The sequence below is a fragment of the Zootoca vivipara genome, chromosome 14 (genome assembly GCF_965207765.1).
Source record: "Zootoca vivipara chromosome 14, rZooViv2.hap1.1, whole genome shotgun sequence".
Lineage (NCBI taxonomy): Eukaryota > Metazoa > Chordata > Lepidosauria > Squamata > Lacertidae > Zootoca > Zootoca vivipara.
The window spans coordinates 10388802-10631524 of record NC_142597.1 but is presented as its reverse complement, the minus strand read 5'-3'; the positions used below and the strand labels follow the sequence as shown (position 1 = coordinate 10631524).

The 242723-nt window shown below is 46.7% G+C and overlaps 8 protein-coding genes, 1 long non-coding RNA gene and 1 other non-coding gene across 20 annotated transcripts; 5 read left to right on the top strand and 5 right to left on the bottom strand.

Annotated features, from left to right (window-relative positions):
- Positions 1 to 8576: 8576 nt before the first annotated feature.
- On the bottom strand, positions 8577 to 55536 carry LZTS1 (leucine zipper tumor suppressor 1). The gene is made up of 4 exons (XM_060268452.2): positions 55277 to 55536; positions 22913 to 23394; positions 19518 to 20342; positions 8577 to 15370 (listed from the first exon to the last, which is right to left on the bottom strand). Exons 2-4 carry the CDS (start codon positions 23255 to 23257, stop codon positions 14702 to 14704), a joined length of 1839 nt encoding a protein of 612 aa, XP_060124435.1. The 5' UTR covers positions 23258 to 23394; positions 55277 to 55536; the 3' UTR covers positions 8577 to 14701.
- A 16083-nt stretch (positions 55537 to 71619) lies between these two features.
- Positions 71620 to 100592, bottom strand: ATP6V1B2 (ATPase H+ transporting V1 subunit B2). Its single transcript, XM_035139420.3, has 14 exons — positions 100451 to 100592; positions 88578 to 88633; positions 87466 to 87564; positions 86824 to 86917; positions 86612 to 86689; positions 85939 to 86078; positions 83830 to 83931; positions 82196 to 82293; positions 79179 to 79302; positions 77626 to 77776; positions 76089 to 76171; positions 74816 to 74920; positions 74402 to 74531; positions 71620 to 73367 (listed from the first exon to the last, which is right to left on the bottom strand). Exons 1-14 carry the CDS (start codon positions 100572 to 100574, stop codon positions 73225 to 73227), a joined length of 1527 nt encoding a protein of 508 aa, XP_034995311.1. The 5' UTR covers positions 100575 to 100592; the 3' UTR covers positions 71620 to 73224.
- Positions 100593 to 102267: 1675 nt separating this feature from the next.
- LOC118097310 (uncharacterized) lies at positions 102268 to 140679 on the top strand. Its single transcript, XM_088658167.1, has 31 exons — positions 102268 to 102289; positions 107690 to 107844; positions 108990 to 109120; positions 109286 to 109410; positions 110372 to 110542; positions 111261 to 111368; positions 112364 to 112510; positions 113548 to 113958; positions 114839 to 115076; positions 115978 to 116195; positions 116403 to 116591; positions 116744 to 116928; positions 119412 to 119604; positions 120252 to 120406; positions 121436 to 121542; positions 122540 to 122664; positions 122964 to 123308; positions 123799 to 123944; positions 129785 to 129863; positions 130485 to 130703; positions 131691 to 131834; positions 133021 to 133187; positions 133675 to 133787; positions 134445 to 134563; positions 134734 to 134894; positions 135239 to 135351; positions 136126 to 136250; positions 136404 to 136619; positions 137672 to 137776; positions 139148 to 139237; positions 140459 to 140679. Exons 1-31 carry the CDS (start codon positions 102268 to 102270, stop codon positions 140608 to 140610), a joined length of 4974 nt encoding a protein of 1657 aa, XP_088514293.1. The 3' UTR covers positions 140611 to 140679.
- A 615-nt stretch (positions 140680 to 141294) lies between these two features.
- Positions 141295 to 145049, top strand: LRRC26 (leucine rich repeat containing 26). Its single transcript, XM_035139908.3, has 2 exons — positions 141295 to 142375; positions 143645 to 145049. The coding sequence occupies exons 1-2, from the start codon at positions 141697 to 141699 to the stop codon at positions 143914 to 143916; spliced, it is 951 nt and encodes a 316-aa protein (XP_034995799.2). The 5' UTR covers positions 141295 to 141696; the 3' UTR covers positions 143917 to 145049.
- LOC148683484 (uncharacterized) lies at positions 143905 to 150364 on the bottom strand. Its single transcript, XR_015947118.1, has 3 exons — positions 150324 to 150364; positions 149606 to 149697; positions 143905 to 144043 (listed from the first exon to the last, which is right to left on the bottom strand). It is a non-coding gene; the product is annotated as an uncharacterized LOC148683484 (long non-coding RNA).
- Positions 145106 to 182705, top strand: SLC18A1 (solute carrier family 18 member A1). Of its 9 annotated transcripts, none has more exons than XM_088658179.1 (17): positions 145290 to 145310; positions 154181 to 154275; positions 158696 to 158889; positions 159915 to 160281; positions 163016 to 163074; positions 164211 to 164294; positions 165526 to 165618; positions 167049 to 167138; positions 167996 to 168039; positions 168136 to 168196; positions 169458 to 169553; positions 175124 to 175202; positions 175682 to 175733; positions 176887 to 176950; positions 180153 to 180272; positions 180758 to 180891; positions 181988 to 182705. In XM_088658179.1, the coding sequence occupies exons 3-17, from the start codon at positions 158751 to 158753 to the stop codon at positions 182099 to 182101; spliced, it is 1596 nt and encodes a 531-aa protein (XP_088514305.1). In that variant the 5' UTR covers positions 145290 to 145310; positions 154181 to 154275; positions 158696 to 158750; the 3' UTR covers positions 182102 to 182705. The 9 variants fall into 9 exon arrangements, with proteins under 9 accessions (XP_088514300.1, XP_088514305.1, XP_088514302.1 ...); XM_088658176.1 differs by lacking the exons at positions 145290 to 145310; positions 154181 to 154275 and adding exons at positions 146067 to 146239; positions 148151 to 148349; XM_088658177.1 differs by lacking the exon at positions 145290 to 145310 and adding an exon at positions 146068 to 146239.
- A 3002-nt stretch (positions 182706 to 185707) lies between these two features.
- Positions 185708 to 196482, top strand: MAK16 (MAK16 homolog). The gene is made up of 10 exons (XM_035139716.3): positions 185708 to 185812; positions 187110 to 187159; positions 188659 to 188768; positions 189482 to 189546; positions 191001 to 191152; positions 191913 to 191967; positions 192614 to 192688; positions 193886 to 193993; positions 194882 to 194938; positions 195963 to 196482. Exons 1-10 carry the CDS (start codon positions 185798 to 185800, stop codon positions 196155 to 196157), a joined length of 882 nt encoding a protein of 293 aa, XP_034995607.1. The 5' UTR covers positions 185708 to 185797; the 3' UTR covers positions 196158 to 196482.
- On the bottom strand, positions 196481 to 206503 carry TTI2 (TELO2 interacting protein 2). The gene is made up of 7 exons (XM_060268530.2): positions 205087 to 206503; positions 200790 to 200976; positions 199437 to 199529; positions 198480 to 198667; positions 198252 to 198395; positions 197279 to 197441; positions 196481 to 196719 (listed from the first exon to the last, which is right to left on the bottom strand). The coding sequence occupies exons 1-7, from the start codon at positions 205746 to 205748 to the stop codon at positions 196621 to 196623; spliced, it is 1536 nt and encodes a 511-aa protein (XP_060124513.1). The 5' UTR covers positions 205749 to 206503; the 3' UTR covers positions 196481 to 196620.
- A 285-nt stretch (positions 206504 to 206788) lies between these two features.
- Positions 206789 to 206886, top strand: LOC118097445 (small nucleolar RNA U13). The gene has a single exon (XR_004694051.2). It is a non-coding gene; the product is annotated as a small nucleolar RNA U13 (small nucleolar RNA).
- A 2231-nt stretch (positions 206887 to 209117) lies between these two features.
- Positions 209118 to 242231, bottom strand: RNF122 (ring finger protein 122). 3 transcript variants are annotated; one of them, XM_035139858.3, is made up of 6 exons: positions 239003 to 242231; positions 222009 to 222165; positions 217915 to 217960; positions 216083 to 216124; positions 214015 to 214097; positions 209118 to 210379 (listed from the first exon to the last, which is right to left on the bottom strand). In XM_035139858.3, exons 1-6 carry the CDS (start codon positions 239025 to 239027, stop codon positions 210265 to 210267), a joined length of 468 nt encoding a protein of 155 aa, XP_034995749.2. In that variant the 5' UTR covers positions 239028 to 242231; the 3' UTR covers positions 209118 to 210264. The 3 variants fall into 3 exon arrangements, with proteins under 3 accessions (XP_034995749.2, XP_034995750.2, XP_088514394.1); XM_035139859.3 differs by having other exon boundaries at positions 214015 to 214094; positions 239003 to 239450; XM_088658268.1 differs by lacking the exon at positions 239003 to 242231 and adding an exon at positions 238699 to 238918.
- Positions 242232 to 242723: the final 492 nt, after the last annotated feature.

Here is a 242723-nt window from a genome sequence, read left to right as displayed (position 1 = left end):
TCGAAAGCACGGTCAAAGTGCAAGTAGATAAATAGATACCGCTCCGGTGGGAAGGTAAACGGCATTTCCGTGCACTGCTATGGTTTCGCCAGAAGCAGCTTAGTCATGCTGGCCACATGACTCAGAAGCTGTACGCCAGCTCCCTCGGCCAGTAAAGCGAGATGAGTGCCGCAACCCCAGAGTCGTCCGCAACTGGACTTAATGGTCAGGGGTCCCTTTACTTTTACCTAGTCCTCAAGGCAAGTTGCTGCTGTGCTGTTGTTGATGGAGGAGATTCGGAACGGCCCAGAGCTCACATACCTTTCTCTTCCCTTTTATTGCTAACCTCCCACCCCCAGAGACTGATAATGGGGCTACCAGCAGTTGTTTCCGAGATGTTGGGTGCTTGGTTACTATGGGAACAGGGCTCTGCACATACCTTTTCAAAGAGCAAGAACACGAATTCGGATAGCTATGTCAAACAAAGACATGGGCTGCTAGATCCAGTTTAGTTTGTGGTTAAGATAAAAATGAAAGTGTGTAATGGCATAAGCACTACATGACAGGGGCCTCTGCCCTAGCTATCCCATAAAGCCAAGGGATAATTCCATACTCTGCACGGCTTGACTGGGATGGCAAGTTAAGGTAAAGGTAAAGGGACCCCTGACCATTAGGTCCAGTTGTGACCGACTCTGGGGTTGCGCGCTCATCTCGCATTATTGGCCGAGGGAGCCGGCGTATAGCTTCCAGGTCATGTGGCCAGCATGACAAAGCTGCTTCTGGCAAACCAGAGCAGCACATGGAAACGCCGTTTACCTTCCCGCTGTAGCGGTTCCTATTTATCTAATTGCATTTTGACGTGCTTTCGAACTGCTAGGTTGGCAGAAGCTGGGACCAAGCAACGGGAGCTCACCCCGTCACAGGGATTCGAACCGCCGACCTTCTGATCAGCAAGCTCTAGGCTCTGCGGTTTAACCACAGCGCCACCTTGTCAAAAAAAGGGGGGGAGACAACAGAGAGGACACTCGTTTTCATAAAATGTGCATTTGCGAATTTATATGTATATAGATGGAAATGTAGAAATAACAGTTATAATTTAAATGGGCTCTAAATGCAGGCATAGAACCCTGTGGATTCCCCTAGGTAACAGTGGCAGGAAAAAAGATCCAATTTTCTCCTTACTGGAAGGTGACACATCAATGACCAGGTGCTGCCAGGCCCACTCTCCAAATGGAAGCAATTTATCCATGTGACAGACACCGCTGTTAACATCCTGCCATGGCACTCTATACAATGCAGCCTCCCTCCCCTCCCCTCCCCTCCATGTTAAAAGCCAGGGCATATGCGATGGACACACCAGGTCCCAGTGAAAATGGAATCTTGCCTCTCCTCTGCGTGAAACCCGGCGCAGGAGTTGGGAGTCCGTCTTGTGATGTTTTGATTGCCTCCTTGACTCTCCACAAGACAGGCCAGGCTCTTAGCTGGAAGCTAAACAAACAGCCTGGCCTTTCATGGTGGGTCCGGCAGGCAGCAGGTAGTAGCACACACAGTGGGGCATGCTGATTCTCCCCAGCTGCTGCCCCAATGCACTTACCCCTTTTAAGTCTTAATTTTTGTTGGAGTACCAATTAATGAGGACCGCCCACAGGGCCTGCCCTGCTGCCATCTGATTTCAGCCCCTTGGAGAAGCAAGGAGCAGCTGCCTCACCGGAGAACAAACATTCACCTTCCCCCCCAGGGGGATGCTGGGCTGGGCTGGCAGATGTAAAGCAGGGAACACGCAGAATGGAAGGGCAGCAGAGCTGGTAAAATTGGACACAGTGCATTTGCATCTCAAAGAGGAGCTGTGGGGACGGGAAGGTCTCTCCTAGATCCTCTCCTGTGATCAGTGTGGCTTTCTTTCTTTTGTGGTTCACTTCCCAAGACCTTTTTGGGATTTGCAATGGCGATCCAGTCAGTTTTTGCAAGACGGTGGTGGAAGAGGAGCACAAGTCCTTGGGGAAGAGAGGAAAACCACGCAGCTGAATTACAGCCAGGGATGTGAGGAGGCAGCGATTTGTGTCCCACCCCGTGTTCATTGCAAACAGCACTGTTTCCATTCGACTGCAATTCGGTTTCTGCTAAAACACACACTATTTATCTCACTGTTCACTATGTCCAAAATACACATAGTTAATTTCAGTGTATGTCAATGGAAGGGGAACATCAAAAACAATGCAGAAAGCAATGCCATTATTTATGTAATGTTTGTATTTGTGTGATTTCTATTCCTGACCTCAGACAAACATGTGGATTGTGGCAGCCCAAACTGAGAGCAAATCTTCATGATCATTTTAAGGGCTTATTTCTGGCTGTTGATGATGGGATGTCGACCATGGCTTCTGATATGGATTCATCACAGAACTGCAATCATTGGCCTGGTTTGGTTTGGGGTTGGTCCACTCCCCCGCCCCATGTTCTCCACTATGACCTTGAGGAAGAAGAGAACGGAAGCCTACCTCACTGCCATCTTGCTTCCATCTTCTGCTCTCTATTTCCATCACGGTGTTCCATTGTGCCACATGACCCAGAAAGCTTTCTGTGGACAAACACTGGCTTCCTTGGCAAATCAAACAAAAGCCAGTATAAGTTGCATTTTCAGCTAAATTTGGGGAAACCACTTGAAGCTATTTCAATTGCTTTTGTTTGATTTGCTCATTGCAAACAGCTGAAAGTCTGTAAATTCTTGATAATAAACCCGATTTGCAACGGGGGTCGAATAATTTCGATTGCAGCTGTAGATAACATAGGTAGCTAAACAACAACAACAACAACAATCATTGCCTAGAGTAGCTTCCACCAGCCTGGTGCCCTTCAGAAGTTGTTGAAATCCAACAACCCCAACTCTGGAAAGCACCTTCTTGGAGCAGGCTGGTGCGCAGGCTCATTTTCATAGCAGTTCTCCCCGTCCAGGAAGCTCAAAGAAAATAAAAGGGGGGAAAAGAAAATTCAAGACAGTGTGACTCTGGTTTTTACAAATTTATTTATACATAAAAACATAAAATCAAGTCTACATTGGTCACCAGAAATAACGTGTAAAAATAAATAAATAAATAACCATCAAGAGCTCAATGGAAGGGGGGGGGGAGAAAAGAAAAAGACAGTGATAATATTAATATGTACAGCCTGAATTCTGGCTTCACCCAGGTGAGCCTGGGATGCGCCAGGGAGGCAACATGCTGGCAATGCGGACTATCAGTTTCAAACACAGCATTGGTGCAAAGGCATCAGTCATAAGGGGGTGTTCACACATCACATTCAGTGGGTATGCCATCTGGGCACCTGTATATAGAAGTAGCTGGGCTGTACACTAATATGGTTATTCACATGTAACAATCAATGAATGGAGTGGCGTAGCGTCAGTTGCCAGTGCCCGGGGCAAGGTGCAAAAGGGTGTTGTGCCGCAGTTTACCCGTAGCATGCCCACAGGAACCTCCGCAGGTCTGGCCCAGGAGCCAGCATGCTTCTGGCCCAAGCTTGCGTGGCTGCTTCTGTATGAGGGCCTTGTCTGGGGGCTCTGCGGAGGCCCCGGGGCAGGAGGGAGCCAAGGGGGCTGCCAGGCGCAGTAGCAACCCAGTGTGACCAGTAGCGGCAGCAATCATGGTGCAAGAAAAGTGTGTCATGCCATCCTGAGGTGCTGAAAGGGACGGGCACCGAGAAGGGGCTTTGCCCCAGCAGGGGAGGGCCTTCCCTTGCAGCCCATCCAGCCGCCCAGGCAACATGCATGCTGCACATTACCAGGCCAGAAAAGGGAGACACCTCCCTCCCAGTCACCTTCAGGACTGCTGCAGCCCAGTTGTGCACTCCTGAGTGTGCATGGCTCCTGCTTCCCCACCATGTTACACCTCTGAATACATGAACAGCCTGTGTACCTGTGCACACCAGTAGCTGAGCTGTACAAATAAACATGTGTACACTCTTTCACACAAACACTTGTACAAATGTAGGGGCAGCACGTACCTGTGTTCGGCGTAACATGTGAACAAGCCTATTGCCACATTAGACTGGGTGTACAGTCGTACCTCGTTTTGTGGCCAGGATCCGTTCTGGAGCTCTGACTGCTGGCCGAAAAGGAAACAGGGCAAAGTGCTGCATCTGTGCATGCGCTTGGAGTTTATGCTTCTGCGCATGCATGATTTAGCGCTTCTGTGAGTGGCAAACCCGGATGTAACCTGTTCTGGTACTTCTGGGTTTGCTGCAGACATTCACCGGAATGGACGCTAGACAAGGCAGACGTTCGCGGAGGTATTAATGTATGTGTGTGTGCATGGCTGGTGAGACTGGTGGTTCTCTGTACCCCCTTAATGCTTCATGGGATTGACACAAAGTCTTACATTTCCAAGCTCGCTAATGTAAATTACTTACTTTTCTTGTAGGTAAAGGGACCCCTGACCATTAGGTCCAGTCGCGGACAACTCTGGGGTTGCGGTGCTTATCTTGCTTTATTGGCCAAGGGAGCCGGCGTACAGCTTCCGGGTCATGTGGCCAGCATGACTAAGCCGCTTCTGGTGAACCAGAGCAGCGCACGGAAAAAGCGTTTACCTTCCTGCCTGAGCAGTACCTATTTATCTACTTGCAGTTTGACATGCTTTTGAACTGCTAGATTGGCAGGAGCAGGGACTGAGCAACAGGAGCTCACCCCGTCATGGGGATTCAAACCACTGACCTTCTGATCGGCAAGCCCTAGGCTCTGTGGTTTAGACCACAGTGCCACCCGTGTCCCTGTACTTTTCTTGTAACACGCTGATATTGGCCACATCTACACCATACATTTAAAGCTCTACGATAGTACTCTAAACAGCCATGGCTTCCCCCAAAGAATTCTGGGAGCTGTAGTTTGTTAAGGGTGCTGAGAGTTGTTTCCCCTCCCAGAGCTACAATTCCCAGAGTGGTTTAACAACCAATCCCTCTTCACAGGGAACGATGGGAATTGGAGCTCTGTGAGGAGAAAAGGGGTCTCCTAATAACTCTCAGCACTCTTTAACAAACGACACTTCCCATAATTGTTTGGCAGGATCCACGACTGTTTAAAGTGGCAATGAAACCATTTTAAATACATGGTGTCAACATGGCTGTAGACAAAATGGAGATGAGGGAGAAATCTGTTTCAGTTTGCGTTGTAAGTAGGGCTGCCTCTGAAGACAGGATGGAAACTTTGGCTGGTGCAGGCTGCTCACGCGGGGCAAGACAGTTTGAACACCGATTCTAGCCTGGCTGCACTGGCTACCAATGAATTCCTGGGCTCAGTTCAAAGTGCTGGTTTTGACCTCTAAAGCCTTAAATAGCTCAGGACCAAAATAACTTCCCATATGTGTCAATCCAGACCCTGTGATCATTGTTTGAAATCCTTCTTTGTGTGCCCGCTTCATGGGGGCCCCGGAGGGTGGCAACACAGGAATAGACCTTTTCCGTGGTAGCTCCTCACCTTCATGACATATCTGTAGATGCTAGGAGAAAATGTTTCTGTATAACCCAGATGTTTTGGGACTACAATTCCCATCATCCCTGACCACTGGTCCTGTTAGCTAGGGATCATGGGAGTTGTAGGCCTAAACATCTGGAGGGCCGCAGTTTGGGGATGCCTGCTCTATGGTCTCTTAAATGTATTTGTGGAAGGGAGCTAAAGTTTTGTTTTTGTTGTATTATGTATTTTGTGTTCTCATTTTGTATTTTCATGTTGTGAACCGCCTTGTGATCTTTGGATGAAGGACGATATACCAATTTGATAAATAAGAACAATAAAAATAATAGTAATTCGAATGTAAACCCACCTTATTCCCAGTTCCTGAAACAAGATATTGTACAAACAAAAACACAGTTAACTTTCAAGTTCACACTTCTCTAATTCCCCCACCCTCCGCAAAAATCACAAAAAATGCATATGTTATGGGAAAGTGTGGAAAGAAATGCATACTGTACATTGGTGAAAATAACATAAAAATGCGTCATACCAGGGGAAATGGCTTGCAAAAAATGTGCATGTATTGTTAGGTGACATGCATACTAAAGTATCGATGAATTTTAGCAAGGACCAGTTTTCGCAAATCTCTGGGGACATGTGGAGAACTGAAGGTATGACTGGGGAAATGAGAAGCTGCAACTGAAAAAGACAGATTCATTCATCCCTAAGTCACAATCAAAGCAATTTGAACGGCAACAGGAAGGACTCGTGGCAAGCTTTGGCACTGCTGGGCTCCTGCTAAGATCCACACCTGTTAGGGGTCCATTGCTAATCCTTAGAGCTTCCTTGCACTCCTCCTCCTCCTCCTTTTCCTCCTACCTGTTTCTTCCTGTTCACCTGCCCTCTCCACGAGAGTAAGGGACAAAATGAACAAGGTGGACCAGTACCTTCCACAACCTTGACACCTCTTGCCTCCTCTCAGAGTTGGTGCAGATATGACACAGGAGAGGCGCATAAAATGAGCCGCAGAAACAGAGAGGAGGAAAGAGAGGTGAAAAAATATAGGCTTGAGCACGTAGCCAAAGGGCCCCTCAAAATCTGAAAAGGGCATAGGTTTTTAAAGAAGGATGGAGTCCCCATCACAGCATACTTTTAATATATGCTTATGAAATATGGCGCAGGGGGAATTCCAGTCCATATTAGAAGTGGTCTAGATGTGGGACGGTCATCATTCTTATGTATCACAGGACAGTTGTGTCTGGCTTGTAATGCGTATCAGAGCTGGTGAAGGACCAAATGGCTGCCCCCCCCAAAAAAAACACACTGACCAGGCTAACTTACACGGAAGCTGACTTGAAAGCATAGACACCAACTCTATGGGGCTGAGGACACCTCAGGAAAGTATGTGGGGATGGGGATGAGCTCCCCCTTAACTCCTGAGGGGCCGGGCCTCCTTGGGGCAGGTCTTGCAGCTTCTTCCCGATGCATGTGACATCACACGCGTGCGTCACACATGTGAAGTCACATGCATGTGACAAACCTCCCCCCCCCAATGTTAGGTGGAACTTGATGCCTCTGCTTGAAAGTGAGGCTTGGAGGGCCACATTTGGCCCCAGGACCCTCAAGTTCCCAACTCTATTTGAGAGGTACGTCACACATTTATTCCCATTTTGGAGATGAGGATAGGAAATAGTGCCTATACAAAAGCAACGCCACCACATGCGACTGCCGTAGTACCCAGTGCTATAGTGCACATTTGCTTAGAAAGCACTACTCTTTAGCTTCATTGGTAAAACGGGACTAATCATGGTGGCCTCTCAAATTCGTTGGGAGGGCAAGCAGAGTAAGAGAGCAATAAATCCTTGGAATGAAAAATGGTATGAAAATACTAGTGATGGTGGTTCTAGGTTCACACCCAGGGCGAGAACTTGCACACAAGACTTGAGGCTGTGCTTTACAGCTGGGAACATGTGCTCCAGGTACAGATCGGCTCTTTAAGTGGAGATGGCTTTAGACTCACATAGGTGCTAGGGCAACATTTGTAGTAGCAGTAGGGCCAGCAATAGAGCTCAGCTACACAGCAGCAGAAAGACAATGCCCAGATGGCCTATGCCAGGCATCCCCAAACTTCGGCCCTCCAGATGTTTTGGACTACATTCCCCATCTTCCCCGACCACTGGTCCTGTTAGCTAGGGATCATGGGAGTTGTAGGCCAAAACATCTGGAGGGCCGCAGTTTGGGGATGCCTAGCCTATGCTGTGGTGCAGAAGTGCATGGATCGGCTGAATGTTGGCTAGCATTTCAGTAGTAAACTGCCCAGTGGATCCAGATATAAATTGAGCCCCGTGGAGAGAGGGACCACCCTTGGGCGCAATCTGGGTTCTTCAGCAGGGATGTGTAGGGCTCATTTTCATCTTAGGGCAGGGTGACGTAGCATATCGACCCAAATACAGCCTTCATACAATCCAGGGTGGGCTTTTTGGGGAGGGGGTGTGTGTGTGTGGCTATATTTGGGTCACTACAGTATTTTCTCAACAAATACCTGTGTGTTTATCAAGGCATTGCAGTTGTGGGAGACTGGCACATTTCTAGTCTTGGAGTACAGCTGTGTATGTGTGAAAAGCAATTGGGGGGGAGAGGTTTAGGGAAATATTTGCACAGAAAGTTAGTGGGTGGGGAAAGGATTAAGTTCTCCCTCTCACGGGTCCTCTCTAGCATAATGTTTATGCAATGTTAATGAACACAGGGTTAGGAGCCTGCATTGTCTCAAGCCTTCAGGAAATGAGGAACGCCATTGTGTTCAGCCTTCTAATTCAAGGCCTCGTACACTGCAAAAATGCAGAGCTCTAGAAATCACTTGCAAATTAAGGTCTGCTTCACACATTACAGGTTCAGCAAATATGGAACATGAGTATGGAGGGACACCATGCTCAAATTGACTATCCACATCTATTTTTCTAGTTACAGGTAGGTAGCCGTGTTGGTCTGAGTCGAAGCAAAATAAAAAAATTCCTTCAGTAGCACCTTATTGCCCTTCAGCTCTCTATATTGGACAAACAGGCCAAACCCTACGCCAAAGGATAAATGGACATAAATCTGACATCAGGAACCATAAGACTGAAAAACCAGTAGGAGAACACTTCAATCTCCCAGGACATTCTATACAAGATCTCAAAGCAGCTGTTTTATTACAGAGAAATTTCAGGAACAGACTGGAAAGAGAAGTTGCTGAATTGGAAATCATTACCAAGCTTAAAACCATGGAAGCACCTGGGATGAATAGAGACATCGGATTCTTATCTCATTATGCATGATCAAGCTTTCTTCAGCACCTCAGCCCAGGACTAATTGCAGCCATCAGCAGCCATTAACAGCCATCTCCAGGTTTACCACTCCCATCAGCCCACCACCCATTCCCACCCACCCCCACCACCCTCTGTATATATATAGGGTCTGACACTTCTGTTTCTAGTGTATCTGAAGAAGTGTGCATGCACACGAAAGCTCATACCAAAATATAAACTTAGTTGGTCTTTAAGGTGCTACTGAAGGAATTTTTTTATTTCACATCTATTTTGTACCATATATGTGGCCAATGACAGCTTTCTGGCATCTCTCCCCACCTCTCATTCTTAAAATTACACGAAGCTCTTAGGTGCTAGTTTTAAAACCGGAAGGCTCTAATCCAGGCATCCCCAAACTGCGGCCCTCTGGATGTTTTGGCTTACAACTCCCATGATCCCTAGCTAACAGGACCAGTGGTTGGGGAAGATGGGAATTGTAGTCTAAAACATCTGGAGGGCCGAAGTTTGGGGATGCCTGCTCTAATCCGTATTGAGGGGGATCAGAGGTAAACTAGAGTCCAACAATTTTTTATAGAAAGGGAAAAAGTAATTTCCTATGGACTCCTTGCAATTCTTAATGGCATGAATCCTGATTTTGGAAAGCAAATGGGAACAGAAGGAATACAACAGACTGCGGCCTCATCCTTTAATAACAAGGAAGTGGGGAGAACTGGGGAGATGGCATCGCTGTGGACTTGTTCCCAGTCAGGATGTTTTCCTGCGAATGATCTTCAAGGCAACTAAAAACCACCACCGGCTTGCAAGGCAGTTTCTGCTAGTCACAAATGCTACAAAGAATGCTATAGTGACCAGCTGAAGTTCTAAGTAAGAATTATTTGAAGATGTGTATAAGTAAAACCTGATGGGTGGTTTTCTTTACAAAAAGAAAAAGCAGCCAGGGTGGTAGAGGGAGAGGATAAACAGCACAAATCTATACATGTCTACTCAGAAGTTATTTCCATTCGAATGGAGAAGTGGCAGAAAAGAGTGCTTCGCTATTTAAAAAAGTCTGCAGCCTCTTTCCCTCTGCAGAGTTCGAAATACATGCTTGTTAAGAGTCAACATGGTTAGGAAGCAGCTGAGGGCACATTTGGAGCAGAAAAGCAATGAACATACTACACTGCAAAATTCTGAAAACAAGCTAACCTGTGACCCTTTGATGCAGTGGGATGCTGGTGTGGAACCCTAAACTGCGGTTACTGTTAACTATGGTTTGTTTAAGCAGGGCATTTTAATAAATCACGGCTTTAAGTTTACCTGTTCAAAACAAATCATTGTTGAGATTAACAATGGGTTCTCAGGTTTGGATAATGCACCAAGTTGCAGTCAATTAAAAACAGAAGCAAAAAAGCCTTCCGATCTCCTTTCTAAGACTCAGTGTGCCTCACCCCCACCACAATAAATCATACTTTACTGTGGCATCCAAACACAAACAATGTCAACTCACAAAAAATCGAGGTCAGGGAAGGGAGCCCAATGTCTCAATGGAAAATGGAAATCACAATCAAAGAAAAAGGGGTAAAAAATATATAATAATAATAATAATCTTCTGCAAATTCCTGTCATTGTTTTTTGTGTTCTTCGATATGAAGACCACAACAGCTAATTTACCTGGCCACACTGTTAGGGTCATGTGTTTATTTTAAAGCAGTAGTGGAGTTGCTGTCATTGATGCATTCAATATTAAAAACACATAATCACCACTCAGATTTGAAATAGTCAAATCATCAACATTCATTGCCATTGCCACTGCCAAGAGATAGCAGTGAGACTGTGGGAATGAATGTGTTCTCAAGAAGACTTCAAAATATTTGTACACAATCAACTCAAACCACTGGTGCTGATGGGGGTGCAATGAAGGGAAGTGGATAGATCCAATTCTTTTACATGACAAATTATTGCTGTCTTTTGGAAGGATCTGCTTGTAGATGCGGTGGAGCATGGAAGCAAACAAACTACGGTAGGCTTCTTTAAGCCACCCGTTAAAGGGACCCCTGACCATCAGGTCCAGTTGTGACCGACTCTGGGGTTGCACACTGATCTCGCATTATTAGCCGAGGGAGCCGGCGTATAGCTTCCAGGTCATGTGGCCAGCATGACAAAGCCGCTTCTGGCAAACCAGAGCAGCACATGGAAACGCCGTTTACCTTCCCGCTATAGCGGTTTCTATTTATCTAATTGCATTTTGACGTGCTTTCGAACTGCTAGGTTGGCAGGAGCTGGGACCAAGCAACGGGAGCTCACCCCGTCGCAGGGATTCGAACCACCGACCTTCTGATCAGCAAGCCCTAGGCTCAGTGGTTTAGCCCACAGCGCCACCTGGGTCCCCCTAAGCCACCCGTTAAGTTTCCTAAAATGTTGGTGCGGGCTAAAGATCTTAATGTGCTGTGACCAAAAGCTAGGGAAGCAACGGGTAACGGGAAACATTTGAAGGGAGCACCCGCTGCCTCTTTCATCGTTAATCCCTCGTTCCATTACTTATAGAAGGAAAATGCTACAGGCACTACACTTTTAGAAAAAAATAAAACTGCACCATGTGATCCAAACACAGGCCACCTGAACACTGTCAGTATTCTGCAGGAGAGAATCAGGAGCACACCCGAAATTTAGGATCGCACAATTAAAGTTGATTAAAGCACTCAGTGGCCTGAGTGTAACACATCTACTTAAACACCCACCCGCCTCCCCAAATTGACTTTTTGTAGTTAGGAAAGTGTTGGGGGGAATGCACTGGCAAATGTGGGATAAACAAACAATTATTACCACCAAGTAAGCAAATCAGGATGAATTCAGGACTAATGCTTATTGTTGTAGAATCTCCTGGCAAAGAAATCAGAATGAATGTTCAATGAAGACCAGACATAGCCTAACCTCTGTTTAGGCAAAAATCATAACGGAATGCTCAATAAACAGGTCATTCATCTGGAGGAGCTGAGCTAAGCCTTTGGGGCAAAAGCAAAATTGTACTGGAGGTGTTCTGCCCTCTTACAAAAGATGCCTTTCAGGCTTAAATAAGAAAACAGGCTCCCAGTTTAATGATGTCTACCACCAGCTGGTCCCCTGCCCTTAGGTGAGGTAGATGGAGGGGAGGAGAAAGACATCAGGCAGGCACTGGGGAAAGTTGATCGGATCAGCAGGATATGGCAAGCAGGCTACACCAAGCCACTCCCACTCAGAGGTAATTAACCCCATGGGGTCACTGGCGGTTCACCGGGGAGCAGGCTGGTTTTGAGACTGCAATTAACAATGCAAATTTTGCTAATCAGAAACATATGCGCATAAACCCAATTAGCTGGCTGGGAGACAGGCAGAGAAGAGGGGGCAGTAACACTGCCAGGGCTTCGTGTTCACAAGCCCAAGAGCGATGTTTTAAATCACCACTGCAAGCTGAGAGTGATCTGCAGAGGTTTCCCCCCCGCAGAGGAGGAATGGAGGAAGCAAAAGACTTTCCACTTCTATCTCAAGCCCTAGGTGCTGACTGACATCTTTTCTATTCCTCCAGAAAGTCGAACAAGGTGGAACGTACCATGCAGGGCTGCCAGGCTGCGAGATGTTTGCTGTACGTTTCACAGCAGCAACTAGCAATGGAGGTGGAATTCAATTTAGTTCACATTTGAAGGGTAACCTACCTAGTTTGCGCTTTTATAAAAGGATAGGTGAACTGAGACACAGCCTGCCCTGTGTCACCCTGGCAACCGGCAGGCTCTTTCCACAGCCAGTGGGGCAGAAGCAGGTTCTCTGCTAGCTTGTACGTGGCTGGTTTGGGGCTCTCTTGGGACAAGGAGCTCCATACAAAGGCAGAGAACTTACAAGGGCCTGTCTGGAACAAGTGCTGATTTGATTGTTAACTGGTCGATTCTTTTGCCCCTGAGAAGAAGAGAGGTTTAAACCTTTTGATCCAACTGATTGTGTTTCCATTATTAAAAACTCCACTTTGCTGTACCAGTCTGGCCCAGTCCTTCCTCCGTCCTATTCCATCTGCATTTCACAGCTCCTGGGGTGTCTCAATAAAGGAAGGGGTATCCCCCCCCCCGTGGGTTCAAAATACCCTTTGAAGGTCATACCTGCACACTTCATTTAAAGCTGCATTATCCCATTTTAAGCAAGTCTAGCTTCCTCCAAAGAATCATGGAAACTTTAGTATGTTATGGGTCAGGCATCCCCAAACTGCGGCCCTCCAGATGTTTTGGCCTACAACTGCCATGATCCCTAGCTAGGGGGACCAGTGGTCGGGGAAGATGGGAATTGTAGTCCAAAACATCTGGAGGGCCGAAGCATAGCTGCCAAGTTATCCCTTTTTAAAAGGGATTTTCCCTTATGCTGAATAGGCTTCCTCGCGAGAAAAGGGAAAACTTGGCAGCTATGGGCCGAAGTTTGGGGATGCCTGTTATGGGTGATCAGAGTTGTTAGGAGATGCTCTATTCTCCTCAAAGAGTTCACCAGGTTCACCAGGAAGAAGGGTTGATTGTTAAATCACTCTGAGAACTGTAGCTCTGCAGGGGGAATAGGAGTCTCTTAATAACTCACAGGCTGTGAGTCACAGCACCCTTAACTACAGCTTCCAAGATTCTCTGGGGAGAACCATGACTGTTTAAAAGGCGTAATACTGTTTGAAATAGTGCAGATTGAACCCTATTGGCAAACAGGCAAACAGAAGACAGGTAATGCGAACAGTAAACACGAGATATTTGCCAAAAACAAGCCTTCCCAAAAACTCCATAAAAATATTCACATTTTTGATAACTGAATATAAACATTCCCATTCAACACACACACACCATTTCAGTTCCCACTCCCACGTTAAATAAAAATAGACTTCTCTCCCAGCTTTTACCTGCTCATGGAAGAGGCAATGCCAAGCAATGCCAAGGAAGATCTGCTGGCTGATTTGCCAGTTTATGGCTTCTAGTAGCCTAGAACACTCGCCCATTACTTTGGACAGGAGAAGTATGCTGGAGAAAGAGGGTTCTCCACGGGCAAGCAGTGGAACAGGGTTGCCCTCTCCCAGATGAGAAAACACAAAAATGCCTTACATTCCGTCTGATCCCCAAGTATCTCAGAATCCTATTGCTATCCTCTCTGAGGCAAAGGACAAGATGTATTCTTGTCTCCGTATTCCATGTATAGTGGGCAGGCAACTGAATTTTGCTTCAACTGTGGTGTCTTCCACCACACCTGAGGGCAACAGGGCACCTTAGGAGCTGCAGGGCAGGCTGCCTGGCACACACAGCTCTCCACCTCTCCTGGCCCCCCAGCATCTGCAACCTGAGGCAGATCCCTCACATTGCCTAATAGTAGGGCCGGCCCTGACCACTTACGTATCCCTGGTCAATAAGAATTTGCAGGATAATGCTGACAGCCTGTTGTGATGGACTCTAACAAAGGAACAAGTGGCCAAATCCTGCGCTTCCCCCCTAAAAAAGTTTTTTTCACATGGCAACAGAGAGGCTCGTGGGGTATGAACAGGCCTCATCCCATAGTTTAATGGCTGCAGGAGAGCTATAATGGCATTTGCTATGGCTGGCACTCCCAGGAGCCCTTGGGAACTGATATCAGGGTCATGGGCAAGAAGCAGTCACCTGTGGTAATTGGCATGGAGATTATTGCATATTCTCCACTGAAAGCAGCAGCTGCTCTGATTCTATCCTGACAGAATGGTCAACTGGTAACACACCCCCACTTCCCTTTTTATTTCTCACTGGGATGCTCTAGTCGGGATAACGCTCCCAGGAGGAAGCATTGGGCATGACAGGGTTGGGATTGGTGCCTCACACCATTAACATGTGGCAGGACAACAGCTAGTGATCCATTTTGGCCAGGCAAAGGACCTCAACCAAGAAAACAGGTGGTTCTCCTGGACTGTACACACACAATCTCCTCCCCCCCCAGTTGAAAGATGCATCTCCTCTCCAGAGCGGGCCAAACGACGCAGAACCCTTCAGATTTCAGTGGCGATGATGTCCTCATAAGGGACATCAGTTCCATGGAGGTCAAGGTCTAAAGGCTCTTTGCCATCCTCCCCTGCAGCCAGTTGCTGGAGCATCTTCTCCAGGTTCTGGTTCCGTTTGTACATGTGCAGGTAGCTCTGCTGCAGCTGCTTCTGGTAGTGGATGACTTTCTCTTTCTCCTCCTTCCAGGTCTGCCGCTCCTGTTGGAAGCCGGTCGTCATCTGCTGGTTGCTATCCTGAGCCTCCCCCAGCTCTGCCTTCAGCTTCTCCACTTCCTGCCATAGGGCTTGCGCTTCCTCCGTCATGCTCCCCTCCAGGCCCGCGGAAGCTGCCCCACACTTCATCTGCTCCCTGAGGATGGTGAGTTCCGTCCGCAGCTCTGCAATCTCCTGCTCCAGCAGGTTCACCTTCTCCCTCAGGAGCTCTGACTCGTTCTTCTTGCGCTGGAGCTCGTTCTCGCACACCTCCAGCTCCATGGCCTTGGCACGCAGGGAATCTTCCAGGTCCTGGATTTTCATATCTAGCAGTTCCATCTTTGCCCGGACATCCTTCAGTTGAGCTTTCAGGTTGAGGACCTCGTTGGTCTTGCTGTTGAGCTCTGTCTGGGATTCCTTCAGCTGCTGCTTCAGGAGAGAGATTTCACCAGACTTCTGGCACACCTGGAGGGAAATACGACAACAACAGAAAGGGTGTCACCCAGGCATACCTGCCAAGTTCCTGTGGGATAAATAAGGGACCGGACCTGAAGTAGCAGACCGGAGATAGCGCTGCCGCCATTTTGGAACTGGGCGGAGCATGCTCAGAAGCGACTTTTGATGCTGCTTTGCCCAGTTCCAAAATGGCCGCCATGCCAGAAGTCACACTGCAGCCATTTTGGAACTGGGCAGGGCTGCATCAAAAGTCACTTCTGAGCATGCTCAGCCCAGTTCCAAAATGGCCGCCGCGCCAGAATAAGCCGGGAAAAAACAAAAAAATCCGTTTTTTTCAGCTGGGAACAGTTAGAAAAACGGGGGTTTCCCGGGGAATACGGGAGACTTGGCAGCTATGCACCCAGGAATCAGCCTTCCTGAAGCCAAAGCTATGGTGCAACTAAGTTTAGCGTGGACAAGCAGTGATTATGCTATACATGAAAATAAGATTAGATCAGGGTGGGGAACTTCAGGTTCAGAGGCCAAAGGCAGCCCCCCTGGCCTCTCCAGCTGGCCAAAAGATCTCTCTCAAGTCACGCCCCCTCTCCCCAGACCACGCCCCTTCCTGGCCCTGCTTCACATCCAAAGTGTTTTTGCCTGGCTGAAATATATCACTGAATTCTGATAACGCCTTTTGCTTGCTTGGCCAGAGGACAGAGAAGGGTACAGTATGTGTATAAACAATCCCACTGCACAAGGGTAAATTCAAGTTGTTCTTCCCAATTTTGCCTCGTGTGGCCCCTGGAAAGTTGGGTTGTAATCGTGGGAGAAGTTCTGTAGAGCCTCCTAGGAGACAAACTCCATGTAGCACCCACTGAGTCAAGTGTTTGCTGCCCGCCTATTTGTTTAGGCAGACATTTCATTGTGGCTACCTGCTTTCTGAACTATTGCGTGGTTTCCTGATGTCTCCAGTGTTTTTAATTTCTTTTTTATTGTTGAGTTTCTGGTTGATTGTTTTAGGCTTATTCACATCCCACCTTTTTCTCCAAGGGGGTGCATGGTTCATTAATGTGTTGTGAACAGCTCTGAGATTCTTTCGTTAAAATATAAAGTGTTGTAGAAACCAAATGAAGAAGAGGAAACCTCATTGGAGAAAAAAACCGCCTAGACACACCGTTGTGGCGACCGTTAACTGAGGTTTAAGATGCCATTTGGAGATTACCTTATGTACCTGAGTTTCTAATGCTGCTTGCATCCCTGGATGAGGGAGGGAGAGAGGTTTGTGTGAATGGGTGTAGAGACTAGTCTCCTGCACACAGGTAAAATTTACATTTGTTGCTCCGCCTACTTTTGCCTCAGGCCCCGCCCACCATTGGCCCGCTGGGAGGTTGCCCAGAAGGAAATGTGACCCTTGCAGTTGAGTAAGGCTTCCTGCCCTAACTTAGCACCAAACTGCCTAATGGCAGGGCCGGCCCTGACCAGTGTGTATCTAACTGAACGCAGTGCTGTGAGGCAGGCTAGGCTGACAGACTCTGTTTCGAAAAAGCAAATTAATACGATTTTGAACAGTGGAAAATGGATAAATAGAGCACTTTCCCAGTCTACTCCCCCCCCCCCGCCCCGAGGGGCAGCTGAAGTCCGTGCTGCATAGTTCTTTCAATGGTTAAAATTTCAACAGTGCTGCACAGTAACTTTCTTTTTTAATCCCCTTTTTATTCTGGGAATATCATCTGGAGATGGTTCAGCCAACAGAATCAGTAAAATTGGGGTAGAACAGGCTTCCTCAACCTCGGCCCTCCGGGTGTTTTTGGCCTACAACTCCCATGATCCCTAGTTAGCAGGACCAGTGGCCTGGGATGATGGGAATTGTAGTCTCAAAACATCTGTAGGGCTGAGGTTGAGGAAGCCTGGGGTGTAAGAATACAAAACAATTACAAGAAAAAATCACACCCACACAGAAAAGCCACATTTTAATCCATTCAGGTCTTTATTCTGTTTCTTCCACCTAAACCAAATATTCTTTGGATTTTAAACTCTCCTGGTAAAAGGCAGTCAAGAATTGAAACCGCCAATAAGAATGCTGTCATGTCTAGACCTTTTAAGACGGTACTGTGGGGTGTGTGGAATCGTCAAAATGCTACAGCATTTGTTTATTACATTTTGATGCCACCCTTCTGCCAAAGACCTGAGGACTACATCTCCCATGCCTTTCCCTTTATTCTCACAAAAGTGCTATGAGGTAGGTTGGGCTAAGAGACAACTACTGACCCAAGGCCACCTTCCCAGTTGAAGCCTAACCCTCTAAAACAGGGGTCCCCAGACTTACCGTGCAGTGGGCCGGTGCCCGCCGCGCCAATCGCGCGGCGGGCCGGAGGGCAGGGGAGTGCGCGCGCAGCGGGCCAGAGGGCGGGGGAGTGCGCGCCCGTGCGCATGCGCACACGCACACGGGCGGGAAAAAACGCCGAAAATCGCTTGTGCGCATGCGTATGGGCCTCCCCCGACCCGGAAGTGCATCGGAAATGACGTCTTCCGGGTCGGGAGAGGCCCATACGCATGCGCACAAAGGATTTTCGGCGATTTTTTGCCGATTTTTAAGATCGTCGCCGCGCCGCGCGCCGTAAGAGCGGGCGGCGGCGGGGGTCGTCGCGGGCCGGATTGGGAGGCCGATTGGGCCGCATCCGGCCCGGGGGCCGTAGTTTGGGGACCCCTGCTCTAAAAGCATTACATTTTCAGTCCGCCAAGCACTGCATTCTCCAAGCACTGAGCACTTCTAAGCACTGCATTCTCAATTCAACAAAAGCATCTTAAGAGACCTAAAATTTAACTTTAGATTGGGTGGGTTTTTTTCAGCCTGAGGGTCACATTCCCTTCTTGGGAGGCTGCATAGCAACTGTGGGAAAGGTAGATGGAGCATAGACTAATTATTGTACAGTGAATCAAAAGTTGGAGGTTTCTAAAGACAAGTGTGTTTTTAGAAGTGTGTGCACCCACGGACCACAGCTCTCCATTTGTCTTCCAGGCAAGGCAGAGATATTATCCCAATACAGGGGCATATTCCAGCCAGGCAAAAGCACAGAAGGAGGGTGTGGCCTGAAGCCAAATAGAGGGGACTGCCCTCACCCATTTCAGATCTTTGCCATTTACAGCCCTCACCTTGGGAAATTTGCGTGACTGCACAAAATATATTTGGGTAACTGAACTTGGATGCAGCAATCCTAACATTAACCCCAAGTAGGACTGCTTAAGAACAAAGTGATCTTTAAAGAAAAGGCCTCCTAAACTATGAGATGATGTGTTTGGTTTCATTATGTGGGAATAGCAGGCAGTTCTCGGGTTCTTTTTCAGAAAGCAAAGACAGTTAATTCTGCCTATGTTTCAAGTTCATGCATTATAACATGAAGGCAAAATGCAGGTGCTTCATCCATTTCAACTTGGCCTGCATATGACTTCTTGAGGTATGTCATGGATTTGTAGAACATGAAGCTACATTAATTAATTCAACCACTCCCTAAAATCAACCTTTTTGGTGAAGCCTTTGGCACAACTGCCTAATTCTCTGTCTTGCTATAACTCAGCCAAAGGATGTGTAAGGGGAACCACCACATGTTGCTTCTCTGTTAACCCCTGCCTCTGTTTCTCTCCTCTTCTAGGTTGAAGTTTGTAAGCTCCTGGGGGCAGGGACCTTCCCTCTTGAACTCCGTTAAGCTCTGTGCACACTGATGGCGCTCAACAACTAGCTCTTTGTTGAATTATGAACCTCTAGTGCTCTCCTGATTTTTTGTTCCAATGCAATTAAATGACTGCAATATTTCATCCCAAAAAAGTAACCAGCAAACTTCCAGCACACCCACTGAAGTTAATGGACCCAAGTTAGTCATGTCCATTAATTTCAGTGAGTCAGCCATGAGTCCTCTTGGTTTCAACCCAATGAGAGTGATGGTGATGATGATAATGAAGATCACATCAACGAAAGAACTGGCAATGTTTCCTACAATTCCTTTTATGACTGTGACATAACAGGAAGAGGTCCTCGTGGCCCTTCACTTCATCAAATCTGGCCCTCTTTGAAAATGAGTTTGGACACCACTGCTTTACTCCCTCTGTGTACCCATGTGCAACACATTCCCACCCCATCGCGGCGCAAGCTTTCCCCTATTAGGACGGAGCTGAGCCTCACCTCCCACTGAGTCTCCTCCAGCGCGGGGGCAAAGTTGGTCTTTTCCTTCTCATAAGACCTCAGCTTGGCCTCCAGGAGGTCCTGCTCCTTCATCAGGTTGGCCAGTTCCTCTCGGAGCTGTTGCTTCTCCTGCTGCAGCTGGAAGACTTGCAGCTGCAGCAGCTGCTGTGCCCTGTGGCTCTTCTGCGACGTCTGCTTGAGCCTGCTGTTGCATTTCTGCTTCAGCCCTTCCATCTCGTCCCTGCAGCGCCTCTGCTTTTCCTCGTAGCTTTGGCAGGAGGTGATCTCCTTCTCCTCGAAGCTGCACTGCAGCTCCTGCAGCTCCCCCTCCCTCTCCAGAAGCTTCTGCTCCAGCTCCTGGATTGCCGACTCCTCCGTGGAGATCGGCGAGCGGACGCAGGAGTTCTTCTCGCCGGGGTGGGGAGGAGCAGACATTTTGCCAGGGTTCAGGATCTTGGTTCCCCCATCTGAGAAGGATAAGGCCTTCAGGCTCATCATGTTACTGTCCTGCAGGATGGCGCACTGAGTGATGTTCAGGGCAGAGCCCCCAAATCGGCTGATGGGCCCCACGGGAGCGGCAAGGGGGTCCAACTGGTAGCTGCTGGCTGTACTGTGCGTGGGGAGGCTAGACATGGAGTTCCTTCCTGAGTCCGACAGTCCTCCGGAGCACAGAGCAGGCTTAGCATCCAGATCCTTGGCTTTCTCCTGCGATTGGAGCTTCTGGGGAACATGGTTGCCGTGTTCTGGAGAAGAGTGGAGGACTGTGCTGGAGCGAGGGAGCACAGGCTTGAAGGCCGTGGGCCTCGTAGCACTCTTGTCAGTGGCCTGCGGGAAAAGAGAAACTGGATAATTACTGGGGGTACGGGAACTGGCAAAGATGACAGAGACAATTAGGAGACAGCCAGACCAAAAGTTCAAAAAGGAGTGGGAAATTTATAAAGAATATTTAAAAAAACAGTGCCCTCAAGTTAAAACGTGGACATGCTTTGATTTATTTTCGCAAACCACAATATGGATTCAAAATAATATACCGTGTTGGTTTTTTCTCTCTCTGCTGTAATATCTGAAATATTTTTCCTTCTTTTTTTGTGCATTTGTTGTTTCCTTTTTTATTTTTTTCACTTTACTTTGTTTAACTGAAATATTTCCAATAAAATATGAAGAATTAAAAGGAAAAGAAATATTTTTCTAATAGCTCAAAGACGTTAAACCCAAATATTTAGTAGTGGAGAATTCGATAAAATGTGCACAGTATGACACGACTGATTGCTTGATTGCTTTTAATCAGGAGTGGAAAATAGTTTTCAGATCAAGGCCCACATTCCTTTCTGGGCAATGACCCAAGGGCCACATGCCAGTAGCGGGTGAAATTTTGCCTTTGTGTACTAGACTAGTCTCTACCGGCACTCGCACCCACCTCTCTGTTCTCTGTTCTCTATCCAGGCAAGCTAGAGGCATTATCAGAGTTCAAGAACACGTCCCACATAGGCCAAAACATTTTTTGGGGGGGATGTTTAAAGCAGGCCCAGTGTGGTGCATGACCTGAGAAGAATTCCAAGGGCATGGAAGGGCCCCTGGACCTGAGGTTTCTCAGCCCTGTTTGAATGCTACATGCTACATTCAAACAACTGCAAAGCTCTACTTAGGAATTGTAATGATCTGAATTCTTGTAAATAAATAAAGGCACGACAACCCCACAGCATGCACTTCCCTTCCACTGTACAGATCTTAAGGGAAACACTAAAGGCACGGGGTTAGCTGGAGGAGGGGCTCAGTCTCGCTGTCTTTTCTCCCTGGAAGGGAGTCGCAAGGCTAGCAAGGAATGGCTGTGAGCTGCCCTGCCTGCTGGTGGTGTTGTTGTTGTTGTGGGCACCAGGGATCTGCGAGCGGATCCAGTCCTCAGCTGCAGGATGAAAGACAGTTGGCCGGTGGAGGGCCAAGGAGGAAGGGGAGCTATAAAAGAATAGCCAATAAAAAGGGAGAGGAACAGTAGATGACTAAGAGAAGAGATGTGGAGTGTTTGGGAAGGGGTGAGAAAGGTAGTCCCCTAAGCAAAAGGCAGAATGGAGTCGGGGGGGGGGGCGGGGAGCAAAGGATGCAGTTTGAGGCAGTAATGCTTCTGAATACCAGTTGCTGGAAGCTACAGGAGAGAGGGCTCGGATCCTGCTTGCATGTTTCCCACAGGCATCTGGTTGGCCGCTGTGAGAACAGGATGCTGGACCAGATAAGCCACTGGCCTAAGTTCTTAGGTGTAATGTAAGGAATGAGCCAATACAGAAAGCCTCAAAGATGCAATACAAAGGAGAGAATGCAATACAGAGGAAGGAAAAAGTGCAGGCATGGGGATCGGAGAAGAACAAAAGAACATAGTTCGAGTCCTGCTGGATCTGGCCAAAGGCCCACCTACTCCAACATCTTGTTCTTACAGTGGCCAGACAGTTGCCTTTGGGAAAACCAAAAGCAGGACCTGAGGGCAACAGTGCTCTGCTAACTTGCAGTTTCCAGCAATTCCTAGCATTCTGTCTCTATGAAAGGAGGCAGAAGAACATAGCCATTTGCTGCTGACTGCAGCCATCAGCCCTGGCACAGAAACCAGCAGGCATGGCGGGACGCCATGTCAGTTGATTAAATCTTCCATTTGGTGGTGGTTGTTTTTTTAAAACAGATTTAAGGTAGACAAGGTCAACACTTTGCTGAAACTAAGCAGGTCTGGGTTTGGTCAGTGCCCAGGTGGATGGCAGCCTAGAAAGAACATTCATGCCACCTTGCATTCCACGATAGAAAAAAGGCTGAATCAATAAATAAAACCAACCATGTGTTGTCGTCAACCATTGGGTCATGGGTCCCAACAACAGCACCACCACCACCATATAAATATAGAGTAACTCCCCACCCACCAAAATGCATTTTGCAATTAAAGATGGGTCCTGGATCTGAACATATTGAGGCCTACTTATCTGAAGGTTGATTGTGCACGTTCGCAAGCACAAATTGTACTACCACTTGACCAGACCACATCTTTACACAAGGATGTAAGAAAAGGTTGGCCGGAACTCTCCAATAATTCACTTAGCCCAGCTTCCTCTTTTGCCACAGTAGCCAACCAGAAGCCCCTAAGCAAGACATCAGGGTAATGGTCATCTTTTATTTCCCTGTGGGAGAGCCTTGGTTCAGAGGCAGGGTCCCTCTAAATGACCAGTTCTTGAGGGAGAACCGTGGGAGACAGTGACTGTCCTCATGTCCTACTTCTGGGTTTCCCCAAGACATCTAGTTGGCTACTGTGGAAAACACGATGCTGGGCGGAACAGACCTCTGGCCTAATCCACCAGGGTTCTTCTTCAGTCAGCACAAGTGAGATCTTTTGGTATACATGGGCCAGGATTCATACAACTCACTAGTTCTATCTGGTTGGAGACTGGCTTCAGTTTGGGTGGCGTCGGGTTGCCATAGTCCACACTGTTCCTCCCAGCCTGGCCTCCCAGCTCCCCCCCGGAGAGTGGGGTGTAGTCTGTCCGGTGAGCCTTCTGGTTGACCTTGATGTAAAAAAAGTCCTCATTCTTGTTGCCTTTGGAGCTGGACTTATTGTGAACAGTTTCCTGAGAGAAGCCAAATTTCAACAGTCCGTCTGAGTATCTGTTCAGCTTCTTCAGGTGGGAAGACTTGCGCAACTTGTACTGAGATGCCCGGCAGTGTTTGCTGTGGAAGCTGTGGCCAGAGATGAGGCTACTGACACTTCCCATGATGGTCCTGGGTGGAGGGCATGCACAGGAGGGAGGGCACCCTGGGTGGGTCTTCTAAGAGAATGTCCTCACTGTCCGGAGAGAAGGCTGGTGTTGTGGTCATAGCAGAAGCCTTGCTGTGCCAAGGAGCAATAAACCTGAGAAAAGGTGAGAAAGAAATGAGGATTGGTGAGAACGGGCCAAGGTGCCTAACATAAGCCCACTCAGAAAACCTTCACAATGGATATGGAGGAAACTTAAGCCCAAGTCCCACCTCTGTCATTGACACATCATATGGTGTTGGGTAAGTCACCATCTCTCAGACTTAGTATCCCATCTGATAAATGAGAATGGCAAACTTCCTGTTGGGAAGACACCAATGAGTAAGAGATACAGGGTGCTTCACAAAGTAGGGAACCTTTAATGTCTCCTCTCAACCTCAGGAACACAGTCCCTTTGCCTTCCTCAGACTCTGAGTATGAATCCCCAAGGGTGTTTCCCCTGCCACACAGAAGCCAGTAGCTGAGGAACTGAGCAAAGAGCACCGTCAGCTCTGCCGGTATGGTGCTGCCAATTGCAGAACAGGCATTGCTTTTGATAACTTGAAATCTTGGCTGAAGCAACATCCCTTTGTGACTTACAGGGAGCAACAGCCAACTTACTGGGAGCTCTCCATGGTCCTGAAAAGGCTAGCCAGAATTTAAACAAACTGTGTAAAGTCAAGATATATAAGGAGTAACCTTTTTTTGCCCTCTAGCCAACATATTTGATAGTCAGGGGTGATGGGAAGTGTCCACCAGCACCTGCAGGGCATAACATTGTCCTTTTTTAAAGTGTTATGCAAACCAAAGCACAGCTATCCTTAGAAACTGATTTTTCTCTGATTTTTGTAATAAAGTTCTCCAACCAGGCAATGTGTACAAAAATGCATACATTAGTGAAAATAACATACAAAAATGTGGTTTTAGAGGAAATTGCTTTGAAAATTTGTGTATCTTAGGCAAAGGTGCATTAAAAAGTGGATATTAGGACCGAAAACATAAGACTTAAAAAATGAGAAACTAAGAGGAACCAAACCTGACAGATTTGCCCATCACTCGTTCTGGGCAACCAACTCCAATGAACAGTCTGGTGCTGGTAGAGATCCCCTCCCCTCCCCTCCCCCTGAATCAAAGCTTCATAATCAAAGCTCTAGAGTGAAGCTTAGCCACGGAAGTTTCATCTTTATTCCCAAATAAGCCCCTTGATCTGCGCTTTCCCTACAATATTCAGCACTTTTTGATCTGTTCCAACATGGATGCTGCTGCAGTTCTTAATTACAACTCATGCCTTGTATACCATTCTCAAAGGCAAGCAGCACTATGCACTGTGTGTCATTGCCGTCACTACAGCTCAGCGCTGGTATCCTATATATTTCCCTTTCCCATGGGCTTTAAAGCACCTCAATCGACCCAGTGTGCCTCGGTCATCAACTGGTGAGGGAAAGAAGGACATGCTTTCCTAGTGCACACCTAAAGGTTAAGGAGGGTGGAGCAGAGTTGCAGGCAGGTCAAAATTAGAATCAAAATGACCTCCATTCAGGTGCCTTGGAGAAGGGAAGGGGGTGGAAAGGGGGGGGCGTGCTTTGGAGGCTGATTCATTGCTGCAGGGAGATGGAACGGAAGCCGCTCCAATCACTGCTGCTCACTAAAAACCACTAAAAGCTTTTCTGCTCTCCATACTGTGGGCGTTAGGGAGGCTGTCTCCATTTCCCTGGCAGGGACTGAGCCTTGTTTCTGCTTTCTCCCCCCACCCCCAACTTTGGAATGTAGACAAAATGGCAGTATAAAAGAAAATCCCCCCTTCCTTCCACCACTGTCCCCCGCCCCGCTGCCAGCATCCCACCCATTTTTAATTTTAAAAAAAAGTCTTGTAGGCCTGTTGCAGCTGCAGAAGTCTGTGCGGGGGAGGATAAAGTTTGCAGAGGAAGCTGGAAAGTGTGGCTGTGACTGATGGCACAAAAATATCACCGGGAAGAGGAAACTGCAGAAGAGAGACCCCTCTGCTCGCTCATTTTTCGACCTGGTTCTGGTCGTAGATTTTTCTGTTCTCCACCTCTCCAATCCTCTGCTCCTCACAGCTGTCTCTTAACATGTTCACAGAGGAATAGGGGAGGCTGCCTCAAGACAGTTGGTCCATCCAATTCACTTTTCTTCTTCTTCTTCTTCTACACTAGGGATAGCTAATGTGCCGAACTCCCGTCAAGCCCAACCACCACTGCAAGGAAGCTGCCTTATGTCAGACCATTGGTCCACCGAGCTCAGTATTGTCTACAGTCTACACTGACTGGCAATGGCTCTCCAGGATTGCAAACAGGAGTCTTTCCCAACCCCAGCTGGAGATACCTGCAGGGATTGAACCTAGGACCTCCTCTTTGCAGGGCAGGTGCTCTGCCACTGAACTGTGGCCCTACCCAGCACTTTTGTCCTCCAATCAGCAGGTTGCCCCTGGTTGACACAAACCGTCAAGATTTCAGGCAGGCGTCTCTCCAGGCCCTACCTTCAAATGCCAAGGACTTAACTTGGGGCCTCCTGCATGCAAAACAGATGCTCTACCGCTGAGCTGAAGCCCTTTCCCTTAAAGCTTACAGTTGTTCACTAGAATGGACAGTGATGGTTTCAGGTTCTGAGAAGTCCCTAGGTGGGCTTCCTGTTTAGGGAAAGGGGAGATGCTCTCTACCTGAAATCCTGGAATGCTAAGGCCAGCCAGTGTACACAATACTCAGGTGGATGTGCCAAAAGGCTCTCCAAGGCACCACTCATATTCTCCCTCTGGGTTCAAGCCTAGGGTTGCCAGACTCAATAGAGGACAGGACTTCTGTGCCTTTAATTGCCTTGCTCTCTTTTGAGTCTGGAATCCTTAAAGAGAAACCAGCAGACCCTTTGTTTAATTTCCAACCATTCAAGCCACTCAAAGTAGGCAGAGCACAAATAAAGTAGAAGATGGGGTTTCCAACTCCTCATTGCTTACATCATCATCATCATCATTATTATTATACTCCCCTATATCCGGAGGTCTCAGGGCAGTTCACAGAAGAAAATCAAAATATAAAACCACAAAATACATCATCAAAATAAAAACAACAACCCAACCCCCCCCCCATTTTAAAAGGGCATAGGATGCAAATCAGATCAACCAAAGGCTGGGTTAAAAAGAAACATTTTTGCCTGGTGCCTAAAGGTGTATAATGAAGGCGCCAGGCAGACTTCCCTGGAGATAGCATTCCATAGACGGGGAGTCACTGCAGAGAAGGCCCGTTCTCGTGTTGCCACCCTCCAGATCTCTCGAGGAAGGAGACACATGAAGAAGGGCCTCAGAGGATGATCTCAGGGTCCAGGTAGGTTCATAGGGAAAGAGGCGGTTCTTGAGGTATTGTAGTCCTGAGCCGTTTAAGGCTTTATAGGTCAAAACCAGCACTTTGAATTGGGCCCAGGAACTAATTGATAGCCAGTGCAGTTGGACCAGGATCAGTGTAATATGCTCAAACCAGTGAGCAACCCAGTCGCTGAATTCTGCACTAGCTGAAGTTTCCGAACCGTCTTCAGAGGCAACCCTACCTATAATGCATTGCAGTAGAGACAAAGTTGATGGAAGGCACTCTGGGCCCTTGTGGAGGGCAGGTGAAAAAGCAGTCACAGCAAGGGTGGCAGTGGAGGTGGCCTCACCAGGTACCCAAGGATACTCACCTCCTGTGTGTCATTCTTAATCAATACATTGGCTCCAGTAGACTTTACTTCAGATTCAGCATTTGACAGATGACATTGCTTACACCAAGGATCACTGCACCCAAGGCATGCAGGCATGAAAACAAGCACCCCCTGTGGTGGCTGTCAATGGCTACTAGATGCAATGGCTATGTTTGCCTCTGAATACCTTTTGCCTCCTCACAGGTGGGGAGAACCAGCATTAGAAACTCAGATATCTATGCTAATCGCCAAACGGCACCTTAAATGCAGGTTATGGTCGTCACAACTGAATGTCCAGGTGCCTTTTTTTGCAGTAACATTTATTTATTTATTTATTTTAAAGACCACTTTATATTTCAAAGAGGGGAAAAAATCTCAAAATGGTTTGCAACACATTAAAAAAAATATCAAATAAAACAATCCAAAATAAAATGAATTTAAGCTTTAAGGAAAATATTCTTCTCTAAGTAGCATTTTGCTTTCCCCCGTATTTATTCCCCATATATATTTACCTACTTAATTTATAGAACTGCCCCATGGGGGAGTGCTCTAGGAAGCCAGTGTGCTGTAGTTTTTAGAGCGCCACACTAGGAGCTGGGAGACCAGGGTTCAAATCCCCACGCAGTCCTGAAGCTCACTGGGTGACCTAGGAGTCCGTTGCAGCCTTCTAACCTACCTCGCAGGGTCACTGTTGGGATTAACTGGGGGGGCGGACGTACTCCTTGGAGGAAAATAAATGCAGTGATCAAGCTCTTCTGCTTACTGCTTAAGAAAGCTGGAGGTGGAGATGCCAGTTGCCGACCCGCCATCCAGAGATCTCTACATGGTCGCAACAGGACCTGCGCCAGTCGCAAAATGCACCCAGCACCTGGCTAATTTCTAACACTGGGGAGAACGCTTTTGCACTCAGATTCAGTTTGCGGGCTTCCTAGGGGGATCTGGTTGGCTGTGCGAACAGGATCCTGGACTGAAAGGTCCTTTGGCGTGTTCCCGTAGGGCTCTTATGCCTTTTCATAATCTCTTTTATGTGATTGAATCCCCTGGATTTTTGTTTTATTTGCCCTTAAGTGGTTTTGTTTTAATGGTCTTGTTTATTTTTCTAGATTATATACCTCTTAAAGAGATTTCTAAAATACTTACGGTTAGCAGTCCACAAATGCTTTTAAATAAAAGAACACAAACCTAGCAATGGCCATGGTCCACAGACCATGCTATTTCCATCATACATTTCCCAGCCCTGGATGGAGATCGTTCTCCGCCTCTTGCCTTTTCTAAGACAGCAGAACTAAGTCGTCTCATTGTCTGGCCCCAGCCTAGCCTGATTCGGAGGGTTAAAGACAATTAAATAAAAATGGGATCGGGCTTATCTTCTTCTTATTCCCTGTCAGCTGGGGCGTGACAGAAGCCTTTGTCCCAGCTGCCAAAGAGATTGCCCAGCCGTCAGGCCTGCCGTATTGACAGCCCATTATGATACAGTGGCCCAGGGAAGGAGAAAGAAGCACGCGAAGAGCTAACTCTTTATGATGCAAATTGGGGTGTGTGTACACGTGTCAGTGTGCAAGTGCCAGAATGGGATTTGAAGACCGCTGAGATTTTATCTGCCCAACCTGGTGGGTACAGTGTGTGTTGGTGTGAGCATATGGAGGCCCTAGCAGCCAAGAGCGCCTGGCCCTGCATATATATTAGGGAGCCGAGAGAGCTGGTTGTAATAAAAGGGGCAGGGCCTGGAATGTATTCTCTATGCTGAGAGGCAGGAGCCGCACTCGCCTCCAGCTGGATGGCCCTTAACTGGATATTCAAGAGCCTGTTAATAAAATTAATCAATGCAAGGGGGGAGGGGAGGGGGAGGATAATAGGCCATATGCAGGGCTTGTTAGAAGGTCACCGAAAGCCACACTGCTCATTTCTGTGCTCAAGCACAAATATCGGAACGCTGCCTCTAGGGAGGAGGGAGAAACTCAGTTTGGTTTGCATGTGCCTAACTCATACTCTCCAAAATAATATGCAGACTGAAACATTCAGACTTCTCTAAATTTTGCAGCGCAGTTCTCCAGCCATGTGATACACTCTAAAGTGGACACACTAGTGTAAAGCGTGCATAACAATGCATATAAATAGTGAAATGGATGTACAAAATGCAATTTCAGAGGAAAATGCTTTGTAAAAATGTGCATATCAGGAGAAATTCACGCTAAAATGCTGGTGAATTTTCATGGGGATTAAAAACAAACCAACCAATGGGGAATTGCAGAAAACTTAAGGCTGGAAAACTGTGAGAAATCAAAATAGACATATTCACCTATTTATTATTAAACTTGCTACTCCCCCCCCCCCCAAAGTAACTCAAAGTGACTTGCAACAATAAATGAACAAACATAACATTAAAGCCAGCATAAAACAAAATGGAGACAAATCCAAAAGACAATCAGATTTTAAAAGGTGGGATTAAAGCATCCCACCCACTTGAGGTCACAGATAATTAAAAGCCAAAGGCCTAGCTGCCTCCAAAAGTGGAGGCAGAACACAGTCATTGTTGACTGAGAGCCTTGAATTATCCATGAATTATCTAATACTCTTTCAAAGGCATCCAAACTGGCGACTAGGAGTTTATCCTTCAAGTCCCCAAAATATCAGAAGCCTGCTTCACAGTACTATTCAGTATGGCTGCCCCTGTTCTGCTCTGAGATAAAGCAGGCAAACACTAGTCGTACTTCATGAAAAGAACTGAATATGTGTTTGTTTTGGCAATCTTTTCCAGCAGGATGATAATATCTATGCCTTAGGTTTTTTTAAAAAATGATACCAAGTGAACTTCTATCTTCAGCTGGGTTTGTTTTTCGTTTTTTGGCGTTGCTTTTAAAACAAATTTGTAGCTGTTTTGTGAAATGCTTGTAAACCCTCTTAACTTTCAGGAATAACTAAAGAAAGAATTCTCGTGGGGGCAAATTCCATAGTTTAGCCATGTCTTGTGTGAAGAAGTGCTTTGTTTTTTTCTGCCCAGTATCTTCCAACATCCAGCTTCACTGAATGACCCCCGAGTTCTAGGACTGCATTTGTTTACCACCCATGAGATGCCTGTTCCGGGAGAAGACAAGGTGAGCCTAGGCAATCCTGCAGTTGTCAGTGACCCTCATCCCAATAGAGGCAATTGCAGATCCTCCCTTCTCCTCTGCCCTCCATTTGCATTTGTGGGAAATGAATTTAAACAGGCACCCATTGAGGGAGCGGGTGCTTAATTGTCTTCCAGAGTGGATGAAGAACCCCCCATTACAAGACACTCATTCACTCTAATTCATCAGCCTCATTCATTTTGCTGACATTCGCATGGGATTATTTTGATTGTGGGCAACGAGGGCATTCAGTTGGGAATTCACAAAGCACACCCGCACGAAACACCCACACGTACCACCGCGATCTGTCATTAAGTGAGAGCGAACACTTCAGACTGAATTGCATCTTACAGCTGCTCAAATAGGCTGGGAGTTCATCGTATTTCATGTTAGTTCAATGAAGAGCATTTTGGAGAATCCACGCCCACTGGCGGCCTCATTATCAAAGCAAGGAATGGATCCGACATCAAGAATCAGAGCTACAGCAGGAATTGACACAACTGCTGCAGAGTAGCAGCAATTCATTTCCATCCATTGAACGAGAAGTCTTTATTGTAGGCTATGGACATAAACATGGTGTTAAAAAGAATAAATCCAAGAGCAAAAGGCACCCCCAATTAACTGGGCAACATCCCCCCGCCCTAAAGATTGTAGGTTATTTTTAACAGAAGGTTGTGCACACACTAAACATTGAAAGCAATGACTTCCACCGAAGAATCCTAGAAACTATAGTTTGTTAAAGGTGTTGGCAACTGTAGCTTTGCAGGGGTAACTATAGTTCCCAGGATTCTTTGGGCAGAGTAATGTGCTTTAAATGGATGGTGTGTACACAGGCTAAGCATCTCACGGTGGCTAAAGATGGCAGGCACTGTTTTAGCCCAGGCTTTCCCTCCTCACTCTCACATGCAAGAGAGAATGCAGTTTTGAAGACGACGTCTGTGGCGATGTGCACACGCAGTTTACAAGCTCAGTGGAACAATTTTGAAGTGCAGGCACTCTTCATGACAGCACCCAGAGCCATGTCCCTCCTAAAACTATACAACAAACTGTTGGGCAAAATACGCACCAACTGAGTGGCAACAGCGGCAGGGTCGACGAAATAACAAAGTCGTCTTCAGTATCTTTGCTTGCTTTTATTTACAATTATATACACCACACTCCTCTACTCCTTTCCTCTCATTTCACAATACACCACCACAACCACACCCATGAACCATTTGCTTAAATACAGAATTCAAAATAGTCAATTACCCAATCACATTACAGTAAGCAAACTCTACCTTCAATTATTCAAATTAGCAAAAGCTCACAGGTGTGCCATCATTCAGAACAAGGTTACAAACACACATCTCTGTGTAGCACCATTGACCACATCAGTCTTAAAGGAAAAACCTAACAACCCCCTGCTGGTCAATGATGCGTAGCAGTAACATTCAGCATTTTCTGTGTATGTTTAAGATGCGTAGCTGTTGGTAAAGCTTTTGTGAAAATATCTGCTATTTGCTCTAGTCCAGCTACGTATTCAAAAGTAATAATTTTTTCATTAATCATTTGTTTTTCAAACTCCAAACGTAACCGTAACGTTCTGGTACGTTGGGTATTGCCTTCTGATATCAAAATGGCTATTCCACTTTGGGAATCAATGTGCACGGGTATTGGTAATTTTACTTGTATTTTTAGGTCTGCAAACAACTGCAAAAACCATTCAATGTCTCTTATGGCTTCAGAACATGCACAAAGTTCACTTTCTGTGGTTGACATACAAATTATATGCTGCCTGCGCGTTCTCCATTCAAATGGACATTCATTGTATCTATAAACAAAACCGGACACACCTTTATATTTGAAATGTTCAGATGCATGAGATGCGTCACAAAAAATATCGAACCCTGTATCATTATGCGCCTTAAAATGTAACCTGTAATGCAGTGTGTGTTTAAGATAAAGCACCACTCTTTTTAACGCTTGAAAACACTGCTTGGTTGGATTCTCCACAAATGTGGAAAGAAAATTAAAACTGAAAGATATGTCTGGTCTGGACACACGCTGAATAAAGTTCAGCTTCCCTAATATTGACCGGTAAAGTGTTTTGTCATGAAAAGGTGTATCCTCTTTAGTAAAAGTAAATCCACATGTTAATGGGGTTTCTTTTCCTTTTGCGTTCTCCAAATTTAGTACTTCTATTAAATCTTTAATTTTTGCAGTTTGGTGTACAGCAAAAGAACCATCTGCTTCCCTGTCTATTTGCATGGACAGGTAATTCTTAACTTTCCCCAAATCTTTTACATCAAAACGTTTACCAAGTTGAGAAAGAAACAACTGGTATTCCTTTAAATGTTTACATGAAAATAATAAATCATCAACATAAACGGCCAATTTGACAACAGAATTATCACATTGTTTGGTAAAAATGCAATTATCAGCTTTCCCCTGCACAAATCCAAATTCAATCAAGGTTTGTTTTAAAGTTTCATGCCAATTCCTGCCACTTTGATGTAGGCCATACAGAGATTTGTTTAATTTACAAACTACTCCAGGTGCAGCATCTACACCATCCGGAACTTTCATGTATATGTTTTCATGCAAATCAGCATTAAGATAAGCTGTGGAAATATCACAATGGTACAATTCACACCCATTTTTAACAGCGTCTAGCATCATCAACTTTATACTTTCAAACTTCACACTCGGAGAAAACACATTCTCGTAATCAATGTCTTCCAATTGTTGATAACCCCTTGCTACTAACCTAGCTTTATATCTCATTACTTCATTTTTATCATTAAGTTTTACTTTGAACACCCATCTTGAATCTATGATTCGCATATCAGGTGTTTGCTTCACAAAAGTCCAGGTGTTATTTTGATTTAGAGATGCAAGCTCAGAGTCTATCGCTTTCATCCATTGTTGAGCTTGTGACTTTGGCATGGTTTGTATCTCTTTAAAACTTTTTGGTTCAAAATTAACTTGGTTACAATATACATTGTTTGCAACTTCTTCTCTTTCCTCATCAACAGTAGCAATATTTCTACGTTTAAACAACTGCTCCTGTCGTTTCTGCCTTTGTAGCTGTTGTTCATTGATGTAACGCTGAGGCGGTCTAGTTATCCTACTGGAGCGCCTAAGCTCTGGTAAACTTTCACTGTCAGCTTTTAAATTTCCTTCCAAAACTTCAGAAATACGGCTAGTAGAGGGCTTTGGACTTAAAGTATGGTCTGAGTTGTCCATTGCCTCTTGTTCCTCTTTAAACTCACATTCTCCAATCTCCGACTGATTACTGTCAGGATCGGTATCAACTGGCTGCTCGTTAGCATCAGCTGTACTCTTTGGTGATATTTCTTTAAGACCATCACTATCTTGAAACTCAGCTACACCATCCCAGTGTACTGATGGTATAATGCTACGGGTAAGGTGAAACTTTTTTGTGTCTGGTAAATAAATGCGATAATTCCCTTGCTGATATCCCATAAATTTACCTGGGATACCTCTTTCCTGCAGCTTCCCTTTAGCTGGGTAATGCATCATAACATCACTGCCCCAAACACACAAATACTTTAGATTGGGACGCTTTCCAAAAAGCATTTCATAAGGTGTTACTGTTAATGCAGAATGATAAGATCGATTCTTTGTATGCGTGTAACAGCTCAAACATTCAGCCCAGAAGCTATCAGGAAGTTGAGCGTCATGGAGCATTGTTTTTATCCCAGATTGTAGGTTTTTGTTAACAACCTCAGCAATCCCATTCTGCCAGGGACTCCTGGGTGAGGACACTTGGTGTACTGTCCCCTGCGCATTTAGGAACTCTTCAAAATCCTGCGACATAAATTCACCTCCAAGATCAGAGTACAGATTTTGTATATTTTTACCAAAATGAGTCTTAACCCAGTTGCAAAACTTTTTATACATTTCTAGTGCTTGAGACTTCTTAGAGATTGCATATGTCCAAACATATCTGGTTTTCTGGTCCACAAGTGTTAGCCAGAATCGGGACCCTCCAAGTGATTCTGGCAATGGTCCTACTAGATCACAGTGAACCCTTTCAAAAGGCTCTGCTACTTCTCTCATAGTGCTTTTGCCCTTTTGTGCCACCTTAATTTTATGTTTACAGCATGACAGACAGTTCATGTAAAATTTACACGGTTTAATTTCTAGACCATGCACTATATCCCGTGTTTTCAAAACATCTGCAAAGTTTTTATGGCAAAGTTTGCGGTGAGCTTCATGTAAGCAGTTTTTATGTGGCTGGCAATTTGCCAACCCCTGCCTGCTCTTATTGGCTACACCACAACAGCTATTGCTTCCTCCTGAAGAGGAGTGAAACTTGAGCCTGTAAAGCCCATGAGTCTGTTTTGCATAGAGAACCTGCTTATTGGCCCGATAAAACCGGCACATTTTTTCAGTAAATTTAGCTCTAACACCTTGACGTGCAAACTGATAAACCGATAATAAATTCCCACACAGTTCAGGGCAATAAACAACATCTGATATAGTAATATTCAAACTATGCAGTTTTATAGTACCCTTTCCAAGTGAGGGCAAAACTATTCCATTCGCTAAATGCACATTTCCAGTCTCTGGTGTGTAAGTTATGAAGAGACTGCGATTGCTGCACAAGTGCTGTGATGCGCCACTATCGATGATGAAAAAGTCCCAGTTACCTCTTTTAACCTCACAAGCCTGTGGTTCTGCAAAGAATGCTTGTGGCTCGGGTCGACTACCTCGCTGCAGTCGCTGCGAAGGCTTCCACGCCTGAGTGGCTGTGCGTCCCTTTTGCGACCTAGAGGAAGTCTTTTTACTCTTTGCTCTGCATTCCGAAGCAAAATGTCCCAAAAGGCCACAGGCAAAGCATTTCTTGTTGGCTCTTAAAGCTACAACATCCCAATTGTCATTTGAATGCACATTCTGCTCTTTGGGAACCTGCATGATTGAGGCATCTCGCCTGTCCAGCTCTGCCATCAGTTTTGCAGTCACGCCTTCAATACTCAGCTGGTCAGGAGGGACCAAAGCGAGCTGGCTTGTGACTGCATCATACTCTTTGTTTAATGAGCAGAGGATTATAAAACAAAATTGATTAACAGGAACCACAACGTCTCTTCTCAAAAGCTCCAACCTGATTTCCTGTAAATGTCTCAGGTGAGCTGCCAAGTCACCGCCAGGTTGCAGCTTTGCCTGATAAAGCTGGCGGTAAAAAGCCAAGGCTGACGCGGACTCTTTTCTCAAATGGACTGCAGCCAAACTCTCCCACATTTCTTTAGCCGACGTTTTATCTCTGATATACACAACTTGCTGGTCGGACACTGCCATGTTTATAAAAGCTTTGGCTTTGTTATCCCCCCGTATCCATTCAGGGGTAAGTGGCTGAGGAGGGGTGTCTGTGGCGTAGTTAAACAGGTCCTTACATTCGAGTAATCCTCTCATTCTAAAGGACCAAAGACTATAATTACCATCAGTTAGTTGAGGAAAGGTAAGCACCATCTTTTCGCCGTCATCCATCCTGGATATACTTCCAGCTCCTTTTCGACTGGCAGATAGCTCAGCTTCACAGCCCTCTTAGCAAGCAGTTCAAACACCCATGCACAGTTTCTGGGCCCATAACCGGATGTTGGGCAAAATACGCACCAACTGAGTGGCAACAGCGGCAGGGTCGACGAAATAACAAAGTCGTCTTCAGTATCTTTGCTTGCTTTTATTTACAATTATATACACCACACTCCTCTACTCCTTTCCTCTCATTTCACAATACACCACCACAACCACACCCATGAACCATTTGCTTAAATACAGAATTCAAAATAGTCAATTACCCAATCACATTACAGTAAGCAAACTCTACCTTCAATTATTCAAATTAGCAAAAGCTCACAGGTGTGCCATCATTCAGAACAAGGTTACAAACACACATCTCTGTGTAGCACCATTGACCACATCAGTCTTAAAGGAAAAACCTAACACAAACATGGATTTTTGACCAATGCAGACATTACAGCTTTAATACGAAGTCAGACTTTTCCTTACTCTGGCATCCTGCTTCGCCCAACATCCAGTTTAATGAAGGGCTCAGTCTATGCTGAGACAGAGACAGATACAGAGATTGAGAGAGAGAGATCCTAATATTTAGGGCAGGGTCAGTAAGGGATGTGGCATGAGAGAGAAGGGGTCCCCACCTTACGCCTTTTGTTTCCAAACCTCTCAAATTATAAAAAGCACTAATAGGGATTTCTGAGGTAACACTAAACCTCTCCACTCTTCCCTATGGCCTTTTTGTAATCCCCCTATCCCTTGTGGGTTTTACAAATAAGCTCTGGGGTGAATATAAGACTATTCTTAGTGTACACACCAGTAAGGGGTTCTCCTCACTTGAGCTTTCCCCACTGTGAAGCTTTCCTCCCTCCCGAGGAAACTTTGTGTCACCCTTGAACCAGTCTCCCTCTTCCTCCCACTCTCGGTGTACTCAAGGGACAACAAACTATCCCTTCTGCTTTAGATAGGGGTTTTGTCCTTTTAATGAGTATCCCCACCAGATGAGCAATAGATATCTCTGCTGGAAAGATCACACCGACGGTAGTTTAAATGGCACTTTAACTTAACATTTAATGTCTTAAAATCTTAATGGTTGCGTTCAAGTTTCATGTGTACAAGCATGTGGTTTCAATAGAACTGTTCTTGTTAATCATATAATTATAAACCTAACCAATTCCTCATCTACACCTGCTCTAGTAACCTACTCCACTACCTCCCACACGCTCCCGCTCCCAAAACCCTCTCTCTTGCTTTTCTTAAATGTGCCATTTCCTTCTCTGGAAAATACTGTCCCAAACTACCACAAACTTTGGCTGTGGTTGTGGATTCAGACCACGACGCTGCCACCAAATATGCGACAGACCTTGTGGGGGGCTGGACTATATTTTTGGGGAAGAAATGAACAAATTCCTATGCCCCACAAATAACCCAGAGATGCATTTTAAATAAAAGCACACATTCTACTCGTGTAAAAACACGCTGATTCCTGGACCGTCCACGGGCTGGATTTAGAAGGTGATTGGGCCAGATCCGGCCCCCGGGCCTTACTTTGTCTACTCATGATCTAGAGTGTTGCATTTGGGCCCTAGGCCTGAGAATCCCCATCCCCGCCTTAAAGATTAACTCAGAGTAGACCCACTGGAATTACTGAACCAAAGTTAGGTAAAGGGACCCCTGACTATTAGGTCCAGTCATCACCGACTCTGGGGTTGCGGCACTCATCTTGCATTATTGGCCGAGGGAGCAGCCGTACAGCTTCCAGGTCATGTGGCCAGCATGACTAAGCCGCTTCTGGTGAACCAGAGCAGCGCACGGAAACACAGTTTACCTTCCCGCTGTAGTGGTACCTGTTTATCTACTTGCACTTTGACGTGCTTTCGAACTGCTAGGTTGGCAGGAGCTGGGACCGAACAACGGGAGCTCACCCCGTCACGGGGATTCGAACCGCCGACCTTCTGGTCGGCAAGCCCAAGGCTCTGCGGTTTAACCCACAGCGCCACCAAAGTTAATGGGTCTATGCTGAGTAGAACTAGCATTTGGATACAATAACCGCAGCTTCTCTGAAGAGTAAGCCAGCCTGGTCCTGTGTTTGTCAGCGCTGACATCCTCCTCCCCAACATTTTCCTTCCACACCAACAGTGTCTGCTAGGGGCCCAAGGACAGAAATAAGAATGCTGAGCAGGGTCACACGGTCCTGGCATGAATTACAGGGTTCTCCAAGGAGAGCTTAACTGGCTTGTCAAGAACTCCTGGTCCACATACGATGGCCACATTCTCATTGCCATACAAGACTGCAACTGTGGAACAGTGACTGATGCCACATTTCCATTGCAGTGGAACCAAACCAGACCATGGGGGAGCTCTCTCTGGATATCTTTAAAGATGGTCCAGTCCAAATTTCTTCTCTGAATCAGGATTCCTCTTCTCCTAAACTTCTCTAGGTTCACATACTGAGTTGTAGAACAGGAAAATTTGTTGTTGTTGTTGTTGTTATTATAGGTTTTCATGATTAAACAGGACAGTATATAAATTCTGTTAAATAAAAAAACTGATTTAAAAATGTTTTTAAAAGGTAAAGGGGCCCCTGACCATCAGGTCCAGTCGTGTCCAACTCTGGGGTTGCGGCGCTCATCTCGCTCTATAGGCGGAGGGAGCCGGCGTTTGTCCGCAGACAGCTTCCGGGTCATGTGGCCAGCATGACAAAGCTGCTTCTGGCGAACCAGAGCAGCGCACGGCAACACTGTTTACCTTCCCGCCGGAGCGGTCCCTATTTATCTACTTGCACTTTGATGTGCTTTCGAACAGCTAGGTGGGCAGGAGCTGGGACCGAACAACAGGAGCTCACCCCGTTGCAGGGATTCGAACCGCCGACCTTCTGATCAGCAAGCCCTAGACTCTGTGGTTTAACCCACAGCGCCACCTGGGTATTTATACTCAATTTGCTATATCGTGAGCTGCTTTGTGAAGGTATTTTGCCTTGAATGGCAGGGATATAAACCTACATGAATAAACTAAATCAATGATAAACATTCAGCATAGCCTATGACAGGAGATATGATAGTCACCTTCAAATATCTCAACAACTGTCATATGGAGGACGGAGCAAGTTTGTTTTCCCCTGCCCTGGAGGGCAGGACTTGAACCAATGGCTTTAAGTTAAAAGAAAGGAGATTTCAACTAAACATCAGGAAGAACTTTCAGACAGAAAGAGCTGTTTGACAGGAGGTGGTGGACTCTCCTTCCTTGGAGGCTTTTAAGCAGAGATTGGATGGCCATCTGTCGTGGATGCTTTAGCTGAGATTCTTGCATTGCAGGGGGTTGGGCTAGATGACCCTCGGGGTCCCTTCCAACTCTACAGTTCTGTGATTCTACATGTAATAAACACATTGGAGGGAGCAGCCTTAGGATATGCTAACTAATGCAGTAACGGCTCCTGAAGTTTGAGCCCAATTCTCCACCTGTGTCGTGCCAACTTACATTGGACTTTGCCAAGCTGGTGCTGCTCACCATATGTTTTGAACCACAACTCCCACCAGCCCTCCAGTTAGCATGGCATGGTCGGGGGTTATTGGCATCATGACCCAACAAAATTGGCAGGGCACTGCATTGGCTGCCCCCCGATTAACTCCGTTTCCCCTGATGCAGCAACAACTTTCATCACGATCAGAGAGATGAGAAAGACTGCAGCATGCTAAATCTAAGTCCCTACAATGATTCACCCCTAGAACATTAGGCCCACTCACATCAGGAACATCCTTCATCTTTGTGGCACAGTGGGAACACCCCCATAAGCCCTAGCTAAATATGCCTGGGAAGGATGTTGATTTCTGTGTATTTAATTACAGGGAGCCTCTCGCTTCCCCAGCTGATGTGCAACTAATACTGCAATTGAGTTGTCACTAATTGTGCCTCTTTTGTTTCCTCTTAAGGGTTTGCTGGATCTTTGGGGCCTGGGAATCCATGTTTGGTTACCCTAAGTGGCAGGCCTACTAAGAATGCTACTTTTCATGGGACGCAGGTGGCGCTGTGGTCTAAACCACTGAGCTTCTTGGGCTTGCCGATCAGAAGGTCAGCGGTTCGAATCCCCGTGACGGGGTGAGTTCTCGTTGCTCTGTCCCAGAACCTAGCAGTTCAAAAGCATACCAGCGCAAGCAGATAAATAGGTACCACTGCAGCAGGAAGATAAACGGCGTTTCCATGCACTCTGGCTTCCGTCACGGTGTTCCATTGCACCAGTAGCAGTTTAGTCATGCTGGCCACATGACCCAGAAAGTTGTCTGTGGACAAATGCCGGCTCCCTCGGCTTGAAAGCGAGATGAGTGCCAGAACCCCATAGTCGCCTTTGCCTGTACTTAACCATCCAGGGGTCCTTTTACCTTTACCTTTTACTTTTCATCACTTAAAGTAAAGCTTCTCACTCTTTTGGATGGAATATGTTTAAATGCAACTACCGGTATTTCCATAGCATGCAGAATGCCCCATGGCTTCCCCTGTTAATCCCTGGCTTCTCCTGTTAAACAGACCAGGAAGCCAGTATTGTGAAAGGCATTCTGCCTGAGACCCCAAAGAGTTGCTTCAGGTCAGAGGACTAGACAGATCAATAGTCTGGCCTGGCCTAAGTTCCAGGTGTAAAGCAAGTCAGCCAAGCCACATAAAGGCAAACTAAACTGGGATACATACTGGTTCCAAACTACGGTTTGTTGTTGGAAAGATCAAGTTCCGCTCCCCCTTGGTTCCATTGGTATATTGACAGGTCTGCATCATGCCTCACCCTGTTTCATACCCTAAGTATCTGTATTGTTCAAGTGTTTCCTCTGTGACAATAAGCGAGTTTTTAAGGGTATCTTGCTGAGGGCAGCAACTAATTGCCCAATGCAGCTCCTTTAGCCAACTACAATAACCCTTGATCCAGCTTATTTAGTCAGATGCCAGAAGAGTGTGACAGTAGGGGTGGGGGTTGAAATTCAATTTTGGTTTATTGTAATTTAGTAATTTGCACTTCCTGAAATGATAAGAGAACCAAAACACTGCTAGCATTCAAAATTTGTACTTCTCCCCATTTTGTGACACGGTTCTTCAAACAACGGGTGTGCTAGGGGAGTGTGGGCAAACAAATGCACGTATTTGTGAAAATAACATACAAAACTGCATCGTTCTCATGCAAAATTGCCTACTAAAGTGTGCATATTAGCAGGAATTTGCGCTAAAATGCTGGTGAATCAGCAAGATGATGTGGAAATGTCTGAACTTTTACCTGGAGCCAGGCAACCATGCAAGTTAGGAACACTGGAAGTCATACCATTGGTCCAGCCAATTCAGTACTGCCTACAATGTCAAGCAGTAGCTCTTTAGGGTTTCCAAGAGCAGATTTCCCTGGCTCTACCTGGAGATGTTGGCAGCTGAACCCAAGACCTTCCTGCATGCAAGGCAGGTGCTCCTCCACTGAGCTATAGAGTCCTTCCCCTCTCTGGAAAGTTGCTTTCTGGGGGAATCAGAGTGCCTTCTGTCCACCTCCACAGAAGTCCTGTTTGTAGGATTGCTCGTAAAATAATAATAATAATAATTACAAATGCAAACGACTCTCCAGTTCCAAAGGAAACCAAGTAGTGTAGCCCAAGTGTGGGGCAGCTCTCTTCTCAGATAAGTGGAGAACAGGTAGCCCCATTTTACATCGACTCTTTGTGGCAGGGAGCATCCAGGGAGACCATTTAGAGCGCCTTAAGCTTCCCACCTAACAATCTGGTTGGTGACACTGACTGTGTTCCCGTGGGTCCTCATTGCAGCAAATTACCTGCTTTAAGTATTAAGAAGGGGTGGCAGTGGCGGGTGGGGGGGGGAGAGAGCCGTTTAATTTTAGATTGAAGAAGTTAGTAGCAGAGCCCCGGGGGTTGCCATGGAAACTAGGCCCTGGTTGCCATTTCTCCCTTCCCACCTCTAAGTAATTAGGTAGCGAACCTCTCTGCAGGGGGAAAACAGGGCTAGAGCTCAAAATCACATCTGAGCAATTTCACCACCATGTGGGAAATCTTCTGTTAACACACAGTTTCACCTTTCAGAAGGTAAGCTTCTTACCACTTAAAAAATCCACCACATCCCTGGCAGGCGGTGCAGGAGAAGATGCTGGGTTATGCCTTCCTGTTGGTGTGCTTAAATATCCTCCCTTCATCGGTCCTGGAAGGAAGATACACAAATACCCCAAACCACAAGCACAAGTGCCCCTACAACTCCGGAGAGCTCGAGTCACTGACTCATGTCCCCCTGTACTCCTCCTTTGGTCGTGGCAGACGTTGAAATCTCTACTGAACCCTTCTTATAAAATCTGCCAGGAGTTGCACATCTCAACTCCGTTCAGCTCAACACGCATCTCTCACTCTCAGTGTGGCCAAATACTGTGCTGCAGCAAACAAAATCCACCGGGAACCGATTCCAAGCACTCCCTGGACCACATCTTTTAAGCTGCAGGCACCCGTCCTATTTTACTCTACGTTGTTGTCAACCTCATTCCGTTCCATTCCCTTTTGTGTTTTGTGCGCTACTTATTTGGGTTCCTTGGTACTCCTCATTGACTTCAACAATCAAGATTTGATAGAATGTGCTGCTGGGCTACACATCCCAGCCAGGACACAAGGCGGAAATCTCATAATTCCATGGCTGGTGGATGTCTGTCAATAACACCTCTCCTTATCTGCCTTACCTGCCTGCTCATGCCTGCACTTTCCATTACTACTTCCTTCTGCAGTCTCCAATGAAACGACAAGCTCTAGGTGGGATGGGAGCAGAAACAGACCCTCGCCAGCTTCATTAATGCCACTTCTCAGTTGTTGTTGTTTTTTAAATACATAAATATACAAGTATTATGGTACTATGGCTGCATTCACGTGGCAGTATATTCCATTTTCCCAATGTCCCCCTAATTTTTAATTCCCGCATTATATTTGAGCTCCAAAAGCCACTTCTAGAAATCAAGCGGAAGTTTAGGGCTCAGTTCTGTGTCAATGCTTCCAGGAAATCCACCTGCAACCCTATTCATCCACAAAATTGTGGGAGTAAAGTGATGAAATTTGGGGTGGGTGGCATGCCAACACAGAGTTCTTTCTTGCTGTTTCCGTGGGGGAGGGAATTGTGGGGCAACAGAAGCGTGCATGTGCGGAAAGGGAGCGGCAGCACTGCCCAATGGCGCACGTTGTTGTATCACACCAGACACAGTGGTGTGAATGAAAAGAGAGTGACAGAGAACCATAGAATTGTAGGGTTGGTAGGGACCATGTGGGTCATGTAGTCCAACCCCCTGCAATACCAGAATTTTTTGCCCAAAGATTAAGAGTCTCATGCTCTACTGACTGAGCTGGTGTATCGGTCCAAAAGCCGCAGTTCCACAACACTGCAGGTATAGCAGTGTGGAAGGGTCATGGGAAAGAGGCAATGGCATTCTAATCAGGCATCATAGCCATGTCTGAATGCACCCTTTGTGAATCAATGGTTAGGGATGACCCTATCATTAGCCAGCATATGCTGGGAGGCAGCGGGGGCAGCCAATCCCCTCGGCTGGGGAACAGAACTCTGCATGCCAGGGACGCGGGTGGCGCTGTGGTCTAAACCACTGAGCCTAGAGCTTGCCGATCAGAAGGTCGGCGGTTTGAATCCCTGCGACGGGGTGAGCTCCCGTTGCTCGGTCCCAGCTCCTGCCAACCTAGCAGTTCGAAAGCACGAAGTGCAAGTAGATAAATAGGTACCGCTCCAGCGGGAAGGTGAAACGGGGTTTCCGTGCGCTGCTGTCTGCGGACAAACGCCGGCTCCCTCGGCCTATAGAGCGAGATGAGCGCCGCAATCCCAGAGTCGTTCGCGACTGGACCTAATGGTCAGGGGTACCCCCCCCCAAAAAAGAACTCTGCATGCCTCGTGACCTGCCCTTTTCCCATCACTAAGGTGCAGTGAAGGATGCTAACCCATTAGTAGTGTTGAAGCAAGATTCAGCTGCCATTCTGGTTGGCTTCTGTATGTGGAATGGGGAGAGGGTACCACCTTGTCCTTGCCTCTCAGGCAGCAAAATATCTTGAGCCAGCTCTGCCAAGGTGAGATGCACAGTTCACCTGCATGCCTGGGGTTGGGGTTAAGGGATGGGATAACAGTGAAGGAAATAGCCATACTGTATAGATGGGGGTGGGGTGGGGGTGCGTGGGCAGGGGGAGCAGTCATGGAAAATAAGAAGGAATCACATAGTTATTGTTGCTAATTTATTTTATGGAGTTATTAAGCCTGGTTTTCAAAAAGCAGATTACAGTGTACTTTTTCACCTTTGCCGCACCAAGCAGTAGGTTCCTTGCTTTTCCTGCCCCGACCTGGCCACAGTGATCCATGCGACGGCCACCTCCAGGCTTGACTACTGTAATTCGCTCTACGCGGGGCTGCCCTTGAAGCTGTCCCAGTGGGTACAGAATGCTCCAGTGAGGCTCCTCACGGGGTCCCTGCCATGGGAGCATTTTCACCCAGTGCTTTTCCAGCTGCACTGGCTCCCGGTGGAGTACAGGGTCAGATTCAAGGTGCTGGTTTTGACCTTTAAAGCCCTTTACGGCCCAGGACCCTCGTACTTACAGGACCGTCTCTCCCAGTATGCCCCGGGGAGGACCTCAAGGTCCATAAATAGTAACACCTTAGAGGTCTTGGGCTCGAAGGAAATAAGATTAGCCTCAACTAGAACCAGGGCCTTCTCAACATTGGCTCTGACCTGGTGGAATGCTCTGTCTCCTGAGACCAGGGCCCTGTGGGACCTGATTTCTTTCCACAGGGCCTGTAAGACAGAGTTGTTCCGCTGGGCATTTGGCCTGGAGCCAACCTGACCCTCTCCTCCATTTCCCCCTTTTCCGTATGAGGCTGCATTTTAATTTTAATTTTAATGTATTTAATCTTGTTCTTAAGTTGTATTTTAATCAGTTGTTTTATATCTAGTGTTAGCTGCCCTGAGCCCGGCCTTGGCTGGGGAAGGTGGGGGTATAAATATAATAATAATAATAATAATAATAATAATAATAATAATAATAATAATAATAATTACAAAGAGTAAAAAGCTAACTAACAACCCATAAATGCATGGCTGTATGTGACTAACTTCTAAACCCACTGAATTGAATGAGTTCTAAGTTAGACATGCCTAATACAGTGGAACCTCGGTTTATGAACACCTCAGTTTACGAATTTTCGGTTTACGAACGCCACGGACCCATCTGGAACGGATTAATTCACTTTCCATTACTTTCAATGGGAAAGTTCGCTTCAGTTTATGAACGCTTCAGTTTATGAACAGACTTCCGGAACCAATTGTGTTCATAAACCAAGGTACCACTGTAATAGCAAAGGGTCTATTATGAGTAAGACAAGCACGGGCTACAACTCACAATCAACAATATTCAGGACCTGAGCCACTAATATAAAAAATAAGAGCAGCGCCAGATAAAAGGGCAATATGACAAAATCAACCAAGTGCAGACTGGATTAAATAAGCCTTTGGCTAGCAAAGGGGAGTGGCATACTTCCTGGGAATTCCAAAAATGTGGTGCCACCCCATAAAAGGTCCTGTCCCTGGTCTCACTTCATAAGAAAGCTGTGTGTGCCTGTTAGTAGTAATTAAAGAGACACTCTCCAAGGTGGGAAAAGATTCTCAGGTATGGTTCCAATGCACACCTGAGAATACATTATTTAATTATTCTCTCTTTCAACTGCGTAATGGATTTTTTCAAGAACAATTACCTTCCCAAGGCAGACTAGCAGCTGTTCACAAGGGACGTGAGAAATGTAGCATGCTTGCAGTGGAACTGCAGATCTACCTTTCTGCATTGCCATCAATAGGCTGAATAACTTGTGTATTGAAATGGCATTTCTATATTTCACACATGCTCACAGACAGCAGGTTGGGAGAGGCACAGAAGTATCTTAAGTGCCATGTGTGAAATATTCCTAAATCCCAGTGGGAGTACAGTGTCTGACACGTCCACAACCGAAAGCTCTTGGCTACATCTGAGCCTCCTTGGCAGATATCTCTCCTGTTTCATGGCACTTAACGCCCACTGTAGGGATTTCTGAACAAGCACGGTTGGCAATGAAAGAAGATGCATGCAGAGGAAGGATGGGGCAAGCGAGGCAGAGGAAAAGTGCAGGAAGAGAAAAGGAGCCAGATAGCATCATAGCTCTCAAGGGAATCACATTGTTCTAGGGACAATCTGGGAGAGGGCATTGCTGTAAAGAAGGAATTAAAATTGAGGGTGGGTGGGGTGAGAAGCTGCAAAGCTAGAAACAGTTCAGCCCAATTCCAAAAATAAACTGAGTCTTATAGCACTTACTCTCTGGTAAGAACCCTATAGGATTGCAATCTTAACAAGTTGCACAAAGAGCCCTGTGGGCTCATATCACAAGTCCATATAGACCAGCATCCTGGTTCCAAAAATTGACAACAGTTTCTGCTGTTCTCTCAATGGCAGCTTAACTGAAAGCCAACAGCTTCGCATAGGCTTGAACTTTGTCTCCCCTTGCAAACCCATATTATCCCCAAATGCAATGCCCATTTTCAGATGGTAGAAAGCAATTTTTCAATGGGTTGTAGATCCCACTCTCAATGGCTAGATTTAAGAACAACTTTATTCTTTTGCCGAGTCCATTATGAAACGCATGCTTTCAGCATTCCCCCCTCCCAAATCACAAGGTGAAATGAACAGCTTTATCAGAAGTGCAAACACACAGAAAGATTTGCTAGAGTTATTAATTTTACTCTTACCCTTGTAAGCCATAGTTCTAGTTAAACATGGAACACAGCACATCGTACAAGCAGGTTTATTGCACAGAAGCACATTTATTGGACCAGTGGAGGAAGTGGCAGCCACCACCAATGTCTTGTAAATGTCAATTACAACATCTAAATGCGCTCTGCAATTGTCATGCCGAATTAGAGGACCTATAACACCATCTCCTTGCGTATGAGGTATGGCAGCCAGCCAAGCGCATCCATCATGCATCCATGTGAGACCTCAAATCAATTCCCCTTTCAGAAATTCTCTTGCAGGCAAAGGGCTGTGCAGTATTTCATGAGGATGAAGAGGTGTTCATCAGAGATTTGTCTTGCAGAGAAAGAGCCTGATAAGGAAAGCACCTCCATAGTCTTCCTACATCATTGCCTATATTTAAGACTGTGAAAAAGACCCAGAGGTGTCTGTAGCCAATGCCCCTTCCCACACAGAATAAATTAAAAGATGGTTGCTATGCTGAAGAGGAGGCGGTGCCTGTTCCTAGATTTATTTATTCAATTTTGCGAACAGACTCATAACCGGTCTTTAAAGAAAGAGTCTTCACAAAGTGGCTTATCACCCATCCGTCTACATATCTCAAAACATGGCTGATTAAATATAATTTTAATCAATAAAAAGTATCAATTTCATAACACTATTTTTTTCATATTAAAAAAACAACAGCACAAGAACAACAATGGCCCAGCATGGATTAAATCAGTTTTCCTGACACAAATAAAAGTATGCGTGGTTTAGAAAAAAAGCAGATAATTTCCCTCCCCCCCCCCTTCCTGACTCCCTGCCAGTTACATTACAACTTGGAGTCACCCAATGAAATTGATTGGCCATTAATTCAGAGCAGACAAAACAAGTATCTCTTATCAGGCTGATATGCCTCACTGCTGCAAGATATGATGGTGGTCACTGGCACTGATAGCTTTCCAGGGGACTAACCCTATTCTCCATAAATTTGCTTCCCAATGGCTTTTGGCTAGGATATCGTAAACCTTCATGTTCAGAGGCATTCCATCTCTGAATACCACTTGCTGGGGGAAGGGCCTTTGGAGCTTCCTGGAGGGAAGCAGGCTGTTGGATGAGAGGGAACTTTGGTTGGGTCCAGAAGGGCTCATCTTATGACAAGGGTGGGGTAATTTGTTTGGGCCACATTCTCACATGGGCAATTTTCTGGGGGCCGCATCGCAGTGGTGGGTTCCGCCAGAGGCAAAAAGTGAGCAAGGCCATAAGCCAATGTGGTGGAGAGATGCATATGACCAGCCAGGCAAATGCTAGAAGTGTTTTTTTCTAGACTCTCAGCTTTCCATGGAAGGGACCTAGAGAGGGATTGTGGGCTGGGGAGACTCCCAAGGGCTAGACCAGGCATCCCCAAACTGCGGCCCTCCAGATGTTTTGGCCTACAACTCCCATGATCCCTAGCTAACAGGACCAGCGGTCAGGGATGATGGGAATTGTAGTCCAAAACATCTGGAGGGCCGAAGTTTGGGGATGCCTGGGCTAGACAGAAAAGCTCAGCGGCCATATTCAGCTCTTGGGCCCAAAGTCCCCCACCCCATGTCTCACGGCCTTATTTTCTATCTTCTGACCTTCCACACAGGCTAGCATAACATTCCCCTAGCAAGACTGCCATCTTTGCTCCAGGGAACAGGGTGCTCTTTCGTGTCACTGACACAGTGTCTCCCTGCCTAAATGCAGCATTCAGCCCACATAAGAGCACATTCCTTCTGTAGCAAATTTAGAAATGAAGTAATGGGAGGTGGGTGGCGGGGAGAAACGTTTCGCCCAGCACACAACTGGTCCTTGAAACTTGTTGCTATGGAATGGAACAATGCCTGAGAAGGAGAACCATGTTAAAGAAAACATCCATTAACCAATGGTTCGCTCTGAGCACTCCTATGTCAAGATGACAAATGTATCCTTTATTTTGGGTTGACTGCTGCCATGTGCTTTGCATGGGGCTGCCCTTAAATATGCGCTCACTGCTGGCCTCCCATTGGCTATGGAGAGGATGCTGTGTCCCGGTCCGATGCTAGATTCCAGAGAGAAGGGAGCTAGTAGGCTGGAGGGGAGGGGAGGTAGGGCTGCTCAGAAGATGCAGGACTGCAGACAACTCTGAGTGACCAACTTGCTCCAACAAGGGTTGGGAGCTAAGGCTCTGTCATCAAACTATGTCCTCCAAGCTCCACCTGTCCCATGGAGAACTTCAGGGCCTCAAAATGGGTAGTCCTCCTCTGTTCCATAGCCTCCCTCCTGGTGCATCCTTTGTGCCACTAGACCCATGACGTGTGATGGGATGCAAACCTGTGCACTGCGAGAAGCAAAGCTACAGGGAACCAGGCAGAGGGCCTTCTCGGTAGTGGCGCCCACCCTGTGGAATGCCCTCCCATCAGATGTCAAACAGATAAACAACTACCTGACATTTAGAAGACACCTGAAGGCAGCCCTGTTTATGGAAGTTTTTAATGTGTGACATTTTAATGTATTTTAATCTTTGTTGGAAGCCGCCCAGAGCGGCTGGGGAAGCCCAGCCGGATGGGCGGGGTACAATTAAGTTGTTGTTGTTGTTGTTGTCATCGTCGTCTCAAAATAAACAAAATAATGACACAGGAGAAACAACAACAGAATGGAAGCAAATCCTAGGATGTCAGAGGGAAAGGGCTAGTGTGGAAGGAGCAAACTAGGGCTTGGACATTCAACCAAGGTCAAACAATTCCTTTGCTTCACCTCGTGCCGGGGCTCAAGTTCAGCTTACAGCGTTCTCTTCCCTCTTCTCTCCCGAATCCGGTAACTTTAAAGCTGCCAGTTTCCAAGCAGAAAACTACTGTTCGTCAGCCTCCCACCATGTTTCAGCCCTGCCTGCCAGTGACTAACGTGGTGGCGCAGCAAGCGGAACCCAATTTTAGCAGCTTGCAGTGCCAAGCAGAGGGGGTGTTGTCAGGGACTGGGGCTGCCTCTAACAGAGAACTGGGTGGTTTCGACAGCCAGCGAGCTGCCAGGATGAAGGGTACAGTACAGCATGGCTGGGATGCGCAAGACTCGGGGGGACAGAGTGTGCAAGTGTGTTGTTCTGGTTACACACACACACACACACTCACTCAACCAAGTGCTATCCAATTGCTTCCACTTTGAGGCTAGAAGCTGTGCTTCCATCTAAAACCAGTGTCACTTTGCACACATGCCAGACAGAAAGGGAAAACACTTTGCATCTGGTGTGTCGTGCCGTTTGTGTTAAGGCTGCTTTTAAACCCTTTTCAGCCCGGGGGCCAAATTCCCCCCTGAGAACCTTCCAGGGGCCACATGATGCATGTGGTGGGTAGGTCCAGGGGCAAAAATGAATGAGAACGTTAACTTTGCACGATGGGCTCCTTTCTGCAAATGCTTACACCACCTCTCTGTCCACTTCTACCCAGGCAAGCAAGAAGCAGTATTAGCAGCCAAGGAAGGTGCAAAGCAGAAGTGTGGCCTGGGGAGACAGGGTGTGGCTGGAGAGAGTGTCAAGGGCCAAACAGAGAGATCTGGAGGGCCATATTTGCTCCCTGAGCCTAAGGTTCCCCTTCCATGTTTTAAACCATACTTATGCCCCGCTTCTCTTCCTTGTCCCATAATTTACCAGATCTCTGATTTCACACCATCTATCAATTTTACCATACTGTATGTTCATTTCAGCAGTGTTTGAAATTAGCCATCCTGCACCAACCAGCTCCGCCCCCTGTCATCCATGCACAAATGCCTGCAGGGAGGAACTCCCCGTGTGGACTTCCTCCAGGCAACCTGGAACCTTGCACAATCAGGATTCCAAGTCAATGTGCAAGCATTGCACAAGCAGCTCCGATTACAGAGGACCTCTGTTTACAGATGTTCATGCTGTTTGCGCTGGAGTAAAGCTAAACAGCGCAGCCTCTGCATGGCCACCTGTTTCTGTGCAGTCAGCTGCAGCAGGGAAGAAAACTGCTGTTCTTCAAAAGAGAGCAATTTCCAAAACAAGGTATTACTGTGTCCTCAGAGCTCCAGAGACATTTGCACAGGAGGTCACAGAGACATCCCATCAGCTGCTAGCCAATGCCGGCCAACAATCAAAACCATTTGCAAACAATGCCTGGCCGGTTCAATTACTGTGCCTGAAGCAAGGCTAGGCTTCCTTGGCAAACCACACTCCAGCAATAATTATGAAGTGAGGTACAGTATTCAGCTTCCATCTGGCACGGCTCTATCAGGAATTCTAGATAGAACAGCCTCATTAGGACTTTTGTTCCAGGTGGTGCGCTTCACGGAAACCACATCTGCGCTCACTCCTACCTATCATGTTGCACCCTCCTCTTAATGCCTTTGAAAAACAATGATTACAAGGTCCTCGTCTTGGCTCCGATCACACCCCCTTCACCTCCAGGGAGAGGCCTTAAGTCACAAAGGCCGCTTGCAGTTTAGTCTTGAAAACCCTTTGCATGTTTCCCTTTATTTCCCCCACCCCTCAAAAATACGGATCGAGGCAAAATAAGGAATGATGGGAGCTGGCCTGATGTTTGTGAACAAGAACTAGAGCTCAGCGGCAGAGAGCATGCTTTGCACGAAAAAGGTTCCGGGTCAGGACAGAAAATACAGGGTAGATGACCGAATAGTGTGATCTGGGGGAAGGGAACTTTCTATGACCAACAGGGGCCAGGGTGGATTTAGAGCTGTGTGTCCGGCGCATGCACTGGCCGTTGAGCTGAGGGGGTGGCAAAGCGCGATAAGCAAGGTGTTGGAATTTGGGAAGGGGGCATGAGTCTCTGACAGTGTCGTAGGGTCCTCCTGTCTCCTTCCCAAAGCCCACTTAGCATTTTCCCAGCTTTGGGTAGGAGGTGGGAGGGCTCTAGGACTCTGCCAGGTCCCCAAGCCTATTACTACAGGGGCTGAACTCAATTGGGATGGATCAGGCCTGCCTAGGCAAACTTGGCTCTCCAGTGGTTTTGGGACTACAACTCCCATCATCCCTAGCTAACAGGACCAGTGGTCAGGGATGATGGGAATTGCAGTCTCAAAATATCTGGAGGGCCGAGTTTGCCTATGCCTGGGATGGATGGATTCAGGTCTGAAATGCAAAACTTGTGTCATGAAGCAGAAGCAATGGCTCTCCAACCATCTTGCCACCAGGTGGAAGGAATGGGGTGTCATCTCAGTAGGGCTACATCTGGTGGAGGCTGGTCCAATATGGCCCTGCTGAGTCTAGTGGCTCCCTTGTAGAAATCAGTACAGAAGAGGATGGGGGCAATTTGTCTGGCTTCCACCTACTGTTTGGGTTCCCTGCCTCCCACCCCACCAATCGCAATGGGTACCAGCCACAACATCACAAGGGAAATGTACCTCCCAGATGATGATCTTACCCCACCGGTGCTGGGAGTTTGGATTTCCTCCATGGGAAAGTTCTCAGTGGTCAAAGAACAGGCAAAAGGAAAGGAGTAGTACAGCATCCGCTTTCCATGCTGAAGGTCCCAGGCTCAATCCCTCACATAGACGGGATGGGAGTCTTCCCAGACGGAAGCCCTGGGAAGCTGCTGCCAGCCAGTGTGGACAAGACTGAGGTAGACGGCCCAATGGTCTGACGTGGTGTAAGACTTCCTACCTTCCCTCTGTATAGGACTTACCCAGATGGTGTAAAACAACCACCACCAGATTCCCCCCTTAGCACTGTACTGTACTCCTAAATTTAACATTTCATTAAAGAGCTTCCATTGCTTTTATAGCATTTCTTCTCACAATGCAAATCCATACATGCCTTGTACAGGCTTGTATCAAACTCTAGTCTTACTCAGAGTAGACCCACTGATATTAAGAAACATTACCAAGCAAAAGCCATTAATTCCAATGAATTACTCCAGAAAGAAGTTAGTTGGATATGATCCTATGTCTCATTCAGTTGGTAAACGGTAAATGGGCTTAGGGTGGCAGCACCGCTTCCCTGATGCAAAAAGTGCAATTTAGTGGATAGACAACAACAAACTGCTTCACTGCAGAAAATAATGGTGCTGATGAGTATTCAAGCACTGGAATTCTATGGGGTATAAAAAATTTTATTTTTATTTTTTAAAATCTCTCTCTCTCTCTCTCTCTCTCTCTCTCTCTCTCTCTCACTCTCTCACTCTCTCACTCTCTCACTCCACTCCAAGTTTACAAAACAAATCAGATAAACACACATGTCATGAACTTAAGTAGCCTCAGACTGTGCACCTGATGAAGGATGTGGAACATTCAGCAACAGCAGTGTGGTCTCCTGTCTGTCTGTCTGTCTGTAATAAATGACAAGGGGTCCGATGGCAGCAGGGGGGGGGGGAAGGTTAGCTCTGCTTCCAGCAGACGGCTGTTGCAATTAAAACAGAACATCTGGAATGGCCCATTATCTGTCCACTCTGGGTGAAATACATTCAAATGCTGTGGTGAGACTTCGCTAACAGTGAGCACCGTTGAATGAACAATGCATGCCGTAGCATTTTGCTGGACACCACAGACGGTTGTCTCCTAAGACCTGGGCATTGCACTGTGAATGGCCGGAGTATTTTCTGCACAAAAACACACCAGTTTCCTCAGATGGCAGTTCTAAGCATGCTTAATTGCAAGTGAGCCCGCTTGAAAACAAAAGGGAACAGCGGGTCTTAAAGTCAATTCAAATCTGCAGCACCAGCCACATCAAGACGATCGCATCCTAGGCATGGTGCATTTCACCACAAAGGGATTTTTTTTATCACAAGCATGGTATTTCATCTAAGAGGGGTCCAGTTCCACTAACACATAAAATATGTCACAAAACCAACCAACCGATCTAGAGCTATACCTCTTGGCATGCTGCCACAAGTAAGTTTCATTATGTATGCATGGGGGTGAGTGGGTGGACAGGCACACTGTGGGTGGGGAGAGATGGAATCAACAAGAACTAAGGTCTTCATCATATTCAGCTGTTTTCAGCATTGGTGATAAATTTCAGAGGAGCGGACGTGTTTGTCCGTTGCACCAAGAACAACAGAGGTTCCATGTCCACTATACATTTAAAGCAGTATCAAAGAATTATGGGGACTGAAGTTTGTTAAGGGTGCTGAGAGTCCCCTCACAGAACTGGAATTCCCAGAGCTCCCTGAGAAGAGGGCTTGATCGATCAATTGATGAATCCCTCTGTGAATTATAGCTGTAGGAGGGGAACAGGAGCCAGAGTCTTGTGGGACCTAAAGACTAATACGTTTACTATACTATAAGCCAGAGGTTTTCAACCTTTCTGGGTCCACGGCTCCCTTGACCAACTACATTCTTTCTGAGGCACCCCTGTGGGGCTCAGGAGCCCAGTTATGTCACCCCTTGCCTGCAGAGCTGGCATCCTTTTGCCCTTTTTCGAACACTCTCCCTTGTGGAGTGTTCCCTCAGCCTCCTCTCCTCTCCACTCCCCTTGGGAGTCCTCTGGGCAGCCGCAGCTGCCGCCCCTGGTCTCTGAGCTGCCCCCCTGCCCCAAAGAGAGGTGCCTCCTCACACTGCCCCACAGGGGCCTGGGAAGCATCCCCTGGCCAGCCCCAGGCACCATTCGCCTGGGGAGCTTGTAACCAGAGCTGCAAGCCTTTGGGAGGCAGAGACGCACAAGGACATCAGAGGAGGGTGGGAAGAAAATAGGGACAGGAGCCTGTGTTCTACACGGTAGCCCTGACCATCATTCAAGGCTCCCCAGGGTGCCACGGCACACTGGTTGAAAACCACTGCTGTAAGCTATTCATGCAACTGGCTCACAACAGCTTATCTTCTGCAACTGGTCTAGAGGTCCAAACACAGCTCGTTCTAGAACTGATGCCATAAAGAAATAAAGCTGCCCTACACCAGCTCAGACAATTTGTCCATTTATTATCTATTCTCCCTTTTAATCTACTGAATTTGACCTATTAATGTTACCTATCATCACTTACCCCTATTATCTAGATCCTCTATTATCCCTCTATTATCTACTCTGCCAGGAGTTCTGCAGGGTATTCTCTACCACCTGGCTACACAACTCTTTTACCTAGAAATACCCCAAACAAAAGCTGAGACCTTCTGCATGCCAAGCAGGTGCTCTGTCACTGAGGTATGGTCGCTCTCCCTCAGCACTGAGCTATGCTCCCCAAATCATGCCGTCTATTGAAGATACACTGTGTGCAAGTGCCTTCAATAAATGCTGGCTATGCCTAGCACCACTGTATTAGAACGGCCCCGAATCTCATTATCAGATGCTTGGCACGACTTGTGTGCCAGGCGTTATTTCTGAAGACACGCACTTCTCCCCTGTGCCCTGAGCAGTCTGCATTTCTGACACAGGAAACATGATGCTCTCCCAACTGTGAGAACAGCACACCGGGCACAGACTGGTTTTTTTGCGCATACCAATGTGCCAGCGCAGGGTGGGTGGGTTTGTTCCTGCAAGAGCTGTCCATGCGCTAAGTTGTTCATTGGACCCACCTTAGGAAACGTTGCTACCTACCCAAACCCTGTGATGTGTGGCACGCACGCACGGGGCACATGATGGATGCTGTCTGGTTTTGTCTGTCTGCTTCTGTTTACACAACATAGACCTTCCCCTCCCCGCTACCTGTCCCCCCCGCGCAGGAAACGGCGGTCGGGGCAGCAATCTGAGCAAGCGCTTCGGCTCAGTAGTAGCGCACCTGCTTTTTGCGCGTACAAACGTCCCGGGTTCGATCCCCGGCGCGTCTCCAGGTAAGAGTCCGCAACAGAGCTGTGGACACCTAGTGCGGACCCTGGCGAGCTAAAATGCTCTGCTCTCCCTACAAGGCAGCTCCCGCCGTTTTGTCCCTAATGCACGACCGAGACGCGCTTCCCAGCCCGGGCTAATCCCCCCCCGTCCCAGCCTCCTCCCGCCCCGGGATCGGATCCTGCCTCTCCGCGCGCCGCCCTCACCTGAAGCTGCCTCTTCGCTGCAGCCTGCTGCCACCTCTGGAGCGCCAAGCTCGGGCGATCGCGCCGCCTCCTCCTCCTCCTTTCGCCGCGGGCCCGGCCAGGGCTGCTCTCGCGCCGCGCCGCCACTTGCACGGAATTGGGGAGGCGGGAGAGGCGCCGCGCACGGGGGGGCGGGGGAGAGCGAGGAGGGCGGCGCGGCTTTGCATACGCGGCGCTAATTGGCTGCTCAAGCGACTTTGGGCACGCGGCGAAGGGGAGACGGGCGCGCTTTGGGCGCAGCCGGCAGCTGCCCTGCGCGTGACGGAGAGCAAGGGAAGGACGCGGGGGCGGGGGAGGAGGAAGGGCCTGCAATCAGAGGAGTCCCCAAGGGGCGGCACGTGCCGGCTGCCCTCGCCTTCCGCCCTCCCTACCCCGCTGGCAGGGAGGGAGGGAGGGATAGGGTCCCGTGTGGGATAGAGACGGAGGGCGGGGAAGGGGCTGCGGAGGAGGAGCGGGGGGGGGGAGGAGCTAGGCTGAGCCAGCTTTGCCTGTACCACTCCCCCCACAGCAAACTCTCTCCATCCCTCCAACGCATCTCCCCGCCCCCCCCTTTGCCGTCAGTGGGGCAAAGGGACGTGGGGTGCGGTAGCGTGGGTTGTGATACAAAGCTTTACAGAGAGGTAGGCCTACTGTGGGTCCCCGATTCAAGGTTATAGCAGGTGTGTTTCTTGTCATCTTGTGTGTTTTTTTCTTTCTTTCAAGGATCAGAGTGATTATGGTTCTTTTAGATTCTCCCTTAATTCGGGGAAGACAGACGCCGAGCTGGTTTTGTTTCGGGTTCTGCAAATTCGTTGAGGGGAGGAGAGGCGGCGTCGAGTGGGCAGCTAGAGCCGCTGCCTGGCAGTGTCGGCAGCGCTGAGCTCGGTGGAGCAAGCGGCCTGATAAGACAGCTTCCTATGTTTGGGGGAAGGGACCGGGCTCAGGGATATAGAGTCTCCTTTACGTGCAAAAGGTTCCAGGTTCGCTCGGCTGCGTCTCTGGGCAGGACTAGGAGAAACTCCTTGCCTGAAATCTTGGCGAGCCTCTGCCAGTCAGTGAAGACAATAGGGAGCTGGGTGAAGCCTTGCCCTGACTCTATGAGGCAGTTTCATAGTGCCTGTCTGTGAACACGAAATAAAACTTTGATGTTGAGAAAACTTTCCTGTTTTCTCTGAATGCAAGTGCAGTTTGGGGTAATCTTAGATTCGGGATGAAAACGTGTGGCATGCATGTTTGTTCTCAGAGTAAACCCTAATGCAGGGATAGGCAAACTTCGCCCTCCAGATGTTTTTGGGACTACAACTCCCACCATCCCTAGCTAACAGGGCCAGTGGTCAGGGATGATGGGAATTGTAGTCCCAAAACATCTGGAGGGCCGAGTTTGCCTATGCCTGCCCTAATGGATATGCCTAATTTAGATTCATTAATTTCACTGAGTCTACTTTGTGTAGAACTTAGTCAGATGCAAGCTGATGTGTACTACTTCAAAATGTGACAGGTCAGCATTCCTGCATTTGTGAACCCTCTTGCTCAGGGGTCCCCCAAACTAAAGCCCGGGGGCCGGATGCAGCCCAATCGTCTTTTAAATCCGGCCTGCGGATGGTCCAGGAATCAGCATGTTTTACATGAGTAGAATGTGTCCTGTTATTTAAAATGCATCTCTGGGTTATTTGTGGGGTCTGCCTGGTGTTTTTACATGAGCAGAAGGTGTCCTTAAAAAAATGCATCTCTGGGTTATTTGTGGGGTGCAGGAATTCGTTCATATTTTTCCCTGAAATATAGTCCGGCCCCCCACAAGGTCTGAGGGACAGTGGACCAGCCCCCTGCTGAAAAAGTTTGCTGACCCCTGCTCTTGCTCATTCTGCTGGGTTGGCTTCTGCCCTGAAGTCCTGCCCTGGTTGCATCACTGAGTGGTAGAGGAGGAGAGCTTCTGTCTAGCTTTGGTGCGAAACTGGATGCAGGACTAGAGGGGGCATTCCTTGGTCTGGACTTGGAAGGACCTCCTGAATTTGAGCCCCGGAGACCCTGAATTTGATTCCTGGAACTTGGTTTCTGCAGGTGCTCAGCCATAGAACATACGAAAGAATAATTAAGGATGTCTATGAACATGTGCAAAATGCCTTTCCTTCTTTCTTCACCCCCCCCCACTCCAGAACACACAGAAGGGCTGACTTTCAGTCTCAGCAAACGTGTAGAGGATCAGGATGCAAGTTAGAGCAGGGAATCTTTTCTCAATGGAGGGCCATTGACCCATGGAAACGGAAATCTCGGGGCCTAGGGCCAACAGTGGATGGAGCCAGACCTGATAGTTGGCTGGAGTAGCCAAAGTCAAATGTGGGTGGAGCCAGAGTCAAATGTGGGGGGAATCATCTCTCTCTCTCTCTCTCTGCCATACCCTCTCTGTCTATTCCTTCTGCCCCCTTTGCTTTCTGCCTCTCATCAATGCTCTCTCTTCTTCGCTTACATAATACCCATGGCTCTTGTCATGCTGAAACCGCAGCCTGTCTTTTCATAAGACATTCTGGATAATGGCCAAGAGTATTCCCAACATGCACAAACATTTTTGGTCTGCCTTTAGCACAAGCACACTGTAAACACAACCTCACAGCCTCTGCCTTCCACACTGGGGAACGGGATGCTTTTGAGGACATACTCATCAAGCCCTCCTACGCCGCACCCTCTGCCAGACACAAAACAAGGGGAGGAGATGGGGCGGATCCAGAACAATGTTCCCCACTAGACCGTGTTGCATACTAATCCCAGGAGTTGTCAGCACAAGCTCCGAAAGGCAAAGGAAATGCTGGAAGATGGCAAAACCAGTGCAACCTGTAGTAACCCCTGGAATTCTGATAGACATTGCACTGACAGCAAACCTGGTGCAAGCCAGTATTTGAGATTGCATCTATGAAGCTCCCAGGAATCTGCCTTCTGCCAGGTCAAGCTATTTGTGTGGTCATCCTAGCATTGCCCACTCTACAGCATGGGATGAAAGGATTGAAATCCTAATATCCCCATAGACCTGGTTGTTATCCCTGTGACTCCTATTATGATTTGTTTCAGTTTGCATTCATAAGTGAACTGACTTAGCGCACACATTTTGAAGCAATGTGTGAACCTAAAGAGGGCCAGCCATAGAAATTTGCACGTGCAATTCTCCAGCCAGGTAATGTGTACAAATATGCCTGTACTTGGTAATTTGTGCAGGAAAAAAAAATCATATATTTGTGGAAGCAGCATTTAAAAATGCATTGTATTTGGGGAAATTGTTTTGTAAAAATGTATGTATTAGGCCAAATTTCAGGTGGAGGTATATTTGCACTACAACACTGCTGAATTTTCACGAGGACTTTTTTTTTAAAATGCAAACTGGAAATGTGGAGAACTGAACTTAAGGGTGGAAAAATGAGAAACAGATAGGCCAAAATGGACCGATTTGCCCTTATTGTGATAGGGGGGGAAATAGATGCACAAGGGAATGTGTAGTTAAGACCACCTAAAACTTTCCTTGTTACTGCACTGTCTGTGCCCTAAGACTGCACACCAAGGGCACACCATTCTCCAGGGCTGCCTTGAAACTGTGGAGCCCAAGAAAGGCCAAGAGTTTTCCAGAAGAATTGCAATGACCTTTTAAATTCAAGCTGGGCTTTGCAAAGCCAGACAGAAACGGAATAACTTTCTTTCAAAGAACATTTCCTTTATTGCATTGCATATTTGATTTGCATCCCTATGCTAAGCACATTTAAAGGTAAAGGTACCCCTGACCGTTAGGTGCAGTTGCGAACGACTCTGGGGTTGCGCGCTCCTCTCGCTCTATAGGCTGAGGAAGCCGGTGTTTGTCCACAGACAGCTTCTGGGTCATGTGGCCAGTATGACTAAGCAGCTTTTGGCGAAACTGGAGCAGCGCATGGAAACGCCGTTTACCTTCCTGCCAGAGCGGTACCTATTTATCTACTTGCATTTGATGTGCTTTCATCGTGGGGATTCAAACTGCTGACCTTCCAATCGGCAAGCCCTAGGCTCAGTGGTTTAGACCACAGCATCACCCACGTCTCTTGCTAAGCACATTTACTTGGAAGCAAAGTTTCATTTATTTCAGTACAACTTGCAAATGCATCTGTATAGGATTCCTACAACGCAGCATGGTTTTAAGTATGTCTGCTCAGAAATAAGGCATGCAGAGTTCTGTGGGACCCTCCCATTCATTAGTCCTTAGGATTGCAGCTTCCATTACATACGGTAGTCGGTGCATCCAAGCCATCATCAAGACTGCCACTATTGTTGGGTGGGATTCAAAACCATAGTGGCAACTTTGAAGAATCTTGGGGAGAATCTCAAGGGCCAAATAGATAGGCTTTGAGGGCTACATTCTGCTCCTGGGCTCCAGCTCCTCACCCCTGATTTGGGTGTATGGGAAAGAATTGCTCTGTTTAGCTGTGGATTCATAGATTATCAGCAAACGGCTCCTCTTTCCTTTCCTTTGCTACATTCTTTGCCCCAGGGTGAAGAGCAGTCATTAGCTTACACTGGATGTTGATTCATCTCCTTGGAATGTGCTGACTGAAGGGCCCTGTGGTTCTCCACGGGTGACCCTCTGGTTTGGTGTCATGCTGTTTGCCTTCTGGTCAGGGGTGCAGCTGGAGCAGCCACACCTTTATTTATTCCTGGAGAACAGAACCAAAATCAGCCACATCTCTGCGGTTTCTGCTTTTAATCAGGCCTAGACATCAGTGTTGGCTGGAAAGAAAGAAAGAAAGAAAGAAAGAAAGAAAGAAAGAAAGAAAGAAAGAAAGAAAGAAAGAAAGAAGAAAGAAAGAAATCCTCTGTAGTTGTGCTTTCAGCTCTTGAAAACACCAAAGACAGCAACAGGGAAAAGAAAGGATTGTAAACAGTGCTGTTTTTCTAGAGAAAGAGGTGCCAGAACTCACCATGAACACCTTCCTTGTTCACTTATAATGGCAATGGCACCCACCTGAGAAGTGCTAGAACTGAGTTCCAGTGAGTTCCTGCTGGGGAAAAAAGACCTGGTTGTACACATGTTTTCAAGCTCACCATGATATGTGCTTCCCCTAGACCATGTATGCTTCTGAATACCATTTGCTGGAAACTGCAGGAGGGGAAAGTGCTGTTGTGCTCATGTCCTGCACATGTCCTGGTTGGCCACTGCGGGAACAGGATGTTGGACTTGATGTGCCAATGGCCAGCAGGCTCTTCTTGCATTCTTAAGGTCCATGGTGGGCATTGCCCTGCTGTTCCCAACTCCCCAACCATGCAAAGCAGCCTTTCTATTATTTTAGCTGTTGCAGCCTACTAGCTAGCTCCTTGACTCACTGGTGGTTGGCATGCGCTGCACAATGCCACATGCTTCCTCCTTGCCTTGAAAGCAGCCAGACGGGAGGTGCTATTTTGAGCTGTAAAACGGGAAGGGGAAACATGACAGGGTTTGTTTTGTGGGGAGATCAGACAAACTAATGGGATTCCATTCAGAAGGGGAGAAAGCAAACGAAAAGGAGAAGGCAGTTGAAATGGGTCAACTTTTCCTTTCCATCTTACTGAAGGGGCAGGCAACATATTTGGCCTGAAGGAAGGGATGGGGGCGGGAGGGGGGCAAATCCAGCTTGGTTTGCATTTTTAAGGTGAAACTCCCCTCTCCCACACACAAAAATTGCACTTGAACTGAATTGTAGCTATCCTTCAGAATCCACGTTTTCCCCAATTTTGTGGTGTGGTTTGCCATCCCCAAAAGGGGTGTGTGTACAAAAGGGCATGTACTGCGTATAGTACTACTTTTTAACCCAGGAAAATCTTCTTAAAAGTCGGGGGTCGTCTTATACGCCGGGTCGTATTTCTTATACTGTACGGCGAGTATATCCCAAACTCTATATTTTAAGTGGGAAAGTTGGGGGTCGTCTTATACGCCCAGTCATCTTATAGGCCGGGATATACGGTATATTAGGCAGAAGTGGGCATAAAGAGGCATATCTATTTTTAAAAAATGCAAAAAATGCATTGTGCTTGCAAAAAGTATGTATGTTAGACAATGTTGCATACAAAAATGTGTTTATTAGGAGAAATGCTGATGGTTTTTCATGCAGATTATATGAACTGATGCAGAAATGTGAACTGAATTAAAGTTTTGAAAAATGGGAAACTGAAAGAAACCCAAGCCGACTGATTCATCCTACTTGAGATGTGTGTGTATCATCTGGGTATGGGAATTATATAGTGGGCCATAAATAACTCTGCAAACAGTGCATACTTAGAAGCTCCAGCCTACAGGGCCACTCCTACCATTAGCCGGAGTGAGGCAGATGTTCAAGAGGAAGGTGGTGGTGGGTGGGGAGCAGGGGCAAGAACACTCCTGTATTTGCCACAGCACTTGCCCTGCACCCCTAAGCTAGCCTGCTGCCTTGTGCTGTGGTGAGGAATGCTGTCACATCACCTAGGTTGAAGTAAGGTTCAGTTCTCATTCTGGTCAATTTCTGTACATCAGTGTGCAGGAGGCACTATCCTGTCCTTCATCTTAGGCAGCAAGGTGTCTTGGGTCAGCCCTGCAGAATCACATGCCATGGTGATGTGTCAATGTTTCTAGATAGTGACTGGTTAGTGACTCTCTGTAGGGGCTGTCACAGGTACAATGGGTACTCTGAGCTGGTCTCTCCAATCCTGGCAGCGGAGGAGCCAAGTAGAAGTAAGTAGACTGGGCTATCATCAGTTAAGAAAAGTTCTGATGGGCGCAATTTGGTCTGTGGTTCAAATTAATTGAAATGCCCTCATGAGTTTTTAATGACTCTTCCATAATGTGTTTGTGCTGGTCCTCTCTTTATTCCATGGCTAAGCAATGTGCTGCTCTTTATCTTCCTTGCTTTCTATCTTGAGAAGTAAAGGGACCCCTGACCATTAGGTCCAGTCATGACCGACTCTGGGGTTGCAGCGCTCATCTCGCGTTATTGGCCTGAGGGAGCCGGCGTACAGCTTCCAGGTCATGTGGCCAGCATGACAAAGCCACTTCTGGCAAACCAGAGCAGCACACGGAAACGCCGTTTACCTTCCTGCTGTAGCGGTACCTATTTATCTATTTGCACTTTGACGTGCTTTCAAACTGCTAGGTTGGCAGGAACTGGGAGCTCACCCGGTCGTGGGGATTCTAACCGCCGACCTTCTGATTGGCAAGCCCTAGGCTCTGTGGTTTAACCCACAGCGCCACCCGTGTCCCTTATCTTGAGGAGTAGCCAGACTCATATTTGCATTTCCTCCACCAGCCTTCTTCTGCTTCCCAAATATAAATTCCATCCCCCCAAACTGCTGATTGGCAAGTTGGAGCTCACCCTGTCTCCACTTCTTGCATTTTCAGACAGTCTGACTCTTTTGTGCATTACCTCACCCTAAGAAAAAAATCACCTGGAGGATTTCTCAGGAAGCAGCAACTCTGAGATGATGTGGCAAAGGAGTGCAGGAGCGCAGGGAGAGTTCACTGGGTTGTCTTGTTCCTTGATAGCTGCACCTGAAGTCAAACTTGCAGGGAACTTTCTCATGCATGCACTCAAACCCAACCCTAAGCAGGATCTCGCTGTGCATCATCTGCTGAAAGGTGAAGTCTATTCTTCTGGATTTAAGAGGGTCCCTTTTGTGGGGGGGTCTTTATCTCCCTCAATAAAGACCTGACTGATAGTACAGAGTTGTAAGGGATCACAATAGGAAAAAGAAATACTATAGCAATGGTGGTGTGTTTTTTTAATGGCATGCTTTTAACAAGATAAATCATGATTAATGAGATGAATAATGTACTTTATGAAGTGACAGGGAGAGGGAGAATGTGGGATGATCCCTGAGGTGATGGCACCAGCATTTTCACAGGTAATCAATTATGGCGAACAGCTCATTCATAGCATTTGCCTATAGGTATTCATGCAAACTACAGTTATCCAAAGTCAAACTGTTTTGTATCAGATTAATGAGGAAGTTTGGTAGGTGTAGGGCTGGCTCTGGACAACCAAGTGGTCTTTGGTAGTCTCCTTCCTACACTGGTGACACCAGGTTGGCTCACAGTTGGCAGGTGGCAGTTCAGCAATCTGCTATAGATGCTGCAAGCTATTCAGCCACCATTAATTACCCACAATTTCCCCAACAGATAATCACTTCAGGGCATTGTGCATAACTAAAATGGTTGGCGCCTCACAGCCACAGTCACCTGGTGTGTGTGTGTGTGTGTGTGTGTGTGTGTGTGTGTGTGGCCCCCATCAGTCACACAGCAAGTCACCTTGCTAATGACAGAATTGTCAGACTCCCATTTTATGGAATGAGCTAGAGAAGCAAGACCCCTAACCATAGAGGGCATTCTTCAAAGAGGGTGGAACGACAACATCTTCTGGGTCTCCTGGATGGGGAATTTTTTTAGAAAGCTTTCATTGCGGGGCAGCCTGGCTGAGTAAAGAGAAAGGATAAGGAGGCAGAAGATCTGACAATCGAGGAAACAGATGGGAGGTAAAACGATAGGCAGAATGGTTGCCTTCCCCCACAACCTCAATAAATGGTACAGAGACTGTTGTTAGCACAATATATCCTGCTCTGCGGGCCTTGAAGATCGCCAAAAAAATGGGCAAGGTCAAGCTTTCTCTCCTGAGGCTGGGCAGGCTGAGTCAACTGTTGTAGTTAAGTCTCTTGCAGCTGAGGTCAGGGAAGTCAGGACCTTAGACAGCTCCCAGCAGCCCCAGATGACTTGAGCTTGTCCTCCTACCATGGCTATAAAGGGATGTTGTTTCAGCAGAGAACTGAAGGCCGCTGAAGCTTTTTATAGGCTGACAAGGTCTGTACTCTAATTGGCCCTGCCTACCTGGAGGGGCTGCCTGATTTTGTGCCTGTGAGCTTCTGCAAGGAAAGGATGTTGAATGTGCTGGAAGTGAAGCCACCTTCTGAGACTGAAGACAATGGTGAGTTCATCGCATCCTCATGATGAATTTTTATGAGAACTTTTGTTAAAAAATAGAAAAATGCAAACTGGTGTGGGAATGTGGAGGGCTGAACTTAAGACTAGAAAAAAATGAGAAACAGAGGGGAACTGAAGTTGACAGATTCACCCACTCCTTGTCCCAACAGCTCAGAGTTAGAGGGAGGAGGTTTCCTGAAAGATTTGAGCCCTGACACTCTTTCCCCAGAAACTGCTGTGCTGTGTATATAAACCACCCCCGTCAAAGTGGCTGGGTGTCTGAAAGCACTGGTTGCTGTTGGAAACACCAATCAAGGATTTCACCCTATGCATATTTACCTTGGAGTAAGTGTCATTAAAAACAAGGAGACTTGTGAGTAGAGGAGCATAGGATAGCACTGTTAAGACATAAATATAGATCCTGCAAGCACATTTACTAGAAATAATAACAAAGATGCAAATCTCCCCCAAATGCAAACAAATAACAGATGATGACGTGAGAAGGAAGATCAGGAAGAAATATCTCCATGATTTTTTTAAAAAGGAGGGGTTTTTTTTGTTAAACACTATTTATTGTACTATTTTTCTTCTATCTTTTGGAGCAAAGTGTTTACAAGGTACTTGACAGTTTTGTTCTTAAACCCCCATGCACATTTTCATCCCGTCTAAGATTTCATTACCCAGTGGCACTTAAATGAGTGTTGTGCAGCTTGACTATACCATTTTATTTCCCCGCAATTCTCAGGTGCAATGCTCTTTGAGGGGCACGAGGGAAAGGGAAATGGTGGGTGGCTCCTTGAACCAGCCACCCAGTGAGTTGGTTTCACCAGGACAGGTGGTTTCTCCTGCCAGGGCACTTTAGCCCCTGACTGAGGCTCCCAAGGCAACCAAGTGGTGGTTCTGGCCCTGGGTATAATGCAATAAATCAGCGAAGCAGAGGAATGAAAGAAAAGAAAAGTAGGACCCAATTCATCAAACAAGGGGTTGGAAATCTCTCTTAAGGAGCAGAACCACCTGAGTCAACTGTCTAAAAACTAGAAGCAACAGAAGAAACACTTCTACCAAGGAAGGACGTCTCTTCAGCTTTGATGCCACTGCTAAACCATTGCACAACTTAAGGAGAAACTTCCACAGTCTGGGTGCCTCTGTTCCAGTACTCCTGATGGCAAAGGACATTTGTTGCCTGAGATGGACAAGATGCAACCCTTATTTCATGGATGGAAGCTGACCAGCTAGCAGCTGGATCTTACTTCAACACTGACAACAGGACAGTGTCCTTCACAACATTTACGGGGAGCATGTTTCTTCAGGGGAGCATGGACATGGTTGTGCCCCTCAGCACCTTGCCACTGCTCCCCATTCCCCAGCATCTGCTGCCTGAGGGGCAGGAGCCTAACTCTAATGGTAGGGCTGGCCCAAGGTCCCAATGCAAGGCTTCCGATGAAGGTCTTTGAGGCATGGGCTGGTTCTTACGGTAGAAGTAGATGATACGTGAGTTATCATCAATGAAGCTCATTGTGGCCATGCTAATGGTCCCAAGGACCAAGGAAAATCATGGGAGCATGGCAGGTTCCTATTGGAGAAGCAAGTGATACTTGGGATATCACCAATGAGGCTCCCTGTAGCCATGTTCAAATCCTCAGTTCCCAAAGCAAACGTCAGCAGCTGCCCACATCTCCAGACTTCCCCTCTGGATCAAACAGGTGGCTCGCTAGCAGCTCCATCTCAGTAGGAGAAAATTGTCATTTTGCTTCTGCAAAACCCTGAGATTATTTTGTCTTCTCTGAAAGAGCTCGTCAGAGTTCCTAATTGCTGCCGCCCACGTGCATCACGGCATGCCTGCGAGAGGCAGCTAAAAAGAGAAGCTGGCTCTCACCAGGCTGTCAAGCCCAGGCCCAGAGCTCTTGCTCAGCTCCTCTAATGAAGCCTTGGAGTTCCTGATATGGAACAGCTGGCCCAGAACAGCACATACAGTCAACAAACAAACAAACAAACAATAACAGAAAACAACATAAAAACCAATAACCAACAGAAACAAGGGCGTCAGATTCCTCCTGAAACAAATCAAGTTTCTTCCAGTTCCCTGGGATGTCTGCCCTGGGAAACAGCTTCCACAGGCCAAAGAAAAGGATATGTGAAATAAGCACAATTTTCCTGGGCACTCAAAATAGAGATGCCCAAGATTGGGGGGGGGGGTAGAATTTGCTCAACTCCCATTTTAATGTAACTCTGTCTAATTTGCTTTCCCTTAACCAATAAGCAAACCAGAAGACAGCTGTCCTTTGAAACCTGCACTTCCCTGGATTTTGTGGTGTAGTTCTTTAGCCAAAAAGTGTGCACAAAACAATATTACATTTGGGGAAATTGTTTGCAAAAGAATTGTGTACATTAAGCAATATTGCAAACAAAAATGCATATATTCTGAGAAATATGGTTTAAAAATGCATATGAATTTCCATGTGGACTTTTAAAAGATAAACGTGGAAACTGATGCAGAAATTTATTTATTGGTTGTTTGTTTCACCTTTCCTCCAAGGAGCTCAGGATGGTGTACGTAGCTCTCCTCCCCATGTTATCCTCACAGCAGCAACCCTGCAGAATAGGTTGGGCTGAGAGATAGGGCCTGGCGCAAGACCACACCCAGTGAGCTTCATTGCTGAGTGGGGATTCACAAGCCTATACTAACCACAAACTGACCTTCAGGTTGGGAAAATGAGAAACTGAGAGACCCTGCAACCAGCAGATTCATCTGAGCTCAGTCGATATAGAACTTGAGACTCTTGATCGTAGGTTCGAGCACCACTTTGAGCAAAAGATTCCTGCGCTGCAGGGGGTTGGACTAGATGACCCCCGTGGTCCCTTCCAGCTCTACAATTCTGTGATGCGTGATCCATCCCCAGGATCTGACTCCACTGGAAAAGTCATAGCAAAGGGAAGCTATATTATTCTGCCCTTCTGACACAGGCTAGGCACTTGAATTTTACCACCCAGATCTGCAGATGTCCCATCTTTGTAAAGGATAAGGCTGTCAATGGCTATGGTTTCCTTCCACTGTCAGAGGAAGAATGCCTTTGAATCCTAGTTGCTGGGAATCACAAGTGGTGAGAGGGCTGTGGCGCTCAGATCTTGCTTGTGGGCTTCTCATGGGCCTTTGGTTGGCCGCTGTGAGAACAGGATGCTGGACCAGAGAGGCCATTGGCCTGATCCAGAAGGTTTCTTCTTCTGTTCATTCTGGCTCCAATGGTTGCCCTTACCTTTTATCTAAAACTCTTGCTTCCTAGCTTTGCACCTCTCTTTGCATACATGCAGAACAGCACTTCCAGCCTTTGACGCAACATATGCTCTGAAAAGCACACCCACACAAAACGACTCGTGCAGCAAACACGGCTCAGCTTGGGACGCTGCCTTGCCTCCTTTGCTATGAATATTGTATCCCGTTGCTTTTCCATCGCCAGCCAATGGCTGAATTCTCTCTGGGGATTATGCAACATGCTGCTCGTCTCCGTACACTTCCGCTTCATTGGCTAGCACCCCCTAAGTCCCTCTGAATAATTCAGCCAAGTTGCTACATCATTTGTCTAAATAATTTAGCTTTGGGGAACCAGAGGCAGTGTAGACACAGTTAGAGAGGGGTTCTCACTCCAGCTCCCATTCAGAGCAACTGGTTTGTGGGTCATTTGAAGAAGCAGTTCAGTTGCCTCTACCTGCTTTTTAATTCAGAGAGGAAACTGGGCAGAATAAACTGGGCATTTGTTTATTTATTGCATTTATATCCCACCTTCTTCCTCCAAGAAGCTCATGGCTCTCCCCTTCCCTATTTGATTCCAACAACAGCCCCTGGGATCCCCACCTGTGATCCACAGCAACAGGTCTTCTGAGGCATTATTCCTCTGACAAGGGAGGTAGAACGTAGCCGGGATGCTTGGTAGTTTGCCTACCACACTCCTCTATTAAAACAGATTTTGATCTGCTGGTTGTGTTGATCAACCAATTTATATCCTAACATTTTTTTTAGCCAAAACATGCACACACAACCTTGGCTTTCTAAAACCCTGGCATCTCGCACAAATACAAGGCCAGAATCTAACCCACCCACCCGCCTCTACATATAGGAAGCAGGAAGGTGAGGGTAGGAAGTCAGATTACTTTCCTGAGGATCCATAAGTAGATTTTTCTACTGATACTTTCAGCTATGAATACATTTGGAAAGTCAGAAAAATCAGAGGACCTTCCACAGCCAAGCTGTATTAGATAATAATCAGAAAACATAAGAGCACCATGCTGTGGCTGATAATGGTACAGCACTTGGACATAACACCACCGAACGGAAACTTTTTTTGTTTGTTTAAAAAAGCCTTTGTTTGCAGAATTAAATATTAGGAGCTTGTTTAAATTCCAGTCAAGCAAAATGAACCATCTCTAGATGTGGGCTGTTGCTTTAGAGCAGGATTCCTCAACCTCGGCCTTCCGGATGTTCTGAGACTACAATTCCCATCATCCCTGACCACTGGTCCTTCTAGACAGGGATCATGGGAGTTGCAGGCCAAAAACAGCTGGAGGGCCGAGGTTGAGGAAGCCTGCTTTAGAGTTTTCAAAAAGCTTTCCCTTCTTAACCAAGTGAGAAAGGAAAAAGGCTCCCCTCTTTACCCCCCATTTAAGGAAGAATTTAACCACCATCCCCCCACCATACATGCCGTGCCAGTTCATTTATACCAGGGGTGGGCAACCTGTGAGCCTCGGATGCTGGACTGCAATTCCCATCATTCCTGAACATTAGCCATGCTTTGCAGGGGCTGATGGGAGCTGGAGTGTAGCAACTAGAAGGGCACAAGGTAGCTACCTCAGATGTAGACATACGTGCAAGTCCTAGTTCATTGCCCCAAGAAAAGCTCCTCATTGCAGCATGCTCACAAGTGGCGCTTGGGATAAAGAGTTGCGTTATACCGTGCGGCACACAGAGAAATGACTTCTTCCGGGCATTGAAGCCCTAGCCAGTGAAAATGCAGCTTCAGCGCTCCACTTCTGAAATTGGCCATTGCAGTTTTTAAAAGTTAGGAGCTTGCTCTTCAAAATCAAGATGCTTAGGGCATTTAGGCTACAACCCTAAGCACACGTCCTAGGGAATGAAGCCTCATTGATTACATAGTGGGACTTCAAAATACACTCCCATAGGATTGCACTGACATCCCAGACCAAGTGGCTGTGTCCTTGCACAGTGAGCTCCTGGAATAGATTTCCTCTCTCATTTTCAGCACAATAATAAAAACCTTGGAGTTTTAGCATGCACGCACCTTTGGTAACACTAGTACGATATCATGGCTTGGCACATACATGGTCAGATGCTCCCTTAGGGATGGAGAGTCTGGGACCTGTGAGAGAGGAAGACCACTGTGTTGTTGACTGTCTCTTTGCATTCCCAGAGGTAATCCTTGCTTATAACGATGTGTAGCTTGGCCCTTATTCTCAAATACCCAATGCACAAGGTCCCCAAACTATCCCTTGTGCCCTTCTCCAAAGCATCATGCATTGTTGAAAGGACCCTGTACTAGGGGAACATAGAAAGCTTTGAGATGCAGCTACACTTTGATACTTCCAGATGTTGATGCTCCCATCAGCCCCACCCAACATGGCCAACAATCGGGGCTGATGAGAGTTGTAGTCCAGCAACATCTGGAGGGCCAAAGGTTTCCCCCTCTTGCTTTGTGAGACCACGGGGTTCCAGGTGGTTTTTCTTATATAGCAACTGCCTGGTATCATTTGCAGGGAAGGCTCTGTGTGGGACTCTCCCTTGCAGTTGTCACCCAGAGACCACTGTCCTCTTTCCACAATTTATGGGATTCTCTGGCACAAACTGTGGTGACAGCCCCTTTAAGAAGCGGAGACAAGTTCATGGTTGGGCCAAATCTACGACCGTGACTAGTAGGGCCTGCAGCAAAATGTCGCAGCATGGGTGTTCTCCCTTTCTGAAGACCCACTCAAGTAGATATGGAAGGGCAATGGAAGCCACACAACCCATAATTCTGTTATCTGGCCTCAAAATAACACTTCTCATGGGGAGGGGTCCACATTGGCTGCCCCCTCCAATCCCTGTTAGTAAGAGCTGTTCGACAGTGGAACTTGCTGCTAAGGAGTGTGGTGGAGTCTCCTTCTTTGGAGGTCTTTAAGCAGAGGCTTGACAGCCATCTGTCAGGAATGCTTTGATAGTGTTTCCTGCTTGGAGGGGGTTGGACTGGATGGCCCTTGTGGTCTCTTCCAACTCTATGATTCTACGATTCTAAATGCCCAGGAATTATTCTCCCCATGTTCACTTCCTCTTCAGCACAGTAGTTACAGGGAGGCCACATCATTTGGTTGCCATCAGGACAGGGAAGCATGGGCTCCTGCAAGAACAGCACAGATTGCTACAAGGGCTGTTATGTGGCCCACAAGCTAACCACCTACGATTTAAACACAAACAAAAAAAGATTCTTGCGTCAGAATTTTTTTAAAAAAAATACTGCAGCCTTAGCACATTACCAGCTGCTTCTGGAAAATCTCCATGACCGAATGAGAGCATACATGTATGGCTCGGCTTCCTTTATTCTTTGCTGGACTACTGCCTCATCATTCTATAAGGCAAGTCACATGCACAAAGTTTTGATGATGAGTCTCTCCTTTAAGACTTTTCTTGCAATCTGCATCTGGGGCTGTATGTGACTAATTTCAGCTATCTGGCTAATGTGAAATTGCTTTTATTTTTACTTTTTCTTGGTAGTGGTGCCTGCCCTGTGGAATGCCCTCCCATCAGATGTCCAACAGATATACAACTATTAGAAGATATCTAAAGGCAGTCCTGTATAGAAAAGTTTTTAATTTTTGATGTTTTAAGCCTAAGGTGTTTCTATGTTTTGTTAGAAGCCACCCAGAGCAGCTGGGGCAACACAGTCAGATGGACAGGATATAAATATTATTTCCATAAAACTAAATTATTTCTGATGAATGTACAAATGTCCTACAGCTTTACTGATCAGGGTGCGATAGTCTACACATATGCTGAAGGCACATTTCAGCCTCCAAGTAGGCCATGTGAGTTGTGTCTTTCTCTCGATGGTATTTAAGTGCATTATCAAAGTAACTCGGCAGCTGAAACAAGTCATCCAAGGTGACAGTAGATCAAAATAACCTCCGAAGTTGGGGAGGGTGAATTATCAACGGCAGTCATCCAACTTTGAAGTTGGCTGGCAAGATACACCTACTGAGCCAAAGATCATCCCTGGGGTGCTACCCAAGAGATCCTTTTCCAGAATTGTGTATTCCAAGCTTCTGGGCATAGAATGCTCCCTTGAGGAATCTGCTAAGAGGAGCTTGTGATGGGCCCCCCAGAGAAATCAAGAATCAACCACTTCTTAAGCAGAGAACAGAGTCTCATTTTGTTTACATTTATTGTTCATGTTTAACTTATTCAGATATCACAGTTTTCTACATTAAAATATTTCATGCTATCTCCCCATCCCCACGATTTCCCCTCCTCTGTCCAGAGAAAAATAGAATTGACACAACTTTGATGGAATGCGCTAGAGTAAAGAAAAGGCTACTGCACCCAGGTTACAGAGCACACAGACCAAAAAACAGTACAAGAAAGATCTGCATAGGAAAGCGCGTTGGGGGGCGGCGGCTGCATGGCGGGTGGGGAAGACACTGGAACCACCACAGTCTACGCAGCCTGAGCCGCAACAAACCCTTCTGACCAACTCCCAGCTGTGATCTGGGACGTTGCCAGTTTGCAATCTGGGTCGCTGAAGCTGGGGTGTAGAATAGCCTGGAAAGCAAAATCAAGGAGAAGACACAAAGATCCTGTTTGCCTCCGGGCATCGAAATCCATTCGATTTGGCCGCCACTGACATACACATTGAGCATCAAGCTGTTTTTCCTCCAGTGTACGATGGGCTAGCCAACTTCACGAACAGAAGGCGGTTTAAAAACAAACCCAAGGTCGGTTCAGAACCCAGTGTCATCCAAAGGACTGCTTAATAACAGAATTTAAAATATCCTCCCTTCGCACTTTTGATTTGCCTTCACCCTTTCCTACCTTATTGGGTAACGTTTGATGAGACAAGTTAAATCGGAGGGCCCATCGCTTTCAAGGGATGAGGTTATATTCTGTGATGCACAGTCAAAGTGCTGGGATATCTTCTCAATGGCATTATGAAGACTGACACTGCTCAGGATGAATTTCCATTTGCTATGGGCTCAGCCACTTTACCAGCAGGGTTCTCCAGCTGCGACGATTCTGCAGTTCAGGGTTGGGCAGGTAGAGGCAGGATCCCTATTCAGTTTCGCATTATGTCCACCTCTACACAAAGTGGCGGTGGAGACAGTGAAACAGGCCGGTTAGACTGGCAGAACAAGCAAGTGGACCTCGTGCCAAGTTCTTGGAAGAGGTAGGAATCTTGTACCTGTTACTGGGCAAGCGCCAGGGTGTGCAAACATTGCAATGTCATTGCTGCGTAATTTTCTCAGCCATAATTGAAGCTAGAGGTGATTTGTGGGTCACTCTGCTCTGTTGTGTGTGCCTCTCTCGTGCCCCCTGTGTCTCTTCTACACAACAGGACAAAGGGTGGTGGAACTTTTGACTGGGCAAAGGCAGTCTGGGCTAAGGAGAAGAGGACTTCTTTAACTCTTATTCAACTACACCTCCCATATTACTTTATTACTTTTCTCACAGTGCAATGGGTAGAAAACTGCAGCCTCAAGGATTTTCTCCCTCCAAGACTGCCTAAATAAAAAATTTTTTATTCCAGTAAACCAAATAAGAGTTGCGAAAGAACATTTCCCCCTCTATGAATGTAAACAATTCAAGATCCTAGTGCTTGAGAGAAGGGGTGCATTTTAAACTCTGTTATCAGCTCAACACATCAGGAACACTGGCACAAATATGTCACTTATTCTTGGTTTAATTACAGGGATGATAAGTAAACACCAACACAAGGGAAGAAAACCCAGCGTTTCATGGAAGGTGAAGGTGCAGCTAGTGCTTTGCTGTGGAATCTCGGGGATAAAACTCTGCCAAGGTGCTCTGAGGGATTCTCTTCAGCATCTCCTTGGGGAAGATACGTAGCAGCTGCCAGCCGATATCCAATGTTTCATAAACAGTGCGGTTTTCATAGGCCCCTGAAAGAATAACCACTGGCATGGTTACACACTGGTACAGACCAAGGCTTTGAGACTCAAGTTTTTCCTCTCCCTCATAGTACTAGAACTTGGAATGGTCCAATGGCACTGAATGTGGGAAGATTCAGGACGGGCAAAATGAAGTACTTTTTCACGTGGCACAAAGTTAAACTTCGGAGTTCAGACTCGCAAAAGGTAATGATGGCTACCAACTGGGATAGCTTTAAAAGAGGATTCATGGAGGATAAGGCCATCTCCGGCTACTAGCCATTAAGCTTTTTAATGTGTAATGTTGTATTATGTTTTTATGTTTGTTGGAAGCCGCCCAGATTGGCTGGGGCAACCCGGTCAGATAGACAGGGTACAAATAAAATTATTTATCATCATCATCTACTTCCACTGTCAATAAGCAGTATGCCTTTTAATATGCTGGGGATTGCAAGTGGGGAGAATGCTGTTCTGCTCAAGTCCTGCTTGGAGGTTTCCTATAGACATCTGTTTGGCCACAATGAGAACAGGATGTTGGACTAGATGGGCCTTTGGCCTGATCCAACAGGACTCTTCATAAATTCTCATGTAGGCAAAGGACCCCTGGGAGGTTAAGTCCAGTTCTTATGACAGTAAGGTAACTTGTAGCTTTCCCCTCTCAGGGTGATGTACAGGGCAAATGTGTGTGGCTGGGAAGTAAACAAAACAGGGATGTAGCGATAATGGAGCAAGGAAAGCTGGAGAAGGCCTGCTTCTGCATTCCTATAGCTATCATATAAACAGCTCAGGTGGAGGCCTCAGAGGAAGGTAGAAAGGCTGAGGGCTCTCTGCTCAAAGAGCTGAATAAGAATGCCAGAGAACCAACAGGTTGCACCTAAACTCTGGGGCTTTCGACTCTGGAAACCTCGCAGGTTCTTTCTTTCCTTCTCTCTCACTGATGGAACAAGGAAAATCTAGTTGCCCTCTAAAGAAGGGATTGGAACATGTTTCTGAAAGGTGAAGAAACACTTACACAACACTGAGCATCGGATGAATGGTAAACCTACCCTGAGCAATGAAGTTCCTCTCAAATTTCTGCAGGAATTCAAGATAGAGAAGATCATCGGAAGTAAGCGCTTCCTCCCCTACAACAGCCTTCATGGCTTGGACATCCTTCCCAATGGCATAGCACGCATACTAGGGGAGAAGGAGAGTGTGGTCAGGGACAGGTAGCCAAGATATGATTGCCCAAGCACTAACAGATTTAACTTGTGGTCCAGCAGCTGATGTTGGACTGCAGCTCCTATCATGCCTGATCATTGGTCATGCTGGCTGGGCTTGATGGGAGGCAGATGGAGCCCAGCAACATCTGAAGGGCCACGTTCGTGCCCCCACCTCTTTAAAATTAGAAATCCTATAAGAAACAATTTGAAGTTTCATAATAGCTTGTCCACTATGTCACCCCCCACAGTCACACCTACCAGTTGGTTTGAAACCTCAGCGTGATCCTTCCTGGTCATCCCCTCTCCAATAGCAGATTTCATCAATCGAGACAAAGAGGGAAGTACGTTGATAGGTGGGTAAATCTGGAAGGAAAGATGTGAAAATTAAGAGCTGCAGGAGCTTGGGACAGGTTGTTGTGACATGACGTTAAATGCTTTGATTCAAGAATAATAGCATAGCAACAGAAAGCACATATTTCCCCTGCTTGATACCTCCCTTCCACTTCCCTGGCTTGTAATACAGTGGAATCTCGCTTGTCAAACATAATCCATTCCGGAAGACCGTTCCAACTTCCGAAACATTCAACAACTAAGGCGCAAAGGGCTGTCCGCAATTTCAGTGGAGAAAATGGAAAAACGCGCCTCGGAAGCCGTTCGACTTCCGAAATGTTCAGCTTTTGAGACGCTCGAAAACGGAGGTTCCGTTGTATTATTAAAAAGCTGGCAAATTGTTTTATGACTGTTTTACCTTATTGCTTAGACAATTTTTATTAAGCTGTTTATAAATAATTTACATAAAATAAACATTGGAAATCTTTCAATGATGTTGGGCACCAAATAGGCATTTCTGGCGGTGCTAACAATGCAATATTAATTACTAAACAACCTAGCTGAAACACCTTACCATAATGCCTGTGCCTTTAGGACACCCACAATTTTGCTTCTTGTAATCAAGCAACGGGGTGAGCTCCCGTTGTTCGGTCCCTGCTTCTGCCAACCACGTCAAAGTGCAAGTAGGTAAGGTACCTCTGGCGGGAAGGTAAACGGCGTTTCCGTGCGCTGTTCTGGTTCGCCAGAAGCGGCTTAGTCATGCTGGCCACATGACCCGGAAGCTGTACGCCGGCTCCCTTGGCCAGTAAAGCGAGATGAGCGCCGTAAGCCCAGAGTCGGTCACGACTGGATCTAATGGTCAGGGGTCCCTTTATCTTTTACTTTTAATCAAGTCTCAGGAGCACCCTGACAGTAAGAGGCAGGCAGCACTGTATGGCAATTGCTGTTAAAACTGCCTGTCTCAAGAAGTACAGTGGAACCTCTGTTTACGAACGCCGCGGACCCATCTGGAATGGATTAATCCACTTTCTATTACTTTCAATGGAAAAGTTCGCTTCAGTTTATGACTGCTTCAGTTTATGAACAGACTTCCGGAACCAATTGTGTTCATAAACCAAGGTACCACTGTACAGAGGAGTAGAAGGGCATGACACTTCATCTCGAAGACATCCTGAAGATAATCTCAAGATATCATACTGACCTGTCTGTTGTGCAGCTGCCGGTCTACGTAGATCTGGCCTTCAGTAATGTATCCCGTCAAGTCAGGGATGGGGTGGGTAATGTCTGAAAAACAAGTTACATTTATTTATTTGCTTATTTCATATAATTTACATACCACTGGATTGTAAAAAACAACAACCCTCAAAGTGCTTTACACTATAAATCAGGAAAAAATACCATGCACTAAAACACACAAGTTAAAATACTAACACAGATTAAAATTCACACCAGCTTTTCTAAGCACCTTATGCTTTCAGATTTCTTTTAACCGCTGCCGGCGATGTATCATGATGCTATAATAATCAAGACTTGACCGAGCAGGAAGACTGCTTTTATCACAGCAGCATGGGTAACAGAATCATCCTACCATGTTTTCCCGAAAATAAGACACCGTCTTATATTTATTTTTCCTCAAAAAACCACACTAAGGCTTATTTTCAGGGTATGTCTTATTTTTTTCCTCCTCCTCCTCCTGCCGCGGCCGGCATTGCTGCTGCTCCTATCACTATGTCTTATATTCTTTGAATACTTAAAAATCCTGCTACGGCTTATTTTATGGCTACGTCTTATTTTTGGAGAAACAGGGTAGGTCTTTGAGAATAGGGCTTTTTGTGGTATTTGGGGGAAATGTGACAAGTATGGATTTTGTCTGTAGAAGTACAAACAGGAGGAAGCAGAGGAGGAAAATACTCGGACTCTAATCTGGAAAGGGAAAGCTGAGGGAAAATAAACCATTAGCTACTGGAGGAAGAAAAACCCTCTCTTCTTGCCCTGGCCTATGGGGATATGCAAACCTGGTCTGAATATGTGTTATCGGCTTGGTTTACACAAAATGCTAAGCCAAACCTTGGCTTAATGGGACTGCACAGATTTGTAGGATCGTGTAGAGATGCGTGTAGTCGCTTTGCTGTTCCATGGGGATTTTTGCTTTGGCACTGAGTGAAGCCAAGGTTAGGAAAACATGTAAAGTCAGACCTTAGCTTAGCTCACCATGGCAGCAAAAAGGACCATGAAGGAGCAATGTGGCTGCAAGCTCCTGTGTGGGAGCCCACATATTTGCATGGCCCTCACTAAGTCAAGGTTTGGCATGGTGTGTAGTGCAACCCAGGCATGCAATGGGGGTAATACATTGAACTTTCACAACCTTCTCATTGCTGCTTTAAACAAAAATCCGACAATTAAGAAGGTGCCAAGAAACGCCTGATGTTTCTGTCTCTCTCAAAATATTTTTGCAGGGCGCTTGCTTCTTGCTCCATATTTGCCGGAGCGGAAGTCTAAGAACTTTGTGATTTGCTGGAAACTCGGGAGAGGTTTCTTTCCTTCTCCTGCAATTCTAGCAAGTCAGAAGACTCTTCAGGTTTTCCTCCAGCCATCTAGCAATGACAGAAGCCTTGTGCATCTGCCAATGGAGTGGCGATAGAACAGGTGCTGAGGAAAAGCAGAGCTTCACCTGGTACCTGTGGACCCCTGCCTAGATGGAAACAATATGGAAGGAGCATTGTAAGACAAGGACTCACCATCATTGGGCATGGTGAGGATAGGAATTTGAGTAATGGACCCATTCCTGCCTTCCACTCTCCCAGCTCGTTCATAGATTGTGGCCAGATCAGTGTACATGTAACCAGGAAAGCCACGCCGCCCTGGTACTTCTTCCCTGGCTGCTGAGACCTTTGGGGAATTAGAACAAAAGCAAAATGTTAGCAAAGGTGGTGGTGGGGGAAGGGCTTACCAGGAAAAGCAGCAAAATCAAATGGGGGAAAAGGAAGTTCATGATCTGGGCAGCATCAAAACTCCTTAAGTCCTTTTTGAAATGGCCTTCTGCTCTGCTGATCTGAGGACCACTGACAGATTAACACCACCCCCTCTATCCTCTCTGTCAAACATGAGGCTATTAGGGCCTAGAGGCAGAGATTCACTTTTCTTATGACCAGGGTGAGGAACCTGTTTCCCTCCAGATCATTCCTGACCATGGACCATGCTGGCTGGGGCTGAAAGGAGTTGTGGTCCAACAACAAATGGTCACAGGTTCCGTACCCTTGGGTTATGGGGTGAAGCATAATGTACACTGTGTACAGTGTAAAGCAGTGTATAATAAGCTTGCAGCAGCAACAAGCACAGTCTGCAGTGCCGAGTCTAAAGGGTGTGTTCAGATGGCAATTTGCAGCATTGCAAAGTCAAAAATGTCTCATAAGAAGTGATGCACAGAAAACATGGGAAAGTGCCCCTTGATTAAAGGCAAATTATTCCATTTTAAACTCAGAAACTCATGTGTGCAAGTACATGGGCCAGTGTCAACTCCTGCCTAATCCCCCTCAATATTATGGACTGTTGGGAACAATGAAGATGAGCTTGGGGTAGTATTTGAGAAGGTTATCAAAGGCCATTTTGAATTTTCAAAGCATCTCTGCGTTAATGTCCTGTGTAAAGGACACAAAACACATGCATATTGGAACATTCAAAAGTAATTGTTATTCAATAAGAACCATAAACAGCAGGTTCTGCAAGCACCTCACAAGTAATCAGAAGCCCAGTAACTCAGTATCCTCCTCCTTCAGGTTTGGTTAAGATATTATGGAGCAATTTCGTGTGCTTCCATGGCATCAAAGGTGCGATTCAAGCTTCACTAACTAATGAATTTCAACCTTTTGACAAAGTACAGGTGAAGCTCGTAAAATGGGAATATCGTCGAAAAGTGCATTTATTTCAGTAATGCAACTTAAAAGGTGAAACCAATATATGAGATAGATGCATGACACATGCAAAGCAAGATATGCCAAGCCTTTATTTGTTGTAATTGTAATTATTTGTCGTTAGGTGGGTCAATTATAAATGGAAAGTAATTAATGAAATGTAATAGCGATGTTTATTTTTGTATTTTTGTAACTATTTGTTTTATTACTGTGGAATTTCCAAAAGAAAGCATTTGTAAAAATCGAAATAAAAATAAAAAATAAGTTGCACTACTGAAATAAATGCACTTTTCGATGATATTCTAATTTTCCAAGTTTCACCTGTACTTGCATGCAAGGCAAGGCAAGGAGTGGTCTGTTGAATACAGTAAATAAAGTACCTCTCTCAGCGCCTCTGCATAGGAGCTCATATCCGTCAGAATAACCAATACATGCTTTTCACACTGATAAGCCAAGAACTCTGCTGTGGTTAGAGCAAGACGAGGTGTGATTATGCGCTCAATGCTGAAAAAGAGCAATGGGAGTCCAATTAACATGGTTGCAGAATGGGAAGTGATACTCGACACAAGCCTAATGCCTACTTCTGAGAAAGAGCAGTTTAGAAGGAGAAAGGTCTAGTGCAACAGTCGATATGCATAAGGAGTTGTTGAGTGGTTAAAGAATTAGCAACATTTTCTACCACCTGTGGTACAGGGTTGGGGACCCTTTCTCAGCCCAAGGGCCGCATTCCCTTTGGAGCAACCTTCTGGGGGCCACTTGCTAGAGGTGGGTGGGACCAGAGGTACTGGTATAAGTGGATGGGGCAACAAATATAATTGTTGCCTTTGTATAGTAGAGCTAGTTACCACAAACATTCTTATACCCCTTGTCATCTTCTATGAAGCAAGAAGCCTTATCCAAGTTAAAGGGCATAGTCCAGTCTAGCAAAAACATTTAAGGGGGGTTGGCTTAGAGAGAAACATTTAAGGGGGTTCATGGTTGGAGAGAAACTGGCGTGCCAGACAGGCTTGGAGGAATGCATTTGGCTCCTGGGCCTGAGGTTCCTTTCCCCCAAATATCAAGAGAGAGATACTCAAAAGTACAAGTTACAATCAATCAATCAGATCTTTCCAAATATAATCAGATGTGCTTTCATAGCTGGGTGGCTGGAAGCAGGAGGCTGTGACTGAAGGCCTGATTGGGCAATACTCGAGTGATGGCTCTCCATTTGACAGGAAGCAAAATGAAGTTCCACCCCATCCCTCTTACTTCCTAATGTCAGACACAACCAGTTGTCCTTGTGTGTATAAGGCAGGCATCGGCAATGTTTTCCGGCCGTGGGCCGGATCATTGCCACTGATGCTGGTCCGTGGGCTGGAAACGCTCCGGACTTGCGCAGAAGCAATTTCCAGCTTCTGGGCATGGGCAGAGCGGCACTGGAAATCGCTTTTGCGCATGCCAGAAGCGATTTCCAGCTTCTGGGTATGGGTGGCGTGGCATAGGAAATCGCTTCTGTGCATACCTGGACATGCGCAGAAGCGATTACTGGCGTCTGGGCATGCCGAGATGCGGTTTTCAGCGCCACTCTGCAAGTCCCCACACCGCGCTCCGCTGGTTTAGCATGGCCCAGCGTGGGGACTTGCCGAGTGGGCGGCTCGGTGACCGGACGGCTCGTGGGCGGGATAAACGACCTCCGCGGGCCGCATCCGGCCCATGGGCTGGAGGTTGCCAATGCCTGGTATAAGGCATACACACATGTAATTAGTAGGTCAGAATGAGAACAATCCAGAAATTAACAAGGCACTCTTAGCCTACATGTGTTGCATTTTAATGTGTACACTCAAGTCAAATGTTATGCTGAATTAATAGGTTGATCCATCCAACCCTGGCCTATTCCCCCTCCCCCAAATACTTATTTCATACCTGCACAAAGCCAGCTCCATCTCATCATCCTATTTGTGGGATCTTTCTTGTCTTAAAATCCATCTGTTTAAATAAAGTACTTACGAGGTGGTCCAAGGGCTGCCTTTTTCTTACTTTAACATTTTAAAGTTTCCTAAAGCAGCTGATGCCTCCTGCTGGCCATGAGGTTAAAAAAAGCAGTTTCAAAATGCTCCCAGGAAGCAACTTTGCATCTTTTCCATAGACACTTATGGAGGCAGCCATATTCTTCTGCTTGAGGGATGACTCATTATGATGTACAGTTGCCTTGTGGGAGTATTTCAAAATAGTGGGTTTTGGGGTTTTTTTTACTGTGTGGCCATGAAGGAAATGTTAGCTGTGCCACGTAGCATGTTAGTGAAATAAAAAACAGCCCTCAGACCACTTTGCAAGTACAGTACACACCCCTGTAGAGAAAGATTCATTGATTATGTGGCTTAATCCACAAATCTATGTGGCTTAATCCACAAATCTATGTTCTGATCCACACACTGTGTGGGGGTGAAATAGCTAGATTTGCTCCAAAATGTGAAGCAAACCCAAACCTTCCCCCATTCTTAGGATATGCACACCAGGTGGGCAGGAAAAGGTAGCAAAAAAGAATGCAACCTGATTTCCATAATTTTTTTATATGCAGGCGTAGCAGCTTCGGTTGCCGACTGACAGCACTGGGGGCAGCTCCCTATTACAGGTCTCTTTCCAGGATTTAATTTCAATTGAAAATATAAATGGAACAGGTGACGACATTCCAAAAAAGGCACTCAATATTTTTCTGTATGCAACCGCTGCAGCTAGATTAGTATATATGCAAAATAAATAAATAAAATAAGTAAAATAAAAATGGAAAGACGACGACATACCCACAAAGGAAATTCGGCAGAACAAATTGATAGAATACATAGAATTAGTAATCATGGCCGCAAAACTAAAGGAATAAGGATGAGTTAAAGATAAGAGAAGAGTGGGGGTGTTTTGGAGATTATCTTAGAAGGTACGGTATAATATACAATTTAACCTACAAATAGGCGTTAACGTATGAGCAGCAGGTAACATCAAAAGAGGAAGACTTGAAATGATAATGGGTGAAATATCAGGATATGCAGCAGATCAAGATTCTCCTAGAATGCCACAGAGAGATGGATTGGGAAGTCTTAGGGAAAGAGATAAGTGGTGGATACCGTAAAGAAAAGTTTAAAAAAGGAAAATATAAATGGATTAGGCGTTTTGAGTGCCATGTTACAGCCATCTTCCATTCTGTCCTAGATGTATATGAGAGACTTGGATGTTTTTTGAGAAGGGAAGCTCATTGTGGCAGAGAAATTTGTTTTCCTAGATGTTTACCATTTTGCCAAACTCCTATCCAACTTTGCACAATGAGTGCCTTTCAATACAGTCTTTGGAAGAAGCAGTCAAGTTTCTCCAATTCTCAGTTCCAATTTCCTCCAGCTGTATATAAAGTCACATTTTTTTGACTTACGTTGGATCATTGGCCAAGTTCAGGAACAGACACACGTTGTCCATGGAGCCATTTTCCTCAAAGTCAGATTTGAAGAATCGAGCTGTTTCCATGTTCACCTACAGCAAAGCATCAACACTAGGTCAGTTGCAAAGCCAAGTATTATTTAGACCCAACTTATGAAAGTTTCTAAAATGCTGTCAATGTCAAGCAATGAAGGGTGGCTCCTCCTTCATGTTTTTGAGGGGAGTGGCACCCGCCCTGTGGAATGCCCTCCCATCAAATGTCAAAGAGAAAAAACAACTACCAGACTTTTAGAAGACATCTGTTTAGGGAAGCTTTTAATGTTTAATAGATTATTTTATTTTAATATTCTGTTGGAAGCCGCCCAGAGTGGCTGGGGAGACTCAGCCAGATGGGCGGGGTATAAATAATATATTATATTATCATTCTCATTCTCATTATTATTATTATACAAAGTTGTTGTTTAGTTGTTTAGTCATTTAGTCGTGTCCGACTCTTCGTGACCCCATGGACCAGAGCACGCCAGGCACTCCTGTCTTGCACTGCCTCCCGCAGTTTGGTCAAACTCATGTTCGTAGATTCGAGAACACTGTCCAACCATCTCGTCCTCTCTTGTCCCCTTCTCCTAGTGCCCTCAATCTTCCCCAACATCAGGGTCTTTTCCAAGGATTCTTCCTTGGAAGACAAAGTTAACACAGCCAATTTAGCACCAACAGTTGTGATTATTTTTGCTTTCGAGTTGCTAGGTGGCCACCTGGAGAAATACGATGTTCTTTTAAAGCAGAGGTGGTCCTCTCGATGTTGCTGGACTCATAACTCTCACCATCCTATGACTACTGGCCATGCTAACTTGGGCTGATAGGTGCAGGAGCCCAACTAAGGGACCCAATGGTACACTTTGTACTTCTCCACCCTACCCTATTTTTGCCTTCCCTTGCCCTTTTGCTCACCTTCCCTGCTCAATGGTGGTGAAAGAGGGAGCAGTCAAGAGAGCCAAGGAAAGGGAGAACTGGAGGAGCTGCACCTCACATTTAAAACTGGAAGTTTTAAAGGGGAAGCACAAGTCCTCAGGTTGTTATAATATAAAGCAGACACCCCCAAACTGCGGCCCTCCAGATGTTTTGGCCTACCATGATCCCTAGCTAACAGGACCAGTGGTCGGGGAAGATGAGAACTGTAGTCCAAAACATCTGGAGGGCCGAAGTTTGGGGATGCCCGATATAAATCATCTGCTGCAAATCCCTAAGAACAATTCTTTGGTCCATGACCAAAGCATAGAAGTGAAAACTCTATTTTGCAAAGGAAATAGCATGGCAATCCCTTTAAGAGATCATTTCTCAATGGGAAGGCAGCTTTCCCTTCGAAACTAAGGTCTCAACTCTTAAAGTGCACCCTAGCTAAGTTCTTCTATACATGTGAACAAGGAATCCTGTTGCAGCTAGTCTGGGGACCAAAATTAGAGGTTTTTGAGATGAATAGATACTGTGTACTCTGTTTCATAGATGCCAATTCCATAGCACATTAACAGCTCCTGCAGAATTGTTTACATAAAAGTACCTCCAACTTGGACGGCAAAGATGGTGACAAATAATGAACTGGAATACTCAGTTTGTATGCATTTAGCTACTTACTCCCATAGCAGCAAATACAATGGCGAAATTATCTTCACTGTAGTCCATCACATCTTTGGATTTCTTCACCAAGCCTGCCTGGCGACAGATCTGAGCTGCTATCTGAAAAAGGATGTTTCAGAGTCACCCATGTTTTCAATGTACAAAGCTTTAATTTCTAGATAGATTTCCAAGGGAAAAGAGTAGGGGATTTGTGTCTACTTTATCATATATGAACTATAAGAACAAAACACAGGGCAGTATCCAAAGCACTCATTGCATTGGTGCAAGGATTTACACGTGCCCATGGGAACTTCCTCCCCTTAACATACATGCGCCTTGCACCCCCATCTTTTCTGGAGGGGCTGGAACCCCCTAAATAGATTTAGGGGGTGCACAGGGAGCAACCATTGCACATGCACAAATCCTTGTGCTAACAGAACAGGTTCCTTAGTGCTTGATTGGATACCACCAAAAGCAGGCTTACTCATCTTTGACAAGCTGCTAAACACAATGGTTAGTGTATGGGAGGTACTCAAATACGTAGGTTGGTATGTTAAGACGGAAAATGTGTTCATAAGAGATGCAAATATCATGGGGGGGGGGATAAAACTATCAAAACATTAGTAAATCCAACCCATTTTTTTAAAAAAATCTTATTCAGTGTTTTAATACCTATGTTTTGTTGTACTGTATTTTTGTTTTACTGGTTGTTTTTTTCCCATTCTGTAAGCTGCCAAGTGGATGCAGGTGGCGCTGTGGTCTAAACCACTGAGCCTAGGACTTGCCGATCTGAAGGTCGGCGGTTCGAATCCCCGCGACGGGGTGAGCTCTCATTGCTCGGTCCCAGCCCCTGCCAACCTAGCAGTTCGAAAGCACGTCAAAGTGCAAGTAGATAAATAGGTACTGCTCCGACGGGAAGGTAAACAGTGTTTCCATGCACTGCTCTGGTTAGCCAGAAGCGGCTTAGTCATGCTGGCCACATGACCCGGAGCTGTACGCTGGCTCCCTCAGCCAGTAAAGCGAGATGAGTCGTTCAACCCCAGAGTCGTTCGCGACTGGACCTAATGGTCAGTGGTCCCTTTACCTAAGCTGCCAAGCATTATAGGGCAGCCTGTAAATAACAAACATATTTTTCTGTTTCAGGTATTCCCGAGGAAGCTGCATTGAATAGAGTCCATTTGGTCCATCTAACTTAGTTCAGTCTGCACTTACTAGTAGCAGTATTCTAGGGTTTCAGACAGCAGTATTCTAGGGTCTTCCCCAGCCTTACCTGGATATGGTCAGGGAGTGAACCAGGTAATTTATATCTCAAAAGCGTTTATATCCCCTTATTTAGCCAAGAAGACCTCAAGAGCCCCAGACTTAGAATCTAAGAGACAAGGCCCATTCATGCATGCACAGTAGGCCACATCTGCCAATGTTTCATCCCAAGGGCAATAAATACTATCAGGAGCATGAAAACCAGGGAGAAGGAGCAGGGATTGTGCTATAGCACCTAAGTGCATCATTAAGTGGCACCAGAAGGTATTTGTTTCTTCCAAAATAATAGTCCAATTCAAATATTACACAGAGCAAACACATAAATTTATGATTATTCTGCAGCACAGGGTATAACCGGAATCCACTCCCTCTGCAGACTAATTATTAGCACTCTTTGCACTGTGTAAATTTGGGTGGTCCAGAGGCCAGCCAGGGCTTTGACAGGAGTGCCAATCATATCAGCTATCTGGAAATCCTTTGGATCCATCAGCCTCCGAGGGCAGACTATCTTAATAGGTCCCCCGCTTCTGCAGAGTAGAAAAAGTGCTGAAAGCTTAATCTCAGCAAGAAGTGATCGGGCCATGACAAGGGACTGGTTTCAATATCCCCCACTCTTCCTGATCACCCACTTCCTGTCCATTTCTGTGCCACCTACAATATAAAAAACTCTAAGCGGTGGTTGCTTTTCTTGGGGGGTGGGTGGGTTATTGGGTTGTTGTTTTCATTTTGATTCTGTTTTTCGTGGTTTTATAGTCTGATTTTATTCTGTAAACCGCCCTGAGACCTGCAGGTATAGGGCGGTATATAAATTCAGTAACAGTAACAACAACAACAACACTGAGCATTAAGTCCTGCTAAAACACCTACCTCATTGTGTGGCAACCCAGCAGCAGAGAAAATAGGAATTTTCTGTCCTCTGGCAATGCTGTTCATGCCATCTATAGCAGAAATGCCAGTCTGAATCATCTCTTCTGGGTAGATTCGACACTGAGGATTGATTGGTTGACCTATTTCATTTTGACAGGAGGAAAACATTATTTTCAACCTCCATTTCCCAAGAAGTTAGATTCAAGTTTCAGTAACGAATATTAAATCCAGTGTTCCACTCCTAAGTTGAGACTTGCACACTGGCAGGAAACTTTCTCAATGTTCTATTTACAAAAAGGGTTTTCTTTAAACAAGTTTGCTATTTCTGACATTTATTCTAACATGGTGTGTAATATTTAGGGTTCAGCATGACCTGCGGGCAACATACTATTTATGTGCTATGAATGAGTCTGTGCCTGGAGCCCTCTACAGTACTGCCAACAATGATCCTGAACAAGGAAAGCTTTGGGAAGCTCATTCTGGTTTTCTGCAAACAAAACCATCATCTGAGAAGAGACAGTACAAGCAAGCAGTTACTTGTCTGTACAATGGGTAATTACAAAACTGTTTTGCATTTATGCTGACTAGCACCTTTCAAACACTAAGCTGAAAGTACATCTCTCTGAGAAATTAAAGGGCAAACCTTATGTTAGCAATGTTACGGTAAACATACCCATGATATCAAGGTAATCTTCAGCCAAGACCATAGGGCCTCTGTCTATGGGCTTTCCTGATCCGTTAAACACTCGCCCTGCAGAGTAAAGAACAAGAGAACATTTGTCCGTGTTACCAGGAGACCAACTATATTAACAGTATCGCTATCATTATACTTGGAAGCTGGCCAAGGACTAGTGATCAATCCAAGAAATAGGATTTTCTACTTACCAAGCATATCTTCAGATACTGGGGTTCGAAGGATATCCCCAGTAAATTCACATGAGGTTCTCTTAGCATCAATACCTGAAGTTCCCTCAAAAACCTAAAAAAGAGAGGCAAATATTTTAGTATTTCATATTTTGGGCTTAATCTCATTGCTTCAATTTGCATAGACAAGCTCTGCAAGTGAATAAGTAGGTAAAATAGACTTTTTGATGAAATAATGCACAGACAACACACTGTATCATTAAACAAATAATGTTACAATCGGTTGTCTCATAACTTGCTTCTTTGTTCCTTCAGCAACCAAGTTCTATTAATTCTTAAAGTCTTAAAAAGAGGTGACAAACAGCCACTTATTTATTTTTAATACGAAGAAAGTGCTAAAGCAAAAGTATGGTCATCAGGCACTACAAAAGAGTTTGAAAAGCATTTTAAAAGCATCAATACTAAAGCAACACATTAAAAAATGGGGTTTTTTGCAGTAATTTACCTGGGAATTAAAAAGTGTTCTGGCCACTGGCTTCCGAATAAAATATTATGTGCAACTTGCAGACACAGGGCAACCCTTCCAAGATCAGCCATTCTCTCCAAGAATAGATACACAAGAAATAACATCAATTCCATCAAGCAGGTTGCCCCACCATTTACCTGAACTACTGCTTTGGATCCACTGACTTCCAGCACCTGCCCGCTTCTCTTTGTTCCATCCGGTAGTGTCAAGTGCACAATCTCTGCATACCTAGGGAACTAAGTGACAAGGTAGGTGGGTCAGGAGGTTTCCATCAGGAAAAGAACTGATCTACATTAAAGACTCAAATCATCAACAGTGAGAAAGCACAGATGCCAGCCTCCTGGTCAAATTCAGAACTGGAGACAGGCAAATGTTAATGTTGCTTTTCTCAGTTGAATCAAACACATTCATTCAGACTGGAACACGGTCAACCTTTTGCTACTTGCTTTGTCAGTCATAGAGGTGGCTTGTTTGCGCAACCCCAGTTGTAACAGCATTATTCTAAGCCTAACAAGCAGTACTGTCTAACTTTCTTTCCCTTCCATGACATACAGGGCACACTTACTTAATTTTACCCTGAAAAGGTTATAGGTTTTTATATGTCTCCACAACTCCAGTGAGAACAGAAGATCCATATAATGTTACTCAAGGTGTACATGTGAAACCATCCTCTATGGCAAGCCCTATCTGTGATCTTCCACAGCACATGTAGACTGAATAGGAGGACAGGTGAAGAAGCTGACATAGCAGCGCTGATAGCTCCTGCTGTGCTCCCACAGGGTCTCTGGACCAGCTGGATAATTGGCTGGGAAGAGCCAAGTGGGCCAAATGTTACTTTAACAAAGACTTTTGAACATGGATTTCAGCCATTAATTCCTATCACACAATGAAACAGGACAAAACCCAAATTTATTGTTGGTAATTTAAAGGGTTTTGCTTGGATGCAAGAATGTTGCAATATTTTGATTCCAAAGTAATTTTTAAAAATCCACATTGACTTTGCTCAAGCCACAACCACCCACCACAACACTATTATCAAAATGGGAAATTCAACTAGCATCGTTGAGAGAAACCACTTGTTGCCTCGATACTTTATTATGAAAATACTCTCTGCAGCAGCAGGAAAACTCAACTGCCCTTATGCAAACCTTGAAAGAAGGATCATTCCCATTTTAGGTTGCCAGAAGAATCTGCAGAATGCCAGTCACAATAAGGCCTATTTACAGAAACACCCACAAAAAGACGTTACCTTCACTTGATCCAAGATTACTAGTGGTCCATTGACTCCAGATACTGTCTTATATGCTGAAAAAACAACCAGAGAGAGGTATTTTTTAAGACAACAATTCAACACATTCTGACGGAAGTCATTGTGCATGGTTTTGCAATTATAAAGGCAGCAAGAATATCAAGACATTCTCTGCTCAACATGCTAGTGTGATCCTTTATGCTATGCTTGAGAGGCTGCCTTTGGGAGACAAATTGCAACCACCTGGGGAATGTGTTGTGTTTAAAGGAATGTCACTTGTTCAGGAGTACTAAGTGTTGCAACACAGCTAAGGCGGCCAAAGGGCTCCCTCATTTTACCACTTCCGTGTGCTGCTACCCCATTCACCCATTATAGTGGTACCTTGGTTTATGAACTAAATCCGTTCCAGAAATCAATTTTTAAACCAAGGTGTGCTTTCCCATAGCAGTGGGGGTGGGACTCAATTTACAAATGGAACACACACAACAGGAAGCGGAACATGTTCTGCTTCCAAGGCAAAGTTCACAAACCAAAACACCTATTTCCGGGTTTGCAGCGTTCTTAAGCCAAGTTGTTCAGAAACTAAGCTGATCTTAAACCAAGGTACCACTGTGCCGTTTCTATTACTGGCTATCCAACTGTTGAAGCTGGTAACTAATTCTTTTTAAATCCAGGAGATGGGGTTGTTGGCAAGACTAGAGAAGAATTTCAAGTCCCAGATGCCTGAATCACATTTCCAGACACGCACAATTTATGTTATAATAAGACCTTATTAATTATCCTTTTCATTACACACCCTGTTTAGTGTTCAGTCTGGGGAGAGCTATGCAGTGGATAAGATCCTGAAACACATTGCAGTAGCCCACAGTGTAGGAAGGCACCAAACCTTCAACAAAGCAAGTGGACATCAAGACTATTTAAGGTACAAGGCTATGAATGTTATGCTATTCTGCTGAAACTTGCACAAATATCTTCCTTTGGGGGAAAACCTTTTAAGTGAACAGCACAATGCTTGGTGGCGCTGTGGTTAAACCACTGAGCCTAGGGCTTGCTGATCAGAAGGTCGGCGGTTCGAATCCCTGTGACGGGGTGAGCTCCCGTTGCTTGGTCCCAGCTACTGCCAACCTAGCAGTTCGAAAGCATGTCAAATGCAAGTAGATAAATAGGAGCCGCTACAGCGGGAAGGTAAACGGCGTTTCCATGTGCTGCTCTGGTTCGCCAGAAGCAGCTTTGTCATGCTGGCCACATGACCTGGAAGCTATACGTCGGCTCCCTCGGCCAATAATGCGAGATGACCGCGCAACCCCAGAGTCGGTCACGACTGGACCTAATGGTCAGGGGTCCCTTTACCTTTACTACAATGCTTGTAGAGAAGCTTACAGCAGGCTTTGTTTGTTTTACACTGTGCTGTGATGCCAAAGAAGACATCTCATACTGACACAAGAGCCGAGATGCATAAAAACCTTGGGGGCAGGATCTCTGTCACACAGAATGTTAAGACAGCAATGCCAAGTGCCCTCAGAGTCATCCATTAGTTGAACTCTACAAGCTTAAATTTCTTTCAGCCAATGGCTAGGAAACACAATCCTATCTACGCTGCCTTGAGGTATCTGCACCATCTCAAGTGTTTGGAAAGAAAACTCACTGTCAGCATGGAGCTGTGTAAGAGTCTTACTGCAGGCTTAAGCAGCTCTGCAGAGGGCTGCATCAACCAACACACGTTTTCAAGAACTCCTGCCACACCAGTTAGTTTATTATGGTTCTGAACACTGGCAATAACCTGCTTGTTGTGGTCAACTCAACACATTCTTCTCTTAATGAGGAAAATGTGTAATAAAGTTCCATTTCAAACAAAATTAGTTTCTGGAAAGAGGGGGCAGGCAGCAACAGAATCAAGACTCCCAAGCAAACTCACTCTATCCCTGACCTGGCTCCATACTTCTGGCAAACAAGAGCTTCCTATCCACTTTTATTGTTGTTGAATCAACTCTAGTGCCATTTCCCCCAACCAAACAGATGGATGCTGCACTGTCTTCCCTGCCTTTCCAAGTCATTAGGAGAAGAGGGTTTAAAGCATGGGTAGGCAAACTAAGGCGCGGGGAACGGATCAGGCCCAATCACCTTCTAAATCTGGCCCGCGGACGGTCTGGGAACCAGCGTGTTTTACAGGAGTAGAATGTGCCCTTTTATTTAAAATGCATCTCTGGGTTATTTGTGGGGCATAGGAATTCATTCATTTCCTCCCCCCACAAAAAAATATAGTCCGGCCCCCCACAAAGTCTGAGGGACAGTGGACCGGCCCCCTGCTGAAAAAGTCTGCTGAGCCCTGGTTTAAAGCCTAGCTAATACAGTCATACATGGGAGTACATGGAACTGCTTCAGACCATTTGTCCACATACACCAGCACCATCTTACCGATGCAAGTTGGAGAAGTTCTCCAAGGGATATTTCCCACCCCTGCTAGCCTAGACCTTTTAACTAGATGTGTGAGGGACTAAACATGGAGCTCCTGCATGCCAAGAGAAGCTGGAGTTGGAGACAGAGCAGCTCTGTAATAAGGGTAGAGACATAAAAACAGAGGGGCAGATGCCAAGGAGTTGCAGAAGTAGATGTTACAGCAACCAAAGCCAATTCTAAGTTCCGCACTCTGTTTCTGCCCACCCCTGGTTTATATGTGCATAACAGACTTGGAGTTTTTGAGATCCATTTTGGTTTTTTTTACTAGAAGAATGAACACCAATTGGAGCTGGGTACAAAACAGGGGCGACGGAGGGGACGGTGGCAAATAGAGAATTAAGGAACAAGGTGCCTCCAGCATAGATGCGTAGCCTATTTGTTTTCAGTATCAGAACTTTACTTACAGTCCTGCCACACAAAAACCCAGTCCTGATTCCATCACCTGACGTTCTCCTCACCTTAGCTCCCTAATTTAGAAGGAGTGGCGGTAAGCAAGAGACATATTGCAAGAAAATATATTTTTGCTGCTTTCGGGGGTTAAGATTGGAGTGCCTTCTCAATCTTTAATTTTATTATTCACTCGGAGATGGTGTGCGCTACAAACACAAGCCAAATTAGGGTGCCTTGGAATGTCTGGGGGCTTAACAGAAGTGATGTAGGATCTCTCTGAAGCCTAATCTGAAGTAGGGAAGCCTCACCCCAAAAATCTCACAGTAATCTGTTGCTAAAATGCACTGTGTGTGTGTGTGTTCTGTTGACTAAGATGTGCTCTCTCTCTCTCTCTCTCTCTCTCTCTCTCTCTCTCTCTCACACACACACACACACACAAAACCTTCTCTGTCATAGCACTAACACTGATATTTTGGCTAAGGACGTTCACCTGGACTCACTGCTGCTCACTTCTTGGTATGCTGCTAAGACTCATCTCTTCTGATAGCCATTTTAGATGCTGCCTTTTAAACTGCATTTTATCACTGCTGTTTGTAACTGCGCTGTAATTTTCAGTTTTGTTGTAATTTTCATTAATGCATTTTTTTCTGAGGGGTTTTGCTAAAAGTATTAACCACCCCAAGTACAGTATATTTTTAATGCTTAAGAATGTGCAGATATGAGATATGTGTGGCAGCAAGGACCTGGCAGTGAACAATAAGATTTATTTATTTTTCACCGCTGCCCTTCCAAACAGCATACTTCTCCCCAAGTGTGTCAAATGCTTCAGTCTCACATGATCTACAAATAGAAGTGTTTTCGTGAGCCAGAAGGCTTTATCAGGCTCACACAGCAGCAGAGTAATCATTAATCACACAGGGAAGGGATGAGCAAGTCAGATTATTTCTAGAATAGGATAATCAACTTATACATCTAGAACTGAAATCCCATGTACCTGGGAGTTAGATCTATTAAACATAGGACTTGGAAATAACTCGTCTTTCAGAAGTATACACAGCATTCTGCTGCATGGCTGCAAACTACTAAGGCATAAGTGTCATTGAATTCAACGAGACTTGCTTCTGAGTACATATGCAAGCGGCAAAACTCTCGACCAGGTTTGAGTTTTGGGGACAATCACTTCCCAACAGCAAACACAAGGGAGTATCTTGCAGCCCCTTAGAAACCAGGATTTATTGGTTGTGGCCAAGAGTCCACCAAATGCACAAAGGTTCATCCAGGAAGAGAAAGTGTTGAGGAATCCAAACCCCTCTCCCTTCCACTGCTTATTTATTTTAATGCTAATCTTCACTGAAATGGAAATATTAAAACATCACTTCACTTCTAAAAGTGTTGAACATTTTTACACACACATAAAATATGCTATCTTTTTTATTCGAGGTTTCAAACTTGTTTTATATATGTTCAACTTTTAGAACTTTAGAAGCAATGTTTCAATACTTCGATTCTGATTAAAGTTGCCATCAAAATTATGCCTTAGGGAATGTTCTTTTCTTTGTGTTGGCGACAATATGAATTAGCAAGGCATAACCTGGGTGGTGGTGAAACAGGACGGTTTTGTTCATTGCAAGTATGTGAGTATATGATAGCTGTTATGTCAACACTGAGATATTTACACTGTTAGTAAGTGGTAACAAAGTCTATTGATATACAATAAAAGCTTTCCTGTAACTCAAAAAAAGATTACTTTGAAGATACTCGAGATAAGCTCCTCTGCCTTATAACAACAGAAGATCAAACAAGAGAATCATCCCCAAGATTCTAGCCATGTGCTCCATTTAGTCAAAGATACACTAAGAAATTTTCCAAGTACCTGTCCCATTACTAAAAAATAATATGTTGGGAGTCTTAAAAACTGAGTGTATTTCAGAAGTGTATTTCAAAGAGAACATCTGGACCTTTTTTTTTGAATCTACGGTATTTGTTTTAATTTGCCTTATTTTGTGCATGCTTTTCAAGTTACTTTTCAGCTCAGACTAAAATGTAACTATCACCTAAAAATGTGCTGTTCACCTTTCTTTATCTTTGCTCAGAGAAATGTAGAGGAAAAATACAAAGCTAAGCAGATAAGAACTGCAGCTTTGAGCTCCTACTGCCCCCAGTTAAATGCTTCAAGATGGATTAAAACACTGCTTGCTTCTCGGCTCAGCAAAACACAGCCATGAGTCTGGGGAACTCAACTCGTGACAACCTTGTCAGCACTCAACCCCCCTCCTTGAGCAAAGAGCTTACTTCCTGTCATTTTCCCAAACAATCCAATTTCCTTGTTTTATCACTACAGTATCTACAAGTTAGTTACCATCACACAAACAGCTTGGACTCAAAGTCTATACTCTAAGATTCAAAAAGAGAAAGATTGCCTAAGAAGGCCCAGCCCTGACCCACGGGCCCCCAAATCTCCACCTCTCAACCAAAAAACCCCCACCCAGAAGAATTATTAGCAGGTTAAGAGACTTCTGCCACATCAGCTGAAAAGCCTCCATCACCATATGCAGGACTACATGCTGGTGACTTTTCTAGGTCTTCCTAGCACTGGGAAATCATCTAAGGAGAGAGGCAAAGTACTTTCTACACCCCCCCAGCCCCATCCTTCATTGTGCCTGCTTCAGATCCCACTCTCCATAGCTGGCAGCTGGCATCCTTCTATTTCCCCTTCTCTCTGGCAGAAGACTTTTTAAAGCCTTCAGGGTGCCTGTGTGATGAAGCTGGTGGCACTGAATCAAGGTGTAAAACATCCAGGTGAACAACACAGCTGCTGGAAAGACAAAAATGGGAGGGCTCCCAACACAGAGACATCAGCCCTCATGTAGATGTGGAGAACAACGAAACCTCAATAGTGGGCTTCCACTATTACACTTACCTGTCCCTAGATAGCTTCCTCAGTCTTATTTCTGCACTTGAGGATAACAATACAGTGTTGCAAGGAAAAGGAAAGGGTAGACCCCCCAACAAGGAAAAAGGCAACCAACAACAATGGCAATAAGCTAGAATGGAAAACTAGAGGCGAAAAGACAGGGATTTTGTTTTCAGTAACTAGAGACTGGTTTGTAGCATCTTCAAGGAGACAAATTATTCCATCAGAAGCAATTCAAAAGTGTAAAGGGGAAGGCTGGCCCCTTTTTGCTACTGTAGATATTACCAGAGTCTGACCACATGTACCATTGGCACAACAGAGGCTGTTTGTTCCTGCACTTGTACAAGTCTGCAGAGTCCATGCAGAAAATCTCTGCTGCTGCAAGGTTGGATTTCCCCTTTCCATGAGTTTCACAACCGTCACACATCCCCTGATTTACAGTAACCAGATCAGCATATGAACTTATGTGTCCTGCTTTGAATATAAAAGGCTACTAGTTTTTTTGAGAGAATAACCAAAATTTTTGCATGCCTACCATTAGGACAATTATCCACCTTGTTTTATTTTGGGGAAGGGCCAGAACTCAGTAGTAGAGCACAGGAAGATTTAAGGTCCAACACCTGGTAACCCCAGTTAAGAAAGTCTTGGGAAAAGAGAATGGGAAAGGCTTCTATACAAGCCCCTGGAATGTCCTTGCCAGCCCAAGCAGATAATAGCAGACACTGTGGCCAGATAAAAAGCTGCCCTATACCAGATCAGGCTATGTTGCTTCTGTCCTTCCCTGAGCATAAGTCGTCCATCAGGACAACTAAGAGTACAGTTTCTATACCAAAACAAGGCTGAAATGAATCAAATAATTAATCTCTGCCCGAAGGTGCACTGCAATCACAAACTCACATCCAAGAAAGCCACATTCAAGGGCGCACTCACATACTGCCTTCTTCAAAGTATTCATGACCACTCTCTCTCAACTAGGCATTCATTAACTCCTTGGACCATGCTGGTCAATCTGGTGCTCATTGCTTTGAGCCAAAAAGGACACAAGGATCAAACACCCAGGACTTAGGCTACAGTTCTCCAAGCACCCTGTCATATCCTCATGCTGTAACAAGTTAAATCCATCCAATAAAACAGGAGTAGATGGTGCTCTGGATATGTCCACAGACTGAAATATGGTAACAAATTGTGATGAAAATGAGTGATTTTAACCTCAAATAAAGTAGCAAATATCACAGCAGGCATCGGAGAATTTTGTTGCTATTGTTGATAATCAGATACTGTATTATTATTTATGTCTTTTGGTAGGTCAGAAGGAGGCTCCAAGCAACAAGAAAGATGCCTTCAAAATGGCACAGAAACGAAGGGAATTGCATACAGCTCATTATCATTGACACTGACTAGCAGCAGCTGTTCAGGATTTCAGACAGGGTTCTCTCCCAGCCCTACATCAAGATGCTCCAGGATGCATGCAAGGCAGATGCTACAGCACTGAGCTATGGGCTTTCCACTGTTAGAGATATAGAAAGCTGCCTTATGTTATACCAGATCTTCAACCCACCTAGCTCATTATTATCTACACTGGCAGGCTGCAGCTCTCCAATGTTTCAAACTGGGACCGCTCCTGGCCCTACCTGGAGATACCAGGGATTGAACCTGGGACTTGCTGCATGCAAAGCAAATGCTTTACAACTGAGCTACTGCCCTTCCCTCACTGGCAGAATGAGAGAACAATGATGGCAGAAATGAGTTACTTCTTCACAATCCCCTGTATTTGGCTACATCCACAGATGCCCCTACTTGCATTCAAGCGGTCTCCCTACTGGCTTCACTTAGCCAAACTCTTGGCTAAACCAAGCTGCTTAGGAGCAATTGTGTGTAATGTCAGTCATCTATGTGTCCCATAAAGCAACTGGGGCACTGAGAGACGTGCCAGCTTTTCTGAGTGGTCTCAGGCATCTTTCAGATTCAGATTCCACCAACTTCTGAAGCGAGCCATTTTAATAGGTCTGCCACCTCTATACAGAGGGTAGTCACAACTGTTTTAAAATTCACCAGGAAGTTATCTGACTATGACAAAGGAGTCATATGTATTTCACCCTCCCTCCAAAAACTCAGACTGAGAAGTGTGGTTTGGACAAACCCCCAAGGGAGCTTCACAGCTCAGATGAGGGGCAAGTCACACACATCCTTATTTTTAGGGCCACAAACATGGCGTTATCAGGAAGTGCTGGGAACTGTAAGCAGGGAGAATGTGGTTGCACTGAGGTCCTGCTTGCGAGCTTCCCCTAGGCGTCTGGTTGGCCACTGTGAGAACTAGACAGGCCTTTGGTCTGATCCAGCATGGCTCTTTTTAAGTTCTTAAGTGAGCCACCTCCAGGAAGACCTGCACTTCCTGTGGCCTTTAGAGGAGATTTGAATGTGGGTTTCTCATATCCAAACTCAATCTTGTAAAGGAAAAGGTAAAGGGACCCCTGACCATTAAGTCCAGTCGTGGATGACTCTGGAGTTGCGGCGCTCATCTCGCTTTACTGGCCGAGGGAGCCGGTGTTTGACCGCAGACAGCTTCCTGGTCATGTGGCCAGCATGACTAAGCCGCTTCTGGCGAACCAGAGCAGCGCATGAAAACGCCGTTTACCTTCCTGCTGTAGCAGGACCTATTTATCTACTTGCACTTTGACGTGCTTTCCAACTGCTAGGTGGGCAGGAGCTGGGACCGAGCAACGGGAGCTCACCCTGTCATGGGGATTCAAACTGCTGACCTTCTGATTGGCAAGCCCTAGGCTCTGTGGTTTAAACCACAGCGCCACCCGCATCCCTTCTAGCCACCCCTAAATCCATCCCAGCTTGATGGTACACTTTACTCTTGTGTAAATGCCACCAAATATGTGCCCGGTTGTGGAAAGGCAGTGCTGAAAACAATAAAACATAAATATGCAAAGTGGGGGGGTGGAATCATTCAGTTCAAAACATAATTGACAGAAGGAAATGATTCAGTGACATGGCAAAGTGTAACACATACAGAAAAAATCCTTCCAGATGAGTGTATGGTCCACAATTAATACCCTGGTTATAGAAATTAATACCCAGGAATTAATACCCTGGTTATAGAAAAATACATATTTTCTGTTTAAAATGCTTGTACCTCTTGAGGAAGTTTATATTAATCATTTTCAAACAGTTTCTAAGATAGTAATTTAGAGACTAAATAATAGCTTTTAATATTGAGGCTATCAAAATGAGTTTTTCAGCTCATTATCATACATATAACACTGCTTAGAAATGTCTTAAATCAATAATATTTAAATAGAAAGTTTATATAGGATTGCAGCCTTAGTTGCTGCAGTTTTCCAGGATCTTTTAACTATTAAGACAATTGCATAGGACAGTCATGTGCTCTGGCCTCCAGCCCAAGATAGCTTTTTACTACAACCAATGACCTTTGATTTGTTACGGTCTACTGATTTAAACAAACATTATTTATCTGTGAGATGTACATGTTCTCTGCTTCCTCCTTGGGTAAAAGGTAAAGGGACCCCTGACCGTTAGGTCCAGTCGTGGATGACTCTGGAGTTGCGGCGCTCATCTTGTTTTACTGGCCGAGGGAGCCGGTGTTTGTCCGCAGACAGCTTCCGAGTCATGTGGCCAGCATGACTAAGCTGCTTCTGGTGAACCAGAGCAGCGCATGGAAACGCCGTTTACCTTCCCGCAGGAGCAGTACCTATTTATCTACTTGCACTTTGATGTGCTTTCGAACTGCTAGGTTCGCAAGAGCAGGGACAGAGTAACGGGAGTTCACCCCATTGCGGGGATTCGAACTGCCAACCTTATGATCAGCAAGCCCTAGGCCAGGCATCCCCAAACTGCGGCCCTCCAGATGTTTTGGCCTACAATTCCCATGATCCCTAGCTAACCGGACCAGTGGTCAGGGATAATGGGAATTGCAGTCCAAAACATCTGGAGGGCCGAAGTTTGGGGATGCCTGCAGCGCCACCCTTGGGTACTCAGACCCTTATATCTTTGATATTTCTACCACTTTTTAATCAACATACAAAAATACTAGGACCAGTAACCTCACATAATTAACAGCAGTATTTTGATTTAAAGTGCCACAAGAATTTAAAGTTGTCATGTGACAAAACATAGCTATTTAACATTTCAATTTCTACACCAGCAGCTCTTAAGTTAGTCCTCCCTTATTTCTGGAAGCAGTGCCTTCCTGGGATGCATATCTATCCAACACTTATATCCCTACTAATTCAGGTGTCAATAAATCAACATAACAAAGGCTTAGTGTGAGCTATTCACACATGGCAAAAAGATAACACTTATCCCCAAAGCATTTTCCACTGTAATGTTAGAGCTAGACATCCCATAATGCAAGAGCCATCTTGCCTCCATCTGCTGCTACACATGATTCTGCAGTGTACCACATGACCTTGAGATTTAGGCTGAGCAGATTAGTCAACCTACAGAACGTTTCACAACCACCTACTTTCATTTCCCATTTAAAGACAATCCACAATGGCCTTGCTTGGGGATTTTTGTTTTCTTAAATGAGAGGGGCTTCTAGCAACTTCATGGGAATAGAATATACAGTAAACAGAATCCAGGACGTGTCCTTTATGTGGTCTCTCTTGTACACCAAGAGGCACCAATCAGCACAGTCAATGAAGTAGCCAAGCAATGAGACTGCATTGTGAAATTTTGTCCTTTCATAAAAAGAGCTTCCTGCACTAACTGGCTGGAAGGGAGAGCACCTGCCATTTTTATTTTTTAATACCTAATTCAGGTTGCAGTTCTGAACACATTGACTGGGGGTAAGCTCCACTGAACTCAACCCATGTTAACATCCTGAGTAAACATACCCAGAATGACAAAGTGAAGTTTACTCACTTAAGCCTCATTTAATTCAATGGGACTTACTTGTGAGTAGACATAGTTAGGATTGTGCTGTCAGTTGTCCAGAGGCTTATATTCACACTCCTAAAAAAACCCCAGTGGGAGATGAATTTCAATACAATCCCTCTTTTCTCCCAGCTCAGGAACCATTCATTTGATGCCACTTCTCTACCATGTCCCAATGAACCAATATGGCAGTTGCTGCAGTTACACTGACATGCAGTTCAATCCTATGCATGTCTACTTAGAAGTAGATCCCACTGTGCTCATTGGGGCTTATTTCTAGGTAAGTGGGCATAGGACCTCAGCCTGCAGGATTGCAGAGCACTTAACTTACAAGTTGCACAAATCACACTTAAGAGACATGGTGACAACAAAGCAGCTGTGCCCACTGCTTGCCCCCCACGAAAAGTGCAAACCTAGGAAGAACAGATGTGGCACACTGCGGACAGAGAATGGAACATACACAAATTGGGAAATGCTTCGGATAGGGTGGGGAAGAAAGGAAAGAAGAGAAGGGAGGAATGAGAACAAGAATGCATTAGAGGTGGGCCCAGAAGCCTTGGACCCCAAAGAGGAAAAAATATGGAGCAATATACAGCACCACTAGAGGAAAAAAAAACGCTGAAGGGCAGCGCAGGAGGGAGAAGAGAAGGATTATATATATGCATTTATTTTTAGACTAGTTACCCCTTGGGGCAGCACCTTATCCTCTCCATTGAGGGTGCAAAACGGTAAAAAGGAACATATTAAAATATAAATGATAGTGCTGTTAGTCACCCCCTTCCCATCACTGCTGCAGCCACTAGCCGGCGTCAGCCATAGGAGGGGCTAAATAAACCCGGCTCCCGTGAAAGACCACCTTTCTACAACATGACGGCTCTTCCTGTTTGCTAGGATTTGGCAGAAGGAATAAAATTTGTATCACTGGGGTGTGGTGTTGTTTTTTGGCCGGGGAGGGAGGGAGGCAGGACACTGTTGAGCAATCCACAGAAAAACAAGGCAGCAATAATAACCGCGATTCCGATTGTTCTGTTCTCTGCCGCCCCTGAAAGCTGCAGGACCGAATTTCTTAAATCATGATAATATTTCTCTCCTCCCACCCACCCACCCCGGATAATCCCCCGCAGGGAGTCCGAAGAAGCGGGCAGGTGAGGCGCGCGGGGGGGGTCCCCTTTCCCCGCCCCACCTGCCTCCCGGCGCCGCTACTCACTGAGGCGGGGCTGGGAGAGGTAGTCGCGGGTGACGGCGGCCGCCTGCTCCCGCGACGCCCCTCCGCCACTCAGCTCGGACACGGCTCCGTTCACCATCCCCCGAATGGCCCGCAGCGCCGCCATCTTGTCGCCGTCTGGGCTGCGGCGCCACTGCGCACGCGCTCATATAGGCGCTCCTCGCCGGGCCCTGCCCTCCCTCCTTCTCCGGTCCCGCCCCTCCCGCGAGCCGGCGGGGAGAACCCGGAAGTAGAAGGAGGGGGGGCAGGAGGGGGAAGGAGCTGGCCAGGGTGCTGAGCGGAGGCGGGAGGGGGGATGGGGCATCTATTTTCAGTCAGAGCTCCACGGGGAGCTCCTGGGATCTAAACCCAGGACCTGAATATATATATATACATATCATATATTATCATAGAACTTGGCAGTGCTCCTGAGCATGTGCAGTATGCCAGCTCCACCCTGCTGTGTATTAACTGCAGGTTTTTTAAATATATATATATATATATATATATATATATATATATATATATATATATATATTTAATGATTTTCCTTTTTATACATTTCAATAATTTTACAATCGTTTTAACATTTCAAAACTTGAATTCCTTCCCCCTCTTTCTAAGGTTCCCCAAATATATTTTTATATATTTTCTGCACATACAAATTAACTTAATTTGCTCATTTATTCATCTACTTTAAACATATACAGTAGTACCCTCTGGTTACATAAACTTCAGGATGTGAAAGCGGCAGACCCAGAAATATTTGACCGGGTTTCGCTACATGCGAAGGTACCACTGTACTCTTATAAAACTGCAGGTTATTACAGTAATCCTGCCAATGTTCTTATCTGTTTACAGTTTATTTGTAAATATTCAATAAACCATTTCCATTCTTTTATAAAAAGCTGGTTATCTTGATTTCTTATTTTTTGGTAAATTTTTGCCATTTATGCATATTCCATAAGTTTTTGTATCCATTCTTCTTTTGCTGGGACTACTTCTTTCCATTTTTGGGCAAGTAACATTCTTGCCACTGTACTAGTCGCATACAGGAATAAATTTCTATACAGTTTAGGTAGTTCTGCCCCTATAATTCCCAAAAGGAACTAACTGCAGTTCATAGACACACAGAGTCATAGAATCAGAGTTGGGAGGGACCCTGAGGGCCATCTAGTCCATCCCTTTGCAATACAGTTCCCCATCCAATTTGAAGCCATACTGGACCCCGCTTAGCTTTGCGAATTATGGGTGCCCCCTGAGTGATGACAGCCTTTCCTTGCTAGAGACGCCAGGAACTGAGCCTAGCACTTTCTCCACATAAAGCATGTGCTGTAACACTCCTTTAAGGCCCTGCCAGCAAGTCTCTTGAGAGTTCTTGTACTTTGGAATCATGCAGAAGTAAAGAACAATCGTGAAACAGGCCTCATTTCCCCTTCTTCACAGCCACAACTGGTCATCTTCTCCTCCTCCTCTTGGGTGACTAGTAAGTGCATGATTCAGATTCATAACTTTTTCCAAAGATAATAAATGAGCATGCTTTCCTAGATCTGGCTGCAAAGTATATCAAATTCAAGGCACCACATAGTGAGGGCAAAACTAATCACACTTCTGCTTATTATAGATGTGATAGTTCCCAGTGAGATATCAAACTGTGAGATATCAGACCACGGCTATTCTGAACCTACACTTAATTTTCTTATCCTTATATCCTCTTTGCAAAGCAAAGCTCTACTTCTTTCTTTGCAGCAGCAGCAACAGAAGAAGAAAAACCCTTCTAGAAAAAAATAATGAAATCATGCTAAAGATGAGCCTCTCACATGCGATACTCCCTGGAGAATAGTGAGTAAAATTCCCCCACTGCTTAGGAACAGGGTGAAGAATCTGAAGAAACAGTTTTTGTGATATGTGCTATTGACCCCAATATAGTTTCTGAATGCTTTCAAGTGCTTTCACACATGACACTAAAGGGCATACCCAATTCTAGCTTGAGCTACATGTTCTGTATGTGAATGTTATTAAGGTGGCATAGATTTATTAGAAGAGCTTCCATGTCAAAGGGCACGTGTGCCAGGAAGTCTTGAGCTATGACATCTCTCATATTAGATTTTCATCCTTGAATGCCTGTTCCCCCCTCCACCCCGCACTTTTTTTATTACCATTTTTGGCAGCAATGTAAAAAAACCCAGCATAAGAACAAAACACACAATATAATTTTGTAGTCATAGATATGGTAACAGTAATATTGGCTCATAATATTGATGTAACCATATCCACCAAAATAATAATAATAATAATAATAATAATAATATATTTATACCCCACCCATCTGGCTGGGTTTCCCTAGCCACTCTGGGCGGCTCCCAATCAAATATTAAAAACACAATACAGCATTAAACATTGAAAACTTCCCTAAACAGGGCATATAGAAAAAAAAACCTTAAAGATGCAAAAAGTGATTTGGTTCTCTTCCCACTTCCTACCCCACAATGCTGTTGGGTACACACACAGTGCAAACCTGTCTCAAGGAGAGAAATCCAGCTTCTATACCCTACCAAACAATACAATACTTTTTGTACACCCTTATCTTGCAAGTGAGCCTGCCTGCTTTTTCTTAACCCCCCAGCCCTTCACAGACAGAAATATTACTTTCTGAGAGTTTTGAAAATACAATATCCCCACAGTGAAAATGCAATATCCTGCAGTGCGGTGGAGAAAGATATGTGCCCACAGTGTAACAAATGATAAACAAATATGTATTGCATAATGAATTGATTGTGGCAAAAGGACCCAAGTCTCTACTCTTCTGAAGGAATAAACAAATAGCAACACTTATCCTGGTCTGGAAGAACTGTCTGCATGAACCATAACAAGGGTAGTAACCTGTAACAGTTATCGGCCACTGCAGTCTTTATTACTCAAATATTGGATTAGATACCAATCACAACTGGGTGATAAGCCTCACGGGAACAAACAAACATCCTACTATAATTGGAGCAGTTTCTAAAAACACTGTACCATTGAGTGTTTTTTATGTGCGACTTAACTAGTAGTGAGCAGCACCCTGGGTGGTTTTCAGCTAAGTTTTACTCTGAGTATTGTCATTTAAATAAATGAAAATGACTGCTAGGTCCATTAATTTCAGTGGGTCTGCTCCAAGTGAAACATAGCTGAATACTAACCCCTGGGTACAGGGATGTGAGAGGTGGCATTTCTGTGTGGGTCCTTTCTACATGCATGGCTGGCCCAAGACATTTTGCCACCTGTAGCAACGGACAGGATGGCGCCTCCTGCCAATTTCATGTACACAGAAGTTGACTGGACTGACAGGTGTCCCTTAATGGTGTTGACCTATAAAGTCTTACATGGCTCAGGACCCCAGTGCCTTAAAGGACCACCCCTCCCCATACAAACCATCCCAGACCCTGTGCTTGTCATCTGAGGCCCTTCTCTATGTCCCACCTCCCTGAGAGGTTCAGAGGGTGGCATCTAGGGATTCACCCATCCCTAGAGTGGGGTGTGCTATTGTGCCAGACCTATAGTCTTTAGGCCTCTCCTTTTAGACTCTAAAGGGCACTTGGGCCACATTGTTGCTTGGATGTTGTCATCTTCCTGCATATGGGGCTCTCTGTCAGAGGTGGGTTTGAGCTGATGGACAGTGTGAACTATGGGTTAAAATTAAATTACACAGTGCTTGGTCTCATGTCTTGAGACCAATCCCCCATGTCTGGATGTTCTGAGATAAGGGTGCCATGTGGCACTGGGTTACCACAGCGATACCAGGGAGGTCAAGTGTACGACTTGCTGAGTCATTTCATGACTAAATGTAGAGATGCGTACAATAGTCTATAGGACATTGCATGCCTTAATGCTGTCCTGTTTGCATGTCAGGAGCCTGAGTCAGGTGTAGGTCAGCAATAAAAAAACACTGGTCTCAGTGAAGTTAACTTGTCATTCAAAGAAACTAAAACTACACAGTCCTAGTGATCCCAGCAACTCTTCTCAGTAAGTCTTGCCCCAATGAGCCAGTTGTGGGGACTGAAGGTCCCTGTCTTCCCCTCCTCTCCAGATTTCCCCCCCAAGTTATCGGAGACTGTGTCTGTTTGCAACCAATCTCTCCTCTGATATTTTCATTTCTCTGTGTTTTCTGGGAGACTGGGTGTGGGGGTTGGGGAGCAGTTCACAGCAGGAAGGGGAGACCCCCGGGATTCTTCAGCAACCTGCCACATGTCTGTCTCCTGGCCCCCTCTCCTCCCAAGGATCACCTAGCTCAACAATCTGCTATGCAGATTATTCAGGTTGCCCATAGCGGGGATCAAACCCACGACCTTGGCATTACCAGCTCCTCACTGTAACCAACAGAGCTGAAACAGTGGTCTACCTAGTCCATGGAATAACACTGGATTATGAGCTTGCTTCAGCATTAGGCTCAGAATCATGGAATTGTAGAGCTGTAAGTGACCCCACGGCTCATCTAATCCAACTCTCCGGAAGTCAGGAATCTTTCACCTAATGTGGGTTTCAAACCCATGACCCAGAGAAGAACAGTTTCATGCTCCACCAACTGAGCTATCCCAGGTTGAGAAATGACAAACTGTTCTCACTCAGGCTGGTCTTGGAAAGGGGCCATCTTTCGATATAAATCTTTCAATATAAAGTCAACACATCAAAGCCTGCTGCTTCAGGGTCACTTAAAGCAGCTTTCATAGTTCCTGCTCCTCTTGACGCAAGCAAGATGTCAACGCATCCAATCGAGTCAATGCAGCCATTGTTCACTGATTTTTCGGCCTGGTATATTCCCCCCTCTTCAGACATCTTAGTGTCAGGGCATAAAAGAACTATTCATTCATGGTAATGCCCCAAAATATTGTGTCGGTCAATTAAATGAGGTGCTCTTGACTTATTTGAGCCTTAGGATTGCAGCACTAGAATCATAGAATCGTAAGGTTGGAAGGGACTACAAGTGTCATCTAGTCCAACCCCCTGCCATGAGATTAATAGTCATCTAGTCCCACCACCCTGAGATTAATACGGTAGTCTCATGTTCTACTGACTGAGCTTTCATGAAACAAAAGCATCTGGAAAAGTTTCAGGCATCAGAATCATACTGCTTCAGAGAGCTAAATAGGTGTGATAGCTCTGTCGGTAAAGCATGAGGTGCTTCATCTCAGGGTTGTGGGTTTAAACCCACGTTGGGCAAAAGATTCCTGCATCTCCAGGTAGGACAATGGGAAAGCTTAGTTGGTAAGAGCATGAAACTCTTAATCCCGGAGTCGTGGGTTCAAGCCCCATATTGGGCAAACGATTCCTGCATTGGCAGGCAGAAATTCAACAGGGGCAGCTTTCTCCCCATCCTAACCAGATGATGTTGAACAAAGCTGTTGAGGCCTGCCACAAAAACATGGCCATTCTGCTAGTGGTAGATGGCCAAAGGGCCACCATTCTGCTCTCTTCTTGACCAAGGGAGGTGCTGCTTTTGCCTCATCCATTTTTTCACCTGTCTGGCTATGGGAGTTTTTGGTGTGTGTGTTATAATTATAACAGTAGTTATAATTTTTGAGTCAAAATTTATTTCCCAATGCCTTGTTTTCCCCCCAGTACTAATCATCACCAGTAGAGAACGAGACTCTTCATCTCATCAGAACTAGACCGTTCTATGATCTATGACCAGCAGCAACAACTACTACTGTAGTAACAAAAGGCAGGCCGTGTTTCGGCCTAGTGGCTGGAACCTTTAAACCAAGCCTGCCTAGAGTTATCGGTTGCTAGGCAGCACCCCAAAGCAAGCAGGATTTTTGGGGTATGTGTGTGATGCTGTGGTCGTTGCCACACTCTCTCACACACACATAGGAAAGGTTGACTATTTCAGACCCCTCAACTGCTCCTCAACCATCATGGTTTTTTGGGTTTTTTTGTGAGAGCACAGAGGCCATTTTGAAAGGCTGCCATATTGGGTGCTTAACCACTCCTAGTGTCTTTATGCTATAGGGCAGCTCTATAAATTAAGTCAGTCAATAAATATGGGGACAACCAAGTGTAACTTTGAGAAATATTTCCTTTGAAGCTTCACTTTGTTTTATTCTGGATTGTTTGATTTTAAAAATAATAATGGGGGGGGTGAACAATGTACTCCTTGGAGGAAAAAGTAGGATAGAAATGCAATAAATAAGCTCTTCTGCTCACCTCCTTAAGAAAGCTGGAGGGGCCAGCTAGATGGAGATGTCAGTTGCCAACCTGGTGCCCAGAGATCTCCATGTGGTCACAATTGGACCTCTTCCCATTGCAAAACTCACCTTGGGAATTTTGAACACTGCTGGGTACAAATACCAGAAAAGTTGCTACCACATGAATTGGTAGCATTGAATTGAAGGCATAAGGAAGACCTGTATGCAGTCTGTTCCTTGACTAGGTTGGGAACATGTCCTGGCAGGGGATGGAGATCTCCTATCCCAGAGATTGGGAAAGACTAACTGTGATGTAATTTCTATTTCAGGGTGAGGGGGTCAGCGGCTCTAAGGAGAGCAGAGATGCACCAGAAGGTAGTCCGAGTATTGTTGGGGTTGCTCTTCGCCAATTCTGGTAGGAAGTTAAGAGATAAAAAGTGGGAAGATCACAATATTTGTTTCAAGTGCCCTGGCCTTTCTTCTTCGCTATCTGCAGCCAATTTCTGGATGCAACTTAGCAACTTCTGAGTTACTTTATCTGTGGGTGGGGGATAAAAAATTGAGGCTGCAAATTACGAGGGGTGTGCATGTGTGCAAGCAAAACTCCTGAAGACTGGTCCCAGGTGTCAGTCTCAACCCTTCCGAAGCTGTCAGGCTGGCAAGGCAAAGGAGGTAAAGGCTTTCTGTAACCAGCAAGAGCAGATCTCCTTACAATAATAAAACCATAAATTTGGAAGGGACCACATAGGTCATCTAGTCCAACCCTCTGCAGTGCAGGAAGTTGGGTCCCCCCCCTCAACAGAGGGATGGCCATCTGTCATGGATTTTTCAGTTGAGATTCCTGCATTGGAGGGGGTTGGGCTAGATGACCCTCCAATTCTATGATTCTTTGGTTCCCAGACAAGCAAGCAGGCCCAACCCAAAAGCATTTCTAGTGCCCAGGGAACATGCCCTTTCCCTCCTTTGTCCAAATCCCCAGTTTCGCGAGGTGGGAACAAGAAGCTACAGTTTTGAGAGTTAGCAACAAGAAGCTAACATTTTATTGATTGGGAAAATGTCACCTTTCCTCTCCACACAGTGCTGGGGTTGTGCCCCCCGAGGTGGATCCTGTACAGGGATGAGCTTTGCCTGTACATCTCAGCTGGTTCTCTTGTTCTGTCCTGGAGTGAAGCCAGAATCTTCTGCCGGGACCAAAAGGCAGACCTGGTTGTCATCAAGGATTACCACAAGCAGGTAAGAGGTGGATTTTGCAAGCTGCAGGCTGGGAATGCTTTAGCTTGGGAGGGAGGGAGGGAGGGAGGAAAGCTTCACTTGAGGATGGCTACCTGGCACAGAATCCAGATCTCACCCAGGTATGGCGATGGCTAGGTGCCCTAGGTGCTGTGTTTCATTTCTGCTTTATCTTTTAAAGGAAAAATCTCAAAGTGTTTGATGACCCATTAAAACATCCAGTCAAACAATCCAGAAGAAAAGCTTCAAGGAAAATATTTCAGATCCTTCTCAAAGTGACAACCTGCTTTCCCTGTATTTATTGACCAACTTAATTGATAGAGTGGTCCCACAATTTCTTTAGAAAGCCAGTGTGCTGTAGTGGTTGAAGAGTCAAACTAGGACCTAGGAGATCAGGGTTCAACTCCCCACTCAGCCTGCCATGAAGCATAGCTGCCAAGTTTTCCCTTTTCTCGCGAGGAAGCCTATTCAGCATAATGGAAAATCCCTGAAAAAAAGGGATAACTTGGCAGCTATGCCATGAAGCTCACTGGGTGACCTTGGAGTCAATTACAGACTCTTAGCCTACTTTGCAGGGTCGTTGTAGGGATTAACTGAGGAAGAGGCGAATGAAGAGATCTCTGCAAAATGCACCTGGCACCTGGTGAATGTCTAACACTGGGCAGAACCCTCTTTCTATTCTGCACCCAATGAGGCCTCTTGAGTCCCAGGTCGGCTAGGTCATTTCCTGAGCCCAGGAACATAAACAGCTGTCTTATATTTGGTGCACCTAGCTGAGCATTGTCTGCACTGACTGGCAGCAGCTCTCCAAGATTTCATGCAAGGACACTGCCCCAGTGCTACCCAGAGATGCTGCCTTCTGCATGCAAAGCAGTTGCCCTATCACCGAGCCATGGCCCCTTCCCTATAGAAGTCCCTGGCAGAGGCTGTTGGGAAAGTGGTGAAAGTTCTGCTGCCAGCCTTTGCTGCCACTGGCAGGACAGCTCAGTCAGTAGAGCATGAAACTCCTAATCTCAGGGTTGTGGGTTCAAGCAAAAAGATTCCTGCATTGCAGGGGTTTGGATTAGATGAGCCTTGAGGTTCCTTCCAACTCGACAATGCTATGATTCTGTGATTTTATTATACTGCCTTTGGGTGCCTTTGCGCAGATGTTCCTGACGGACCTCTCAGAGAGCACCCGGGAATACGCCGTGCACTACTGGATTGGGTTAGCATGGCGAGAGGCAAGTCGTCAGTTCACCTGGGTGGATGGGACCCCATTATCGCAGAGCTGGTACAGGTAAGAGAACCTTGACGTGTGGTCAAAGGGCTCCTATGTGGGGCTTGAACCCACAACCCCAAGATCAAGTCTCCTGCTCTACCGACGGGGCTATCAAAGTGGTTTGCTAAGAGATCAGAAGCAAGTTCTTTGCTTTTGGATCTTGAACTATTTCTGTTTTATCAGAAACTGGCTCCAAGGCCACCCCAAGAAGGAGCGTTGCACGCAGCTCGTGGGCATCTACGCTGGCCAGTGGAGGGACTGGGATTGCGGTGCCAACGTCTCTTTCATCTGTGAGATGCCTGTGAAAGGTAAGAGCAAAGGGGGTGTCTCCTTCCCAGCCTTGACATTCAGCAGCCAGCAGGAGGCATAATGAGGGAGGCTATAGAATACTGCATTTTGCTGTTGAATGGAGAGAGCCAACGCCAGCAGCCCTCACTAATTTTAATAATAGTAATTGTTGTTGTTGTTGTTGTTGTTGTTGTTGTATTTATATCCCACCCATCTGGCTGGGTTTTACCTCCCCAGCACCCAGGGTCGGCATGGGAGGGGTCCCTTGACCCTTTAAGACTTAATAGCCATTGACAGGCCTCTCCTCTGTGCATCAGACTGTAGACTCATGTTACACTTGTTGTCTACTAAGACCCCTAGACCCTTTTCATGTGTACTACTAGTAAGCCAGGTGTCCCTCATCTTGTATTTGTGCAGATTTTTCCTACCGAGGTGCAGAACCTTACATTTGTCCCTGTTGAAATTTTGCAAGTTTGGGCTCAGTTCTCCAATCTTGAAGGTCATCTTGAAACCTGATTCTGTCTTCTGTGGCATTAGCTACCCCTTTCATTTTGGGGTCATCTGCAAATTTGATGAGCATCCCCTCAATTCCTTCATCCAATATGTTAAATGACAGCGGGCCCAGGACAGAGCCTTGTGGCAGCCCCCCTTTCCCCCCAGGAGGACGGGGAACCATTAATGAGCACTCTTTGGGTTCAGCCAGTCAACCAGCTACAAATCCATCTAACAGTTACCTTTGCCAGCTCACATTTTACCTGCTACTTCACAAGAATATCATGGGGGATTTTGTCAAAAGCCCTGCTGAGGGAATTGCAAAGGGGATCTCTGGATTTCAGGAGGAGAAAGTATGGAGGAGAACTCTGGGTGGATGAAGGGGAATTAAAGGCAGTGCGAGGAGTTTGCCATCTATATTAACCTAAAATGTGGACCTGCACCTTCTTGTACCTCCCCCCTCTCTCTCCCTGTGCCTTTCATGCCTAGATGCCCTCCCTGGCTCTGTGAGGAAAGTGCCCTTCCGCTCCCACTGCTACGCCTTCCATTTCCCATCCTTCCGGGAACTCAGGTCATGGAGAGAGGCCCAGTCTTTTTGCCAGGAATCTGGGGAGGGCCTCGTAATCGTTGGAGATGAGGAGCAGAACACCTTCCTGTCAGGTGAGGGATGGAAGCAGCAAACCAGTAGCCAAAACAGTAGCATTTTTGGGCTGATCTAGCTGGGCTCCTCTTAGAATAAGAGAATCACAGTTGGAAGAGACCACAAGGACCATCTATCTAGTAGTCCAACCCCCTGCAATGCAGGAATCCTTTTGCCCAACACGGGGCTCGAACCCATGAACCAGAGGTAATGAATCTCATGCTCTACCAATTGAGATATGTGCTTATTAGTTTTTTAAGTGCCCTTAAAGGATGGCTGTTGTCATTTATCTCTTTATATTTTAAATATTTTGGGGGCTGCTTTTCTGGGCAAATGCCCCTTTAAAGATGCTTACAGTCAAAAACAGCAAAAAATGAAACTAACAGTGGAGATTTTCAAAACTTAAAACAGCACCTGAACCCAGATGCCACCCTCAGAATAACTCTCTTCCTCTTCCTCTTCAATTGGTAGAGTGTGGTGCTGATAATGCCAAGGTTTCAGGTTTGATCCCTATATGGGACAGATGTGTATACCTGCATTGCAGGGGGTCAGACTAGATGACCCTTGGGATCCCTTACAGACCTACAACTCTATGATTCTATGAGATGGTGACATTTATTATCCCCATTCAAACTGGGAGATAGTAGTGATGGTTTTGCACTGGAAGAGGGTGTGGGGAGCTGGCCATCTAATCCTTACCAAGAAACATCTGTGATGGTTTCTCCATTTCCTCCCCAGATGCCTTTCCTGAGGACGGCTGGCAGATGTGGATCGGGCTGCGCTTTGGCACCACATGGAGGTGGAGTGACTCCTCAGCCCCCCTAGCCTATTTCCGGTGGCATCTGGGTATGTTGAGTCCAAGCATGATCGCTCCTAAACAGAAGGGTTCTGAATCACAGCTGCTTCTCTATGTCAGAACTCTTGGTTGCCATCCAGAACTGCATAAAAATCATAGATTTGTAGAGTCGGAAGGGACCCCAAGGGTCATCTAGCTCAACCCCCTGCAATGCAAGAATCTCAACTCAAGCATGATGACAGATGGCCATCCAACCTCTGCTTAAAAACCTCCAAGGAAGGAGAGGCCACCACCTTCTGAGGGGGTCCAATCCTCTGCTGAACAGCTCGTACTGCCATAAAGTTATTTCCAACATTTAGTCAGAATCCTCTTTCTTTTAACTCGAATCCATTGGTTCGAGTCTTACGCTCCAGAGCAGCAGAAAGCAAGCTTGTTCCATCTTCCTTGTGAAGCCCTTAAGATATTTGAAGATGGCTCTCATCTCTCAACTCTCTCTACTCAACTCTCTCTTCCTCATAAGGCTTGCTCCATAAGACCTGGGGCTCTTTATTATTTTATTGCCCTTAGTTATTTATTTATTGCATTCATATCCCACCTTTTTCTACAAGGAGCTCAATGTGGCATATGTACATGGTTCTCTCCCTCCACCCTTAATCCCCACAACAACAACATCATCATCATCAACAACAACAACCCTAGGAAGTAAGTGAGGCTGGGAGAGGAAGTGACTGTCTCCACGGTCACACCAGGTGAGCTTCATGATGCCCAAATTAGGATTTGAACTCTGGTCTCTCCCAGGCCCTAGTCTCACACTCTGACTGCAATACCACACTGACTCAGCTGGGGTTCCTTCTCCACAAAAATGGGCTCTGGGATAGGGTGTTGAGGCTGGGGGTAGGGTGTGGAATGGACCTAAAGTTCTTGTCCATTTTCCAATTGGGATGGGGAGAAGTGCAGGAAGTGACAACCTGGAGACAAGGAAGGAGGCCGTGGCTAGAAGCTGCTTGGATGGACTCTTACAACCCCTGGCTGCTCTATTCTCTAGGAAAAGCCCCCGAACAGGTGCAGGACCAGTGTGTGGTGCTGAGTCTGCAGCCCACCAATATTGCCCAACATGGGACGTGGCAAACCAGACCGTGCAATGAGCGTCCTACAACCGAGATCACAGGATTTGTCTGCCAGCACAGATACGGTGAGTGCCATAGATGCTCAAGGGCAACAGAGGGGTCGCAGGCAGGCTGGAGCGCAGAGAGAGAGAGAGAGAGAGAGAGAGAGAGAGAGAGAGAGAGAGAGAGAGAGAGAGCTGCCTCTTAACTCCTCTCTTCTCATGCGATTCAAGTTAAGTGGAGAAAAAGGGAGCTTCCATAATTTGATAATTAAATGTATATACTGTATAAAATCACAAAACACCACTCAGATGTGAAACTGTTGAATTATCATCTCAAGGAGACCAGAAGGCAGTTGATAATAATGATAATGGTAATGGTAACAGTAACAATGATATTAATTGTACTCTGCTCATCTGTACTCCAGCCACTCTGAGATCCAAGGAATTGCAAACCCCTAATTTGCTTTCCTGATGAACTTAGGTAGAAAGACTAACTGTCTTTCTGAGTTCCTACAAAGGGAACTCTCAGTGAATGGCAACAAACCTGTGAAGGACTCCAAAGGCTTTTATGGGAAATCTTGGAAGAAAGCCCTCATGAAGGGAGATAGCTTTCATCCCCTTGAATAATAATAATAATAATAATAATAATAATAATAATAATAATAATAAATTAAATTTTATATGCCACCCTTCATCAAGATCTCAGGGTGGTTCACAAGAGGCGATTCAAAAAAAGGCATGCTCATTTTGATTTCAGAATCCACATTTGGGGATCATACCTGTTTCGTAACTGCATAAAATTATTTTGAAAGATAAAAGAATCTGGATTTGGGGACAAGTTTGGGAACCTCAGATTCCACATGTGAATTTTTGTAGGTCGCTGCCCTTTTGCCTCGGCAGAGGGTGGGGGAAAGGCAGAAGCTGAGTGCTAGGGGGCTGGTCCAAAAGGTGGGTGGGCTTCTTGTGGGATGGAGCCCTCCGATGCTTCCTCTCACAAGCTCTGAAAGAAATGGGTTTTGGTAGTCCTTGAGTTGAGCTCCCCCAATAACAGCAGGCTCCTTGCCTTGCCTTCCCTGGGCCTGGCAGGCCTGGGCCTAATTTGCTCCCATCTCTGTTGCCAGATTTTTGTGGTCCGCCGGAGCCTGTGTACTTTCCCCTCCCTGGCGGGATAGGTCCACACGCCACAGCTGACGTCACCTTCTCTTTCCCTGTTCATTCTTCCTGCACCCTGTCCTTGGCTGGCCTCCACACCGGTGCCACTCATTTCCGGCTAAGCCTAGAGTCCAATGCCACCCACATGCGTGGCAGTGTCACCACAAATCTCGGCGGCTCCCTGGAACGCAAGAACTTTTCTGGAGTGCCCTTTTCACCTGGGCTGTTCAGCACATGGAGTCTCTTCACTTACCCTGATGGCCTCGCAAGCTTCTTGGACCACCAGGAGCATTTCCGTCTCTCCGGTGCCCAAGACATTCCCTTTGCAAACCTCGGCTCCTTGAGGATAATGGGAGCAACCGTGGCCAACGCGTCTCTAGGTAGGTTGGGGTGGATTTTTGGGGGGAGGGGGAACAAAGAAGAGTCCTCCTTGCTTTTGAACCAGCAGAAGGTGGGCAAACATTGATGTTTCTGTAAAGAAGAGACATTGGGGGGGGGTCCCCCTGCAGCAAGCTCCTTCCACCTGGTTTCCTTGGAATTCATGTCAACGGAGGCCAATGAAGTTTCTGCACTGTCAGGTTCTCTGCTAGCTGAGCATGATAGTCAGAAAGGTTGCATTGCTTGCAATCTCCAGGTGCTTCCGCTGCATGTTGCAGGACTGACAACTTTTTCTTTCTCTTTCCCCCCCATGCACAGACACCATGATGGTGACATAACCATCACCTCCAACAAGGGGGGGGGGGGCAGCACAACCAAACATGGTGTAGTGGTAGTGTCAGGTTTTGGACCTGGGAGATAAGGGCTCAACTCCCCACTCAGTCCTGAAGTTCAACTGGGTGACCTTGGAGTCAGTCGCAGCCTCTTAACCTACCTTGCAGACTCGTTGCAGGGATTGCCGGAGTGGGGGGGTGAACCATGGACTCCTTGGAGAAAAAGGTGGGAGATTAATGCAATAAATAAGCCTTTCTGCTTACTTACTTGCTTGCATAAGAAAGCTGGAGGGTCAGGTGGAGATGTCAGTCACCAACCTGGTGCCCAGAGATCTCGACGCAGTCACAATTGGACCTGTGCCAGTCGCAAAGTGCAACTGACCTGCAGCCCAATTCTCTCAAAGTCCACCGCCGATTGTTTCCAGGAATAGCTGAGGGAGAGCAGGAAAAGGCTACAAAGGCTTTTTGTGCTTTCCCAGAGAATCCGCAAAGGAGGGCACTCACATTGTTGGGTAAGTTTGGAGGCTGACCTCTTTGCCTTCCCTTCCAGAGTATCGCCTTTCTTTTAACCTACGCTTTCCCAGCGGTGGCAGCAGGCTGCAGCTGGAAGATGCCATACGTCGCTACCTCAACAACTTCACCATTGGGCTATGGGTTCGAAGTCAACCTGCTGCTGCTGCCGCCGGCTCCCGCAAGATGTGCGTGGTCAGCTATGCGCTGAAGTGGAGGCAGCCAGAGTTTGCCCTCTTCCTCCTCTCTCCCTCTGGGCTGGAATTCCACATCAAGGGGTAAGCAGGAGATTCCTCCACTGGGAATGATGGTTTTAAATGATGCTCCTCTCCCAGCTTTTGGTCTTGGGTGTGGTTTTGAGGTTTTATGACATTATATATGGGGTTTCTATACTGTGTTTGTGTATTATTATATTTTACATCTCTCCACTATTCTATGATTCTATGTCCTTTGCTGCCGCTCCGAAATGTCTCGAGCTGGCGGCGCAGCCCTCTCACCATTCCAGTTGTCAGGAAGCCACTAAGTTTCTTTGTACTCCAAATGTCCATTCATCATACTGGGAACTGTAGTTTGTTAATGGTGCTCTGTGAGGGGGATAGCTCAGCTGGCAGAGCATGCGACCCTTAATCTCAAGGTTTGAGCCCCACATTGGGGAAAAGATTCCTGCACTGCAAGGGGTTGGACTAGATGACCCTCATGGTTCCTCCCAACTCTATGATTCTATGATTCTATGATTCCAGTTCCCTGTTTTCTTGGGGTGTGGGAGGGAGTCGTGTGCTTTAAATGTGCTTGATGTGGATGTGGCCTCAGTTAAGGAGAGTTTCATCCACGAGCCACCTACCAAGCAATTTACAGCAATTCCAAAATTATAATTTTTGACCTCATGACTATAAATGATGTGATCTGAGCAAGCCAGGAAGCTGGCATGAAATGTGTTCTTTGAAATGCATTTGCTGATTTATCTGCACACACCCCAGCCTGAGCATGAAAATGTAAAAGGAGAACCCTGATAGCTCGGTTCTTAGAGCATGAGACTCTTAATCTTGGGGTTGTGGGTTCGAGCCCCACAATGGGCAAAACATTCCTGCATCATTGCAGAGGGTTGGACTAGCTGACCCTTGCTGTCTATTCCACTTCTATGATCCTATGAAATCACTTCTTCCCGGTTGCTCTTTGCAGGGCAGTGATGTTCAGCGGCACCCAGGGCTCCGTTCTGGATGGATCCTGGCACCATGTGGCCGTCTCGGTCTCCAGTGCTCCCGGCCTCCCGTCCTTCAAGGTCTTCGTGGATGGATTTCTCTGGGAGCCACACTTCGCTGAGAGTAGCAGCTTCCTGAGGAAGGGGCTCTCCCTTGGGGGGAAGCTGATAATTGGACAGCTGGAGGTGGGCAGCAGAGGTGAGTCCCTCCTTTGCACAGAGGCTATAGGCTTGCCCTGCGGCTGTAGGCTGTGGCACCCTGGGATGAACGAGGTTCCTCCTCAAAGGCTTGGGGAAAAGCTGTAGCCCCTCCATCTCTCACCTCCATGCCCCCACAGCACTGTTCCTCCTCTCTGGGCAAGAAGGGCCTCTTACCACATCCCTGCATGTTGGGGCTGCATTGTAGGGACCAGCTTCTTTGTGGGTGACCTGAGTGAAGTCAACCTGTGGGACCGAGCCTTGCCCGAGGTTTCCATAAAGCAGCTGGCAGCCTCAAGGACTCGGTGGAAGTTCCCTGGGAACGTGGTGAGCTGGAGCACACTGGTAGCAAAGAAGCCTTCCTCTGTGCAAATCAGCATTGCAAGCGAAGACCCAGGTAAGGGGTCATCTGAAGGCAGTAGACTCTCCTTCCTTGGATGTTTATAAGCAGAGGTTGGATGTTTGAGTTGAGATTCCTACATTGCAGGGGGTTGGGCTAGATGACCCTCGGTGTCCCTTCCAACTCTATGATTCTATGATTCACCACAGGCACTGCCTTCGTGTGGTTTGGATTCCTTCGGCTCAGAGGCAAACAGTCAGCCCTGTGCACCGATCCAGAGCAGTCCCTGGTCTATACTGAGCTTGCGCCGGACCAGTGCCTCAAATGTGCTTTCTGGGGGCTGCAGCCAAATGGTCGACTCCGCAACATCGCAGACCCTCCTTCCTGCCTCCAGGTAAATGGAACTGGCACTCCCTCTCCTGAATGACGTCAGAGGATAAACTCTTTGATAGTGGCGAAGTGAGGGGTGCAGGAGGAATCACCCCCCCAATTTTTATTTTTATTTTTGCATTCTTTGACTGCTTTTAATCTCAGTTGTCTCTTTCCAGTCTCTCAAATCTACAGGGTAAAAGCATTTTATGATATTAGTTAATTTGAAGTGGTTGTTAGATCACAGCAACTCCTTTTCCAGTTTTTATTTATTATTAAATTTTTCTTAAGTCACAGTAGAACATACAAAGAGTGTCTGTTTTCACATCATTGAATCATTCCAACAAAGCAATATGTTATAGGCAATAAGGGGTCACCCAAACTGCTTTCGAATCACACCCCTTAAAGCAGCTTAAATTTATACAAGCTTCTTTTTAGAAGCTGATTAGTTCTCTCTCTCTCTCTCTCTCTCTCTCACACACACACACACACACACACACGCTCACACACACATTTATTTTCCCTCCGCTCCTGAGAAAAATGAATAGGAAGACAAGCAGAGGGTGGGGTCCTTTGCAGGGTTGCCAACACCCCAAATGCTTTTGGGGGAAAAATGCAAGACACTAGGAGTAGCTTGATAGTGCTTCAAAACAAACTGCTCTGGGATAGCTCAGGGTTATGGGCCAAATAATCTTGCATTAGAGCATTGGAATACAGTGGTACCTTGGTTGTCAAATGGCTTAGTTGTTGAACAAATCGGCTCCCAGATGCTGCAAACCCGGAAGTAAGTGTTCCGGTTTGCAAACGTTTTTCGGAAGCTGGATGTCTGATGTGGCTTCCACGGCTTCTGCTTGAGTACAGGAAGCTCCTGCAGCCAATCAGAAGCTGTGCCTTGGTTTTCGAATGGTTTCAGGAGTCGAACAGACTTCCGGAACAGATTAAGTTTGACAACCAAAGTACCACTGTAGATGATGCTTGTGGTCCCTTCCAGCTCCACATTCTATGATTCTATGTACCTTGCGGGGGGGGGGGAACCCACTGGCTCTTCTGTTTATTTTCCAGCTTGAACCCGGGGAGATGGACAGGGCAGCGGGAGATTCCTCACCCTGATGCTGGTGGGGGCCTCTTGGCTAAGTCCTGGGGTGTTGCTCATGCATCTACCCATCACCAAGGCATTTCAAAAAACCAAAAGGCTGCAGAATATCAATCAGCACACAATGTTATTTTTGGAAAGTACTCACTGCACAGATATACATAAAAGGTCAGTGTTGTTGTTGTTTTTTAAACGCAACACAATGTTTTAAAAATGCAACAGCACATTGGGTGCAGACTTCCTCACTGACCAACTGTTTGACTTGGTGGCAGGTAGCCTCAGGTGCAAAGGCAGTCTCTCTTCCCCTCACATCAGCTGTATACCCACCATACTCCATTTAAAACACCTCCCGTTCCAAAAGAGTGCTGGGAATTATAGCTTTGTGAGGGCTGAACTACCGTTCCCAAGATTTTTTAAAGGAAGGAGATGAGCATCAGGGATATGGTACACATGCAGCCACCAGCACTGACGGTTTGAAACCAGCTTGGAACAGTGTCCACTGCCCTGTATCTCCCAGCTCTAGAAATTGCATTTTTGTGTGTGAGTGCTGCTATTCTTTTTAGGTGTCCCTTACCCCTTTCACAGAAAAACTACTTGCTTAGGAGACCCCGAGAGTTAAATAGATTTAAGTCTGTAGTTTTGGAGTGACACCTCAAGGCAGTTTTTAAATGTTTGATGTTTTACTGTGCTTTTATATTCTGTTGAAAGTTGCCCAGAGTAGCTTGGATAACCCAATCTGATGGGCGGTGTAAAAATAATAAAATTATTACTAAATTATTATTACGAAGAAAAGAGGAGCTCTAATTCCTGCGGGGTATTTCTGTGTGAGTTCTTGTGCCAGCTTGCCGGTTAGCTCAGTTGTTTGTGGGGGGTTTTCCCTTCAATAATTTTTATTAGTTTTCAGTTACAATAATCCAATGGTAGCCTCATTATAACAATGCCAAGTTACAATACGATTACTAATCCCAATCATTCAGATGCCAAATTATATAATTTAGGTGGCCTTCCGCATACTAGATTTGATGGTTTGATGGTTTACTTTGTTTCTGCGTTCCAAAATCTTATTGATCTCAATTCCATTCCATTCAAAATAACACTCCCTTATACAACAACTGCAATATTAATGGCATCCATTGATCCTGACACATTAAATGAATTACAAATCTATAGGTGAAGCACTCATACTATATCCTTATTCCTTCTGTGTGTGACAAAGATTCTGTCCATGGTGTTCCTTCCTGTCCGGTTAGCTCAGTTGTTAGAGTGTGGTGCTAATAATGTCAAGGTTATGGGTTTGATCCCTGTATAGGTTCATATTCCTGCATTGCAGGGGGTTGGACTAGATGATCCAATGGGTCCCTTCCAATTCTCTGATTCTATTATTCATGCCAGCTTCTCCCCTCTCTTCTGTGCAGGTAGCACCAGATGGAGTCTCCTTGCTGAGCAGCTCAGACTGTTCCATGGACACCAAGAGCTCCTTTCGCCTCTTACCGGACAAGCGGCTGCAGAATCTGCACTTGGGGTTCTGTGTGTTTCAAGGAGTCATCCACACCAAGCTCTACCTGGGGAAGTGCACCACACAGGCATTGTACTTTGTGCTGGATCAGGGTGTGTTCTTTAAAAAGTATACTTGCCCCTCCCTTCCTTCAAGGAGCTCAGGGCAGCAGACATGACTCCTCCCTCCCCTTTCACAGTTTTTCTTCACAACAACCCTGCATGGTAGGAGGCTTGGGTGAGGCAGAATGACTGACACAACACCTGGTGCTTCATTGGGGCCCATCTCACACAGCCACAGTTTGGACTGCTTCATTTTGCTGTGGGGAGGGGTGAGCTGTGATGAGCCCAGCTGGTGTGTGTGTGTGTGTGTGTGTGTGTGTGTGTGTGTGTGTGTGTAAAAGGAAGCCTGGTGTGTTTGTTAGGAGTCTTTGCAGGTTGTGTGAATTAGATTGGAATAATCACTTAAAGTTTTTGGAGTTCAAAGGGTTTATTCATGCAAGAACTATTTATAGGTTGGGTGGAGATGAGAGAAAGAAAGACATTTTTTTAGGAGAGAACAACAACAAAATGGCTCAGGGTTAAGGGGCAGAGTTAACAGAGGCTACAAGCAAGTACTGACTAGATTGTTAGACAAACAGTGCCTTGTATTGTTTAAAGAAACACATGTATTGTATTACCTAGAAATTCAGTGAGAAGGAAATGTATTTGTTTTTCTCCAACAGTGTGCACATCATGCTCTTTGCCATTTCCTCCTGCAGATGTGTACTGCCCCCAGTCCAGGGGCTGGCGATCCAGGAAGGACAAATGCCTCTTCTTTGTCTTGGATGCGGCCCTTGAGTGGAGCCAGGCTCTGAAGTTCTGTCAGAGGTTCCATGGTGGGAGCCTGGCCACGCTGAGCAGCCCACAAGATCTGGTGAGCAGTTTCTCTGGTCTGAGCACAGGTATCTGAAATGGCACCCAAGGCTTCCAAGAGTCGTTTCGGCCCCAATGAAGAAAGTAAAATAGGTCCCCCACCCAGCAAGGGCTGGCCAGCTAAAAGGTATTTACACAGGATATAAAATAAATTTGTAATCTCATTTTTATGCTAATAATAAACATGATAACATTTGCTTGAATTGGTTTCATTCTGGATTGTTTGGATGTTTAAATGGGTTGTCAACCACTTTAAGATTTCATTTAAAATATAAAGCGGTATATAAATGAAATGAATAATAATAATGACAATTATAACAATAAATCCCACTGAGGGGAAAATATGGTTTCTTGATGCTTTTGAATTGTGGTGCTGGAGGAGACTCTTGAGAGTCCCATGGACTGCAAGAAGATCAAACCTATCCATTCTTAAGGAAATCAGCCCTGAGTGCTCCCTGGAAGGACAGATCGTGAAGCTGAGGCTCCAATACTTTGGCCACCTCATGAGAAGAGAAGAATCCTTGGAAAAGACCCTGATGTTGGGAAAGATTGAGGGCAATAGGAGAAGGGGACGTCAGAGGACAAGATGGTTGGACAGTGTTCTCGAAGCTACGAACATGAGTTTGACCAAACTGCGGGAGGCAGTGCAAGACAGGAGTGCCTGGCGTGCTATGGTCCATGGGGTCACGAAGAGTCGGACACGACTAAACGACTAAACAACAACAACAAATATGTTCCAATGTGGCAACTGTAAATTAGGTTTAAGGTGCCATTTGATGGTTAGTTTATATATTTAAGTTTCTAACACTAATCACTCTGCCACATGATAGGGCTGGCCTTACATAGGTAATGGCGCTGGGCTTCCCAGTCTAGGCTCTTTGAGCTCCTCCCAGCATCTCCTTGGCACTCAGGCCTCTCCGCCCTGCTGTCTCTGGTGGCCTTGCATAGTTTGCATCCTTTGGTGTGTGCAAGATACCCACAGCATGTTTTCGACTGGTGAAGGATAAGGACCTTCTGTGTTCCTCCACAGGTCTGGCTACAGAAAGAGCTGAAGGTGAATGTCTGGACTGGGCTTCACAGTGGCAGAGGCTTGTGGCATTGGGCCGATGGAACACCCTTCAACAAAGCCTTGCGGCGGTAAATAAGAACCCCTGAGAGAGAGACTGTGGGGCAGGATGGGTGGATTGAGGCCATTTGTGTGTTAATAATAATAATAATAATAATAATAAATTTAATAATAATAATAATAATAATAATAATAATAATAAATTTTATTTATACCCCGCCCTCCCCAGTCAAAAACCGGGCTCAGGGCGGCTGACACCAACAGAATTACAATAAAACATAAAAACAATTAATTAAAATACAGATTAAAATACAGTATTAAAATTTAAAGTGCAGCCTCATTTCAAGTAGGCCATAAATCCAAGCCATGAGGGAGAAAAACACAGGGGTCAGGCTGAGTCTAACCCAAAGGCCAGGCGGAACAGCTCTGTCTTGCAGGCCCTGCGGAAAGATGACAATCCTATGCACACCTGCTTAGAAGTGCATCTCACGGAACTTAATAAGAACCACTTCTGAATAATCAGTTAATAAATAATAGAAGCAGATATAATGCAGAGAGTTGAACACGCTCGCTGCAAAGTCATCTTGCCATCTGTAGAAGAACCCTGTAAGGTAGGCCATTATCATTGTCACCAAAATTGCATGTGGAGGGAGGTATGGGGAAAGGCTGCAGCTGGGAGAGAGTTAGTTTATCAAGCAGCTTTCAAAGGAGTTCTATTTTTATTTAATTCCTTTTTTTATCATACTGTATGTTGAAAAGTCTCAACCCCTCCAAAAAAATTATCAAAGGAGTTTGAGGTCTCCTAAGGAGCAGGTGGCGCTGTGGTCTAAACTACTGAGCCTGGGGTTTGCCGATTGGAAGGTCAGCGGTTCGAATCCCCATGACGGGGTGAGCTCCGGTTGCTCAGTCCCAGCTCCTGCCAACCTAGCAGTTTGAAAGCATGCCCCAAAGTGCAAGTAGATAAATAGGTACTGCTCCGGTGGGAAGGTAAATGGCATTTCTGTGCGCTGCTCCTGCCAGGCACCATCTCTGACTTCCCTCACCCTCTCTCATTCTCTTTGGGGCCAGCTTTGTTCTCTCACAGGGTCCCTCTGACGTAGAAACCTGCATGCTGGCCCTGAGTTCCGGCTTCCTGAAGGCCGAGCCGTGCCACCGGCCTCACCGCTGGATATGCCAGGCCTCCCACCAGAGTGGTAAGCAAAGCTGCTTTGGGCTGCAGACATTTTTCATTTCATAGAATCCTAGAGTCGGAAGGGACTTCGGGGGGTCATCCAGTCCAACCCCCTGCAATGCAGCTGTCCCATACAGAGATCGAACCTTCAATCTTGGCATTAGCAGCACCACGCTCTAACCAGCTGAGCTATCCAGGCTGCGTTTTCATGGTATTTTGTATTCGTATTTATGGGGCATTCCTGAATTGCAGGGGGTTGGACTAGATGACCCCCATGGTCCCTTCCAACCTCACAATTCTGTGATTCTCCCCTCCCCTCAGGCTCCTACGTGACCTTCCCTGAGAAGTCCTTCTTTGGTGCTCTGTCCTCGGACCTGAGCTTCCCTTCGCTGGAGGCTGCCAAGCGGCAGTGCTCTGCCTTGGGCACGGGGTGTGACGCCGTGGTCAGTTCCGCAGGGGGCCACCGCCTTGCCATGGGGACACGCCTTGTGACCCTGGAAGACTCTGACGCCAGTTCGGCTGCTGCCGTGCATGTCAGGACGAGCTGCCGGCCCGGCTACTCTGGGCAGGACTGCCAGTCAATGTGCCCCCGGTGTGAGCCAGGTCTGAGCTGCAACCCGCTGACGGGCCTCTGCGATGGATTCCTGCGCTACAGGGAGGCAGCCGGTATGTGCATCTCAAAGCAGTGGGCTTATGGGGCTCTCCTCCCTCCTCTGAGCCTTCCCTAATGCAGCCACCCTCAATCCCCTGCAAAAAAAAGAGAGGTCACATTTGGGGGCTTGGAGAAACTGGGTTAAATCAGTCATGGCACTGGCTCCAACCTCCAGCCCTGGAGCCCTGAGAGGAAGGAGGGCTGGTGGCCTTGTTTGGCACCATGGAGCCCTTCAGACCTCCTGCTGCTCCGCCCCCCAACCTCCCTTGCCACCTGCTTGCTCCCTTGCCCCAGTGCAAATGGAATTGCAGCTGCATTCAAGCTTGCAGCTCTTCCAGAAGACAGCTTGCCAGGAAGCCTCATGCCTTCTGACTTGAAAACCCTGCTCCTGAGTGCCAGGAGCCAGTGGGCACCCTGCAGTTACTTGGTGCACAAGGGGGTGCAGTTGCTGAGTGACCCCCTGGCACTGCAGTCAGCTAGTAATGGCCAAACTCCTTTCCCTAGCAGCGTATGCCTCTCTGAAGTGCCTGCCCCTGGATGACTGGGTATTTGAGCATGGAGCCTGTGTGTCCTCAGAGCGCTACAGCAGGCAGGACGAAGCAGCCTCTGCTTGCCAGAGGTACCTGGGTGCTACTGTGCAGAAGGTCAAGGTGAGATGGGGTCTGTTATGTACTGAGCTGAATCCTAGAACAATAGGATTCAGAATCAGCGGGAGCTACCCAATCCAACTCCAGGTGGAAGTGAATCCGCAACCTGATTGGCCTGCTGGAGCAGCCAATCAGGCGGCTGGCAGAAGTGAATCTGCTACCTGATTGGCCTGTAGGAGCAGCCAATCAGGCTGCAGGCAGAAGTCAATCCACAATATAATTGGCCCACAGGTGTAGCCCTGAAGTAGCCAATCACGCAAGGCCCATTGTGTAAATAATGTATATAAGCAGATGGTTTGGGGAAAAGAGCATTCGTCTTCTCTTCTCCTCCTTGATGACTATGAGCTGAATAAAGAGCATGAAATTCACTCTTGACTCCGAGTATATTTCACTGGCGACGAGGATGGGATCCTGCTGAGCTGACCGCCACCACGCACTGCACCGCAGCACCGCCACCTGCTGCACCGCTGCATCGCACCGTGCATCCAGGCTTCAGCTCCAGGACCCAAGGAACCCAGAATGGCAACCGACAGCAGCTTCTCGCCATTCAAACCAGCATCAGGAGACTGGGAAGGGTACGCCGCCCGTTTCAACTTCCTCCTGCAAGCGAAAGAAGTCACCAACGATGCCATGAAGAGGGCAACATTCTTCAGCGTCTGTGGAGAGGAGACGTTTGAAATCGCCCGGGCTCTCCTTGCACCTAGAGATGTCGCTACCGTCTCTTACAAAACAATAATGGAACGGCTGAAGGAGCACTTCTCACCACAGCCCTCGGTGGTAGCTTGCCGAAATGCCTTCTACGCAAAGCGGCAAGCCCCGGGGGAAACCATAACTGGGTTTGTGACCTCCCTCCGCCAAGCCGCCCGGTTATGCAACTTCTCAGAATTGGAGAACATGCTTCGTGACCGCCTCGTCGGTGGCCTGAGGGACGAGATGTTGCAACGACGCCTCTACGCCAAAAAAGACCTCACGTTCCAGATTGCTCTGGAGGAAGCCCTGGCAACCGAAGCCGCCGAGAGGTCAACGCAAGAGGCACGACCGTCCCCGCCATCCCAACCGAGGGTCTACCACGAAGACCTCACCGACGAATCCGAATCTGACAGGGAGGAAGTACACCGAGTACAGCGGCGCACTCAAGCAGCACACACACCACAGCAGCCTCGACGAGAAGGAGGGAACTGTGCAAGCTGCGGGGAGAACCACGAGAGGAGGACCTGTCGTTTCCGCAACGCAGAGTGCAGGCAGTGCAGAAAATTGGGACACATCGCCCGGGTGTGTCGGGCTCGACTCACCCGTCGACAAGCATCAGATGACCGACCCAGGAGCCCCAGGTCACACGGCACCATGCACCAAGGCAATTCGACGGAGATCACGGACTACCAGGTATTCCAGTTGCCCCATCCCAGCACAGAGAAAATTTATATAGAGGTACAGATAGAGGGAGCCCCATGCCGCATGGAGCTGGACACGGGTTCAACTCTATCCATAATCTCGGCCCGAACATTAAGGGAACTGTGCCCTAATGGGGGTCCCAAACTAAGGCCGGCCCCATTCACCCTCCGGGACTTCCAGAAACGTAAGGTCCCTACTATGGGGGTGGGGACCTTCAGGGTGCAATATCGAGGGCGAAAGCAACAATTGGACTTGCTGGTAGTTAAGGGCCCCTACGTTAGCTTACTGGGACTGGCATGGTTTGGACCTCTGGGGCTAGCCGTTACCGGGGTGAACCGCACTAGCTTACAAGTGGACGTGGACGCCATATGCAAAGAGTTTCCAGGGGTTTTCGATGGGGCATTGGGACGATATACAGGACCCCCCATTGCCCTACAGCTAGACCCCGCTGTACGACCCATCAGGCACAAGGCCCGCCGGGTCCCGTTCGCCCTGAAACCCCGCATAGACGAGGAATTGGACCGGCTCGTGGAGCAAGGAGTGCTGGAGCCGGTGCCCAACGCCCCCTGGGAAACTCCAATTGTCACACCCGTCAAGCCTAACGGTTCGGTCCGCATCTGTGCAGACTACAAATGCACCATAAACAAGGCTCTCACGGCCCATGCATACCCAGTGCCAGTGGTCAGCCATGTCCTCGCCACCCTGTCTGGGTCAAAAATCTTCGGCAAACTGGACTTGGCCCAAGCGTATCAACAGTTGCCTGTGGACGAAGCCACAGCAGAGGCTCAGACGATTGTGACGCACAGAGGGGCATTCAGAGTTAAGCGGCTGCAATTTGGCGTTAGCGTGGCACCAGGCATATTCCAGAATCTAATGGACTCTCTCCTTAAAGGGATTCCTGGCGTCACCCCCTTCTTCGATGATGTACTGATCGCCGGGCCCACACCAGAGGAATTTGAGGACCGCCTCCGCTCCGTCCTGCACCGTTTCCAGACGGCGGGCCTCAAGGTGAAGCGGGAAAAGTGTTTACTGGGAGTGCCGCAGGTGGACTTTCTGGGATTTAAGGTGGACGCAGAAGGGGTCCATCCAACCGGTGACAAGGTACGGGCCATTTGTGAGGCCCCAGCGCCCAAGAGCAAGCCCGAACTTCAGTCATTCTTGGGACTATTGAACTTTTACCATGCCTTCCTTCCCCATAAGGCAGCGGTAGCGGAGCCCCTACACAGACTCCTAGATAAAAGGGCCCCTTGGGTGTGGGGCCAGCGACAAAGGGCCGCATTCCAGGCAGTCAAGGACTTGCTCGTCTCGAACTCGGTCTTAGCACACTTCGACGAGAGGCTGCCAGTGGTGCTGGCATGCGACGCCTCTCCCTATGGCATCGGCGCTGTCCTGGGACACCAACTCCCGGATGGAAGAGAGGTGCCGGTGGCATACTTCTCCCAGACGCTTGCTGCAGCCGAACGAAACTACTCACAGATTGACAAGGAGGGTCTGGCAATCGTGAAGGGCGTAAAAAAATTCCATGATTTCTTGTACGGGCGGCCCTTTACCATAGTGACTGACCACAAGCCGTTGCTTGGCCTGTTTGCTCCTGAGAAGCAGACCCCCCAAGTGTTGTCTCCACGTGTCCTCAGGTGGTCAATTTTCCTTGCCGGCTACCAGTATGCACTAATCCACCGCCCTGGGAAGGCGATGGGCCACGCAGACGCCCTCAGCAGGCTACCACTACCAGAAACAGGCCCCGACCCAGCGCCTGCGCAAGAGGTTATGACCCTGGAGCTGCTTCCCGACCGACCCATTCAGGCACAAGAAGTTGCGCACCATTCCACAAAAGATAGGGTCATCTCCCGGGTCCTGGACTGGGTGTGGCGAGGATGGCCCAGCAGCAGCCCCGGGCCAGAATTCGCTGGCTACACAAACCGCAAACATGAACTGTCGGCCCACAAGGGGTGCCTGTTATGGGGAAGCAGGGTTGTTGTTCCCCAGCCCCTCCGCAAAAGGGTCCTCACAGCCCTACACGAGACACACCCAGGGGTAGTGAGGATGAAGGCCCTTGCCAGGAGTTATGTGTGGTGGCCGGGGATTGACAGAGAGATAGAGGCCTGGGTCCAACACTGCCAGACCTGCCAAGAATCCCGCCCGGATCCCCCAAGGGCCCCAGTCCAGCCCTGGGAGTCCGCCCGACATCCATGGTCACGCTTGCACGTGGACTTCGCTGGCCCCTTCCAGGGAAAAACATTCTTCATAGTGGTGGATTCCTACACCAAATGGCTGGAGGTCGCACTGGTACCATCCACTTCTACGGCGGCGGCCATCCGGGTACTACGTAAGCTGTTTGCGACCCACGGGCTCCCTGACACCCTCGTCTCGGACAATGGAACCGCATTCACGTCAGAGGAGTTCCAGACCTTCACAGCGCAGAACGCCATCCGCCACATCCGCTCAGCACCATTCCACCCTGCCACCAATGGCCAAGCGGAGCGCATGGTGCGGACCACCAAGGACAGCCTCCGCCGCATGACACAAGGGGACTGGGAATACCGCCTTGCCGCATTTCTTCTAGCACAGCACAGCACCCCAAGCACAACGACGGGCCGGAGCCCAGCTGAATTACTAATGGGCCGGCGCCTTGCAACTAGACTGGACCGACTTCACCCCGACAGAGCTCAGGATGAGGTAGTGGTGGGGAAAGGCAGGAACCCCCGGACATTTGTGGCCCAGGATCCAGTGTATGCAAAGAATTTTGGGGCAGGCCCAGCATGGGTACCCGCCACAGTCACCAAGGTGACCGGTCCCGTGTCGTACGAGGTACTAACGGAAGGGGGGCAATGTTGGCGCCGCCACTGCGACCAGCTACGGCGACGATTCCCAGGAGGAACCCGGGAGGAGAGCGGGACAGAGGGGTCCCAAGGGGACAGCAGGGCAGTGAGGCCTGTAGAGCGAGAGGGGTGGGGAGGGGAAGCAGAAGCAGTAGGCACAGAGGGGCGCCCCGAGGCTGGAAGGACACCGGAACCAGAGCTACAACCTAGTGGTTCAGTGGCGCCAGACCAGACAGCCCTGGCACAGCCAGCAGCCTCGGAACACGAGCCAGAACCAGAACCCCTGACCAAGGAACACCCCAGGCCACAACGCACACGGAGGCGGCCAGCAGACCTTGGGGACTACGAATGCAACTTCCCGGGCAGGACTGGAACTTAGAGGGGAGGGGTGTTATGTACTGAGCTGAATCCTAGAACAATAGGATTCAGAATCAGCGGGAGCTACCCAATCCAACTCCAGGTGGAAGTGAATCCGCAACCTGATTGGCCTGCTGGAGCAGCCAATCAGGCGGCTGGCAGAAGTGAATCTGCTACCTGATTGGCCTGTAGGAGCAGCCAATCAGGCTGCAGGCAGAAGTCAATCCACAATATAATTGGCCCACAGGTGTAGCCCTGAAGTAGCCAATCACGCAAGGCCCATTGTGTAAATAATGTATATAAGCAGATGGTTTGGGGAAAAGAGCATTCGTCTTCTCTTCTCCTCCTTGATGACTATGAGCTGAATAAAGAGCATGAAATTCACTCTTGACTCCGAGTATATTTCAGGGTCCCTGCTGGAGACTGGGGGGGGGGGGGAAGAGGAGGAGGCAGGTTCTGGTGAACTTCTCACATTGGAACCACCATAATTTCACTTGCTGTCATAGACTTATAGAGTTGAGAGGGACCCCAATGGCCATGGAATGGGTGTGATAATGCCAGCCTCCTGGAGATGGGGTGTGGGATGGGGGCCTGGGTCGTGCTTTGTTTCTAGGGGGGGGGGGAGTGCCGGTCCTCTGGGTAGTTGCCCTGGTTGCAAAATTTCCTCAGGGCCAGGAAAAACAAATACATGTAAAACAATTATATGATTTACTGGAACTTCATTGAGATCCTGGTACCGGTATATAGAGATGCATGATAATTAAATAACTTGCTGCAATATGCATGCCTATTTTCACCACAGGGGTAACACTGTCCAACATCTTGCCAGGACCTGGGCTCGCACATCCTTCCCCAAGCCCGGGAAGCATTTGCTTAGGGAAGAAGGCACAATGCTCTGAGGGGGGTCTGCCCGGCTTTGGGAAGGAGGCAACAGGGCTCCAGGATCCTGTCACAGCCTCTTGCCTCCTTCCCTAAGCTGGACAAATGCTTCCCAGGCTTGGGAAAGGAGGCGTGATGCTCTGAAGGGGTCCAAGAGCCCTCCCTCCCCCTTCCCTCCAAAAAGGTGGTGGCTTTGCGTACTGTTGTCTACTGCCAGAAAAAAAGCACTGATCCTGGGACAGGCAAAGTGCTTTGAGCCTGATCTCTCCCGCAACCTCCCTTGGTCTTGACCCAACCAACCTGGCCAGGGATCAAGGGGGGTGATGATGGGAACCCAGCAACATCTGACTGCCCCACAGGCTAAGCTGCCCCATCTCTCCCCTTTCTTTTTTTCAGGCCAGGACTGGCTTTGCTGGTGGCGAAAGAAGAGGCTCAGAGTCAGGCAGCTTCCATTGGGCTTGCCAGAGACCTGAAGGTGGGAGCATTCTCAGGGGAGAAAAGATAATGATGAACATTTATTAAATTTGTATACCGCCTTATACTGCCAGGTCTCAGGGCACTTCTCAACATAAAATCACAACATCACAAAATACATAATAAAAACAAGAACAACCCTATAATCCCAGCGCCTCCCCCAACACATTTTAAAAAGGCATTGGATGGCAATCAGCCAAAGACCTGGTTAAGGGGGAACGTTTTTGCCAGGCACCTAAATCCCCACTCAATCTGTCATCTCTTTTGATGCACTGAAGGGCTTAAAGCCAACATATCCTTGTAGCGCAGAGGCAAAACCTCCTTTTTGGGTGGGGAAGGTTAGGGGTCTTTTGCCCTTTGTCACACTCAGGGGATGTCCTCAGGAGCTGAGTTCCAGGCTGCATACACACCTTACATTTGAAGCACATTCTCCTGCCCCCCTCCAATGTACCCTGGAAACTGCATGTTGTTAAGGGTGCTGGGGGCTGTAGCTCTGTGAGTGGTAAACTACAGTTCCCAGTTTTTGGGTGGTGGAGGAAATGTGCCTTAAGTTGCCTTGTTCTGTACATTGCCAGGAAGAGGTTTCACTTTATTTCTCCCGCTTCATGGCATCCCCACGCAGATGTGGACCTGCCTTCTTTCAGGGAGAAGCTGCTCCTTCCTCGACAGGGCTCGACCCCCAAGCAGAGGCGAGCGTCACTGCAGGAAGCCAAGGACGCCTGCTACCTGCAGAAGGAGGGCTGCACGGGGCTGCTGAGACTTAGAGGGGCCTATTACCTGGTGGCAGGGACGGTGTTGGTGGACAGCCCTGGCTCGGACGCCGTCCTCTACGTCAAGACAGGTGAGTGGCTGCTTCGGCTGCATTTGAGATGCAGGAGGACAGGGAGGAGGTTGGGAAGGGGGAATAGCAGTGGGTAGGTGGGTAGGGGGCTGGAACACCTCCCTCCCTCCATTTCAGGGATGCCCCTGAACACTGCACAGCCCAGCAAGGCGCTTTAAAAGTGTCTTGTGGTGGCAGGTTAAAAGCCAACCCAGTGTATGGCAGTCTGAGTGTGTGTGGATTAGAAGCCCCTTTGTCAATGGATTTCAGGAGCCTCTCCCAGAATAAATTCATGCCTGGCTTACTGCCCTTTGACCCATCCTACCTGGGCTGAGGAATGTTTGCAGGTTCAGCTGCATGAGAAGACAGGAAACATCTCCCACTCTGCCTGTGCCCTGTTTCCAAGAGTGGCCAGTCAGATGCTTCCAGGGAGCCCCCAATGAGGGCTGGGAGGCAATTTTATTATTTATTGCTTATTTATTTCAGCCCAAGAGGCTTCCAGTTAAAACAAGGCAGTCCCTGCAGGCTTACAATCTAAAAATCACAACACACACACAAAAGGGAAAAGGGGAGGGGAGGGGAGAGAGAAGCAGCCCTTCCCTGATGGTTTTCAGATGCTGGCTTGAAACAGAGATCCCACTCTGGTGTCAACAAAAGCCTAAGATTTGCTGGAGAGGACCAAAGACCCGGTGGCCAAACACATCACACAAGGCACGAAGGCAGCCCTAACCCCACCTGGCCAGTACCGAGAATTTCCTCCTTAGTCCAGTGCTGAGAGAGGCTTCCTTGTTGAGGCTAGCCATTCCTCCTGTGTATTGGGTGTGTGTCTGTGCTGCCAGGTTCAAAGGCTGCACTTCAAGGCTGCAGGATCTGACCCTTGACACCTCCAGTGACTTCTGCAGGGCCTCCAGCAGACATGCCTCTATCCAGAGTATTGTGAGGCCAGTCAGAGAGTCTGGTGCCTCCAGGTAGCTCACTGCCTTAACCGACAACTCCCTGTCCTTGCAGCCTGCTCCCCCAGCTTCTGTGGGGACGGGTGCCGGCGGCGCTGCTCTCCGTGCTTGAGCACATCGACCTACAACCCCCTGACGGGCCAATGCGATAGGCGCCACCTGCGCTGCGTTCGTCGCTTCACCCCCTCGTGCCTTCATGGTAAGTTGGGGGGGGGAGCACGAGTGACATAAAAATGCTGCAGCATGACTGAGTGACGCCTTGTTGGCATATGACACCTGCATTCAGAGATCTGCTCTGGTTGCTGATTTGCTCCCACACCGAGTTCAAGGTGTTGCCATTTGCATAGAAAGCCCATGGCAACTTGGGACCAGTTTACCTACGAGATTGTGTGTCTACATGTGCCTATCGACCACTTAGGTTGGCATAATTGGCACTGCTACAGGTGCCACAGATATACTTTGTTATAGTGGTGTGTGTGTACAATTTAACAACAAAACATACAAATTCTATAGCACAACCAAAAATAACATCAAATTGACTTCCCCTCCCCCCCCCATCTGTGGTTCCTTTCATTTTATCTTTACTGCTGCATTTCCAAACTAATACCTTGATTATTTATTTTCTCTAATAATTTCCTTGAGTTATCTTTGCTGCTCATTTTACATAAACCTTGCTAACATTTAAAGTTGTTTACATTTTTTTTCCAAATAAATTTCCCCCAGTCTTTGTTAAAATTTCTTTCTTCCTGGTTCCTTACTCCTTCCATAAGTTTAGCCATCTCCGCATACTCCGCCAAGCACCTACTCTTTGGAACTACTCTTTGGAACTCACTGCCTATTGAGATCAAGCAGGTGCTTTCACTGTACTCTTTTCAGCACCTGCTTAAAACGTCCTTGTTTAGGCAACCCTAGCCAGGTGTTTGGAAAGTGGGTGTGAATTTCAGTCTGTTTTAGTACTTTAACTTCTGTATGTTTAAAAGTATTGTCGTTAATTTTCTTGATGTTACTGTTTTATCTTTCGGCAAGCCACTTTGAGGTGTGTGGTGTTTTGTTTTTTTAAAAAATACAATCAAGTGGTGTATCTTTTTTTTTAATGAAAAATAAGTACAAGGCAGGCCTTCTTTTGCTCCATGAACTCCCGCAGTTGGACGCATTTCTTTAGCTTAATCATTTACGCTCATCTTTTCTGGTAATAAAATAACCCAAGTGGCTTTGTGATAAAAGGGAAAGTCAACATAAGAAAAACAAAACAATACGTCATTGGAAATAACAACATTGTCAAGAGGCAGCAGTGCTACGACTTCATAGAGAACAGGCAGGCTAGCGGGTTAGAGTCAGGGTCATGTTGCAAAGCTACTACTGCACTGCCTGTGGTTGTTTTCCAGGTTTGGTGAGCTCGAGATGTCCACATGCTCCTGGCTGGTGGTACTGGGACGGTCGCTGCTATTACGTGGAGGAGCACAGCAGAAAGAACTGGCAGGGGGCAAAAGCCGCCTGCCAAACGTATGGAAAAGACGTGGGCCTCCTGACCCTCAGTAGCGCCAAGGAAAAGGCAGGTTGGGAGCTAGTCATGCTCCCAGGTGGCATGGCTGGTGCTCCTTGCTTCACTGTGGGGTAGCTGCCCATGCACCTTCCCCATTGCCAACCATCTTGGACTCTGCAAAATCAGTAGGTGAGGCCTATTCAGTGATGTTACTACAGGGCCTTTTCAGTGGTGGCTCCCATTTTGTGGAGTGCCCTCCTCACTACTGACTTTTAGGAGGAAATTTCCAAGCATTCCTGTTTGCCAGGCATTTGACGGCTGAAGGACAATGTTCCTGGCAACCAAACCTCAGATCACTGGGTGGGAGAACGTTTCCAACTTCTGGGGTTGTTCTAACTCTTTATAGGCGTTTATACCTACAAACATTTTGTTTCAATATATGGAGCTACGAAGCACATTGATGCTGCCAAAGAGCTGAATGTTCATGTTGTAAATGAGCAGGTTAAACCAGTGGAATGAGCCTCCTCTCCCACCTCCCTCCGTTTCCCCCCTCCAGGCCTGGATAGCAGCCATGGTGCAGAAGAACAGCTGGACAGGGCTGAATGATGTTGACAGAGACGGGACTTGGACATGGGCTGAGGGCCAAGCAGCCAACCTCTCTTCTCCCTGGTGAGTGTTTTGGGGGCAGGTGGCTGCCTTCAAGCAGACATGGGCAACTAGGCCAGCATTGGCAGGAAAGACTCCCTCTGTGCTGGGCCAAGAGTTGAACCCTGGACCTCCAGTCGGGGTGGCCCATCCTGTTTCGCTGCCTGAGGCAAAACATGATGGTGCTATCCTGTGCTACCTATGCTGTCCCCAATTACTGGGGGCATGTGGCTATGGCTTCTGGGTTCTGTCAAAGTCTTGTGAGAGTCCCATGAGATCACGTGCTGTTCTTGCAAGATCACCCTGGAAGCTGCTGCAGCTGCTTCTCTTCGATTCAGTGGAGAAAGTGGTGGTGGTAGGATTCACACCCATGGAGGGGCCCCTTGGATTCTGTCACCTGAGGCAGCTACCTCAGTGTGCCTCACGGAGGGGCCGACCCTGTTCTACAGGCAGAGCAGGTGCTTCACCACTGGCAGAGGGGCTCCCTTGATACATTGATCATCTCCTGCCACCACACTGTCAGAACTGCACCCCCAGCTTACACCTCATTCCAGGTCCCCATTGTCCTTCCTTCTCTGTCTGGCATGTGACTTTGGCTTCCTTGGCACCTGCCGTTCCTTGTCGAGAAGTTGGTGGTCCCAGCCGCGTCCGCGTGTGATCCTTTTTTGCTTCCCTCGCTAGGTTGGCGGACACACAGCTTGCTACCGGGGGCTGCCTGGAGATTGGGCCGCAGGGAGAGGGGCAGATGGCTGCATCCTCCTGCTCCAAGCTCAAGCCGTGGGTGTGCGAAGGGCCGTTGGGTAAGTGCTTGTCAGGACTTTGGAAGGGGACAATGTCACCAGGTCCCAATGCTCTCACCCGGCTCTCTTGGCCAGAGAGCTTCTGCTCCACTGAATGGACTTTGGGAATGATGGGCTGTGGCCATAATCAGGGCCTCGTTCTGGATAATATCCCCCCACCTCCTCCTCAGCACCCCGGAGTTCCTGCCCGACAGAACCTGGGTGGAGCCACTGGAATGGCAGCTGCTACTTCTGGGACCCCTCCTTGGCCAGCGGCTGGCAAGAGGCCCTGCATGCCTGCCGGAGGTTCAAGAAGACAGAACTGCTGCACCTGACCTCTCCGCAAGAAAGGGTATGGCTTTTCCGTACCAGCATCCCTCCAGAAGCACAGGGCTCCTCATGATGACCTTTGATGCCATGTGGCCCATGGATTTGGGCTGCCGTTTCCAGGATGGCTTCCTCACTGGCCCTCCTCTCAGCCTGCAATCAAGGGCCAAGTGGTGCTTGCCCTAGGGAAGCCCAAGCCCTCTCCTTCCTCAGTATTGACCTTTCTGGAGAACCCTGTGCCACCCTGTACGTGCCCAAGTCCCCACCCCTCTCTGTGCAGGGAGGCAGGTGAAAGGTCAACTGAGGCATCATGGGATGGTTGCCTTCTTTCCACCCACCCTGAGGTAGCAGTTGCCATGTTTGTTCCAGGACTGGGTCCGCTCAAACTTTGGAGGCTCCTTCTGGACGGGTTTGAATGACTTGAAGGAGGAATCTGTCTTCCGGTGGACAACACAGGAGCCCCTCAGCGAGCAGATGGCACAGTGAGCTCCTTCAGGGCCCTTCCCCCCTAGATATAACTGCCCTGTGCTGGGGAAGATCATGCCCCACCAAGCTTGAAGTAGATCAGCTCAGACACCCCACCCAACAATGTTATTATTTTGTAATAGAAAATAGCTCAGCTTAATCCAAAATGACCCAGTCGCCATTGCAGGCCCTGACTGGGCACATGCGATGGGATCCAATCCCAACCCAACTCCTGTGGGCCTCCTCCCTTATCCATCGGAGCTTCCTGACATCAGTGGCTGGGAAAACTGCATTTTCCATTCCTCCTTATACCTGGTGTGCTGTATAACCAGCCTGCATCCCTTCTGTCTGTCTGTCTGTCTGTCTCTCTTTCTCCCCCCCTTCTGCCTGCTGCCACCATCAGTGTAGCAACCAATGAACAATGGGGCTGGAAGGAACATACTGTAGTTTGAAGGACTGTTGCTGGATGAGAGCTTAGGGGAAGGAGGGAAGGAAGTGAACACTGCCCTAGCTCAGATGAGAATCTGAGCAATGGAAGAATTGGTTGGGAGGGTCATGGTGTTCATCTCATATTTGAGGAAAGCATTGCATTTTGAACCAGGAAATATGAGATGTGGAAATACCTCTGATGATGAATTGAATTTATATGCCCTGGAGTGCTGGCATCCTAGTTGAGAGCATTTGCAAAATTCCTTTTGGAGGGAGCTCTTGCGACACACACACACACACACACACACGGAGCCCTGGAGCAGAAACAACCCTCTTCCTTTTGCTTTTGTGTGTGGGGAAAGGTACCTGAAGGATGATATGGCTGATGGGGGCCTGAAGGACTGTGTGTGGTTTAACTCATCAACGGGGCTTCTCAGCGATGCCAGCTGCAAGGAGGAGAGGTCCTTCCTGTGCAAATGTAGTGAAGGTAATTTGTTTATTTGTTGAATTTGTGAGTTGCTTTATCTTGCCCAGGGCAACCCAAAGCTTCTTAAAACCAACCCAACCCTCCTCCCCTGAAGGTGGTTTTAATTGTGGAGCATTAGTTAAGCTGGCCACACCATGTTTCCCTTCCCAGCAGCCACAGAATGGTTTGATGAGCAACCTGGCCATGGCGTGGCAGGAGAGCCGTCCGTGCTGTACCCCTCCGCTGAGAGCCTGGAGCAAGCGAAGCAGGAGTGCATGATGGAGCACAGCGTGTGTGCCGCCGTCCTCCAAACAGGGACTGGCTTCTATCTGATAAGCTCCATGGACAGCATTGTCCCCAAGCCGGATTCAACGCTTTACAGGTGGACCAGTAAGTGAGTCTTGCGTAGGGAGGGGAAGAGAACCCTCTTTGTGTCCTCTGCCTGAAGGGCGTGGTGGTTCCCCCTTGCAGCAGAGTGGAGCTTCCAGGTGTAGCGGCAGTGCACTTCTCTCCAGGGAGAAGGAGGTCCTTGGGGGCTTTCAGAAGGATCCCTCAAGCCCCTGTGAGCAGCAGGGGTGCTGGACTAGATCTTGCCAAGATCAGCAGGGCGCTCTTCTTATGTCCTTGTGTGAGAGAGGCATCACTAAGGTGTAATTCTGAGGCATGTTTTTTTACCTTGGAGTCAGCACTGCCTGCCCAGGGGCAGAGTGCCGCCCCCAATGATCTGCAGCATGCCTGCATTCTGGCTGCTCCGGTGAGGAGCACATGCGCCAGGTCATCCAGGCCTGCAATGCAAAGGCCTTAGGGTCTGTCCAAACTGGGGTTAATGCAGATCGTGAACCACTCACGCCTACTTTATTCCTCCCTCATCCATGTGGGGGTCCTCCTCCAACATCTCCTCCCTAAGTCCAGAGATTCCTTGTGCTTTGAAAATCCAAACAGGGGAGTTGCATGGGTTGCACTAAGCCCAGGTATGGACAGCCCTTTGTTGAGAGCTGCTTCCGCCTCTTCACTGCCATGTGCAAGACATGAAACTGGTGCAGCTTTCCCTGTTGATTAAAGGAAGAACTTCATCTGCTGGACTTCTGTGCATCATGCTGATGTTATAGAGCAGCGAATAAGCAACGGGGGGAAAGCGTCACGCCAGCTGCAGTCAGTGGGCCAGCCTAAAAGGCAAAGCCAATGTCCATCTTGGCCTCCTTTCTCTGCCCTCATTGGCTTGCCTGAGAGCCAAGTTGAAATAACAACAGCAACAGTTGCTCAAGTCAGGCGTTTGATGAGAACATCCTGCTGGCTTTTAATGGCGTGTGTTCTGTAGCGAAGCCCCAGAAACGTGGTTGCTTGGATGAGAGAGCTGTGTGATGTCAGCTGCTTCTGGGGCCACGATGCTCTTCCCTCTCGTGCCTGAGCCCTGCTGCACTCATCACTCTGTTTTCTTTCAGTCTGTGCAGAGGGCTTCAGCGGCCCCTCCTGTCATAGGGCCTCGGCACCCCCACCACGACCTGCCTGCGACTGCAGCGGTCGATTCCAGACAACGGCTGAGAAAGGTGAGGGAGCCGGCAGTTGTTGTCACAGAGCATCTCTTGGGGAGCAGCAGTGGCTCGAGAAACTTGTTTTTTCTGGCCTGTGCCAACATTCCAGTGGGTTACAAAGCATTGCTGGCGGGCTGTGGCCACTTAGGAGTGCACAAGTACCTGCTCAGTTGCAGAGCACCAAACCTGGATGAATGCAGTTGTTCATCCTATCAGTTTTGTGTGTGTGTGTGTGTGTGTGTGTGTGTGTGTGTGTGTGTGTGTGAAAGAGAGAGAGAGAGAGAGAGAGAGAGAGAGAGAGAGAGAGAGAGAGAGAGAGAGAGAATGCATACCTGTGTGTAGCTGCTCTCAGCAGGACATCCTGTTCCTGCCAGCTGTCCTGGGCAACCCCAGTGACAGAAACCTGCTTGTTGCAGAGGCGGGTGGGGACAGCGGGCACAGAGAAGTCTGTTTACTTTCCTGACGGAACAGGTTCCTATGCTTTCCTTTTGACGTGGCATAGCTGCATTCATGTCCCCACTTATTCACGAGTAAGTTCCATTGAATTCAACAGGACTCATTTCTGAGTAGACATGGTTAGTATGGTGCTGTTAAACATGATCTGCCCTCTCACTCTGGAGGCGATGAATTTCTTCCCCCTTCTCCTGGATTGTATTCTGGGTCTCTCCCACCCCCTTCCTATCCTGGTCTGCTTTCTTTTCCTCTTGAGAAAGGTGCCATCAGAAGGTGAGCCTGATGCTGTGCTGGGCCCTGCAAAATGGGTGCATATGTCTTCACTGAGTCATGGAGAAACAGAGGTAGAGGGAGGTCTAAGTGGGGTGGGTGGAAATACAGACTTCCATTTTTGTGGCAGCAGCAATTGGATTCTTTAGATATTAGATTCAGGAAGCAAATTTGCTCCTTCGGTTAACAGTGAATGACTTCAGCAGACTCTCTTGCGCCTGGTGCATGACCCTAGCTAGTCCTTAGATCTTCTTGCAAATGGAACTTTCTGACCCAGCCTTCAGCCTTGTACATCTGGGGCTTGGGCTCTGTTACTTCAGCAATGGTGGAAAGCCACAGGCTGAGGTGCTTGGGGGTGGGAAAGGCATTCCAGAGCTGTGGGACAGCCCCTTCCCTAGCCCTTGGAGGGTGTTTTCACCAGAGTCTGGCACTGTCCAGTCCTCCTACCATGTTGACCCCACCATTTCCTGGTTCTGTCATCCTTCCCTTGCACAGAGTATGGGTTTTGTGGTGTTAGAAGGGGGAGAGAAGTTGACTTAAACCATTTTACACTGGTGGTAGCATAGGCATTTGCATAGTTACGGTACATCCTGCTGAGTAGGAAGAGGAGGCGGTGAGTCTGAGGTTTTGCCTGAGACAACTAAGGGGCCTTTCTTGTTGCAGTCTGTGGTGTCCCAGTGCAGACGTGTGTGGAGGACTGCCGGCAAATGACAACCTGGAGCAATTGCTCGCTCTGCCTTCCTGCCTGTACTGGTAAGCAAAGAGCCCCTGCCCTGTGAGTTGGGTTGGGAGCACATGGGCAAACCCTCTGCATTCTCTGGACCCTCAGTCTCTGGGCTCAGATTTCCAAGGATAACAGCTTTCTTTCTTAAAACAATATCCTTGGTGTGTTATTCCTTGGCATGGCATGGAGTAAATAGCCTGAGTCCTGCAGATCCTTACAAGCCACTTTGCAGGACTTCAATCTTTCTGCAAGGTAAACAGAATAAAAATAAACATTGCAAAGCCCAAGTTCCCCACCGAAGCAGAGCTACTTGCCAGACCTTGGCTTCTTTGCATATGGAGAGGTATTTTGCTAAACCTGCCTGAGCCACTGAAAACCGGCCTTACCAGGCTTCATTCTTCTTCATTTATTTGTTTTGTGCATTTGTACACTTTCCTGGCTGTGCTGGCAAGCTGAGCAGAGGTGCATGGCCTGCTGTTTACAGCAGGATCCCAATGGATGCAATGTTAAGTGTTGTTGAATTTGGGCCTGGTGATGTGGAAGAGGGTGAAGCACTCAGGGGCTTCTGGCAGCCGGTACCTCTTACTTTGGGTGGGTGAGGGGGCACTACAGGTGGCCAGGCTGTGTCTTGTGGCCACTAGTACAGCACAAGTCCAGTGACACCAGATCTATACACTTGCTGCCCAGTTCCTTAAACTGCGAAGCTCCTTGCCATTTACCTGTTGACTGGGCTGGTGGGCTGCTTCCTTGCTAGCTTCGTCTGACTGGTTGCTGGCTGCTTCCTTTCTGCCAGAGCACCAGCCCTAAAAGTTGGGATTGTGCTTTGTATCAGCAGCTCCACCTCCTGCCCCTGCCATGCCCCACCTCTTTATTTCTATCTTTAATAAATGTATATCCTGCCTTTCCTCCCAAAGATGGCCAGGGTGGCAGTGAGTAACAAAACATTAGCAAAATCCTTTCAATACATCTTAAAATGCTTCCAGTGCAGAGGCAGATCGGAAAAAGTCTCAAACGGAAAGTCTTGTTAGAGGAGGGAGGTCTTCAGCAGAAATAGTACCTCCCTTATGCTGCCTCTCCCAGCAAGGAGCCCTCTTTGGGTAGCTGAAATGCTTCTTCAGCTGACATCTTTGTGCTGGCAGGAAGGGGTCCAACACAAGACCCTCTTCCCTCCTTGGGTTGGCCTAGGCTTGGAGAAGTCGGCAGGCACGGAACCAGCCACCCAGTGTGCTCTCTTTTCCTCTTTCCCCCAGAAGTGACCCTGATGAGCGGCCTAGATCCTGAGGAGCTGGCCCTCATCACCATGGTCCAGTTCAAAGTGCTGCACTCTCTCAACCTCACCACAGAAGATGAAAGGGACCGGGGAAACTCCTCCAAAATCATCTATGATGCCAAATACCCATGATGCTGTTTTCGCATCCTGGAGGAAGGAAGGAAGGAAGGAAGGAAGGAAGGAAGGAAGGAAGGAAGGAAGGAAGGAAGGAAGGAAGAAGGAAGGGTACAATAAAAGGTTTTTTTGGGGGGGGGTCATCCCCTCCTATCTTCTTGAGGCTTGCATCCCGAGTGTTCCTGTTTCCATTGGGAGCTTGGCTGCATGGATGGGCCCCTTCCCAGCAGCAGGGGCTCAGGGTAAAGTGGCAAATTTGGGTGTCCCATTTGTAGAGGGAGGGAGTTGTGACACCTTTCCACTCCGGTTGGTCAGCCAGATGCCACAATGGGAAACCCACAAGCACGACCTGCGTGCAAGAGCAACTCTCCTCTCCTTTGGCTTCCAGCAACAGCTATTCAGAAGTGTAGGCAAGGCCCTTGGGAATCCCAGTTCCAGCCTCATGAGCATGTTGTTGTATCATTCCTCCTCCTCAAATTTGCCTAGTCCTTCTCCTGAAGCCATCCAAGCTGACTGTCACCCACCTCTTGTGGTGTGAATCCCCTCAGCTATAACTATGCCTTGTGTTTCAAGGCTGACCTTACCTTACATGCTTCTTGCTGCAAGTCTGAAATGCTGCTCTGAGGAGGGCAGGGTGAAGCACACTAATAAGTAAACCAGTTAACTTGCCTGGCATGACGTGCCAGGGCAGCCTGAGAGCAGGAGCCGAGGGATGATGCCAGGCAAAGCCGGGAGCCGGCTTGTCCCAGTGCAGCCTGGTGTGGCTCTTTCGGAGGAGACAGGCTGGGCCCAGGAGGAAGCTGTGGCTTTGCCCCTTGGCAGGCGAGGCTGCCCTGTTAAAATATTTGCTAAGGAAGAGCAAAAGCTCCACCCACCATCAGCTACACCCAGGAGAAGAGCAGCCAAGTTAATAGCTGGGCAGAAGCAAGGCTGGCATGCAGGACTCTGCTGGAGCAAGGGCAGCTGCTAAGAAGGGGAGCCCCAGAATTGCCCTCTCTGGTGCGGCTCCTCCTTTTGCAGGGAAAGGCTGGTGGGTTGGGAGGTTTTCGGCACAAGCTGTGAATTCTGGCCCAGGAGTCAGGGTGGGCATGAAGAGGAGGCTCCATGGCTTGGTGCGGTAGAAGCCAGGTCCTCCCCTTGCCAACTTCAGGCTCTGGCCTTACTCACTGCAGTTGCTTTCAGACCTTTGCCACCTTCGCCTTCCTCCTCCTCCTCTACCCATCCCCAAGCTCCTCTGCCTGCCCAGCTGTTTGCAGCTGTACCTCTGGGGAAATCAACTGCATGGAGCACAAGCTGCGCTGGGTGCCTGAAGATCTTCCAGCCAATGCCACCACTGTCCTGCTGGACTACAACCGCATTGCTACCCTCCAGAACCGCACCTTTGTCATCCAGGGCGCCCTGCGCCACCTCAGCCTTCGGAGCAACATCCTCGGGGTCATCCACCCCCAGGCCCTGGCTGGCCTCAGTGAGCTGCGGGAACTGGACCTGAGTGGGAACTACCTGACTGTCCTGCAACCCAATACTTTCCTCCCCGTGCCGAGGCTGAGGATGCTGAACCTGGGGAACAACAAGCTCTTGACACTGGAGCCAGAGCTGCTCAGGTCTTTGCCCCACCTCGAGTCTCTGTCTCTGCAGGGCAATGCGCTCGTCTCGCTCTCGCCCGACCTCTTCAGCAACCTGCCTTACTTGCATTTCCTCAGGCTGCACAACAACCCCTGGGGGTGCACCTGTGCCATCCAGCCCCTCTACCAGTGGCTCACTGACAACGTGGAGAAAGTCCCAGGTGAGCAGGACTCAACAGGGAAGGGGTTGGAAAGCTCACCTGTAGCTGGTGGCTTTAACAACAGCAATCACATTTATTTATTGTTTTATTTCATGAAATTTATAAACAGTAGACCCACAGCTTAGGGGCTTAGGCACATTTAACTTGTGCACATTTAGCTTTATGCGCTTGGCAAAAAAAGGAAAGAAATTAAATCATTTTTTAAAAATGAGTGTCGGGGGGGGGGGGAGATGTTGACAATTCCACCAACTACTGCACCTGTGTTTTGACTCTACACAATTTTGGCTTTAGGCACTATTCCTGAAATGTAACCCCCATGTAAGATAAGAGTTGACTGTACTGCTTGATTGCAGAAAACCTCAAAGTGGTTGAAATTTTTATTTTCAGTTCTCTTCCCCAGTTATCTCCACTACCCTTCAAAGTTCCAGCAATACTAGTCTGTGAACGCGTTTTCTCAAAATGAATAAATAAATTGGAGCCATAACAATTTTTTTACCGGGGGGGGGGGATTCAGTTTCCCCAAGCAGCTTGCAAAAAAATAAATACATGGTGTGTGGTGGGTGAAGTGGGGCAGCTGGGTGCAACTGGTTCTTATTATAGCATCATCAGCTCCTTTAGAAATGACTAACCATCTGTTTGTTCATTTAGAGTTGTATCCAACAAAGTTCAAAGCAGACCCATTGGAACAAATGAACCTAAGTGTACATTAGTTTCAGCGGGTCTCCTCTGAGTAGGACTAACACTGGATACAACCTTTATTTCTAAATTAGATTTCTTCTCTGCCAGACACCCAGGGTGGGTCACAACTGTCTCGGGTTTGGCAATTAATCATGTGGAAGACATATTGATGGATTTTTATGGAGGTTATGCGACCCTGTCAAGCACCATATGGAATTGCTGTTTTGATTTCTTTACTGGCTAACTTTAGAACAGCAGGTGCCTTGGTCTCCCTAAAACAGGCTTCCTCAACCTCGGCCTGCCAGATGTTTTGAAACTACAATTACCATCATCCCTGACCACTGGTCCTGCTAGCTAGGGATCATGGGAGTTGTAGGCCAAAAACATTTGGAGGGTCAAGGTTGAGGAAGCCTGCCCTAAAAGGTCCTAGCAGAAGCAACCTCCAAGCAATCCACGTTAATTTCTTTGGCAGGCAGCTTAAGAGCTTAAACCGGTTTGTGCTTGTTGGTTAGCAATCCTCTGGTCCAACTTCCCCAACTGCTGCAATAACCACAGCCTTGCCCTGAGTCTCTGTGTCTCTCCCTTTTCCAGAGGTGGACTCTGTCTCTTGCAAACGCCCCACACAGCTCACCCAACATCCCATCGCTGCCATTGGAAACGAGTCCTTTGCTCACTGCTGGGAGCCCTGGCTGCAAGTAAAAGATTATGCTTTCTTCCTGCTCATTGGCCCGTCTACCTTCTTAGCCAGCATCTGCGTCTGCATCCTCTTCGGCTCGCTAGCAGTGGCCCAAGCAAAGATCCTCAAGGTGTCGTCCATCCGGCCAGGCGCCCTGGCAAGGCGTGCAGAGCGCAGTCCTCGCTAGCCAAGCTGCGCCTCCAAACTGCCACTGTTTTGATGACTCCCCCTCGCTCTCTATGGCGCAGTCACGCAGTGGCCCTGCGATGTGGGTCACTGTTACTCCTGGTTTGTTGACGGTATTGAGGGTTTACCTGGATGAGAACATGAGAAAGCCTTGGGTAACAATGTGGGTGTGCAGCTAGAAAGCAGGAGACAGGTTTGTGGTGAAGTGGCAGCAAGTGGCTTCTGGACCTTTCCTCCTATCCCACCCTTTGACCCTGGAAGAAGTGACCCCTACCAGCTCAGTCCAAGATCACAAGCCAGCCTTGAGCCAAAGGTGACATGCTAGAAGTTTGTGAAATTATGGCCAGCATAGAGAAAGGACAGAGAAATGAAGCTGAATGTGGGAAGATCCAGGACAGACAAAAGAGTCTTTCTTTGTGCAGCACGGAGATAAACTGTGAAACTCGCTTCCATTGGGAGGCAGTGATGACCACCAACCTAGATGGCTTTCAAAGAGGGTTAGACAAATTCATGGCTATTGGTGGCTACGAGCCATGATGGCTAAGCTCTGCCTCCACAGTTGGGAGGCACTAAATGCTTCTGATTACCAGCTGCTGGAAACCACAAGAGGGGAAAAGGCCCATGTGCTCAGGTCCTGATTGTGGGTTTTCCAAGGTGAGAACGGATGCTGGACAAAATGGGTCCCCCATTGGCCTGATCCTGCAGGACTCTTTTCATGTTCTTGCCAATAGAAATGCGACTGGGTGGAGCAGTGTTGGCACCTGCAGCTGTGATCAGAGGCAGTGCTGAACACCCTTCTTCTGCTCTGCACCATCACTGGATAGAGTGTGTTTTGCAGCCACTAGCACAGCAGAGGTCAGGGGGCACCGGGGGAGCCAATCAGCATCCAGCTAGCGCTATATAGCAGGGGCCAGCAAACTTTATCAGTAGGGGGCTGGTCCACTGTCCCTCAGACCTTGTGGGGGGCTGGACTATATTTTGAAAAAAAGAACGAATTCCTATGCCCCACAGATAACCCAGAGACTCATTTTAAACAAAAGCACACATTCTACTCATGTAAAAACACCAGGCAGGCCCCACAAATAACCCAGAGATGCATTTTAAATAAAAGGACACATTCGACTCATGTAAAAACATGCTGATTCCGGACTGTCAGTGGGCTGGATTTAGAAGGCGATTGGGCTGGATCCGGCCCCTAGGCCTTAGTTTGCCTACCCATGCTATAAAGCTATCAGGTGTTGGGCCAACTCCGTCTGAGACCTGCTTCTCTTCAGTTTAAGAAACCTTCTTGGCACTTGTCCTCTTTGCATGGCACAGCAAGTGTTCTGAGATGATGCCACATAAGCCCCTGAGGAAGAGTAACTTGCCCAATAACTGCAAGCCTGCAGCAAAAAGGTAAGGTTCGAACACAGAGACCAGCAACCAATCCTGTGGCACACCCAAATTTGTGACTCTGAGATGGCTGGTTGGGTGGGCTGGCTTCTCAGGATGGGAAGGATACAGTGAGGCCTGAGCCAGCACACACCTCTGCACAAGTTTCTGTTGCACTTAGGAGAGCTTTAGTGTCTGAACAAACATAGAGGGGAGAGGATGGATGTGGCAGGCATGTATGTGGTGCCAATTCAGCTCCTTAGATGGGGATGTGGGTCGATGCTATGCCTAGACTGAGGTGGCCACTGGATGCCTCCTATGGTGACTGCAAAATGGCTGCCTTTTCATCCTGGAGGTTGGAAAGCTGCTGACCCCTTTCAGCCTGCAGCTGAGCCCAAGCAAGGCTGCTCCCCCAAATGGGTAACCAGAGACCGAATCTTACTCTTCCACACACATTCCCACCCATCTACTCCACAGACAAGGCCGGCAAGATGGCGGCTAAGGAGCAGCAGCCCCACGCTGCTCTCTGATGTTACAGATAGCTACAGATTAATATTGCTTAATATTGCTCGTTTCAAATGCCCTTGCCATGCTTTTTAGAGCTAGTAGTTTTATTGCCTGTTAAGCTTTAGTTAACACCGACTCCAGCCTAAGTGATTTATCACCTCCTTATCTCACTGGCACTTGGCCGCTGGAGGTTTGCCTACCTCAACGAAACATCTCTCCAAGTGCAACTATAAAGAGGAGAGAGGAGAGAGTACTGAGCTCTACTTACACCTTGGAATTCCACGCAGCTGGTGGGGAACAGCGGGGGCAGTAACTAAAGTTAACATCACCGGAGGGCTCCCAACGCCGTCGGGAAGTATAGTCTCTTCGGCAAGTAAGATGGCGGTTCAAGCCAGATAGGATCTCACCGCTCTCCTCCCCTCAACGTTTCATCTGCCACGGTCGATGTAAGTAATGCTGCTGTAAAAAATCCATTTTGTCTATCCCCCTCTATCTCCGACTGCTAGATCGTGAACTGTCGGAAAGCCTGGCATGCTGTGGACCACAGCCACTTCTAATTAATTAACCAGACGTGAAGCTTTTGGGAAGAACGTTATTTAACGAGTGGAGTGCTAATTCCAGCTTGCCTAACTGGGACTAAGCTCTACTCCACAGTTACCTAGGATTCTACTGCTTGGGGTGGAAATTCACTTTATTCACTGGTTGCCATAAAAGAGATGCTTCTAAAGCTGGTGATGCAAAAGGAAGTCTGCTTCCTAGTGAGAAACATCACTGCCAGGCAGAGTAAGCAACGCTGAGCTACATGGGAAAATAATTTGACCCTAGGAAATGATGGGGGCGCAGGCGGTGCTGCAGTCTAAACCACAGAGCCTCTTGGGCTTGCTGATCAGAATTCCTGCGATGGGGTGAGCTCCCGTTGTTCAGTCCCAGCTCCTGCCCATCTAGCAGTTCAAAAGCACATCAAAGTGCAAGTAGATAAATAGGTACCGCTCCAGCGGGAAGGTAAACAGTGTTTCCGTGTGCTGCTCTGGTTTCACCAGAAGCGGCTTAGTCATGCTGGCCACATGACCCAGAAAAACTGACTGTGGACAAACGTCGGCTCCCTCGGCCAGTAAAGCGAGATGAGCGCCGCAACCCCAGAGTCATCCGCGACTGGACCTAACGGTCAGGGGTACCTTTAAGGGAAACGATAGGTTCCCATGTTTCCCAGCACCAGGAAAAGTGGTGCATTCTTGCTATTTCCCTAAAATTAAGTGTCAATAATTAGTGTATTGGGGAGGGGGTGTTCCTGTGTGATAGTTTTAAAGTAATAAAACACGGTCCACTTTGCTCTGCACATGCTCAGAGGTTCTGTTAATAGGCCAGCCAACAGCAGCCATGCAGCAGAAGTGCTGCATATAGCAGTTGAAACCAGGGCAGGGGCACTGTGGCCCAGATACAGGGTAGCCAGCCCTGCTCCACTTCCTGCTGTGACTCCCTGGTCCCACAGCACATCCTTAGTCTGAGCCATCTGCTGTGGTCAGAATGCAAGCGGGGTAGGATGAGATGCCACACCACTTCCTTTCAGGCAAAGCAAGCTAAATTTGGCCTCACCATTCAAACTAGGGGCACCCTTGTGGCAAAAAGCTACCCTTCCAGGTTTCCAGTCCCTGCCTTCTGCCTTCCGGGCGCCTATCTCACCTGCTCCCTGTTTCTGCCTCCTGCTTAGTCCTTCAACTGCATGCAACTGTCGGGTCATGGCTACAAACTCCTTTGGAGGTTCCCATCTCTGCTTCACACCACCTGCAGCTGCTGCAATTCAACCCTGACACCACTCCAGCGCATGCCGTGTGGCAGGTGGTGTTCTTATGGTTGCCATTTTAAAAGCAGTAACTGTCAGGAGCTAGAGTCAATCTATCAAAGAAAAACACGGTGTCAGTGAAGTTAACTCCTTATTCAAGAAACCGAAACAGCACAGGCCTAGTGGTCCCAGCAACTCTTCACAGGGGGTGTGGCTCCAACAAAGCAGTTGTGAGGAGGTCCCTGCCTCCCCAGCACTTCCTAAGGCTCCTCCTCTCCAGGGTCTTTCCCAAGCAGTCACAAACTCTGCTTGCACATAGCCCCTCTCTGCTCTGATCTCTTCATTTCTCTGTACGTTCCAGGAAGGGGGGGGGGAGAGAGAGAGCTGGTCCCAGCAGGAAGGAGAGATTGCCTGGCTTCTTCAGCAGTCTGTCTCACCATGCATCTTGGCCTGTCTCCTCTGCAGCCTCCACTTCTGCCTCTGATTCTGGACTGCTCTCTTCCTGCTTACTAAATAAACCCGGTTGCCATTCAGCTTCCAACCCCTCCTCCTTCGTCTTCTCCCTCTTCTCCCTCAGACCACTCATCGCCATCCCACCTCCAATCACCTGACTCTGAGGCTTCTGGATGAAAAACTTCAGTTCGCCATATTCAGGCATTCTCCCTGAGGTGTCAGAAACCTTGAATGCTGACATTAGGAAGCATCATGCACTCCCCAAGCTATCCTTGGAGAAACAGAGACTTAAAGTTGCAGCAAGTTGGGTGTGATGACTAGAGGTGAGTCAGAAACGAATGTGGGCAGCAGACAGTAGGGTTTGGCAGGCAGCCCTGTCCGAAGGCAGTCGCCCTGCTGCACTGGTTTGGCTACATTAGCTGGCAGCCAGTTAACCCCAACACACAAACATTTCTCTTTCCACAGTCACAGTTCAGAAGGCAGTTCAGTTCCTTACATTCCAAAGTCCATCAGTGCAATATAAGGGCTTTGCCTGTGATTTAAAGCTCCATGCCCACCCACCCCTTTTGCTCTGGAGCTTTCCCTGCAAAAACTCACTCTAAAGCTCAGTAGTAAAGGAAACAGCAATCTGAGGAAAACCCGAATTGACATTTGCTCTGATCCAGATTTAAAGAGCGGGTTTTTGTGGGGAAAGCTCAGGGCAAAACAAAGCAGAAACCATGCTCAGACACAGTGCGTTAAAGCGCAGATCAGTGCCTGGAAAGAGCGGGGCAAAAGGTAAACGTGGATAAGGAAAACCTAAAAATAAAAGCCCACTTGTAAAAAGGTGTGCAGGTACATCTCATGTGGAAGCAAGCAAAAGATGTGTCACTGCTGAATCTCATGGACCCAAGAACAGAATTTATGTTTTGTGTGTGTGTTGAGCAGTTATGCAGAGTGGGTATTCACTGGCCATAGTCAATAATTTAGTGAGCAAAATAATAATTGCTCTGCAGACAGAAAACAGAGAATGCAGCCATTAAGAGGAGAGCCAGTGTGTTTTCACCCTGCAGTCTCTGCACTGCAGAGGGTTGGACTAGATTGTCCTTTGGGCCCATTCCAGTTCTATGATCCTCCAACCTTTACTCTTCCTTTGGAGCACATGCCAGGCCCTGAATGAAGTGCTGGTTTTGGAACTTGCTTTTGATCTACCCCCCACTCCACCCCAAGCTTCAGTTATACAGTATGTTTATCCAGTTAAGGTTTATTCCATTGGAAGGGCTCTCAGTGGAATAGCCTCTGCTTTGCCTGCAGGAGGTCCCAGGTTCAGCCTTCACAGGCATCTCCAGGCAGGGCTGAGAAAGATTCCTGGCCTGAAACCTAGGAGAGCTGCTGCTGCCAGTCAGTGCTCATAATACTGAGCTAGATGGACCAGTAGAGTGAGGCAGCTTCCTGTGTTCAGTGCCTTTTAAAAAACAAACTGGATGCTTGGAAAGAAGTCGAATGTGTGGTTTGCTGACTGACACAAAGGCCTGCCAATCAACACTCTACAGTTTGATGGGGGTTGAGAAAAGGAGGTGGCTTAATAAGAAAGGCCAACCAATCATTACTCTGCACAGCCGGCTGGAGAAGGAAGTGGCTTTGGGTTGCCACAGTTGCCGGCTAGCTGCTGAGATTCTGCACAGCTGGATCCTGCGGAGGACAGAAAGAAATGGTTGGTTCTGTTTTGAAGGCTGGAAGTCCAGAAAGGAGAAATGGCAACACCATACGAAATCTGTACATTTGTGGGCAGCCTTTCTTAACTAGTCCCTCCTTCAAGAGTCAAGGTTAGGTTCCTACTGTCCCACTTGAAAAAATAAAATCTGTGTATGGTAACTAAAATTCTGCAACCTGTACCCCGTCTGTAAATTAAGAAAATGCTTATGACTTCCCCTTGTTTTGCATCGGCTATTCTGCTAATTGTGGGAAGGGACACGGAAGCAGTTCAAGCACCTTACCCCACAACCCACAATGGGAAATTTTTATTTTAAGCAACAAAGCTGAGTTTTCTGCAACAGCCCGTTCCTTCCTTCCTTTTTGGAAAAAGAAAAAAAAAGGAATCGCCTGAAGCGAGATGAGCGCCGCACCCCATGGTCGCCTTGACTGGACTTAATCCGTCCAGGGCTTTACCTTTACCTTATTATTCATAATAATTGGATACAAATGTCCAGTTAAAAATTCCATAAATGCACACATCTATTACGAGACTGTATCTGGAAGGCTCCGGTTCCCCCACCCTTCTCCCCTCCCCACCTGCCTCCCGCGGCGCCGCTACTCACTGAGCTCGGACACGACTCCGTTCACCATGCATCGAATGGTCCGCAGCGCTACTGCGCACGCGCTCATATAGGCGCTCCTCGTCGGGCTCTGCCCTGCCTCCCGCGAGCCGGCGGGGAGAACCCGGAAGTAGCAGGAGGGGGAAGGAGCTGGCCAGGGTGCTGAGCGGAGGCGGGAAGGAGGGGGGGGGCATCTGTTTTCAACCAGAACTCCATGGAGAGCTCCTGGGATCTAAACCCAGTACCTGAATCTATCTATCTATCTATCTATCTATCTATCTATCTATCTATCTATCCACATATCATGTATTGTCATAAAGCTTGACAGTGCTCCTGAGCATGTGCAGTGTGCTAGCTCCACTCTGCTGAATCAATCAATCAATCAATCAGTCAGTCAGTCAATTTATTTCGGTCACTGACCAAAGTGAACTCCACTCTGCTGTGTACTACATTTGCTAAAGACGAGCCCTTCCCATGCAAGAATCTTTGTCTCCTCTGGAGAAAATTGAGTGCAATTCCCCCCCACATCCCCAGATGGGTGGGATATAAATGATATTACAACAACAACAACAACAACAACAACAACAACAACAACAACAACAACAACAACAGTCTGCTTGGGAACAGGGTGAAGAATTGGGGGGAATGTTGTAGGGTTTTTTTTGCTCTTCTCCAGTTTCAACTGCAACCATTGAAAGGTTCTGAATCTATCTAGTAGGAAAGGGATGGGGAACATGTGACTCCCCTGATGTTGTTGGATTACTACTCCCATCGTTCTGGACCCTGGCCACACAGGTACCCCATCCACATAGCAGAGAGTAGGAATGTGTGCTAATTGACCCCAATATTGTTTGCTAAAGATATGCCCTTCACATGCGATCCTCCCTGGAGAATATTGAGTGAAATTCCCCCACTGCTTAGGAACAGGGTGAAGAATTTGAAGAAACAGTTTTTGTGATATGTGCTATTGACCCCAATATAGTTTCTGAATGCTTTCAAGTGCTTTCACACATGACACTAAAGGGCATACCCAATTTTAGTTTGAGCTACATGTTCTGTATGTGAATGTTATTAAGGTGGCATAGATTTATTAGAAGAGCTTCCATGTCAAAGGGCACGTGTGCCAGGAAGTCTTGAGCTATGACATCTCTCATATTAGATTTTCATCCTTGGATGCCTGTTCCCCCCTCCACCCCATACTTAATTTGTTACCATTTTTGGCAGCAACATAAAAAACCAGCATAAGTACAAAACACACAGTGTAATTTTGTAGTCATAGATCTGGTAACAGTCATATTAGCTTACAAGATTGATGCAACCATATCCACCAAAGCAAACGGAAAGAAATTTTAATGATGCAAACAATGATTTTGGTTCTCTTTTCTCCCCACAATGCTCTTGAATATACCCACTGTGCAAGCTTCTCAAGGAGAGAAATCCAGCTTCTATACCCTACCAAACAATACAATACTTTTAGTGCACTCCTATCTTGCAAATGCTCTGGGATGTGGGTGGCGCTGTGGACTTGCCGATCAGAAGGTTTGAATCCCCACAACAGGGTGAGCTCCCGTTGCTTGGTCCCAGCTCCTGCCAACCTAGCAGTTCGAAAGCATGTCAAAGTGCAAGTAGATAAGTAGGTACCGCTCCAGCGGGAAGGTAAACAGCGTTTCCGTGTGTTGCTCTGGTTCACCAGAAGTGACTTTGTCATGCTGGCCACATGACCTGGAAGCTGTATGCCGGCTCCCTCAGCCAATAATGCGAGATGAGCACCGCAACCCCAGAGTCGGTCACGAGTGGACCTAATGGTCAGGGGTCCCTTTACCTTTATCTTGCAAATGATCCTACCTGCTTTACTTAATCCCCCCCCCCCGCCCTTCATAATGGCAGATAGAATGCAGCCTTCAAGGTACCGTGTTTTTAGAAGCTGCTCCAATTATAGTAGGTTGTTTGTTCTCCGGAGGCTTATCATCCAGTTGTGATTGGTATCTAATCCAATATTTGAGTAATAAAGGCTGCAGTGGGAGATAACAGTTACCGGCTACTGCCCTTGTTATGGTTCACACAGACAATTCTTGCACAAGATAAATGTTGCTTTTTGTTTATTCCTTCAGAAGAGTAGAGACTTGGGTCCTTTGGCAACAATTAATTTGCTATGCAATATGTATACATATTTGTCTATCATCTTTTGCACTGCGGGCACATCTCTTTCTCCACCGCACTGCAGGATATTGCATTTTCACTGTGGGGATATTGCATTTTCAGAACTATCAGAAAGTAATATTTCTCACTGGAGAAAATGTGACATCAGCCATTGGTACTGCGATCTCCGTGTGGAAAAATGACAGTGTTTCACCAGAACCAACTGAGTGGAGTTTTTTTTGGTGCTACTCAATGAGTAGCATCCTGGGTGGTATTCAACTAAGTTTTACTCAGAGTAGTGCCATTGAAATAAATGGAAATGATTGTTCATTAATTTGAGTGGGTCAGGACAGGCCGTGCACCATCCAAAACTCTGTCCTCCAACAAAGGGCTGTGGCCAGAAGCAGCGGTGGAGAGTGACTCCAACACGCCTGGGACAGGAGGGGGTGGGCACACGCCCACACAAGGTGGGTAGGGAAGCGGCAGAGCATCAGCCAACCCCCCCCCCACCACTGGAGTGACCCCAGCCCTTCTGGCAGCCCCCTCCCCAGATACAAGCCTTGCAAGGCTGCTCGGTGTGGGGAATGCAGCATAAACGAAAGTCACCTGGCTCGATTGCTTTGCTTGTGTCTTGAAAGACCCTCGCTTCTGCAGGGCGCCTGTTTGTGTGTGTTGTGTTTTCCTGGAAGGTTCTGCTTGGAGCCAAGCGCCGGCATCGGGCAAGCAGCCTGCCCGCCTCCCAGCTGGTTGGCCATTTTGTCACCTCTCTCATTGATGACACCCAGGGTGGCCCGCACCCCCCTGCACCCCCTTCCTATGCCACTGGCCAGAAGGGCTTAGAAGGAACACCAAGGGGATGCTGCTACCCTCCTGCATCGACTGCCTGAGATGATCACATTACTTTGCCTAATGGTGGGACTGGCCCTGAGTACATGGGTTGCATTGGAGATAGGAGAGAATGCAATGTATATATTAGGAGAAATTTGCACTTAACTGCTGATGAATTTCCATGAGGACTTTATAAATAATAGAAATAGAAATAGAAATACTTTATTGTTACTGTACCACTTGTTTACAGTGAGATTAAACGAGCCCCCCACTCCACCCCCCCAATCTCTCAGTCCTTGTTACACTCTGTGTGCTGTCGTACGACCACCAACCCCGAACGTCAGCAATGTTGCTGTCTTCCATTCAGCAGCCTCATGGCCCATGGGCTTATCATGCTTCTATATCTCCTGTCCGAGGGCAGGAGATTAAAAAGGTGCTGGCCAGGGTGTGAGTCATCCCTGAGAATGTTCCTCGCTCTTCTGAGGCAACGGTCTCCCACGATAACATCTAGCGGACTCAGGGGACAGCCCGCGATATCATGTGCTGTCTTCACCACCCTCCGTAGGGACTCTCTGTCCATGGCTGTCAAACCAGCATACCAGACCATAATGCAGTATGAGAGAACACTTTCTATTGCGGACCGATAGAAGGAAATCATCAGTTGCTGTCCAACCTTGTTCTTTCATAAGACCCTAAGGAAATGAAGTCTCTGTTGGGTCTTCCTAATCACCTGGGCTGTATTGACCTTCCAAGTTAGGTCTTCACTAAGATGGACTCCCAGGTATTTAAAGGAAGAGACTCTCTCCACACAGCCCCCCGATATACAACGGGGCTAGCTCCCCTCTCTTCCTCTGAAATTCCAACACCATCTCCTTTGTCTTGCCAATATTTAGGTGCAGATTCTTCTCTGAGCACCATGTGGATACCTTTTGAACCTCCCCCCTGTACACAGATTTGTCTCCGCCTGTAATTAAACCCATTATGGCGGGTAAGTAAGGTAGAAAAATGAGAAACTGAGAGAAACTAAAAACACCAATTCTCCCATCCTTAGAGGTGACATGTCCATGTGTGCTGTTGAGCTGGACTTCAAGACTTTAGGACTCTCTCTTTTTTTAGCCCTAAATGGCACTTTTCCTGGGCCACATTGTTGCTTGGATATTGCCGTCTTCCAGTATATGGGCTTCATTGTCAGAAGTGGGTTTGAGCTGATGGATGGTGTCTCAGAAAAAAGGGGGATATGTTGGAATATCTCCCAGCTCCCTTCAGTTCAGTGATCTTGCTAGGAATATTCTGATGGGAGACCTAGAGAAGGAAGCCTGTATTGGGGAAAGTGACGGAGTCCATTGAAGGTGAGCAACAAACGTTTGTCACATGGAGAAGGGGCCTGCATTGTTCACCTTCATTGGGCTGTGACAACAGAGCACATGCGTCTAAGAGATAAATCCTGATAATTAAAAAAGAGAGCTGTGGATTTCAGGTGCCTCAGTACAGCAGATAATCTCTGCAGCCCTTTCCAGTCCACACCCTGTTCCCCAGCCTCTGACGCAAAAGCAGCTGACAGATTGAATGGAGCATATTTGAACTTCCATTTGCATCTTCCTGGACAAGGGATCCTCATATCCTCCCCAGATAAAAGGCTTTAATAAATTTACCAGGAAGGACACTTTCAAAGCACTGTGCCGCCTTCAGCACCACAGAGAGGAGTGGACTGTGATGCACTCGGCAATGGTAAGAAAAAGGACTCTCCATTTCTTACTTCTGGGCAACAAGTTGGAGACTGACGCAGGGAACTAGAGTTTCAAATCCTATCTTTGATAGCAGGAAAGACAAGATGATTTAGACTGTAATCTGAAACTTGATTACTAATGATTAAGCCCCACTGAATTCAGTGAGAAGGACCTCTTGACATAAAATGACTAGAAAGTTACATGCTAAGATACATGCTATTTGGATAATCATATGGTTCCTGAAACCGGAACACTGTTTTCATTGATTTTTTTTTTTAAATATACAGGTAGTTTAGATGCACTGGTCCATTAGAAAAAGAACCTAAAAGATACAATAGACTACCAAAATGTCACAGAAATATCAGGCAAGGATGTGAGTTCTCCTGGACTCTTCTTCGTACTCGATGTTAATCAAAACAAGGTGCAATGGGAGGAAAAAGTAGAACATGATGTTAAAGCCCCAAAGGCTACAGTTTATTAAAGTTTATGATGGAGTTCAGGAGGAATTGTGCAGATTTAATTACATTTGACTCTGCTAGGTGCTAAAGAGATTTCAGAGTCACTTCCAGACAACCTGTTTATTGAGCATTGATCCTGGATTATTTGCACACAAAAAATCTGTGAGTTTTATGACAATGGCTATTTATTGAGCATTCATTCTAATTTGTTTGTGGGGGAGGTTATCTGATGCCATATCAAGCAATTATTATCCCACATCTTCCTGTCACTTTCCTTACTGCATAAAGTCTGATTTATGTGTGTATGTGAAAGTGGGTTTGTTGCACAACAGTGCCAAATCAATTTTAATTTTGCAACCTGAATTTCCTGATGTGCAACTGAACCCTAACAGCAAAATAGCAACTGTCCAAAAATGAGTATGAAAGCATCCCATGTTGCATTGAAGGCTACCAGGACAAAGCAGCAATAATAAGTATCCACTTGTTATTTTTTTAAATATGAAATAAAGCAATGAGGTTTTGCCCCTTTTCATAAGACTGTAATCAGTTTGAAGCAATAGGTGGGCATCTTTGACAGATAAATTGAACAGGGGATAAAAATAGCTGGTGTTTGGATATTAAAAAGTTCTGTTGTGTTGATTGACGAAGCCTAAAAAGGAGGATACTCTGAACATGAAAAATGGCTGTGGATAATACAATGAAATAGGAATACGTGCACAGCTACAAAAACAAAGGTTCACTGGGAATGCACCTCATCCCCCTGGAAAATAAGGAATATCCATGTTAATGGTCTTTTAACTTTTATAGACTTGTTATAATTTCTATGCTATTATAAGTCTGAAATGTATTACTGATGTCTCTCCCCGCCCCCTTGCCTCTGCTTTCATGCCTGTATTCTGTGATGATTTTGTTCTAAGCTTGATTTTCCATTTTAATGTAAAAATATATTAAAAATCTACCTACCTATCGAGAAAGACAGGGAAAAAATGATAAACAGGGTTTTTTTTAATTCCCCTAGTTCATTGGGCTATGGAGAGTAGCACTGGAACCATTTACTTTCAAAAAGCTTTCAGTTAAAGCAGGGTTTTGGGGTGTACACCCGCTACCCAACAGGCAATACCTTTGTCTGGTTTTGTTTTCCCATGTCTACTACTACCGGTGCCATTTTTCTTTTTCTTTTTTTTCTGTCTGGGCTTTCTTTCTCCCCAGCCATCACAGCCAACTCCTTGATTATATCCCCCCCCCACTTCAACAGACAATTCAGTGCCATTTTAATACCCATTGGATGGAAAAGTACTGGGAATGGGGTGCATTCTGCCCATGAAAACATTCACAAAACTTGGTTTTGCCTTTGAGTTCCCTTCCTGGGACTAATCTTCCCAGTGAATGTTATGTGTGAATGAGCCCAGGCTCCACCCATCACCAGCTACTGACTACCACATCCTCTGGCCCGCAGTCCCAATTGCCCATCCATTGTATCATGTGACCCTTGATGGCAAAAGGGATGCCTAGCCCTGGATTACAGCCTTGCTGGTGCAATGTGAACAACAGGTTAAATTGCACAGTGCTTGGTCTCATGTCTTGAGGAGCACATCCCCGTCTGGAGGCTCTGAGATAAGGGTGCCAGGTGCACTGGGTTGCCATAGCAACGCCAGCGACGTTGAGTGCATGGCTTGCTGAGCCATTTCCCCTCCCATTAGTTCAGGAAATACGTCTGTGCACAGAGAGATGGGTGTAATAGTCTCTTTCATCATGTCCTGAGGCTGCCCTGTTTGTGTGTCATGGTCTGACTCTGAATCTGTGAGAGTCAGGGAAAGAAGCTGTGGGTTTCATACAGCAGCGTTAGCTAGCATGTTGATAGCATTAGCAGATCTATCTGTTACTATTGGGTTGGATTCAGTCTGACCCCTGTGTTTTCCTCCCTCGTGGTTTTGATTTATGGACTACTTAAAATGAGGCTGCATTTTAAATATTAAAATTGTATTTTAATCTGTATTTTAATTAATTGTTTTCTTTTCTTTTTTGTCTTATTGCAATTTTATTAGTGTTAGCCGCCCTGAGCCCTGTTTTGACTGGGGAGGGCAGGGTATAAATAAATAAATTATTATTATTATTATTATTATCATCATCATCATCATCATCGTCATCGTCATCATCATCATCAACATCATCTATCTTTACTTAGAAGACCAGGAGAACTGGATGTAGTAGATAGAAAGTAGTGTTTAGCTTTGTCTTGAGTCTGGAGCCAATAAACACTTTGAAACTTTGAAGCTCAGGACTGGGGGCTGAAGGTAGCCCCTCCAGTCCTTTATATCTGGTCCTTTCCCCAGGCCACACACCCCTCTCTGCCCCTGCTATGCACCTTTCTTGACATGTTTGCCTGGCTGGAAGGTGTCCTCTGATAAGACTACTTGATAGCCTCGATGCAGAATGGGACTCTCTGCATGTAAAGCATGTGTGTGTGTGTGTGTGTGTGTGTGTGTGTGTGTGTGTGTGTGTAGAAACCAGTCTATTGCATGAAGGTAATGTTCGTTTCCATTGCTCCGCCCATTTTTACCCCAGAAGCTAGCTCAGGAGGAAATGTGGCCCTCAGGTTGAAAAAGGTTTCCTAGCGTTTACGCTTTGAAATCAATGCGACTTAGTCCGACACTCTTTTTATGGACTCTTACATTTGCAAATAAAGGTAAAGGTAAAGGGGCCCCTGACCATCAGGTCCAGTCGTGTCCGACTCTGGGGTTGTGGCGCTCATCTCGCTCTATAGGCCGAGGGAGCCGGCGTTTGTCCACAGACAGCTTCCGGGTCATGTGGCCAGCATGACAAAGCTGCTTCTGGCGAACCAGAGCAGCGCACGGAAACGCCGTTTACCTTCCCGCCGGAGCGGTCCCTATTTATCTACTTGCACTTTGATGTGCTTTCGAACTGCTAGGTGGGCAGGAGCTGGGACCGAGCAACGGGAGCTCACCCCGTTGCAGGGATTCGAACCGCCAACCTTCTGATCAGCAAGCCCTAGATTCTGTGGTTTAACCCACAGCGCCACCTGGGTCCCTATATTTGCAAATAACCACCCCAAATTGAAAGATGAATAAATATGAGCATGGAAACCAGTTACACAGCAAGTGCTTTTTGAGCACTAGAAACTTATCCTCCTGGTTGGTCTTCTGAAGCTGAAGCGTTTGGATAGAGGTTTTGCAACATTTCTCTCCCCCCCCCCCTCTTACAGCTACCTGGGGACTGAGAGCCCTGAGAAGCAGGCGAAGAAGTGCACCTTGAAGCTGATGGCGCTGCTTTCCCCAAGGTTGGCAATGGATTGTGCCCCGTGGAGCTGGTTAAAGGAGGGGAGGGAATCCCGGAAGTTAGTGCTGCTGGTTGTGTTTGTTGCCCTGCTGGTTGACAACATGCTGCTGACAGTTGTGGGTAGGTTCCACATTGCTTTGTCTTCTCTCTCCTCTGAGCTGTGTTAATGCTAACAGACAGGTCTGGATCCAGGCCAGTATCTTGCAGCTGACCGCCTCCAGTAATCTCCCTCCCAAAACGAGGCCAGTGAGCTCACTGGGCGTCACTCCTGCAGTCAGTTGGATGGCACCATTTAAATTGCCCACTTTTATCTCTGGCCCTGTGCACCACTGGCAAGTGACCCTTGAGTGGTTGCCTAGAATCGCAGAGTTGGAAGGGACCCTGCGGGTCATCTAGTCCAACCCCCTGCAATGCAGGAATCTCAATAAGCGGTCCTCATTCCATTTGAAACCACACCGTACCCTGCTTAGCTTTGCAAATGCGCTAGTAGTTTTATTGCTGAACCACACTGGGAGGTGAATGTGGTCACCCACCCATCCCTTAGGGCCACAATAGAAGCATGTCTGCTTCCTATCAAACAGTCCTCTGGTTATTATATAATAATAATAATAATAATAATAATAATAATAATAATAATAATAGTTGTTGTTGTTGTTATATTGAGACTTTCTCATTAGGTTTGATTCAAGGAAGCTTACAACACTTAAAAACAACATTATAAAATACAAAGTAATAGAAACAAACTAGTTAAAAACAAGAGTTAAAATACATCCAAACACAGATTAGAATCGACGTTAAAATGCAGTTTGCCCTGGCAGTGAGCCTGGTCATTAGCACCACCTGCACCTTAGTTTTCAGATGCCTGAATAGAAAGGTATTAATTTGCCAATGGGAGAATAACAAAGAGAGAGCCCACCTAGTCTCTCTTGGAAGGGAATTCTGCAATATGAGAGCAGCCCCAGGAAAGGCTCTCTCTCGGGTCATCACTAGCCATGGTTCTGATGTTGATGGGACCGAGAGAAGAGTTGAATGGGACATCTCTTTAGGAGGAGCTTGCTTCATGCCTGTCTTCTTATCCGGCTGCTCTGCTTTGTGTCTTGCCCATAGAAGTGCAATATCTAACCTCTCAACGGACTTCCTTTCAGTGCCGATCATTCCTTCCTTCCTGTTTGCCACCTACAAAAGCGCAAACCACTCTTCTCTTCAGACCACAGCGATGACGACTGCTGCCCTCTCCTCGACAGCTCCCTATGGTTCAGGGCTCTCTCGATATGACAGAACCACAGTGTTCACCTTGGACTCTCATGCTCGTCCCCCTGTGGTCCACGCAAACGAGACCCAAGACAGAGATCTTGTCCCTCACCTTCCCACGACCACTTTGCCGCCAAGTAACGGTTGTACAGATGGGGTGGACTTTCTGTCCAATGAGAACGTTCGCATTGGATTGCTCTTTGCCTCGAAAGCCACGGTGCAGCTCTTAGTCAACCCATTTGTGGGACCTTTAACCAACAGGTATGCCCATTAAAAAACAAAACAAAAGGTGTTATTTCCCTTACTTTCATGTATGCAAGGAACCACAGACAGCAGCTCCCTGTCACCAACAGAATTGCAAAGGTGCCAAGGAAACTATAGCATTGAGGGCTGAGGGAGTTACTTTACACCCTGATCTGAGAGATGCCTCAGCAAAGTGTCCTTTGTGATGCCCCTCTAAATTTTCTGGGCTCCTGGCTTTTGGTTTACTTGGTGGCGGGGGGAGTAGTGGGGTGCTATGAGCTGCTACTTTAAATTTTCCACCGTGCCCTGAAGCATGCAACATTGTGGTGCATGCTGACAAAGCATCAGTCCGGGCTCCATTTTAATTTTCTGCAATATCATAGAGTGGCACTATGCTGGGCATTTTGGGGCTTGGTGGGAAATATTCAGTGGTGCCTATTGCCTCATCTAAGAGAGAGACATGGCAAGTGTCAGCATTGGTGGGCTCTTTTAGGGTAGATGGAACACATGTCTCATTGTAGGTTTACTTAATACATGAATCACTTGCCACAACAAAAATTCCCAAAGCACTTTAGAAGATGGTCACACCCACAACATACATTTAAAGCAACAGCGGAGGAAGCCGCTCGGGCGCGCCTGGGGCGGCGCGCCCAGGGGCGGGGCGAGCTGCCCATAGGGGCAGGATGCTCAGTGGTGCCTCAAGGAGTCTGCCTGCCTCCTCCCACCCAGCCGCCCTACAGCTGAAGGGGAGGCAGCAGGCGGACAGTTTGGGGCAGCGTGGAACCTGCGGGCCCCCAAGCCACCGCATCACTCCCAGGTGAGAAGCGTGGCTCGGGCATGCTGCAGGCCCCACGGTGAGTGCTGCCGGGCATCTTGTCAGTGGTGACACCCGGAGCCGCCCGCCCCCACCGCACCCCTTCCTTCCCCCCTGATTTAAAGCACATGTATTATTATTATTATTATTATTATTATTATTATTAATTGAAGTTACCTAGAACAATATATTGTTTACAATTCACAGTAAATTGAAGAGCTATTCTGATTATTTTATTGCCTCAGAGTTCTTTTCTTTCTTTAAAAAAAATATTTATGGATTTTAACTACTTATATCATTATTATTACTATCATTACTATTATATTATTATTTAATTTCCCCAAATACTTATGGGGATAGTAGTTTAGCCCTCACAAAGCTACATTTCCCAGGATTATGGTGTGCTTTGTGGATGCATGATGTGGGTGTGACTGCAAAATAAAAATCTGTAATGGAAATACATTAATCTATGAATGTAAGAGCCTGTTGGATCAGGCCAGTGCCCCATTTTTTGTCCAGCATCCTGGACTAGCAGCAGCCAACCAGATACTTATGGGACGCCTCCATGCAGGACCTGAACAGAAGAGTATTCTTCCCTCCTAAGTTTTCCAGGAACTGGTATTCAGAAGCATGGCTGCCTCTGACTGTGGAGACAGAGCACAGGCATCTTTATTCTCCACGAATTTGTCTAATCCTGTTTTAAAGCCCTCCAAGTTGTGGCCATCACTGCTTCCTGCAAGAGTGAATTCCATAGCCTAACTACGGTGGTACCTTGGTTCTCAATCCGTTCCAGAAGTCCGTTCCAAAACCAAGGCGCACTTTCCCATAGAAAGTGCAGTGGTACCTCGGTTTATGAACACAATTGGTTCCGGAAGTCTGTTCATAAACTGAAGCATTCACAAACTGAAGTGAACTTTCCCATTGAAAGTAATGGAAAGTGGATTAATCCGTTCCAGACGGGTCCGCAGAGTACTCAACCTGAAGCGTACTTAACCCGAAGCATGGGTGTAATTGGTTCCGGAAGTCTGTTCATAAACTGAAGCGTTCATAAACTGAAGCGAACTTTCCCATTGAAAGTAATGGAAAGTGAATTAATCCGTTCCGGATGGGTCTGCGGCGTTCGTAAACCGAAAATTCATAAACCGAGGTGTTCATAAACCGAGGTTCCACTGTAATGCAAAATGGATAAATCCATTCCAGGCTTTTAAAAACAACCCCTAAAACAGCAATTTAACATGAATTTTACTATCTAATGAGATCATGGATCCATAAAATGAAAGCAATAAACAATGTACTGCAGTTACACAATCAATCAATCAATCAGTAGCTGAACTGGTTCCACACAGTCACAAAAACAAAAGAGAGAGCTGGAAAAACAAAAACGCAAAATAAATAGCAAAAACAGACAGACCTCAGTGTAACACTCAAATCGGAAGTGTAACTCTCAAAACGGAGCATGTTCGGCTTCCAAAAAAAGTTTGCAGACCAGAACACTTACTTCCGGGTTTGCAGTGCTTGGGTTCCAAGTTGTTTGAGTACCAAGGTGTTTTGAGAACCAAGGTACCACTGTATACGCTTTGTGAAGAACTTTCTTTTGCCTGTCCTGAATCTGCCAGCAATCATCTTCATTGGATGCCTACAAGTTCTAGTGTTACGAGAGAAGGAGAAAACTCTTCTCTACCCAGTTTCCATACCATGCATCATTCTATACTATCGTGTCGCTTTTTAACTCTGCGAAAGACAAAGAGTAAAAATATCCAGTCAGTGGTGCTCCCCAACTGCTTGGTGCCAAAAGGATGACTAAGTCGGAAAGAGGTGGCCCTTCCCTGGACAAAGTATTCTGTAGACAGAACCCATTCCACAGACACACTCTCTGGTCTGGGGAATAAGTGTGTGCTTAACACTGAATGCAAACCCTTATGTCTTCTCTCCCTGCAGGATAGGATACCATATCCCCATGTTTCTTGGATTTGTCATCATGTTCCTCTCCACCCTTTGTAAGTATCCTGCACCTCATAGCTGGCCTTCAGGTTTCTTATCTACGAGATTGTGAAATTTGCCTATGAGTAAAAGTTTAATTTTTTTAAGCAAGCAGGGTGCTTTTTGTTGATATTGTTCTAGTGGGCATCCTTGTAGGAAAATTTTTTCCCCCTACTATGTGAGGAAAAGGGGGAGGAATACCTCTTTTGTGATGTTATTTGCCACCTGCAGATTTTATAAGCTTGTGTGTTAAAGCATTAATCAGGGCACCTCTTTAGTGGATTCAAAGTTTTTAAACTGGCCAATTGATGTACAGAACATTGCAACCTTTATTGTTATTATTACAAGTCAAGCCTGTAACAAAATGCTGCAGTATTTATTCTCATGCTCACCTCTTAATTGGAACAAGTGGAGGCCATCAACTCACCTGCCATGCCATCCTCCAGAATATTCCATTCTCCTCCCTGCTTCCCACCAGTCCTCATTGGGCTGTTTTATTTCTCAGTCTTCCCTTAGACATTTACATTCTTATATTTGTTTGTTGTACTTCTGCAAACCACGGCCCTCTTGTTTCTCAAGCCCTATTTTGGCTCGAATCCTGTCAGCACTCACTATCTGTGTTTGCTATTAGAGCAGGCGTGGGGAATCTTGGGCCCTCCAGGTGTTCATGAACTACAACTCCCACCATCCCTCACCTTTGTCAATGCTTGCTGGTGGTGACAGGAGTTGTAGTTCAGCGACATCTGGAGGGCTGAAGGAATAAGAGGTATTGATAACTGCTGCTGTTATAATTACATTCCTCCTTTTCAGCCTGGGATTCTCAACATAGACTACAAATAAGACACAATAGCAATAATTGAAGCAGCAATATCGTGGGGCAGGGCTGGGGAACCTCAAGCCAGGGGGTCAAATATGGTCCTCCAGGCCGGTTTGTCTGGCCCTCAGAATTTTCCCCAGATTACATGCTCTGCCCACTTTTGTCTCTGGCCCCAACCAACACAGGCACATGGCCCTTGGAATGTTGCTTTGAAGAGAATGCGGCCCTTGAGAGAATGTTCCCTGCTGCAGAGGGTTTAAAGCACTTCCCAAACATCACCCCAATAACCTGACTATGACACTGTTACAACTGGGCACATCTATTTCCTTCTCTTAGTGTTTGCTTTCTCGAGTACCTACACTTTGCTGTTCATCGCCCGAGCGCTCCAAGGCGTTGGCTCTGCCTGTTCGTCTGTTGCAGGTAAATATGTGGGCAGGCCTTACCAGCAGTGCTGCTAGGAGAGTGTCCTGGGGTGCCAGCAGACACCAGCCCAGTCCCTGGGCAGCAAGAGAGGACTCTTCATAGAGGGTGCACCATAGAGGAGGGGCTGCAGCTGTAGCTACATGCTACTGGGAGCGGGTGGCGCTGTGGTCTAAACCACTTAGCCTCTTGGGCTTGCCGATCGGAAGGCCAGCAGTTCGAATCCCCGTGATGGAGTAAACTCCCATTTCTCTGTCCCAGCTCCTGCCAACCCAGCAGTTCGAAAGCACGCCAGTGCAAGTAGATAAATAGGTACTGCTGTGGCGGGAAGGTAAATGGTGTTTCCGTGCACTCTGGTTTCCATCACGGTGTCCCGTTGCACCAGAAGCGGTTTAGTCCTGCTGGCCACATGACCTGGAAAGCTCTCTGTGGACAAATGCCAACTCCCTCGACCTGAAAGCGAGATGAGCGCCACAACCCCATAATCACCTTTGACTGGACTTAACCGTCCAGGGGTCCTTTACCTTTTCTCTTTCTTTTTACTTTAGAGGGTGCACCATAGAGGAGGGGCTGTTGCACATGCATTGTGTGGAAAGGTCTCAGGTTCTCTCCCTGGCATCTTCGGGTAGGACTAGGACCCTGTTTAAAACCCTAGAGATGCTGTTCCATTGGGGGGGAAGGGCACTGCCCCACTAACCTGTCAGCCTTCAATCAGACCCCATCTTCCTGCCATCATACCTCTGGTTGAGAGCTTCCTTCTCCTTAATCTCACAGTTGCCCTTGTAGAGCTCAGTATAGATGATGGGACAAAATTACAAAGAGCTGCCTTTGGCTCTGGCTCCACCCGCTGCTAGCTTCCTTGCTTACCGCACCCCCAATGGATGCTACTGCCCACTTGCCAGATAGTCAGATAGACCCATGACCTGACACTCTATAAGGCAGTTTCCTGTGCTCCTAAATGAGGAGCCCAGAATGGCACTCAAATCTTATTTCTTTACTACCTATCACCCTCCTTTCCTCCAAGGAGCTCAAGACGGTGTGCATTGCTCTCCTGCTTCCCTTTTTGCCCTCAAAACAATCCTGCGAGGTAGGTTAGATTGAGAGACGAGGATTGGCCCAAGGTCACACAAGGAGTTTCACAGATGAGTGGCGATTTGAACCCTGGGCCCCCAAGTTGTAGCCCAACACGCTTACCACTTCACCACAGTGGCTTTATTCTCTCTGTTTGCAGGTCTGGGGATGCTAGCAAGCGTGTACACGGATGACTACGAGAGGGGAAATGCCATGGGAATAGCCTTGGGGGGCCTGGCTTTGGGAGTGCTGGGTGAGTAATCCTTCACATCCACAGCAAACAGGTAGAAACGTCCGAACTTATGCTGGTGGATTGCCTCTCTATACTGCTTCAGTCTTTCCCCCTATTTCTAATTTGTGATGCCCACTTAGATCCAGGCAGGTTGTTTAGTTATGTCACAAAATGTATATGCTGCTTGATGGCAATAAAAACCTCAAAGCGGTTTACAGAAAGAATAAAACAATACAATCATCAGATGAAAACACACACAGGTAAAAACAACTGCAGTATTTAAACTGATAAAAAATAATAAAAATCAGCGATAAGCCAAAAGCCAGATTAAAACGCATGTCAATATTCTATTTGTCTGAACAGGCTTGCCTAAAAAAAATTGCTTTTCGCAGGTAATGAAAAGAGTCTAGTGAAGGTGCCTGCCTTATGTCAAGAGGCAGGGAGTTCCAAATCTCCATAATGCCACAGCTCTCAAGGGCTTAAACTAGCCAATTATCTCCCCACTTCCCTCTCCTCTCTGTCTCAACCACAGAATCACAGCCTGCTCACCTTACAGTACCTCCTCCTCTTCTTCCTCTTGTCTTCCCCAATTCATGCTCAAGGCTTCTTGGGGGCAGGGATATGTCTTGGGGCAGGGGCTGTATGAAACTCTGTAAGAATGTGTAAATGTGCACTGATGCCTCTGTATGAACAGTAATAGTACTGTATTAAAAAATGGGAGATCATAAAGAATAAAAATGATTTGTCCAACGCTACTAGCAACCTCTCTCCCCTCCAGCAGCGGAGGAGCTTCATGCTCCGGCACGGGGGTGGGGGTGGAGAGCAGGCAGGGGCGGGACTGGCGCGCATCCCGGGGGCGTGGCAGACCACCTGGGGTGTGTGTGGCGCCCAGTCCGGGTGGAGGGGCAGCCGCAATGGCACCCCACCAGAATCACGCTGCCGGGGGTGGTGTGCTCCCCACCCCACCCCTCTTCCTCCACCAGTGCCCTCCACCCCGTTGACGTGAACTACCTTCATTCTGAATCCTTGGAGGAATCAGGTGCTGATCCTCAGAGGCAGGAATGTGGAGCCTCGGACTTTGAAGGCCAAATGCAGCCATCCAAGCCTCGGGTCTCTCCTCAGGCCATACCAGGCACATCATCCCTGTTTCACGCCCCCTTTCAGCGGTTTTGCCTGACTGAAATGTGTTCTTGAACTCCGCTCATGCCTTTGATCTGGATGGAGGACAGAGCGCGGTGTTTGCTTCTGCATAGAAACTAGCCTACTGTACAATGCCAACATTCACATTTGCTGCTCCACCCAGCTTTGCTCTGGCTCTGCTGGCTACTGGCCACTCCAGGAATGGCATCCTTGGGGGTGAGAAGGGTTCCCCACTGCTATAAACCTCTTTCTGTTTCTATGGTTGCTTTTTCCAACACCGGCAGTGCTGATCATCACTGTTTTCCTTGCAGTCGGTGCTCCTTTTGGAAGTGTCATGTATGAATTTGTTGGGAAGTCATCTCCTTTTATGATCTTGGCATTCTTAGCTCTGTTGGACGGAGGTGAGTAGCTCTCTGAGGTGTCACGCAGTGGGGCAGTTTGGCCATTTTAGGCTCTGGACTTAATGGTCTTACGGGGCATGTGTGGGGCAAGACTTCTTTAGATGGTAATGTGTAGAACTTCAAAACTCCCTTCAAAATGTGTTGAGCCAGATGCGATGCATTTGAGGACCCCCCCCCCCCCGGTGCTCATTCTGGTGAGTAGGGGCATGGATGCCCTGCCACGATGACACAACTAGTGGCAGGATCAAGACCACTGTGTGGCTGAGGCAAGACGAACTACAAACAGCCACACCATACGTTTAAAGTCCATTTAACACACAGTTAAATCACATGGCTTATTCAAAAGAATCCTGGGAACTGTAGTTTTTTAAGTGTGCTGGGAATTATAGTTCTATGAGGAGTACACTACTGGTCCCAGGATTCTTTGGGGGACGTCAAATGCTTTAAATGTCCCTTAAGTGCATGCTGTGGATGGGATCTCAGCAGGCTCCAGTCCTTTGCACATTTCCCTTGAAGTAAATATCACTAAACAAAGTGGGACTTACCGGTACGTCTGGATAAATTAGCCTAGGATTTGACCGCCCGAGCTCCAAAGCCAAATGAGAGCCGAAATCACAGCCTCACCGTACATTTAACGCCCATAACTTTCCCCCCTGCAGAGAATCTTGGAAACTGTAGTTTGATAAGCATGCTGGGAATTGTAACTCTTGTGAGGGGTAAACCACAGTCCCCAGGATTTGTGGGGAGTGAGTGGAGCAATAAATGGAAACAGAGGGAGCATCAAAACATCACCATTAAGAGCAAAGTTGAAATGACATTCCAAGAAAAGCAAGCCAGTAACGATGTTTCTGTGTTAGCTTTACAGCTTTGTATCTTACATCCATCAAAGATTTCGCCTGAGGTAGGTACAACATACACTTATTCGTTTTTTAAGTTTTTTAATTGTTTTAGAATTATTGCAAAAAATAAAATCTACCTTCTTCTGTGTGTCTTCCAGAGTACGAAAGGGACTCCGCTGTTGACCTTGTTAGGAGACCCTTACATTTTGATTGCAGCAGGTAAGTTGCCATGCCTTCCTCCTGGACATTTGGGGTCATGGATATTCATCACTGGAATTCAGCTTCTTTGGATATGAAGCTGGTGAGAGGAACATTTTTATAAACTTCAGAAAATATGTGCGCCCCTCCCAAAAACAAAACAATACCCCAAGCATCAATCAAGGGGGAGGGCAAAACAAATACATTTACCTCATGTTACAAACGCTTCAGGTTGCAGATGCTTCAGGTTACAGACTCCGCTAACCCAGAAATAGTACCTTGGGTTAAGAACTTTGCTTCAGGATGAGAACAGAAATCGTGCTCCGGCGGCAGCAGGAGGCCCCATTAGCTAAAGCGGTGTTTCAGGTTAAGAACAATTTCAGGTTAAGAACGGACCTCCGGAATGAATTAAGTTCTTAACCAGAGGTACCACTGTATTAATAAAAATAAATGAATAAAAAAGCAGCTCCCTTTTCTAAGAGCAGGACTTGTCAACATGTGGCCCTGCAGATGCTTCTGGACTAAAACTGCCACCATCTTGATCACTGGCCATGCTAGCTGGGGCTGATGGGAGTTGTAGTTCTGGAGGACTGCAGGCAGCGCCAGCCCTATCATTAGGCATGAGGAGGCAGCTGCCTCAGGCAGCAGAAGCTCTGGAACAGCAGCAGCTCCATTCTTCTCTGTTGCCACATGTCCCCCTTCTGGGTCCTCTAAGTTCTGGGTACTGAAAAGGTCCTTAGGTCTGGTGAAGAAGGTTGCCCCATCACTTTGTTGAAGTCAGATTCACCTGCCGATTCATTCACCTTCTGTACATTGAAGGGGGAGGCATTTCCCCCTTTGCGTGGGGCAGCAAAATGTCTTGGACCAGCCCTGGCTGCAGGTTAGCCACCCCTGTTTTAGTGAACCCTTGCTCCTCTGATTCTACTGCTTTTGTCGCTTTGATTCTTTCAACGAAATACATGCCAAGGGAAACAGCGGAAATGAACGAGATCTGTTGGGTTGAGAATAGGGAGGTCCCCATTTTCATTGGCGGTGGGAACTTATTTGTATTCTGATTATTTATTAGTTCATATTGCCAAAAGGGGCTTCAAAATATGCTGCTTCTGGAGCTTCTGGGATTCTCTACACCAGGCGTGGGGAAGCTGTAGCCCTCCGAAAGCTGTTGGAAACCCTTCAGCCACTGCTGGCATAGACAATGGTCAGGGATGAAGGGGGGGTTGCTTTGCCTTTTGCTTTCCTAACAAGAACGGTGACAACGCAGGTATCTCTCGTCTCCCTCCAGGCTCAATCTGCTTTGCCAACATGGGGGTTGCGATCCTCGAAGCCACTTTGCCCATTTGGATGATGCAAACCATGTGCTCCCCAGAGTGGCAACTGGGTAGGTTTCTTTTTGTATCCTTCCTGGCTATCAGTTGGCAAAAGGCCACTAGCCTTTAGCCAAAGGAGGTGGCTGATAGGTCTGAAGTAGTGGAGGACTGACTTTCAGGTGGTTGTGAGGTCTTTTGGGGGGGGATTCTCAGGTGGCAGGTGTTGGGATGGGGGTCGGATGCAGCAGCCCCCTGCCATTCCTCTTGAGCTCCCTAGCCATTCTAGGGCTAGGTGTGCCATGCATTCTGCTTTGTTAGCCTGCTGTCCTCAAGTGTGGAGGTTAGACACTCCCATCACTAGCATTGAGGTAAAAGGACTTTGTGACAACCTACTTATTTGAAAAGTCATTCTGATTTGTTTCCAGGGAGATTAGACAATGTTGGCTTTTTAATGAAAATTCGTTGTAATTTGTTTCCAGAGATATTAGATGTTGGCTATTTACCGAGCACTCGTTTTTATTCCTTTTGTGGGGAGTTAGATGCAGTTGGCTATTTAATGAGCACCTGTTTTGATTATGGGTTATCTTTTTTTTGTGTGGGGAGGTTAAACAACATTCTGTCAAAGCAAGCATTATCCCACACTTTCCTTGTCACTCTCCTTATCACAAATGCTGTGATCTTTTTGGAAATTGGTCTGCTGTGCAAGACTGGGAAGACTGATTAATTACACACCATGAATTTGCCAATGTGTGATTTAATCCCACCTGAAAATAGCTGCAGTCTGGAAGTGACCTGAGAGTCAACTTGCAGTCCACCTGGCTTCAATATATGGAGTAGATGGGGCATTATCTTCACCTTAGCTAGTAAAATGACTTGGACCTGAATGTGCATGATTTTGCATGCAACAGCCGCAACTAGGTGGGAGAGGACTTTTCCCCACATGCCTCAAACTGCAAACTTCAAGAGGAACCCACTCCACCCCCACCAACACAACCATATCAAGCAACATGGCTTTTGAAGGTGCACCTACAGATTTAAAATAGCAACAACAAAGGTATCTTCAGAGGCAAAGGGAGGGTGATTCGGTACATGACAATTGTGTGCTGCCTTAGAGACTGGATAATGAGATGAAATTGCCTACCTTTTCTGTAACCCTCCCAACTGAAATTCAATTAGGGAAGGAGGGGCCTTGGAGGGAGATGCTCTCAGCTATGCTTTCTTCCTAAATTAAATTGCTACCTAGGTGCAATAGTGCTCCCGAAAGCCACTAATCAAGTTAACAACCAGTTAGTCAGCAGGAAGCCTTGGCTAAATAAGGGCCTGTGAGCATGACCTTTCTGCTTGCTTCTAAGAACAAGCAGTGGAGCAAAGAAGGATGAGGTTGTTACAAACGAGCGACACAGAACATGTGAAACATGTGAAGAATAAAGAGGAATCATTATTCTGAAATTGAGGATAAGATCTATTAGTGCAGAGATGGGAAGCCCTCCAGATGTTGCTAGACTACCATTATTCCTGATCACTGCTGCCTGGGACTGATAGGAGATGGAATCTGACTACATATGGAAGGCTGCGGATTCCCCATCTCTGCATTAGTGGCAAAGATCCCACTGCTCTCTTTGCAGGGCAGTTGTCTTGTTTGGACCATGAACAGGAGACTATACAGAACAATGGACATCCGGGTACCATGAGATTGGTATTGCAGGACCTTGGATAGCTCCAAGGTGACAACTTGCTCCATAAAGGCTGGAGCTGGAGTTGTTTGGGATTTTTTTTAATCCTTTCTTGCCAGCCTATCCCCCCAGACTCCTACCCCTTCATGAACAGTGGAGAACCTTATAGTCCTCTGCCCTGGAGCCTAGCACTTTGTCAACTCTCAATCACTTCCCATCATGTGTGAAATACATGTACCGTGTTTCTCATATTATAAGACATGTCTTATATTTATTTTTTCCTCAAAAAAACACACTATGGCTTATTTTCAAGGGATGTCTTATTTTTTTCCTCCTCCTCCTGCCGCGGCCGGCATTGCTGCTGCGCCTATCACTATGTCTTATTTTCGGGGTATGGCTTATATTCCTTGAATGCTTAAAAATCCTGCTATGGCTTATTTTATGGGTATGTCTTAAAATATGAGAAACAGGGTACACACTAGCTGTGCTACAGGCAGACAGGTTCAAATCCCTGCTTGTCATAGTTGCCCACTGTGTGATCCTGGGCCAGTCATTGAGTTGTATCCAATGTTAGCCCTACTCAGAGTAGACCTATTGAAATCAATAGACCTAAGTGTTGGTTATCATTGAACCCATGTATGTATGCCACCTTGAGCTCCTTGTAGAAAAAAAGTGATATATGAATACAATAAATAAATAAATAAATAAATAAATAAGGGCAATAAAATAATAAAGAGCCCCAGCTCATATGGAGGAACATTTGAGGGAGTTGGGCATGTTTAGCCTGAAAAAGAGGAGACTGAGAGTAGAGAGGAGAGCCATCTTCAAACATCTTAAGGGCTTTACATGGAAGATGAAGCAAGCTTGTTTTCTTCTGCTCTGGACTGTAAGACTCGAATTAATGGATTCAAGTTACAAGAAAGAAAAGTCTGACTAAATTTTAAGAGTAGCTTTCTGGTGGTAAGAGATGTTTGACAGTGGAATGGGCTCCCCCAGGAGGTAGTGGACTCTCCTTCCTTGGAGGTTTTAAAGCAGAGGTTGGATGGCCATTTGTCTTGGATGCTTTAGTTGAGATTCCTGCATTGCAGTGGGTTGGACTAGATGGTCCCTGGGGTCCCTTGCAACTCTACAATTCTATGATTCTATGAGTACAATGGATCCTTAAGCCTGATTAATTAAACGTGGTTCTAGTCCAGTAGATAAAACCTAACAATGAGGAAGTAGATTGTAACAGCTGTAACAGTACGAGGGTGGCGCTGTGGTGTAAACCACCGAGCCTCTTGGGCTTGGCGAACAGAAGGTTGGCGGTTTGAATCCATGTAACCGTGGTGAGCTCCCATTGCTCTGTCCCAGCTCCTGCCAACCTAGCAGTTTGAAAGCACACCAGTCCAAGTAGATAAATAGGTACCGCTGCGGTGGGAAGGTAAATGGCATTTCTGTGCGCTCTGGTTCCCATAATGGTGTTCCGTTGCACCAGAAACGGTTTAATCAAGCGTGTCTGTGGACAAACGCCGGCTCCCTCAGCCTGAAAGTGAGATGAGTGCCACACCCCACAGTCTCCTTTGACTGGACTTGACAGTCCAGGGGTCCTTTACCTTTTTACCTTTTTAAGAGTAAAGAGCACTCAGATGCCAACATCCAGGCAGGAATCCAGAATGAATAAGTAAAAAGAACCTAGTTAACAAGTGAAGGGAGTGCTGTTGCACTCGGGTTGCATTTGTGGTCTTTGCAGCAACATCTGGTTGGCCCAGGCATTCCCAACCAGTGGCCCTCCAGATGTTTTGGCCTACAACTCCCACGATCCCTAGCTACCAGGACCAGTGGTCAGGGATGATGGGAATTGTAGTCCAAAACATCTGGAGGGCTGAAGGTTGGGGGTGCCTGGGTTGGCCACTGTCAGAGCAGGATGCTGGACTATATGGGCCTTTGACCTGGTTTGTCTTACGTCCTTAAGGCTGGCAAATGACATCATCATCATTTTGAGTATTTTTGAACTATTGGCACAGGGAATTTTTCAATTATTGCTTTTATTTGCCTAACCTGGTGTTTCACAAGCAGAAAAGCACGGATTTTCCCAGCGCACCGGCAAGATAAACAAAAGGGAAAGGCAGAGGAAATTAAACACAAATGGCTGGGTTTCAATAAGGATGCTGTGACATATCCAGGCAAACAGAGGCGCCTGCGACACATTTGTAAGCCGGAGGAGAGTAAATTAAAGCTAAACAACTGCCAACAGACAGCCTGTCAAATATTTGATTTGGATTTAATTATAACTGCAGATCAAATTGCTGTTCTCTTGGTCCAGAGCATGAGGCTGGAGTGAGGGAGGAAATGGGTTGGTTTAATATGGGCTAGTTTGAAAAAGGGGACCCAGGTGGCGCTGTGGTTAAACCACTGAGCCTAGGGCTTGCTGATCAGAAGGTCGGTGGTGAGCTCCCGTTGCTTGGTCCCAGCTCCTGCCAACCTAGCAGTTCGAAAGCACGTCAAAATGCAAGTAGATGAATAGGAACCGCTACAGCGGGAAGGTAAATGGCATTTCCATGTGCTGCTCTGGTTCGCCAGAAGTGGCTTTGTCATGCTGGCCACATGACCTGGAAGCTATACGCCGGCTCCCTTGGCCAATAATGCAAGATGCGTGCACAACCCCTAAGTCGGTCACGACTGGACCTAATGGTCAGGGGTCCCTTTACCTTTACCTTTTAGTTTGAAAAAATGGTCTGTCATGGAACTTGCTTTGAATGCAACTTAGTTATGTAATATCTATGATGCCCAGGGTGGGTCAGAGAGATAAGAGTACATCTCAGACAAGATTTTGCAAATGATCAAAGGAGCTTGGGGTAAGATTACCCCATTACACCTTCAAAAAAAGGAGACATAGGAGTCTCACCCCAAATGGGCTCTGAAGATGTTGTTTGACTACAACTCCCATCATCCCCGATAACTGCCTATGCTGGGTGGAGCTGGTGCGGGTTATAGTTCAACAACATTCAGGGAGCCAGTAGTGGGGAAGTCTAGTTAAGGCAATGATACCCAGTCTGATTCCCACCTTTCACCACAATTGGCAACATGGAATCTAGTTTTTTTTATTGTACATGCCTCTCTTTCTCCCCTTAAGAGTACTTAGGAATAGCCTTACTGGATGGCTCATGTGGTTTCCAGTTGTGGCTATTCAAATGCTATTCAGACTGGGCAATCCAGTCAGATGGACAGAGTACAAATACATTATTATTATTATTATTATTATTATTATTATTATTATTATTATTATTGAAATCCCACAAGCAGAGCTTGATGGCCACGTTTAGGGGAAGGTCTCCTAATAGTTGGGAATCTCTCTGTGTTTGTGAAAGAGATACCCACCAGAGTTTTGAGAACATCATACCTGTGCAGTTTGGAGAGGAAGTGGATAATAATAATAATAATGATAAATGCTATTATTTTTATACCCCGCCCATCTGGCTGGGTTTCCCATCTGGCAACTGGTATTCAGCCAATAACACCATTATAGCTGGAGGTTTAATTTTGTTATGGTGGCTAATACCCATTGTTAGACCAGTCCTCTGCAAATATGTTTCATCCTATTTTAAAATCTTGTCCCTCCCACCCTATATATATATATATATATATATATATATATATATATATATATATACTGTGTGTGTGTGTGTGTGTGTGTGTGTGTGTACATACATATATATATATATATATATATATATATATATATATACACACACACACTATATATGTATAGGGACATATCTTCAATGCATAATGCATACTTATTAGTTTAACAAGACCTATTGTCCCTGACCATTGTTAGATTGGCCTCCTGTATGTGTTCACTGCTGCATTGATGTATCTATGCAGATGACAACAGGGATTTAAGGAGAGGTCTGCGAGGTCATTCTGTCCCTTTGCAGAAAATGCCATGTGCCTTTATTTCAGTCTGGTGCTTCTCTGTTTTGCAGGGGTAGCTTTCTTGCCTGCTAGCCTGTCTTACCTCATTGGTACCAACCTCTTTGGGATGCTAGCCAACAAAATGGGGCGGTAAGTGGAGGAGCTCAAAGATTTTTGCATCCTGCAAATCTGTGAGTCACTTTTATGACCTTTGGGAAACATAGGATTTGCCTTAAAAACCTATTCATACCATTGCCCCACCCATCTCGGATGCTGGCTGGAAGTAGCTCTCCAGGCTTGGACTTTTTGCATGCCAAGTTTAATAAATGATTCCCTTTTTCATGCTGTTTTTTTTTCTAAATGAAATAACCTCAGAAATAACCTTTATTTGTAGGGCAGCAAATCCAGCTCTGTTTGTCCCCTTCTTTCCCTTTTCTGGTACCCTTTTTGAGATGTACAACCAGAACTGCACATAGTATTCCAAGTGTGGTACCATTGTAGATCTGTATAACAGCAGTATGAGATTGTCAGTTTTATTCAACCTGCTTAGCTTCAGAAAGGTTGCTGTGCCATTCAGATCATGCTCTGGGATCTCTCTCTGTCTCTCATCAATTGCCTTTTCTTTATAGGTGGCTCTGCTCACTGATTGGGATGGTGGTAGTGGGAGTCAGTCTCCTTTGCGTGAGTACACTAGTGAATCTGTATTCCATGACTGACATGCAGAGAAATCAGCTGTAATGGGGAGCCAGGCCAAGAAGCCGCAGTGCCAGCTTAACTCTGGCCATTTGTGTTATGAGTGGGACAGCAATCCTGGAAGAGGATTTGGCGGCGGCAGCCTAGTCAAGAATTTTCTGTGCTATGAAATGAAGACCGATGATCCACCAGGAAAGCGAAAATCCACTCCCCACCCACCCAAATAGTAAGGCAGTAGCCCAATTCAGACTTAGGCTTCTCTCCAATAAACAGTGGTTTGCTCAAGTGATGAATCAAAGTCATTACTCATCTCCTTCCATGCCCATCTTTATATGGATTGTCAAGCCATGGTTTTCTACTCGCCATGTCATGGCACATGAAACCAGCAGCAATCCAGGCACAGAGTCAGAAGCTGAAGACTCACCAGATAAGCAGCAGGATCGTGACTTTGAACCTGCTGCAGAAGATCAGACGGCCACTGGATCTGAGGCTGCCCAGCAGGGAACCCCTAGAAGAGCCTTCTGTACCACCAAGGCCTATAGGGCTAGGGCCAGGATTCTCCCAGGCACCTTCCCTTGAAGGGCTGGGATGGGCCATGGCTGGCTTGCTGGAACCCTGACTAGGGACACTCCAAAATAAAAAAATTCCTTCAGTAGCACCTTAAAGACCAACTAAGTTTTTATTTTGGTATGAGGTAGGGACACTCTACACTGTGATATTTTTGTTACAAGACTCCTAATCAATGTCATGCTTGGTACCCGAGTCGTCATGTTGGATTGAGATGTGTCCTCTCATTCAGTGGCGAAGCTGCATGCTCTGGAACCGGGGGAGGAGAGCAGGCGGGGGCGTGGCTGGCGCGTGGCGCATGTCCCAGGGCGTGGTGCGCCACCCACGGGGGCATGGCACCCAGCGCGGTGGGGGAATGCACAGCACATGTCCGTGGGGGGCAGCCGTAATGGTACCCCCTCCCTGATCGTGCTGGGGGTGCACCCCCACCCCCCACTAGTGCTCTCATTTCATATCCAGGTGTTGAACTCGCATATACATGCTTTTAAGTCTGTAAAGGAAATAAAAGGCAGGATACTCCTTTGGCTTTTATTGTCCTTTCCAGGCCTTACCCCCATCTCATTTCTTTCTACAGGTCCCCCTGGCTCAAAATCTTTATGGACTCATCGGGCCTAATGGTGGGGTTGGCTTTGCCCTTGGTAAGGTTTTGAAGCCGTCCACACCAAACACATAGAGCAAAAATGCATGTTGAAAAACAGCCAAACAGCTTTAGAAAGGCTGGTGGGGAAATGGCAGGCTTGAAGTTAAAATAAAAGATCCAGCTTAGCATGCCAGGAAGAAAGGTCTAGGGGCAGTATTCCCCTGGACATGTGGCTTCTCTAGATGTGTGTGGGGTAGGGTGATGACTTTTTTACAACCTCATTTCCCTGTATCATAATTTGATGAGCTTTCATTAAAGATTAGATAAAATCTTACTTTCAAAGAGATTTGATAAAAAAAAAACCTCACACGCAAAATGATTTTAAAAAAATTATTCATCAGTTTTTTGACCATTTTTGAAGTCACTGTAAGCAGATATAAAATTGAACCCAAGCTTTAGAGTCAAATATATATAAAACATTATATAGGGTCATCAAACACACAAGGGAGCTTTTTTTAGCTGCAGTAACAGTATAGACGCCGCTAGAGGACGATGCATTGCTACCTCTCCTGTAGGTTCTTTTCCCAGCATGTCCGGCAGGGTCTGCTGGCTGAGTTCTGAGGTCCCAAAAAGGGGCTTTTACCTTGCGCAGGTGTGACATTTGTATACCTTGTGTTGCTAAGAACACTCCCCATTGTGGAATGTGGTGTTGTGTCCAAATTTAATATGAAATATATATAGAATTGTTAATACAATTTTATGAAATGGTAAAACGGCATACAAAAAAAATTAAAAACGGTTTGTGCGTAACCTTTTTTAAATATACCTCATTTTAGTCATTAATAGGCAAAAGTTCATCCATTTGTGCTACAGGAAATAATTTTTGAGAAAAAAAATGAAAAAGTCATCACCCTAGTGTGGGGTTTGACACGAAGAAAGCATTGCCTCCTACAATACCCCCACATGCAATCCAAAGTGGTGCAGTCCAGGATGAGCAAACATGCACTGTCTGCAGGCCCTTGGATATTGAGGAGGGCTGGAGGAGGTCACCATTGTCCTGCTTGGACAGGGCACTTCAACCATCAAAGGGGACCCATCCTTGTTCTGGCCAGGAGCCCACCAGGTTTGGCCCTTGATTGTCCACACTCGAGATACCTCCAGACTGTCACTGTTTTGTGGGAGGGCTTTGAGTGCTTTGTGCCAATTTAGGTTTGCACAATTTGACTGGATTAAAGCGCTTGTGCAACAAATCTACTTTTTAAAAGAACTGGCGTTTGAAAAGTGGCAGGGAGGTGCATTAAAATGTGTGGAATGAAAGAATAATGCTAAATAAAGACTGAACATAGTCTAACCTCTGCATTAGCTTCGTGCAAGCCAATCAGTGTTCCAGCAGGCTGTTCTTACGTTGTGAAATGAGGATGGTTGTTCAATAAATAGTTTGCCTCAGGAAGTCCTTGGAATAAGAGGGGTCATAAATATGGATGAGAGAGGGCCCTTGACCCTTTATATTCTGCAGCAGCAGGAGCTGAGCGAGCCTAGAGAAACTGTTGCCTTTTTAGTGGTGATAACTGCAGACAGTAGAGACTTCTACTCTAGAAGGGAGAAGCAAGCTGAAAGGAACAGGTACTGCAGGAATGGAAGAGTTCCCTGCATTTCATCCTGAGCAACTTGAATTCCCAGGATTTGCCTTTTATAATAGGGCTCATTACCTTGTGAAATTTGAATACTGGAGATGAATGATATTTTTGTAATACATGTTTACAAATATATCCCCTGAACTGTGGGTCAGGGGGACTTCAAAATCAGGGCAAAAATTTGACCCATTTTGGATTGGGACTCCGAAATCAGTAAAAATATTGCAGTCTTTGGCTGGATCTACACAGATAAAGAAAATGCTACAGAAAAACATGTCATACAAACTCTTAACGACAGATGACTGCTCTACAATGCCTTCTGCTGTCACTTGTTTATAACGCAGTTATAACAATATACCGCATTTTTGCGTATATAAGACTAGGTTTTTCCCCCTAAAAAAGAATGTCAAAAATTAGGGGGCGTTTAATACTCTGCGCCATCTCCCCCCATTTTCTTAAATCTGCTGGAACCCTACAAAGCTCCTGCTTGCCCAACCATCTACAAATCTCAAATTTCCCCTCCACTCTAACCCAGATTATCCTGAAAGCATACTCTGTAACCTGAGAAGGGAAACCTCAGCGGACTATATTGTCACTTCGCTATCAGTATAACAGAAATATGTTCCTTTGATGGACACCTGGCCTTCTGCATCTCAGCTTTGTGTTCATCCTCAGCCTGCACTGCAGAGACAGGGTGACTGCAACATTAGGATTGTTGTTGTTGTTTAGTCGTTTAGTCGTGTCCGACTCTTTGTGACCCCATGGACCATAGCACGGCAGGCACTCCTGTCTTGCACTGCCTCCCACAATTTGGTCAAACTCATGTCAAACAAACAAACAAACAAACAAACAAACTGTGCATGCTGGACCAGGAAACACATTCTAGTTTAGTTGACTTCTTGCATCTGACTCACAAGTGAGGAGCTTAAGGGTAGTCAAGAGATGGGTTATTCAGAGTTGCCATTTCAGGTTTTTGTGATGGGTCAGGGTCAGAGATTTGGGGTTGTATCGAATGTTAGTCATACACAGAGTAGACCCACTGAAATTCATGGACCTAAATTTGTCGTCCTCATTTATTTCTCAGTACTCTGAGTATGACTAATACAAGCCTTTGCCTCTATGTGCCAGGGAAAATTCCCAGGGTGATTTGAAAGGTCTGCTTGGAATATATCTTCAAGACTGAATTGCATAAATGTAGTGTGTTAAGAAAATGGGGGAAGCAATGTATTTTGGGGTCATTTGTTGCAGTTATTTCATAACCACCATATCTACCAAAGAATAAATGTTAAGTGGAGATATTTTTATCACAATGTTTCACAGGAATTCATTAATAAAATCAGTGCTTTTTTCGGGGGGGGGGGGAACACAGGGGTATGCATACCCCTAAACATTTTGTGAATCTTTGTTACTTTTGTCCATTTACTGTATTTATTCTTCCCAATTTGAACTATAAAATGGTGATGTTCAATATTTTTTAGAAAAAAAGCACTGAATATAATATATATAATATAATATAATTAATAATATAATATAATATTTCAGAACAATAATCAAATGTGGTTTGAAACCTGGGCAAGGGTTAAATACTACATCTCATTGCATCCCCCCCTTTTGTTCTGGAAATAGGTATGGTGGATTCTTCAATGATGCCGATCATGGGATATTTGGTTGACCTTCGCCACACCTCTGTCTACGGCAGTGTCTATGCCATTGCTGACGTGGCCTTCTGCATGGGCTTTGCTTTTGGTATGGATGAGTACTCAGCCGCCCTGTGGTTTCTTTGCCTATCGGTTGCGCCCATGTGCTGTTCATTTCTAGCTTTTAAATATTTACTCCAACCAATACAGCATGCTGGCTTACGACTGCTCCGATAGCATCATGAACACAAACCATCAAGAATGTGCGACAGAAAAGGACATCTGGAGGGGTCCTCAGGCTGCAGTAGTACATTTGGCTGTTCTTCTAATTTCAACTGTAATTTGCCAAAACAAAAAGTCACCTCAGAGCATCTGTTGTGTCCCTTGCCCAACCTTAAAACAGATGCAAGCTGTGATTTGTAAAGTTTTCTCACCCCGGCTCCCAATCAGCCCACTGTCTCTGAACGTTCCACAGCTTTTGAAGGATGCTGAATGCTAGAAACAGAATTTACTGCACAGCCTGGATGCACTTAGCTCGCTGAATTAACTAAGCATGTCAGCGAAAAGTATTTTGATCCTATTTTTTGCTTGCAGGTCCCTCTATAGGAGGCGCTCTTGTCCGAGCCATTGGCTTTGCCTGGCTGATGGTCATCATTGGCGGGATCAACCTCGCATATGCCCCTCTCTGCTGGTTCCTACGGAGCCCACCAGCTAAGGAGGAGAAGATTGTAAGTTTACCCCCAAGGGAGTCATCTGACCGAATCCAAAGGGTTCCTAGTCTTCTTGTTTATTTATGTAAAACATTTTGGACCCCACCTTTCCGTAATGTGTCCAAGGTGCCTACCAGCATCTGAAACCAATAAACCAAAAGTAATATCAAAAGGGGGGTAATGCCAAGAGGTGGAGTCTAAATGTAAGCAGCTAAAATGAAAGAGAAGCACACTCTGGCCTGTGCCATTAACCAGGGGAGCAAAGAGCATTGGGAGACTGCTGCTGGATCATAGCTGCCAAGTTCCGGATTGAAAAATCCGGGACCAGCAGCGATGCGTAGAAGCGACTTCTGGACATGCGTAGAAGCGACTTCTGGCGCTGCGGACATTTTGGAAATGGGCAGAGCGGCACCGGAAGTCGCTTCTACGCACTTCCGGACATGCGTAGAAGCGACTTCCGATGCCCATACATGAGCAGAGCGGCACCAGAAACATGGCCACCGGCAGGAGCTGCTTTCCAGGGGATTTACTAGGGCAGGGGATCTCAGTGTGTCGTTCACTGAGACAGGTGGACAACGGGACCTTTGAGCACAATTCAAAGTGTTGGTGCTGACTTTAAAGCCCTAAATGGCCTCAGTCCAGTATACCTGAAGGAGCGTTTCCACCCCATCGTTCTGCCCGGACACTGAGGTCCAGTGCCAAGGGCCTTCTGGCAGTTCCCCCATTGTGAGAAGCCAAGTTACAGGGAACCAGGCAGAGGGCCTTCTCGGTAGTGGCGCCCGCCCTGTGGAATGCCCTCCCATCAGATGTCAAAGAGAAATACAACTACCAGACTCTTAGAAGACATCTGAAGGCAGCCCTGTTTAGGGAGGCTTTTAATGTTTAATCGATTATTTTATTTTATTTTTCTGTTGGAAGCCGCCCAGAGTGGCTGGGGAAACCCAGCCAGATGGGCGGGGTATAAATAATAAATTATTATACTATTATTATTGAGACCTTTCCCCCTGAAGGGCTGAGCCAGTGCAAAAGACCTGGCATTCAAGATCCCTTGGCCGGCACCTTACAATGTGTCTGATATTTTTTGTCCTCTCTCCCCCTCCCCCCACTTACAAAGGCAATTCTGAGCCAAGAATGCCCCATGCAGACCAGAAGCTACACCACACAGAAGGCCCTCCAGGAGTTCCCACTCACAGACAGCAGTGAGGAAGAAGCTGAGACTGAAGAATAGGAGCTGAGAAAGATGAGCAGAACAGAGACTCAATCAACGGCTGCGTTGTCAAGTCAGTGCAGCCCCCTGGGATCCTCAAGTGCAGTACTCTAAGGGGTCTCTCTGGGATGTACTACAATAAATGGCGGAGGATGACATTAGAATGCAGGCATGGGCCCTGCAACAGAATGCTGCGCATGGGGTATTCCCTGCTCAGGATTCCAGCTCCTCCGTTCCATTCCTTCTCCCTGTGGCTTGCCAGCTGGATTCCACCTTCATTCTACAGCCACTGAGCAAGTTGAGTCCTCACCAACTGTTCTTGGGTCTCTTCACCCCAAGATTCTCTCATACTTCTGCAAACTTTGAAGTTTCCCAATGCTTGCTGATGCTTCTTTCTTGCACATAGGTGGTACCATTTTGGCAACAAAAGCAATGGCACCTCTACTCTGAACGCTGGAAATAGAGGAAATATCAATTTATGTGCAGTGTGTAGGAAAATTTGCTTTGAAACACTTCCCACTTGCTATTTGAAACAAACAGATGCTACCCAGTGGCCATTCTCTGCTATTCATCTAAATATTGTTTGCTGTCTTATTATTGAGTGATTAAAGCTATTTGACTTCTTCTTCTGCTTGATCTGGGGACAACATCCTTTAGCAACCTCTCTGCATCAGGAGGGGTACAAATGTTTTAACTAAACTTAAAATAAAATCTCACACACCCCAAAGAAGGGGTCTGACCAGTTGCAGGTCCGTACTTCTGCAGCTGTGAGTGCCAGAATTTGCATCGTGAAGAAAAAGAAAGGAAACTTAAGAAAAACAGAGAGGTGGAAGAGTGAAAAAAGGGGAAATTTCCCAACAGTCAGTTCACATTGATAATACAATAATCATATAATAATACAGTTTGCCCACCATGTATGCAAGGAATTGGTTCTGGGGGTCCATGCGCAAATGCAAAACCATGTAAAATCAGGAACCACTGGAAATGCCCCCTAATGAGGAGGAGTGCTGTTTATCTGGTTCTGGAAAAGATGTGTGAGGACTCTGAGAGCTTCCCAGGTATTCCCATGACATTCGCTAGTAAACAAGAAAACCCCACTGAGTGTACTGGTGTGTGTGGGGGGGGGGGAAATAAATGGAGTGTGGGGAACAGTAGTTTTTCCCTGCTCTCCAGCTATTTATTTATTTCCCTCTCGCCCACGTAAGATTGCAATCACATATGCAAAGGCATAAGTTACAAGCCTACTTTATATAAATTTATGTAAGTCATCTACATATCCAAATATGTATCCTCATGAAACTAACTTCAAATATAGCAAGGAATGTGATGTTGTCTTCAGACAGCAGGTATTTATTCTTCCAGGCTCAAGGAATAAGTCTCTTACACTTTTAGTTCAGGATTCACACAATCCACTTTTCTTGTCGTGCCTTTCATCTCCATACTACAGGAATACAGTGGTACCTCTACTTACGAATGACTCGACTTACGAATGTTTCTACTTACGAATGGAGCTCCGTCCGCCATCTTGGATGCTGTTTAGATAGGATTTTTCTACTTACGAATTTTTAGATAGGGTTGCTTCAACTTACGAATTTTTTCTCCCAATGCATTCCTATGGGATTCGACTTACAATTTTTTTCGACTTGCGAATGTGTGTTTGGAACGCATTAAATTAGTAAGTAGAGGTACCACTGTACAGTATACTCTAAAAGTCAATGAACACTTGAAAATATCAAGAAAACTCATATGGACAATGCTGATATTTCCTTCTTGTGAGAGTGGTGCCCTTTTGGGTACCTAAATAACAGCACTCACACTGGCACATATAAGCTGCCTTATACTAAATCAGACCATGATTGCTACATCCAGCTCAGTACTGTTTACATTGACTAGCAGCAGCATTCCAAGGTTTCAGGCAGGTATCTCTCCCAGCCCAACCTGGAGATGGCAGGCATTGAATTTGGGACTTCTTGCATGCAAGGAAGATGCTCTACCATTGAGCTACGGACTTTTTCCAATAGAGGGAAAGATTATAAAGTGGGACTTCCATGATCAGAAGCAGTATAGCCAAATACCAGTTTGTTTATGTGTGCTATAAGAGGAGAGCCCGTTGCCTTCATGTGCTGCTTGTGAGCTTCCTGAAGGCATCTCATTTGTCTCTGTGGGAAGCAAGATACCCAAAAGGATAGGTCTCTGCTCTGATCCAGCAGGACTGTTATGTTGAGAAACTAGAAGGCTTTGTTGCCTTTTTAATGCATTGCACACTCCCCATCTCTCCCCACATTCCATGCAAATTCCTGTTCTGAATCTTCTCATCTCAACTGTCCCTGGAGGATCTAAAAATCACACATCAGTGTGTGTCATGGGCTGACTACACCTGCCTATCTGTACCATTGAAGCAACCACAATTTCTATTTGAAACAGCCCAGGCACGAGACTGGGAAGGGCATCCTTGTTCACGCTGCCAGGTTTCCACAGGGAAATGGAGATGAAACCTCTGAGAGAGGACCTGCATACAGATGGCTTTCTTTCTCTGCAATTGTTTGTTTTTTTTAAAAAAAACCACTAAACACTTTTATCAGGACATTTAAATGACACAAACTACACTGCATCATTTTGTTCTAAGCAAGCACAGATGTCGATCTCCTGGTTTGGTGATCTGGTACTCAGTGCAGCGATTTAAGGGAAGAACTGAGGTTCAATGGTAGAAAATCTCCTTTGCACGGGAAAGCTACCTTTACATTTTGTACAGTATAAAAAGGACACGACTAAACAACTAAACATAAAAAAGGAATAGCAACTGATATACTGTACTTTCAAATTACGTAGCTGCAGAACGTTTGCCAAAGTAATTGCTACAAGCTATTTGGATGGGGCCCGGGCCAGGATCCCACCCCACTGCTAGACTTTCCTACTACGCAGACCGCCCCATTTACTGATTTCTAAAAAATGGATACACTGAAGAACAAAAACGTTACAGAAACTGTCCCTGCGGGAGGAATAGCGAGGCTAAACCCTAACCAGACTGATAAAGGAGGAACAAACCGCTGAGCTTTCTGATTGGTCGCCACGCACGGAAAGGCTCCTCCCCTCGCTGCAATTCAGCCAATCCTGTGTCCCTTCATCAGATTCAAACCCACCTCTCCATACGTCCACACTTTTACAGCCTAGAGATACGAAATCAATAAAGAGTGACGCGTCTCTTTATCTGAGCAGGTCGTTTCCGGGTTCAAATAAGAAAAGCCACTGCCAAACTTCCAGAACTAGCCCAAATCTAGTGCATGCAGAATCTTCGCGCTCCCGTCGACTTGTATGCAGATACGTTACACTTTCAAAACGTCCTGAAAGCAGGAAAGAAAACCATGCTAAATTAGACCCGTGTTAGGCACTTCTGCCTTGAATGCCACTTTGTGTGAGTGTGTACCTGGAAAAAAACACCCAGGCTGCGCTATAACCCTGTATTGATTTTTTTTTGAGAGAGAGAGAGAGAAAACAAAAAAAGAGAAAGAGAAGCAAAAGTTATACTGAACCGTAAGGAGAAACCGCGCACAGATCTATTTGTTAGGAGTCTACGGCCAAGCATGCGCAGCTGTAGCCTCCTCCTCCTGGAAACGCCCACCGCCGAACTCTCGCGAGGTCTCCGCGCGGCTCCTCCCCCTGAGCTCCGCCTGGAAGCCGTAGCGGGTTGCTGAGTCGCGTCTCCCTCGTGGCCGCAAGATGCACGCGGACGACGTGAGTCGGGGGGCAAAGCGAGTGGGGAGGGACTAAGGAGCCTCCTCATTCTTTGAGGGGGAAGAACCGTGTGGAACGGGGAGCCGCATGGGGGTGTGTGGACTGGATGACCCTTAGGGATCCCTCCAACTCCACACAGTTCTGTTCGATTGATTGAGTGATTGAATTTTTATACCGCCCTATACCCGGAGGTCTCAGGGCGGTTCACAGAATAAAATCAAATTACAAAACCACAAAATACATCATCAAAATGAAAAGCAGCCACGCAATTTCCACCCCACCCCCAGTTCTATGATTCTGTGTCTCCCCAGTCGTCGTCTGGGGATCCTTTCCCGTGTAGAACTTTGCACGTGGAAGGTTACCCTTGAGCATGCACAGAGCGCCATTCATTCATTGCCGATTCCAAAAGTGTGTCACTGTGTTTGTTTGTTTGTTTGCATGTGAGTCGGTTACAGTATAGAAAGCTCCCTTACCTCAAGTGGGAAGCTCGCCGTGTTTCCGGATGTTGTTGGGCCTACAACTCCCATCTTCCCTAGCTAGCAGGGCCAGTGGTCCGGGATGATAGGAGTTGTGGTCCCAAGTTTGAAAAACAGCACCTGATCTTAGCTGACCTTTCCTGTAGATGTCAGGACTGAACCAGAGTCCAACTGAATGACCCCTGTCACAGAGATACAGTATGTACTTTCCCGTACTGGGTGTGCTCACATGCATCACATTACAGGCAGGGCTGGGGAACCTGTGGCCCCCCAAAGATGTGGTTGGTATTCCCAACTTCCCTCCGCTCAGCTAGCATGGCCAGTGGTCAGGATTGGTGGGAGTTGTAGCACGCCAACATCTGGAGGCCCCCATCCATGCATTGAAGGCTCAGTTGCTGCTGGGAAGGACCTCTGCTTGAGACTCTCGAGAGTTGCTGCAAGGCAGCTAGGATCATCCATCTATTTCAGCTGATGTTGTCGACTGTGCCTTTCCCAACCCTCCTGTTGTGATCCCTTTAATAGGACCAGGGTCGACGTCCAGCTTTCAAGCTTCCCAAAGGCTTCCGTCCTATTAGTGAGGAATCCGCAATAATTTGATAAAATGACAAAAGAGGTGAAATTAGAGCAAAGTGTTTGCCATGTGTCCAGAATTATAGACATTTTAGAAGGGACTTTGGAGGCTGCCTAGCCGTCCAAAACTAGTGCTCAATGCAGGACCTTCAATTTGGGTTGCAGCTACAGCATATCGGACAAAGAGGATTGATGTTTTGGAGCAGGATGGCATTGGGAGAATTACTAACAAAGCTTTCTCTCTTTGTCAGGTTGTCTGGGACACTCTCGGCAATAGACAGTTCTGCTCATTTAAGATCAAGTAAGTATTCCACTCCCTTTCCTCTACCTCTTGTCAAATTTAAGGGCTACAGGATGTGTTGGCTATTCTAGTACTGCCTGGGGTGGGTAGATTTGGATCTCAGGAAAAAGAACCAACATAAATAGTGATTTAAATTGAGCTCACTCCCCCCTGCCTAATTTGTATCTTTCCTGAACAAGCACACATAACATCAGAATATGTAGGTGTGCTTAAAAAAAATGTTGGATAAGATTTAGGTCCTAGGAAGGCAATAATGGTGATTTCCAGAAGTTGTGGGCTACAGCTTTTATCATTCCTGATAATTGGGCCTGTTGGATGGGGCTTATGGGAGTTGGAGCCCACCCCATCTGAAGAGCGCTATGTTATCTGGTGACCTCCTGGCCAGTGGTCAAGGAAGATAGGAGTTGTAATCCAGCAACATCTGGGGGGCTGCAGGCTCCCTACCCATGATTTAAGAGGACTGCGCCACATAAATTACTAGATGTTCAAACCAACCTTTTGCTTGCCTTTGCCATGCCCCCCCCAGCCCCCTTGGGGCATGGCCAGGTTGCTGCTGAGGACCCCCGGAAAACAACGCACAATGCCATTGTTAAAACATCTGCACTGGCTGCCCATCTACTACTGAGCCAGGTTCATGGTCCTTGCATTAGTTTTTCAAAGCCCTGAACAACTTAGGTCCAGGGTACCTTAGGGAAGGCCTGAGACCTTGTATCCTGGTTCAGTCACTGCAATCGTCTGCAGAAGCACCATTAGCCATCCCCCAAGTTGTTGAGGCGCATCTGACAACAACAATAAATGGAGCCTTTAGTGTCATTGGCTTGGTCCGGTGGAATACTCTGCCAGTGGAGATTCAGCAGGTTCCTTCTGTTTAACTGCCTGCTGAAAATTATTCTGTGCTGGCAGTGGAGAAGACATATTTCTGTTAATAGAGGGCCTCTGTTTTATTTTATTTTTTAATGTAGGTTCGATTGTATATAGATATTTTTGTTGTAGACTGCTTTGATATTTTTTTATGACATTGTGGTATATAAATATGTTTATATTTATAAATAAATAAATAAATAAATAAGAAATGGCATGTGCCAGCTTGCATTGGATATGGGAATTAAGGGAATAAACAGGGCGTATCCAAAATCCAAAATATTATTATTATTATTTTATAATATTTTTATTAATTTTATTTTATTAATATTATTTTGCCTGTGGTTTGAATGTTTACCAGAACATATCGTCCGGCAACCTTCTTCAGCCTGGTGTCCTTCAGATGCTGTGCTTGCTGAGGCTGGTGAGAGTTGGCAGTCCAAAACATATCGGGGGGGGGGGCGCCAGGTTGGGGAAGGCTGCCCTAAGACATGTGACTTTAAACCACCCTGTGCCCATGAAGGTCAGCTTAATTCTTCCGGTTCTGTAGGGACATTCCGTAGTCTGGATTAGAATTAATGTTCTAGGTAATACAAGGTATGGAAACGAATGTTTCATTCCAAGTCTCTTCCTTGTAGGACGAAAACACAGAGCTTTTGCCGGAATGAATTTAATATAACAGGCCTGTGCAACCGCTCCTCCTGCCCCTTGGCAAACAGCCAGTATGCTACCATTAAGGAAGAGAAAGGTGAGGGTCTTTGCTTTGTTCTCCTCAGTGTTATACCTAGATAGCTCAGTTGGCTAGAGTGTGGTGCTGATAATGCCAAGATTGCAGGTTCGATCCCCGGAAGGAGCAGCGGCATATTCCTGCCTTGCAGGGGTTGGATTAGAGGATCCTGAGGGCCATTTCCAACTCTGTGATTCTAGTGGTCTCATAGGTCTTTGACCTCATTAAGGCCCCTCGGGGGAATGCAACTGCGCTACTTGGCTTAAATTTATGGAAGTGCCTTTCAAACAACGTGCAGAAGCCATTAAGAGTTATAAGCACCACCCATAGGTTAAATGCTGTGAATATTATGCACTGGTAGGAGTTATCTGTGACAAATCTTAATGCATCTGATGTGCCACACAATATCGGGGCGGTTAAAAGAAAAGATGAAAGCGCTCTAGCTTAAAATCAAAGATGAAGGGTTTGCAATGGCAGTACCATATCCATGCTTGCCTGGTCCCCGTTTATCCAAAGCCTTGCATCAGACCACCTTGTGCCTGCTCTGGAGCTCTTAGTAGATTTAGGAGCACCTGCTCTTCAGCCACAAGCCTGGTGCTCCAGTAACTTCTGAGCATTGATCTTCCATGGTGTGAGCTGTGTTTGTATTGTGGTCGGCACCCTGCATCTTGTAAACCAAGGCTGCAGCAGACCTCGTGGTGACTATGAATAAGCTGCTTTTGTTCCCTTTTTAGGACAGTGTTACCTATACATGAAGACCATCGAACGTGCTGCCTTCCCCAATCGGCTGTGGGAAAGGGTAAGTCCTCTTTCCAGTCCTCCTAGGATGGCGTGGGTCTGATCTGTTTGTTTTTAGCTTCATGTCTTGGGTTCGTGGTGGTGCAGGGGTTTTTTTTGCTCAAAGAGTGATCAGACTTAAAACAATGGATGTGTTAAAAATTGAAGGAGAGGCTGCGATTCCTCTCTGGCGTTGCTACCTACACTTTCTGAGTTTGATTGCACAGATAGCCCTCATTTCTTAGAAATAGCTGTGAATTTAATGACTTTGAAAGAGGATCAAGATGAATTTTAATGGAGAATAAGGCTATTGGTGTCTACTAGCTACAACATCTGTGTTCGGCCTGTACCTTCAAGGGCGCTGTGCCTCTGGACACTGTTTCCTGATAGTCACAACTGGGGAGTGTGCTGTTTCACTCAGGCCTTGCTTGTTGACTTATTTGTTTATTTATACAAATATGTGGTCTAAACTACTGAGCCTAGGGCTTGCTGATTAGAAGGTCGGCGGTTCGAATCCCCACGACGGGGTGAGCTCCCGTTGTTCGGTCCCAGCTCCTGCCCACCTACCAGTTCGAAAGCATGTCAAAGTGCAAGTAGATAAATAGGTTCCACTCCAGCGGGAAGGTAAACGGTGTTTCCATGCGCTGCTCTGTTTTCGCCAGAAGCAGCTTAGTCATGCTGGCCACATGACCTGGAAAAACTCTCTGCGGACATACGCTAGCTCCCTCGGCCTATAAAGCGAGCACATAGCCCCAGAGTCATCCGTGACTGGACTTAATGGTCAGAGGTCTTTTACCTTTACCATTTTAAGTTACTGTACTTTAAAAAATCAAAGTGGTTTACAGAAACTACATAAAACCATAGAATAAAAACCATATAAAGAAGTTAAAATCAGGAAACACTTGTGGAATGATTAAATGCCTGCACAAGCCTGATGGAAAAAGTTTACAGCAGGTGTTTAAAAGTTGAAATGGAAGACACAAAGGCATCTGATTGGCCACTGTGAAAAAAGGATTCTTGACTAGCTGGGCTTTTGGTCTTATGGTTCAGAGGACTAGTGGATTAACTCTCACCTTCATACCTATTACAGTCTTTCTGCAGAACTTAAGCAAGCAATTTGAAATAAGAACCAGTCTCTAATCTGCGAGGCCCTAGTCAAGAAATGACATCTTAAGCCAGAATGGAAACTGAAGTTTTTTTCAGGGCAAAGTCTGTTTCTCTCTACTTTGCCATGATGGGCCTCTGAGAATATAGGAAGCTGCCTTATACCAGATCAGACTATTTGTCCATCAATCTCAGCATTGTCTACTCTTGACTAGAAGCAGACAATTCAGTGGAGGACTTTCCCTAATTTAGGGTGGCAAAAACCCGAAAGGTCTTCACAGAGCTCCAAAAGGATCTCTGAACAAGGTGAATGGAAAAACAATGGCAAATGAGGACCCACCACAGACTTATCCCCTTCCTAATTTTTGGCAGGTCCGGCTGAGTAAGAACTACGAAAAAGCGCTAGAGGAGATTGACGAGAACCTGATCTATTGGCCCCGCTTCATCCGGCACAAGTGCAAGCAGCGCTTCACCAAGATCACCCAGTACCTGATCCGAATCCGCAAGCTGACTCTCAAGAGGCAGTAAGTTAAGAGGCTCGGCCTGGGGCCTTTTCCTGAGTTTTGTTGTCCCATGCAGACTCGTGCCAACCAGCTGGGAACAGTGGCCACAGTGATATCAAATCCAGCATATCTGTCATTGGGCAGTTTGCCCATCGCAAAAGTCCACAACAGTCACACTTGACTTCAAAAAAGAGGCAACTTCCCTAAAATGAAGGAGCTGCTATTAAAAAAAAGAAGTTGAAAGGGATAATTGGGAGATTCAGATGCCCCCAGAATGCTGAGGAGTTGTTCAAAGGTACTGTAATAGTGCGGGTGGCGCTGTGGGTTAAACCACAGAGCCTAGGGCTTGCCGATCAGAAGGTCGGCGGTTCAAATCCCCGCAACGGGGTGAGCTCCTGTTGCTTGGTCCCAGCTCCTGCCAACCTAGCAGTTCAAAAGCACGTCAAAGTGCAAGTAGATAAATAGGTACCACTACAGCGGGAAGGTAAACGATATTTCCGTGTGCTGCTCTGGTTCGCCAGAAGCGGCTTTGTCATGCTGGTCACATGACCTGGAAGCTGTACGTCGGTTCCCTCGGCCAATAACGCGAGATGAGCGCCACAACCCCAGAGTCGGTCACGACTGGACCTAATGGTCAGGGATCCCTTTACCTTTACTGTAATAGAAACTCGGCTAGAAGAACATTTAAAAAGCCCTAGATACTGGAGTCTTTCTTTCCTAGTTGCTTGTTGACACCTGCTTTTGCAAAATCACTTCACTAACTTCATCTTTGCCTTTGTAGGAGGAAGCTTGTCCCGTTGAGTAAAAAGATCGAAAGGCGCGAGAAGAGGCGAGAGGTAACGCACCTGTCTGTTGCCATGGTTCCTTATTGTTCGTCAGTTTATCTCTCATTCAGTCCAGAGGAAGCATGCAGCTCCTGTAAGGGCTGCTGTTTCTGCCTCCCCTAATACTCCAATTAGCACCAGGCACCTATGTTTTGGAGCCACCATTTCAACTTCCCACAATGCCCCCAGTAGAGCTTTGCTCACCAGCTACATCTCCCAGATCTTGTTGCCTTACATGGAAACTTAAGAAGCTGCCAAATATAGAGTCAGGCCATTGGCCTGTCTAGCTTAGTATTATCTGCACGGACTGGTAGCAGCTCTTGTGGGGCTTTAGGCAGGAGACATTCCCAGCCCTACCTGGAGATGCCAGAAATTGAACCTGGGACCTTCTGCATGGAAGGTAGATGCTGTATCAATGGGCATTTTTTTAAGCAAGGCATTTATAACTGCTTGTCTACAATCCCAGGTGGAATAGGAGGGGGGGAAGCCCCTGCAGAGTCCTGGCTCCTGATGAAGATGGGAGGAACTAACCTATTTCCAAAAGGCACCCTCCTCTCCTCTCTCCCCCACTCACCTCCATCCATCATGAAAAACATTCATGATAAATCCACTGTTTCCTTCCTCCAAATCAACTCATCCCTTCATTTTTGTTGCCCAGGAAAAAGCTCTGGTTGCTGCTCAGCTGGACAACGCAATTGAGAAAGAATTGCTGGAGAGACTCAAGCAGGAAACGGTAAGATGCTGTGATGCGGTGCATGGTGTTTGTGCAGGGGTCAATTAACCAGGTTGCTTCCCCAGGAGCCAGTGAAAGAAACACCTACCTGATCCGAATCCGCAAGCTGACCTTTGCCAGCCTGGTTGCCTCCCCCCCCCCGATGTTTTGGATGACAACTTTGGCTGTTGAGAGTTGTTGTCCGAAACATCTGGAGGGACAGAAGAGGATCCTGGGGCCAACGGAATGGCCTGATTCTGCATGATGCTCAGCAGATAGCCGACATTAGAGCACTGTATTGCTGATCCCAAATCTAGTGTTCAGCGCTCAGATCATTTTCTTTGAGCTCTGCAGCTCATGGCAGAATTTCGGGGGGAGGGGGGAGAGTCCAGGGCCAGAATGAGCAGAGAGCCCCCCCCCCAACTCAGCACAGCTGGCTTATCGGATTTCCAAATAAGTATGCATGTTACCATCTTAACTAATAATAATAATAATAATAATAATAATAATAATAAATCCTTCCAGTAGCACCTTAGAGACCAACTAAGTTTGTCATAGGTATGAGCTTTTGTGTGCATGCACACTTCTTCAGATACACTGAAATGGAAGTCACCAGACCCTTATGAATAGTCAGAAGGTGGGGAGGGGTATTGCTCAGAAGGGTGGTGGGAATGGGTGATTGGCTGATAGGAGTGGTAAACCTGTTGTTTTGTTTTGACTACATCAGACCAACACGGCTACCTACCTGTAACTAGTACCATCTTAACTGTATGACTGTTAAGTCCCATGTCTTAAAATTTCCTAACTGCAGCTAGACTAATTGCAGCTGGAAAATGGCTGAAACGTAGATGGGGTGGGGGTGGGGGTGGGACCACCCAAGCAGGAGTGAATCCGGCCACTCGTTGACATCATCCACTGACTTCAACTGATGGGCTGGTGGGAGCAGCGTGGGGGAAGTAGCCTTGCGAGCCAGAATTCACTTGTGGGATGGCGGTTCCTTACCCTTGGTTGGGTTAAGATTATCCTTGGCAGAAGCCACAAAGTTATGGAATGTGCTGGCTAATGCTGCAGACTTTGAAAGGTTGGCAGAGTGTTCATTCCTATTTTGTATCCTATTGTATACAGAGTTGTCTATGTCTTTGAATCTGTGGCTTTTTTGTGTGCTTTTGGGGATCATCTATCTAATCATCCTTCCTCCTTAATGTGCTCCATCTTCAGTATGGCGATATCTATAACTTCCCCATCCATGCCTTCGACAAAGCTCTAGAACATCAGGAAGTGGAGAGTGAGAGTGACTCGGATACAGAGAAGAAGGACGAGGAAGAAGTAATGCTTTTGAAACTCTTTTCCCAGCTTGTGTGTTTTGCAGATGCGGATTGGGCCAATCAGGAAGACAGGAAGTCAGTGTCTGGTTTGGTAGTGAGGATTGGAAACATGTTCTTATCCTAGGTCTGAGAGAAAGAGCACACAGCCATTTGAACTGGGCCCATAACCTGTCAAGGTTTCTTCCTAATGAGTGATTGATTAGCTCATTAGGTCTTTGCCAAACATCACAACACTCTCTAGGGCTGGAGGGCAGGATCTGTGCAACTCTCTATGCTTTGCACATTTATACTAAGGAGAGAATTAGATCTGCAAGTTATTTTTGTCAAATGGCTTGTATTCTTGCCAAACAGCACTTACAACTTTCGCAGAGTTCTCTGTTCCCTTCCCTAAGCTTTCCTCATCCAGAAATAATGTCTTGGATGGGATTTACAGGGGTGGCTAAATATTATTTGCCTGTGCATTAAATGTTTGTGTACTTAGACTAGCCCAAGGCTCTGCATATGGGACATCACAATCATAGCCAGAGCCTCATCACTTGCCAAGAAACCTCAGATACAGACTGGCATTGCCAAAGAAACCACAGCTGTTCACTTGGCTGTTACGCACTATGTTTCAATTTGTGCTTTTTCTCCTTCCAAGAACTGGGTTTCCAAAAACCTTGGATTTCATTGATCAAGGACTTGGAACCGGGTGAAGGATCTTATCATGTAGACTGAAATTAGGAAAAAAGAAAAGTGTAGCCACGTGAGAAGGAACACCCGTCCTTCCCCTTGATCTGTCAGGAATGCTGTAATTGCATTCTGCATTGCAAATCCTGCATGGGGGTGGGGGTATTTGACCTAGAATAAGGCCCCTTCCAACTCATATTCTGCTATGTTTTGCCTGTAGGACTCAAACAAGAGAGAATTTGTGGAGGTAGATGAAAGTGACCTCAGTGACTTTGAGGTAAGTGCCGCCTGTCAAAAACTGTTTATGAAAATTTAGAGCTTCTTACGTTTCATTTGTTCTACTGGAACACTGGAACACGCTTTTTGCTATTTACTCTGGCCTGCCTCCCCTTCCTTTGTGTCAAATTTAAGTGCTGTGCAGACTGATGGTGCTGTAAGATCATGCTGGAATCTGGAGGTGGGAGAGGAGAAGGCGTGTGATGAGATTATTCCATTCCCACCAAGGGATCCTCCCTGAACATAATGGAGAGAAACTGGGTCTTTGGGTTTAAGCCCCACCAGAGTCCTGTGCTGCTCCTGACCAGCATTTGTTTCAGTAGAACCTGTCCTGTAACCCTTTGCTGGTTCCTCCCAATATTTTCTGCTCTACTTAACTTGTGTACTTGCTACACACAATGCACACACCTCCCTCAAAGCAGGGCTGGGAATCAATATGGAAAGTATGACGAGAATAACCACACATTGGGAGGAACAAAATGCCAGTGGGGTGTAATGGTTAGAACAGGCATCCCCAAACTTTGGCCCTCCAGATGTTTTGAACTACAATCCCCATCATCCCTGACCACTGGTCCTGTTAGCTAGGGATCATGGGAGTTGTAGGCCAAAACATCTGGAGGGACGCAGTTTGGGGGTGCCTGGGTTAGAATGTCAGGCTAGGAGCTGGGAGACCAGGGTTCAAATCCCCACGTGGCTGTGAAGCTCACAGGGTTGTTTGTGTGGATTGCAGAAGGGGAGAACTTCGTGCCACCTTGAGCTCCTTGGAGGAAAAGGTGGGCTATAAATGAAATGCATAGATAATAAAACAAATAAAAGTTGTATGTAATACAGGCTCTGCCGTTGACTTAAGTGGACAGGGAGGGCAGCGATGTTCAGAACGTACCAAGCAGTTTCACACAAATTCTACACAAGGCCTAATTATATATACTTCTATCATGTTTCATTTTACTCGCATTTTCCCTTAAAACCAATAGCCTCCAAATACTTGCACTGTTATGCCTAATGCACCTGTTTTCTCTGCCAAGGATATGGATAAACTGGCAACGAGCAGTGAGGAGGACGAGGAGGCTACATCTAGTGAGGAAGAAGAGAAAGGCAAGCAGCCCAAGTCTAAGGGCAAAACTCCCTTGAAAGGGCCAGCAGTCAGGAAAAAACGAGCTTATGTTGAAATAGAGTACGAGCAGGAGACAGAACCGTTGTCTAAATCGAAAGCAACGTGATTCCTCCCAGTTTTTGTGTCTGGGGGCATATCTGAAAAATGGACTCAATGAACTAGCTGGTGGACTGAATGAACTAGCTCCAAGACTCAAGATCATACAGGAAAAGTTCCAGCTGCTTGAAGACCTAGTGAGCTGGCATTCCCAGATGCTGCAGGGTATATTTTTGCATATTGACAATTTAAAACTTCATCTATTTTTAAGGCTACCCAACTAAGATTGTTAAATACTTGTATATGTCTATTAATTTGTGAGCTGCATTGAAGGGATTTTGGGGGGGTTGGGTTGGGAGGTATAAAAGTGGCATATAAATATGAATCAGAACAAACCTGTAATTGCCTTTTTATTACGTAATGCCCTCCTTTCTCCAATATTAGACAGTTTATATATAGCATGAGTCTTAAAAGCTAGGAATGTTCTTCCTTCCAACTTTGAACACAGTGAATATAATCCTCCCCACTTGAGATCAGGGAGTGATACTTTTTACAGGCTCCTCCTCTACTTTTCTTAGGCATTCCTTGAGGGACTCATCTTGACAGCTGCGTCGGACTCCTTGTAGTAGGACCTGGATATTAGTGATGGGAAGAAACCAAATTTAATCATGTTAGAAGTGGGCAGCAACATCCTCTTATCTGCTCTATTTCTGACACAAGAATCTCCCTTATTCCAAGTCAGACCATTGCTCACTATTGTCCAGACAGGTGGGCAGCTGCTCTCCAGCATTTCGGGTGCCTTTCCCAGTCCTACCTGGAGATGCCAGTGACTGATTTTAGGATGTTCTGAATGCAAAGCACCTATGAGCCAGGTGCTGAGGCTGTTGTCTGTGCACTGCAAGGTGTACTTCCTTGACGGAGCTAATTTTAGTATTAAAATCCAGGAGGAGTGGTCCCATCAATCGGGAGTATGACAAGAGTATTAATTAGCATGTCCATTTGAGAAAAAGGACTGCACTTAATTTATTTCTTATGGACACATGCGTGTTCATCAGCTGCTGATCTGTGGTGACTGCCAGACATATGCAACACACCCAGAGGCTCCGCAGTTGTCTCTTGTTAAGTAGAGGGCCTGCTTTTCCCTAAATCGCAGGCATGCTGAACCTTGGGCTCTCCCTTGATCTTGCTTACCTTCACCTGTCCGTGAGAAGCGTGATCCAGTAAGATAAGGCACTCAGTGGCTTTCTGGAGTAACTCTGCTTTCACTGGTTCTGGTGTTAAGCTCCTGTCTGTAGCCACATCCAACATCATTCTCAGCAAAGCCTTGAGAAGGACAGCAAGGCGGCAGGACATTCTATAGCAAGGAGATGGCAAACTCATGTCAGCCTGACTTGAAAGCTACTTCTGGAGCCAGCTGCATCCCAGGAGGAGGTGCCACTACAATTTATCCAGCTATGACCCCTCCCAGAGTAGGGAACAATGGGAACCTTCTGGAGCAGACTTTTGACAGGCGATGGAGCAGCAGGGGAAGGGGAAAGATGGGCAAATTGCTGCCAGAACTCTGCTCCTCTAAGCCCCTGTATCTAGTGGATTTAGGAAAGGGAAAGAAAAATGGGATGAGGAAGTGCAGGAGCCTTATGTTGACCCTGCTCTCAGAAGAGAAGGTCCAGACTCCTGTTGAAAGCGATAGCAAGTTTGCTAGTCCTGCCTTGTGACCTTGGACAAGAGGCAAACCTGTCTGATTGCCTTGAACTGAGCCTGTTGAGCCAAAGCTCTTGTACAACCAGGACAGTCCAAACACCATAACAGCCTGATGAATTTCAGCTAAGGCTCACTGGGTTTAGGCCCCCATATCCATTTCAAAAGCCTGTGGCGGGTTCAGGAATCAGAAGTTCTCATTTCCTACTAGCTAGATATTTGTATTTAGGCAGGCAAAAGTGTTTACTGCTTTCACTCAAGTTTTTGGCTTCACACTGAGGTCAGAAGCAGCACCTCCAAAGTAGTGGGAGTAGTTTCCATGCTGCCAACCCACCTCTGAGAAGTATGCTTCTTGACCGTAACAGCGGCGACGGGTTTGTTTTTTTAAAGCAAGATCAACTGAAGAGAAAAATGCACCTCTACAAATACACAGCTACTGCCCAGTGCTTAGGGCTCATCAAAGTACCTGGGCCAGGCATGCTGTATGGTGTGTTTCAAGGTTTCTAATGTCGCCAATCTAGCCGTTTCGTCGGGACCATCAGAGACCTCCAGGTATCCCACAATCACCCGCTGCAACCTCTTCAGATGACGAGCTATCTGAATGCCGAGCCTCTCAAAAGACAAATCAAGGATTATAAACCTCTGCACAAAGGGAGGCTTATCTGCTTACAGGGTTCGCCATTAAAATACTCACCTCTCCACAAAGGCGGGCAGGTTCCTGGCATACACCCTCCGTAAGGGGAGCCGGTGCTCCGGCTCCATGTGGGTCAGGACCAGCTGGAGCACCTCATCAGAAGGCGCGCCAAGCTGGGGGTTGTGGGGCAGCCGCTGCAGGGCCTTCTCCAGGATGGGAAGCAAGTCCAGCAAGCACAGCAACACAACCTGTAAAGAGTAACAGGATGGGTTTAGAGAAAAAGCAAGTAACATCTGAAGCGGAATTCTGGAAGATTGAGGACAGGCAAACTAAAGTACTTCTTCGCACAGTGCTTAAACTACAGCTTCCGGGTCATGTGGCCAGCATGACTAAGCCACTTCTGGCGAACCAGAGCAGCGCACAGAAACGCCGTTTACCTTCCTGCCAGATACCTATTTATCTACTTGCACTTTGATGTGCTTTTAAACTGCTAGGTGGGCAGGAGCTGGGACCAAGCAACGGGAGCTCACCCCGGCGCGGGGATTCAAACTGCCGACCTGATTGGCAAGCCCTAGGCTCTGTGGGTTTAACCCACTGCGCCACCCGCGTCCCACTCAGTGTTACATTGGCTTTAACCTTTAATATCTGCCCTTGCTGTTTGGAAGGGCTAAAGGAAGCACAGGGTAGCAAATCAGAAAGTCATCCACACATGCCATCCTACCAATGTAAAATTTCCTTCCCCCGGCCTGCCAAACAACTTTTGGGGAGGCTGGGGAAGCACAACTACATAGGAATATGACTGTGTGCATGAGTATGTCAGCCCGGGCCCTGCCCATCACCACTCACATCCAGTGGCGTGTCGCCCTGCAATAGCCCACCCATTGCTGGATGTGGCTTTCAGGACCAAAAAGGTTGCCATCCTTACTGTAGAGTGTAAAGCATCTGTAATCTTGTATTTAGTCCACCACCTGAATAAATTTAGTAGAGTTAAAGAGGAAACACCAGTCTTTATATTACCTGTATGAGCCGGGCGTCCTTGCTATAAAGGTGGTTGAAAAGGGCATGGTAAACAACCTGCACCCTGTTATACTGGCAGAGGTCAGCCGCTGGCTGCGAGGAAAGGAAATGATTGTTATCATCTGATCAGCATTAGGCACAAGGAATTCCGTAGAAGGGGCAATGTTCACCCATACTGTTAAAAGGGGTGGTGGCATGACACAAGCTTTGACGGGACCTTTACAAACCCCACCCAACAGGACAGCAAATGAGAAGATGCCAGTTAGTGGCACTGCAGTTTGGACAATGAGATGCTTGAAGTAAGCAAAACAGTAAGTAAGACCATGCTGTACTTGGAAACTTCTTGGGTTGTCCAGTGTGAGCTGAAAGGGTTAATAGCTCAGCAGTCGTCCTGTATCACGAGGGGCCCTGTGACGTGTCATGTAAACAGGGAACAGGAAGTAGTACCTGTTGCTGTTGTGTATCTGTAATATATGACATTGTCTGTTTCTGTTTCTGCCCATTCGTGTCGCAGTTTCCAGCTGAGATGGACCTGAACTCCCCCGGCTGGAGTTAGCCTTAATAAATCTTCTTTGTTTTAATGAACAAGGAGTCAACGCGAGTTATTTTTCACAGGCACGAAGAGGCACAGAAAGCTAGATAAAAGTTTCCGCTGCTACAGACTGTTATCTGAACTCAGGAGGAAAAGTTTCTAGGCGTTTAGAAACAAGGCTTGATATTTGGAAGCGTACTGGGCTGAGTTTAAGCAACGCTTCAACAACACAGCTAATAGTTGTCGTAGGCAGATCAATTCTCTGCTATCCTTCTGTCTCACAAGGTTGTGTTTATTGTTGTTTCCCAATTGGATAATTGGACAACATTCTATATCCAGAAGATGCACTCAGGTCCTCCATGTGAGAACAGAATGATGGACTAGATGAGCCTTCGGCATGATCCAGTAGGTGTCTTCTTATGTCCGCATGGTGTCTGCTCTCATTTAAAACCCAATACAGCAGCATCACCCAAATCCACCTTTCCTTCCCCCACAACTCCCACTACAAAGGTAGTGAGAATGCAACTGGACACTAGGCCAAGTATCAGTCTTTGATCCAAGGGTACCTATGTTAACAGCAATGATCTAATGGCTGCCAATTCTCATGAACGCTGTTTCAGTTGTGGGGAAAATAATTAGTAAAATGGAGGTAGGTGTGTGTATTCAGCCCCTGCTAACACTTTCTCCTGTGGCTCTGAGATGATTCTTTACTCTGAAGTCAGACAAAGTCATAAAGCCATCCCCAACAATTGGCTGAAGACCAGAGGACTCTGATGACCCAGTTCATGGCCCCCCAAATGCCAATGTACGTCTGTCCTTACCACATTCCGAATGATATGGTGTAGGCACTGCACTCCCAAGATTTTATTTTCCTCTCGGTAGTCGTCCGACAGCAGCAGCGACGGCGGCAGGACTTTCTCCAAGTGAGGGCCAAGCCAGGGCCTTGTGACATGTTGGAGCGTGTAGGAGAAGACATGCTTTGTAGCTGGGCTGCGCTGCCATGTATCTCTGGAGCAGAGGAAAAGGGAATCATTGCACATCTTGGGAGGTGAAATGGAGCTAGGATCAAATTATAGATGGGCTGCTGGTGGTGCATTAACAACATAAACTTATACATTAAACTTATACCATAAACTTATACATCTGAAGGCAGCCCTGTTTAGGGAAGCTTTTAATCTTTAAGAAATTAGGGTATTTTAATATTTCTGTTGGAAGCCGCCCAGAGTGGCTGGGGAAACCCAGCCAGATGGGCGGGGTATAAATAATAAATTATTATTATTATACCAGATCCATCTTTCTGCCCTGCTAGCCCTAGGACTATACTCTGGCTAGAGCTCTCAGGCCAAGAGGGGGCTTTCCCTGTCACCTGTGACCCAGCCCTTTTAACAAGGACCCTGGGATTCAATACAGCATTTCTGCATGCAGTGCCTGTGCTCTCACTGAGGTATGGTGGCTCCAATTCATAGATGTGTGCTAATTTCAGTCACACAGCACTAATTCAAAAGGTGGTGAAGGTAACAGTGATTTGGGGGTGGAAGCCAGGGCCTTGGAAGATGCTTGTTTCAAGCCGGAGTTCTGTTGGGCACATCTAAATATTTCTCCCATAACTGGAGGCAGTTCAGAAATGCTCCCCCCCCCAATGTCAGCCACAGTGGGGCAGCCAAAAAGCAGGCAATTTACCCACCTTATTCAAGCCAAGAGTGAGAAACAAGAGTGGCAAGCCTGCAATACCAGCCACCACAAAGTGACTTTAGTGGTAACAGGCTTGATTTTCAGAGAAGCAGCCCCTTACCATGGTGAATGGAATGAATAAGCCTTGCAAGCCAGAGGTCCTAGGTTCAATTTTTGGCATCTCCTAAACGGCCTCGGTCCTATATACCTGAAGGAGCGTCTTCACCCCCACTGTTCAGCCCGGACACTGAGATCCAGCGCCGAGGGCCTTCTGGCGGTTCCCTCACTGCGAGAAGGAAAGCTACAGGGAACCAGGCAGAGGGCCTTCTCGGTAGTGGCGTCCGCCCTGTGGAACGCCCTTCCATCAGAGAAAATGCCTAAAGGCAGCCCTGTTTAGGGAAGTTTTTAATCTGTGATTTTAATGTACTTTTGTATTTGTTGGAAGCCGCCCAGAGTGGCGGGGGAAACTACACTTGATCTTAGCCAAAAGGCCGAGAAGCGATGGAAAAAAACTGGAAAAAATTTTGGTCAAAAGATATAAATTTTACTGCTTGCTATACGTTGAGAGAGAATTATATAAAGATGCACTATAGGTGGTATATGGTCCCGGAAAAATTGGCTAAGATAAACAAATCTCTAAGTAACAAATGCTGGAGATGCAATGCAGCCTCCGGCAGTTTGTTTCACATATGGTGGACATGCCCGATGATTAAAAAATTTTGGGAAGCAATTCATGAGGAAATCAAAAAACTACTAAAAACCTCATTTGCAAAAAAAGCAGAAATGTATTTATTAGGCATTTTGAATAATAACATACCGAGTGAAAAAAAAAGTATTTTTTTGTACGCCTCAACGGCTGCAAGATTGCTAATAGCCAGCAATTGGAAGAGTACTAACATCCCATCTAAAGGACAATGGGTTGACAAAGTGTGCGAGTACTTAGAGCTAGCAAAACTAACGGATATAATCCATCAAAAACCCAAAAACAAAGTTAGAAAACAATGGGAATGTTTAAATGAATACTTGGGGAAATATGGCAAGGGGACAAAAATTCGGTTGTGCCTCGAATGATCTTGTCGGACGCGAGAACTGGAATTAGAAGACATGTAAACTGACTACTGATATAACTACGATATTTACAAAAAGACAGACTACGCACTACGATTGTAACTGTACGAAGAAGCGGTGGAAGTAGTGACTTACCTGTTTGGACTTACCTTTTTTCTTCTTGTATTTCTTGGGACTCCTCTCTTTTTCTTTTTGAGTCTCAACGTTCTTGTTAACCCTTTTCTATTTCTTTTTATTCTACCTTATCTATATATCCATTTTCCTTTCTCCTTTTTTCTTTTCCTTTCCCTTTTCTCTTCCCTTTTTTATTTTTCCTTTTTTTTTTTTAATTTTTGTTTTTTTCTCCCCTTTTCTTTTTTCTTTTCCCTTTTTTTTTGCAAACTCTATGAATTCTTGTGATGATTTGTGGTTAAGCTTATATAAATGCAATGATGATTGTTATCTGTTATGGTTTTTATTCATGTAAATCAATAAAGGTTTTTCTAATAAAAAAAAAAAAAACAGAGTGGCGGGGGAAACCCAGCCAGATGGGCAGGGTATAAATAATAATAATAATAATAATAATAATAATAATAATAATAATAATAATTAAAAGGGTTAGGTACAAGCAAGTGATGGTATATGCTTGCTTCCTAGGTTCCTTGCAAGATCAGCGCCAGACTCTTCACTTGCAGCAAGCAATGATCAAGGCTAGAGAACTAGCTGCAAGGAAACATAGGAAGCTGCCTTATACCATTGGTCCCTCTGCTCAACATTGTCTATGCTGATGTTAGCTACCCTGACTGACAGCAACTCTCCAGAATTTCAGGCAGGGTTCTCTCCCAGCCCTACCTGGAGAAGTCAGGGATTGAACTTGGGATCTTGTGCATGCAAAGCAGCTGCTCTATCCTATGGCCCTTCCACAGAATCCCCATATTCAAGTCCCCAGTGGGATGAAATAACTGAAGAACATTCCACAGTTCTCACACGCCACAGCCGTCTTTCTGCCTAAAACACCACACCCACAATACCTCGCAGAAGTTACTAGGGTTGCCAGACTCAATAGTGGACAAGACTTCTGTGCCCAGGGTGGATAAAAATCAATGATTTTTTTAAAAAATAAAATAAAATAAAAATCAGATTTTTTTTAATTTAAATCGATTTTTTTGATTTAAATCGGATTTTTTAAAATAAAATGCTTTTTGAGGAAAATATATTACCATCCAAAGGTTGTTGCATCATGAAATAAAGATTAGTTTTTTTAATTATGTAGAATAAGGTTGTATATGTTTATTTTTTTTTGGCAAATAAATTCCATTAATCCATTCACAATGTCATGCTCTTCCAGAGGTTTTTGTAAGATTATTGGGCAGTTTCTCTGCCTACAAGATATTATCACAGATGCTTGGTTAACTTTTGCAGTTCTCAAAACTGAATTTGACTCAACAGAGATCACATGCCTCTTCTTCCCAGCAAAAATGTTATAACATGAACAGAGTTGAGAAAAAGACCTTAATCCTATTGTTCTACAAACCTATGAATACAGAAACAACCCCTTCAGTGCTAAGTTTCAAGAAGTTCAGTGAATAGAATAGAAACAATATTTTTCTGATTGTTTGGAGTGGACAGTATTTAAGTTTTTCATGTGTAGGCTGGGCTGACAGTCTAAGTTTCTTAAAATATATATATTGTTTTTGTTTAGCCAAATTAGTTAACAAACATGGATGTTTGTTTAAGCAAATAACATATGCTGTAATGTTATTGTTTCAGTTGAATAAATCTATTTAAATTATTATTAAGGTAATGATTATTTTTCTCCTTCCTAAGTACAACAGTAAAGTTGTCCAAATATGAATGATTAACCTATTAAACTGGGGATAAAAAACTAATATGAAAAGTTGTTATTCTAAAAATCTTCATCTACTTGCATATTAAAGTTATACCAGCAAGAATTAGTCTTTATGTAGAAAACTATGATTTAAATCAAGCCTTACTGACTAGTGATTTAAATCATGATTTAAATCGTGATTTAAATCAGTTTGATTTAAATCAAATCCACCCTGTCTGTGCCTTTAATTGCCCTGCTCTCTTTTGAGTCTGGAAACCTTAAAGAGAAACCAGCAGACCCTTTGTTTAATTTCCAAGCAAAGGGTCTACTGGTTTCTCTTTAAGGTTTCCAGCCTCAAAAGAGAGCAGGGCAATTAAAGGCACAGAAGTCCTGTCCTCTATTGAGTCTGGCAACCATAGAAGTTACATTCAATTTGGGACTTCCAAACAATCCTGAAAATCTCGAAACATTGTCACTGGTGGGTGGTCCATATGAACCGTTTTGTCCCTATTAAAGGCCCCACAAATATAGTTAGCCTCCGACAACCATCACTGGGCTTTCAGTTCACTTACTTGGTCAACTCTGGTTTCAGGCACTGCATCACCACCGCCAACCACCCTGTTTCGTCTTCACGTGCGCCTCTCAGGAACTCAGGTACCGACCGGCAGTCTGAAGCCTGAAGGAGACCATCCAGCAGCTCTTGAGCCACGCGCCGAGTTTTTTGTGTGGTCCACAACCTCTCTGCAACATGTGTCACAGCAAAAAGATACAAGGGCCCTGCCACTTGGCGCAAGACGGGACCAACCACTGCAGTACCAAGTCTCTCGAGGCCTTTAGCCGATTCCACTTTGGCCACGATGCTGATGAAGCCCAGGCTGACGTCTGCTGCTCGGCTGGCTACCGCAGCATAGGAGGGGTCACTGCTGGGGAGACCTCCTCCCTCTGGCTCCTGCTGGGGTGGTCCCGCATAGAGCGTGAGCGCAACCACCAGGTCACGAAGCAGGGTGGGGGTGGCATTCTGGTGGCAGCTCCCAAAGAGCCACTGGCAGTCTACAGCCTCCAAGATGGCCAGGAGGTCTTTGATCATGCCTGCCTTGGCATCACTGCTGGCTCCCCTGCTTGCAAAAAGCTGCAAGAATTGGGAGAGAACCTGCTCTGCTGGGGGGTACTCGAGGCACCCCTGGCCCTCTGGGATGGCCCACTGTAGGGAATCTAGCAAGGGATGCTGCGCCATGGCTCTGGGTCGTGGTGGACCTCTATCTTCTCCCCCCTCCCCCCCAAAAACTTTTACCCCTCCTCCCAGCAAACTGGTTCCTGGCCTCCCTGCATTTATTCCAACCCTTGCTGAGAATGCTAGCTCCCCCCGGGAGTATTTAGTCTTCTCATAAGGCCTTTACTGGCACCTCTGAATATCTGAGCGCTAATACTCAAGTCTGAGCTATTAAACCAGAGCAAAGGATTGGCCAGAGGGCTCTCACCACAGAGAGGCCACAGCCTAGAGCGGCCTCACTAGGCCTCCCAGTGAATCGGAACTCGGCCAGCAGCGGATTTCCGTTTTCAATCGGAAGTTCAAGCGGAGACCCTAGAGATAGGAAATAGAACACGCGGTCGGGGAAGCCTCAGAAGCATTCCCGACGCAAAACTGTCAAAGGCCTTTACCTTCTCACTCTAACGCCCGGTGCCAAGTAGTCATGCTTTCCACTACACTGAAGTCAAGGGATAGAGAGAGAGAGAGGGTGTCTGCACGGAATGTCATGGCTGACGACGAACAAAATGGTGGCTTCCGAGTTGAACCGGAAGTTCAGCCTACGTGCCGCTCTAGAAGTTAATCTCTATGAACATCTCCTCCTCCTCATGTAGCTTCGCCAATTTCTCCCTGTTTTAAGCCCATCCAGCCTACTCTATTCTATTCAGGCTGCTTTGGCCGCGAAACTGTAGCCCTCGGCAACAAATCGAAGCCTTCTGTCGCCGGAAAGCACCGATGCTTTCCCACAGGTCGCAAACCGGTTTCCCGTAGAGGGAAAGGGGGCGGGAACGGGTGGTGAATATATTAACATGCCTAATGAGCGTGCCCGGTCCTGGTGTAGCTGAGGGAAAATAACAAATCTTGCGTACGGAGGGAGAGGGAGAGAAGCATCGCCTTTGTTTTTTTTTCGTCAGGAAAAGACATGTAGTGGCGAGGAGAGGCAAGAAATGGAGGGTTAGGTGCGAGGTCACCATAATGTCAAAGCCTGCGGTACCTAATGGTGACGCAGGCTCGCAACCACTTCTGCGATCCTTCAGGTTCTGTAATGTGATGAGTGGGTCATCATGCGCCTGCGTGAGATGTGCCGTCCCGAATTGTTACGACGGGGCACAGTACCCTTCTGATCTGAACCTTTTGTAATAAATATCCTTCTTTTCTTGGGAAGCAGTACATTCTCAAATTTAATCCGATCTGGAATTCTATTCCAAAACCAAGGTGTGATTTCCTATAGAAAGTGATGCAAAATGGACTAACCTGTTCCAGACTTTTAATAACAAACCACTACAACATGAATTTTACTCTCTAACAAGACCATTGATCCATAAAATGAAAGCACTAATCAATGTACTGTACTATGATAAAAATTAAAATTATTTTTTTCTTACTTGCACTGATGATAGTCATTGTTTGGATGGGGGGCTTTTTATCAATTTCCGCAGTCACACAATCAATCAGTAGCTGAACTGGGTTCCACACAGTCACAAAAACAAATTAACTGAAAAAGCCTCAAAAACAAAACTGGAAAATAAATAGCAAAAACAAAAGCGCCAAATACCTTGGTTCTCAAAACTTAATCCGTTTCAGAAGTCCGTTTGACTTCTGAAATGTTTAGAAACCAAGGCATGGCTTCTGATTGGTGCAGGTGCCCTGGAAACAATAGCTGACAGCTGCATCGGACGTTCGGCTTCCAAAAAATGTTTGAAAACCGGAACACTTCTGGGATTTCGGTGTTTGGGAACCAAGGCGTTTGAGAACCAAGGTACCACTGTAGTTCATTTAGAAGGTAGCAATTTTTAGTTTCGTTCTTGCAAAGCCAGCGGAATAATTCAATTTTGTTTTGATGGTTGGAAAAGCTGGCTTCTGTCATTGTGTATTGTAAATACTGAGTGGTTCTGTTTTTTTTTTTGTCTAAAGAGAAAAATTAAACTTTTGATCTGTTGGGTAAGCGTGGGTGGTTTTCGCACATTGTCAGAAACTTCAGCTGGAACAATGAGAGCTGCAGCCAGATGGTTATAGCAACATACAAGCCCATTGTTGTAACAGCTCCTCCAGCAATTCTAAGTGCTGCTTATGACTGGGAAAGACTGCATCTCCCCCAATGATCTTGCCCAGGTTTTGAGATCTTCTCTTGGTCTGTCCAGGCTTATAGGGCAGGTGCCCTTGGTGGGGACATGGCCTTCTCAGTGACTGCTCTCAGACTTTGAATCTCAGATCGGCTCCCTCCTGGTTATTCTTCCACCTTCTTGTTCCAACAGCCTTTGGGAACTAACTGTTATTTTTTTTAATGAAAGGGCTGGTGCCATGCTGTTTTTATTGTAATTATCTGTAAACAGGTTATGTGTACAGGTGTACGCAACTTAAAAGGTGAAACCAATATATGAGATAGATGCATGACATGCAAAGCAAGATACGTCAAGCCTTTATTTGTTGTACTTGTAATTATTTGTTGTTAGGCGGGTCAATTATAAATGGAATGTAATTAATGAAATGTAATAGCGATGTTTATTTTTTGTTTATTTTCATATTATTGTAACTATTTGTTTTATTACTGTGGAATGTCCAAAAGAAAGCATTTGTAATAATTAAAATAAAAATAAAAAATAATAAGTTGTATTACTGAAATAAATGCACTTTTCGATGATATTCTAATTTTCCGAGTTTCACCTGTATATACCGTAGTTTAAATTCTATTAATATTAATTTTTTAATGACTGTATTTTTCTATGTTTTTAGGGATTCTTGTTTTTTATCTGCCTGTCAAGAGAAAAGGCAGAGTATATATAATAATGATCATGATAAACATCTCTAATTTTTATTATTGCAAAGAAAAGTACTTGGCGATATAAAATATTGCACTGCAATGTTAAATTATTCGAAAGTGTAAGGATGTAGGTATATATATATATATATATATATATATATATATATATATATATATATATATATAGGTAAAGGGGGCCCTGACCATCAGGTCCAGTCGTGTCCGACTCTGGGGTTGTGGCGCTCATCTCGCTCTATAGGCCGAGGGAGCCAGCATTTGTCCGCAGACAGCTTCTGGGTCATGTGGCCTGCATGATAAAAGCTGCTTCTGGCGAACCAGAGCAGCGCACAGAAACGCCGTTTACCTTCCCACCAGAGCGGTCCCTATTTATCTACTTGCACTTTGGTGTGCTTTCGAACTGCTAGGTGGGCAGGAGCTGGGACCGAACAACGGGAGCTCAACCCATTGCAGGGATTCGAACCGACGACCTTCTGATCAGCAAGCCTACCCACAGCGCCACCTGGGTCCCTATCCAAAAGGGATGCTAAATGCAGTGGTCTTTTTTAAAAAACAAAAACAAAACACCAGCCAACAGGTTTCAGAGAAAGTAGATTTATTTTTCTGTACAAGGGTAAAACAGGAAGAAAAAGTTCAAAGGCCACTTAAGAAAATACATCTCACCCCTCTTTCAAATCAAAGAGGGGAATCACGTCTGTCTTTTGTTAGCTCCTCCCTCATGACCTGTGCATAAGGAATGACGAGAGGCAAAGTGTGGCCCCCCTCCCCCACCCCACAACCTCCCCCCCACCCCACTTCTAATGCAGCTACATGGAAAAGGCAAAAACACCTTTGTGCTCTGCAGGCCACAGGTCACATCGACACCCTACATTTAAAGCACTCTTGCACCACTTTGAACAGTCATGGCTCCCCTCAAAGAATCCTGCAAACTCAAATTTGTTAAGGCTTCTGGGAACTATAGCTGTATCCTATACAATTCTCCATACCCTCAAACCACAGTTCCAGGATTCCTTTAGGAAAGCCCTGGCTTTTGTAGCAGTGCAGGAGTGCTTCAAAATTCACGGTGTGGACATGGATTTTGGTGGGGAGTGTCTTCTGCAGCAGCCAGGAGGTTTCCATTTAAGTCTTACTGTAAACATGGACTCTAGGTTTTGCGGAGAAGAACCCTGCGATTGGTCTAGATCAGGCGGTGCCCAAGCTAAAGCTTCCGATTTTAATCGTATAACGGACCCTCCAAGGAGGGGCCCAAGTGGGGTTGGGGATTTGGCTTCCTAGAAAGAGTTCATCAGGCCTGCTAAAAGAGCCGAGGGGTGGGTGGGTGGGGAACCCAGGAATTGGTTCTGATTTCAGGGAAGACTCTGATCTCAAGACTTGGCATCGTAACGTCCTGTTGTAGAAACCAAGTGCGAGAGACTTGTGTTGTCCTTGTTAAGATGTCCTCTGCTCCCAAGCCCTTTTGTGTGCCGGAGGACAAAGACAAATGCAGGTCCTGGCACAGGTTTGACCGACCTTCCCCCAAAATTTGCCCCCAGGCCGGGGACGCACAACAAGGCCAGCTTGTTGGCACTAGATACAATTCCCCTTTTGCCTCCTCCTTCAAGGAGGAGACAGTCCCTAGTGGGAAGTCTCTGCAGCTGGGGGCACGAGTTTTAGTGCGGACCCCGCACCCAGGCAATCCTCTGTGTCAGTAGAAGGTCTGCTTAGAGGGAAGCGGGAGGCTGGACGTCACACCAGCTCGTCCAAGAGGATGCTAATGCTCTGGTGAGGCTCTGCAGGGCCTGCGATGGGCTTGTTGCACATGGGGCAGACGCAGCGAACTTCCAGCCATTTCACGAGGCACCTGCAGCCAAAATGGAAGTGGGGGAGGACAGGACGGGGGGGGGGGGAGAGGTGTAATTTGACAGCATTAAAAGCTGGGCTGCTATAGCTTAGTCAGAAGAGCATGAGACTCTTAATCTCAAGGCCATGGGTTGGGCCAAAGATTGTGGCATTGCAGGGGCTTGGACTGAATGACCCTTGTGGTCCTTTCCAACCCTACGATTCTAGGATGATGTTTTAGCTCAAAGGTGTGTGTGTGTGGGGGGGACTTCACAAATATCAGGCCCTTGGGAACCTCCCAGTCACACCCATTCTCTGTCCCCTTGCTGGCTTTGCTTTTTGCCGGGCTAGAATGTGACCTTGAGCTCTAGTAGTGCCTCTAACCTTGCTTTGATGGGGTTGCATCTGAAGGCAACATTCACATTCACCCCTCTGCCCATTTTTGCCTATGGCCCTGCCCCACCACTGGCACACAGCCCCTATGAGGTTGCTCCAAAGGAATTGCAGCACTTGGGATCAGAAGGGTTCCCCAGCCATGAGGTAAGGTATAGCCTGGCGCACAGAGAATGCTATGGATCTGTGCATGCGTGTGCATGCTCTCAGCACACATGCAACACGGGAACTGGCATATGTACATGGCACTTCCAACATTTCTGGTTCCACAGGAGCCCGGAAGTGTGCAGTCAGAGCCTCCAGTGGCCCAGCTGCTGCAATTCTCCTCTTCCTGCCTCTTCTGCCTCACGGTGTTGGTACTGACCTTTAAATCCCTAAACGGCCTCGGTCCTGTATACCTGAAGGAGCATCTCCACCCCCACCATTCAGCCCGGACACTGAGATCCAGCACTGAGGGCCTTCTGGCGGTTCCCTCATTGCGAGAAGTAAAGTTACAGGGAACCAGGCAGAGGGCCTTCTCGGTAGTGGCACCCGCCCTGTGGAACGTCCTCCCAGCAGATGTCAAGACAATAAGCAATTATTTTACTTTTAGAAGACAACTGAAGACAACCTGTTTGGGGAAGTTTTTAATGTTTGATGCTGTACTGTTTTAATATTTGGTTGGAAGCCGCCCAGAGTGGCTGGGGAAACCCAGCCAGATGGGCGGGGTATAAATAATATTATAATATATTATAATATATAATACAGTGGTGCCTCGCTTAACGAATGCCCTGCTTAACAAAATTTCCGCTTAACGAAAGGTTTTTTCTAGTGGAGGTTGCCTCGCTAGACGAATTCGTTTTACGAAAAATTCGTCTAGTGAATCGCGGTTTCCCATAGGAATGCATTGAAATTCAATTAATGCGTTCCTATGGTCAAAAAAAAATTCAAAAAAATTCAATGCATTCCTATGGGATTCGCTAGACGAATTTTTCGTTATAAGAAAAGACCCGTGGAACGAATTAAATTCGTCTAGCGAGGCACCACTGTATGTAAAATAAAAATAATTATAAAATTATTATTATCATCATCATCATCATCATCACAGCCAGCAGGGAGGCAGGGAAATGCAGGCTGAGCTGCAAAGTGATCCTAGCACTGGCTTCTCCAAGTCTCTCACTCCCTGTTACCCCCACTGCCTTGCCATGGCTCCCGATTTCTCTCCGGAAAACGCCAGGCTTTGCCTGCAGAAGCCAGCTGGGATTTTAACCCCAGGCGACAGCAGGTGCTGCACTTGGCCTGACTCCCAGGGTTCTGGCACCTGCTGCGTGGAGAGGATGCCAGGGGGTTAATGCATGGTTTGAACACAAGTTTATGGGCCCAGACAGATAATAATGGAGCCACCATTCATCAATAACAACCTGGATTAGAATTGGGGACTCTGGGCTCTGTGAGCAGCTGCCCTGTGTTCATCATCTGGGCTGTGATGCAGTGTCTCCTCCTGAGTTGGCCAATGCCTCCCCCCCCCAAAAGACAGGAAGATATTTCTAAAGCAGCAGCGACTAATTTGGTGCCACCCAGATGTTGCTAGACTCCAACTTCCCTCACCCCTCACCATTGACCTTGCTGTCTAAGGGCCGATAAGAGCTGGAGTCCATCAACGTAAGAAGCGTGCCTTGTTGGCTACCCCTGCTATAGAGGGTCTCTTGTTTGAGCTGGGACTTCGCCTGAGGCTCGGCAGTGTTGGGGGCCTGCCCCACCCACCATTTGCAAGCTCACTTTCAGGCTGGTCAAGTGGAGGCGGTCACAATTGCAGGTTACAATTCAACTCCTGAAATTACCCGCCAAACACTTTCAGGGACAGGGGAGGGAGCTTGCCATCTCAACATGTTCATGGCGGGTAAGCCCTTTAAAAACCCCAAAAACTTTCTCCCCTTTTAATTTCGCTCCAGTTCTGTTTTTAATGTAGCTTTTAAAGCCCTGCTGCTTTTGCTCCTAGGACTCTTGACACTGACATTAGTGAGGAAGGGAGGGGGTAACTCCATGAAGCCCCCCCCTCCTGTGAAGATTCAATCTGCCATCAAGGCAGCTGTTGGAGAGACAAATATTTAAAGCACATTTGAAGCACATGCCCCCCCCCACAAAAGACTCATGGCAACTGTAGTTTACCCCCCCCCAACAGAGCTACAATTCCCAGCACTCTTAATAAACTACAATTCCTGGGATTCTTTAGGGCAATGTGCTTTAAAAGAAATGTATGTATGGGGCCTGTAGGGCAGGAGTTGTCCTGACCCCCCTGTCTGGAACATCATCACCAACTCTGTTTCCAGCTCTAATCTAGTTGGGGGGGGGTGTTTCCAGACAAAGAATGATCTTTATTAAGGGCAAGATAGCCGGAACTGCCAATTTGTGCTTGAGCTTGCTTTCCCCTCCTCCCGTCCATTCCCTTTTTCCTTTCATGCTACGTCTTTTGTTTTAGATCGGGAGGTCAAGGGCAAGGGACCGTCTTAGAAGATTTTTTTGGGGGGGGGAATAGACGGTGTGGTATAAATGCCACAAACAAATAAATAATACGTAAATGTCCCACAAGCCCTCCAAGAAGGAAGGATGGGGGGGGAGGGAGCAACAGACAATATGCTGCAAACCAGACAGTAAAGCTGGCAGCTTAAAAAAAAAGTTAACAAGAAAGAAAACAAATGGAAAGCTTAAAAGAAGGCATTCCCCTTGTGCCAAAAGTATAAGCTACCTTCCTTCAAATCATTTTACCTCTTCCCCGATCATTTTAACACCATTATTTTGGTTCAGGGGTTCAGCCAAAATCACCCCCCCCCCACATTCAACTATTTCCCCCTCAATTGAAACAAATGTAGCCCTTATTTTGATGGGTTTTTTGTTCCCACTCTTGGCTTGGAAGATGTTTTAACCCACCTTAGAGTGCAGAGCGGATAATAAACAATCCATCAAGCAAACAATAGGTGCAACCCTGGCTCCCTTCTGACCGCCGACAATGGCTCTGAACTGTGGCATGTCACGGTCGGGTTTGATCCAGGCCTCGGCCTACTCCTGCCAACCTCTTGTCTCGCAAAGCTGCCCTCCCTCCCCGCAGCCCAAGAGGTTTCCAGAAACAAAAGCCAGGCTCCCTCCCCTCGCCTCTTTCTCTTGGCAAAGGTGCCCATCTCCTCTCCCCAGCCGCATGCACCAAAGGGCGTTAAATGAACACCGGGCGGCTTGCCAAGCCGAGAGGCACAAAAGCAGCTATTTGGCCCATCCTTGGCAGCTACTCACTTTCTGTGGAAGGCATGTTGGCATGGCAACACTCCCAGCTCATCTTTCACTTTAAAGTCTTCTAGGCAGACGGCACAAGTCTGCTGTGGAGAAAGGGGGGGGGGAGGAGAAGAAGAGGCGTACATTACAAAGCTGTCTCCTGTGTGCCCACCCACAGCAGATCTCAGTGCAAAAGACGGGCCTGGGTGAGAAACAGGAGCTAGAACGGGGCACTGCCAAATCATTTGACCCAGTTGCCGTGGAAGAGACATAGCTCAGGGGTTGTGCATCTGCCTTGCATGCAAAAGGTCCCAGGTTCAATCCTTGGCATCTTCAGGGCAGGGCTGGGGCGAACCCCTTTCCCAAATGCTGGAGAGCTGCTGCCAGTCAGTGTAGACAACAGGTGGCCCAGCAAACCGCAAGCTTCTTGTGATCTTATGAACGGGATTCAGCCCTACTGGGACCCTTGTTTTGCTAAAGGTTTTCTTGATCTTGAAGGCTCCCTTGTTTACTTGGCCCAAGGTGGCATCCGTTTGGGCTTTTATCTACTCCAGATTTTGGCTCACAAAATGTGTCTACCACAGTCCAAGGTGCTTTCACAAGACCTAAATGTTGTCCTGGGGCTGTGAGTTGTGTGGATCTGTGACAAATTCCATTTGGGCTGCAGCAGCTGGAGGAGTCTACCCTGGTCCAAGAAAAGTTGTGTGGCTGTCCCGACTGGTTTCCCCCCTCTGAAGGGCAACAACTCTTTATAGTCTCTGGCAGAGGTCTTTCATGTCACTTACTACTCATGAGGTGCCCAAGATTCAACCTGGGACCTCCTGCATGCAAAGAAAAAAAACACACGATCTCTACTCTTTTAGGGTTCCTTCTTTCCTTCCTGCCAGGGATTTTGCTTCAGTCTCACTGATATTCACTGAATAACAGTTTATCTGTGTAAGTGTTCAGCAAGTTTTTATTTGTCTTCTATTGGAAGATGCAAGACAGAAAAAGGAGCTGCTTCTTCACACAGCACATAATGAAAGCAATGGCACTTGCTCCTCCAAAATAGAGTTAAAAGGCATTTAGACCAGGCATCCCCAAACTTTGGCCCTCAGATGTTTTGGACTACAGTTCCCATCTTCCCCGACCACTGGTCCTGTTAGCTAGGGATCATGGGAGTTGTAGGCCAAAACATCTGGGGGGCCGCAGTTTGGGGATGCCTGGTTTAGACAAATTCATGGAGCCTAGCAATGGCTACAAGCCATGATGGCTGGGCACAGCTTCTAATGTTGGAGGTAGTGTGCCTTGAAAAGACAATTAAGGGAAAGCTTAATGAAGGCTAAAGCTATCAGTGGCTACTGGTTATCATAGCTACATACTGTGCCCAGTTCTGGGCACCACAATTTAAGAAGGATGTTGACAAGCTGGAATGTGTGCAGAGTAGGGCAACTAAGAGGATCACTTTTCCATGTGAAACATACCCAGCTCCTTCAACCGTTCCTCATAAGGCTTTGAGGAAACGGTTGAAGGAGCTGGGTATGTTTCACCTGGAAAAGAGGAGACTAAGAGGAGATATGATAGCCATCTTCAAATATCTCAAGGGCTGTCACATGGAAGAGGGAGCAAGCTTGTTTTCTCCTGCTCCGGAGGCTGGGACTCGAACCAATGCCTTCAAGTTACAAGAAAGGAGATTCCAACTTTCTGACAGTCAGAGCTGTTCAACAGTGAATGGGCTCCCTCAGGCGGTGATGGATGTTTTAAAGCAGAGGTTGGATGGCAATCTGTCTTGGATGCTTTAGTTGAGATTGCTGCATCGCAGGGGGTTGGACTAGATGACCCTTGGGGGTACCTTCCAACTCTACAATTCTGAGATTCTATCTCCACTGACTCTGAACACCGATTGCTGGGAATCACAAGTGGGGAGAGTGTTGTTGCATTCTGATCCTGATTTTGAGCTTCCCATAAAATCTCTGGCCTGATCCAGCAGGGCTCTTATTATGTCCCCTCCCCCAATGTGCCCCAGAAAAAAACTGCAAGGGAGCCTTGCTTTCTAAATTTTGGTTAAAAGCCAGCCCCTTTCATCAATCAAAGTGGATTCTATACTCACCCCATGTAAGTTTAGCTTTCTGGCATCACCTTTTAAAACCACCTGAGAGGAAGAAAGGAAAGAGAAGGAGGCAGATTAGCATCGGGGCACCAGAAATGAATGAGCAGGGCATGTATTTTAATCCTGCTGACTACTGTGCAGACAGACAGTGACTGCTGCTGAACACTGAAAACCTTGGTTTATACAGAAACCACATAAATCACATAGGCAGACTTGCTGGGTGGGGAGATCTGGCCCAGATAATTCGGGCTTTGGCAAACTTCCCCATTGTTTCTCTCTTTGCTCAAACTTTTCCGTCCTTTCTGATCAGCACATAGCTTTGACTCTTCGTTGGAAACTTCTGCTGTGCAAGCGCATATCTGCAATACAGCAGCGCCCTGCAAAAGCCACACCGAGGTCTGACATGTGTAGGCATTGGTGAGTGAAGGTGTACATTGAAGCAGTTTGTGGGCAGAAGGTCAACTGCAAACTACTGATTAGGGATGTCGGAGAATTCAGACGAAAAGTGATGGAAACTGCCGATGTTCGCTTATTCATCTCACATCTGGAACATATATCAGTCTGTTGGTATTCACGGTTTGCCCCCACCCCAGCCCACAAATGATATGCAATTGGTGATACGTAATTGTCATCAATTGATTTGAATTGTGTTTCTTTTGCACTGAAAGGAATGTTGTGGAAGTACTGTACTGTAGTTACTCATTCATTACACTGAATTCGCCAATCTATGCGAATAAATACGCAAAATCCGCCAAATGGCAGAGAGATGAGTAACTCTGCATTTGGTGAAAACTGACCCGCAGCAGAACGGAAGCAGCACAGATTGTCATGAAAACAGGACACAATGGAAACAGCCAGTGCTTTTTCCCTGGGGCTCCTCAAGAACACGCAGTACTGGCATCCTTTCCACCCAAATGTTAAAAGTGTGGCACTTAACAATTTCATGGTTAGTAATGCCACCTTTTTCCAATTAAAAAAACTACAGGAAACAACTGTCTTCTTACATCCATAATGCTGATAGGTAGGGTTGTGGAAGGATTAATATTGCACACCTAACACCAACCACTGCCTCTGCATGCTAGCCAGAGTGGAAGTTGGTAGTGGTGGGCAGGCAAGTTGCTACACCAGCCTGGAACTGGCACAATAACCAGGCCTCATGCTGTCATGTGTTGGCAATACAGCAGGCTCAATATTCCTTCCCTGCCTCTGGAACACGACATTTTGGGTCTTTCTGCTGCTGGTGGGTCTTTACCAGTGGCACTTCCCCATGTTTGGTAGGTGGAAAGTGGTACTACCACACTACCTGAATGAGGCCGGTGTAATTCTGCAGGCAGAGGCTGGCAGGACAGAGAGATACCTCTGCCCTCTATCCCTGCCCAAAGGGGAGATTGCATTGCTCTGTTCCTTCAGATTGCTTGGTTGGTTGGTTGTCAGGTGCTTGGGAAGCGCTGTGCAATGGGGGCATAGAAGCAGGTGCCAGAAAAGCCACTTTTCACCAAGCTATGCTTTTACGTGCCCCACACCTGGCGTCACTTGTAGGGCAGGAGGCTGCAGCTTGCACAAAATGGCCTTGCAGGGAAATGGCAACACTTGGTGGGCCAGAGCTTCCTCACTTCAGGTATATAGAATTTCAGCTTTACATGGTTATGCAAGGGATACAAGATTGGCAAAAGATTTCCTGCTCTCAGTTTCTGTTGCGCACTAAGGCAAGTCCAGAAAGAGGCATCTCGGCTCCTTCCCATACCTGTTCAGGAACAAAACCATTCCCTTGATCATAGTTTGGAAAGCAAAAGGAAAAAAAATTACTTAAAACCAGGTCATAGCCCTGTTACCTCTTTGTATCCAAATCTTTCACTCTGTGCCTGATGTCGAAGTTTACTGCAGAAGGAAAGGGAACGTTTTTAAAGTTAACAAGAAAAACCCAACATGCTTTAAAACTTCTAATAAAGGAGAGACCACCAACTTCTAAGGCAGCCGTCCCCAAACTACGGCCCGCGGGCCGGATGCGGCCCAATTGGCCTCCCAATCCGGCCCGCGAAAGGTCTGGGGATCGGCATGGCCATTATGCACTTAAAAAATAATTCCCCAGCGAGAGCCATTTTACCCCCCCCCCTGCGTCGCCTCTTCTTCGCCACCAGGAGCCTGCGCCTGTCCTGAGCGCAGCAGCAGCGCCAAGGAAGGGAAGCATGGCACGGGCTCCTCCTGGACGCTGCCTGTGGCCACTCCTCCTCCCGCTGCTCCTCCACGCAGGCCCTTCTTAGCCATAGGCTAGTGGCACCGTGTCTCTCTCCTTCTCCGAGGACTCTGCACCGCACCTCCTTCTCCTTTCCCCTGCGCTGGGTTCCGCTCAGTCGAGCTTCACCCACAAGCACACGCACAGCTCTTGCTGGTCCCACGGTGCGTGCGCTGGTGGCGAAGCTTGACTGAGAGGAACCCAGGGCTGGGGATAGGAGAAGGAGGCGCGGCGCGGAGTCCTCGGAGAAGGAGAGAGACGCGGCACAGCCTCTCAGCCCGGAGGAGAAACCTCCCCTCCTCCACAGCTCGCTTTAAAGCAGCTCGCATCTTCTGACTGGGATTGCATCAGTTGAGCCTTTTAGTTTAGGAATGTAACACTGGTGATTTGCAAAGTTTGCAGAGTCCATTGGGCCGATTAATATTAGACAGTTGCTTTCATTTTTTCCCCCAAAGCCTACTGAAAACATTGTAGTTTAGGCAGGCCTACCCAGGCATGTGATATTATTACACATATTAGTCCATCTATATTTTGATCACTGTATTATGCTTACTTGTTTTTAGTCTGTCGATTTTATGGGTATTTTCTAAAGCAAATTTTACTTCCTTGTTTTGTTTTTTTTAAAAATTCAGTGCTATATAAATCTTGCAAAAGTAAATACAGGAAACTCATGTAACAAACATGCTCAGCTCTCAAAAAGTCTACAGTAAATATTATTGACGAAACTTCAGTGGTGGCTAACTCGATCTGAACAAGAGCATTCAAATTTCCAGTGAAGGGGGTTGAGAGATCTCCTTTAAAACTTTCTCTCAAAGTAGACATCGCTGCTTGCCCTGGGAAAAGTCAACACTGACTAGGTCTTTTCTTTAGGGATTCTGATGGAGACAGAAGCTCCAAAGAAAAGTTGAAAGAAATCGGCTCTTTGTCATCCATTTGGCTATTCCTAGACATCCCGGCTACAGGCAAATGCACAGTTTAAAAATAAGTTTTCTATAAATAGCTGATGGAAGCAAGACATGTCTCTTCTTTCCCCCAGAAACAATGGCTCTGTCTACCACCTGAATGAGGCCCTCCCCTCTGCAACTTCCTGCCATTTCCTGCTTCGTGAGGACAAGAGCTGGTCATCTTAGCTTGGCAGAATTTCCTCAGCTGGTTGTTTCTCAAGGGAGTGGTCACACAACTATAAACATCTGGTGCCAAGGCAAACCAGTTATTCCAGTAAGGAATGGGGGGATGGGTAGCTTTTTCATTTTAAGGTGGGGAAATGTCTAATGGCCTGTGCATGTGTTGTAAGAGAGCTTCACAAAATTATTTGCAGTGGGGAAGAGCTCTCTCTCTCTCCCCCCCCCCTCTCTCTCATTGGGATCACCCAATGAAAGGGATGGACAGTAGATTCATGGCAGGGAAGAGGCAGTAATTCTTAGAGGAAAGGCTGTAGCTCAGTGGCAGAGCATCTGCTTTGAATGCGGAAGGTTCCAGGTTCAATCCCTCATCTGAAGAGGCTCTGGAGAGCCTCTGCTAGTCCCTGTAGACAATACTGAGCCAAGATGGTCTGACTCGGTATAAGGCAGCTTCCTATGTGCCTATGGTCTCACAACAGCAGAGGCTGGGAATCAGGATGCCGAACTACGAAGGCTGCTGGCCTGATCCAGCTGGACTCGTGTGCTTAAAGAGAGAGAAAGGGAGGCAAACCTCTATTTTATCCCAATGTCTTAGGAACCTTGCCCCCATGTGCGATTTCCAAAGAGCTTGAATTTAAAGTATCTTGCAAGCCCCACAACTGGCATATTGTTTGCACCCATCTGTGTATTGTTTGCACCCACAACCAATCTGGATATACAACGGGGGCTGCAAGCTCAATATGAGGAGCATCCTTTGTTTGCCCAGAAATGACATGTCAGCCTGGGGATTGAACTGCCCTAAGAGGTTATGACCTATGCATGGCTTAGCAAAGAAGTAGCTCTAAATCATACTCAACCCTTCTCTTTCTTTCTTTTTTTGGTATTTGCTCAGGGGACTAGATAAAAGCCTCATTGTCCACAAGGCTAAAGCCAGGAGGAGGCCCAGGGCCTTCGCGGCACAGAGCAAAATTCATCCCTTCGCTAACTAATCTGCACATCCTACGTGGCACAGGGCAAAGTCTCCTCTGGCAAAAGCTGCATCCAACATTGCATTCCGACTCCCACCCGTCCTTGCACTTTCATAACGGGCATGGAAGCAACACTCAGAACCAGTATGGCAAAAATAAACCCAGGCCAACCTTAGGAAATTTGCACAATTGCTCATGCCTTGAACAATCTCTCTTCACAGGGAACTCTGCAAATTGTAGCTCCGTGAAGGGGACTCTTAGCAGCTCTCGGCACCCGTAACAAACTATACACCCCAGGATTCTTTGGGGAAAGCCATGCCTGTGACAGTGGTATGGTGGTACAGATGGGGCCCGAGTGGTGGCAGAGCAGGTGGTTTACATGCAAAACTTCCACGTCTGTGTCCCCTCCACTTAAAAGGATCAGGTGGCAAGTGACAGGAGAGAGAGCTCTGCCTGAGGTCTTAAAAGAGACCTGATGTTAATCAGACTATAGATTGAGGGTGGGGCATCTGGGTTCAGCCTAAGGGCCATGTGGGAGCCTGCCAGGGGTCAGTGGCAAAAGTGGGCAGGGTAATGAATGCAAATCTTACCTTTGCACAGAAGACAGAGGGCCTTCTCGCTAGTGGCTCCCGCCCTGTGGAACACCCTCCCGTCAGATGTCAAAGAAATAAACAGCTATCTGACTTTTAGAAGACATCTGAAGGCAGCCCTGTTTAGGGAAGCTTTTAATGTTTGCTATCCTATCATATTTTTAATATTCTGTTGGGAGACACCCAGAGTGGCTGGGGAAACCCAGCCAGATGGATGGGGTATAAATAATAATAATAATAATAATAATAATAATAATAATAATAATAATAGTTATTGTTATTATTATCGGCTTCTTTCTACACCCCCCTTCTATTCTCCATCCAGACAAACAACAGACATTATCAGAGTTCAAGGACATACAGTATTCCTGCCAGGAAAAAACATGCAAGGAGGGTGCAAAGCAGGGCCAGTAGGTGGCGCGGCCTGGAAAGACTCTCAAGGAACAAACAGATAGGGACACATTTGACCCTGGGTCTGATTGAGGTTCCCTATCCCTGGGTTAGGGACAGCAATTCAAAGGACAATTAAGGACTTATCTGTTTCAACAAGCTTTGTCTAATTCTTGACAGGCTTCCACCTGACCTCCAAGGCTCCTGGGAACTTTCTTTGAGAAACCTCTGTTCTTGTGGAAGGACTAGCAAGCTGCTTCCTACAGAACCAGGCCACTGGTCCATCTCGCTCAATGTTGCCTACACTGACAGGCAGCTGCTCTCATGGGTCAGGGGTCTCTACACAGCCCTGCCTGGAGACGACAGGCATTGCATCTGGGAGCTTTCTGCATGCCAAGTAGATGTTCTGCCACCGAGCCGCAGTCCTTCCCTTTAAAAGATTGAGCTATTTGGTTTAAAAATATTTGAAGTTTCAATCCTCCCCCTCCTCTTCCTCTTTGACCCCAAATTATCTAGAAAGCAGCGAAGGAGAAGCAACTGCAGTCACAGGCCCAGGTGCATGGCTTGCGTTTCCTCCCTCCTCCGCCATCTGCATCCAGCATCTCCCTCGGGGCTGTGACTCACCTAATGAAGTAGCAGCAGAAGATGAGGCTGAGCACAAAGACGAAGATCCCAGTGCCAAAAATCACCATGTAGATATTCAGCGGCAAGTCCTGGAATGTGATGGGAGGCATCGCGCAAGATTTGTTGGTGTAAACCAGCCCCAAACCACAGAAGCATCCTGGAAGCCAGGAGGGTAGAAAGGAGAGAAAAAGAAGATGCGAGTCAGGGGTGGAGAGAGACAGGAGAGGAGAGGAAGGCAGCAGTACAGATCTCCTTAGAATCATAGAATTGTAGAGCTGGAGGGGATCCTGAGGATCATCTAGTCCAGGATGCGGCCCACGGAAGCTGTTTATTCAGCCCATGAGCCGCCCGGTCACCAAGCCACCCGCTCGGCAAGTCCCCGCACCGCACTGCGCTAAACCAGCGGAGCGCGGTGCGGGGGACTCACAGAGTGGTGCTGAACACAGCGTCTGGGCATGCCCAGATGCCGGAAATCGCTTCTGCACATGTCCCCAGGCATGCACAGAAGTGATTTCCGGCACCGCGCTGCCCATACCCAGAAGCTGGAAATCGCTTCTGCGCAAGTCTGGAGCGTGTCCAGCCCATGGACCAGCGTCAGTAGCAATGATCCGGCCCATGGGCAGAAAACATTGCCAACGCCTGATCTAGTCAAACCCGCTGCAAGGCAGGACTACGCAGCTAGCCCATACAGGGATCAAACCTGTGACCGAAACTAAACAGTGGAGAATAAAAGGTAAAGGGACCCCTGACCATTAAGTCAAGTCACGGACGACTCTGGGGTTGTGGCGCTCATCTCGCTTTACTGGCCGAGGGAGCCAGCGTACAGCTTCCAGGTCATGTGGCCAGCATGACTAAGCCGCTTCTGGCAAACCAGAGCAGCGCACGAAAACACTGTTTGCCTTCCCGCCGGAGCGGTACCTATTTATCTACTTGCACTTTGACGTGCTTTCGAACTGCTAGGTTGGCAGGAGCAGGGACTGAGCAATGGGAGCTCACCCCGTTGCGGGGATTCAAACCGCCAACCTTCTGATCAGCAAGCCCTAGTCCTAATATAATGCAATTTTTTTTGAATGCTATTTGCACAAATGCATATTATTCTTGTGCATACTTTCCCCCAAACATAAGCCTTTTTGTTCATGTTGGCTGGAGAACTGCATTGAAATTTGTGAAGAGCATAGCTGTCAAATTCTCCCTTTTTTAAAGGGAAACTCCCTTATGCTGAATAGGCTTCCTCGTGAGAAAAGGGAAAACTTGACAGCTATGGTGAAGAGGTGTGAATTTTGAAGGACACTTGCCCTTCAGTTCACTATGTTTGGGGAACGCAAACCAGGCAAAATGCACTGAATTTCTCCCTCATCCCTCCTAGAGAATAAGGCAATGAATAACTTCTAGTCCTGATGATTATAGGTACCTTCCCCAGCACATACCATTCCCTTGCTTAGATAAACGAAAGAAAAACCCCTCATCCAAAAGAACAAAATCCAAACACACAATCACAAAAATAGGAAGCATTGATGGGAGCTTTTTATGTTATCCTTATAAGCCACTTTGAGCTCAACAGGATTGTGGAAAAGGGGAACACAAGTATTAAGTCAAAAGGCTGCCTACTCCCATATGAACCTGTGCAGAATCCAAGAGCTCCTCCAAATTACCTATTTATTCCACATTCAACTTGATTTCCTTGCAGAAAGATGAAGTGGGAGGACAGACTATCATATTTATTCCATTTTTTATGGGAAGCTTATAAGACAATAAGCATTAATCCCAATCTGCTTAAGGGGCATTTGCACATCTTCCCATTAGTAATTCATTCACCCCACCCTTCTTGATGTCTTCTATCGCTTTCCAAACTGCAAAATGTCAGGGTTTGTTTTTTAAAAAAATGGATTTGTTGGGCTAGGGCACAGGGCACGCTAATCCACTTGAAAGGACAGTATACACTTGAACCTCTCCTGCAAAATACTGACATCTGGAGGTACCCTAAGGTCTGCGTCAGAGATCCTCTTCCTGTACCCTTTGGAGGTGGCAATCGGGTATTTTCAGTAGTGGCTCGGGATGCAAGGATCTGTCAATATGGTTCTCTCCGTTTCTCATTTTTCCACTCTTAAATTATGTTCTCCGTATTTCTGCAGCAATTTGCTTTTTTAAAAAGGTCATGAATATTCACTAGCATTTTAAGTGTGCATTTCTCATAATAAACACATTTCTGTGTGAAGCTATGTTTAATGTACACATTTCTGCAAACTCTTCCCCCCAATATAATGCATTTTTGCATGCTATTTTCACTAACATATTCATTTGTGTGCACACATTCTCCCAATATATGCATTTTTCTAAACACTGTTCGGCTGCAAAATTTGGACAAGTGTGAATTTTGAAGGACACTTCACTTGGTTTCAGAAAGTGCAAATTTGATAGATTCACCTTAAAGGCACAATCCCAATCCCCTTTCCCCTACATTCACCAAATGTCCGAAAGGAGTAAAAGAGGAATGGTAGAAGCACAGCCTTAGGAATGCCCAGTATTTCACTGACCACAAAGAAATGATAAACAGCAAAGGCAGTGCAGTGTAGCATAGTGGTTAAAGTTTTGAAATGGTGCCTCTGAGGTCAGGGTTCAAATCCGCACTCAGTCATGAAGCTCACTCAGGGACCTTGAACCAGTCAAGGTCTCTAAATCTAACCCACTTCACAGGGTTGTTATGAAGATAAAATGGGGCACACCAAACCTTCAGCCACTTGGAGGGAAATAATGCTGCAATTTTTTCTTAAAAAATGATGACTTCCTTGGAACAGTCATCTTTTTTCCTGGCCCACAACAGGAAATGATCAAAACATGACCCCATCCACTATTTAAGGAATCGGAGCACAAAAGAAGGTTTTGCTGACTTTATACGAAGCACAGAACAGCTGTGGCTGGTTACAGGAAGGCCTGCTGGAAAGCCAAAATAAGAGAAGAAAAGCCTCCGGGGGTGCGGATGCTAATAGGCAATGCAGAAATGATGAACAATGCATTAAAAATGAAATAATCAGCTGAGGCAGGGGGCCAGTTCCGAGGAAGTCTCTCACTATCAGCTGTTAGCAGAGCACTGGCTATTCAGAGCCAAGCAACAATCTCCATGAGAATGGCAGCGGGGGGTGGGGGGTGGGGGGTGAGAAGGTTTTTCAGGAATAATTTGCTACCTCAATTAGGCAAATAATAGAAGAGTGTGTACACATAGCTCTTGACCCTTGCTACACAACTCAAAAGTAGTATCCAGGTTCCAATGGAGACCAGCATTTCCTGTACTGATGGAGATAGATATACAGGGAGACCTATGGTCTCACAACAGCTGTCAAACTTGGCCCACAGCTGGTAGGGGAAAGAAGGATGGAGGCTGCTAGTCAAAATCCAGGGCTAGATGCATAAATAGTCTGACCTGATATCAGGCAATTTCCTTGTGTTCTGTGTGGTCCTTATGTTCCCAAATGGCTGTGGGGACTGGAAGGGGGAATTGAGCTTCCAAGATGAGCGCTATAGGAGTGTGTTGTCCCCGACCCCAATTTCCTTCTCCCCTGCAGAGACTGATTTGAGGATGGACAGAAAGGACTCGGCAAGCTGGTGTATTATCTACAGGCAGATCTCTTTCTTTCCGAGTAATTGCCTCAGAGTCTGCTGTTTGAAAGGATAAGCTTGCAGAGATCAGTGTCTCTAGAGAGATCTGCCTAGAAGACACTGGGAAGAACAGAGGAGTGGAAGGGGGAATTAGCACTTCAATGATGAGGCACTGGAGTCCCTTTGATAAAATTGAATTTGGGACACCACTTGGGCCCAGACGCACGACCGCACCCCCTGTTTCAGGACCACAGCCTGAGAAAAACAAACATGCCACTGGAGATATAAAGCCAGCCTAGGATTCCAAAAATACACGTATTCCACTGAGACAGATATTGCTGTGAATTATTCCAGCCATCACCTCCTCAGCAACTGAAGTTTCCCCAGTAGTGCCAAACCCAGAAGGGGGGGGGGGGAGAAGAGTCCTTATTCACACAGGGAGAAGTGGTTCAGCTCCAGATCCTGGCATAAGGCACCCTTTGCAGGATACATACCCTGAATGGGCTCCTCTTCCCAAGCACCACTGTCACTGCTGCCTATTTAACTTCTCTGTGTCCAGTTTGTCCCACTGCATCTTTGTCTTGCTGTTGTCCCCACTGGATCATCTAGGGCAGGCATGTCAAACCTGCGGCCCTCCAGATGTTTTGGACTACAATTCCCATCTTCCCCAACCACTGGTCCTGCTAGCTAGGGATCATGGGAGTTGTAGGCCAAAACATCTGGAGGGCCGCAGGTTTGACATGCCTGATCTAGGGCATTCATTATCAATTTGGATTGGCCGGGACTCTGCAGGGTCTCGGCTAGAAGTTGTTGCCATCGCCTGCTAGCCAGGCCTAAGGGGGGGAGTGACAGGGATATGACAGGGGACATGGGGCCAGAAAGCTCATTCTCTAGTGCAAGGGTAGCCAATGTGGTGCCCCCTCCCAATGCTGTTGGCCTACAACTCCAATCAGACCCAGTTGGCATGGGAGATGGTCAGGGATGATGGGAATTGTAGTCCAACAACATCTCGAGGGCACTACATCATCCTCAATTTATTTATACCCCAACTTTTTCCCTAATGCGGAAGCTTACGGATAAAAACAAGAATTGTTAATAACTTGTGGGGGGGGGGAACCACAAGTAAACCTTGATAGAATTAAAACTATATAATATATAAAATCTATTTGTTGACTACCAAACTGATTTGATATCTGAAAGCAGAGATGAGTGCTACAGCCCATAGTCAAATTCAACTGGACTTAACCGTCCAGGGGTCCTTTACCCTTTTTGGACTACCCCGTCCTAGCAGAATGCTTTTGTTGAATTGAAAAACAATAATTTGCTACATTTAAAATGCTTTAAAAGAATTAAATAAAAATAACATTTAGAGGCAAATCTCCCCAATTCACACTTTCCAAGACTCTACATGAACCGAAACATAGCAATTCTTTGAAATTTGCACTTTTGCAAATTTTGCAATGCAGTTCTCCAACCAAGTAACAGGTACAAAAATGCACGTGCTGTGCTAGAGTAAAGTGTGCATAAAAATGTGTATATTAACTAAAATAGCAAGCCAAAGTGCATTATATTAGCGGGAAATGCTTTGTAAACATGCATCCATTAGGAAAATTGCATACAAAAATTTGAAATACTGGTGAATTTTCAGAACATTAAAAAAAAACCCAACCTACCATCTGTATGGAAATCTGGCAACTGAACTTAATACTGGAAAAAATGCAAAACTGAGATGAAATGAAATCAACATATTTGCCATAGCTGCCAAGTTATCCCTTTTTTACAGGGATTTTCCCTTATGCTGAATAGGCTTCCTCGCGAGAAAAGTGAAAACTTGGCAGCTATGCATATTTGCCCATTCCTACTCTCACCTAGCGAAATTTAAAACACATGAAGGTTTCAGACTCTTGAAAAGGGTTGACGTCTACAGTCTATATCCCATGCTACAAGCAGGACTTTCATATTATCACACATCAACTGAAGCACCATGGTTTGCAACAGGTGACATTCACATATTCAGCTGGGAACCGTCAACCATTAACTGAAGTCAAGTATCTGTATTTGCGAGCCAATCTTTAGAGTTATAACCCCCTCCATCTATCCCTTTGGAAGCATGTACATAATCATATAAAGAAAGAATGTCACTAAACTCTTGATGGTGTATGTGGATGTTTATAGCCAATACGGTGATATGCAATTGCCAGGTGTTTCCTGCAGCTGAAGACTGCAAAATTCAAGCCATTGGGTAGAAGCCATTGTAGTGCTAAGAGAGCGTTCAGCAGGCACCAAGATTTCTGCTCATGGAAAGTCCTCCCTCTCTCCTCCCCCAAACCCTGCAAATCTGTTCTAAGGGTTCCACGAACCCCTAGAGGTGGAAAGGTTATGCTGTGCAAGTAGCATAGCTGCCAAGTTATCCCTTATTTTAAGGGATTTTCCCTTATGCTGAATAGGCTTCCTCGCGAGAAAAGGGAAAACTTGGCAGCTATGGCAAGTAGAAATCCTTGTATAGATGGGGCAGGTTAGCTGAATACAGTACTGACCATTGATCCTCAACTGACTGAGAGGGCAAGAACTGGCATTTTGGGCTTTTCGATTTATCACATTTCTATCCCACCTTTCCCCCAAGGTGGTTTACATGGCTCTCTTCCTCCCTGATTTGTCCTCATCTCACAACAACCCTGTGAGGTGGGTTAGGCTGAGAGACTGTGACTGGCCCAAAGTCACCCAGTGGCTGAGTGAGATTTGAACCTTGGCTGTCCAGATCCTAGGCCAGCCCTCTAACCACTACTCCAGACTGGCTCTCATTCTAACAAGCATCGTCACTCAATGAAAAAATTATATTTAGAACTCAAGACACCAGACAGAAGCAACAGCAAGAACCAGTTTACAAAGCTGGGGTTGTTTGCTCAATCGTTTCTCCGCAGCAAACCCTTCTCTGCTAACATGGGAAAAATGCACAGCTAGAAGCTACCCATTTTGAGGCAACTAGAAAAGTTAGCAGCATTACGTAGTGCAGTGACCTAGATATCGTTTGAATGTCTTTAAAGGGGGGGGGGTCAATGAAAATCAGCAGGGAAAGTCATAGGCAGAAAACAAAGTGGGCTGTTGTAGTGACATAAAGGAAGACGAACGTACCATGATTCCTGTGTGCAAGAAATCCACATGGCCATCTCCCCCAAAATTCTGAAGCTGCCTTAGGAAAAATTAAACTATTAGTCTAGCTCAACATTGTTGATTCTAAACTGATGGGCTCTCTTTCAGACAAGGGCCTCTTCCAGCCCTGCATGGAATGGGGAGCCACTGTAGAAAAGGCCCATTCCATCTCTAGATGGAAAACATGTATATGTGTGAGGGCATGGTTTACTGACTGGCTGGACCCCTAAACAAAGCTGCATACTGCAACATTTTGTTGCAGGTCCCTCTTGACTTATATACAGTTATTTAAGACACTGCAGCATCATCCTGCCTTGGCAGAGATGGCTAAGCTGTGCCCCAGCCCCTCAATAGGTTGCTGGACTACAACTCCCATTAGCCTTGACCATTGGGCCATACTTCCTGAGGCTGGCAGAAGTTGGAGTCCCAACAACAAATAGAACGCCACAGGTAACAACAACAAACAACAACAACATTTCTTATACCCTACCCATCTGAATGGGTTGCCCCAGTCACTCAGGGCGGCTTCCAACAATACAAATAAAACAAAGCAACAAAACAAACAAACAAACACACAACACCATCAAAGATTAAAAGCTTCCTGAAACAGGACTGCCTTCAGATATCTATGAAAATTTATGAAGTTTTATTCTTTGACATCTGCCAGGAGGGCATTCTACAGGGTGGTGTGACTACCGAGAAGCCCCTCCACCTGGTTCCCTGTAACTTCACTTCTCACAGTGAGGGAACCTCCAGAAGGCCCTTGGAGCTGGACCTCAGTGTCTGGGTTGAGTGATGGGGGTGGAGACGCTCCTTCAGGTATACTGGGCTGAGGCCGTTTAGGGCTTTAAAGGTCAGCACCAACACTTTGAAATGTGCTCGGCAACGTACTAGGAGTCTTAGCACCAGTGTTATATGGTCCCGGTGGCCGTTCCCAGTCATCAGTCTAGTTGCTGCATTCTGAATTAGTTGAAGTTTTTGAGTCACCTTCAAAGGTATCCCCACATAAGAGTGCATTGCAGCAGTCAGAGCGGGAGATAACCAGAGTTATGTACCACTCTTGCGATACAGGGTGCAGGCAGGCAGGGTCTCAGCCTGAGTACCAGATGGAACTGGTAGACAGCCATCCTGGACATAGAGTTGGCCTGCACCTCCCTGAACAGCTGTGAGTCCAAAATGTCTCCCAGGATGAACGCCTGATTCTTTAGGGGCACATTTACCCCACTCAGGACTAGAGAGTCCCCCACACCTGCCTACCCCCCCCCTCAGAAACAGTACTTCTGTCTTGTCAGGATTCAATTTCAATCCATTAACTGCCATCAATCCCTGCACAGCTGTCATTGTTTGAACCAGCCCCTGCAGCTCTGCCTTTAACAGTCTTTTGGTTTGCAGGACTTAGCAATCAAATCAAATCTGTTTTTTTAACAGCATGCTAATATAAATTATCTCTGCAACCCTGTATCTGGCCACCCAAGCCATTCCACAGCGAAAGCTTCCCCTGATTTCCCCTTGCAACAGCCATTCAGCTCCCAGGCTCAGTTTGCTTATTTAGCAGAAAGTTATAAAGCTCTAACATTTGAGGCTTAAGCAGGCAAGTGGCAGACACACTCGGCTGCCGGAGGTCAAGGTCAGGCCAATAGGACTCTTGCCACACAAGTGCCATCTGATTCTACAGCTCCGCTCGAGGCAAATGCACATGACTATTTTTGAATCCTGGAGTCCTGGTCCTATTCTCTGGGTGCTGGGAGCGCTTCGTGAAGCTGTCAGGAATTGCAATTCATTTGCCTGCTGGAGAACTTTCAAAACGTGGAGTAAGCCAGTGGCAGTGGATCAAAACTCTGGATGACTGTAGTTTTATTATTATTATTTTCAATCATTAGTTCCCGTAGACAAAGAAAACTTGGCACTCAGCATTACTATCGTGCTTAGTGCTGCTCTGAAAGATTAAAAGAAGATAAAAGGTGTATATATTGAAGTTGAACCTGCTGAAGCAAAGCCATTCTAGTAACTTCTTCATAATTCTAAGAACCACCTAATTCACAAACTGCCTGTGCAGGCAAGCTGGATTGCCTCCCAGTTTCTGGTAGATGCTACGCAAGGGACCTGCAACAAGATGTTGCAGCATGGAGTTGTCCTGTTCAGGGTTCCAGCTAGCTTTCCCTAAATACTCCATTCCACCCACCCAATTTTTCTGTCATTCTCATCCGTCCAACATGCATTTAGCATTCCGTGGCTACCAAGTAGGTTGTTTTAGGGAGGGGGGTCCCAAGCGTTGTTTATAGGGTTCCCCAGAAGTCTGCTGCTATCTCCCTCTTGCGCATGACTGGTGCCACTTCACCTACAAAGTATTGCCACTTGGCGCAGGAGTTGGATCCTTAAGATCCTGAAATACATCAAGCTTTCTTGACGTAGCTCCTGTGCTCATGAAAGACTCGTCAGAGCTTATCTCCTGCTTCCTTTTCTCCTGCCTTCAGAAAGCCTCAGGTGCTCGGGTGCTTTATGCCCCTAGCAGAGCATTCTTCTTTTTTACATGGGGTGGGGAAGCTTTCCGGCTCCACAGGCCTGATCCTTATCTGGACCCACTCCTTCAGGCCAACTTTGACAAGTGGGCAGGGCAACACACCTGCCAGCCACAGGAGAAAACCCTGGAGGTCAGGTGATTGGGAATCTCTTGAACCCAAACAGGGCAAGACTGACTTCCCAACACATCAAATGATGTGCAAGGGGGTTGATCCTGCTTTGTGCAGGGATCAGCTGCATGCACAGCTGAATAGGGCAGGACTGCATGCCCCCACCCCTACAATCAGCTGATGGGCAAGCGGTCCAGTCAAGCTTTCTGTAGGATCCGCCAGCCTGTTCCATCCCATCAGCTGCCCATTGGAGTGATGTCACCTGATTGACAGGTGGGCGTGATTTCAGGTGAACAGCTTCAAATTGGAACCCCTGACAGGAACCCAAGATTGGCCCATGGGCTAGAACAGGGGTCCCCAGACATACCGGCGTTTGGGCCGGTTCCCACCGCGCCAATCGCGCGCCGGGCCGGAGGATGGGGGAGCGCACGCCTGTGCGGGCCGGCGGGTGGGGGAGTGCATTACTGGCGCAGCGGCGCGCTTCCAGGGTGGAAAAAGTGCCGAAAATCCGTTGTGCGCATGCGTATGGGCCTCCCCCGACCCGGAAGTGCACCAGAAATGACCTCTTCCGGGTCGGGAGAGGCCCATACGCATGCGCACAAAGGATTTTCGGCGCTTTTTTCCCGACCCAGAAGAGCGCTGCCGCGCTGCGCGCCGTAAGAGCAGGCGGCGGGGGTCGTCGCGGGCCGGATTGGCAGGCCAATTGGGCCGCATCCGGCCCCCGGGTCGTAGTCTGGGGACCCCTGGGCTAGAATGATGTTCCCTAACTTTGCTTTTTTAGGGGTGAAACCACTTCCAGCACCCCCAGCAGAAAAATAATGCTATTTGTTTCAATTAGCGACTGCTGCTACAATCCAACATACTTTCAGTATAAACAAAATCAGGGGTGCAATCTACATTAACTGGCAGTGGCTCCCTAGAGTTTCAGACAGGATAAGTTCCCAGCTCTCAAATCAGGTGCACTGTGGGTCTGACTGCTCACCAGAAGGTTGATGGGTCAATCCCACTCAGGGCAGGATTCCTACATTGCAGAGGGTTGGACTAGATGACCCATGGGGTCCCTTCCAACTCTACAATCCTATAATTCTATGATTCTTCATAGACAGGCTTACCACATTTCAAAGTGAAGCAAATTAACATTACCATCAAAAAAGCCCCAAATTTCCCAAATATGGCCATTTACTCCAGAGTCTACGGTTAACAGCAGGTGCGTGTAGAAGAGGGAGAGGATCGGCTTTGTGAGAAACTCTGATGGCGTCCTTGAGCTATTTGCAGTATTCTCCCTCTTCCTGTGGGTCACCTGCTTCACAGAGGCTAAGGCTTCACCTGGAGAGTCAGCTCATTGATGAAGTTAAAGAGGCTCAACCCCACACAACACAGAAAGCGAGAAACTGGAACGAAACTAGGGGTTTATGTAAAGGCCTTTGTGTGGGGGCGAGCAGCAGCTGCAATTGGGTTTCCTGGCAGGGAGAAGATGGGGCCTGTTCTCTACAGACAAATGAGGCTGGCAGGTGAGGTTCGATCCCTGGCATCTCCAGGTAGAGCTGGGAGAAAATCCTGTTTGAAACCCTAAAAATTTGCTGTCCGTCTGTGTAGACAATAGTGAGGTCGCTGGATCAAGCGTGTGACTCAGTATAAGGCAGCCTCCTATGTTCCTATTCTGACTGGCAGCAGCTCTCTGGGGTTTCAGGCAGAGATCTTTCCCATTAATTGCTGGCTTGCTTTCCCCCATCCCCCAAAATGAAGGTGCTAAGGATCAAAGCTGGGACCTTCTGCATGCAAAGCACCTGCCCTACGAATGAGCTATCCCTTCCCCTGCAGGTTCTAGTTCACGATTTAATCTTGGGAGAGCCAGTGTGGTATAATGGTTAGAGTACTGGACTAGGAGCTGGAAGACCAGGGTACAAATTCCCACTCAGGCATAAAGCCCACTGGGTGACTTTGAGCCAGTTACCATCTCTCAGCCTAACCTACCTCACAAGGTTGTTGTGAGGATTTAAAAAATGGTGAGGAGACCATGTTCTTGAGCTCCTTGGAGGAAAAGGTGAGGCATAAATGTAATGAATGAAATATATAAATAATCTGGAGTTGTAGATTGCAGTCTGAATAAATCACTGGATTTTTTAAATGCCTGCATCCTGAGGTTACAGTGCTTTGCCAACCTTGCTTGGGATTAAGCCCCATGGACTTACTTGAGAGTAGATGCACACAGGATTGTGCTGCAAATTAAGCTTTGGGTGGCCCCAACCCATGCACCTCTGCCCCTGTCAAAGCTCAGCACTGAATCCAACCCAAGATTTTGTTTGCCTTTGGAAAAAATATGGCTGGGAAAAGCTTGCATGCAAAGGAACACAAAAGCAACAGCGGGAGGAGAGAGAGGGACTCTTTAGCTGTGTAGATTGCATCTGCTTAGAGAGGGGGCTGAACCTGCCCAGGGGCCAGAGGCGAAAGTGAGTGGAGCAACTGATAAAAAAGGTACCTTTGTACAGCCAGACTCCTTTCTACACACACCTCTCCTATATGCTCCAGCCAGACAAGGAAAAGGCATCATCTGAGTTCAAAGGCACATTCCAGCCAGGCAGAAACACTCAAGGAAAGCATGAGGCAGGGCTGGGGGAGGGGGCTATGGCTGGCAGAGGTTGTGTGGCCTGGGGAGAGCCCCAAGGGCCAGTCAGAGAAAGGCCACATTTGGTTCCCAGGTCTAGAATTCCCTCCCATTGCCTTGGAAGACACCTGACCTCTGGCCCTCCAGATGTTTCTGGACTGCAGCTTCCATCATGTCTGGCAATTAGCCTTGCTGATGGGAGCTGGAGTCTGGCAACATCTGGAGGGCCACCAGTTCCCCACCCCTGGCTTAGAGGATGGTCCCAGAACCATCTTAATAGGAACACTGAAAGCCTATCAGCATCACCTCTGGCACTCCAGGTGTTGTGGACTACAACCCCTAACAGCTGCAGCCAGCTTGGCTAAAGCTCACGGGTGATGGGAGCTGTGGTCCAAAAGCATCTGGAAGGCACTGGATCGGGGAAGGCACTGATATCCTCTGACAGGCTGCAGACATCCAGGGTCTCAGGCAGAGAGAAGGCCTCTCCACCACTTCCTAATGGAGAGGCGTGGGAGAAAACCTGGGGCCTTATGCGTTCAAGACACATGATTTACAACTAGGCTGAGTCCATTTGCTCCCTAGAGTTTAGGATTTATAGACTAGGATTCTTAATTATTAATAGCGCATGTTGGGCGTGCTTATAAAATGCACTGCCCCGTTCCCAAGAACCACATGAGAAGTGATGTGGGTGATCCTTAATAAAATCTGCTTTTAAAAACTAAACTAAAACAACTTTAAAGCGGCCAGGGGAAACTTTGATTTGGTTCAGACCAAATCAGTACAGGGGGAGGGAATGATGATTATACTCCAACCACTCCCCAAACTGTTGTTTTTCTTTTTGTTTTGGTGACACTGTTTTAAAACTGCTTTAAACAGTATTTTAAATTTCTGTAACCCACCCCGAGACCTTAGAGCAGGCACCCCCAAACTGTGGCCCTCCAGATGTTTTGGCCTACAACTCCCATGATCCCTAGCTAACAGGAGCAGTAGTCGGGGAAGATGGGAATTGTAGTCCAAAACATCTGGAGGGCTGAAGTTTGGGGATGCCTGCCTTAGAGTTAGGGGCAGGTAACAAATTAAAATAACAGCAACAAAATCTGGAGGAACACAGGCTCCCCAATCACTGCTTTAAACTTTCATCACTGTGCAATTTTCTTAACTCGGACAGTTCCTCCAAAGATGCAGTTTGTTTTGCTTGAAAGAAACAAAAGATACACACAGACGTGCTCCAGATAACTGCAAGCCCAGCTGACCTAATAACACTTTCAGTGGATGTGTGTGTGATTTAGATCAGGGAAATGGGTGGGGTGGGGGAATAGGGTTAAACACCCCCTGCCAGTGTTGCCAAAGCTCTGCTCAAGTAGCATTGAGCAAGTAGTTAGTTAGGCTATGTGGTGTAGTGGTCAGAGCGCTGTTCTAAGACTAGGGGGATCTGGGTTCAAATCCCTACTCAGGCATGAAGCTCACAGGTCTGATGTCAGGTTAGTCACATTCTCTCAGGTTTACCTGCCTCACAAGGATGATGTGAAGATAAAACGAGGAAAGGAATTATGCTTGCTACCCCTGAGGTGCTTGGGAGAATGAGAAGATTTGAACATGGGCCCACTACATCATACTTATGGGTCCAACAATCAGCAGGTGAGGCCTTGTTGTTGGTACCAGGGGCTGCCCGGTTGACAGGATCTTTGGGGGAAGCCAGGACTGTGGCATGAGAGTATTTTAAATGCATGGATGCGAGCTCAGCCTCGGTCCACCCCAACATCTGCAATATGGGGAATCAGAATGCTAACTCCAGAATCTTCTGTTCTGTTCCACACAAAGTAGGAATTGAACCTTTTGTGTGGTGGCACCTATCCTTTGGAATCCCCCCCCCCACCTGAATATTAGGCAGGCACCCTCTCTCTTGCCTTGTTGGCCCCCACTGGATTCCTTCCTCTTCCAACAAGCCTTTTGAACTGAAATCTTTTCCAGTTTGCACCTGGAAACATTTTAAAGATGCTTTATCACGTCTTGTTTGCTGCCCTGGGCTTCTTTGGGAGGAAGGGTGGGATATAAATTGAAGAGACAAACAAACAAACAAACAAACAAACAAATTCAAGGGCAGATTCCAGCCAAGCAAAAATACTTAAGTAGTGTGCAAAGAAGGGGGAGGGCATGGCCTGGCAAGAGTCCTGAGGGTCACAAAAAAAATGCTTGGGGGTGGTGGGGAGGCTGCATCCGTTCCCTGGGCCTGAGGTTGTTCTACCCCCCCCCCCGTCTTAAAAGTTTGCTGTGAGGATTACAACTAGCTGATGCATTCAAAAAGCTTTGAGCAATTGAGAAGGACATGCAAAGATCAAATGTTATTAAAGTACATTCATGGTTAACATTGGACAAGGATTATGATTGCGACACAGGCCACAGGCAGCTGCGATGTGGTTTGGCTATCAACACTGCAAGCCTTCTAGAAACCAAAAGCAACTGACCGTGGTTTACTTAGCCGTGAGCATCTCCCAGTCTCCTAGGGAGAGGTTTAAAATTGACAGGGGAAGGGCTATAGCCCAGTGGTACAGCATCTGCTTTGTTTGCACACCAAAGATCCCAGGTTCAATCCCTGATATTGGGCTGAGAACATCTCCCCACCTGAAGAATGGCTGCCAGTCAGTGGAGACATTACACAGCTCAACAGGCCAGTGGTTTGACTCCATGTAATCACAGAACTGTAGAATTGGAAGGGACCAGCCCCCTGCAATGCCCAACTTGGGGCTCGAACCCATGACCAAGAGATTAAGAGTCTCATGTGCTACTGACTGAGCTGTCCACAGGGCTTAAGACAGCTTCCTATTTATTTACTTACTTCATTTATATACCACCTTTTCCTCCAAGCTGAAGGTGGCACATGCAGAGTCCTCCCCCCCCCCATCTTATCCTCACAACAAACCTGTGAAGCAGGTCAGGCTGAAAGCAAGTGGCTGGCCCAGCAAGTTTTGTGGCTGAGTGGGGATTTGAACCTTGATCTTCCAGGTCCTAGTCGAGCGCTCTAACCACTACGGTACACCACATTGGCTCTCATGTTCCTGTTCTGTATTTAGCAGTCTGGGTCCTGAGTCTGGGGACTCGGTCTGCCTTTCAGTTTACAGATTTGTTTCAATTACACTTTAAAAAAGAATGGTGGGAGGGTGGACCGCCTAGGAAAAGCAGCAGCAAAGTGAGACATAAGAGGTTAATTGAGCCTCGGACTTTGATGCCTCAGTGTCTGTGTGTACTCTAAATAAACCAGCCAGCTCTCTCCTCCTCCTCTTCCCCTTCCCTTCCATTGTCTTTGAAGCACATGGCCTAGAGGCTGCATGCTAGTTAAATTTCATGGAACTATAAAGGGAGATTGGGGGGGGGGGGGAGGAAGGAAGAAGAAAGTCAGAGAACAAAAGCTACTTGAAATAATTAATCCAGGCTCATCCCAAGCAGGGCTCTGCTCCTTTTAATTAACCATCAGCCCTTTAAGAAAAGCAGTCACCATCTGCTAGGCCTTCTGAATGAAGCCCTCCCCACACCCCCAAAACTAAAACACTGTAATGAGGTTTTAAAGCACTGTGCAAATGGTGCCCCTCTCTCCAGCTGGGCAATTTCATGACAGACAAGGGTGGCTCCATCTACCTCCCTCCCTCCTTCATTCATTCATCTCATGTCTGCCCTCTCCATAAGGCATGTGTGTGGAGGGGAGGGGGCTAACAAAAGTCTCAGAGCAAATGCACTGTTTATTTTGGGAACCGTTTTTAGCAGAAGGAAAACAATGCCAGCCAGTCATTCTTAGGGCAAACGCTTTGGTAGCTTAAACAGATGCCAGTAGGAGAGGGGATAACTTAGCAACTGTTTAGCAATAGGTACACTTGGCAGTCTTGGAATATAGCTGTTTTTAATTATGCCCTTGACTCAGTGCTTTAGTGTTTCAATTGCCATCCTGATATTGTGGGTTTGCTTTGCTGTGTTGCTTTAGATTATCTTTTTTAAAATGGTGTAAGCTGCTTTGGGCATGGATATTTGCAGGAAAGCAACACAACAACCAATAGCCAAGAAGAATGAAGGGGTTTGGACTAGATGATCCTTGGGTCCTTTCCGACTCTACAATTCTATGATTTTATGAACTGGGGGAAAAGACAATGGTTTGTGGCTGTGTGGGGTAGGAACTAGAGCCTTAGGCTCCGATTCTACACAATTTCCGCTCAATTCAATGGGGCTCACTCCTGCGCAGGCACATATAGAATTGTGTATATGTCAAAGCAATGCATAGCTATAAAGGAATTTGAAAGTAAATTACAGGCAGCCCTGTTGTCCCATTAGGGGGGAGAAATACCCAAAAGTTAACAGCAGGGGAACCTCTTTATGAAGACCATCTAAAGCGTCACAAAGGAGTTAAGCAAGGACCCAACCATACTGGCAGCTCTTCTGACTTGAGCACATACCATGGATTTAAAGCGCAGCAACCCTCCACACACAAAGCATCATGGGAACTGTAGTTTACCCTTCACGGAGCTCTTAACACGCTATAGCTCCCAGTATTCTCGTGTGGGTTTTTTTTAAAAATAAAAATAAATAAATAAATAAATGTACGGTGGGGAAAAGAGACGGTCTTTGGGTTTTTCGAGTCCCCGATGCTTTAGGGAGGGGCTGGAGCTGACTTGGTGCCCTCAAGAAGACGCTGTTTCCAAAGTAACAACAAAGAAGGGAGCCTTACCTCGGAGCGAAAGAATACCCTCAATTTCTCCTCCCTCCCCTGCGAATCATCCCGACAGGTTCCTTTTGATCTCTTTAAAACAATCTGGGAAGTTTTGTTTACAGAGGCAGTTTTTTTTTAAAATAAAATAAAATAAACAGGATCTGCATCTCCACCCGAAGACCGGATAATGAACTTGGCCGCCCGCAATGCCTGTGATTTGTTCGTTTTAAAGGAGCGGGGAGGTGAGGGGTTGGTTTTTGGCCAGTCCGTTTCTCCTCCATCATCATCATCACCACCGCCACCCTGGGTCGGACAAGCTTACCGTTACACCACTGGAACGGGTGCATCAGAGTCCCCAGCTCAGCTGCTTGCAAAAAAAACCCGAGGTGCGGAGGGAAAATAAATACATAAATAAATAAATAAATAAATAGATAAAACAAAGCCGCCACCCCCCCAAAAAAGAAGCCCCCTCTCTCCGCCCCCAATGCTCAGTTCGATTGGGGCTCAACAGTTCAAGGAGACAGTCTTCTCTTCCTGGATCAGCAGCATCAATTGCAAGCCAAGAGGGCAGGGGAGGGGGAAAAAACCTGCACAAAGGGGCCAAGGGACTGGGCTGATTCCGACGTGCAGCGCGCACGCAACCGCGGGCCCCTTCGCGAAGCTCGTCAGCAGCGGTTTCCTGGGGGAAAGATTGTTTCTCGCGGATCCGTTCAACGAGGTTTTGGGACCTGACCCCCGGGCACGGAGACACCGCCCCCTGAAACTCCGCCCCCTCGAAGAAGCAGCAAATCGACGCCGCCAGCGAGCGGAGCTTATTAGCATGCTTTCTTTTGATGTGAACCGGGAAGATGCGCCGGATGGGCTGGCTTTGGAACGCGGTTCCAACCTATGGCGCTGCGGGCTTCAAGAGAGAGAGAGAGAGAGAGAGAGAGATCGATCCTCTTATTCCGCTGAAGGATTCCAAGCGTGAAGTTTAAATGGGACGGGATGGGCAGCAATGGAGTTGCTAGACTACAACTCCCACCATCCCTGAGCCCTAGCCATGCTAACTTTGTCTCATGGCAGTTGGGAGTTCATTTGGAGGGCCACCGGCTCCTGACTGCTGCTTTATGGGATGGGTGGTGTTTAGTTTTGGGTGGTTTTGGGTAGTTTTGATCTGAAAAAAATACAGGACAGGGTGGGGCAGGGCGGTTGGTGGACATTTTTTCGCCCCCATCCGAAGTGAATTTAAGCAACCCATTACAATCTATTGCAGCCTAACAGGATGGCCCCTCTGGAATTTGTCACACATGCACATACACATAAATTTCTAAATCTGTCTGTGCTTGGCTACCCAGAGCTTAAATACATGACCTTTCACAGACCCTTTCAAACACATGCATTTGGAGAAGATCCTTAACCTGGCACACATGTGCGCGCGCGCACACACACACACACACACACAGAGAGAGAGAGATACAGGACAAAAATGCATCAATACAGGACATAGCATTTTACATCAAAATACAGGACAATCCTTTATTATACAGGACAGGTGGATGATGCTCAGTGCTCAAATTTCAGGGGGCTGAGCCGCAGCTTTTAGAAGACTACCCATCCCACCAGCTGTAAGCCTGAGTGAGGATTTGAACCCAGATCTCTCCAGGACTAATCTGGCACCCTAGCCACATTACCCTATGTGGCTTTCATTGTCTAGCTGGGCAACTTTTCACTCAACAGGTGAAACACATACTGTAGTTAGTACAAATAGTTTAGATGGCCTGAAGGAGTACAGATTTATGACAATTGGGCCTTAATGTCATGAAGTGGGCTACCAATCCAATTTAAAAAGAAAAATGTATTTGAACACTGAACAAATGGAGGGCATGGAATGGACTGTCCTGGGAAAAGGAGATGGCTGGCCGGCCCTCTGAACAGGAGCATTCCACGCTGCAACCTTTTTGTTGCAGGGACCACTTGTGACCAAGCACTCACTGAAAATGTCGGGACTGTTCTGGCCTTGCACTTTCATCTGGACTGAATGGCTAATCCTAGTCACATAAATTCACCCTCGTGCTCTGCACCTTCTTGATCCCAGCTTTAGCAAACAATGGAATTGCATCTGATAAGCAGTAGAATAACGCACTTGGAAGGCCATGCAAAGAGGTTATAAAACAAGGCGAGGCCCCTCAGAGATATAACCTGATACCCTGTCCAGCCTCATCCATCGTTCTCCGGTTGTTACCAAATCCTTCCACTCTTCATCGTACCTTCTAACTGTGCAGCACATGTTTTGTCACACTGGGTAGTGCCAGTTGCTATGTCTCAAACAATCCTTTCTATTTCCCCAATTCAAGGGTGAGTAGCAATGCTTCTGTAGCCAAAACAGCACCTCCCACATGGAAGCAGGTCATAATCAAAGAAATTTGGGGGAAGCTCAACATTTGCAGAAGTGCATCATCTTTCTTCAAAAGGAAACAACTGTGCATACAGCACTTTGTGTGATGCTCTTGTGCTGTTGTTCTGCTTTTGAGCTTCCCATAGGCCAGTGAGAAATGGACAATGCAGCAAGACTCTTATGTTCTTAAAGAACAGAAGCCAAGCAAAGCCAGTGCTTGACCTGCTCTTTTGCAAATCCCCAGCTGCCCCTTTTCAGGTGGAAAGGCTTTCCCCCACTCTGGGCTGCTTCCTCACCTTCAAAGCAGGCTTTGAAGGTGCCGATCAGGCTGGCTGGCAGCCACTCTCACCGCCACCTCCCAAAGCTCCAAGCTGAGGAAAAACTGGTGGGAGTAAAGGCAGGAGACAGAAACTGACATCCCACATCCTCATAAGAACATAAGCAAAATCTGCAGGATCAGTCCAATGGCCCAACTACTCCAGCATCCTGTTCTCCCAGTGACCAGCCAGATGCCCGTGGGAAGCTGGGAAGCATGACTTGAGCAAAGCACAGCAGCAGTCTCCCCTAGTGATGTTTTCAGCAATTGGTGTTCAGAAGAATACGACCTTTGACAGCCTTGCCTACGTTTTGGAAATAGATCAAGCTACAGCAAGATGCTACCTAGCTCCATTGACAATAAATAAAGGTTGCAGGGGTAGATATTACAAGCATGAAGAGGTGTGGGAATGAATGAATTTATTTCTGTCTGTATTGGGGCTGCCCCCTTTTGAGAAAATGTTTCAGATATCTTTCATAGTTATATCAGGAGAAATACATACCAAAGACTTTGATCTGTGAGCATCTTGATATTAATTCAAATTATGCTGCTGATTGCAAAGGTTTGCCTGGCTAAACTTTGGAAAGGTGAAAATATTCCAACAATAAAAAAATGGATTATGTAAGTGCAATATTGCAGTCTACAGTATGTGAAATCTCCAATTGCTAGTGGTTTACAGTATACTGTACATCACATTATAAACTGGTGTGATTTATAATTTGGAAAATACTACTGTGTGAATGGATAACGGGGGATAACTGATAAATGGTGTGTGTGTTATTGGGTTGTTGTTGTTATTTTGATTTTGTTCTGTGAACTGTCCTGAGACCTCCGGGTATAGGGCAGTATACAAATTCTAAATAAATAAATAAATAAATAAATAAATAAATAAATAAATAAATAACTATTTTGCAAAGTTGCATGGTGGCCTTCTTTTATAATGTGTTGCAAAGTATTGTTTGGGTCTCTAAAAATTTAAATTAAAAATTATTACTAACTTTCTAACTTTGGTGCTAAATGTAGTATACAATACAGTTTTCAAGTTTTCAAGTACCGGTATTCTAAGAAGTATGGCATTTGAAAGCTCAGTGTGGATGTCATTATATCCTCGAGATATATCATTGTAGTTGCTTACTTGTCAGTCACAGTCTCTCAGGCAAAATTACCTCACAGGGTTGTTGGCAGGATAAAATGGGGAGGGGAAGACTGTGGATGCCATCTTGAGTTCCTTGGAGGAAAAATGGAAATGTAACGAACAACCATATGCAGAATACACTGCATCTCCCATCTTCCTTGGTTTATCTTACTCCAGGGACTCTGCATTTATGAGTAATATCCCCATCACAGACG

Excerpts from the sequence above, each read along its gene's own strand:
- LZTS1 (XM_060268452.2), bottom strand. The coding sequence starts at position 23,257 with ATGGGAAGTGTCAGTAGCCTCATCTCTGGCCACAGCTTCCACAGCAAA. Across the intron at positions 20,343-22,912 it reads TCTCCAACCAGATAGAACTA|GCCACTGACAAGAGTGCTAC; the intron begins GTGAGTTGTATG and ends CTTTTCCCGCAG. Across the intron at positions 15,371-19,517 it reads TGGAGGAGACTCAGTGGGAG|GTGTGCCAGAAGTCTGGTGA; the intron begins GTGAGGCTCAGC and ends ATTTCCCTCCAG.
- ATP6V1B2 (XM_035139420.3), bottom strand. The coding sequence starts at position 100,574 with ATGGCGGCGCTGCGGGCCATTCGGGGGATGGTGAACGGAGCCGTGTCC. Across the intron at positions 74,921-76,088 it reads GGCAGCTGCACAACAGACAG|ATTTACCCACCTATCAACGT; the intron begins GTCAGTATGATA and ends CTTTCCTTCCAG. Across the intron at positions 74,532-74,815 it reads CTGAGGTTTCAAACCAACTG|TATGCGTGCTATGCCATTGG; the intron begins GTAGGTGTGACT and ends CTTCTCCCCTAG.
- LOC118097310 (XM_088658167.1), top strand. The coding sequence starts at position 102,268 with ATGCGATACTCCCTGGAGAATA. Across the intron at positions 107,845-108,989 it reads TCAAGGATTACCACAAGCAG|ATGTTCCTGACGGACCTCTC; the intron begins GTAAGAGGTGGA and ends GCCTTTGCGCAG. Across the intron at positions 115,077-115,977 it reads CTGGAATTCCACATCAAGGG|GGCAGTGATGTTCAGCGGCA; the intron begins GTAAGCAGGAGA and ends TGCTCTTTGCAG.
- LRRC26 (XM_035139908.3), top strand. The coding sequence starts at position 141,697 with ATGGCTTGGTGCGGTAGAAGCCAGGTCCTCCCCTTGCCAACTTCAGGC. Across the intron at positions 142,376-143,644 it reads CAACGTGGAGAAAGTCCCAG|AGGTGGACTCTGTCTCTTGC; the intron begins GTGAGCAGGACT and ends TCCCTTTTCCAG.
- SLC18A1 (XM_088658174.1), top strand. The coding sequence starts at position 145,246 with ATGATGCCACATAAGCCCCTGAGGAAGAGTAACTTGCCCAATAACTGC. Across the intron at positions 164,295-165,525 it reads TGCCTGTTCGTCTGTTGCAG|GTCTGGGGATGCTAGCAAGC; the intron begins GTAAATATGTGG and ends CTCTGTTTGCAG. Across the intron at positions 176,951-180,152 it reads TGGGGTTGGCTTTGCCCTTG|GTATGGTGGATTCTTCAATG; the intron begins GTAAGGTTTTGA and ends TTCTGGAAATAG.
- MAK16 (XM_035139716.3), top strand. Across the intron at positions 187,160-188,658 it reads TTCTGCTCATTTAAGATCAA|GACGAAAACACAGAGCTTTT; the intron begins GTAAGTATTCCA and ends TCTTCCTTGTAG. Across the intron at positions 188,769-189,481 it reads TACCATTAAGGAAGAGAAAG|GACAGTGTTACCTATACATG; the intron begins GTGAGGGTCTTT and ends TTCCCTTTTTAG.
- TTI2 (XM_060268530.2), bottom strand. The coding sequence starts at position 205,748 with ATGGCGCAGCATCCCTTGCTAGATTCCCTACAGTGGGCCATCCCAGAG. Across the intron at positions 198,396-198,479 it reads CTGCCCGCCTTTGTGGAGAG|GCTCGGCATTCAGATAGCTC; the intron begins GTGAGTATTTTA and ends GTCTTTTGAGAG. Across the intron at positions 196,720-197,278 it reads CTTCTCACGGACAGGTGAAG|GTCCTACTACAAGGAGTCCG; the intron begins GTAAGCAAGATC and ends ACTAATATCCAG.
- RNF122 (XM_035139858.3), bottom strand. The coding sequence starts at position 239,027 with ATGCACCCGTTCCAGTGGTGTAACG. Across the intron at positions 217,961-222,008 it reads TTCTGCTGCTACTTCATTAG|TAAACTTCGACATCAGGCAC; the intron begins GTGAGTCACAGC and ends TTCCTTCTGCAG. Across the intron at positions 210,380-214,014 it reads CAACATGCCTTCCACAGAAA|GTGCCTCGTGAAATGGCTGG; the intron begins GTGAGTAGCTGC and ends TTTTGGCTGCAG.